The sequence below is a fragment of the Canis lupus genome, chromosome 3, assembly GCF_048164855.1.
Source record: "Canis lupus baileyi chromosome 3, mCanLup2.hap1, whole genome shotgun sequence".
Lineage (NCBI taxonomy): Eukaryota > Metazoa > Chordata > Mammalia > Carnivora > Canidae > Canis > Canis lupus.
Window position 1 is genome coordinate 39,542,285 of NC_132840.1, and position 288,358 is coordinate 39,830,642.

Consider the following 288,358-nt stretch of genomic DNA (forward strand, 5'->3'; position numbering starts at 1 on the left):
GAATATGATACATCAGAAAAATGTTAATATTTGTGCAGAATTAGAAGTATCTGCAGTTTTGGGGATCCCTGGGTGGCTCAGCGGTTTAGCGCCTGCCTTTGGTCCAGGGTGTGGTCCTGGGATCTGGGATCGAGTCCTGCATCGGGCTCCTGGCGTGGAGCCTGCTTCTCCCTCTGCCTGTGTCTCTGTCTCTCTCTATGTCTATCATGAATAAATAAATATTTTTTTAAAAAGAGTATCTGCAGTTTTATTAAAATGCTTAGCACCTCAATTGCGAAGGTCTTAGTGTCTTTTATCCAGTTTCCAATTTCCCACTTTAGTATCTTTAAAATAAATAGAAATTTGGTTTCTTTTTTTTTTTTTTCCTGAAGAAAAAGTAATTCTTTGGACTATAACTCAGGGATCATTAAAGCAATTTCTTTAAAATGTAGGGAAAGATTTTCCAGGAGTAAGTACGATGGGGGAATTATAGAACCCCAATAGAAAAGTCCCATAATTGTTGCTGCTGCTTCAATCCAATTTATTATAGTGCATTTTTGACCGAAAGCCAACCCATCACCATACCCTAGATTTCTAAATGTTCTTGATGAAAACTCATGATTCTAGAAACCACACCATTGCTATTCTTTTAACAATCTCCATTACATTTTTTTCAGAAGAGTTTATATATTCCTAGAGTCACCAGAAAATTTTGTATCTTGCCTTTTCACCTAGGGAAATTATACTTTCCTATTTCTCATAACCTTCTAATGCAACTGTACAAAAATCAAATTGTTTTTCTAGAAGTCACCAATAATGTTTCACATTTTAAGCAACACAAAAAAAGAAGCCTGGGTTCCGGCTCATTCAGTGATTTATGACTAACCTCTTCTAAGCAATTCCTATTTATACATTCATTTGTCGTGTCTCTTGGTGATATATTTTTGGCAGCATCACTGGACACAATATAGAGTGTCCCATTTCTCCCCCTGAATCATAAGAAAACATTTAGCAGAAGTGAAATGATATTGCCTTTTAATTTTCTTGTAGAAATCTATGGTTTGTGTAACATGACTCAGTCCAGTTCTGATTAATGGGGATGCATTTTACTCTCTGCAACTGCCAAGTCCACAGGTATTAAAAGCTCTCACAATCCAAATACAGGAATTAAATGCAAAGCCCTGTGAGCTCAGAATTTACTGCTCTAAGGAAGAGATTACAAAGGAATTGGAAATAAATCCGGTGGTAAATTTAAGAAGGTTCCTGAGCTACTGTTTCCTCCTGCAATGGATTCCTTGTGACCCTAGGTGGATAAGTTGCTTGGATAAGAGCTGGCCCCAAACTAACCTTTGTACTAGCAGTGATGTAACCAATGACTCCCCTGTAACTATGTGAGTATCACAAACAAATTTGGGGCTGATGTATTATATACAGGATAGGACTGTTGGGACTGTCAATGGTGAAGTCATTTCTGATGTCAGTTATTCTCAGACAGGAAACCTGAACATGGAAACCATTCTTTTCAAAACATACTCTGACCATTAGTATCTCAGCTCAAATTTTCATCACTCTCTGATACTTATGAAAATAAACTAAAAGGCCTTAGCTGAATGTAAAATTATCCCCCAATGCTGAAATTCTCAAACCCCAATTTCAGACAAGTCATCTCCTTTTTGTAATCTGATTTCTAACCCTTCCCTATCTCTTTTGTTTATCCCCTTTGTTTATCACGGCCTCCCCTTACTTGAAAAAACATCTTTCATGTTTCAAGGTTTTTTGATGCTGCTTCCTCATTGACAGTATCCACTTTCCACAGATGGAATGAGTATCTTTGTCTTTTAAAATACTCTTGCAGAAGAATGAAACTAGACCACTCTCTTTCACCATACACAAAGATAAACTCAAAATGGATGAAAGATCTAAATGTGAGACAAGATTCCATCAAAATCCTAGAGAAGAATACAGGCAACACCCTTTTTGAACTCAGCCACAGTAACTTCTTGCAAGATACATCCACGAAGGCAAAAGAAACAAAAGCAAGAACGAACTATTGGGACTTCATCAAGATAAGAAGCTTTTGCACAGCAAAGGATACAGTCAACAAAACTAAAAGACAACCTACAGAATGGGAGAAGATATTTGCAAATGATGTATCAGATAAAGGGCTAGTTTCCAAGATCTATAAAGAACTTCTTAAACTCAACACCAAAGAAACAAACAATCCATTCATGAAATGGGCAAAAGACATGAAGAGAAATCTCACAGAGGAAGACATAGACATGGCCAACATGCACATGAGAAAATGCTCTGCATCACTTGCCATCAGGGAAATACAAATCAAAACCACAATGAGATACCACCTCACACCAGTGAGAATGGGGAAAATTAACAAGGCAGGAAACCACAAATGTTGGAGAGGATGTGGAGAAAAGGGAACCCTCTTACACTGTTGGTGGGAATGTGAACTGGTGCAGCCACTCTGGAAAACTGTGTGGAGGTTCCTCAAGGAGTTAAAAATAGACCTACCCTACGACCCAGCAATTGCACTGTTGGGGATTTACCCCAAAGATACAGATGCAATGAAACGCAGGGACACCTGCACCCCGATGTTTATAGCAGCAATGGCCACAATAGCCAAGCTGTGGAAGGAGCCTCGGTGTCCATCGAGAGATGAATGGATAAAGAAGACGTGGTTTATGTATACAATGGAATATTACTCAGCTATTAGAAATGACAAATACCCACCATTTGCTTCAACGTGGATGGAACTGGAGGGTATTATGCTGAGTGAAGTAAGTCAATCGGAGAAGGAACATTATATGTTCTCATTCATTTGGGGAATATAAATAATAGTGGAAGGGAATATAAGGGAAGGGAGAAGAAATGTGTGGGAAATATCAGAAAGGGAGACAGAACGTAAAGACTGCTAACTCTGGGAAACGAACTAGGGGTGGTAGAAGGGGAGGAGGGCGGGGCGTGGGAGTGATTGGGTGACGGGCACTGGGGGTTATTCTGTATGTTGGTAAATTGAACACCAATAAAAAATAAATTAAAATAAATAAATAAATAAAATACTCTTGCGGGATGCCTGGGTGGTTGGTTCAGTGCTTGAGCTTCTGCCTTTGGCTCACCACATGAGCCCGGAATCCTGGATGGAGCCCCACATCGTGCTCCATGCATGGAGCCTGCTTCTCCCTCTGCCTGTGTCTCTGCCTCTCTCTGTGTGTCTCTCATAAATAAATAAATAAATAAATAAATAAATAAATAAATAAAATCTTTTAAAAAATAAAATAAAATGCTCTAGCATTTTCTGCACTTTGGTTGGACTACTGTATTAGCCAGCTTGGGTTGTCATAACAAAGTACAATAGGCTAGATGCCTTAAACAATAGAAATTTAAATTTTGTTTTCTCACAGTTATGGAAGCTAAAAGTCAAAGGTCAAGGTTCTGGGTGATTCCGTTTTTCCGGAGAGCTCTCTTCCTGATTTGCAGATAGTAGCCTTCTATGTCCTTACAATGCCCTTTTTTTCTGTAGGTGTATATAAAAAAAAAAAAAAAAATCTCTTTGATGTCTCTTCTCTCGAAGACACAATCCTAGTGGATCAGGGCCCTGCCCTATGAACTTACTTAACTTTAATTACTACCTTACAGACCCCATCACCAAATATATCCATACTGTGAGTTAGGGCTTCAATATGTGAATTTAGGGGGTATACATTCAGACCATAGCAACTACCTATTATTTCTTTGTTTCTTTCAAAAATATTTATTAAGCAATAATACACCACTGTACTAGGTACTGGGAATAGAAAGATGATAAAGGTTTATGAGAAGACGGCTGAAGAAAAGGGGTCCTCACCTCATCCAGTCCCCCCCCCCCAACTTACCTGGATAACTTTCAAGCCATTCTGAACACCTATGAATTCGACCTGAGATTTAAAGAGAGAACAGCTGAAATACTACAGAGAGAAGGGTTTTTGCTTCTAACAAGGTAGGAAGGCAGAAAAAAGAAAAAAAGAATAAAGTGGGGGAGGGTCCCCACAAGGAGCCAGGCTAAGGCCAGGTGGGGAGAGCTCCTGGGATGGGAAAGTCCAGGTCCAGAGAAGCAGGAACTTTAAAAATCTGCCCCGGATTCTTCCAGGGCAGAAAGATGCTTAGCAGGGAAATTGGGCAGGATCGCAGGAGGGGCAGTGGAGCCTCCAGGTTCCTGGGGTCACTAGGAGAGGAGGTGCACCCAGGGGAGAGCGCACCTACCCCGCGGGCCGAGCTCCCTAAAGGGCTGCACTGCAGCACATGTCTGGTGGGGCCTCAGGAGCAGCTCAGGTGGCAGCTCCGCCCGGAGGGGGCTGCACGGCCCTGGGAGTGCAATTCCAGTGGCACAGGCCTCGGATCCCAAGGTGCCAGGACACACAGTCCAGGATCTTGCGGCTCCCCCTGGACAGGTGGAGGTGGGGAGGGCACAGGACAGCGAGGACACTCCTGCCACAGGATGCCCCCCAGCTGTGCAGGTCAGCGCCCCCCGCCCCCGGAGCATCCAGGCCAGTGCGGACTGAGAGCTGCGGTAGTTACTGCGGGAGCTGACTCCAGGGCTGGAGTGCTGGCCACCGCCAGTGGGGTTGTTCTCTGGTGTCACCCTGTGCCTGGGACGGAGCGGTCCTCCAGGGAACAGGGGCCTCACAGGATAAACGTCCCCAGCAGGGAACGGGGCAGCTCCCCCAGGTGCACACACCTGATAATCAGCAGAGCAGGCCCCTCCCCCAGAAGACCAGCTGGAAGGACAGGGGAAGAGCAAGTTCTCCACTGAGCAGCACTGGAAAGCTCCAGGGGAAGTCGAAGGATTTATAGTATATAGAACTAGAGGGTAACCCACTTTTCTTTCTTTTTTTCCCTTTTTCCAGTACAGCTTGTTTTTATTTCAGACTAAAAATTTCCAATATTTTTTCTCTTTTCCCACCTTAACTACAATATTTTACCACCTCTTCATTTTTAAGTTTCTTCCTTTTTGACTTTCATACTTCTATAATTACATGTCTTAAATATATTTTCCATTTTTAGATTCCCTTCAACATACTCAATTTAATTTAGGGAGATATACAGGATACCGGTTTTTTGTTTTGTGTTTTTTGTTTTCTCTGCCTCATTTTGTTCTACAATGGTGGCAGTTAATACCTTCTAAAACATGACCAGCAAGCACCCAGAATCAAGTGGTATACTGTGCTGGTTCATTCTGTGAGATTATATTCTCTCTTCATTCCCATTCTACCCCCCTCTTTTATCACATTTATGTTTTGGTGGTCAATGGTGGGGCCCTCTACAAGTATTGCTGTTTTATATAAATTTGGGACTGAGCATCTTCTAACTACAGAACTTAATACACTCAGAACCAAGAGGATCACCCTCTAGGACCCATCAGGTAGACTACATTCACCCTCCACTACGACTTCCTCACCACCACCATCTCCCAGTCCCCCACTTTTTTTCTCTTTACTTTTGCTTTTTTTCTCTTCTTTTTTCTTTTTTTTTTCTTCTTCTTTGGGATTCTTGCCTTTTGTTTTTTACTACTTTGTTTTAAATTTCTTTTTCACTTTAGTGGTCCTTTTGTTTTATTTTATTCTGATCTTGTTTTCATTTTCTGGTCTCTGACCTTGTCAGAATCATCTAGGGTGATATTTATTTAGGTTGTGGTTGATATTCTTGACTCAGCCCACTCATGCAGCCTCTCTACACTGAGCAAAATGATTAGAAGGAAGAACTCACCACAAAAGAAAGAATCAGAAACAGTACTCTGCCACAGAGTTACAGAATATGGATTACAACTCGATGTCAGAAAGCCAATTCAGAAGCACAATTATAAAGGTACTAGTGACTCTGGAAAAAAGCATAAAGGATTCAAGAGACTTCATGACTGCAGAATTTAGATCTAATCAGGCCGAAATTAAAAATCAATTAAGTGAGATGCAATCCAAACTGGAGGCCCTAACTTCGAGGGTTAATGAGGTGGAAGAAAGACTGAGTGACATAGAAGACAAGTTGATGGCAAGGAAGAAGGCTGAGGAAAAAAGAGAAAAACAATTAAAAGACCATGAGGAAAGGTTAAGGGAAATAAATGACAGCCTCAGAGGAAAAATCTACATATAATTGGGGTTCCAATTAGTGCGCCATGAGGGACAGAGCACCTGAAAGCATAATTGAACAAATCATAGCTGAGAACTTCCCTAATTTGGGAAGGGAAACAGGCATTCAGATCTAGGAGATAGAGAGATCCCCCGCCCCAAAATCAATAAAAACTGTTCAACACCTCAACATTTAATAGTGAAACTAACAAATTCCAAAGATAAAGAGAAATCCTTAAAGCTGCAAGAGACAAGAGATCCCTAACTTACATGGGGAGAAATATTAGATTAACAGCAGACCTCTCCACAGAGACCTAGCAGGCCAGAAAGGGCTGGCAGGATATATTCAGGGTCCTAAATGAGAAGAACATGCAGCCAAGAATACTCTATCCAGCAAAGCTGTCATTCAGAATAGAAGGAGAGATAAAGAGCTTCCAAGATAGGCAGAAACTGAAAGAATATGTGACCACCAAACCAGTTCTGCAAGAAATATTAAGGACACTGTAAAAGAAAGAGGAAGCCCAAAGAAATATTTCACAAAAACAGGGACTGACACTAAATTAATATCCCTCAATAGTTACTCTGAACGTGATTGGGCTAAATGATCCCATCAAAAGACACAGGGTTTCAGACTGGATAAAAAAACCAAGACTCATCTATTTGCTGTCTACAAGAGATTCATTTTAGACCTAAGGACACCTCTAGCCTGAAAATGAAAGGTTGGAGAACCATTTGCCATTCAAATGGTCCTTAAAAAAAAAAAGGTGAGGTAGAAATCCTCATATCAGATAAATCAAAGTTAATCCCAAAGACTGTAGTAAGAGATGAAGAGGGACACTATATCAAACTTAAAGGGTCTATCCAACAACATGACCTAATAATCATGAATATTCATGCCCCTAATGTGGGAGCTGCCAAGTATATCAATCAATAACCAAAGTAAAGACATGCTTTGATAATAATACGCTAATAGTAGGAGACTTCAACATGGCAGTTTCTGCAAATAACAGATCTTCTAAGCACAACATCACCAAAGAAACAAGAGCTTTAAATAATACACTGGACCAGATGGATTTCACAGATTTTTATAGAACTTTGCATCCGAATGCAACTGAATACACATTCTTCTCAAGTGCTCATGGGACTTTCTCCAGAATAGAGCACATACTGGGTCACAAATCAGGTATCAACCAATACCAAAATATTGGGATTGTCTCTTGCATATTTTCAGACCACAATGCTTTGAAACTAGAACGCAATCACAAGAAGACATTTGGAAGAAACTCAAACATGTGTAGGTTAAAGACCATCCTGCTAAAAGATGAATGGGTCAACCAGGATATTGGAATTTAAAAGATTCATGGAAACTAATGAAAATTAAGATACAACTGTTCAAAATCTTTGGGCTACACCAAAAGCAGTCCTAAGAGGGAAATACATCACAAAACAAGCATCCCTAAAAAATTGGAAAAAAAAACTACACAAGCTAACCTCATACCTAAAGGAACTGGAGAAAGAAGAACAAATAAAACCTACACCAAGCAGAAGAAGGGAGTTAAGAAAGATTCAAGGAGATCTCAATGAAATAGAGACCAGAAGAACTGTAGAACAGAACAACAAAGCCAGGAGGTGGTTCTTTGAAAGAATTAATAAGATAAATAAACCCCTAGCCAGCCTTATTAAAAAGAAAAGAGACTCAAATTAATAAAATCACAAATTAAAGATATCACAATCAATACCAAGGAAATATAAAGGATTTTAAAAACATATTATGAGCAGCTATATGCCAATAAATTAGGCAATCTAGAAGAAATGGATGCATTTCTGGAAAACCACAAACTACCAAAACTGGAACAGGAAGAAATAGAAAACCTGAACAGGCCAATAACCGGGGAGGAAATTGAAGCAGTCATCAAAAAACCTCCGAAGACACAAAAGTCCAGGGCCATACGGCTTTCCAGAGGAATTCTATCAAACATTTAAGAAGATATAATAACTTTTCTACTAAAGCTGTTCTGAAGGATAGAAAGAGACAGAATACTTCCAAACTCATTTTATGAGGCCAGCATCACCTTAATTCCAAAACCAAAGACCCCATCAAAAAGGAGAATTATAGACCAATATCCCTGATGAACTCAGTTGCAAAAATTTTCAACAAGATACTAGACAATAGGATCCAACAGTACATTAAGAAGATTATTCACCATGACAAAGTGGGATTTATCCCCGGGACGCAAGGCTGGTTCAACACTCATAAAAAAATCAACATGATAGATCACATCAACAAGAGAAAAAACAAGAACCATATGATCCTCTCAATAGATGCAGAGAAAGCATTTGACAAAATACAGCATCCATTCCTGATCAAAACTCTTTAGAGTGTAAGGATAGAGGAAAGATTCCTCAGGATCTTAAAAGCCATCTATGAAAAGCCCACAGCAAATATCATTCTCAATGGGGAAACACTGAGAGCCTTTCCCCTAAGATCAGGAACATGACAGGGATGTCCACTCTCACCACTGCTATTCAACATAGTACTAGAAGTCCTATCCTCAGCAATCAGGCAACAAAAAGAAATACAAGGCATTCAAATTGGCAAAGAAGAAGTCAAACTCTCCCTCTTTGCAGGTGACATGGTCCTCTACATAGAAAACCCAAAAGACACCCCAAGATTGCTAGAATTCATACAGCAATTTGGCAGTGTGGTAGGATACAAAATCAACGCCCAGAAGTCAGTGGCATTTCTATACACTAACAAGGAGACTGAAGAAAGAGAAATTAAGGAATCAATCCCATTTACAATTGCACCCAAAAGCATAAAATACCTAGGAATGAACCTAACCAAAGAGGTAAAAGATCTATACCCTAAAAACTATAGAACACTTCTGAAAGAAATTGAGGAACTCACAAAGAGATGGGAAAGTATTCCATGCTCATAGTTTGGAAGAATTAATATTGTGAAAATGTCAATGCTACCCAGGGCAATTTATATGTTCATTTCAATTCCCTATCAAAATACCATGGACTTCCTTCAGACAGTTGAGACAAATAATCTTAAGATTTGTGTAGAATCAGAAAAGACCCCGAATAGCCAGGGGAATATTGAAAAAGAAGACCATAGCTGGGGGGCATCACCATGCCAGATTTCAGGTTGTACTACAAAGCTGTGATCATCAAGACAGTGTGGTACTGACACAAAAAATAGACACATAGATCAATGGAATAGAATAGAGAACCCAGAAATGTCCTCTCAACTCTAAGGTCAACTAATATTCGACACAGTAGGAAAGACTATCCACTGGAAAAAGGACAGTCTCTTCAATAAATGGTGCTGGGAAAATTGGACAGCCATAAGCAGAAGAATGAAACTAGACCATTCTCTTACACCAGACACAAAGAGAAACTCAAAATGGATGAAAGATCTAAATGTGAGATAAGAATCCATCAAAATCCTAGATGAGAACACAGGCAACATCCTTTTTGATCTATAAAGAACTTATTAAGCTCAACACCAAAGAAACAAACAATCCAATCATGAAATGGGCAAAAGACATGAACAGAAAGTTCACCAAAAAAGACCTACATATGGACAAGCACATGGGAAAATGCTCCACATCACTTGCCATCAGAGAAATACAAATCAAAACCACAATAAGATACCATCTCACACCAGTGAGAATGGTGAAAATTAACAAGACAGGAAACAACAAATGTTGGAGAGGATGTGGAGAAAGGGGAACCCTTTTGCACTGGTGGTGGGAATGTGAACTGGTACAGCCACTCTGGAAAACCATGTGGAGGTTCCTTAAAGAGTTAAAAAATAGAGCTACCCTATGACCCAGCCATTGCACTACTTGGAATTTACCCGAAAGATACATATGCAGTGAAACGCCAAGACACCTGCACCCCAATGTTCATAGCAGCAATGTTCACAATAGCCAAACTGTGGAAGGAGCCTCAGTGTCCATTGAAAGATGAATGGATAAAGAAAGTGTGTTATATATACACAATGGAATATTACTCAGCCATTATAAATGGCGAATACCTACCATTTGCTTCAACGTGGATAGAACTGGAGTGTATTATGCGGGGTGAAGTAAGTCAGCCAGAGAAGGACAATTATTATATGGTTTCACTCATACGGAGAATATAAAAAATAGTGAGATTATAGGGGATTGGAGAGAAATTGAACGGGAAAAATCAGGGAGGGTGACAAAACATGAGAGACTCCTAACTATGAGAAACGAACAAGGGGTAGTGGAAGGGGAGGTGGGAGGGGGGATGCGTCACTGGGTGACAGGCACTGAGGGGAGCATTTGACGGGATGAGCACTAGGTGTTATATATATGTTGGCAAATCGAACTCCAATAGAAAATAGATAAAAAAAGAAAGATGAATAAATGATAGTTCCTGATCTTAATAGTCCAAAAACTGATAATGGAAATAGGAAGATAATGTTCACTATTATTATAGCAAGGATTAAGGGTCATAATCGATCATTATGGGGGTGTGTATTTAATTTCCCTTTTAAGCTACTTAAGCTAAATGTAAGATTGGTCTCCTGAGACAAGGTGGGTAGAGATTTTAGACTTTGACTCTTGATGCTTACCTCTACAGTGATTCTAATTTAGATTCTCAGAAATACATGCCTATATAAAGGTCACCAAAAAGATGTTCCCTTTTTATTATTAGCACCACTCTCAGTTTAAATCCCAAAGTAGTTCTCTACTGGGCCGTGCTGGATTAAATAACTGAAAACCATTTTTATATCTCTTCCCCTCTCGTATTTAGGACAAAACAGATCTAAACATCCACTCCAGGCATTCCTCTAGCTGGGACTGTCCTTGTTATGTTTTTTCTTCCAAGGATGCCACTTCTAGACCTCATTTATACTATGACCATTGTCAGAGAGGGGAAGATGAGTCACAAGGTAGATCCAGTTTAACACTGCATCTGTCAGAAAGTACACTACTCCCTATCGTGATTTCATTGTTCCTCCCTCAAAAATCTGTTTTGTAAAAATTTTTTTTAAAAAAAATTTAAAAATAACCAAAAAAAAAAATTTAAAAATCTGTTTTGTTCTTGAATCAGAATAGCCTCTCTGAGAGGCCTTCACTAGAGATGAGAGTGGGTAACCCATACTAAGCTCCATCACTAATTTCTCTCCCTGCATATATATAAATCAGTATCTAACCTCAAACCTGGCCATATTAGGTGCTCAGACAATACTTGTTAAATGACTAAATGAATTTGCTAACACCCTACTACCTGCCAAAAAAATGTATTTTCTTTCTTAGATATGGTCATAAACAAAGCATATAATTTAATGTTTGTAATTGGACTTGAAAATTACTGAACTAACCTCCCACTCATTCTTTTTCCATCTGAGTATTGTATCCATAATGGGATAAAATCTATCCTCTTTAATGCACAGTAACCTTAGGACTCCCAGAAGACTGCATCAGACAACAAGACACCTGCTGCTTTACAACCCACGTTCAACAATAGCCCAGATTGCTGGGACTAGCTGCATGGGTTTCTAATCACCAAGTTTGTTGCAGCAACTACTGCTTCAGCACATAAGCACCTCCAAATGGAGTATTGATCATATTGCATAGTGCTTTCCAGAAAAGGATCAATGCATCAGAAACATGAAAAGGACAGCTTGCCCTGATCTCCAGCTTAACCTCAAAACTAATTGGCAAGCATATTTCCACTAAATTTACCAGTCTTTCAACAAGTATTTATAGAGGTAGTTTGCTATGCTGAAGGCCTGGATTAATTTTTTTCCAACATCTTTTTAAAAGTTTGAAACAGAGAAAAGTTGAAAAAAGTTACTGTGGACACCCATATTTACTCCACTTAAATTCTACAATTAACATTTTCCTACATGTGCTTTATCACATATTGCTTGTTGTGGACAGAATGCTTGTGTCCCTCCCAAAATTCATATGCTCAAGCTCTAATCTCTAATGTGATGGTATTTGGAAATGGGGCCTTTGGTAAGTGATTAGATTAGGTCATGAAGGTAAGATCTTTATGATGGGATTGATGGACTTAAAAGAATAAGAAGAGAGAGAACTCTTCCCTCCCAAGCACAGACAGACTGTCTGGAAGCCAGAAAGAGGGAGCTCTCAACAGAAATAAAATTTATTGTACCTTGATTATGGACTTCTCACCTCAAGAACAGTGAGACAACAAATGTCCATTGTTTATGCCACCTAGTCTACGGTATTCTGTTACAGCATCCTAAGCTAACTAAGATAAATTTGGTACCAAAAGTAGAGCGTTGCTGTACAAATACCTATAACTGTGAAAGTGGCTTTGAAACTGGATAATGGGTAGTTTTAGAATGTATGCTAAAAATATGGATGCTAGGGTAACTTTGGCAAGAGCTCAGAAAAAAAAAAGAAGGTGACTGGAGAGAAAGTCTCCATCTTCTTAAAGAATATGTAAATAATCATGAACACAATGGTGTAGAAATGTGGGGCAGAAAAGGCCATTCTAGTAAGACTGCAGCTGGAAATGAGGAACACGTTATTAGAAACTAGATGAAAGGTGATCCTTTTTAGGAAGAGGCAAAGAACTTGGCTACTTTGTATTGGTATTCTTGGGCTTTGTGGGAAGTAATACTTGGAAGCAAAGCAAGAAAATGGATTCTCCCCTAGAGCCTCCCGAGAGGAACACAGCACTGCTGACATTTTGATTTTAGCCTGGTGAGACCTGTGTCAGACTTCTCAACCACAGAACTGTGAGATAACAAATACATGTGGTTTCATGCCACTATGGCTTTGGTAATTTGTTACAGCAGTCATAGGAAATATACAGTAGACACTCATACATTATGTTGATGCCATGTGATGAGTCCTATGATGTAAGTAGCACAGTTATGTTAGAAAACAGAACCCCCTCAAGGAAGGATTCATATCCTTCTCAATACATGAAAGAAGGAGTTTATTATGCAGACAAGCAGAAAAGATTTTCCAGACAGAAGGAACATTTCTGTAAAGTCCCAGAGACTTGACGAAATATAATATATCCTTGAAATGGTAAACTGCATAAAGAGTTACAGCAGTCATTCTTTATCCTAAGGATTTTTAAAAAGATTTTATTTATTTATTCATGAAAGATGGGCGGGGGGGCGGCGGGGGGGCATGGCAGAGACACAGACACATAGGCAGAGAGAGGAGCAGGCTCCATGCAAGGAGCCCAATGTGGGACTCAATCCTAGGACTCCAGGATCATGCCCTGGGCCGAAGGGAGGCGCTCAGCTGCTGAGCCACCCAGGTGTCCCAGTCATTCTTTATCCTATCAAAGCCTAACAAATATTTTGTAATGCCTCCTTTATGACTCTAAAATAAAATACATGGGTATTATAACCTACTATATATATATATATACATATATATATATATATATACACACACACACATATATATATACACTTGTATATAAACATATAAATATTTATAGGTATATGTTATATATATTCATATATATGAATAGTCTTGACCAGACATGAAAGAAATAAATTATGTATTTCAATATATAATTGCTTCTCATGCATAAAATTTGAATATATAATAAAGTTGTCATTTACTTATATCTATGTATAGATTCATAGTGAACACAATGGATATAAATGCAAACCAACACAGGTGTGTTATACTGGCAACTTAAATTCCATGAGCAGTGTTTTTCAAAAATGATGATGAAATCTTGATAAAGTTTTAGAAAACCAAACTACTTTTTAGGTCCATGTAAAAAGAAGTTGCATTTCCTATAAAAAGCAATGTAGAATAAAATTCTGCAAAGAAGGGGGGGTAGAACAGTTTAGGTAGAAAAATTTAGGAGAAAGATTATATATCCTCAAAATTAAAACACATGGATGAAGAGAAGCTTCCCCTTTCTGCCTCTGGCTGCTGAAGGATGTGCTCATGCTTGAACTTGCTACGGATATGGCATCATGAGAGAGCTGAGAACTAAAGTCAGTGTGAGTCTTTGAGACCATTCAACTATTGATTTAATAAATCCTCAAAACTCCTCATGTTCCAAATTCTTATTACATAAGTGCTCTTACTGAGTTCATATCACTTTTTCCATAGTACTTGAAGCCCAAAGCAATACAATGGACAAACAGTGATGTGAGTGAACCTGCCAGCATGTCACAGGCAGACTGGGTTGTAGTAGATGCTGTCGGTGGTTTGTCCTTATTTTCCCCAGAGTTGTTAACAGGAATACAAGATAAACTATACTTCCCCCCAAAAATCAAAACATTTCTGGATACATGTTTAATCCTTCATAACTGACAGTCATTACTTATATTATTTGAAAGATAAACATTAGGTATATGAGCTATATATTCGATTCCTAATGCTGCCATAGCTAACTACAACAAATTTGGCAGCATAAAACAACGCAAGAGTAGAAGTCCTAAACGGGTTTCACTAGGGCAAAATCAGGGTGTCAACTGGGCAGCATTCCTTTTTGGAAGATCTAGGGAGACCATTTCCTTGCCCCTTCTGGCTCCCAAAGTCGGCTTACATCCCCCTCTCCCACATTCAAGATCAACAATCTCATTGCTCTCACTTCTGCTTCAGTCTCATCGCCTTCTTGGATTCCAACTCCCCTCTATCCCTCTTATGAAGACCTTTATGATTATACTGATCCAGCAGAATAATCCAGGGTAACCTCTCATCTTAAGATCCTTGACTTAATTACATCAGCAAAGTTCATCTTGCTATGTAAGTTGCTGCCCTCACAAATTCTCTACCAAAGTTGGGGGAGAGTAATAGGAGGATTCAACAGTACCATATAGTTAGAAGAACATCTGATTTAAAAAAAAAAAAAAAAGAATTAGGTATTCCTCCTTGCTTATCTAAAACTTTGTACCTATTCCTTTCTTTATGTATTAGCCATGGTGGGTGGGGGGCGGGGGGATGTTTCATGATTGAAACACCATACAAAGTGGCTTAAACAAAAAACAGAGGATGAATGGGTTGGGCTCACAGAAGTGCTAGCATAAGGCACAGTTGTGTCCACATACTCAAGCATCACCAGGGATGTGTTCCTTTTTTTAATCCCTTAACTCTTCTTTCCTCTGAGTTTTCCTTATTCTTGGACAGTTGGGCAGGCAAAATAGCCATAAGCAGTCCCACGTACATATTTTAACAACTAAAGACCCCACAGGAAAGAGAAAAGTTCACCTCTCAATAAAAGAGAACCCTATTCCCCCAAAGGTTTTAGCAAAAATCTCAGGACTGGCTGACTCTTATAGGCCTGACCCAGGTCATGTGCTCCTGCCCAGAGCTAGCATATGTAGTCAGTGTTAATTGAATCACACAGAATAAGAGCAGAGGAGGGTGTTTCTCCAGACTTAAGTCAGAGCACTGTGGCCAGAGAAAGAGGGCATAGACACTGGGTGGGCAAACTCCACAGATGCCCTTCCCAACTTCCTTTTCAATGATCAGAAACCAGCTCTCCAAAGCCCCTTTTGGATGTGAGAACCCAGATACTTCGATGCCGTGGTGGGCAAAATCTCCTGACAGTGACAGAGTGCTGTACAGCCAAACTATAACAAGATTTAGAAAGAGAACAGAAGTATATTTCATTCCCGCGCATGAGACTCAATCTGCTCTTCTGCAGCTATTCCTACTATTGTTTTTATCTTTGCATAAAAAAGAATGATTATTATGTTTGCTTAGGGTCCAGGAAACCATTTGGAGGTTCAGAAGCCCTGGTTTATAGACAGGTGTTCAAAACTTTGAAAGAGAAATGAAGTGCTGCAGATCCAGTGATCTTTTCTTCAGGTGACTCAATGGGTATCAATATACATATAATCGAAGCACAAGGGAGGCAGATGGCTTGGGTGAAAAACAAGCTTCATCATTTTCACATTCTGTGGATCTCATTCAATCTCCTTAAGCCGACTTTCCTCATCTGTGAAACAGAGATCATATAATAATATCTAAGTCTAATAGCTATTTTAATAATGAAATATTAGCTAGTGTATTAGGACTAATATGGGAAATATTGGTCTATTATACATAATCTATTTTGCTCTATTACTCAGAGGTGTAGAAAACTTGCCCAATGTCACACAGATATAAGAGGGCCAGTAGGGACTAGAATTTTCTGAGCAGCTACTCGGGTGCAGAATCAACTGGTGCTAAAGTAATAGAATAAAACTAGCTATCATTAAGTGCATACTATTGGTAATTTATTACAATGTATTTGGGCTTTATAAGCATTATTTCATACATATTTCACAATAACTCTAAAATGATCCTTGCTAGACATATGAGAAAACATATGAGAGGGTCAGTGAGCTTCAGTTGCTTGCCACAAAGCACAGTTTTTAAGTAGTAAAATCAAACCTGTCTGTCTTTAAACTTGTGTACATTCTTATTGACCCTCCTTACTTGTGTGAGCATGAGGAATGCAGATCAAGACAGGGGGAGTCATGAGCCATGTTGAACGGGGATGATGCATATTGGAACTCTCAGCAAATGGGAGTTAAAAAATTAATGGAAGAATGTGATTTAAGCTCAGGTAACTTGTAGGTAAAGTATATAACTGGAATATAGAAGAGATAACACTTATTATGTACTTTTTATATTCTGGATAATGCCATGCAGCTTTGTTTGTAATAATATAACCATTTCACTTACAGTATTATTTTTTATTTTATACATGAGGAATCTAAGGAAACTGAGAAAGTTTATCAGTTTTCCCAGAATCAGCTGGTTAGTGAGCAATGGAACCAGCACATAAACAGAGGACTCCACGCTGGGTCAGCGCTCCTTCCATAAAGTCACACACACACACACACACACACACACAACCAAACAAGTACCCAGCCTGCAGCTGCATGAGCCTGCCTGCATGCACATCTCGGCAGGACTTACATTCCTGCAATTTTCCTCTTTTCTCACTCATTACAGTCCTGCTGTTCCCAGTGAATTTAATTCCTGCAATTTGCACTGGTTTTCACAATCTGTTCTAATTTCCTAGAAGTGTTTGCTCAATAGCTACACTGTCACAATACCAAGCATAAAGAACACGCAAAGTTCTCATACACACTGCTAAACCTGAGTTCAGGGAGCCCAAACAATGCAGAATTACTGGAATATTACTCACAGGCAGTAGCCTCCATATAAGGAGCTGACTCTAATTCTTGACCTTTAGTCAGTTCCACCATAAATCAGGAGGTGGTGAAGAAAATCCCACTGGAATGGTCTTTTGAAAATGTTCTGTTGCTTATTTGTTAAGAGGGAAGTAAAACAAAGTCTGGTGTACTACGTTTCCCATGTGCATATGCCATTGTCTGAAATACAAGGATGACCATGACCCAGTCACTATCCTCAAGAGGTGGACAGTCTAGTGTGGGAAACTGGGCAACCAATAGTTACAACATAGTTAAGTGTGAGGTCAGTGGGGCACAGGAGCAGGGTCTACTTCAAGGATATGTGATGTGTGTAGTTGTGCCTAGGAGGAACCTTATTTGGTTTAATGTTATGTTGTTACTTCCTGAAATTCTTAGTAATTGTTTTAGAGAGGGGAGGAGGAGGAGCAGAGGAAGAGGGAGAGAAAGAGTGTCTAACAGATCCCATGCCCAGCATGGAGCCCCATGCGGGGATTTATCTCATAACCCTGAGATTATGACCTGAGCTGAAATCAAGAATTGGACACTTGGGCAGCTGGTTGGTTCAGTGATTGAGTGTCTGCCTTTGGCTCAGGTCATGATCCTGGGGTCCTGGATCAAGGAGCCTTCTTCTCCCTCTGCCTATCTCTGCCTCCCTCTCTGTGTCTCTCATGAATAAATAAATAAAATCCTTAAAATGAATACAAAAGCAATTGTAACCATCCAGCTAAGCAGTGAGAATAATAGGAGAGGAGAAGAAATGAAATGAAGAAATATTTAGGAAACAAAATTAGTATAGTTGGGCAAATAGTGTCAGATATTTCAAGTTTCCTATCTTATAATGGCTTCCTCTTCTTTATGAATGTAGCTTCAATTTTAGAGGGGACAAAAAACTCCTACTTCTTTAAAATTAGAGAATGTCATGCGATATAGTCCTGGACAATGAGATATATACAAAACCACTAGGCTGCCCGTGGAGGGCACCTTTTGGGAAAGCTATTATTTTCCTGATAAAAAGGGACAAATTCAGATGATACATGTCTTTTCTTCATGCCCTTCCCCATTCCTTCCCAAGCTGTGATTGTAAGAAAGACTACACATGCTAAGGATGGAAGAGCAGGATGATGGAAAGAGCTTAGGTCTTAGGTGACTCAGGACACCATTGTCACTTGCCTCTGATAGCTTACTCCTGAGCTTATAGTTACTGAGAAAAGTGAAACTTTTCAAAGACAGCAAGTCTTAGAGGTGGTAATACACTAGCAGTATATATAAATGTGACAGAGAAAATTGAGCAGAGGATAGTGCAATTGAAGCCTGGGATTTTCATCTTTAAGGACAGCAAAGTAGAAGGCCATGGGCAGCCCGGGTCTTCACTGAGATGGGAAAGGAGAGTGGCTGAAATAGACTTCTCCTTCAATTTTGTCTGGAGGTGACTTTGAATAAAATAAATATTATATTTATGAGAGAAGTACTATGGTACTTCAGGACTCAGTGAGGTTAAGTGACATTAGACAAGGACACATTGTTAGTGAGTGGTGGTGCTGGGACTTTATGCCATATCCAACCATCCTTGAATCCATAGGAGGGCCAAGCAGAGAAAAGAAGCTGGCAATAAGTATGTGCAGGCACCAGAGAGCCTGGTGTCTAGCCAGAAGAAGATCAAGATCACTAACTAAAAATTAGAGTAGGGACTCTGGCCAAAGGGACCAATGGAGACAAGCAAATACTCTGGATCCTTAGAGAAAATTATCCTGGAAGAACAAAGCTGGTCAGAGGCTGTGATCCATGACTTTTCAAGAAGCCACATCTGGAACTCAGGCCTTGGGTATAAGTCACATACTGCCAGATGGCAGGAAAGTGAAGGGCCTTTATATATGCCACCAAAAAAAGGCAAAACCCTTCACTATCCTGTTACCTCTAATCAACAGAAGAAGAAACTTAGAATGCAATTATCTTAATTAGCATAATTCAGAGTGCTTGCCACTATTAGCCTGTGTGAAGCACTTTATATAACATACTTCTTTTCACACATTATCTCATGGATTAAGATTTAGTTCTCCCACTTTCTATTTACTTTCTTATAATAGATAATAGGCTTCATTTCTTAGCATTATTTTTGAGATGAAACAAGATGGGGACAGCAATCTGACAAAGCAGGGGCTCAAAAAACTCTCATTTTTACTATACATTCAATATCTCATTAAGTAATATCTTTATTGTCGTATTATAGATAAAACAAATGTGAAGCATTATAAATGTTCCAGGAGAAATTTTATTTTACTCCAAAGAATGTATAGATGCCATGGCTTCTTAGCTACTGATTATTATTATTAAAACCGCCATTCCTCGAACATTTAACTGTTGCTAGGCACTGAGGAAAATGCTGTATATACATCATTTAATCTATTAAAATCATATCTGTATCTATAATATAATTTAATCCTCTCAGAAAATCTATAGGATAGATGTTTTAACTACATGGACTTGCAAGTCCCAGTGTCTCAAAGTAGCAGGGCTATGATCTCAACTCGGTTTTGTACCAGCAAAGGTTGTATATTAACCATGAAGGACAAGGTTCCTAACACCAAGAGTTAGTCCTGAAACCAGTGCCCTGGTATATAAACCAAAGATCTTATCTTTCACACTCACAAAAGAGAACTTTTTCAAAGTTCTAAAACATGTTTGGATCTGATTACAGGCATTCGTTGGTCAGTTAGGACATACTTGAGAGAATAAATGCTATTGGTAGTTTATCTGGAAAGTGACCTAGGATTCACCTAACAAGGCCTTTTTTTGTCTGGGCTAAAGTAATGTTAGCATTTAGAGACTAACAAAACCTAAATGAATCTTTTCCTTAACATTTGTCCTTGCCCAACTATTAACAACAAGACTACAAAAACAAAACAACAAAAACAATTCACTACTCACAATTAACAGCAAAACCATAGTTATTACTTACCAAGTACAGTCTACATGCTCTATATTCATTAGCTACTTAATTTTAAAAATAATCTTCAAGATAAAGTTTAGAACACCCAGTGAAGATGAAGAAACTGAAGCTTATAGTAGTAAAATAAGTTATCAAAGTCACCATTGATTAATGGTAGAGATATAATTTAAACCCATGTCCCTAACTTCTCAGCTCTAGCTTCTGTGTCCCTTTATTTGAACAGAAGTTGTGCTTTGCACCTACTCATAATGACTAAGAATGCCTTACCTGCAAGTCACCAAAACCCAAGCAAAATTTAATCAAGGTTCACTTTCTTTCTGAAAAATGCTTTAAGCTTTTTCTTATTTTCAGCCAGACATGGAATCTCCTTCCTCCAAATACAAATTTCCTTTGGTATGCTTGTTTTGTGTTTAAATGTGCTTTGATTATAATTAAAATTCCTCCATTTAGTTTCTATCTCTTGTATTTCCACAGCCACTTCTGCTCCAGCTGTCCACCCAAAGTGCCATCTGTGGAGGGCAACCTAGGGACCACCACTCTGGTTTTTACCCATTTATCTCCAGCTGTCCCGTCAGGGCATCCCTCTGTGCAAAATGTCTGAGAACCTGCAACAATTCCCTTCTTTAGCTTCAGCTATCCTACCAGGCCACCCTCTGCATGGAGTACCCCAAAAACCCTGACCCATGTCTGCTTCAGGTCCAAACAACCTGCCAAGGCAGCCTTGGTGCACAGTGCTTTTGGACTCCCAGCCCACAACTGCTATAGCTCCAGACAGACAACCAAAGCCATCAGACACATGCAGTCCACACAGAAAACATCCCTGCACAAGGCATTACATCAAGACTAGAAGTAATAAGTAAGAAAGAAAGAAAGAAAGAAAGAAAGAAAGAAAGAAAGAAAGGAAGAAAGCCTAGAAATAGTTATTCCTTTGACTTCACAGAAACAAAAAGTCAAACAAAATGAGGAAGCAAAGGAATATGCTTGAAATGAAAGAATAAGATAAAATGCAAAAGAAAAAAAACTCAACAAAACAAAGATAAGGAATTTATCTGATAAAAATGTTCATAGTAATAGTAGTAAAGATTCTCATCAGACTGGAAAAGAGTGGATGAACTCACTGAGAAATTTGACAAAGAGATAGAAAATATAAAAATGGAGCAATCAGAGTTGAAGAATACAATAAATGAAACATAAAATACACTAGAGGGAATCAATGGCAGATTAGAAATTCAGAAGAACAGATCAGTGATCTAGAAGACAGGGTATTGAAAAGCACCCAAGTTAAACAGCAAGAAGAAAAAAAACACACACACACACATTAAAAAAAAAATGGGGATAGGTTAAGGGAACTCTCAGGAAACATGAAGCATACTAACATTTGCATTATAGGGGCTCCAGAACAGAAAGAGAAAGGATCAGAAAATTGAAGAAATATGGTTGAAAATAGACAACCAAGTCCAGGATTCACAGGGAGCTCCCAAAACTAAAACCCAAATAGTCCACACCAAGACACATAATATTTAAAATGTCAAAAGACTAAAGAGAAAAAAATATGCAATAAGAAAAATACACTAGTTACATAAAAGAGAAACTCCATAAGGCTGTCAGTTGATTTTTCAGCAGAAATGTTATATTCCATAAGAGAGGGATGTCATAATGAAGTACTGCAAGGGGACGCCTGGGTGGCTTGGTGGTTGGGCATTTTTTGGCTCAGGGCATGATCCCGGAGTCCCAGGATTGAGTACTGCATCGGGCTCCCTGTATGGACCCTGCTTCTCCCTCTGCCTGTGTCTCTGCCTCTCTCCCTGTGTCTCTCATGAATACATAAATAAAATCTTTAAAAAAAAAAGTACTGAAAGGAAACATAATCATTCAGAACTGAAGGAGAGATAGGTCCCCAGAAAAACAAATGAGTTTACCACCACAAAACTGGCCTTACAAAACATATTAAGAAGACTTTTTCTAAGCAAGGAAATATAAAGTAGAAGAAAAATATGAGAGGTAAAAAATTCACAAATAAAAGCAAATATACAACATATTTGGTATATCAACCACTTTATAAAGCTAGTGTGAAAGTTAAAACACAAAAATAGTAAAAGCAAATATACCTAAAAAACTAGGTTAGGTATTCACAAAATTTTTTAATGTAAAATATGAAAACATATACGTAAAACATGAAAGTGGAGAATAAAAATATACTACTATTTTTAGAATGTATTTGAACTGAAGACACTATCAACTTATATGAACTGTTATATATTTAGATTATATATGAGCCTCATGCTAACAACAAATGAAAAACCTACCTATCTATAACAGATACTCAAAAACTAAAGAAAAAAGATTCCAAGCATAACACTAAAGCAAGTCATCAAATATTAAGGAAAAGAACAAAAGAACAAAATGAACAGTAATAACAAACAGAAAACAATTAGCAAAATGGTAATAAGCACATACCTATGAATAACTACTCTAAATGTAAATAGTCTATATGCTCCAGTTTAAAAAAATGTAGGATGACTGAATGGATAAAAATAAAACAAGATCCACCTATATGTTGCCAAAGGGAGAGTCACTTCAGACTTACATACCCAGAAAGACTGAAAAGAAAGGGATAAAAAAGATATGGCATGTCAATGTAAGCAAAAGAAAAAAAAAAAAAAAAGGAAGATGATGAAGTAGCAGCCAAATTAGCAATATTTATCTCAGAAAACTTGACTTACAAAAAGAAAAAAACTGTAATAAGAGACAAAGAAGGTCATGACATAATGATAAAGAGAAATAAAAGATATCCATATTAGAAAGGAAAAATTAAATGATCAGTATTTGCAGTGACATGACCCTATACATAGAAAACCCTAAAGACTCCACCAAAAATTATTAGATTAAATACCATAAGAAGACACAGTAATTGTAAATATTATACCCTACATAGGAACACCAAAATACATAAAGCAAATATTAACAGATAAAGTGAAAAATTGACTGTAATACAATAAAACCAGAGGATTTTAACACCCCACTTAGATCAACGATACATCATCCAAACAGAATACCAATAGGGAGCCAGTGGCTCTGAACAATACATGTGCTCAGATGGACCTGACAAATACATACAGAACATTATACCCCAAACTAGCAGAATAAACATTCTTTTCAGGTTCACATGGAAAGTTCTCCAGAATAGGTCACATATTTGGCAAAAAACAAGTCTCAATAAATTTAAGAAGATTGAAATCATATCAAGAATCTTTTCTGACCACAATTGTGAGAAGCTAGAAATCAAATATAAGGAAAAAAGCTAGATAAAAGCACAAACACAGGGAGGCTAAACAACATGCTACTACTTAAACAACATGTAAATAAATAAAGCAGAGAAATTAGGAAATACATGGGGACAAGTGAAAATGAAAACACAACAAGCCAAAACCTCAGGACCCAGCAAAAGCAATTTTAAGAGAGAAGTTTATAGTAAGATAAGTCTAGCTCAAGAAACAAATTCTCAATAATTAGGCATACACCTAAAAACAAACAAACAAACAAAAAACACCAAAAACCCCAAACCAACCCAAACTCTGAAAAGAACAAACTACAGTTAGGAGAAAGAAGAAAATAATAAAAATCAGAGTGGAAGTAAATAAAATAGAAAAAATAGAAAAGATTAATAAAAGCAAGAGCTGATTCTCTGAAAAGATAAAATTGATAAGTGGTTAGCCATACTCATCAAGAAAAAAAGAAAGAGGACTCAAAATCTGAAATGAACAAGGAGAAGTAAAAAGTAACAATCAACATTACAAAAATACAAAATATTATAAAAAAATACTATGAAAACTATATGTTAACAAATAAGACAACCTAGAAGAAATAGATAAATTCCTAGAAGCCCGCAATCTTCCTAAATGAATCAGGAAGTGATAGAAAAACTAATTAGATCAATTAATAGTAACAAGGATGAATTGGTAATCAAAAACTGTCAACAAACAAAAGTCCTGAACTAAATGGCTTCACAGGTGAATTTTTACAAACATTTAAGTAATAGTCAATGCCTATTTTTCTCAAACTATTCCAAACAATAAAAGACAAAGGAAAACTTCCAAATTTGTTCTATAATTTCAGCATTATCTTGATATGAAAAAGAGAAAAAGACACTACAAAATGCCCACCCCATTTCAGGCCAATATCCCTGATGAACATATATGCAAAAGCCTTTAATAAAATATTAGCAAACCACATTCAACAATAAATTTTAAAAGACCACTCACTGCGATCAAGTGGGATTTATTCTAAGAATACAGGAGGTTTCAATATGGATAAATCGATCAATGTAATACACCACATTAACAAAACAAAGGATAAAAATCATGTGATAATCTCAAAGGATTAAAAAACAGCATTTAACAACATTCAACTACAGTTTATGATAAAAATTCAAAGTGGGTTGAAAGTGAAGATTCTTTGATGTAATAAAGGCCATATATGAAAAACTCAAAGCTAACATCAGACTAAACAAAATCAATATTTCCTCTAAGATCAAAAACAAGACAAGGATGTCCACTTTCTCACAACTTTTATTCAACACAGTACTAGAAGTCCTAGCCACAGCAATTATGCAAGAAAACAAAAAGCATACAATTTTGGGAAGGAAGAATTCAAATGGTCACTACTTGCAGGTGATATAATACTATATGGAAAATCCATAAGACTCCAACAAAAAATTATTAGAAGTAATAAATGAATTCAGTAAATTTGCAGGATATAAAATTAATACCCAGAAATCTGTTGCATTTGTATACAGTAATAAGGAAGTAGCAGAAAGAGAAATAAACAATTCCATTTATAATTGTGCCAGAAACAGTAAAATACCTAGGAATATAAATTTAACCAAGGAGGTAAAAGTCTTATATCCTGAAACTATGAAACACTGGTGAAAAAAATTGAAAATGACACAAACAAATGGAAAGATAGTTTGTGCTTTGGGATTGGAAGAAAAAATATTGTTAAAGTGTCCATTTACCCAAAGCAATCTACAGATTAAATATAATCCCTATGAAAATACCAACAGCATTTTCCATAAAACTATAAAAAATATTAAAATTTGTATGGAACCACAAAAGACCACAGACAGCCGAAGCAATCCTTAGAAAGAAGAACAAATTGGAGCTATCACATTTCCAGATTTCCAGATATACTACAAAGTAGTAATGAACACACTATGTTGCTGGCACAAAAACAGACACATAGATCAATTTAACAGAATAGAAGGGTCAGAAATAAGTCCAGTCTTACATAGTCATTTAATCTATAACAAAAGAGGCAAGAATATATGATGGGGAAGAAACAATCTTTCAATAAGTGATCATTAGACAGCTACATACAAAAGAATGAAAATGGACAACTTTCTTATACTATACACAAAAATTAAATTCAAAATAAGGAAGATATAGTATTTATGTATAATGAAATATTAGTCATAAAGAAGAATGAGATTTTGCCATTTTAAAAAACATGGTTGGACCTAGAGGGTGGAATGCTGAGTGAAATAAGCCAGAGAGAAAGACAAACACCATATGATTTTGCTTATGTGTGGAGTCTGAAAACAATATAAATGAATAAACAAACAATGGAATCAGACCTATAAACACAGAGAACAAAACATTTGCCAAAGGGGAAGGGACTGGGTAATAGGCCAAATGGGTGCAGGGGAAGGGGAAAGGTATAGGCATGATTAAGTACAGCATTAAAAGGCACAGCATTGAAAATATAGTCAATGGTGTTGTAATGCCATTGTATAATGACAGTAGCTACACTTGTGGTGAACATAGCATAATGTATAAAGTTGTTGAATCACTATATTGTACACCTAAAACTATTATAACATTTTGTGCCCACTATGCTCAAGGGAAAAAAAGGATCATTCACCATGAACAAGTGGGATTTGTTCCAGGGATGCAATGTTCGTTCAATAATTGCAAATTAATCAATGCAATACATCATGTTAACAAGAAGAAGGAAAAAAAACTATAAGATTACCTCAATAGATGCAGAAGAAATATTTGACAAAATTCAACATTTGTTCCTGATAAAAAAAACTCTCAAAAATGTGGGTTTAGAGAAAACACACCTCAATATAGCAAAGGCCATACGTGACTAAACCACATTTAACATCAATGCTCAAAAATGGAAAGCTTTTCCTCTAACATCAGGAGCAAGACAAGGATGTCCTTCTCACCATTTTTATTCAACATGGTACCAGAAGACCAAACTGTAGCAATCATACAAGAAACAAAATAAATCCAAATTGGTAAGGAAAAAGTTAAACTATCACTACTTGCTGATGACATGATAGTAAATACAAGAAAACTCCAGAGACTATACCAAAAGTGTTAGAATGAATTCAATAATTTTATGTGATACAAAATCAATACCCAGAAATCTGTTGCATTTTTATACACTAATAACAAAGTGGCAGAAAGAGAAATTAAGAAACAATCTCATTCACAATTGTAAAAAAAAAAACAAGAAATAAATTTAACCAAAGTGGTAAAAGACCTAGACTCTGGAAACTATAAGACATTGATGAAAGAAATTGAAAATGACACAATGGAAGGAAGTAGCATGGTCATGGATTGGAAAAACTAATATTATTAAAATGACCATACTACCCCAAACCATCTACAGATTCAAGGCAATTCTATCAAAATAACAGTAGCATTTTCCACAGAACTAGAACAAATACTAAAATTTGTATGGAACCATAAGACCTCAACAAGCCAAAGCAAATTTGAAGAAGAAAGCTGGAAGTATCACAATCCCAGATTTGAAGAGGTACTACAAAGCTATAGTAATCAAAACAGTATGGTATTGGCACAAAAATAGGCATATAGACCAGAAAACAGGCCCTGAAATAAATCCAAACTTATATGTTCAATTGATGTACAACAAGAAGGCCAGAATATACAATTAGGAAAGAAAGTCTTTTCAATAAATAATGTTGAGAAACTGGACAGTTACAAGCAAAAGAAAGACACTGGACCACTTTCTTACTCTAAAAAAGGGGTAGAGTATCTGAATAGACATTTTTCCAAAGAAGATATATAGATGGCCAGCTGAAAAATGAAAGATGCTCAACATCACTAATCATCAGGAAAAGGCAAATCAAAACCACAATGAAACATCACCTCACACCAGTCAGAATGGCTAATATCAAAAAGACAAGAAATGCAGAGAAAAAGGAGCTCTTGTGTAACTGTTGTAGGAATGTAAATTGGTGCAACCACTATGGAAAAGTGTATTGAGATTCCTTATTAAAGTAAAAATAGAGAATAATAAAAGAAAATGAAGTATCAGAATAGGAGAACTCTGAGCTTACCTTATCCCACAGACACACTGAGGCAACAACTACATGTATTGCAAATAACTCTGAAGAGGACCTGAATCTCATAGAATAGATTTTCTGCAGCTTGTCTTATAGAAGGCCAAACTGAAAAGGGTAAGAAGAGCACAGATGCAGACAGGAGCCAAATATCTAATATGACTGGCCACAAATAGGAGGAATATCACAAGCATGGCGGAGTGAGGGTATCAGCCCCAGACCAGGCACACCTAACCCTGATGATTCACATAGGTAAGATGAGTCTCCATAATATCTGGCTTAGAAAATCAGCAGGGCTTAACTCCAGGAGAGTCAGAGGGCAATAGAAAACTGAGTTTCTACTCTTAAAGAGCCCACACACACTAAATAATATAGCTTGAGACATAGTTCAGAACCAGTAGTTTGAAGAGTGCCTGGGATATCCACAAAGAAGGTGTATTGACTAATCAAAGAACATGTGCCAAGTGGCATGGATCTGCAGGACATTTCTCCAGGAACAAAAGTGCTCCTCTCCAGGCTAAATATCTAGACACTTTTGGGAGCCAGTTCTAACACTGTTTATCTACACTGCTAGTCCTAGCACTACCTTGTAGACCTGCTGCACTAACATGCCTGCCTTGGTAGTAATTCTTCCAAAGCAGCTTCCCTTCTGTGACACCCAGCAGATAACTCAGGATGGCACTGGTGGCACACCAAAATGACTCCCGCCTCCCCACCCCAGAGGTAGGATGGATAATCCCACATACCAGCAAGCTAGTAGTCCCTGCTGCTGGGCCTTTTAGACGGCTGCACAGGGAGTAGGCCCTGCCCCTCCCTGTCAGCAGGTGGGTCAAATGCTAATTGCAGGCAACCAGGCTGAATACCAGCCACACCCACTAGCATGCCCATAGCAATCATGGCTCAGCCACAACCAGAGAATCCACACAGCCCACATGAGGGACATCGCTGGAGTGCCTGGTTCTGGTCACCAATGGGAATTGCACAAAAGGTACTGTAGATGTCTTCCACTTTCAAGACCAGGAGACATAGCTGGCCTACCTAATACATAGAAGCAAACAGAATGAGTTAGACAAAATGAGAAGAAAGGGGAATATATGCCAAATGAAAAAATGAAGTTATAGAAAAAGAGCTAAGTAAAACAGAGATAAGCAATATTACAGCTGAAGAGTTCAAAGTAATGATCATAAAGATACCCACTGGACTTGAGAAAAAAGTGAATAAACTCAGACTTACAACAACCAAACAAAATATAGAAATAAAAACCAGCCAGAGCTAAAGAATAAAATAACTGAAATGAAAGTACACTAGAGGAAATCAACAACAAATTAGAGGATGCAAAAGAGTAGATCAGCAATCTAGAAGATATGGTAATAGAAAGTAACCAAACTAAACAGCAAAAAGGGAAAAAAAATTTAAGAGCATAGTGGGGCTTTTTGGTAATTTTATTTATTTATTTATTTGAGAGACATACAGAAAAGGAGCAGGGGGAAGGATAGAGGGAGAGGCAGACACCTGCTGAGCATGGAGCCTGATGTGGGGCTTGATCCCAGGACCCCATGATCATGACCTGAGACAAAGCAGCTGCTTAACCAACTGAGCCACCCAAGTGTCCCTAAAGAGAACAGGTTAATGGAACTTTGTGACATCATCAAGTGTAATAACATTCACATTATAGAGAACCCTGAAGAAGAGAGAGAGAGAGAGAGAGAGAGAGAGAGAGAGAGAGAGGCAGAAAACTTATAACTTATTTGTAAGAATAATAGCTGAGTACCTCATTAATTTGAGGAGGCAAACAGATATCCAGATCCAGAAAACACAGAGAATCTATATAAGATTAATCCAAGGAGGTCTATCCTAAGATGCAAAATAATTAAAATGGTAAAGCTGATAAAGAGAATTTTAAAAGCAGCAAGAAAAAAGCAAACAGTTACTTACATAGGAATCCCCATAAAACTATCAGCTGATTTTTCAGAAGAAACTTTGCAGGCCAGAAAACACTGGCATTATATATTTAAAATGCTGAAAGAATAAAAACTACAACCAAAATATTCCATCCAGTGAGCTAATCATTCAGAAATGACAGAGATCAAGAATTTCCGAAACAAATGTTAAAGGGGTCCATCACCAAGAAACCAGCCTTACAAGAAATGTTAAAGGGAATCCTTTAAAAGTGGAAAAGAAAGGGGGAAACTAGAGGATAATTATTTTTTTAAAAATCACAAGTAAAAGTAAACATATAGTAAGGGTATTATGTTAAACACTTATAAAGCCAGTATGGAGGTTAAAACACAAAACTAGTAAAATCAATTATATCTATAAAAATTAGTTAAGGGATACACAGAAAGATGTAAAATATGACATCACATACATGAAATGTGGAATGGAAGTTTAAAACTTAGTGCTTTTAGAATGTGTTTGAACTTAAAGGACAATCAATGTAATATAAACTGGTGTACACTTAGGATGTCAAATATGAACACAACAGTAGCCATAAATCAAAAACCTATAATAGAAACAAAAAAATAAAATGAAGACAAAGAACATTAAGCATACACTGAAGAAAGTCATCAGAACACAAGAGAGCAAGCAAAGAAGAAAGGAACAGAGAAGACCTACAAAAACAACCAAAGAACTATTGGAAAAATGCCAATAATCACGTATCAGTAATTACTTTAAATATAGGTGGTCTAAACGCTCCAATCAAAAGACATAGGGTGACAGAATGGATTAGAAAACAAGACTCATCTGTATACTACCTATGAGAAATTCACTTCAGACATGGACACATATAGACTAAGAAAAAGATATTTCATGCAGATGGAAATGCAAAGAAGGCCACAGTAGCAATACTTATATCAGAGAAAATAGTTTAAAACAAAGGCTATAGCAAGAGCCAAAAAAGGTGTTACATAATTATAAAGGGATCAATTCTCAATAAGAGAATATAACAATTATAAACATCATTGCATCCAAGAGAGGAAGAGATAAATACATAAAGTAACTCATCTTTAGCCTTACCTAATATCCCAGTTCCAGTTGATTGCACCTTCCTTTTATAGGCTTGCTGAATCCACTATGTACTTTTGTCATAGCATTTATAGTAACAGTTAACATTCAACAAGCATTTGTCATGAGTCAGGCATTGGATTAAGCACTTTATGGTTATCATTCCTTTGAACTCCTATAATAACTCTTTGTTAAGGAATCCCAATGAGGGATGCCTGGGTGGCTCAGTGGTTGAGTGTCTGCCTTTGGCTCAGGTTGTGATCCCGGGATCCTGGGATCAAGTCCTGCATCAGCCTCCCTGTGGAGATCCTACTTCTCCCTCTGCCTGTGTCTCTGCCTCTCTCTTTCTGTCTCTAATGAATAAATAAACAAAATATTTAAAAAAGAGAATCCCAATGAAATGATGAATACTACTATTATTTTGATATTACACATGTGAAAACAGAGACACAATATAGCAGATACTGGCTAGGTGTTTACTGAACCTAAACTTGCCTAGGCACATATTTGGGCTACTTGTCCCTGTTTAGTTCTTGCCAGTAGAGTGTAAGTATTGTATTTTCCACTGCCAAGACTGACTCAGAAAAACCTCTGGTGTGGTTCCTCACCTTCTCTCTTCTCCCCATTAGCAGGATATCAGTGCCCTAGGCAGTCATCATTCATCTTTGGTCCCTGAATGACAGTGTGAAGCAGAGCTTTCCTAGCTCACCGAACTCATTCCATTGCTTGGATTTTATAAGAGCAACAAGTAAACTTCTATTATGTTAAACCAGTGAGATTTTGTCTTTGCCAATACCTAACATTACCTTAACAAATACTCATAGTGAGGTTGTCAAGTGTCATATGACTGTAAGTGGTTAAGTAAGGATTCTATATCAAATGGCTTAGCGCAAGAGTCTGCATATCTAGACAAAATGCTACTGTCTCACTAAATGTGTTTTGCCCGTTTCTCATTAAACTGAGTTCCTTTTTTGAGGGGATTTATTTTTCATTCTAATTATTAGTATTTAGTACTTAGAATAAACTCAAATGAAGTTTAATTGAATTTAACTGAATTGAATAAGATTTGATTTAACCTATTCCCAGGACCATCATTTCACATCCCCGTTCTATCAGAGTTTTATTTAAAACTAGCATTTTCAAATCATTTTTACTTTCTCAAAATCCATCCTTTAAATCCCAAAAGTTATTTGTGTCTCCATAGAAGTCCAGTCAATATGTTATAATTCATCTTGACACATTCTATGTAAGTAACTCTTTTGGTATTTTCACATCATGTTTATGTGAAGCATTCAAATTCAACAATGATTTATTGAATTCAGGTAGCGAGTTTGGCACTTTCCTATGTCATTAGTTAGTTTCAAAACAACCTTGTGAAATGCATATTATCTCCATTTTACAGATGAGCAAACAATGAGTAAACCAATGCTCAAAAATTCTCAGGGACTAACCTACAGCTAATTATTGAAAGATTTGGGACAATAACCAAATCTACTTTCTAGTCCATTGGTGTGTGTTTTTACCATGCTATTTCTAACATAGTGCCTTGGGAAATTTGTTCAGGATCTTACATATATTAAGAATTCAAAAGTTGTTACTGATCAAAGTATGAATATATATTGAGTGATGAAATACAGTAGAAACAACTAGCTAATATTCCACAATTTGAATGAGGCTACAGAGACTATATCAAATAGCAGTTGTAATGCAGGCAAGCTTGGGATTTAAGCAAATGTGAGCTTTTCTTAGATGTGTCATGCTGTAGCTCTACTGAGCTGTGAAGGTATCATTAAGGGAGCTTGACAAAGGTCCAATAGCAAGAGACGGTCCTCAGAATTAAGTCAGAGGAAATAAAACGTAATTAAAACTTTTTTAGGTCATCAATATTCAAGAAAATCCATCACCAGGAGGCCAGCACAACAAGAACAGTTAAAGGAAGTTCTTTAGCTTGAGAGAAAATTACAGTTAGAAATTCATAGCTATACAAAGGAACATTGGAAATGGTAAATATGTGGGTAGGTGTAAAAAATATTCCCACTTCTTTTTTTATATATGTTTTTATTGGAGTTCGATTTGCCAGCATATAGTATAACACAGTGCTCATCCCATCAAGTGCCCCGCTCAGTGCCCGTCACCCAGTCACCCAATCCCCCTGCCCACCTCCCCTTCCACCACCCCTTGTTCATTTCCCAGAGTTAGGAGTCTCTCATATTCTGTCCCCTCACTGATATTTTCCACTCATTTTCTCTCCTTTCCCCTTTATTCCCTTTCACTATTTTTTATATTCCCTGTATGAGTGAAACCATATAATGTTTGTCCTTCTCTGATTGACTTACTTCACTCAGCATAATATCATCCAGTTCTATCCACATTGAAGCAAATGGTGGGTATTTGTCATTTCTAATGGCTGAGTAATATTCCATTATATAATATTCCCATTTCTTAATGTTTTTAGTGTCTAAGGCAAAAGTTATAACAGTATATTATGGGGTTTATAATAATTGTAAAAATTAGGCATATGACTAGGGCAGTGGCAATGATTAGGTGGATCAAGCATCAGATTCTTGTATTCTATGTAAAGTCATAAATCAGAAATCCTAGAAAAACAACTAAACTTGAAGAGGTATAGCTAAAAAGCCAATAATGAAGGTAAAATGTAATATAAAATGAAGGCAGGAAAAGAAGAAAAAAAGGGAACAAAAAGAGATGCAACTACTAAAAAAATAGTATATTTAATGCTATCACATCAACAATTACATTATATATAAATTAAGCAAATACCCAATTAAAAGAATGATAGTAAATATTGTCTCTAAGAAATATGCACCAAAAATATAAAGCCAAGATTTTGTAAAGGGATAGAAAAATATATATCACGCAAACAGTAATTTAAAGAAAGCTGGATTGGCTATATTAATAATACAGACAAAGGAGACTTAAGGAAAAGGAGCATAATTACGGATGAAGGATAATATTTTATTATGATAAAAGTGTCCATTCATCAAAAGAACACAGCAATCTAATAAGCAAGCACCTGACAACAGACCTTTAAAATACATGAGGCAAAACTTGAGGACAAAAAGAAGAAATAAATTAGTCCATATTTATAGGTGGCAATTTCAAAACTCTTTCCTACTTGATAAGGCAAGTAGATGAAAAAGAAAACCTCTTTGTTATTTATTTTTTAATTTTCAGATAATATCCTCCATATTATTTCAATATTAAATGCATTGACACTGGATTTATAGCCAATCTTAAAACTACTTAAGTACTTGAAAATTAAATATCATAATTTTAAATTATCCATGAGTTGAAGAAGAAATCCCAAAGGAATTTAGAAAATATTTTGAACTCAATGATAATAAAATCACAAAATATCAAAATGTTCAGCATGCAGCTATAGCATTGCTTAAAGGGAAGCTTGCATGTTTAAATATATTAGAAAATGAAACTCTGAAATTAATAACCTAAATATCTACTTGAAGAAATTAGAATTTAAAAAAACTAAAGGGATGGAAACAATAAACAAAGTTTAATAATATAAAAATTAGGCAAACTATAGAAAGAAATAAGCAAAACCAAAGGTTAATTCCTTCAACCTATCTACATATTTGATCCTAGTTAGAATGATCAAATTAAAGATGAATTAACCTGGATATGGGAGAGGGAGAGCACACGCAAGTATGCATTTGCAAATTTTCATTATGATGACTGAAAGACAGGCTGATACTCCATTAATCTGATCTCTACAGACAGAAAAAATAAGGGACTAATATAAATAATTTTATGTCAATAAATCTGACAACTTGGAAATCAAGTATAAATTCTTAGAAAGAAACAAAACTTATATAAGACATTGAAAACAAAAATGGTCTATTATATAAATTCATAAAACTAAAAAAATTCCCACATGGAAAACACTAGGTTTACATCATTTCACTGCAGCATTTCATCAAGCTTTTAAGGAAGAAGTAATACCAATCTTATATTAAAAATAGTCCTTTTTATTAAAAAGAAAAGGAACAAGTGGAATACTTGTCATCTCCTTTTTTCTGGCTATTATATACCTGATATTAAAGCCAAACAAATACATTGTAAGGAACAAAACTACAAATCAATATTCCTCATGAACATAGGCACAAAAATGTGTAACAAAGTATTAGCAAATTGTATCCAGCAAAATAGAAAAGTTTTAGTACATCATGAGAAAGAAAAGAAAACAAAAGCAAAAATAAATTCTTGGAACTACACCAAAACAAAAAGCTTTTGGAGAGCAAAGAAGACAAACAACATAATGAAAAGGCAACCTTCTGAATAGGAGAAGACATTTGCAAATGATATATACAGTAAGGGGTTATTAAAGACTTACACAACTGTACATCAGAAAAATAATTGAATTAAAAAATAGAAGATCTGAATAGACATTCTTCCAAAGAAGACATCTAGTTTGCCAACAAACACATGAAAAGATGCTCAACATCACTAATCATCAGGAAAATGCAAATAAAAATCACAATGAGATATCACTTTACATTAGAATGACTAGAATCAAAAGGAAAAGAAATAAGAAGTGTTGGTGATAGTGTAGAGAAAAAGGAACCCTCATGCACTGCTGATGGGAATGAAACTGGTGCAGCCACTGTGAAAAACAGTATGGAGGTTTTTAAAAAAAACTTAAAATAGAAATGCCATTTGATCCAGTAATTCCATTAGTGGGCATTTACCCAAAGAAAACAAAAACACTAACTCAAAAAGATATGTGCATCCCTATGTTTGTTGCAGCATTATTTACAATAGTGAAGATATGGAAGCAACTTGTGTCCATCAATAAGTGAATGGATAAAGAAGATGTGGTATATATAAATACACAGTGGAATATTACTCAACCATAAAATGAATGAGATTTTGCCATCTGCAACAATGTTGATGGACCTAGAGGGTATAATGCTAAGTGAAATATGTCAGAAAAAAGACCAATACCACATGGTTTCGTTTATAAGTGGAATCCAAAAAACAAAAAAGAAAAACAAAGACAAACAGACTCTAACATATAGAGAACAAATTGATGGTTGTCAAGGGGAGGCCAGCGAGGAGATGCATAAAATAGATAAAGGGGGTAAAGATGTACAAACTTTCAGTTATAGAAAAATAATTCACAGAGATGAAAATACAGCATAGAGAATATAATCAATAATATTGTAATCATACTATCTGGTGACAGATGGTGACTACATTTATTACACTGAGTAATGTATAGACTTGTTAAATCAATGTTGTATACCTGATACTAATATACTATTGTTTGTTGATTATACTTCAATTAAAAAATAAATATAAGATGCCCTGTCACTTAACTTGTGGGAACTTTAGCAGCTGTTTAATGTCTGAAAATGTAACAACAATACCTTCATCACATATAACAAAATAGGAATAATTTGTTAATATACCAAATGGTTTCAGATTTTTGTATGGATGCTATACCTACCAAAGACTTTAGAGGAAACATTTTAACATACTAAGTCTAACATGTAGCTTGGAGACTCAAAGTAACAATAAATGAATATATTAGATGATGAATTAGGGGCCAAACAATATGGTTGATAGGGGAAAATGACGAATAGATGTATATTCTAAAAGATTTTCTATTTAGGGGTAATGTATGTAAAAAGTAGACGAAAATTTTGTGTAAGTTTCAGAGAATGATAGATTCAAAATCTAACCAAAGTGTTGGCTCTCATGGTCGTGGCCTTTGTGCAAAGCCCTTCAAGAGAGACAGAAAAGGCTATATAGTAAGTAAAACCCATCAGACAGAAAGAACAGTATTGGATATGGAAGCCTTAGTAAGAAGCAGAAAACTGTGCTTGAGGATTTGTAAACCATGTAAACCACTCAACCATACGGTGAGTAAACAAAGAATCTCCAGGTTAATTAGATGAAGAATATACTACTTAATGGAAGAAAGGAGGGAAATAGTAGGTTGTATAAAGAAGGTAAGTCTTACTTTGAGCAGAAATCAAAATGGAATATGGTTAAATATTTAATACTTAGACCTTGTCTTGTGAGGCATGAGATTGCAGAAGGTAGCTTATCATGACTCACCAAACTCCAGGAGGTGGGGGCTTCCAACCATCCATTGAGGTCACATTGAGTAATCAGACCATGATGTAAACCTTGTAAATAATTTTTTCTCATCCATGAAAAACAGCCATGATATTTTCCTGTCTGTTTCATACTGTTAGTACATACAGTCTACTTCAACTGAAATTATGAGCAAATCACAATGTTTAAATTTTTTTCTCTAACGATACACACACACAAAATTGAATATAGTAAAATAGAAAAGTTTTAATACATCATGAGGCAGAAGAGGTGTTCATCCTAGGAATGTAAGATTAGTTTACTTACAGTTCAATCATTGCAAATTGTAATATGGAGATTACATAAAGAAGAAAATTTTTATGATAATCTCAATGGATACCCACCTAATATTTCATCAAATCCAATCCTAATTTAAGAAAATAAGAGACTCTTAACACACTAAGAATGCATAGGAAGTTTCTAAACCTTATAAAAGGCACCTATAGAAAAGGTAAAATATGATCACACTTAGTAGAGAAAGACTGAATCATTTCCCCAAAGACAGGGGATAATAAAACAAGGAAGTTGGTTCTCACTATTTTTATTCCAGTATTACGCAGGGGAATGAAAGAAATAAAACTGTCTTCATTTAAAGAAAACATAATTTTTCCATAGAAAATGCTCAGGAATCTATACAATAACTATAATAAGTAAATACAGCAAATCTTGGGGTATAGATAATTTATTGCCTACATATAAGCATTAAAAATTTGAAATAAATTATAAATAATACCATTTACCACAGCCTCAATAAGAAATATATTCAGGAAATGTTCATGACAGCTTTATCAATAGTATCACAAAACTAAAAACTACCCAAATATTCATCAATAGGAGAAAGCATAGGTAAGTTGTGGCATACTTGCATATTATAAATCTATTTAGCAATAAGATTAGATAGAACAGATTATTAATACATACAACAATGTGAGTGATTCCAAAAATAATATAAGCCAGAAACAAAGAGTATATACTATATGATTCCAATTATCTAAATGTCTAGTACCAGTAAGCTAATCTATAGTGAAAGAAATGAAAATTGGTTGCCATCGGTTGCTTCAGGGCAATTGGAACAGATTTGGAGAGGACACCAGAGAGCTATTTGGGATGATGGGAGTGCTATCTTAATAGGTATGTGGGTTACATAAGTAGTTGCATTTATTAAAGCTGATTGAATTGCATATCTGATATATATGCATTTTATTGTATGAACATTATACTCCAAAAGAAAAGGAAAAAAAAAAGTAGAGGAAAAGGGGGATGGAGAAGGAAAAATTGGGAGAGACGGAAGAGGGAGAAGTAACAGAGGAAACGAGGGAGAGAAAATAATTCTGCCCAGGAATCCAGGAGACTCTGAACCGATAGTTTGAGATTATGTTGCCAATAGCTGAGAAAAGAGAGTAGGACTCTAAAGTGTGAGAGCTGAGCCAGCATTTTGCACTTTTTCAAGTGGCCATACTAAATCTTGATACAAAATGAAAACATATTTTGGAGAAGCAAAGTGGAAAAGATGAGCTCTAAACTCTGACTTCTGCTCTATTGATTTTAAATAGCAGAGTTATAAAAGTCCATTCTCAGGGAATCATCTGTGTAGTTCTCTTATTTAGTTCCTTTAACTTGGAATATAAAAGTTGTTCCAAATTTTCCCCTGTATTTCTGCCAAACTTTTATGTGAAAAATTGGGTGGCAGGTGTTTCATTCTGTAGTCATTCTTAGAAGAGTTTGTTCCCATGTTTGAATGGAATCAGTTGTACACTAACCCCCTTCCCCCAGTCTCTCATTGCAGCCTGGCCTGAAATCTATTCTTCTGGAGTACAGTGGAATGTTAACCCATTTATAATGGCAATGACCATTCATTTCTCTCTCTGCTGCTTTGCTGTGCCAAGCACATCAGAGTTAAATCCTTGGCAAAAGATGTTTTTGCTTGTACTAGTAGGGAAAAGATACTACTCTGCCCTGAAGTGTATGCAATGGAGGGAAATGGAAAAAAGGCCTAAAATAACTGAGGGAGGGGCATGATAACAGCAATAATTGCAACTATGTTGCAGTACTGCCAGTCTATGTGGACAAGATCAGAAAAAAAATATCACCTTGAGAGCAGAAAACCCCCAAACCTAATATATAAGATAGATCAGTTCATGCAATGCAATACAATCCTCATAGCCATCCTACTGGATATTCATTGTTACTACACTTTTTCATTTCATATCATGAAATACATGTAAAGATAGACAACAATAAAACCAATGCAATACCACCTCACACTAATCAAAATGGCTAAAATGGACAACTCAGGAAACAACAGATGTTGGCAAGGATGCAGAGAAAGGGGAACCCTCTTAGGCTGCTGGTAGGAATGCAAACTGGTGCAGCCTCTCTGGAATACAGTATGGAGGTTTCCCAAAAAGTTAAATAGAGCTACCCTATGACCCAGCAATTGCATTACTAGGTATTTATCCAAAGGATACAAACATAGTGATTTGAAGGCGCATCTGTACCCCAATATTTATCGTGGCAATGTCCCCAACAGCCAAAATATGGAAAGAACCCACATGTCTATCGACAGATAAATGGATCAAGATGTGGTCTATGTATACAATGGAATATTACCCAGCAATCTAAAAGAATGGAGCCTTACCATATGCAATGACATGGATAGAACTAGAGGGTATTATCCTAAGTGAAATAAGTCAGATAGAGAAAGTAAAATAGCATACAATTTCACTCATATGTGGAATTTAAGGGGAAAAAAACAGATGAACATAGGGAAGGGAAGGAAAAATAAAATAAGAGGGAAACAGAGAGGGAGGCAAGCCATAAGAAACTCTTAACTATAGGAAAAAAAACCTGAGGGTTGCTGGAGGTGAAGTGGGTAGGAGGATGGGATAACTGAGTGATGAGCATGAAGGAGGGCACTTGATGTAATGAGCCCTGGGTCTTACATGCAACTGATGAATCACTAAATTCTACCTCTGAAACTAATAATACAGAATATGCTAATTAAATTGAATTTAAGTAAAAACAAAACAAAACAAAACAAAAAAAACCTTTAAGACAGACAATAACTTGGCTAAGGTTAAAATAAGTTCCGCAAGTGGAATTTGGAATTTTATGTATCTAGTTCCACACTACATTCCCTTTCTACTGTCTTAGCTTGTTCTATCACCATACCCCAATGATCTAGCGCAGTATCTGGCACTGAATGGGCCTCAGTGAATATGTATTGAATGAAAAGCCTGCATAAAAGTGAGGCCCTATAAAAGCTAGCTAAAAGTCCTAGGAGAAAACCCAAATCTAATACATATGTCTAGAGTACCTCAATTTTCTTAGAATCACAAGAAACAAGGAAAGCTGAAATTTAACTAGAGTATAGAATATATTGCTTTTTATTAAGAGGATTCATATTTTCAAGAACCAGTATTTGAAGAAACACATTAATAAATTACTTGAAAAGTTTATGGCATATTTAGGAATTTTAATGACTAGACTCTAATGCACACAATATCAGAGACCTGAGGCTGTTGCTGTAATTACCAAAAGTGTGTGTCTTTTATAACTCTCATAAAGTTGCTTGACCTTCAAATTGCATCATGACAACCAATAACCATCTATTCCAAAGGGGTGTGGCTGCCAAAGTAACTGACAGTCAATCAAATTCCAGTTGAGTTAGAAGAGATCATGTGTTCGGGGACAGATATTGATCTTTGCGGTTGTTTTAGTTTGTTTTTATATTGTTTTTAATTGGGTCAGTGGCCTTCATATTTTAGTGAAGTGCCTGACATTTTATGGAAACTTTTGTGGATATGCATTTCTTTTGTGAGAGGTTTCATAACTTTAATATTAGTAATAAGTCCATGACACCAAAATTATTAAACCCCATTCCAGACCTTGAAATCTAAGGGATGTCCTCAGAATCTCCATTTCTCAAGCTACACTCTAATAAAAATAGTATCCACTGTGGTGGAAGCTCCAAGCATGGAGGGGAACACAGATGATTTCCTCTGAGATCTTTATCCATTGTCAAAGTACTCATCATCATTTTGATATCCTTTCTCTGATCACAGGAACAAAGGATGGACTAGTATCCTGTAGTCTAGATTTGTTTTCATGAGTGTAAGAGTCTGACAGTATCTTTTTTCAGCAATGCCTTGGGCCACCCATCTTTCCTCTTTATGGAGGTATATTTCTGAGAGATGTTGTTTGTCCAGAATACACAAAAATGCTTGCAATATTTCCTAAAAATCACCCACAATGTTCTTGAGGTATCTAAACATATAAAATTAATGATGATGACTCAAGCTATGTAACATTCTGGAAAAAGCAAAACTATGGAGGCAGAACAAAGACCAGAGGGGGAAGAGAGGGATGAGTAGAATAGAAAAATTTTAGGGCAGTGAAACTACTCTGTGGGCAGCCCCAATGGCCCAGCGGTTTGGCACCACCTTCAGCCCGGGGTATGATCCTGGAGACCTGGGAGTCCCAGGTCGGGCTCCGTGCATGGAGCCTGCTTCCCCCTCTGCCTGTGTCTCTGCCTCTCTCTCTCCCTGTGTCTGTCATGAATAAATAAATAAAATCTTTAAAAAATAAAAACTACTCTGTATGATACTATAATGGTGAATACACATCATTATACATTTATGCAAACTCACAGAATATACAAGACCAAGAATGAATGCTAAGATAAACTACGGATGGATGATAATGATGTGTCAAATAGATTCATCAATTTTAACAAGCGTACCACTCTGGTGCAGTATATTGATAGTGGCAGAAGCTTTTTCTTGTGAGAACAAAAAGTATAAAGGAACTTTCTGGTCTTTCTGCTCAATTTTGCTGCGCACCTAAAACTGCTCTAAAAAAAACAAAGTCTAAAATAAGTCAATCCACAGATGAGAGAAACCATATAATAATTGTCTTTCTACCTTTTCATCCAAAAATCAAGGTGGCAAGATATGTCCTAAAAAGGCAAGCCTTTGTTTACCTTATCCTTCCAAATGCATAGAAGGAAAATGTAGGAACAGAAACAAACCACATATATGCAATCTTTTTATCAAATAATACCCAGTAAAGGGACCCAATTTGACTAAAAAGACTAAAAACTCCTTTTTGGGGAATAAACAAGAAGAGAGGTTTAAATGTCAGAGAAGTAGACAGAGAGATACAAGCATTCCTTTCCTACTATAGCTCTGATCATTAATATCATTCAACATCTTTCTGCCTAACAGTTTCCAAATAACCTACTTAGACTGATGGAATTTCCATAAAGATTCTTCTTGAGAGGAAAGGACAACCAAATGGAGTAGTTTAATTGGCTTGCCAATTTAATTTTTCCAATTGCTGGCATTCTGGTTTATTTATCTTTCTCCTAGTAGGTGTGTATTCTTGTATATCCAAAACCCAGCATGGTGCCTGAACATGGCAGACACTCAACAAATGTTCTTACATTTAAAAAAAAAAATGGTTATCCTGAAATGGATGCTCTAGAGCAGTGATTCTCAAAATGAGGTCTGCAGACTAGTATATTAATTAGCATTACCTGAGAAGTTGTTGGAAATGCAAATTATTGGTCCTCCACCTGCAGACCTACTGAATCAGACACTCTGGGTTTGGGGCTCAGTAATCTGAACTCTAACAAGCCTTCTAGACATGCTAAATTTCAAGAAACAATTTTTTTAAGAATTTAGTCTCATGAACTAATGAACTGAAGTTTCTGAATGAACCAGATAAGATTATTACAATCAAATTTTCCCTTCTGAATTGTTCATTGATGGCATTTATGGTCCTACTGGAGTGTAGCTGGTTGCTGCCTGTTTGCAGACTTCCAGGAGGCCTGTTAAGAGGTGTCTTCCAAGGTGAATTCAACACAGGTCAGGACCTGTCTGATGTTTGTCAACCCCATATTACTGCAGGTATTACCTGAAGGCATTAGCCTGGATTGAAACTACAGAGAAAATTATCAGAGAAAATGATAGGTAAATCAAAATGGTGATTTTTAAATTCATAATGAAAGGAATAATTATCATACAAGCTGTAACAATCTTTGAATTTCCTCTCTATACCCAGACAAATCTGGGAAACTAAAGAAGCTTCTTCAAAAGCAGACAGCCTAACCCAGAAGAATGAACTATACTAGTGCTTAATATATGAGTTCTAATAATGGTTAAAAAGGCTAATATTTACGGAGTATTTTTAAGGTGTCAATCACTATGCTAAGTAATTTATACATACTGTGGCCTATAATCCTCATAATGGTCCATTGAGTTAATATATTCCGATTTTGCAGATTAGAAAACTGAGGGTTGAAGTTCAACAGCCTGGTGGCCATATTTACTCTGCAAGTAAATGCCAGGGCCAAGATTTAAACCTCAGTCGTGTTACAACACAGCAGTAATTCTTATATGTAGTATGTATACATCCATGTAATTCCTATACTTAACTCCCTGATACAAGACTAATATAGCCCTCCTCCTCAACTTCAGGGGGACCTTGCCAATGGGGCCATAATACTTGCAGTCTCTTTGCCAGTAATTTGTCATTAGAGAACCAAACTAAGGACTATGCCACTAGCCACCTATGTAACTATTTTTTCCTCTATATTTTTGTTACCTGACCACTATCTCTTAAACTTAGAGGGCATTTCCTTAAACTATGTAAATATATTCAATTGGGTTAAAGTCAGAAATATTTCTGGAGAATTGGTGTACCTCTCTAGGATGACTTTGTATATCTGTGTTCTTATTCACTGTTGATGGTACTTTTTTTCTCTTAGGGAATTTTTTTTTTTTTTTTTTTTTTTTTGCCACATTTCTGACTTCTCAGAGAAACCCCTGGTATTCTTTAGTTACCAGTAACAATCAATTGGGCAAATTTCTATAGAGGCCATAGGTAACACATAGCAGAATTTTCACTATTTCTATCATTTGCTCTTGTCCTAACCCCCTTAATCCTAACACACACACACATACACACACACACACAGAAGTTAAAATCAAGGACTTCCCATGTTTCAGGCACAATTTTGTTTCATTATTTCATTTATCCCCACACTTAAGAATCTGTTATGGTAGGCATTATATCTGTTTTTACAAATGGGGAAATCAATGTTCAGAAAAGATAGATTTCTTTATGATTTGAATTAAACCTTCCTGTCACCAAACCCTGGGTTTGCTTCTCTGCCTCACACTTTGTGTAGCCTCACTCAGAAAGTGCCATGGTTTTCTGGAGGTTGTCAGGAGACCACCTGGAGAGCAAAGGGAAGAATAGCCTTTCCTTCCACCACTTATATTCTTGTCGTCTCTTCCATTTTGACAATGTCTTTGTACCTACCAAATACTTAGACTTTGCGTCCTCTGTGGTTTTTATAAGCATAGGTAGAAAGGTAACTAAGTAGGACAGTCTTCAACATCCTTGATTTGCAAGTCAGGAACCCAAAGCTCTGAGATGTTAACTTAGGTAGAGTCACTTATCTGCACAAAAGGTGGAGACACAGGCTGTCCTAGATTTTCTAATTCTTGAATTAATGTTCCAACCACTGTACCATGGTCAAAGATACATGTTTTCCAACATAAGTGAAGGGATAATTTATGAAAGAGCCCAATAGAGGTTTTAAGAGGGAACAAGACCGTACTGTAGCATCAAATCTCCCCCACAGTTCTGAAAAATTAGTACTACTTTCCTGATACACATCACTGAAAAGAGAATCCATTCTGTGAAATTCATGTGTTTTTAACATATGTTTTATTTAAATTCATTTAGCCGACATAAGATATATACTTAGTTTAAGATGTAGTGTTCAATGATTTATCAGTTGCATATAATACCCAGTGCTCATCACATTATGTGCCCTCCTCAATTGCCATCACCAAATTACCTCATCCCCTGACCCACCTCCCCGCCTCATGAGAGACTCTTAACATATGTTTCAAATACAATGTTTTTAAAAAAGAGAGCTCATTTTCTGATTGCTTCTGTGATATCCGTGATTTAGAAAAATCATCCTGAGAAACAGATATTTCTATTTCCCTTATTTCTATGACTTTCCCACAAGCAGGACCAGCAGAAAGGGAACCTGGTACCAACTGCTTCTAGCCAAGTCATAACATTGACCTACTTCTTCCTGCCTTTTCCCTTTAAGAAACCAAGCTCAAAATTACAATCCAAGATGCCTCTAATTTCAATAATAGATACCTCTTAGTTAGGAGGTTATTTGGTCTCTAGGTAGCAGGGAGTATGCTGTTTTCTTTTTTACTCTTGGCATTCATTCAGGTTCCCAGGGGCTAGTGACCAGCAAATCCAGTAAAAACAGAAATTGTTACCTAATAAAACACCAAGAGACTTTCCAGGCCTCAGGGCAAGTAACACCCCTGCCCTTTCTAATTCTCAGACCACATTCCAAGTGCAAAATGGAGTCATTTTTGTTTTCAAAGTGATGCTAATTTATTAGCCATGGTGCAAATGTTGACTGTGGTAATAGGACTTCAAAAAGAATGTATGCCGTCCAGAAAGCTTGAGGGGGAAAGGGAAATCAGTTGAAAGGTAATCAGAATCCAGTAGAGTTCTTCAGTCCAAATTGACTCTATTCAGCAATTCCTTTACTCATCCACTCATATTCCTCCTCATTAATTCTTTCATTACTGATCTAGATTCCAAGAACCCCCTAGGTACCAAGGTAGACATATTTAATATGTATCTCCTTTCTCACAGAAATCTCAGTTGAATCAGGAACACAAATCAGTCAACAGAGCATTGAAGACAAGTTTGTCACTTAACTAAAAGGGTTGTGGGAGGTGTCAGAAAACCATGGCAGTGGTGGGAAATGTCACAGAAGGCATGAGAGTATGACAATTTTGAAAGGTGATGAATCTTGAAGGGTGATTTACACAAACCTTATTTCAATAAAACCTCAGATCTTCCAAGGAATAATTAAAAGTGTATTTATAGAAAATCTCTTTGTGGGATAGGATAAGGTCACAAGGTTTCAACTCTTAGGATCTTTCCTTGAAGACTTGTTTAAATTAAAATCTTTATTACTCAGGATTTTGGGTTACATGCAAAAGAAATAGACTGGCTATCTCAAGCAGAAAAATAATTTACTGGAGAGTTACTAGGGCCCCTCCCATAGACAGAGTTTAGAAGAGCAGATCTAGAAAACAAAGAGACACCCAAAAAGCTGCACAGGGTCAGGCAGCAGAAACAGAACAATGGTGGCCAAGAGCAATCTAATCTCACTGAGTGTCTCAGAGAGGTAAAGTGATTCTTCTGAAACCGCACAGCATCTAAGTACTCCTGGAGCCTCAAGAGTTGAAAGTAATTTCTTAGCTCTTCTCTTGGACCCTGTTATGGACAGTTAGTATGTTTTGATTGGTAATATCCTGTTCCTTCGTTGCATTTTTCTAGCTATTTTAAATTTTAAATACTTAGGACATAAAATTTGTCCTCTTAAGCTTTTTAAGTGTGCAGTTCAGTGGCATTGCACACTGTTGTACAACGATTACCACCCGTATCTCCAGAGTTCTTTTCACCTTGCAAAACTAAACCTCTCTACCCATTCAACAATAACTCTCCCTACTCCCCTCTCTTAGTCACTGACAACCATACCTATTTGGATTTTTATCTCCCTTTTGCAGAATCCCCCAAGATGTGTAGACCTGGAGGAAATGGCTATCTCCCACTACAGATCTTCCTCTCTTGCCCAATTAGCCAGAAGTAGCCAGAGGACTTAAATTTTGTCAATTCAATGTTCTTTCCCACAAAGCTATTGAAATAGAGAGGTACATTATAGCCATTGTTGAAAAGAAAATTTGATGAGTTCCTTTACTCATAGGTCATTGGAATACAAAAAAAGGATAAACAGGGTTCCTGCCCTAAAGGAGTACTATTTTTTTTAAGATTTTATTTATTTATTTATTCATGAAAGACACACACAGAGGCAGAGACACAGGCAGAGGGAGAAGCAGGCTCCATGGAGGGAGCCTGACGTGGGACTCAATCCCAGGACTCCAGGATCACACCCTGGGCCAAAGGCAGGCACTAAACCACTGAGCCACCCAGGGATTCCCAAGGAGTACTATTAAATGAGGACATATACTAGAATTACAGTGCAGTTTGATGGTCATTTCTAGAAAACGTAATGGAAATATACAGAAAGAAAAACCTGAATTGGCCCAGGATGTGGGAAAGGATTTCAAAGTCCTTGGTGCTTGAGCCAGGCCTGGAAGGTTAGCTATAAGCATACATTGCAGGCAAACCCTGGAGAGCTCAAAATATGCAAATATACTGATGCATAAGAAGTCACAAATTTCCATGAATAATCAAAAGCTCAGAAATTTCTAGAACATGAAGAGAAGGATGAAATATGGCCAGAAAGGACTTGGGACAAGTGGTTATGGCATAGACTCGGAAAGGAAAGAGATCACTTACATTATGCAAGGAAATCCTTTTTAATTCTCTAAGACTATGATTATGAATAACAAGTCCTTGCATCCCTGGTAGTTCATGAAACATCCCACTGAAACCATGTAAAATATTGTTGCAGGATATTTTTCTTAAGGAGAAGATCTAGAATTTACATCATCCTTTCATTGTGGTGGATAGAACCTGGGGCATTTGGTAAAGACAATGGAGAACCCTTGAGGTATTCCTGTTTTCAATGTTTCTGTATCCTACCCAAAATGTATCCTTTCCATTGGCAATTTACAATGTAGTCTCCACATTAGCAGGGCTATCATTGCTAGTACTTACACTGGGATAGAGGAAGAGCTTGCATGAGGACAGAGGATGGGTAACAGGGTAGTGTGAAATGGAAGTAAACAGATTTTTTTCCCCTAGAGTAAGCATTCGCTGATTGCCAAAACAATGAGCTCATCCTGAATGTTAATGCAGTAAATGCTAAGTGACTAAGTTGTCTATTATTAGACTTTACCGTACAGTAAGTGCTTTTGTCCCCTCCTTTCTTGGGTAACACCTGCTGTAGCAATGCCTATCAACTTTGGGAACTCTGATCCCCATTAACACAGAAGGAATAGAAAATATGTGGGAAATGCTTGCACAAAGAGTGATTAATTGGAAAAGGAGCTTTGCTAGAGCAAATATTTTTAACTCCATCTATACTGGTGGCATAGTGTAACATCTGTCTCCCTTTTCAGTTTTATTATAAACTTTAAGTCAGGGAACACAGGGGTGTAATTTTTCTTCTCTCTCCCTCCTTGCAACTCAAACAGTGTAAGACATGTAGAAAGTTCTTTTAAATGGCATACCTCCCTAACCTGGATTACAGTATATCAATTTAGCAAATTGCTTGGTAAAGAAGTAGTAAACACCGTGCTAAGTGCAGAGACTGTGGGAGCTGTCTTTTAAGGAACTTTAAGTCTAATGGGAGACAGATCTTTAATGACTATTAAGGGTACAAATGAGACTAGCATGGGCTCCTTAGAAAAAGACAACATAATTTGGTATTTAACATTTTAGCTATTTGGCTCAAGTAAGTCTGGACCAGAATTCTAGCTCTGCAGTTTAACAACTCCATGATTTTGGGCAAGGTACATAATCCCCATAGGTCTTAGTTTTCCTATCTATGAAATGGAAATAGTAGCAAACCTCTAGTTTTTTTGTTTTGTTTTGTTTTGTTTTGTTTTGTTTTGTTATCTGTTTTGTTGATTAAGAGACACCCTGTGTGTGAAGTACACAACACAGTGTTTGAATATGCTTTCTAGTTGGTGAAAATAGGTTTAAAAAGACACTAGATTCAAGGGAAGTGGGTCATTAGCTCTGAATGATTTTATTAATTGAATTCTTTAGTCAATTATAAAACACTGACTCTGTTCAAAACAAGTTTTAGGAATGTCACTCTGATAGCATTAAGGAAGACAATAAAGCCAGCAAAACTGAAGGTATAAAGATCTTCACTGCATTCTACATGTATTTCACATGACCAACTGAACTACAGCAATAACAATAGGAATGGAGAGGTAAGAGGAGAAAAGACATCTGCGGGGAGGGGTAAAATGAACTAATAGTACCAAGTAACTCCCCCAAATTTGTGCCTAGGTTTTAATTGTAAGTAGTAAGCATTGCCATTTTTTTCATAAATCATATATTAATATGCATGTAAGCATATTATTTTTTGTTCATTTTCAAATGGAGACCTGCCCTGGGCCCAACTAACTGCCCAAAGATAAGACTGTATTTTATAGGATGTTACAAAATTGCTTTATTTTTTACATGAAAATGAAAATCGTATTTCTTCTCCTTGCTTAGTATTTCCCAGTGCCTCCTACTTACATGACCCATTTTGTGTCCTGCCATTTCTGTAGCTCTCCATTTTCAATTTTCCTTCTTTGGCCACCCCCAAAACACATGCACACAGTCTACACTCCAGGACAGATTTTTCTCAATACCTTGACCTTTGTACATGCTATGTCCCTGCCTTCAATGCAACTTATTCTTTAAATATCAAATAAAATATTACCTACTCATAATACTTTCTCTATCCCTCAAGGCTGAGTTAGGGACTCCTATTAAGTATTCACTGCACTTTGTATGTACCCTCATTAAATCAATCTTTCTTTGTATGCTAATTATTTGTTTCCACGTTTCTTTTTCCACTAAGGTGTAAGATCATAGAGACCAATTTTGTAGCCCAGTGCCTATTCCCTGCTCAGAAATGATTATGACCATACATATTGAGGTAAATTAGTAAGTGAATAAATGAACTATCGATATTGGAAAGTATTAGTAAAATCAGATTTACCCCAAGACGAAAAGAATTTTATTGCAACTAAACCTTTTGTGTAGGCACTTTGTACATTAGTGAGCTCCCTGACACCTGAGAGAAAAATAGGCAGAGATAATATAAAAGGAAGTTCCATTTTAGGTATATTTTAGTCATGTAATATTTCAAGTCCCTTCCAATTATGAGATCCTATGATGTAAGATGACTTTGAGAAGGTTATTAGTTTTTGAAAGATTTCCAGAACATATAATACTTTTCTCCCAAGCTATATAGGAGAGGACTAAAGGAAATTCCTAATTTGTGGCACAGAGAGATAGCAGCTCTATCTTCCACATGCTCAACTATGTTACTTAAGCCCCTAAAATAAATTGCGATCATCAGCATCTCCTTGACTTATCTTCTACTATAATCAAAAGTCTTCCAGCTCAGCAGAAAGATCCACATTACTATAGCTTCAAGAGGCAGAGTAATAATGTAGACAACCTGATTTTGGCAACAGTTCTTTTACTGATTTGAAGTGCAAGGTTTTTACAGAAGTTAGAAATAGCATTTAAAAAATCATGTTTTGGCCTGAGCTCATTAAGGACAAAACTGAAGTTAAATAATATATATCCTCATAGAGAGCTGATTTTCTCATCTCTGTGCTTGCTGACATAGACTGTCTTGCCACAGAATGCCAGTCAGTGAAGAAAAAAATGGTTCCATGAAGTCTTATCTTGAATCCTGGATTGCTCCGAGATCCCAAGGGCCATAATTGTTCTACGTGGGTAAGATGGGAACTACAGCGACCATGTGGATAAGGTGTGGAATGACCAGAAGGCCTAGAGCAAGATGAGAAGAGGCACTGGCCATGGTTATCTAAAGCATGGGACTTTGTGTGTCCTACTCCACTGGTTTTTCTGAGGATTAAAAGAAGTGATGTATGTAAAATGCTTTACATGGTACTAGAGGAGTAAAAATTAAAATACTTATCTACTGAGCATAAATTATCAAAATTACTGAAATAGGCAATGCCTTCTGCAAAAGGAACTTTTTAAAACAAGAATTTTGATACTTCCAAGTCACGGTTGTTTCAGTAAGACTCAAATAATAGATCTGTATATACTTTAGTATTTCCATCCTTAACCAAAAAGAACAAAACTCTTGTTTCTACATCTTCATTAGCTATTATTAAGAACTTCAAAGGGTCTAAAATTAAACTTTACTTGCAAACTACCAAGTTATCCTGTTATAATTTCATGGGTGCTGTTAGAAGACATGAGACAAAGGACAGTTTATTATTCACAGTGACATTAACAACCAGAGTATCAGCAATTTTTACATTGCTCTTCAAACCCCAATTCCAATGGAATCACAGAAGAAGACCAAATGTTACCTGCACATTTGGATTCACACAGTGAACTGTGTCACAGGAGAGAAAGCCTGAGCCTAGAGAACGCAAATCTTTTTAAATGGGCATTAAATGTGCCTCCCCTCTCTCCAAGGAGTGTGAGAGCATTATGTTTATTATACTGGACAATAATCATGCCTGTTTTTACTTCAGGGAGAGATACTATCTCTATCTTCCAAGATTATAAGCAAATAAGCCCTTTGCTCTGGAAGGAAACACATCTCTATCATCCAAGACTTTTCATTATTCCCACATCTTTGAAAATATAGTTTAGAACAAGAAGCACCAAAATAAAACAGGGAACCATGTGGATGCTCCATGGTTTGCCATGGAGAGGCCAACCATGATTTCGCTGGCTTTTATTAGGACATAATTTTCTGTTTACATGCATTGTTTCAAGATATAAACGATGCTATAAAGGGGGCTTTATAATATAAATTGTAGCCCTGTGTTCTCTGATTCTTCCTAAAACAAATATGTGAGATAAATATGCTCCTTCAGAATATCTAACAGAGTTATTAACAAAAGCCAGTAAACCATATACCTGGCCTAGATAGCCAAATTCTATTATAAGCTCTCAATAACAGGCTGTATTTCTTTCATAGCTTTTATTACAATTATAATTAAGCATCTGTTTATTTTTCATTTGTTTTTTTCCCTACATTATAAATGGCCCTTCATTGGAAGTACTGTGTGTCTCTGTTGTAAACATTTGTTTGGGTCAGCTCACATATCATTTGACATACAGTTAAGTATCTGACAAATATACACAACAAATATTTTTTGGATGTTGACTAAGTTGAATTGTACTTCACTTATAAATGATATATGAAAATTTGGTGACAAGATTTGATTCTATCATGTGCTCTTATCTTTACCAAGACTTTCAAGAATGGAGTTTCCTAGAAGGCTGCATGGGGAAATGACCAAAGATATAATCTAGGATATCCGTTTTGTTGTAGAAATTTGGAAACTAAGGGCCAGTGATAGTAAGTTATCCAAAGTCACACAGCAAATATTAACAGATCTAGACTAGAAGTCATTTCTGAGTCCTTGGTTTAATGGTCTTTGACCTATGAAATTTCTTCACCTATCCTTTCAACCTGTTCTGGTCATATTTTAAAGCACTATGTTTATCCACTGTGAAAAAATGTAGCAATGTGCCATCAGAGCAAGAGTAGAGAGATGGGAATATCTGCAGCTCCATGCTAATATCCCCTAACTCATCATATGGATCTGGGAGACTGTGTTCCCAAACAATAATAATCTGCAATGTGTTTTCAAAGTTTTGAACTTTGCCTGATGTTTTTTTGGAGTGTGCTAGAAAAAGGAGGTAGGACAATTTGGAAAGACAGATGTATCTACAAATCAAAATGATCAAAATGTCTGCAAATCTGCCAAAACCCAATTCCGACGACCCAGAGATGTATCTATTTTTTTTCTCCTCCTATCTTGTTTATATTGGCAAATAAGAAACTTTTCCCACTTTAATTTGTTATAGAACTGTTACAAGTTAGTAACAAAAGCATTATTGTTTAGGCCTGCAGGTATGTTATAATAAAGAACTCAAAATATTTCACTTTTTTCCATGATTTTAGAAATTTCCTACAGTAATCATGCCTTTAAAAAGTGAAACAAGTGTCTCCACATTAAAGATCCTGGGAACTCATTTCTGTTTCCAATAACAAAGGAGTGTTTGATATTCTGCTTACCCTGTCAGCTCTACAACATCCCTGTGATCAATTGTTTCTACAAGAGCCAAGTCTGACAAAGACATTGCTTAGGAGGAAAGGTGCTCTATAAATGCAAAAGATAAGTAAATGGATGGACTGGGCAGAAGCACAGAGGCTCTGGATTAAATAGAGGCAAGAATTTCGTTTTCAAATTTGAAAGAAACATGGGACTGGTCTAAGTCTTCTGCCTTGGGAAAAGCTACCAAGATTTATTTTTGTGAACATATCACAATTCTCATTCTTATGCAGCTGTAGCTATTGGAGTACCTAGGTGAGATTGCTTTATGGCCTAACAAGAGCAAATACAGGTCTCTCTTGCCTTATAGACTAAGTGGTTTTACACTCATTTCTGAGCAATGAATCTAAGTTTTTAGTGAATTCCATGAAAAGATCTTTAGAATTGTAATGCTGCAGAGCAAAAGTTTCTACCACAGACTGAATGGAAACTTTTAGAAAGGCTGGCCGTCAATTTTCTGAGGCATGCTGGACAAGAAATACCCCTGCAATAGGTTTCAGAATCTGGTATCTCATTCTATAATTTCTCACATAGATATTGCTTTGATGCACTAAAGAGGACTTCAGTCTATAGCTTTATAGATTTGCAGTTTAACTCATCTCCTTTTATGGAATTGAGATTTTATATATAATAGGGTTACACTGTATTAGAACATTTTGCTGGCCCATTAAGTTTGTCAGGGGTGAAATGGTTTTTGTTTTTCTTTTTTGTTTTTTAAAGGTATGGAGGTAAGAGGGCTTGATTCCTAGATTCACAATATTCTTTGGTTATTTTGGTTTGTTTTTTGTTCCCTTTTGTTTATAGAAAAGAGAACTAGTTGTCTCATTCTGCGTGTCAGAACTTTGAGAGTGTTTAGAAGCCATTACTTGGTTTGTGGACCATACCAACATCAATTTCCTGGTTTGACAGTGAGCTTTAGTTACACAAAAACATTATCATTGAGGAGACTAGGCAAAAAGTGCATGGGACCTCTTTGTTCTATCTTTGAAACTCCTCGCAAACCCATAATTATTTTTAAATAAAAAGTGAAAGAAAAAAAACTTGAAAAAAGATATAAAAGTAGGAAACAGTAGAGTGACAGACCTGACTCTCATCTACTGGAAAAACTCTACATGTGTGTTTATTAAACTATAAAATGGAGAGTATCTAGCAGTAGTAATAACTAAATGAGTTTAAATTTAATGGCTTGTGTATGTACAAACAATATGACAAAATCAAGATTATGTCCTTTAAAGCCAACTGCCTGCACTCAAATACCAGGTCATACAATTTTTATGTGGGACCTTGGCCCAGAAATTTAATCTTGCCTCAGTAACTTTATATGGAACTTTGGATGATGGTAATAAGATCACTTATTCTACAAGAGAGTCGTGATAATTAAGTGAATTAATATATGTAAGGCACCTACAATAATGCCCAGCCCTTAGCAATACTACATAACTGACAGCCATATTATAAAGAAATCACTTGGCATATAGTTCTGCAAATATTAGTTTTCTTTCCTTTTCTGATTATGAGTTAAATTCTATAAGCAGCCCATTAAAAGTAGCCTAGAAAAAAGAATTATGATATATTTATATAATTCTATAAATAGTGAAGTCTTCCACTATACACAAAATATGGATGAATCTCACAATCAATACTAAGTGAAAGAAGTAACCCACCCAGATGTGTTTATTGTATGATTGTGATTATGTAAAATACTAAATAGAATAAATAGCAAAAGAAAAAAATTATAAGCTTAGCTTTGGTAAAAACATTTCAAATTCCCTCATGCCACAGCATATGAAAAAGTAAAATGTAAATATGCTATTTTAATGATACATATCAAGTCCCGACTTTCCAATCCTAGGTAATATATTAAGTTTCAAAATACAAATGCTGATAATTTAACTACAGGTAGTATTTTTTGAAGTGTAATTGACATAAAATATCCTATTAATTTCAAGTGTACATCATAGGAATTTAATATTTTTATATATTATCAAATGACCCTTATGTTAGTCTAGTTACCATCTGTCACCATATAAAATTATTACAGTATTATTGTTTATGTTCCCTATGCTATACATCAAACTCACATGACATACTTTATAACTGGAAGTTTATAGCTCTTAATCACCTTTACCTATTTCACCCATCTTCCAAGCCCTCCCCCAATCTGACAACCAACAGTTTTCTTATATCTATCAGTCTCATCTGTTTTCTGTTTGTTGTTTTTAGATTCCACATGTAAGTGAAATCATACAGTACTTGCCTTTCTCTTTCTGACTCATCTCACTTTGCATAATACCCTCGAGGTCCATCCATGTTGCTTCAAATGACAGGACTTCATTCTTCTTTATGATGGAATAGTAGTTCATTTAGGTTCATATGCAAAATAAAAAATATCACTGGGTGGTCTTGACAGAAAATCAGACATTAGAAAATTAAATATAAGTAAATTTTAATTCAGAGCAATAGGAACTATTCAAATTGAAGTGTGTACACACACAATTAAAAGAAATGAACAAAACTGCTGTGATATGTAGAATAATATAAATGGTCTAATATACATAAAACTGATGTTTAGAAGAGAAGAGGCAGAAAAATTATTAAAAGGTAATGGTCAAAATATCTCAAAATTTGAAATTCTATATACTTCATATCCAAAAGGTTAAATAAATCTTAAGGATGAATACAAAGCAAAATATGAAAATGCATTTAATAAAATTGTTCACTATCAGTAAGAAAATCTTAAACTAAGATTGAGAGAGAAAAATACAAAGAAACAAAAAACCAATATTGACTCTGCATCAGAAATAATAGAAGCCACAAGACAGTGAAGTGATATTTTTAAGTGCTGAAACACAATTAAAGAGAAGCTATTAACTTAAAATTCTATACCAATGTCAGGACTCCAGTCATAGTGCCTGACTCTAGAGCTTGGAGACTTACCCCATGCTCTAATGGCATTGGTTATGGCTCTGTGCCTTTGTCCTCTGTTTAATATTTGTTTTTAAAAAATCCAGATTCTCACATATTTTTAACTTCTACAGAGGCAGACAGTGATGTTGACTGAATTTGAGACACATGTTATTTGCTGTATATCCACAACTCAGCCTAATCTGAGGAGTTCATCCTACTGTTTACTAAAAACACTGCCATAGTCAATCACAAGTGCAATTAACTACATAAGTAAAAATCATGGTTTTAGAAGTGTCCAAATCTGATGTCTGTTCAAGCCTGTGTCAGAAACAGCAAAACCCCCTGCAGAGGTCTCTCTGGTTTTCAAGAACCTGAGCTCTGGTTTTCCAGAACCAACAAACCTGCTCTGGTTTGTTGATGGATTTTCACTAGGCTCAATAGGCAGACCTTCTCTCTGTTATGCTTTGTAAGAAAGAAATAACAGAGGCACAAAAAACTAACAAGCCATGTGGGAAGTGTTACTTCTACCTCTTGACTGGCAAGATGTTTGGAAAAAACAATTCCAAAAAGAAGAGGAACAACCAGGAGAAAGAGAAGTCAATGTTTGCAAATGCAGAGGAAGAATTTTTCTATGAGAAGGCAATCCTAAAGTTCAGCACTTCATGCAGGAAAAGAGCGACACTTGTCTGAGAGGCAGGTGGTCCTTTGATGATGCCCCCACAAAGCCCCTGCAAACCATAATGTTGATTCCAGGTGACAGGATGAACAAAATCATGGATGAACTGAAAGAGCATTTCTCTGTGTGACACATTTCTTATGGACAGTAGTCAGTGGTTTTGTGTTTGTAAAATTACCAATAAACAGCTCAGATTTACTGAAACATTCACAACTTTATTCAGCGTAAGGATAGAAATGGAAGGAATACTTCCAAACTCATTCTATGAGGCCAGCAGTCCCTTGATCCCAAAACCAGACAAAGATCCCACCAAAAAGAAGAATTACAGACCAATATTCCTGATGAATATGTATGCAAAAACTCTTACCAAGATACTAGCCAATAGGATCCAACAGTACATTAAGAGGATTATTCACCACTACCAAGTGGGGTTTACCCCTGGGATGCAAGGCTGGTTCACATTTGCAAAACAATCAATGTGATAGATCACATCAACAAAAGAAAAGATAAAAACCCTACAATCCTCTCAATAGATGCAGAGAAAGCATTTGACAAAATACAGCATCCATTCCTGATTAAAACTCCTCAAAGTGTAGGGATAGAGAGAACATTTCTCAATATCATAAAAGCTATCTATGAAAAGTCCACAGTGAATATCATTCTCAATAGGGAAAAACCAATGGGGAGAGCCTTTCCCCTAAGATCAGGAACACGACAAGGATGCCCACTCTTATCACTTTTGTTCGACATAGTACTGGAAGTTCTAGCCTCAGCAATCAGACAACAAAAATAATTAAAAGGCATTCAAATCGGCAAAGAAGTCAAACTCTCCTTTTTCGCAAATGACATGATACTGTATATAGAAATCCCAAAAGACTCCACCCCAAAATTGATAGAATTTATATAGCAATTCAACAATGTGGCAGGATACAACAACAACAACAAAAATCAATTCACAGAAATCAGTTGCATTTCTACAAACCAACAATGAGACTGAAGAAAGAGAAATTAAGGAATCAATCCCATTTACAATTGCACCCCAAACCATAAGATACATAGAAATAAAACTAAAAGGTAAAGGATCTATACTCAGAAAACTACAGAACACTTATGAAAGAAATCAAGGAAGACACAAAGAGATGGAAAAACATTCCATGTTCACGGATTGGAAAAATAAATATTGTGAAAATGCCTATGCTACCCAGGGCAATTTACATATTCAATGCAATCCCTATCAAAATACCATGGGCTTTCTTCACAGAGTTGGAATAAATAATCTTAAGATTTCTATAGAATTAGAAAAGAATCTGATAGCCAGAGGAACGTTGAAAAAGAAAACCAAAGCTGGTGGCACCTCGATGCCTGACTTCAAGCTGTATTACAAAGCTGTGATCATCAAGACAGTGTGGTTCTGGCACAAAAACAGACACATAGATCAATGGAACAGAATCAAGAACCCAGAAGTGGGCCCTCAACTCTATGGTCAACTCCTCTTTGATAAAGCAGGAAAGAATATCCACTGGAAGAAAGACAGTCTCTTTAATAAATAGCTTTGGGAAAATTAGACGGCCACATGCAAAAGAATGAAACTGGACAATTCTCTTAGACCATACATAAAGATAAACTCAAAATGATTGAAGGATCTAAATGTGAGACAAGAATCCATCAAAATCCTAGAGGAGAACACAGGTAAGAACTTTTTTGAACTTGGCCACAACAACTTCTTGCTAGACACATCTATGAAGGCAAAGGAAACAAAAGCAAAAAATGAACAATTGAGACTTCATCAAGATAAAAAGCATCTGCACGGCAAAAGAAACAGTCAAGAAAACTAAAAGACAACCTACAGAATGGGAGAAGATATTTGCAAATGTCATATATAAAGGCCTTGCCTAGTATACAAGATCTACAAAAAAAACTTATCATACTCAACAAACGAGAAACAAACAATCCAATCATAAAATGGGCAGAAGACATGAACAGACATTTCTTCAAAGAAGACCTACACATGGCCAACAAGCACATGAAAAAATGTTCCACATCACTTGTCATCAGGGAAATACAAATCAAAACCACAATGAGATATCAGATATCACTTTATACTGGTGAGAATGGCTAAACTTAACAAGACAGAAAATGAAAAATGTTGGCAAGGATATGGAGAAAGGGGAACATTTTTGCACTGTTGGTGGGAATGCAAGCTGGTGCAGCCACTCTAGAAAAGAATATGGAATTTCTTCAGGAAGTTAAAAACAGAGCTACACTACAACCCAGCAGTTTCACCACTGGGTATTTACTCCAAAGATAGATGTAGTGAAATGACAGAACACCTGCACCCCAATGTTCATAGCAGCAATGTCCATAATAGCCAAACTGTGGAAGGAGCCAAGATGTCCTTTGACAGATAAATGAATAAAGAAGATGTGGCATAGATAGATACACATATATATTGGAATATTACTCAGCCTAAAGAAAAGATGAATACCCACCAATACCCACAGCAATGTGGATGGAACTGGAGGGTATTATGCTGAGTGAAATAAGTCAATGAGAGAATGACAATTATATGGTGTTGCTGATATGTGGAATATAAGAAATAGTGAAAGGGACTATGGGAGAAACAGACTAGGGAAAAATCAGAGAAGAGGACAAATCATGAGAGACTCCTAACTCTGGGAAACAAAGTATTGCAGAAGGGGAGGAGTGTAGGGGGATGGGGTAACTGGGTGACAGGCACTACAGAGGGCACTTGATGAGATGAACACTGGGTATTATACTATATGTTGGCAAACTGAATTTAAATAAAGCGTTTTTTAAAATTCTATGCTAAGCAAAATATCCCCCCAAAACAAAGGCAAAATAAAGATAAATTCAGACCATCAAAAACAGGAAGAATTCATCAGCAGCATACCTGCAACACAAAATATAGTAAAGGAGCTTCTTCAAGCTGCAGGAAAAAAATAGAAAATGGAAATTTGAATCTCTAAAAAGAAATGAACATACCTAGAAGGGGTAAATAGGAGAACACTTTTGTGTTTTCCTATTGTGTTTAAAGAATATATCATTTCATTATAATATTAAAACCTAAAGTAAGATAAAGATTCATATTGCAAACTTTAGAAAAAGTATTAAGAAAAAAAAGAAAAAGAAAAAGTATTAAGATATATACTAAAGATTTTGAAAGCTATAGTAAAGATGACAGAGTAGGAGGATTCTAAGCCTACCTTGTTCCATGAGCATACTGAGAAAAGAGCTACATGTATGCAACTAAATCTGAAAAGCACCTGAAGACTGGCAGAACAGATGGTTAATCATCAAAGAAGAGGCCACATTGAAAAGGGAAGGAGGAGTAGAGGCACAGCTGAGAACCAAACCCGGGGCAAGGCTAACCACAAACAGGAGGGACGCTACAAACGAGAAGAGGATCAGACTCTATACCAGGTACCTCTGGTAATGGGGACACATACAGGGAAGATGAATCCCTACAACATATGGTTTTGAAAAAGAGCAGGGCTTAACTTCAGGAGAGCCAGGGTATAATAGGAAATGGAGTCCTCACCCTTAAAGAACAAGCATAATTAATAACTTGGCTCAAGACACAGCACAGAAGCAGCAGCTTGATAAGTGCCTGAGGTATACATGAAAGAGATTTATTGACTAATCTAGGACATGTGCTTGAGAGGCAAGAATTTCCAGGTGATCTCTCCAGGAAGAAAAATGCTGGCAGATGCCATTTCCCTTCCACTTCCCCAGCCTAGACATTCAAACACTTGTGGGAGTCAGGTCTAACACTTTTTATCTACCTTGCTGGTACCACTACCCCATCTTCTTGTTATCCTGTAGACCTACTCCATTTAACCTGACTGCCTTGGTAGGCATCCCTCCCAAGCAGCATCTGCAGGGACATGTGGCAGGAACTAGTACTACTCCAAAAGGATTGTTGACCTGGGGTGAAGAGGAGATACCCCTATATACCAGAATACCCACAGTGTCAGCAGGCCAGCCTTCTAGTTGGCTGTGCAGGGAGCAAGTCCTGCCCACCAAAAGGCCATGGCAGCCTCATGGTCTCTCAACAGTACAGGGACAAACCCTACTGAGGCATCTACAGCAGGCAAAGCAGGTCACCACAGTTAGTTGGGCTGAAGGCAATCATGGCTTAGACACACCATTAGGGCACAAATAGCCCACACTACTTATGTGGGACACTTCTAGAACACTTTATTTTTGTGATCAGGGGGAACTGAAATACAAGGCACCACAAGACCTCTTCTATACAAGATCACTGCTTTCAAGATCAAGAGATGCAGCTGACCTACCTAATGCATTGAAACAAACATAGTGAGTTTGACAAAATGAGGAGACAGAAGACTATGCTCCAAATGAAAGAACAAGACAAAAATCACAGTAAAAGAGCAAAATAAAATGGAGATAAGCAATATACCTGATAAAAAATTCAAATTAATGGTCATAAAGATACTCAAGGGATTCAAGAAAAGAATTAATGATCTCCATGATAATTTCAACAGAGATAGAAAATATAAAGAACCACCAGTCAAAGCTGAGGAATACAATAACTAAAATGAAAAATATACTAGGAGGAATCAACAGCGCATTAGAGGCTGCAGAAGTATGGATCCGCAACCTGGAAGACAGGGTAATAGAAAGCAACCAAGCTAAACAGTAAAAAGAAAAAAGAAAAAAAATGAAAGTAAGTTAAGGGAACTCTGAGACATTATTAAGCCTAACAACCTTAACATTACAGATATCCCAGAAGGAGGAATGAAAGAGAAGGGAACAGAAAATGTGAGGTAGTAACAGCTGAAAACTTCCTTAATCTGAGCAGGGAAATGGACATCCAGATCCAGAAACCGAGGTTTCTAAAAGGATGAACCCAAGGAGGTCCATGTCAAGACACATAATAATTAAAATAGCAAAAGTTATGATGAAAAATTTTAAAACCAGCAAAAGAAACATTACATACAAAAGCCCCATAAATTTATCAGCTGACTATTTAGAAAACACTTTGACTATATTAAGTCACTGTTTTCTGACTTGCAAAGTCCTATTAGGGAAATAAAACTACAACGAACATACTCTGCCTAATGTTATCACTCAGAATAGATGGAGAGATCAAGAGTTCCACAGACAAAAAAAAGTTAAGAGTTCATCACCACTAAACCACCCTTATAAGAAATGTTAAAGGGAATTCTTTAACTGGAAACAAAAGGCCATGACTAGGAGAAAATTAGGAAATAAGAAATTTCACAGGTGAAAGCAAACATAATATAGGTAGTAATCTCTTCTAAAGCCAGTGTGGAGGTTAAAATGAAAAAGTAAAATCAACTACATCTACAAAAATATTTTTTTAGAAGGGATATACAAAGTAAGACCTAAAATATAAGTAAAACAACATATAAGTAAAACATAGAGGGGTAGTAAAAATTTAGTGCTTTTAGAATGTGTTTAAACTTAAATGACTATCATTTTAATAAATATTGCCATATATATGTTACATATAAACCTAATGGTGACTACAAATCAAAAATATATCAAAGGTACACAAAAAATAAGGAGAAAGAAAGCCAAGCATAACACTAAGAAAAGCCATCAAATCACAAGGGAAGAGAGCAAGAGAAGAAGGAACAAGAAGAATTACAAAAACAACCAGAAAACATTAACAAAATGTCAATAAGTACACACCCATTAATAATTACTTTAAATGTAAATGGACTAAATGCTCCAACCAAAAGAAATAGGGTGATAGAATGGAGAAAGAAAAAAAGCCCCATTTGCCACCTACAAGAAATTCACTTCAGACCTACAGACACAAATGGACTAAAAGTGAAGGGATGGAAATATATATTCCATGCAAATGGAAGCAACAAGAGAAAGCTAGGACAGCAACTTACAACAGACAAAATAGACTTTAAAGCAAAAACTGTAGCAAGAGACAAAGAAAGGCATTACATAATGAGAAAGGGATCAATACAATGAGGATATAACAATTTTCAATATCATTGCACCTAATGTAGGAGTACCTAAATATACAAAACAAATATTAATAGATATAAAACATGAAACTGAAAGGAATACAATAATAGGGATTTTATCACCCTACTTATATCAATGGACAGATCCATCCAGACAGATTTTCAACAAGCAAACAGTGGCTTTGAGTGACAGACCAGATGGCCCTAACAGATATGTACAGAACATTCCATCCCAAAATGGCAGAGTACACATTCTTTTCAAGTGTACATAGAACAGTCTCCAGGATAGATCATATGTTACACCACAAGTCTCAGTAAATTTAAGAAAACTGAAATCCTATCAAGCGTCTTAGCATCTTCTCCGACCACAACAGTATGAAACTAGAAATCAACTGCAAGAAAGAAACTGGAAAAAACACAGACACATGGAAGCTAAACAACATGATTCTAACAACCAATGGGTCAACCAAGATATCAAATAAGAAATAAAAAAATACATGAAGAGATATGAAAATTAAAATTAAACAGTTCCAAATCTTTCAGACACAGCAAAAGCAGTTCTAGGAGGGAAATTTTTAGCAATACAGGCTTATTTCAAGAGGCAAGAAAAATCACAATCAATCTAACATTATGCCTAAAGGAGCTAGAAAAAAGAACAAAGCTGAAAGGTAGTAGGTGAAAGGAAATAATAAAGATTAAGGCAGAAAAATGAAATAGAGACAAAAAAATAGAAAACATTAATGAAACCAAGAGTTGGTTCTTTGAAAAGATAGACAAAATTGATACACCTGTAGCCAAAGTCAAGAAAAATAGGATAACTCAAATACATAACATAAGAATTAAAGGAGGAGACATAACAAATGATACCACAGAATATGAAGGATTGTAAGAAACTATTATGAACAATGACATGCCAACACATTGGACAACCTAGAAGAAATGGATAAATTTCTAGAAACATACAGTCTTCCAAAGCTGAATCAAGAAGAAATGGAAAATTTGAACAGATTAATTACTAGTAAATAATATTAAATCAATAATTAATTAAAATAATTAATTCTCAAAGGTTCACGACCAGATTGCTTTACAGCTGACTTCTACCAAACATTTATTTTTTTTTAATATTTTTATTTATTTATCCATGAGAGACACAGAGAGAGAGAGAGAGAGGCAGAGGGAGAAGCAGGCTCCGTGCAGATCTCCATGCAGGATCTCCTGATCTCCAGGATCAGGCCCTGGGCTGAAGATGGCGCTAAACCGCTGAGCCACCCAGACTGGCCTCTACCAAACATTTAAAGAAAAGTTACTATCTATTCTTCTCAAAGTATTAAAAAATAAGGGACAAATTTGGAAGCCTTCCTTATTCTATGAGGCCAGCATTACCTGGATGATAAAACCAGACAAAGACACTATGAAAAGAGAAAATTACAGGCCAATACTTCTGATGAACATAGATGTAAAAAATCCTTAACAAAATATTAGCAAACCAAATTCAATAATCATTTTTAAAAATTATTCACCACAACCAAGTGGGATTTATTCCCATGAAAGTATAGATCAATATTTGCAAACAATGTGATAAGTCACATTAACAAGATAAAAACCATATGATCATTTCAATAGATGCAGAAAAACACTTAGCAAAATGCAACATCCATTCATGATAAAAACTCTTAACAAAGTGGTTGCCTCATAATTAAGGCCATGTATGAAAAACTCATAGCTAACATCATACTCAATGGCAAAAAAAAAAAAAAAACTCCTGTAAGATCAGGAATAAGGCAAGAATATCTACTCTCCCCACTTTTATTCAACACAGTACTGGAAGTCCTAACTGCAGCAATTAGATGAGAAAAAGAAATAAAAGGCATCCTAATTGCTAAGGAAGAAGTAAAATTGTCACTACTTACAGATGGCATAATATATACAAGAAATCCTTTTTTTTTTTTTTTTTAAGATTTTATTTATTTATCCATGAGAGACTCAGAAAGAGAGAGGCAGAGACACAGACAGAGAGAGAAGCTGACTCTATGCAGGGAGCCCAATTCCGGACTCAATCCTGGGTCTCCAGGATCACTCCCTGGGCTGAAGGAGGTGCTAAACCGCTGAGCCACCTGGGCTGCCCAATATATATAAGAAATCCTATAGACTCCACCAAACGTACTATAAAATAAGTCACAGATGAGAAGCACAGGAGAGCACATATCACTAATAATATTGCTATAATGTTGTATGGTGATAATGACTACCTATCATGATGAGCATATTAAGTAATGTGTAGAATTGTTGAGTCAATATGTTGTTTACTCGTAACTAATATAAAACTACATGTTAATGAAATTTAAAAAAATACATCAAAGATGTAGAGCTAATTAAAACTCTCATACACACACAGGCAAAGCTAATTAATGTTCAAAATCAGGATAGTTTTGTTTTCTAACAAATAGAAAGGGCATAAGGGAAACTTTATGGTAATATTTCAATATAGTTCTGTTTCTTGTCTGCAAGTTTATTACATTGGTATGTTCACTTTGTAGTAACTGAGTAAGTTATGTGCTTAAAATATGTATAGTTTTCCATATTTATATATGTATGTAAATAAAGAAAATATAGAAAAAACGTATCTATATATATACATATGAACATATATATGTAGATGTGTATGTATATACATATGCAAAACACAAAGAGGAGCCAAATAAGAGATTTTCTTAGAAGCTATCATAACTGTTGCACTGCCCAACTCTCATGAAAAAATTCACGTGTGGTTGTTCTTTCTGAATGGTGCCCCTTGGATTTGGACTAAACAAACTGATCTTATGTGAATGCTGTGAAAACTATCTTTTCTATAAGAATTGCATTTCAAAAACATTTAGTGGCCCTTTATACTTCAAAGAGCATCAAGCCCAAAGAATGTTAATCCCAACTACATTGAATTTGCAAGAAAAGTCAGCTTTCATTTAAAACAAATGCTTCAAAAGAACATTTATGAAATAATTTTATATTGAGTAAAAAGATTTCAGGGATAGAATTTATTTATTTTTTATTTATTTTTTATTTTTTTATTTTTTTTTAATTTTTTAATTAAAATACAGTTGACACACTATGTTACATTAGTTTCAGTTATACAACATAGTGGTTTGACAAGTCTGTATGTTATACTCAGAAGTATAGCTACCATCTGTGACCATACAATGCTATTTCAGTATCATTGACTATATTCCCTTTGCTATGCCTTTTGTCCTCATGACATACATGACATATGTCCTGCACCTCCCACTCCTCTTTTCCCATTTCACCTGCCCCCACCCCCACCTTTTCTCTGGCAACTTCCAGCTTTTTCAGTGTTTATGGGTCTATTTGGTTTATCAGATTCCATATATAAGTGAAATCATATGGTATTTGTCTTTCTGTGTCTGATTCATTTCACTCTGCATATTACCCTCTAGGTCCATCCATGTTGTTGCAAGTGGCAAGATCTCATTTTTCTTTATGGCTGAGTAATATTCCATTGTATATGTATATGCCACATCTTCATCTATTCATCTATCAATTGATACTTCAGTTACTTCCATATCTTAGTTATTACAAATAATGCAGCAATAAACCAAGGAGCATGTAGTTTTTGAATTAATGTTTTCATTTTCTTTGGGTACTTGTGATTTGCACATTATTCTTATGAAGACTCATAATTGCATAGATTGCTACAATTGTTCAGATACTAATTAGGTCACAAGACTTTGTATAAGAAATAATGTGTGTCTATCATAGGGACGCCCGTGGCTCAACGGTTGAGCATCTGCCTTTGGCTCAGGGTGTGATCCCAGGTCCTGGGATTAAGTCCTGCATCAGGGTCCCCATGGGGAGCCTGCTTCTCCCTCTGCCTGTATCTCTGCCTCTCCCTCTCTCTGTGTCTCTCATGAATAAATAGAAAAAAAAATCTTTTAAAAAAGAAATAAGAAATAGTGTGTTTATCACAACCTTGTTTAAATACCACCTCCTCTGAGAAGCCTTGCTGGATTCCCTTGAGGCAGATATAATTATTTCTTAAAACATTCCTAGAATATTATGCATTCTTCCGTTACAGCATATGTCCTAGTGAATAAATTTATCTCCTTTGCTAGACTACTTTTAGTCGTCTTTGTATGCTCAGTGCCTAGTACACAGTTTAACACATGGCAAGTGCTCAAAAAATACTTGAAGGTGAGAGGAGAGGATGAGGGGGTGGAGGGGACAAAAGAGAAAGTAAGGGAAAAAAGGTTTTCTTAATATTAGCAAATTAGGGAGAAAGTATTCTTGGGTCAGATGAAACAGTTGTTTGTCCAGCAAGCTTTAATTTGCATCCATTGTCATAAAGTAAATTAGAATCCTTCAAGGTCATTTCACAGTAATGACTGTAAATACTTTGAAAGTATTAACCCAGTGTTAGGCTGGTGCTTCATGTCCTGCTATGCCATATGAATCATTTTCTTTATGATCTGAGGACAGTAAAATATTTTATAAATATTATCTTACCAAATGAGTATGTGTAAAAATTGTCCTCGGGGCTTACAGTGACAAAAGAGTATGCACACCAACAAAATAAACATGCTTCCCCAACCCTCAGGCAACATTTTTCACTCCCTTCTCTGCCTCCAGAGCACATTATTCACTCTAATATAGCAATCATGACATGATGGAATCTGTTTTATCTCCCCTGCCTAATTATATTGGAAGCTTCTTGAGGACAAAGACTGTGTCTTCATCTTTTTATCCCCAGTTCCCAACACCAGAACTGGTACATGGTAGATATTCCATATTTATCTCTTCAATGATTAAATGAGAGAACATCCTATAATCCTTATATTTGAATAAATTTTAAATGTCCCATCACCCAAGCTATCTGATATCCAAACCAAAATAAGAAGTCAACAAAAGAGTTAACTCCAGACCATGTGGTGGCAACAGCATAACCAGAAAGGCAGCGTGAGTATTTCTCAGTATCCTAGGAACACTCAAATTACCCAGTGGGAGGAAGGTGACTGCACAATCTCTAACAATATCTAGCAATAGTTTTTTTTTCATAGAAACCTGGTAAGTTCAAGATGTTTAGAGACCTTTGACCTGAGAAGTACAAAAACCAAAGAGAAAACAACAACAACAACAACAACAATAACCAGGATAGATAAAGAAAAAAAAAATGCTTCCCAATTAAGCACAAACATAGGCTAGGTACCATGTTAGGTGTTCAGGATTCAATGTTGAAATAAGATATGCTCCATGGCTTGGCTCGCATATTATTTGGATCTGTGAATCTTAAGAATCTTCTGCTACAATCTCAAAATGTTCTCAGAGCAAGAAGAAAAACTTTAAAATTAACCACTGAGACTATAGCAATTTAATGTTCAATGTTGGCGTTCATTTAACTTTAAAATCCCATAAAATGTACTCTTGATTTACCAATAGTTTTTTTTTTTTAAACTTTTATTTATTTATGATAGGCACACAGTGAGAGAGAGAGGCAGAGACACAGGCAGAGGGAGAAGCAGGCTCCATGCACCGGGAGCCCGACGTGGGATTCGATCCCAGGTCTCCAGGACCGCGCCCTGGGCCAAAGGCAGGCGCCAAACCGCTGCGCCACCCAGGGATCCCGATTTACCAATAGTTAAATAAAGGTCATATCATATTTTCACTTCCAAAAGGGTTTTTGGAAGAAGAATAAGAAACAAAGGGACAAAGCTGTTTTACCTTACACATACAATCACAAAACACAGAACAGAGCTTTGGCAGTTGGCAACACAAGTCTTGGACTAGGGTTTTGACAGAGGGATTAGATTGCGATCAAAGCAGTTATGTGGACCATTTCAGGGTGATGGAGGAGACATGGAATATTCTCATGAACTCATATGATAAGATCATCAAGAAAGGAGAGTAATACATGTTCTATGTGGGAGACAGTTTAGGGGGCTCCGAAACAACTATGAAAAAAATAAAATTTAAGTATGCCAATAAAGAAGGACACTTATACAACATAATTACAATCTGAAGATGAGTTTTGAAATTCTATATATTAGATCTTATTTGAGTGTGCTGATTTTCAGTTTATTAAAGGAATTTTTTTAAATTTTATTTATTTATGATAGTCACAGAGAGAGAGAGAGAGAGGCAGAGACACAGGCAGAGGGAGAAGCAGGCTCCATGCACCGGGAGCCCGATGTGGGATTCGATCCTGGGTCTCCAGGATCGCGCCCTGGGCCAAAGGCAGGTGCCAAACCGCTGTGCCACCCAGGGATCCCAAGGAATTTTTCCAAGAGCCCAAATTCTCCAAGATGTTATATTTTTAATTTGCTAGAATTTCTATTGGAACTAAATGAAAAATGAGACCCAAAGTTTTTCCTGTTTAGCAAAACAAACCTATTACAATCTCAGTTAATTAACAATTGGTCTATTTGCTCCTGTAGCAAATATGAATGCACTTGAAATGTTCAATCTTTACTATAGAAAGCACAATCTGGGATACAGATGAGTCTAATAGGGCTTGTCCCCTCAAAAATTTCCAGTTATCACAAGGCATTATGTCTATGTAAATGGGTAAAATAAGAGATAAAGTATTTCTCTATATTCTAAGAGAGGTCCACAGAAAATGCTATGGGATTTCAGGGGACAGAAACACTACAATCACGTAAAGCAAAAAATGCATCAGAATTATCGGGGGGAAATACAATGTCCTGTGTTGGGGTTTTTCTTTTTTTTTCTTTTTTTTTGTATTCTTTTTATTGGAGCTCGATTTGCCAACATATAGCATAACACCCAGTGCTCATCCCGTCAAGTGCCCCCCTCAGCGCCCATCAGCCGCTGATCCCCATCCCCCCACCCACCTCCCTTTCCATCACCCCTTGTTCATTTCTCAGAGTTAGGAGTCTCTCATGTTCTGTCTCCCTCTCTGATATTTCCCACTCATTTTCTCTCCTTTCTCCTATATCCCTTTCACTATTTCTTATATTCCCTGTATGAGTGAAACCATATAATGTTTGTCCTTCTCAGATTGACTTACTTCACTCAGCATAATACCCTCCAGTTCCATCCACGTTGAAGCAAATGGTGGGTATTCATCATTTCTAATGGCTGAGTAATATTCCATTGTATACACAGACCACATCTTCTTTATCCATTCATCTGTCAATGGACACTGAGCATCTTTCCACAGTTTGACTATTGTGGACATTGCTGCTATAAACATTGGGTTGCAGATGTCTCAGCGTTTCACTGCATGTGTATCTTTGGGGTAAATCCCCAACAGTGCAATTGCTGGGTCGTAGCATAGCTCTATTTTTAACTCTTTGAGGAACCTCCCCATAGTTTTCCAGAGAGGCTGTACCAGTTCACATTCCTACCGACAGTGCAAGAGGGTTCCTCTTCTCCACATCCTCTCCAAAATTTGTTGTTTCCCTCTTGTTAATTTTCCCCATTCTCACTGGTGTGAGGTGGTATCTCACTGTGGTTTTGATTTCTATTTCTCTGATGGCAAGTGATGTGGAGCATTTTCTCATGTGTTTGCTGCCATGTCTATGTCTTTTTTGGTGAAATATCTGTTTGTGTCTTTTGCCCATTTCACGATTGGATTGTTTCTTTGCTGTTGAGTTTAATAAGTTCTTTCTAGACCTTGGATATTAGCCCTTTATCTGATATGTCATTTGCAAATATCTTCTCCCATTCTGTAGGTTTTTTAGTTTTCTTGACTGTTTTTTTGCTGTGCAGAAGATTTTTATCTTGATTAAGTCCCAATAGTTCACTTTTGCTATTTTTTCCCTTGCCTTCATGGATATACCTTGCAAGAAGTTGCTGTGGCCAAGTTCAAAAAGGGTGTTGCCTGTGTTCTCATCTAGGATTTTGATGGATTTTTGTCTCACATTTAGATCCTTCATCCATTTTGAGTTTATCTTTACTGGTATAAGAGAATGGTCTAGTTTCATTCTTCTGCACGTGGCTGTCCAATTTTCCCAGCTCCATTTATCGAAGAGACTGTCCTTTTTCCAGTGGATAGTCTTTCCTGCTTTCTTGAATATTAGTTGACCATAGAGTTGAGGGCCCATTTCTGGGTTCTCTATTCTGTTCCATTGATCTTTGTGTCTACTTTTGTGCCAGATTCTGTCTTGATGGTTACAGTTTTGTAGTACAGCTTAAAATCTGGCATTGTGATGTCCCCGGCTCTGGTTTTCTTTTTCAATGTTCCCCTCGCTATTCAGGGTCTTTTCTGATTCCACACAAATCTTAAGATTATTTATTCCAACTCTGTGAAGAAAGCCCATGGTATTTTGATAGGGATTGCATTGAATGTGTAAATTGCCCTGGGTAGCATAGACATTTTCACAATATTAATTCTTCCAAACCATGAGCATGGAATGTTTTTCCATCTCTTTGTGTCTTCCTTGATTTCTTTCATAAGTGTTCTGTAGTTTTCGAAGTATAGATGCTTACCTTTTAGGTTTATTTCTATGTATCTTATGGATTTGGGTGCAATTATAAATAGGATTGATTCCTTAATTTCTCTTTCTTTAGTCTCATTGTTAGTGCATAGAAATGCCACTGATTTCTGGGAATTGATTTTTTTTTTTTTTGTATCCTGCCACATTGTTGAATTGCTGTATAAAGTCTATAATTTGGGGGTGGAGTCTTTTGGTATTTGTATTACAGTATCATGTCATTTGCGAAAAAGGAGAGTTTGACTTCTTTTTTGCCAATTTGAATGTCTTTTTATTTCTTATTGTTGCCTGGTTGCTGAGGCAAGGACTTCTAGTACTATGTTGAATAGCAGTGGTGAGAGCAGATATCCCTGTAACGTTCCTGACCTTAGGGGAAAGGCTCTCAGTTTTTCCCCATTGAGAACGATGTTTGTTGTTGGCTTTTCATAGATGGCTTTTAAGATGCTGAGGAATGTTCCCTCTATCCCTACACTCTGAAGAGTTTTGATCAGGAATGGATGCTGTATTTTGTCAAATGGTTTCTCTGCATCTATTGGGAAGATCATATGGTTCTTGTTTTTTCTTTTGTTTATATGATCTATCACGTTGATTGTTGTACAAGTGTTGAACCAGCCTTGCATCCTGGAGATAAATCCCACTTGGTCATGGTAAATAATCTTAATGTACTTTTGGATCCTATTGCTAGTATCTTGTTGAGAATTTTTGCATCTGTGTTCATCAGGGATATTAGTCTATAACTCTCCTTTTTGGTGGGGTCTTTGGTTTTGGAAAAAGGTGATGATGGCCTCATAAGGGAGTTTGGAAGTGTTCCATCACTTTCTATTTTTTGGAACAGCTTAAGTAGAATAGGTATTGTTTCTTCTTTAAATGTTTGATAGAATTCCCCTGGGAAGCCATCTGGCCCTGGACTTTTGTGTCTTGGGAGGTTTTTGATGACTGCTTCAATTTCTTCCCTGGTTATTGGCCTGTTCCGGTTTTCTATTTCTTCCTGTCCCAGTTTTGGTAGTTTGTGGTTTCCCAGAAATGCATCCATTTCTTCTAGATTGCCTAATTTATTGGCGTATAGCTTCTCCTAATAAGTTTTTAAAATCATTTGTATTTCCTTGGTATTGGTTGTGATCTGTCTTCTTTCATTCATGATTTTACTAATTTGAGTCTTTTCTCTTTTCTTTTTAATAAGGCCGGCTCAGGGCTTATCTATTTTATTAATTCTTTCAAAGAACTAACTCCTGGCTTCTACAGTTCTTCTGGTCTCTACTTCCTTGAGTTCTGCTTGAATCTTTATTAACTTTCTTCTTCTGCTTAGGTTTTACTTGCTGTTCTTTCTCCAGTTCCTTTAGGTGCAAGGTTAGCTTGTGTATTTGAATTTTTTCCAATTTTTAGGGATGCTTGCATTGCAATGTATTTTTCTCTTGGGACTGCTTTTGCTGTATCCCAAAGATTTTGAACAGTTGTATCTTCATTCTCATTAGTTTCCATGGATCTTTTAAATTCTTCTCTAATTTCCTGGTTGATCCATTCATCTTTTGGCAGGAAGCTCTTTAATCTCCACGTGTTTGAATTTCTTCCAAATGTCTTCTTGTGATTGAGTTCTAGTTTCAAAGTATTGTGGTCTGAAAATATGCAGGTGACAATCCCAGTCTTTTGATACCAGTTGAGACCTGATTTGTGACCCAGTATGTGGTCTATTCTGGAGAAAGTTCCATGAGCACTTGAGAAAAATGTGTATTCAGTTGCATTCAGATCCAAAGTTCTGTAAATATTTGTGAAATCCATCTGGTCCAGTGTATCATTTAAAGCTCTTGTTTCTTTGGTGATATTGTGCCTCGAATATCTGTCATTTGCAGAAGGTGCTGTGCTGAAGTCTCCTACTATTAGCATATTATTATTTAAGTATGTCTTTACTTTGGTTATTAATTGATATACTTGGCAGCTCCCACATTAGGGGCATAAATGTTAATGATTATTAGGTACTCTTGTTGGATAGACCCTTTAAATATGATACAGTGTCCCTCTTCATCTCTTACTACAGTCTTTGGGATTAACTTTAATTTATCTGATATGAGGATTGCTACCCCTGCTTTCTTTTGAGAACCATTTGAATGGTAAATGGTTCTCCACTCCTTCATTTTTCAGGCTGGAGGTGTCCTTACGTCTAAAATATGTCTCTTGTAGACAGCAAATAGATGAGTCTTGCTTTTGTATCCAGTCCAAAACCTTGGGTCTTTTGACGGGATCATTTAGCCCAATCACGTTCAGAGTAACTATTGAGGGATATTAATTTAGTGTCAGTCCCTGTTTTTGTGGATTATTTCTTTGGGCTTCCTCTTTCTTTTACAGTGTCCTCCTTAATATTTCTTGCAGAGCTGGTTTGGTGGTCACATACCCTTTCAGTTTCTGCCTACCTTGGAAGCACTTTCTCTCTCCTTATAGTTTGAATGACAGCTTTGCTGGATAGAGTATTCTTGGCTGCATGTTCTTCTCATTTAGGACCCTGAATATATCCTGCCAGCCCTTTCTGGCCTGCTAGGTCTCTGTGGAGAGGTCTGCTGTTAATCTAATATTTCTCCCCATACAATTAAGGGATCTCTTGTCTCTTGCTGCTTTAAGGATTTTCTCTTTATCTTTGGAATTTGCAAGTTTCACTATTAAATGTTGAGGTGTTGAACAGTTTATTGATTTTGGGGCGGGGGATCTCCCTATCTCCTAGATCTGAATGCCTGTTTTCCTCCCGATTATAGGGAAGTTCTCAGCTATGATTTGTTCAAATATGCTTTCTGGCATTCTGTCCCTCTCAGCACTCTCTGGAACCCAATTATATGTAGATTTTTCCTTCTGAGGCTATCATTTATTTCCCTTAACCTTTCCTCATGGTCTTTTAATTGTTTTTCTCTTTTTTCCTCAGCCTCCTTCCTTGCCATCAACTTGTCTTCTATGTTGCTCAGTCTTTCTTCTACCTCATCAACCCTCGAAGTTAGGACCTCCAGCAGTTTGGATTGCATCTCATTTAATTGATTTTTAATTTTGGCCTGATTAGATCTAAATTCTGCAGTCATAAAGTCTCTTGAATCCTTTATGCTTTTTTCCAGAGTCACTAGTACCTTTATAATTGTGCTTCTGAATTGGCTTTCTGACATCGAGTTGTAATCCATATTCTGTAACTCTGTGGCAGAGTACTGTTTCTGATTCTTTCTTTTGTGATGAGTTCTTCCTTCTAATCATTTGCTCAGTGCAGAGTGGCTGTATGAGCGGGATGAGTCAAGAATATCAACTACTACCTAAGTAAATTCACCCTAGACGATTCTGACGAGGTCAGAGACCAGTAAATGAAAACAAAGACTGGAACAAATAAAACAGAAGGAACACTAAAGTGAAAAACAAATTTTAAAACAAAGTAGGAAAAAATAAAAGGCCAAAATAAATCAAAGAAGAAAAAAGAAGAAGAAACAAAAAGCGGGGGGGGGGGGGGATTGGGAGATTGTGGTGGTATCAAAGTTGTATTGGAGGGTGAATGTAGTTTACCTGATGGGTCCTAGAGGGTGATCCTTTTGGTTCTGAGTATATTGAGTTCTGTATGTTAGAAGATGCTCAGTCTCAAATTTCTATAAACCAGAAATACTTGTAGAGGGCCCCAACACTGACTACCAAAACATAAATGTGATAAAAGAGGAGGGCATAACGGGAATGAAGAATCTCACAAAATGAACCAACACGATATACCACTTGGTTCTGGGTACATGCTGGTCCTGTTTTAGAAGATACCAACTTCCTCAATTGTAGGACAAAATGAGGCAGAGAAAACAAAAACACAAAATAATAAAAACATATCTCATATATCTCCGCAAAATGAGTTGAGTATGTTGAAGGGAATCTAGAAGTGGAAAATTATCTAAGACCTATAATTGTAGAAGTATGAAAGTCAAAAAGGAAGAAATTTAAAAATGAAGAGGTGGTAAAACATTGTAGTTAAGGTGGGAAAAGAGAAACAATATTGGAAATTTATAGTCTGATATAAAAACGAGTTGTACTGGAAAAGGAAAAATAGAAAAGAGGGAATCCTCTGGTTCTGTATACTGTAAATCCCTCAACTTCCCCTGGAGCTTTCCAATGCTGCATGGTCAAGAGCTTGCTCTTCCCCTGTCCTTCCAGGGTTCTTCTGTGGAAGGGCTGCTGTGCTTATTCTCAGGTGTGTGCACCTGAGGGAGCTGCCCTGCCCCTCACTGGGTGCTGGGCTCAGTGTGAGCTGTTGACCCCGTGAGGCCCCTGTTCCCTGGCGGCCCTGCTCCTCCCAGGCACAGGGTGACACAAGGAGGAACAACCACACTGGTGGTGGCCAGGTCTCCAGCTCTGGAGCCTATCCTGCAGTAATTACACAGTCTCCCAGTCCACACTGGCCTAGGTGCTCCCAGGACGGTGGAGGCACAGATCTGCACAGCTTGGGGGCACCTGGCAGCAGGAGAGTCCTCGCTGTCTTGTGCCCTCCCCGTCTCTGCCTGTCCCGGGGGGAACCACAGGATCCTGGGCTGTGTCCCCCAGCATCCTGGGATCTGGGGCCTGTACTGCTGGAATTGTGCTCCTGGGGTCACAGCTCCCAAAGGCAGCAGGGCACAGCTCCCTTGGTGCAGAGCTGCCACCTGAGCTGCTCCCGAGGCCCCACCGGACTTGTGCTCTAGCCCTTTACCAAGATCCGCCACAGTGTGTGGTGCGCTCTCCCCCAGGGCACACTTCCTCTGTTAGTGACCCTGGTGAATCTGGGGGCTCCACTGCTCCTCCTGTGGTTCTGCCCGAGTTCCCTGCTGAGCTCCTTTCTGTCTGGGAAGAATCCAGTGTGGATTTTTAAAGTTCCCATTTCTTGGGCCTGGGCTTTCCTGTCCTGGGGGCTCTCTCCGCCCTCCACCCCCCCCCCCCGCCTTGGCCCGGCTCCTTGCGGGGCCCCTCCCCCACTTGGTTCTTTTTTATTTTATTTTTTTCCGCCTTCCTGGAAGAAAGAGAGAAGCGAAAACTCTTCTCTCTATAGTATTTCAGCTGTTCTCTCTTTAAATCTCAGGTCGAATTCATAGGTGTTCAGGATGGTTTAAAATTTATCCAGGTAAGTTGAGGGGGGGGCAGGTGAGGTGAGGACCCCTGCTCTTCTGCCATCTTGCCCTGCCCCCCAATGTCCTATTTAATGATTCTCTATAGAACAGGAACAGTAATGCCTACTCTGCAGATGTGCCATACAGATAAGAGCACACATATGCAAAAAGTCCCAAATATCAAGCATGTAATTGATACCCAATAAATGAAATAAAACATTATCAAACTTTTTGAGGGTTCACTGCCAGTTTTTATTCAGACCCTTACTAAGAATCTTTAGAAATATTATTCTACACTTTATCCTCAGGAAAAAGTTTGCTGATAACTGTTTTATCAATACTAAGCTTAGAGTGCCCCAGTCTCATCCTTCTTACACCATTTCTTCCTCTACCGTTCCTAAGTGGAGATCAGGAGTTCATTCAAATGCTTCAGCGACCAGGTGGGTCATGTATTATGTGAAACAATCTGGAATAAAACAAAAAGTGGTGGGGATCTGGGCAAATTGGAGAGCAACTGTCTCTTCTAAAAGTACTCAAATTTAAGTTCCAAAAATTTAAACTGCTATGCCTTAAAGATTCAGAGAAATTCCCCTAAAGATTTCTGGCTGTATTTTACAAAATTAACAAGCTAATCCTAAAATTCATATAGAAATCAAGGGATCTTGTTAGATAGCCAAAACAGCCTTGAAAGAGAAGAATAAGGCTAGGGAATTACATTTCTTGATATCAAAACTAACTACAAAGCAACAACAGTATGGTACTGGCATAAGAATATCATATAGAACAATGAAATAGAGCTGAGAGTAAACCCTCTTATTTATGGTCAATTGACTTTTGACAAAGGTATTAAGACAATTTAATGTGGAAAGGTATTGGAGCAATTAAATATCCATATGCTAAAGAATGGATTTGACCCTTACCTCACACTATATACATTAACTCAAAATGTGTCCTAGACCTAAATTCAAGAACTAGAAGTATAGACAAAATCTTAGAAGAAAATGAGTAAATTTTTGTGACCTTGTATAAGTATTATATAGATATGGCATCAAAAGCTCCAAGGATAAAAGATAAAAATAATGACTTTGTCAATATTAAAGACTGTTGTGCTTCGAAAGATATCACCATGAAAGTGAAAAAGACAAGTTACAAATTGGGAGAAAATATTTGCAAAGCATATATCTGAAAAGGGACTTGAATCCAGAAAAAAAGGAACTCTTTCACCTCCATAAAGAAAACAAACTAATTTTAAAATGTACAAAAAAATTCAGCTCTTCACCTAATATGTGAATGCCTAATAAACCCATGAAAAGATGCCCAATATCATTAGGAATTAAGGAAATACATATTAAACCCACAAGTTATTACTTCATGCCCACTAGAATGGCCATAGTCAGAAATAGACAGAAGCAAGTGTTAATGTGAATGTGGGTAAATTGGCAATTTGAATGTTAAATAATACAACCACTTTGGAAAATAGTTTGTCAATTTAAGTGGTTTAGCATAGGTTTACCATATGATCTAGTAATTCTACTCCTTGACATCTATGCAAGGAAAATGAAACATAAGTCCTCCCAAACTTGTATATAGGTAACAGTTCATAGTAATATTATTCATAATAGAAAAAAAGGGGGAAATAACCCAATATCCATCAACCAGGCAATGGATAAACAAAATGTAGTATATCCATTCGATAGAATACTATTTGGTAATTAAAAGAAACCAAGTACTGACATCTTCTACAACATGAATAAACCTCAAAAACTATATGCCTACAAAAAGGCTACGTATCATATGGTTACATTTATAGGAAATGTCCAGAAAGAGTGAAATTATAGAGACAGAAGATTTGTGGTTGCCTGGGGTAGAGTGTGGGGAAAAAGGAGTGACTGCAAACAGACACTAGTATTTTTTGTGATGGATGATATAAATATTCTCAAGTTAGAGTGCAAAACTGGTGGCAAGACTCTCTAAATAAAGTAAAGTTCAGTAAATAGTACAGTTAAAATGAGTTAATTTTAGGATATATAAATTATATATCAGTTAAAGTTGTTTAAAAGAAAAAAAAATACCATATTGGCCAAAGGCTTTAGTCTCCATTCTCCCTGCATGTACCCATCTTGGAACTCCTTGGTTGAATGTAAAATATGCTGAATCCTAGATTCTCCCTAGGAATGAATAATAACACATACTGTTGTTATTTCTATTGGTTCAGAAATAGCGTCTAAAACAAAGTGTACCAATGGCCAAAGCTGAACAGCTGAACAACTAGGTGCCAGTTTGGTCTGTAAGTGCAAAGAATGCATGACAGACAAGTAAGTGTTAGAAAGCAGTTGATGATGGAGATCACAATGAGGTTTATTTTAGGAGGAATTGGAAATCAGATTTCCAGGAAACCATAAACCAGATTTGGAATCTTAATTTCAACTATTTCTAACAAACTATATTGAAGGTCATCCTTATTGCTGCACTGGTGCTTTCTATGACATTATCTGCAGAAGCGCAGGCTCTGGTCACAAACACCATAAAGACACTTCCTACACTCTGCATAGCTATCTCTGTACCTCGAACTCCAAACTGCCCCACTACACAGGAACACACATGATTAAAGACACCCCAAGAGTAGGGGCCATATGTTGTTAATTTCAGTGCATGATGCAGGTTCAAATGTCTTTGCCCTTAAAGCTAAGAACAGGAAGCCACAGGAGAACTTTCTTAACAGAATCGAGTATTTCAGACAGAAACTAGTTTCTTTTGAAGCTTGAACATACACTCTATATGGGAACTTCAGGGGTCATGTTTTTCCTTGGACCTTCGGTTTCCACCTCCCTGTCATGTGGATAATGACACTATCTCCCAGGGTTTTGGAGAGATCCAAATTGCAAGTCTTAGGTCAATCACTTGGCACTTGGTGCTTAATAACTGATGGCTATTTTTTTCCTGAAATTTAGGACCAAGCCAGGGCCTCTCTGAGTCAGTTACCCTGGAGCTTCATCATTTCAGCATGCCCTATGCTCTAGGGTGTTCCTGCAGACCCAGTAGGCTGGGCAGGGTCTTAAAAGGAATTCCTATAGAATATTCCAGGTGTACTAGTCAGCTTGGGCTCCCTAATAACAAAATGCCATGGCCTAGGAAGCTTAAACAATAGAAATTGATTTTCTCACAGGTCTGGAAGCTAGAAATCAGAGATAGAGTGCCAACGTGGCTTGGTTCTGGTGAAGATCTCCTGGCTTACATATGACAGACATCTGTGTCATTACACAGTAGAGAGAGATCTGTCTCCCATTCTCTTCTTATAAAGCCATAGTCCCAGCAGAATAGTGTCCCACCCACATGTAACTTTACCTTTTAATGACCATTTCTCCACGTACTGCCACACTGGGGGGTTAGGGTGTCAACGTATGAATTTGGAAAGGACACAGTTTAGTCTTATAGCACCAGGGAAGCCTTATTTAACCACAGAGTATGGGCACAGAGGTGGTATACCTGGTATCAAATTAAAGACCCTGCTTATCTTGCTTTTACCCATCACCATTCCTTTACCAGGTTGTTGGGTTTTCTTCCTCCACTGATAAAGCATTCCCAGAATTCATTTTTTTAAAAATTTTTATTTATTTATGATAGTCACAGAGAGAGAGAGAGAGAGAGGCAGAGACACAGGCAGAGGGAGAAGCAGGCTCCGTGCACCGGGAGCCCGACGTGAGATTCGATCCCGGGTCTTCAGGATCGCGCCCTGGGCCAAAGGCAGGGGCCAAACCGCTGCGCCACCTAGGGATCCCCCAGAATTCATTTTTAACATTCAAACTCAACATTCAAATCCATCCTGAATGCTGTTTTTCCTGCATACGGCAGGATTTCTTGCTTTCTCTCTCTATGATCAGACATTTGTTGGCTCCTTTCATTGGACCCAATGATGGATTTATGTAAACCAAAAAAGTTCAACTACTATAACCTGGAATTCTTCCTGCTGCTACTTCCCCATGCATACTCTTTTTTTTTTTTTTGAAAGATTATTTATTTATTCATGAGAGACAGAGAGAGAGAGAGGCAGAGATACAGGCAGAGGGAGAAGCAGGCCCCATGCAAGGAGCCTGACATGGGACTTGATCCCTGGACTCCAGGAATCACACCCTGGGTGGAGGGCGGCGCTAAACTGCTGAGCTACCCAGGGATCTACCCCACCCCCTCCACCCCACGCATACTCTTACGTAGCAGGCAGAGACTACTTTACATAGATAACACTGAAGGCCCTACAAGGGAAGAATGCCAGGGACTTAATGCTTGTGTCCCCCAAAATGCATATGCTAGAACCCTAATCTCCATGTGGTGATGTTGGGAGGTGGCACCTTTGGAAGGTGATTAAGTTTTATTAAGTGGAGCCCTCATGAATGGGATTAGTACCCTTATATAAGAAGAGGCTTGAGAGGTGGCTGTTGATAAGTGACCAAGTTTATGGTATTTTGTTATAGCAGCCCAAGTTGATGGGATAAGGAGCCTTCCACAAAGAACCAAGATTAAGTGTGAGAGTTGATACTCCTCTGCAGTATTAGTCAAAATCTTATAGGCATAGGGTAGGGGAAGATGAAGGCACAACCCAGGGTCAGTCATTGTACACTACATATAGGCACTTTATTTAAGTTTACCTTCTTAACCAACTACCATCTGTTCTCTTATTTATCGATACAATACCCTTCTCATCAGTCTTTCAAATTCTAGCTCTTTTTCAACTTAACTCTCATAGGAGTGATTTCACTAAAGTATTTATTTATTCTGAAAACTATCATTTTATAATTGAGTTTTCATGATAGATTTGTTAAGAGCTCGGGTTTGGCACTTGATAGACCTGGAATTATACCCCAGATACTCACCAGATATTTCTTGGAAAAGTTATTTAACCTCCCAGAAACTTATGTGCACAATAGAGTTAATCACATGTCTCTCATAGGGCAGTGTAAAAATTAAACAAGAAATTATTTTGAGTGCTTATTTCATATCCTGACTCAATACAATGTAACCTTTAATAATAGTATTAGGATAAGTGACTTGTTAAGGGTCACTGATACCAGAGAGGAGTAGGACCTTCTGTGTCCCATTGTAGCCTTCCATGCTACTCCTCTTTCCTATAACTAACACATCTCTTGCATTCTAGGGTAAGAGATGAAATGGTTTAGCAAAGAACTTTTTGCACTTTTGCACTTGAGTTGTGCTTGAGATCAGTGGAATGGATAAACATAAGCATAAATACAGAGCTCTAATCTTGTCATCATCATTTGCTTGCTCTGTCCCCCTGTCCTACTCTCAGTGTTCGGTTTTTTTCATCTGTGAAATGATTGACTAAGAGTATGCGTTCAAGTTCCTTTAACATTGCAGGTGCTTTCAAAATATTGGTTGCTTATATTTTGCCTCTTTATTTGATAATGCCATAAGAGACACCACAGCTCAAATCACCCTACTTCGTGACTATTTTTCCCTTCCTTGTATAGAGTACTCTCATGTTCCCTCTGCCTGCCACTCTCGAATCTAAACCTACTTTGATAGAATAGTCAATAGTTAAGAGCAATTTAGAGTATGAATAACATTTAGTTGGTTCTTGGCCCATTGATCTCATTCTCATCCTTTCCTAGTGAGCTAGAACGGGGCTTTGAAGTGCTCTCCACCCAATTTCCAGTTGCCATTACCAATAGATCACAGCCAAGAGATAAGCTGAATCTTATTTGGCTAATTCCAAGTTGGTACTTCATCCATCCCAAGTGTATACACTTTTAAGACATTTCACAAGTCATGTGTGAAGGTAGCAGGGGATTACCAGCAGTGGTAGAGAGATGGGGGAAAGTGACCAGGAAGATTTCTGTCACAATGAACTTACTCTGGCAGACAACTGCAAATGGTTCACTGATGGATAGACAGAAGGAATCTGGATTTTCAAAAACAATCAAAACTCTAACAAAAGCAAATCCCACAATATCTCAGAACATCTGCACGGACAAGATCAGTGGAATGGATACTGACAGATCCAAAAGAGAATCATTATTCCACTCAATATTCAGAACACTCAATCTACTCTCCGAGGGTCACCACTGTCAAAATTGTGTTGTTAAAACTGAAGCTGTTATTACTTCACCTGCCTCACCTACTGGAGCTGAAAGGAACTTTAGATAAGTTATCACTTAACTACAAGAAAGAGGTCATAAATATGTCAATTAATTTCTCGGATTTGAAATGGATCTTAGAAGCCAAACTGAAATCTAACCATCTCCCCAATCTTGCACTTACTGCATACATCATTTCTATAGCTGAGAAAATATTCCATTTCTTCTGCAGACTTTAATAGGGAGCTCAGTTCTCTAATAAGAAGGAAGCACAACTCAAGTGCAAAATATAGCTATTATTTGGGTCATCCAAAATCTGCAGGAAGACAAAAAGCACTGAATTAAAAGGTTGACCTTGGGCAAGTTACTAGAATTTTCCAAGCCTTAGTTTTCATTCTAAATTTAAGATGTTTGAGTACTCATCTCCTGGGCCTGTGAAGTTTAGATAAGATGATATGTATGTCATAATATAATGTTTGACATTATAATTTCTCAATAAATGTTAGCAATTATCTTCACTATTACTGAAGTTTACTTTTCATGTATAAATATATGTATATGTATAAACACACAAGTCTCATATATATATACATATATATACATATATGTATGAGACTTGAAAGGAATAAAATGAAGGTTTACAATGTACTTTAAAAAATTCCCAACTAAAAGCAACAGTGATTTATTCATAAATATTTTTACAATATTTTCTCCCCTTGACAGGTTATAAAACTTAGATCCAAATGGTCAGCCCCTCTGTTCTTGTGTATGTGTATGTATTTTAATTGCTATAAAAATTAAAATAGCTGCTGCTTATTGATCCCCTACTTTGTACTGGGATTTGTCACACGTTACCTAATCCAATGCTCACAATAACTCCACGAAGTGCACAATTCAGAAGAGGAGTCTGAGGTTTAGGAAGTTAAGTAACTTACATAAGGTCACCCAGCCAGGTCTCTGGCCCTCACACTCCCTCTATCTGCACTAATGTCTTTTGTATTTATTCCTAAAAAGTGCTCTTGGTTTAAGAAACAAGAGCCAGGCTCTCAGAGACTAGAAATGAAATTGTACTGGCGTTTCAAAGCCTGCAGCCTGTAGTGATTCTGAGTAAGATTGCAAACTTCATGGAGAATTGGTAGCCTCAGGAAGAAACTGTCAATCTCAATTAAGACATCAGGGTGTCAGATGAGGAAGGTACTTCCACGAAGCCTATTGTTGAATGAGTGTCAGGTGAAGGCAGTACTAATTACTGCACAATCCAAATATGTCTGTTTCCTACTCCTCTCAAAGTAAGGTCACCAAGTTATTATGGCATGGTGGTTTGCACTATTTTGGATTCCGCCAAGTGGCAGGTGGCCTGACAAACATGCAACTCAGCATGTTTTGTTGGGTCCCCACAGCTGTGCTGCCAATCAGTTCGGGAGGGCTGCAAGTTAATGCTAATTAGCTTCTGTTGATCTGCATATTCCAACAGCCTCCCAGGATTCCCATTTTGATATGCAAGATTGCCAGTTGGGTATGTGATTGAATTAAGAAGCAAAAAAGATTTTATCTTTCCACACAGGGATTTGTGGGTTTCAATTCCCAGCAGAGGCTGTTACCCTTCTGGTTCATAGTTGGCAGCTCTGGCCCCCAGCATGGGAGCATGGGCTCCAGGCTACAGGGTGCTGCCGCCCTGCTTATGAAAACAAAAATCCTGCCCTAACCTCCTAGCCCTATTAGTAGTAAACATTCTTTCCATCTGGTCTGTGAACTGGCACTGGCAATTTAGATGGGCAAGGAATCTATAGTTTTCTTTTCCATTTGGTTCAAATCTGTTTAGTGCAAATCACCTACACACAAATACATTAGTAATGAAGAATTATTTCTTGTGGCATGCAAAGAGCACTAATTCCAAATGGTCACTTCCAAACCTGTTGGCTCTCATGGGATAAACTGCTTTACCTTTCTGGACGTCAGTTTCTTCAAATGCAATGTTAGGAGGTTGTGCTAGAGTCCATTAAAGGAAAGAAGGTAAATGACAAAGAGCAAAATGTTTGACACGTGTTAACCCTTGGTTATTGTAGTATACTTTTGAAATCAATTTTTTAAAATTAACTATCCAGTGGGCACTCTGTATCAGCACAATGCATATGAATACAGGTTTAAATATAAATAAGATTATTCATTTCCCTCCAGTAGTATATAGCAAAAAGACAATTACAATGGGAAATAAAATCCCTTCCAACAAGTCTCCTACAATTCTATTTTTCCCTTTCTTTCTGCTATGATTACAAGGGAACACCCTAATTTTCTGGCTCTACCACTTAATAGTGTTGTTTTCCTGGGTGTGTTGCTTAACTTCTCTGGGTCCAGGTTTCTCTTTCTGTAAAAATAACGCACACCACATAATATTGAGTCACTTACATGAAATATTGCTTATTAAAGCTACTGACACATAGTAGGTATTCTGTAAATAGTATTTTCCTTCTGTTTCTCCTTGCCATGGATATTATCAGAATCACATGAGTTCAATAAATTCTGGAGTGAAGGACAAAGGTAGAAGAAAAAGAGGCGGAAGGATTTTAGCCATGGTAGGAAAGGAACTCAGCAGGAAACTGCACTATAAGGGCTGATGTATTTAGATTTTGCACCTGTATTTCATCAGGGCAATGAAAATATGATCTCACTGGGTAAACATTACAAAAACAATTTTCAAAAGTTTAACTTGGCTGCAGCCTTAGAAAGTTCTGCTTCCCTGAAGTGATTAAACAATATTTCTTGGAAAACATTTGCTAAATATAATTGTGAGAGAATTTTCTTTTCCTTTTTCTTATTGTTGGATTTAGGAGGCCCAGTTGGATTTTTGTAGGAAAAGTTACGAACATGATTGCTATATTTCTATCACATTTTGTATATTTTCATATGTGTGTGTATATATAAATATGTATGTCTCCATTTCTCTATGTATATGCATATAACGCATGTGGGATTGTATCTATATGTAGTATATGCATATAAATGTTCATCCATATACAAATTTTAGAATTGAGTACATGCATACACATATACATGTGTTTTATAATATGGCATCTATATTTATCATTCATTTAGGTATTGTAGTGGTTAAGAGCATAGATTCTGAAATCAGACTTTCAGAATTTGAATCCTAGCTTTATCATTTATTGCTATATGACAGTAGGCAAGTAATTTAATCTGTACATCTCAGATATTACTTAAATAATATCTTAGGATATCTGTGAAATGGAGATAATAATTCTATCTATTGCAAAGAGTAATTGTGAAGATTAAATTAACACACATGAAAGTGCTTAAAAATAAACTTGATATTGCTATTGTTAGGACTATTACTGTTACTGTGTTATTTTTCATACATTCAGATTACTTTGATTTTAAGATTTTTTTGTTTTAAACTTCCAGTGGAAATTTTTTAAAGTAATATCAGAGCTTTTCTATTTTTAAGTGGTAGGTATTTTAATTAAATTTTAAAGCACATCATTCCTTTGTTGTGGGAAGAATCATCTGGATATATGTATTTAGCTATATACCCCACCTCACCACCATCCCCCTTCTTGGAGAAAATAGTGAAATAACCTTGAATGCATATGTTTTAGACTAAAAGGATCAATGTGCTATTTGGCAATGCAAATTGAATGTATGTTATAGCAAAGCTATTTCTTTGCATACTTTGTTGCTTGAGAGAAAAGAAAGATTTCTTTATTAAATAGTTTAGGCTGCAAATTATTGCTTGTTTTGACCAAGATACATATGCCTGTCGTTGATCAAAGAGATTAGTAATAGAGATTCCATGATTGTAAGGGGAAAAATGCAGGCCCAGTATTTAATTCAAGCTGGAAGAGAAACTGGATAGAGAGCTATCTGGGCTTGGCACAACTCAGACTGGACTGGATTTGAATCTCAGCTCCATCTCTTCCTAGTGTTGTGACCTTAGGCAAGTGTGAAGTCAGAAGTAAATAACAGCCTTTCAAATGATGTTGGATTGTTGCCCTCCTGTGTCACTGTCTTGTGGCCATAGAGCCAAACAGTACCCTTTCCAGTGAAAGGTGAAGCTTCTCATCAACAATGTGGGCATTTCCACAATCATCCTGGGAAGAACTTAATCCTTGGGCTGAAAAGAGGACAGAAGAAAGAAAAGTACCTATTTTGTGGCTCTCATTTTGTTTCTTTAAGCAATCCATTTAACTATGGAACTAATATTTACTAAACCCCTAGGTCAGATTAGAATGCTAGGAAAGGCTGTATAGGACATGGTGTCTACTCTTAAAATACTCATAATTAAATGAGAGATTTGTGAATAAATAAAAGCCATCATAAATAAATAAAAAATTAAAAAAAAAAAAGGGATCCCTGGGTGGCGCAGCGGTTTAGCGCCTGCCTTTGGCCCAGGGCGCGATCCTGGAGACCCAGGATCGAATCCCACGTCGGGCTCCCGGTGCATGGAGCCTGCTTCTCCCTCTGCCTAGGTCTCTGCCTCTCTCTCTCTCTCTCTCTCTATCATAAATAAATAAAAAATTTTAAAAAAAGCCATCAGTCTGATAGATACTACATAGAGTGCAAAAATAAAAATAAAAAATCTGTGGACACAGAGGAGGAGGAAGAAATGATTAGTTCTCTTCAGGGATAAAAGCAAAGCATCTAAAGTGAGGTGAAGATTGAGCTATCTCTTAAAGAAAGGGTAGGAATAGGACAAATAGAAGAGAGAGAGGCTTCAAGCAAAAGGAACATTCAAAGCCATTGTGCTTTAAAATAATATAGCAAATTCAGGGAATGTTCATAGTTCAGTATTCTTAAATCTTAGGAAGTGAAGAAAAGAGTAATCTGAGACTTTAGGCCTGAAGAGATTATTAGCCCCACTTTGATGGCCTATGTATTATTACATGCTCAACTATGTGATTTATTTTTCCTAAGGGCAATATGAAACCATCAAAAGGTTATAAGCATCTGAGAGACATTTATATTTTCATTTTGGTGCATTCCTGCAGGTATATGAAGAAGAATAAACATGAAAAGGTAAAGAATAGAAGCAGGAAATTATTCAAGGGGGCATTATAGGAATGGGGACATAGAACAATCAGGGTTAGAATTTACGGAATACAAAGGGACATTTAAAAAGATCTAGAGGGACACCTGGGTGGCCCAGTGGTTGAGTGTCTGCTTCCGCTCAGGGTGTGATCCCGGGGTCCTGGGATTGAGTCCCGCACTGGGCTCCCCACAGGGAGCCTGCTTCTCCCTCTGCCTATGTCTCTGTCTCTCTCTTTGTGTCTCTCATGAATAAATAAATAAATATAATCTTTTAAAAATAATAAGTAATAAAAAGATCTTTAGAGATAACCATCTCTAAGAGTTGAACATTGGTTCGTGGAAGGAAGGGGTCAAGGTGATTCCAGGTTTTTTGTATGGAGAAGATTAATATTGAAATACACATTGAACACCTCCTCCAGGGTGAGGAGGGAAGAAAATATGTATTTTGTTCTGAAAATTCTAAGAGTGAGATGCTTAGGGGACACTCAGATTGATAGACAAGTTTGGATATACAGATTTAGAGCAAAGGGCCAGGTAGAAATTTAGAAATAATTAGCTTAGAAATGGCAGTTATGAGAAAAGACATGATAATCAGAAAACTCCTTTCATGTGAAAGGAGAGTACTAACACAAACATGGAAGTAACCACCAAAGAATGGCAACATTTATGACAAAAGATACCTATCATCTCAGTGACATTGATCTTTCAATACACCAAACAAAGCCCTAAACTTGCTAAAAGACTCTGAATTAGGCTTTTCCAGAAGTTGTTTACTTTCTCTATCAAGATGAAATGAACTAAATCTAAAAGATGTGGCAATTGAACCAACAGAGAAAAAAAATTAAGAATTAAAAATTTGCTAACCACTGCTTTGAATGACATCTCACCTTTTCTCTAACACAGTAAGGGATGATGGGCCACTTCATTTTTCTTTTAAGATAATTAAGCATCCAAAATACTGGATCAATCATACAAGAAAATAGTAGTCCATGTCCAACATTACTACAATAAAAGGATACGTTTAAAAAAAAAAAGGATACGTTAAAAGGCCCCATTTATTTATACAGTAGTAACAAGGAATACAATCAATCTTTTGGTTGCTGTTGGTTGGGGGATTTTTTTTTAAGCTCATGAATGAAAGGTCTCCAAATGATGTGGGTCCTGTGGTTTTTCTCAGACAGTTTAATAAATATAAAAGAACTGAGACTAATTGAAAGAATGGCTTAGTAGGAAATTTGGAGGGAAAAAACTAGGAGATTTCTTAAGAATCAAAGACAAGTCTAATGAATTGGGTGGAGTTGATAGAGCCCTGAAGTTTATTCTCCTCTGTATGAAGGAAATGATCTCAGAGTGATAATACAAATGGTATTTGTATGATTCATGAAACTTTTTTTTAGTTAATTATAAATGGATTTCATAGCCCCTTAGATTCAGAAAGCACAGTACATTTCAGTAATTTATTTATTCTCTGGGAAGGGATTTTATGAATGTTTGAAAAAAGGTTTGGTTTAAGATAAATTAAATGCAAGGAGTTCTTTTCTTTAAAAAGTCATGACAGGTATAATAAATTTTTTTATTCTCTGGAATTTGAGCTCTGGTCTATGCTGTCACCAGCTGAGTTTCATTTTGGTCACAGCTTTCCACCTCTTTACCTCCAAAAACCCAACATTTCCTAAACCCATCCAGGTAACATACTGTTGAAGCTACCTGGAATGTCTTCTCTTCTCTCTTGGTAAATTACTAATTATTCAAGACCTACCCACAATTTTATATCCTGTGAAATCATCTCCAATTTATTCCATTTGTCCTTCTTCTGTTCCTCAATACTTTGATCATATTCCTATATGAACATCTATTAGTTTCACTACAATTATCAGCTACACATACATCTTTATAGCTGAACTAGGCCTTGCTCTCTGCCTAGCATATGGCACACATTCGGTAGATACTTCTTGTTATGATGACATGATTATTACTACTTCATCATCATTACCCATATGTATATGTATATCTGTGTCTAACTACATTTTAGACAATGAACTCAGAGATATGGTCTCTCTTGAATCTCAAGATACACACAAGACTGTAAGGACAACTACTTTTAATCCCATTTTTCAGATGAGAAAGGTTAAGACACACTCCAAACTCTTACCCAGTATTCCATGGGAAATAAGTAGGGAGAAATCAATCTCTTCTGCAGATATTAGTTCTAATACACTATATTCAATTAAGTGGAATTTTCAGAACCATATGCTTATAAGTTTATTCCTTAGAGCTTTTATTTAGACCTCAGGTGAACAAAAATGAATTAACATACCCCTAGGTTTATCACAGTCATCATCAATTCATGGAGTGAACTAATGAACTAATCATACTAATTTATGTGTCTGTTTGTGTTAATATGACTAATAACCATGAATCTACCACTTAGTCCTGCACTAAAATAGTTACTAACTAAATCAACATGCTCCTCCTTCCTGATCTTGCCAACCTCTGATTTATTGTCCAACCACAAAGTATCGTTAATTTTAATTTTATGCTTATCACTCCTTTGGTTTGTGTTCACAATTAGTTTAATTTTGTTTTTTTCCTCATTTCTTAACTTTGTATTAAAATTGTAAAAACAAATTTTACAAATAAAATTATGTTGTATGTAGTTTTCTGGAGCTTGATTTTAATTTAACGTTACTAACATTTATCCATCCTATTTTGTTTAGTTGTGCTCTTAGTTTTCACTGCTGAATATTTTATAAGTATACTACAATTTACTTAACTATTGTACTATTCACAGAAATTCGGGTTATTTCTAGGGTCAACATTTTTTTTTTTTTGAATATATACCTGGAAGTAGAATTGCTGGGTTGTAAGTTACATAAATAGATTTCACTTTATAGGAAAATGCCAAGTTGCTCTTACAAAGGGATTATAATAATTTATAAAACCACCTACAAGTTTTGAGAACTATCAATGATCCACATTGATAAGTCAGTATTTGTTGCTATTGCAGTAATTGTTAGGCTTTTAATATTTTGTTAATCAAGTAAATGTGAAAAGGTATCTCATTATGGTGTTGATATACATTTCCCCAATTGCTAATCTTATTGAGAGTATCCTCATACATTGGCCGTATTTCTTTTTATCTATAGAACTTCCTCATGTATTTGTGATACAAATCCTTTCTTATATGGATCATAAGTATCTTCATGTGGTTTGTATCTCATCCTTTGGCTTTCCTGGTAGATGCTGCTTTTGTTTTTCTTTTTCTTATTTAAATTCAATTTACTAACATATAGCACATCATTAGTTTCAGATGTAATTTTCAGTAATTCATCAATTGCCTACAACACCCGGTGCTCATCACATCATGTGTCCTCCTTAATGCCCATCACCCAGTTACTCTGTCCTCCCCACCCACCTCTCTTTCAGCAACCCTCAATTTGTTTCCCAGAGTTAAGAGTCTCTCATGGTTTGTTGTCCTCTCTGACTTTTCCCCATTCAGTTTCCCCTCCCTCCCTTATGATCCCTTGCACTATTTCTTATATTCTGCATATGAGTGAAACAATATGACAATAGCCTTTCTCCAATTAACTTATTTTACTTAGTATAATACACTGCAGTTCCATTCACATCGATGTAAATGGTAGGTATTCTACTTTCTGGTAGCTGAGTAATATTCCATTGTATGTATGTATACCACCTCTTCTTTATCCATTCATCTCTCAAAGGACATCTTGGCTCCTTCCAAGTTTGGCTATTGTGGACATTGCTGCTATGAACTTTGGGGTGCAGGTATCCCATCATTTCACTATATCTGTATCTTGGGGTAAATACCCAGTGGTGAAATTGCTGAGTCATTAGGGGAGATCTATTTTTAACTTCTTGAGGAACCTCTGCACTGTTTTCCAGAGTGGCTGCACCAGTTCACATTCCCACCAACAGTGCAAGAGGGTTCCCCTTTCTCCACAACCTCACCAACACTTGTTGTTTCCTGTCTTGTCAATTTTAGCCATTCTCACTGGTGTGAGGTATCTCATGGTTTTGATTTGTATTTCCCCGATGCCAAATGATATGTGGTATTTTTTCATGTGTCTGTTGACCAGTTGTATGTCTTCTTTGGAGGAATATCTGTTCATGTCTTCTGCCCATTTCTTGACTGTATTATTTATTTACTCTTTTAGGTGTTGAGTTTGATAAGTTCTTTATAGATCTTGTACACTAGACCTTATCTGATATGTCATTTGCAAATATCTTTTCCCATTCCGTAGTAGTCCTTTAGTTTTGTTGACATTTCCTTTGCTGTGTGGAAGCTTTTAATCTTGATGAAGTCCCAATAGTTCATTTTTGCTTTTGTTTCCCTTGCCTTTGGAAATGTGTCTAGCAAGAAGTTGCTGCAGCTTAGATCAAAGAGGTTGCAGCCTTGGGGATCCCTGGGTGGCTCAGCAGTTTAGCGCCTGCTTTCAGCCCAGGGTGTGATTCTGGAGTCCCAGGATCGAGTCCCGCATCAGGCTCCCTGCATGGAGCCTGCTTCTCCCTCTGCCTGTGTCTCTGCCTCTCTCTCTCTCTCTTTCTCATGAATAAATAAATAAAATCTTAAAAAAAAAAAAAGGTTGCAGCTGTGTTTTCTTTCAGGATTTTGATGGATTCCCATCTCACATTTAGGTCTTTCATTCATTCTGAGTTTATCTTTGTGCATGGTGTAAGAAAATGGTCCAGGTTCATTCTTCTACGTGTGGCTGTCCAATTTTCCCAGCACCATTTGTTGAAGAGACTGTTTTTTTTTCCACTGGACATTCCTTCCTGCTTTGTCTAAGGTTAGTTGACCATAGAGTTGTGAGTCCATTTCTGGGTTCTCTATTCTGTTCCAGTGATCTATGTGTCTGTTTTTGTGCCAGTACCATGCTGTTCTGATAATCACAGCTTTCTAATATATCTTGAAGTCAGGCATTGTGATGCACCCAGCTTTTTTCCCCCAACATTCCTTCGGCTATTCAGAGCAGAAATCAATGAAGTAGAAACCAGAAGAACAACAGAAAAAGTCAATGAAACTAGGAGGTGGTTCTTTGAAAGAATTAATAAGATTGATAAACCTCTAGCCAGACTTATCAAAAAGAAAAAAGAAAGGACTCAAATTAACAAAATCATGAATAAAAGGGGAGAGATCACGACCAACACCAAGGAAATACAAACGATTTTAAGAACATATTATGAGCAACTATATGCCAACTAATTAGGAAATCTGGGAGAAATGGATGCATTCCTGGAAACATAAACTACCAAAAGGGAAATAGGAAGAAATGGAAAACCTGAACAGATCAATAACCAGTAAGGAAATTGAAGCAGTCATCAAAACTCTCCCAAGAAACCAGAGTCCAGGGCCTGATGGCTTCCCAGGGTAATTCTTTCAAACATTTAAAGAAAAAATAATACCTATTCTACTGAAGCTGTTTCCAAAAAAAAAAAAAAAAAATGTAGATACTGTTTTCAATGAATGTTTACTGGTGATAGTTTACTAACTATATCCTTCAAAAAAATGTGATTGGCCAATGGATCTCCCTCACCCAAAGTCAGGGGATCAGCCTGAAGCCAATAACTAATAACAGATACAGGAGGCTCACTCCCTTACTTCAAGGCTTGCTCCACAGTAAAATCATGCTCCAGAGCTTCCCACGGTATTAGGGCAAGGCTAGACTAGAACTGAAACCACATATTCACTCAGCCACATCCCCTCCCTATACTGCTTTCCTTATTTCTCTACAGGCACTTCTAGATGTCCTCAATAAAGTACCTGCACAAAATTCTCTATCTAGGATAGGAAAATTATCCTATGCTCCTAGGATATTCAACTTAAGATACTTTGAGATATCTTCTGATGAGCACTTCTTAATTTTAATGTAGTCAAATATGTATCAGTCTTTCATGAATTTCTTTTTTAAAAAGTCTATTACTAAATCTCATATTTCTGCAGTCAGTTATCATTACCTATATTTCCTGTAAATATTTTTAAATTTTGCTTTTCACATTTAAGTTTTCTATGGTTCTGGAATTGATTTTTGTATATAGCATGAAGTGGGGATCAAATGGTTTACAATATGTGAATAACCATTTTGTCCAGGTTAACTTATTAGATTCCTTCCTTTCCTTACCATGTGTCTTTTTAGAAAACTGATGACTTATTCCACATCTATTCAATATATTTTAAAATACTTTTTATATATTAAAGGTCTTATTTAGTTTTGAGGATACAAACATAAAATTATATAGCATCCCACCCATCCCTGCTATCAAGAAGCATACAATATGGTGGGAAAAGCAGAAAACTCCTCAAGGGTAAGCAGATTAAGACCTATCAATAGGAGTCAGGAAAGACTCTTAGACGCAGTGAAACTGAAAGAAAGATTTTCTAGGTGCAAAAGGTGGATTATTCGTTTTGTTTCCAAACGGAGAAAACATTTTTTATAAAAATACAAATTGCCAACCAGCATAGAATACTTTAGAATGCTTGCAATTCTATTCAGCACAAAAAGTGTGAGAGCAGAAAAAAATTAAGAAGTGGACAGGGGTCTATTTACAAAGGCCTTTTTTGACAATGTACCTTGATTGCTACCTTGTATCTCCCATTATTACATCCCCCTTCTCTTTGCAGATGGCTTTTACTCTTGCCACTGGTTGGAGAGAATAATGTGACTCAGGCTTATCCATAGTAGTCTAGTCCTAGTAGTTTAGTCCTTTTGACACAGAATTTAGCCGAGGAGTGAGCCTGTTATGCAAACCACTCTAATTGTAATCCTCTGATGGGATTAGTATATAGCTGTTGATAGAAACCCTTTCTGTTAAAGTTGCTAATCTGGGGCTGAGAATAGTCATGTTCCCTAACACATGGAGAACATCTAAATGCATTAGAAAATAAAGCCTACATTCACCAATAAAAAGAAGAGGAGAGACAGAAGAGGAAATTCACAGAGAAATTTTGGATAGCATTATAATCCCAGTTCCATTACTTGAGGAGTGGTCTCCAATAGATCTTTCCTCAATTCTATTAGCTACCCAGATTTCTTAAGAATATAAAATCCATTATCCTGTATTAAAATGGATATTGACATTGGGTCTGATATTTTTAAGTGAGAGAGAATTAACTAAAATAGGCAATATTTATTCCTGATAACAACAGAGGGCCATCAAAAGGCTATTTTTAGGGGGAGTATCATGATTTGCCTAAAAGAAAGTTTCCTGTGGCCACAAGGTAAAAGGTAGGCTACAGTGGGAAAAAAAAAAAAAAAAAAAAAAAAAAATCAAGTAGAAAGAAAAGCAAAAATGGAAAAGGAAATGAATACAGAAAAGGTCTATATCTGCTTGGTTATGCCTAGCACTAGGACTACACGTCTACTCTTTAAGTAGGCAAACTCAGATATTTGTGTCAAGTGGCTTAATACCATTTTTTAAGGATTCTTGTAAAAATGTTGACTTACAATTTTATTCTTGAGAAAAAAACTATTAAAAACTTGTATTTCTGTTCTAAATTATTGGAGATTATAAAAGATTCAGAGATTTAAAAAAAAAAAAAAACTTAAGAAAATTAAAATCACCCCGAGCCCCAACAATTAAAGAAAAAATAGTTTATGGTCTTATCCTTCAGGCTCATAAAATGTAGAAGCATCAGTTTACAAAATATCATTTAATTTGTTCCATTTTAACCAAATATTAGGCCCTGAATAATTTCTCATATAAAATATATCTTGAATATTCAATTGCTACGTTTAATAGCATGTATAGGTGTATTATATTACTTAACCAACAGTATTTTTTTGATACTTTGGTTGCTTCCAATTTTTATAATTTTAAAGAATGCTGCCATAAGCATCCAACATATAGATCTTTTTCTGCATTTTATATTTTGGGTTGGATAAATTCCTAATGGAATTACTGAGACAGAGGTTATATACATTTTTAAGACTCTTTCCACCAGAGAACTTCGCAAATTAGACTATATGTTTTATTTCAGCAGAATATGACAAGTCTGAAGTGACAGATGATCCCAATTCCCAGAATTTCACTGCACTTAGAGGTGCAGGGCAATCAGATTCAGCTGCTCTTCTACATTTGGGGCATAATGTGATGGACTGATATCTGTTCTCCCTCTACAGTGTCTTTGACTAATATAAATTCTTCAAAGTTTCTTTCCATAGGAATAAAATATTCCAAGAAGCACAGAACTTGGGATTTGGAAGCTCAGCTGAATTTTTCCGTTTCTTTGAGGGCAAAGTAGAATGTGGAGTAGTTCCCTTCCTTAACAAAGGAAATGGATTTTACAGGTTTAAGAACCTTTGTTGAGAATTAACTATGCCAAGAAGCTCACATCTATGATCTCATTTAAGCCCTCCCAACAATATTTGGGAGGTATATCAGAAAACATGAGTAGTATAGAAAGCATTCAGGTTTTATAATCAGCCTAACTTTAAACTTGGAAGGTGAATCCAGGTTTCATCAACTGCTTGTTATTTGAATTATCTTCTGCATATTATTATTTCTCTGAGTCAAAGACACTTTATAAAATCATGGGGATATGAATAAATATACCTTACTGGGTGGGTATTCTAATTAAATGAGAAAATGCAGGTAAAGCAATCTGCATAGTGTCTATCTCTTAGTCTGAAACTCTCTGAAATCAAAGCATGAAGCATGCATATGATTTTTTCTGGAGGTGATCTTCAGGAAGAGTGAAGGTCCAGGAAGGAAATCAGGGAAGAGGGGAAAACTAGTACATGGATGTTATTCAGTTGGTCACCAGCACAGAAGACTGGCACTTGAGCTTCCTTCCCTGGAGTGTTATGAAATGCATCTTAGAACGCTTTACTGAAAGAAAAAAGTGAGAAGTATCTATTCATCAGAAACCATCCTCCACTAGTCAAGGACAGTTCTAGGTCATGCATTTTCAAGTTGTGTATGCTGTTCAGCAAGTTCCTGCAGCCACCAAAGAAATTCTCAGCAAGATAAATAAGGGACAAGGTGCATCTGGTTGCTACTGCACAAAGCTAGTCAGAACCAGTCACTCCAGCAGCAGCTGGGCAAAAGAAGGAGCCCACAAGGTTTTTTAGGGACACACAAGAGGAGTCTGCATTTGTTTCCTACTGCTATATAACACATAACTACCAACTTAGTGGCTAAAAACAACACAAATTTATTATTTTACAGTGCTGGAGACCAGAAGTTCAAAAATAACTCTTACCTAGCTAAAAGACGGTGTCTGCAGAACTGCATGCCTACCAGTGCCTCTAAGAATTCCACCTCTTGCTTTTGCCAGCTTCTAGAAGCTCTCTTACAAGGAGGCTTGGGTTTACATTGGCCCCACCTGATAATGCATGGTACCATTCCCATGTAAAGATCATTAATCACATCTGCCAAGTCCCTTTTGCTATTTAAGGTACATCTTCACAGTTTCATGGATCAAGACATAGACATTTTTGGTATGTCTTTATTCTGTCTACCTCAGTGTCCGGTATAGGAATCTTAAAAATGTGTATTAGGGTTTTTTTTCTTTTGCTGATCACAAGAATTTCCATCTCCCTCCACTCCACCTGTCACAAATTCTGATGAAATCACATAGGTAGTAAGTGGATAGGCAAAGCCACAAATTCCTATTAGCTGGTTGCAAATTCAGTGATTTGGGAGTCTTGGCCGTCCACTGGGGGATGTGGTAAAGGAAGGCGTTGGGAGTGCTGCTACTAGCACAAGAGCTGATGTGATTCAGGGCTGAGTGAGAATAAGCCAATGATAATGAGGAAAAAGTTCACCAAAAATGCCAGAATGGAAGCATCAACAATTTCAGACTCTATTTCAACTGTGGTTAAGCTAAATTGCTTTCAGTTTGCAGGAAATGGAGACTTACTATATTTAAGTTGCCAAAAACAGATAACTTTGACGAAAATATAAAGTTGTTGAATCTAAAACAGATCATCATTCCTCTGAAATCTTGAATAAATACTAAATGAGAAACACTATTTAGCATGACTTCTTAACAGGACAAAATTTTGCTCAGATTTTCAGTGAGAACATTCAAATAGAAGATACAGATGAGAAAAGAAGATATAGGTGAAATTACAATTGCTCCAATCTGAATATTTATAACAAATATGTGAATTAAAAAAGTAAATAAAAACAAACATCTACATAACCACCATCTAACTTGAGAAAACAAAACAAAACACAATGCCATAATGTGGTACACAGTTACACAATGTCTTAAGAATTCCTTTCCTTCTTTCTGAACACATTCCTTTCTCTACTCCCTAATAGTGATCACTATCCTAAACTGTGTGTTTATTATTCCTTTTCCTTCCTTGATAGTTTCTTTTTCAAATTGTCCATATATTCCTAAATGATATACTGTTAGTATTTCATATAAATGGGATCATGTAGTATATGAGTTCTTTTGTTATTCAATCATGGTGAGATAGATAGCTTTAGCTGATTCGATATTTTACACCTGTGTATTAATTATTTGCATAGCTAAACCACAATTTGTTTATCCACTCTCCTGTCAATGGAGTTGTTTCCTCTATGGTGATATTTGCTTCTCTTGTTTTGTTTTTGTTTCTCTCTTGTCTATTACAAAGTAATGAATATGTTTTGTACTTCACTCTTCATGCACGTCTAAGAAATTCTCTAAAGTATAAATCTAAGAGAGGAATTTCTTGTTTGTAAGGTAGACATTTCTTCAAATTAGGAAAGAATTCTAAATTGTTTTCCAAATACATTGCAAAATGTAGAGTTAGCAACAGTCATGTGAGTTGTTTTGTTCTATATTCTTACCAAAACTTGATATTGGCAGACTTTGAAATTTTTGCCATTCTAGCAAATACAAAATAGTATATACAATATAGTTACAGATATAAAACTTACTTTTATCGTAGTCCTCTTGTGGCTTGTTTGTAAAATCTTCCCCTACCCCAAGGTCACATAGATATTCTCCTACATTATCTTCTAAAACTTTGATGGCTCTTTTTCAAATTTGAGCCTTTAACTATGATTGTATTTTTTTTAGACAGATAGATAGAAATCCAACTTAATTTTTTCCAGTATAAATATTATTTTATCCAGTATCATTAAATAGTCTCTTCTTTACCCGATTATTTGTATTGCATGTTTTGTTACATGTTCCATTTGTAGATGTCTGTGAGTTTGTTTCTATTTCTATTATAATTTTATTGATCTATTTGTCCCCAAACTAATACTACACTTTTAATTATTAGTGTTTTACATAACAATCTTGATGTCTAATAGGTCATGTCCCTCATTTTCTGCCTTTTTCCCCCCTGTCAAGGTATTTTGGCTTTCTTATATATGCCTCTTATACACAAATTTTAGAGTCAATTTAGAATTTTAGAATAAATTTGTTAGGTTGCACAAAAGCCTCAGTAAGATTTAATAGGAGTAGACAAATCTGAGAAAACTTGATAGTTTAAAATTTCTTGCATCCTGTAGATGTACAATATCAGCACAAAGAGACGTTAGAAAAGAGGCACCCTCTGCTACCATGTAATTCCTCTGCTGTTATGTAAACCTTCCTTCTGCAACACTCGTGGACAGAGTGCATAAAGGTATATGCTTAGGTATAAGCATTCCTTATAGAACTAGAACACTGGGAGAGCATTATGGAATAGTTTAATCCAACCTGCAAAAAAAGTTAGTCATCACCTAGTCAGTTCCTTAGACCCTCTATGCCTATCCTAAATGACCTGGTAAATACCAACAGGGGAACAATTATTACACTTAATCCTCATAACAATCCTTGATACATATTACTGTAGCCTCTTTTTGGTGAGGAAACTGAGACTCAGAAAGGATAATTATTACATTCGAAACTTCACTTCTGAATTGCACTGTCTGATGAATGTCTGATGAAAAGTTATTGTTAGTGAAGTTACACAAAAAATATAAATCTAACAAATAGAATTTCTTGCCTCACAGTAATAAGTAGAGGATTTGTGGATGAGGAAAGAGCCCCTCTGTTGAGATGAGACAATGCATAACATCCATGGGAGTTTAATGCACTTTAATGCTGGAGACTAGAGAGGATGGCCTCTGAACTCAGGTGGGCCGGCATTAGTGTCCCAGACTTAGGGACTTGTTGCAAATTCCTTTTCTTTTTCTTTTGGCTTCTTTTTGACATGATTTAGATTTAAAGAAAATTTATAAGAATGATACAGAGAATTCCTCTATACCTTTTCCCAGAGTCCTTAAGTGTTAACCCATCTCCACATTTGTTTTATCATTCACATACGTACACACACATTGTTTTTCTGAACCATTTGAAAGTAAGTTAGGACCATGATGGCTGTTAATAATTCAGTGTGCATTTTCTAAAAACAAGGAAATTTTATTGCATAACTAGAACAATTACAAAATCAGAAAATTAACATTGATCTAATTCTATTATCTAACCTTCAGGTTGCATTCAATACTTTTCCACTTACCCCTATCTTGTCCTTCATATCTAAAGAAAATCTCAAATCTCCTGTTGCATTCAGTCTTTGTCTTTCATGACATTGACAATTTTTAAAAGAATAAGACAGACATATTTTAGAATGTTTCTCATTTTTCAGTTTCAGGTTATACATTTTTGACAGGAATATCCCAGAGGTGATGTTATGTCCTTCTCAACACATGAGGTCAGAAAGAACATATTCTTTGTCCAAATGACTTTGGTCATTTGTTAGGATGAAATCTCTGGGTTCTTCCAGTTTTAAAATACTATTATTTTCATTTTTAATCTGTAATTATCTATGGGACAAAACTTTTGGATCTAAGTAAATATCTTAATCTCATTAATGTTTTAACCATTAGTTTTATCATCTTATGATTCTTCCCTTAGCAATAAATATGATGATGCTTGCCAACTGGTGATTTTTTTAATTTCATTGTTCTTTATTATTACATGGCCTTTGACCCAAGAAAGAACTTTTGCTTCTTCCACATTTGCTTATCTGTACCATCTGTATATCTGTATAGAGTCAATGTGGCAAGTTCCTGACCTTCATGAACCTCAGGTTTTCCTCCATAGAGGGCAATGATAATATTTACCATCTAGATTTGCTATATAGATTGAATAAGTTGATATATATAAAGTTCTCAAAATCATAAGCATCCAATAAATTGGAACTATTTATTTTAGCAATAATAATAACAATTGTCTGACTCTATTTTCATATCACTGACAAGATTGAGATGCCATTTTTTTAAGTACTTTTTGACTTTGGACAATCCATTTAATCTCTTTTGATCTCATTTTTCTCACTTATAAAACAAAGAAGTTTAGTTAAACGGTCTCTAAAGTCAATTGCAGTTCTAGTGTAAGAAACCAAGATTCTTAAATCCATTTTCTTCCAATACACCATCAAATACTCTGTACTAACTTTGCAATGTGAATATTTTCCATAATTCTTAGTGTCCTTCCAAAATTTCAAAGAATATATATTTTATCTCTGAATAAACAGTTTGAGTATTCCATTTAATCATACTTTATATTTTAGTAATATTAGTTGGTCACAGCTATTTTCCAGCTATGCTGATGATTTTTGACAAAATGTGAAATACTAAGGACAGATGGCTTGCAGCTCCAACTGTTGGGGTTTATTTTCCTCTGCCAACAAGGTCTGTGATCCTTCAATGGACTGTGGCCTCAGACCACATGATGGCTCTGATTTGCATATTAGAGGAGGAGGAATTCAAACTTTTAAAATTTCTTTTGAAAACATATAAGTCACATAAGGAAGTGTACCAGTATATAGCTTAGAATTTTCTTATAGGTAGACTTGTATGAGTCCTTACACATTGTAGAAATGAAGGATATATTAATGGAAACCTAGTAAGTAGATTAATCCTATTCTTAAACATTTCCCATAGGAAAGATTGTCTGGGAGGGTAGGAGGGCCCAGGACTTGAATTCTGAATATCTGCTTAAATCTTAGTTCTTACTAGTCCTGTAAACCATGCCAAGTTACTTAAGTTCTCTACATTTAAATTCCTTCTTATGTCAAGCTAGAATAACATGACACATTTCCTAGAGATATTTTGAGACATAAGTCAGTTCCAGTGAAAGCACCTAGTACATGATGGGTGCTTAATACGTATTTAATAAGTAAGAAAGAAAATAACTTCTGGAATAAATAAGGTTCAGAATGGCCAGAACCACCACCTTTAGCCTTTTCTACTATTTCAGCAAATGAACTTGGGAAGTTAGGAAGTACTGTCTTCCAGTTTGGGCATCTGAGGACTCTAGGAAATGAGTCCTTAATGACAGACCTAGTACAGGAGCCAGGCTGGATGCAGCATAATCATCTGAGGGGTACTCAGTCATAAGTGTTGCCTCATCTTGAAGAATGTAAATCTTATAGAAGGGCCAAGATACTTTAAGTACTTCCCAAATGAATTTGATGTTTTGGAGCCCCTGACCTAAAATTAAGAACAATGAAGAGCATACCAAGTGAGCCATCAAATCATCGAGTAAGGACCAGGACTGGAGGCACCAAATGAGCTACCAGGAGCACAACATTAATGTTGAATACTGGTACTTAATACCTGATACTGACAAGTATTTAGATATTTCACTGTACAGGAGTATAGGCTCTGAAATAAAATTATCTTGGTTCATATCTGGATCCTACCACTTCCCAGCTATGTGACCTTGGCTCAGTACATAACATCCTTGAGTCTACTTCCATATCTCTAAAATGAAAGCTTTTGTAAAGTTTAAATGAGATCATCTGGTGAAGCACCTAATTCAGTGCTGGCAGAGAGTAACCACCAAATGAATGTTAATTGTATAACTATCCTGAGTTCATCATATGCTTTAAACAAGTGTCTTTACGCATGCTGTTTCCCATGCTTGAAAAGCCTTTTCCACATTCTTCTGCTTGGTAGATTTCTTCTCATCTAAGATTTAAGATCCCACATAAAAATGCCATTCTCTTTTCTCTGTATGTTCATCTCTGTCAGTGAAATCCTTCATGTCATGCAAATCTTTTTGTTATCAGAAAAATATCCTGATTATTGCCTACCAAGTCCTAATTAATCTCCCCTTTCCTGTCTTCCTTCACACAGACCAAGCTTACTTGTCTGAATTGACTTTAGAGATGTAGTTCTTATTTATGTGCCCTTATTTCCCTACTATTTTCTCTCTAAATACTTTCGTTGGGTGAACTCTCGCTTTCTTTTTTCTCTAGCTCTACATGTTGATGATGCCAAAATCTACTTCTCAAATTCATACTATTTGCCTAAGCCTAAAACCCATATAGCAAATATCCTTCCCCAAAATAGCCTCCTGGATGTCTTGAAAACACTCCAAATTCAACATGTACAAAACCAAGTTAACTCTCACCTAAAGTTTTTCTCTTTTGTGCCACTCTGGAAAATAGTTTGGGGATCCCTAAAAATATCAAACATAGAGTTATCATACAATCTAGCAATTATAATGCTAGGTATATTCCCCAAAAAAGTTAAAACATAGTTCTGCACAAAAATTGGTACATTAATATTCATAGATCATTATTTGGAATACCAAAAAGTAGAAGCAACCCAAGTATCCACCAATTGATGAGTGAGTAAACAAAATGTGGTATATCTATACAATAGAATATTACTCAGCCATAAAAGTGAATGAAATACTGACACATGGTATAATATAGATGAACTTTGAAAAGGTGATGCTAAATGAAAGAAGCAGACAGAAATTATATGGTCCATTTATATGAAATTTCCAGAATATTCAAATCCATCAAGACAGAAATAGATTAATGGTTGCCAGGGAATGGGATAGAAGGAGACGGGAAATAATCCGTAATGGGTATGAAGTTTCTTTTGGGGTAATAAAAACATTCTAAAGTAGATAGGGTGATGGTTACACAACTCTGTGAATATATCAAAAACCACTGAATTTTGTAGTTTAAAAGCATGAATTTTGTTACATGAATTATATCTCAATTTCAAAATAAAACATCTTTTCCTATGATCCTTTTTTCAATGTATGACACCATCACTCCATCACAATCACATTCACTAACCTTGAAAATGTAACATCTTTGGCTTCCTGTCATCCCCAACACATAAAAAATGTCAAAATATTTCCAGTTTTCTCTTTAAATAATCTCTCTGAGCCATTATCTCCAAGTAAGGGATCATCTTGAATATATTCATAAGGTAGAAATATTAATTCTCAATTTTTCATGGTGCTTTATAGTTGACAAAGCTCTATTCTTCATCTTCTTATCAAATGAACCCTGTAACAATGAAAAAAAAAAACAAATAATTAAGTGATTTACCAAAGTTATATAAGTTGGTTTTAAACCCAAGACATTTGATCCGGAGTCCAACATTTCTTTTGCAGCATGTTTGTGCACCTTGTATGGACATACATACAATCACTGGAAAATATCTGCAGTAGGGACAATTCATTCTCTCCAATTGTAAAGGAAGGAAGGTGAAGGTTAAAGACATACGGGCAACCTCTCATTTATAGCTGCTAAGGGGAGAGAATAATCATCACCTGAAAGTCGCCTCACCTCTCCCTGCTGGAGAAGTGGAATTCAAATGCCAGTCCGTAGACAAACAGAGAGCAGCAAGCCTTGGTAATTACCACCTGATAATTGGATTTTCTAAATTATATATTTGTTACGCAGAGTGAATTTTACATAAATTAACCATCAATACTTTAAATTAGAAGTTCTCGATTTGAGATTATTTTGCCCCTCCACCCCCAGGGACATTTGACAGTCCTGGAGATTTTTGTCAGAACTAGGTAGAAGTTGGCAGGTGCTATGAGAAGCCAGTCAATAGAAGTCAAGGATACTGCTAAACTTCTTACAATGTACATGACAGCTCCCCAAACAAAGAATTATCCAGTACAAATGTCAATAGTGCTGAAGCAAAACAAAACAAAACAAAACAAAACAAAATGGGGGGGGGGTGGGAGATACCTGGGTGCCTCAGCAGTTAAGCATCTGCCTTTGGTCAGGGTGTGATCCTGGAGTCCCAGGATCGAGTCCCACATCGGGCTCCCTGCATGGAGCCTGCTTCTCCCTCTGCCTGTGTCTCTGCCTCTCTCTCTCTCTCTCTCTTTGTGTCTCTCATGAGTAAATAAATAAAATCTTTGAAAAAAAATAGTGCTGAGGCTGAAAGAACCTGCTTTAATTTTTTTTAAGATTTTTATTTATTTATTCATGAGAGACACACACACACACAGAGGCAGAGACATAGGCAGAGGGAGAAGCAGGCTCCATGGAGGGAGCCCGATGTGGGGCTCTATCCCGGGACTCCAGTATCATACCCTGGGCCAAAGGCAGGCCCTAAACCACTGAGCCACCCAGGGATCCCGAGAACCTACTTTGAATGTATTTTTAGTTATTAAGGATTGCAAGCTATATTCCCAACTGGCAGATCTCTGTTGTTTGGATGTAAAGGACTCACACCAAAACAGTTCATGGCCCAAGATTCTCAGGCTTTGCTTAAAATAAACAGTTCTTGTGGATTCAATTCAGTTGACCTAAAACTTTAATGTTTACCTACTGTATTCAAAGCACTAGGCTATGCACAATTGGGAAATATGGAAATAATTATAACATGCTCCATACCCTTCAGGAACTTCTAATTTATTAAATGTGCCAACTTCCTAAAGAACAAGGACAATGCATTCTCAGTACCTACATGATAGATTTTTAATAAATACATAAAGAAGAAAAGCTTCTCAGAATTTTTCAAAATTTTCCCCAAATTGTCTCAAGTTCCACACCCAACTTCACTTCCTCCTTTTGTTCAAAGACTTTGCCTTATACCTGGCAGAGAAAATTGAGTCCCTCTGAATGAACCAATTTAGTCTTTGCTTCCTCTCTTCTATATTTGTATCCAATTTTCCCTCCATCTTTCAAGTCTCAGAGAAGGGGCATCCCTCATGTTCTCCAAGTCCAACTCCTCTGTTCCATTTTTCTTTTTAGTCCCCTCACCCAACTGCATCATCTTTTAAGAACATACTTGATTAATAAACTTATATCTAACTTACATAAAATACATGATTCAGTGATCAGAACATAGGAAGTGTCCAATGAAGTAGCTCTTATATTCCCTCTCTAGTTCAAGTCTTTCTGATCTCGAAACATAATATACTCTTAATCTATATCCACCTTTATTTTTTTCATTCTCCTTGGAACCAACTTGTCTCTTTTCCCACGTGCTTATTTCCCCCTAACTTAACATTTTGAAACCTGATTCTGCCTCTACTACTCACTGAAATTGCTCTTGAAGATGATTACCTCTGTATTGCAAAATTCCAAAGACCACTGGTTCTTGAACTCTTTAAAGGATGTGCCCTTTCCTACAAAAATGACCATATATATACATACACAAAAAGTTTTCATAACATTTTCAAAGAACTGACTGATACATCCGTTGACCTCTAGTCAAAGGGCATTGCATTTAACAGAAATTAGTTCTCACTGGAGAACTCTTGCATTTAACACTGTTTTCTCTGGATACCTGGGGCCAGAGAGAAGACATTTTACCATAACTTTTTGAACACCTATTCCATACCAGAGCTATGTAAGATAAGCACAGAGAGATAACAGAATGAGATCTATATCCTTAAGAAACTTGAATTAAGTACTGTTTGGGGAAAGAAAACATAGCTTTGACGTTTCAAACCTGGGTGCCTGGGAATATGGTGTTGGAATTTATTTAAAAAGGGAATCAAGTGGGCAGCCCGGGTGGCTCAGCGGTTTAGCACCGCCTTCAGCCTGGGGCGTGAGCCTGGGGACCTGGGGTCGAGTCTCACGTTGGGCTCCCTGCATGGAGCCTGCTTCTCCCTCTGCCTGTGTCTCTGCCTCTCTCTCTGTGTGTCTCTCATGAATAAATGAATAAAATCTTTAAAAAGGTGGGGGGAGGGAAACCAAGGAAACAAAGTGATATGGGAATTCAAGCACTTAAGTTTGGCCTTAGACACATTGTGATTGAGGAGTAAAGAAAGATATCCAGATGGAGAAATGGGGAGGTGGGGGTGGGGGATGGAGTTCTAGCCCTCATAATGGAGATTTTGGCCTACTAAGGAGAATCTGAAGCTCAAATTTGACTTGAATCAAGGATCAAACTAAGTAAGGTTTCAAAGGTCTTATTCTTTAGATAACCTTCCATAGAGAGATCTTTAAAAATCAGTATTCGGGTAAGAATTTTAAAATTTAAGCAGTGGATAAAGTCAATGGTCATTGGATTCAGATAGATGTGATGTTTGAGACCTTGAGCAAATATGTAAATTTACTAAGTGCTAATGTCTTCATCTGCAAAATCATCATCATCATAATAATAATAATAACATAATATAATAATAATAACTAACTTACTATGTTGAAGAATATTTAGTGAATTGTACTGTCTTATATACAATAGATGGCCCATAATTAAATCATGTGATTAAATAATGTGACATCATTATTATTTTTACTATTGGAATTTATTTTAATTAAGTGCTCATTTATAAAGTCTTGAAGACTTTTAAATCAACTTTTTTGTTATTGTTTTATCCCATCCATATTCAAGAAAAAGAGCCAGGAAGGTATATTTCATAAATTATAACTTCCTGGCATCAGTTCCTTGAATGTTCTGTACCTTCATCCATCTATAGGATGATGGTAACTTACTTACGTCCAGATTTATGAACCTAAGGCTCTTAGAGTTTTTCAGTTACAAAAAAAAAAGTTGGAATGAATGAAGACAATTGAGTCATTAATTTATTAATTCATTTATTCATTGAATGCACATTGAATATATTCTATATACCAGGAACTGTGATAGGTATTGAAAATAAGGAATAGAAAAGGGGCAGCCCGGGTGGCTCAGTGGTTTAGCACCGCCTTCAGCCCAGGGCCTGATCCTGGAGACCCGGGATCGAGTCCCACGTCAGGCTCCCTGCATGGAGCCTGCTTCTCCCTCTGGCTGTGTCTCTGCCTCTATCTCTCTCTCTCTCTCTCTCTGTGTGTGTCTCTCATGAATAAATAAATAAAATATTTTTTTAAAAAGAGTATATCTATATAAAGATTATAGACTTATAAGGACATTTAAAAAATGATTTCACTAATTTACAATTCTAAACTGTGATAAGTACCAGAGATGAAAAAAAGAGCAAGTTAGGAAATAATGTGGTAGGGAATCTGATCTATTTAGACATCCAAAGAAAGTCTCCTTGGAGAAGTGATATTTGAACTGAAGAGTCAATTGAGTGATTGTCAGGGGATGGGGCACAGTGAAGAGTTTTCTAAGCAGAGGAAACAGCATATGTCAGGACTCTACAGAAGAAGGGTAGAATGTAACTTAGAGAAAGAGAAAGAGGGAAAATCAAGTTCTATTAGCAGATGTGTCAGCAATAGAGGAACACTACTTGGATCTCCATTCAAAGAACTTCCTCTGAGAAGTATGGTTGATTGTCAGCCTCTAGACAACACACTTTGGATCAAAGTGTTCATACTGAGACAAGGTTTTTGCCAAGTTGCTTTCAACCAGTGACTAAGCACAGTGTGGGTGCTAGAGCTTTGTCATTCCCACTTGATGCCTCGAATAGGCAATCTTTGCTTAGAGATTTCTCATTAGCCTGGTCAACGATTTCTCAAAATTGCACTGTAGTCTGAAACTCTTTCCACTTATTATCCTTCTTCTTTCCCTTTATCTTGTGGTTACTTCTGTTCCCTTACCCTAATCATTCACACACTTTAGATCAATCCCAAATGTACCATTTTCATCTTAGAATGGACTACTCCTGTCCCCATTTGACTTAAAATTGGTGGCTCTGACACAATCCAGCCCATAATGGGTAGTTCCCATTGCATGTTCTTTTGGTGACCCATCAGCAAGCCTTCTGTTTCTTCTAGGACGCAGTAACCCACAGGAAACTACTTCTCCAAAGGCGTATAATTTTCCCTTGCAGATGACATGGCCATATCCAGAATCTCAGGGACCTATGCTATGATTCTCCCAATAGGGTTTACCATAAACTCAATACTACATCTTTCCCACCACTGACACTTAAAATTCTGTAGGAAAAATAAAATAAAATAAAATAAAATAAAATAAAATAAAATAAAATAAAATAAAATAAATAAAATAAAATAAAATAAATAAAATAAAATAAAATAAAATAAAATAAAATAAAATAAAATAAAATAAAATTTCTGTAGGGTCTGCACAAGCAGCAGGGTTGCTTGCACTGCAGCCTGGACCTCAAAAATGAGCTCAAGGCCACCAAGAATATACTGAGGAGAAGGGGTATTGGCATCACTCAAAACTGCAATAGTGGCCCACTAGGCAGGCCAAAACTGACACTAAGAGAGTGGTCTCAGAACTGGGGTCCTTACTAGCCGTGGACATGATGGAGCCCCTATTTCTTTAGGTGATAACATTTAAACACCAGAAGCCAGGTCCACTGTGACCTGGGCACTCTCCTCCACGAGGATATCTTTCCAGGTCCCACACTGGTAAAGTGATCAGCAATTATGTTGAAACTTTGTGCCAAGAATTATCTATCCCCAAATTCCACTCAGGATGGGGTTTTCCTTGCTAGCTGGTCAGTGCAAGAGCCAGTTCCCAAATCTTTTTTCTCAAATCACTTTCGACACCACCTTTTTTACAGTTTAGGTCCTCTGAAAAGCAGAAAACAAAATGGATTTGATGAACAAGGTGTTTATTGGGGGAAATGTGCAGCTGAATTATAGCTAAAGTCAGAGGTGGGTGGACTTGAAAATAAGCAGAAGAGGAAAATCTTTACTCAGGTTTAAGCAGTGAACCTGTTTGTCCACATTATGTAGAAGGAAAATTGGCCTAAAGTTAGAAGACATACAGTGTCCTAGACAATAATTAATCATCTAACCAGATCATAGGAACCTTAATGAAAAAACCTGGACGATTAAAGACGGGAACATCTGGGATAGAGCCTTGCGAATGGACATATGTGAGAAACCACAGAGTATGAAAAGTTTTGCATTACACATTAATGCACCCCAGGAAGCATCCATCATGGAAGAGACATTGAAGAACAAAGAGACAAAATGACTCAGCCAGTTGACATAAACCAGCCTTTATAATCAGCCATTCCAGAACTGGTATGATGGACATGTGAATGGAGCAGCCACAGAGGCAGAAATAGGTGTAATGCATGAGCCAAACATCTGGATTCCACCTTATTGAAACTGATCTAGCTTTTATTAATTCTGAATGCTTAATCCAACCAGCCATTTCATAGCAAGTTAACTACACTGTGTCCCTTCCATCCTAGATGGACAAGTAGTTCATCTTCAGAGTGAGATATCTATTCTCTAGTAGATTTTCTTGCTTACCAAACTTCAGCCAGCACTAAAATTCAAGGATTTATGGAATGTCTAATTCACAATCATGAAACATCAATCAGATTAGCATCTGATAAGGGACCCACTTCAAAGTGAAACAGGTGCAGTAGCAAGACCATGACTGGAATTCAGTGGTTGCATAGGGACAGAAAGCAACCATAATACTTTTAAGTGAATTTGTTTATATTAATTATCCATAGCATTTACATAGATTTGAATGGAATCACATATCTATGTGTATAGCAGGCTGCAAATTCAGGTAAGAATTGATGTGTTGAGTTTGAAATCCACATAAGAAGACCAGCAAGCTGGAAATTGTCAGGATTTCTGTGTTGCAGTTTTGAAACAAAACTCCTTCTTCAGGGCAGCTCAGGTGGCTCAGCAGCTTAGCACCACCTTCAGCCCAGGGCTTGATCCTGGAGACCCAGGATCGAGTCCCACGTCGGGCTCCCAGCATGGAGCCTGCCTCTCCCTCTGCCTGTGTCTCTGCCTCTCTCTCTCTCTCTCTCTCTCTCTCTGTGTCTCTCATGAATAAATAAAATCTTAAAAAAAAAATTCCTTCTTCAACTTCTGTCTCTGCTTTTGAATTTTACTATAAGCAAGAAGGAGAATCCACCCAGTACCTTAAATACTTTTCTTAGAAAATCCCTAGCTAAATATCCAAATTCATCACTTATAAGTTCTGCTTTCCACACAGTAGAACAAAAGTCATCTCATCCTCTGCCACTTTATAATAAAAACCACCTTTTCTCCAGTTCTCAATGTTTTTCATTTCTGAGACCTCACTAGAAACAACTTTCACATTCATATTTCTACCAATAATCTCTTCAAGGCAATTGAGCCCTTTTCCACCAAGTGCCTCAAAACTCTTCCATCTTTTGCCTATTACCAATTCCAAATCCACATTTTTGGGTATTTGTTACTGCAGCACCCCACTTCCTGGTACCAAAATTTATATTAATTTCTTAGGGCTACTGTAACAAAGTATCAAAAAATGTGTGGCTTAAAACAATAGAAATTTATTGTCTCACAGTTCTGGAAGCTCCAAATTCAAAATCAAGGCGTCATACTCTCTCTCATCAAGGGCCATGCTCTCTGATGGCTTTAGGAAAGAATACCTCCCTGCCTCTTCTAGCTTCTGGAATTTGCTGGCAACCCTTGTTGTCCTGAGACTTTTATATGCACCATTCCCACCTGGCTATCTTCTCTCTCTGTGTCTTCACATTGTTTTCCCTCTGGGAGTGTCTGTTCCTGTGTCTAAATATCTCTTTTTTGTAAGGACATTAGTCACATTGGATAAGGGCCCACCCTAATAATCTCATTTTAAGTTGACTACTTGTCTAAAGACCCTATTCCCAAGTAAGATCACATTGCAAGATGATAGTGGTTAGAATTTCAATACACTGTTTTTTGGCAGGAAATAATCTAATCCATAGCACTATGTGAAAACAGTTATTCAGGCTAAAAATAATGTTCAAGTTTATTTGGACAGTCAAACCCTTGAGAGGCCATTCATTCTAAGTCTTACAAGTTGAAGAAATTACTAACTTTAGCCCAATCTCTTTCATTTTACAAGTAAAAGAAATGAAGTCAGAAATCAAACCCACATCTTTTGATTTAAAATCCAGCCCAATTGTATTATATGATCCTACTCCATCCTTTGCCTAAGCCATTTAAATATAAGAGATTCTAAAAAGGCTTGTTTTTCAAGTAATCAGAATACTTGGGTAACAAAATGTATCATTTCCCAGAGATTTAAAAATCTTTGATTGGATGCAAATACTTTTAATCACCTAAATGGAAAATATAGTGCTTTGAAGTTATATCAATCACGTTTGGCTAAATTGTAGAAGGCCCAAAATCTTACTGGCTTGCAAAAATAAAGATGTATTCCTCCCTCACATTACCTGTTCATCATGGGTCAAGTCTGGCTCTGTTCTGCTTTATCTTCATGCCATTACTCAGAGTGAGGAGCAGCCCCTCTTGGGGGCATGCAGAAATGAAAGGGAGGCCCAAGCACAGAGCGTCTTCCTAAGACTGAGCCTAGACCAGGAAAAAGGGAACTCTCTCTACTCCTCATTCATCATGTTACACACACCAAGTAACAAACAACAATATATCACTGAGGATGATAAAAAAGTATAAACAAAGAACATTGCCCTGTGACACGTCACAAGAAGAGCTGAAAAGTAAGGATGGAGTATATACCTTGAGAAACCACCACTTCACCCCATCCCAGCACCACAGCTTCCATCTTAAGCACATGGCATTTTTAGGAAAAAGGTTGTGATGCCTTAAGGTAACCATAGCAACAACAAAGCCCAAGACTCACTCAACTCTTAGCTAGATTTCTCTCAGATCTTCACATCATTGGCCTGATAAGATGTGTGCCATTTCTAGGAGCAAAGTAGTATTTACTTGTCTCTATTATTTTTCATGAGACGTATTGCATTCATTAAAAAAATTACAAAGAAAATAACCTATCATCAGGTGAAAAAAAAATTTAACAGTATCACAATCAGAAAGGACCCAGGTATTGGACTTTAAAATGACAAGGGTTAATATGTTTAAAAAATAAGTGAAAAAGTTAGAAAATATATGAGCATTATTGGGAAATTTCAACAGAAAGATGAAAATCATAAAGGGCAAATGGCACCAGGAGAAATAAAAAATGACTGCACTGGAGATGAAGAATTCCTTTGTTGGGCTTATCATTAAATTTAACACAGCCAAGGAAAGAATCAGTGAATTTGAAGACAGATCAATTAGAAATTATCCAGGTTGAAACACAAAAAGAAAAAGTGAAAACAAACAAATAAAACACACGTCAATGAATATAAAACCAGAACAAGACGTTGTATGACATTATCAATCTAGCATATATATAATTAGAGTCCTACAAAGAGAAGAAAGACAGAGATAATAATGCAAGAAAAAAGATAGTTGAGGGAATAAAGGTCAAGAATTTTGAAAAAAAAATAATAATAATAATAACAAACAACCTCAAACCACAGGTCCAAGAAATTCAAAGAACCGTAAACAGGATAAAAATGAAATACCTCATTTTGTTTATCCTCTCAACGACCCTATGAGGTAGTGAAAGTAAATGTCCATATGTTTGTAGATGAAGAAAGATTAAGTGTTTTGTCCCCATTCACATGAATTTTCAAGGAGACAGAATTCTGAAGGTTACCAAGGACTTCTTTTCTCCATCTGCTATTTTGTTGAATTTGTTTACCACCTCTCCTACATAATTGCCAGGCAATTGTGGGGATTTAATCTCATTTTTTCCTCTTTTAAATGAGTCTACAAAAAAAAAAAAAAGAGTCTAAGAATATGGGTTGTTTTCAGACACTATATTTAGAGAACCTATCACCAGACTTGGCATAATTCTGCATAGTTTCTATGACTTAGGGCTGTGGGGACCATCTGTGAATCTACTCTCTCAGAGTTATGGGCAGGAGGTGAGTATGGGTTTCTTCTACTCTTAGATCCCTGTATTAATCTGAAGGTTCTATAGTCTCTGTTCCTTATCATGGCTGGAGGACACGAGGATACAGGACAGCCTTCTATGGTGACTAACATTTGTTTTCTGCATGTTTTAAATGCTCTCTTCTTCCCTACCTAAGAGGATCATATTCATCTAGTGAATTTGTTCCCTGGGGGCTGGGATGAGGAAGAAGGGTTAGAGCAAAATCTTTCTGCCTCATTTTTTTCTCCCAAATATTTCTCTATTACATCTAAATTGCTGTTTTCTAAAACAAAAACAGTATTTTTACTTATTATTTTGCTTCTCATTTTCTCCACTGAAAGCCTACCTTTGAAGCATTATTTGTTTCTTGATTCTCAGCCTGAATGGGAAAATGTCACAAAGTTAAACAGATATACCCAAGAAAAGGGAGAGAAAAAGGCACATCAATTTATCATATTACATACAGTCAGTATTATCACTGTTCTGATTACCATTATTAGAGAATCGCAATTAGTTTAATAAACAAAGACTTTTTTTATTATTCCTAAGTGCATTCCATCCCCTTTGTATACATTAAAGCCAACTAAAGCATGCCAGGGCCATTCTGGCAATCATCTAGCAAACTTCTAAATTATGTATAAGATATCTTCTGTATCCTTCCAGCTCCCAGATCCTGCCTCTTAACTTGTAGGTATTCATATCTCTTAGCTTTGGTTTCCCTGGATGGATTCTGAGAGTTTTTACCTCTGATCCATTGATTCTTCCCCTCCTGATTGTCTCAACTAACACATTCCACACTTGTTCTGTCTCCAGGGACCCAAAGTTCAACACAGATTCTTCCCAGTGAACATGCAGGCTCTTTTCAAGATTGGATGATAAAAACATTGCAGGGACGCCTGGGTGGCTCAGCAGTTGAGCGTCTGCCTTCGGCTCAGGGCATGATCCTGGGATCCGGGTTTGAGTCCCATACCGGGCTCCTTGCAGGAAGCCTGCTTCTCCCTCTGCTTCTCCCTCTGCCTGTGTCTCTGCCTCTCTCTCTGATGAATAAATAAATGAAATCTTTAAAAAATGCAAAGAAACAAAGCTTCAATGAGCTCCCACCAAAGTTTCTTTCTCTCTTAAAAAAAAAAAAAATCTGCTCCAAAGTATGCAAACATTTATTGTGAAACATATTTCCCCTTTCTGTATAAAAGAATATAAACACGTTGGCTGACATATGGGCCCATGTGTTCCTTCACCAAGGTGTGATGAGACTCAGAGCAGCATATGTGCCAGGTGATAGAGAGCTTGCCACAATGTGGGTGGGAGCGCTGCTGTCTTGTAAAGCAGGTGCACAAAACCCCATGTGAATAGAAGGCCCTGTGAAGTGAAATTGTGGTTACTCAGACCCACAGCTCTAACATGGGACTATTAGGTTCAGATTCAACTGTTTATTTAGTGCCTTCAATGTGAACTTAGCGGACTTTAGGAGTTATAAAGTCACAAAAATCTCCCCACAGCATGGAAATTATACCTATACAGTTGAGAACTTGAAGAAATTTAATGAACTTTCTATAGTGGTTGTTCTCAAATTTTAGCATCAGAAGAATCACTTGGAAGATGGTTACAACACAGAATGCTGGGCACAACCTCCCGGCCTCCCTCCAAGTTTCTGAGTCAGCAGTTCTGGGATGAGGCTGTATAATATGCACTTCTAACATATTTCCAGGTGCTGCTGCTGCTGGTCCAGGAACCAGACTTTGAAAACCACCTCTCCAACATGTAGTGCATAGTGCTGAGGTCTTAAACCCTGATAGACTGAATTATGAAACATTGGTGCTATTAGTCAAAGCCACGAAAGCTAAGTCAGTCATCATGCTCAAGAGGCAGGGAGGGGCAGAAAATGGGACACCATGCTAATGAAGTCGCAATGGTGCTAAGAATGTGGAATCAAGTCTAGGGCTGAGGTGATTGCCACAGGCACAACCTGACTCCCCAGCACCAGGTTTAAATCGCTGCCAGAAACGGGGTATTAGGGTAGGTCCATCAGACTTTAAAAGTACATAATTAGAGTGGTCAGCCCCTGTGGCGCAGTGGTTTAGCGCTGTCTGCAGCTTGGGGTGTGATCCTGGAGGACCGGGATCGAGTCCCACGTCGGGCTCCCTGTGTGGAGGCTGCTTCTCCCACTGCCTGTGTCTCTGCCTCTCTCTTTCTCTCTCTGTGTCTCTATGAATAAATAAATAAAAATCTTAAAAAAAAATAAAGTTTTTTAGAGTGGTCAGGATAAGATACCAGTTTTTGACTTTTAAATATTTCATTCTCACTGTTCCTATACCTTACTGTAAACTTAGATTACGCCAGAAGACAAGAATTCCAAACAGAAGTATTGAGTGTGTGCGTCCTAATAATAGGTGAGACTCCTTTCAACTCATATATTAAAGTTCTTGTAAGTATGGGCACCTCATTGGCTACAGGGAGAGAGATGAGTTCAGGACAAAAGGTAACTGCCTTTGACTTTAAAGATCTAATAATCTAGAAATGTACCTGCCTCAAATCAGACTGTTACATGTGGCAGGCACAGAGGAAGAAGGGATTAATTATTTCTAATTTGAGAGAAGCAGCATCAGAGAAGCCTTCATGGAAGAGATGATACGTAAGTGCACCTGAGAGCTGAATAGGAATTTTACTGCAGAGACATTTGAAGGATTGTTTTTGTCTAATATATGGAAGGAAAATAATTCCCTCTTCTAGTAAGGGAACAATATTCTATCTTAGACTCATTTCCATTCATACTACAGGAAAATCATTTTTTTTAATTTTAAAAGACTTCCAAAATGAAGGTAAAAATATAGAGGAGAGGGCAAATGGAGCAAACACATTTACAAAGGCAAAAAGTGTTTCTCTGTAGAAAACATTTTGTTTTATTCTAATCTCTTTCTTGCTTACAACCCTCATAGGAGCCTTTCATTTAGAGCTGTCGAATTTCCAGAATTCCACTGTGTATTTGCACAAACTTCTTAGAGTCAGAGTGTAAAACAAAGAAAGGTTTGTACCTTAGAGGCTTCCTTTCTCATTCCACAGACAGTATACTGGTTGCAAGAATTAGCTGCTAGTGTTAATAGTAGTAGAATATAATAATCTTATTATGGATTGCTTTATAGTCTCCACTAATGGACTTGTGTTAATCTTCCAGGGCTGTCATAACCAAAATACCACACATTTGGTTACATAAACAACAGAAATTTATTTCTCAGAGTTCTGATACAGGTTGGTTTCTGGCGAGAACTCTCTTCCTGTCGTGCAGACAACAGCTCTGTCCTCACATGGCCTTTTCTCTGTGCAGAGAGAGAGAAAAGTCTCTGGTGTCTCTTCTTCTTCTTATAAGGACACTAGCACTGCAGATTAGGGCCCTGCACTTATGATCTCATCTAACATTAAGTACCTCCTTAAAGATCTATCTTTAAATACAGTCACATTAGGGGTTAATGCTTCAATACATGAATTTTGGGAGAACACAATTTACCCTATAAAAGGATTGTAAACTCCTCAGGCCAGATACTTATTTAGCCTATTTTGTTTCCCCCTGCACTTCCACCCTGTTTCCTGGTACACATAGGTCATTTGAGTTGAATGAAATTCACGTTTACTCCCAACAACATGATGATATGGTCAGGAGAAATATTACTATTACTCCAAATTCATACATGAATAACCATGGCTCATAGTCAGTATATAGTATATGCTAATCACTGTTCTAAACTCTGCATGAATTAACAAATATTATTCTCATTTTAGGAATGAAGAATTGAAGCCCAGAGGAGGTTAAATAATTGTCCATGGTGATGTCTATTAAATGGCAGAACCAATATCCAAACCCCAATAGCCTGGCTCCAGAGCTCATGGTCTTTTTGTTGTTGTTGTTTATTTTAAGATTTTATGTATTTATTCATGAGAGACATAGAGAGAGAAGCAGAGGGAGAAGCAGGCTCTCTGTGGGGAGCCTGATGTGGGACTCGATCCCAAGACCCTTGGATCAGCAGGACCTGAGCCAGCAGGAGATGCTCAACCACTGAGTCACCCAGGTGCCCCAGAGCTCATGGTCTTAAACACTAGGCTACATGTTTTACCCCGAGGGCCACAGAAATCTTAAGACTTGTTCACAATTTCTTATTTTTCACTTGTATTGGTTTCCTAGGTTTGCCATAATGAGTTACAAGAGATTTGGTGGCTTAAAACTCCAGAAATGTATTCTCTCCCTTTTTTTTTGTTTGTTTTTGTTGTTGTTGTTTTGTTTTTTTGCCGTATGATCCCATTTTATTTTCTTTTTAAAATATTTTTTGTATATTTTTTATTGGAGTTTGATTTGTCAACATATAGTATAACACCCAGGGCTCATGTATTCTCTCACAGTTCTACAAGGCAGAAGTAAAAAAATCAAGATGTTGGCTGGGCCACACTCCCTCCCAAGGCTCCAGGGGAGAATCTGATCCTTGCCTTTTCAGCTTCCAGGCACTCTTTGGCTTGTGGCTGTATCACTCAAATCTTTGCCTCCATCCTTACATGGCCTTCTCCCCTCTCTGTCTCTTCCATCCTTGGTACCTTCCATCCTTGTCAGAGGTACCAAGGATACTTGTCATTATATTTAGGGCCCACCTGGATAACTCAGGGTAATCTCATTCCAAGATCCTTAATTATCTCTGCACAAGCACTTTTTTTTTTTGTTTTGTTTTTCAAATAAGTTCACATTCATAGGTTCTAATGGTTTAGGATGAGGACATATCTTTTGGGAAGCCACCATTCAGCCCACTATGGCACCAACAGTAGGCAATGGTCCAGTATTTGGGGTACCATCAGTACCTGCTTTGCCTAGCACTTCTTTCCTAGAAACTTTTCCTCTTGCCTCTTCCCAGTCTCATTCAAATGTGTACCATGGTTCCTACTATGTAAAGTATGCCAAACCCTTGGCCACAGTTAGTTGACATGGTGCATACTAACTCAAAACAATCTGAGATGTACCTGCTTTAAGAAGTTTGGCTTGGGGCCAAGAGAGGAAAGCAAAAGAATTTGATTTTTTAAAAATTTGGTTGCTCTCGACAGCTACATTTTCCAGCAAAACAGAGACCAAAGAGAGGAAAGCAAGCTGCCAGGAACACAGCATTTACAAGTCAGCATTCAGGGGCACCTGGGTGGATCAGTGGTTGAGCATCTGCCTTTGGCTCATCGTGATCCCAGGATTGAGTCCCGCATCGGGATCCCCACAGGGAGTCTGCTTCACCCTCTGCCTATGTCTCTGACTTTCTCCGTGTGTCTCTCATGAATAAATAAATAAAATCTTTTTTTTTTTTTTTTTTTTTAAAAAGGGTCAGCATTGAGACCGAGAGCAAGCACCTTAGTCACTTTGGGGTCAAACTGCCTCACATGGATCACCTTGATCCTGCCCCTGTTTCTCAGCAGGAGCACCAGAGGATTAGAGGAAACCACTGCAAAGAGAACATAAACAGACTTGTAGAGAAAGGCAGCATGTAAGACAGAGTCCTGGTGACATTCAAGGCACTGGTTTTAGTTTTCTTGAGCCTTAGTATGATTTCTGTAATTTGGTTCTATGAGTTGTTCCAGTGAACATATATATTTTTACTTCAACTTAATCAGGTTTGGGTTTCTATATTTGCGGACAAAAGAATTCAACCAAAAAAGCCTGGAGTCTTTTAACTTCTGATCCTAACTTTCTCATTATTTTCCAAGAGAAGACTGTAGCTGAAAGAGGATGGTGGTTCCTGTGAGGCCGTAGCACCTATGAAAGTAGAAGCCTAGGTCGCTGCACTGATGTGGTGAACCAAGTTATCTCTTGTTAGACATGAAACTCTCTCCCTTGCTTGGCTTTTTCAGAAAATATATGTCTCTTGTCCTTTCAGCATGAAAACATGAAGACTAGTAGATGCTTTAATTGATGATTTAAGAAAACCTCTATTAATATTAACAATTATACTGCACCATAAGGAGGTAATTAAATATATTTAGCTATTGCACCCCATACAAAGTGGCCCAGAATGCCGCGCTTTTTATTGCTCTGCTGTTGCTGTTCATGGTCTTTCTTCTTTTCTCATCTATAGCTTTGAGTATACCTACTGCTTCTAATATGCCATTTTCACTATTTTAGATAATCAAAGGGGAGACAAATTAATATAGACTAATTAACATTTCAGGTTTTTAAACTTGTAATCCAAATTATTTCAATTTCTTCTGCAAACTCTTGACCTCAGTCTGACCTCGAAGGACCCCTTTCTTGCATCACACAGAAAATAAGATATCCTAAATTGGCCATCATACATGCCTTTTCCTCCTCGTAGAGTAGACACTTTAGTGGAGAAAGAAAAGAAATTATAGAGGGGTACCTCGGTGGCTCACTGGTTGAGCATCTGTCTTTGACTCAGGTCATGATCCCAGGGTCCTGGGATTGAGTCCCATATCAGGCTTCTGAGAAGCCTGCTTCTCCCTCTGCCTATGTCTCTGCTTCTCTCTGTGTGTCTCTCGTGAATAAATAAGTAAAATCTTAAAAAAAAAAAAAGAAAAAGAAAGAAAGAAAAGATATTATAGAAATTATTGAATGGAGCTAATTTTTTTTGGCTCATTTTCTAGTTTGCTTACACAGTAAATGGGTTCACCTTCTGTCTATGGGCACCATCATTTTTGAAGTAATAACAATAATTCCCATTTGCTGACTGCCTACCCTGGCCAGGACTTTTACATAGCCTATCACATTTAATCCTTACCACCCTCTTATTTAAAGATTAACAGTTCCACTTTATAAGTGAGTAAACCCAGGTTTAGAGAGAATGAGTACATTGAGTGACCAATGTCATAGACCTAGAGAGTGGTAAAGTCACGGTAGGTGACCTAGAGTCTTTGTTCTTTCCATGGCACCAGGCAGGGTGAGAGTGGGTCTGTACTTCGTAAGCACTGAGCCTGTACTCTAAAGGAAAAGATAGGGGAGCCTTGGGATCTGTAGAGTTCTTGGGCAGTTCAAATGATTTGTTATCTGCCTGCATTTGTTTCAGAGTAGCAAAGTAATCTATCCTACTCAAAAGCAGCTGAGAGTTCCTTTTCTGCTCCAAAGCCAGACCAGCACTAAGTTGGCCTGATATATATTAAGTTAATAAATTTTTCCCTCTTTTCCTGCTGTACTTTTTCGTGCATTTTTCTTCATTTGCTAAATTTTTAATGTATTTTCATTTTCAAAACGTTTCCATAAGGTTAGTGGCTTCTTATTTCCCCTGGGCTCTTCTATTCCCCCAAATTGTTCATCACATGAGCTAGTGGAAAGAATCTGTAATGGAGGTGCAGGAGACTGGGTCTCATTTTGGCCCTCCCCAGACTGTGAGACTATGGGCAAGTCCCTTCCATTCTCTGAGCCTCAGCATCCTTGTTCATAGGGAAGAATTAGGTTTCAGACACTAAGCTCCTTGCCAGCTGATCCCTTTGCCAGTTCTGCTGCATAGCAACCTGCACTACCTTCTCTGTTTTGAGCAAATGTACATAAACACTACTTCCCTCATAGTTCTCTTCCCCAAAGTAAAAACCTCCCATAAGCTATCTTTCTCATGTGTGAAAGGAGGGGCTAGTTTATTCTTCATATTCCCAGAATCTCTCCACATCATTGTTTAACAGTCATTAATTTAATTATCAATTAACTTAACTAATGTGATAAAAACTGGAGATTCAAAGATGAACAAGCCATTCAACATATCCTCGGGTACTCAGAGAGGCAAATTGGGAAAATACAGAGAAGGGAACCTCTCCCATCATGGCAGATCCTACCGCTAAGGAAATGCTCCCACAAGAGATAATGAGGCTAAATCTTTAAAGCAATGGGTCTCTATGAGCAGTCTGCAGTCAGACAGACCTAAGATCAATCATATACAACCAGTAGCTGTATGACCTTGAACAAGTTATTTTACCTCTCTATGCCTCACTTTTCTTCATCTGTAAAATGAGAATAACAACACTAAATTCATAGAATCATTAGGAAGAGCAAATAAGGGACGCCTGGTGGCTCAGTGGTTGAGCGTCTGCCTTCGGCTCAGGGCGTGATCCCGGGGTCCCAGAACCGAGTCCTGCATTGGGCTCCTTGCATGGAGCCTGCTTCTCCTATCTTTGCCTCTCTCTTTGCCTCTCTCTGTGTCTCTCATGAATAAATAAATAAAATCTTTTTAAAAAAAAGGAAGAGCAAATAATATTTATTCACTAGAAACATGGAAGTGCATACTATGTGTCAGGAGCTATGCTAGATTCTAAGAATATGTGAAGGAAATTTTAGGTTAAATATGTTAAGAAAATTTTTAAATTATAAACATATGTTAAGTATGTTAAGAAAATGTTTAAATTATATATATATATATATAATAAAAAATACCCGACACCAGCCTAAGCACTCTGAGTATATTAATTCATTTAATATACACTGTGTATGCTTATTAGGTAGGCATTATTATTACCTATTATTATTGCTCTTTTAAAAAATAGTACACTAGTGCAAAAAGAATAAGTGATTAACACAAGCTGGTGGAACCAGTAAGTGGCAGATCCTGAATTCTGACCTAGGCAGGCAGACTCCAGAGTCTATTCCCCTAACCACTGCATCACTTGCCCCTACCAACCTAATCACAGTGCTCTATTATCTCTACATGCTCCTGTGGGATTTGTAAATTCAGTAAGCCCTTGCAAAGCTGTCAGTACAGTGGGAAACACAATCAAACAACATCATGAAGTATAAAGTCATCACTGGGCTCTAGAGTGGACTTAGGACCAATCCCTGTCTGTTAAGAGCATCATCCTATCACATAGAGATTGGTTCAGTGATGTACACATGACCCAAACTGGCCCTGGAACTTCTGCAGAAATTAATCAGTAAAGCTCTTTACCAGTAGGGTTGCTGAAATGGTAGTATATAAACTGGATGCCGCTGGTGGCAGTGCTAACAGGAGGCAGACGCCAACAGAAAAAGAGGCAGAGCCATGAAGCCCTGACAACGACCATCCCTGTATCATGAGTCATCAAAAGCTCTGTCTTGTTTAGGCTAGTTTGGCTTTGGGTTTCTATTACTTGCAACCAAGAGTCCCAACTAGCACACTAAGAAAAGGATATGTAAAGTGCTTTACACACAGTACCACTACTCACCTGGTAGCTGTGTGTACATTTTTGAAGAATAAGTAGAAGTTAATTAAGTAGAGAAGGAAAAAGTGTGCTCAGCAGAGTGGCTGGTGTGTACAAAAGCACAAAAGTACAAGAGAGCATGGCCTATTGAAAAAGGCTAAATATCTACATCACCCAACTATAACATCCAGACTTCATCTGCTTATTGTTAGGTGCTGACCTCCAGAGAACTCATCTTGATTTGAAAACTTTAGTATCAGGCATAGAATTTTCCACTTCATTTCATTCTCTGTTCTGAAAATATTGAAGTGACTACACAAAGATATCCTAACTTAGTATTTCTGCTATACTTGCAAGGAATTGGCTGAAACTGTCAGATTGCTGACCTCCATGCAGTAGGTCTTTAAGATCAGCAAAAGTATCCTTTTTATCTTTAATGTCACCAAGGGTCTTCATAACCCTGGTCTAGCATATTCTAGAGCCCAGTCCCTTCTGATCAGTCTGTCCCTCTTCAGGTAATCATTACAAGATTATTATCCATATTTCATGATAAAGAAACAAAGCCTTAGAAAGATGACACAGTTGATATTGGGGCTAGGCTGTGGTGGTTCTGGAACTTGAACCAAGTATATCTGATTCCCAAGCCCATGCTCTTTGCATCATGCAGCCTTTAGTTAACACTTTCGTTCCAACTGAAACATGAGACTTGGCATTAATACTTTTTATCTCCCATTACCATTATGTGATGTCACAGAGATCATTTATATTCATACTCAAACTCCCATAAAGGCTTAAGGGACTGTGTCATGCCTCTGCACAGAACACAGATACCACAGCATCAGCTCCAGTCAGCCACTGGGAAAGACTATGATGAGAGATAATATACTACAATGAGATAAATTTCTCTTGTCAATACTGGCTGCTGACTGTGGTGGGACATCTTGACTGGAATCACTAGGAGTGTTCCTTGCTGGAGGCATGAATTCTACTCAGTGTATTATATAAGTCATCTAGGCAATAGTGATAACCTTATTGTATAACTCATTCTCTATATCTACTGCTTTTTGTCTGCTTCTTCTATAATTTAATGAGAGGTTTATTTAAAATTTCCCACCACAGGGTAGGAGGATGGTGAAATAGGTGATGTGTATTAAAAAGCACACTTATTATAATGAACACAGAGTAATGGGTAGCTGTGTTGAATCATTATATTGTATATCTGGAACTAATATAACACTGCATGTTAACAATTATGGAATTACATTTTAAAATATAACAATTAAAACAAATTAAAAGTAAAATTAAATTAAATTAAATTTCCCACTGTAATTCTAGATTGACTACTTCTTTTATTCCCATTAGTTTCTGGTTCATATGTTTTTTTCAAGGCTACGTTATCAGATATATACAAATTTAGAATTGTGACATCTTACTGGTAGATTTACCCTACCTCTTTATACAGTTGTAAAAATCTCTGTTTATCTATCAATATGCTTTGCCTTGTAACCTGCTTTGTCTGATATTAGTGTACCTATACTATCATTCTAATGATAAACATTTGCATTATACATCTTCTTCCACACTTTTAACTCTAAACTTTGGCATAAATAATCTCAGTTTTGTTTGAAAATGTTTTAATTTCCCCTTTATTTTAGAAGAATATTTTCATGTGATTATAATTTTTTTATAAATTTATTTTTATTGGTGTTCAATTTGCCAACATATAGAATAACACCCAGTGCTCATCCCGTCAAGTGCCCACCTCAGTGCCCGTCACCCAGTCACCCCCACCCCCCGCCCACCTCCCCTTCCACCACCCCTAGTTCGTTTCCCAGAGTTTGGAGTCTCTCATGTTCTGTCTCCCTTTCTGATATTTCCCACTCATTTTATCTCCTTTCACCTTTATCCCCTTTCACTATTTTTTATATTCCCCAAATGAATGAGACCATATAATATTTGTCCTTCTCCGGTTGACTTATTTCACTCAGCATAATACCCTCTAGTTCCATCCACGTCGAAGCAAATGGTGGGTATTTGTCGTTTCTTATGGCTGAGTAATATTCCATTGTATACATAAACCACATCTTCTTTATCCATTCAACATGTGATTATAATTCTACATTGGCAATTATTTTCTCTTAACACTATATAGATGGCTCCCTATAACCTAGCTTCCATTAGTTAATTTTCACCTAACTGATCAGGATACTCAGCACAGTTCTAATCAAAATTACAACAGGCTTCTTTTGTAGAAATCAGAAAGCTTATTTCAATATTGATGTGGTATTAAAAAGGAGCTAGGATAGCCAAAACAACTCTGAAAATGAACAAAGTTGGAGAACTCGAACTATCTGATTTCAAGACTTACTCCAAAATTTCAGTATTCAAGACGGTTTTGTATTGGTTGAAAGACTAGCATATATATCAAGGTAACAGAATAATGAATACAGATATATATCTACACATAATGGTCAATAGATTTCTGACAAAGATATCATGGCAATTCAATAAGAAAAGGAAAGTCATTTTAATAAATGATGCTAAATCAACTAGGTACCCATAAAGAAGTAAATATCAGCAGCATTACCAACAATAGCCAAATTATGGAAAAAGCCCAAATGCCCATCAATTGATATATGGATAAAGAAGGGGTGGGATATGTGTACAATGGAATATTACTCAGCCATAAAAAATAATGAAATATTGCCATTTGCAATGACATTAATGGAGCTAGAGAATATTATGCTAAGCAAAATAAGTCAGTCAGAGAAAGACAAATACCATATGATTTCATTCATATGTGGAATTTAAGAAACAAAGCAGATGAACTTAGGGGGGGGAAAGTGAGAGGCAGACCAGAAAATGAACTCTTAACTATAGAGAACAAACTGAGGTTTACTGGAAGGGAGGTGTGCAGGGGGATGTGTTAAATGAATGATGGGTATTAAGGAGGGCACTTGTGATGAGCACTGGGTATTAAATGTAAGTGGTGAATCACTAAATTCTACACCTCAGACTAATATTACATTGTATGTTAACTAGCTGGAATTTAAATGAATACTTGAAAAAAGGAAGTAAACATTAACTCTTACTCCGTATACACAATATACTCAAAACAGACCATAGAATTAAATGCAAAACTAAGACCATAAAACTTCTAAAGCATAAAAGAAAAATTTTCAACCCTGGGGCAAGGCAAAGTTTTCTTAGAATATAAATAACATGAGCCAAAAACACAAGAAATGATAAATTGTACTTCATTAAAATTTAAAAGTTTTGCTCTTTAAAATATCTCATTAAGAAAACCAAAAGGCAAGTCACAAACTGTGATAAAATATTTGGAACACATATATCAAAGAACTTCTACCAAGAATGTATAATGAATTCTTACAAATTGTAATAAGACAAACATCCCATTAAGAAAATGGACAGAGATTTAAATAGGCACTTTGTGAACAAAGATATATTAATTGTCAGTAGACATTTAAACACATTCTCAACATCATTAAGTGCCTAGGATAGCCAAACCAAAACCATATAAAATACTACAAGCCCATTCGGAAGACTAAAAATTTTTCATAAAACTAACCCAATCAAGTGTTGGTGCTATAGTAGAATGGATAAGAATTCTATTTCACTGTTCTTGGGAACAGAAAATGGTACAACTTTAGAAAACAGTTTGAGCATTTCTTAAATCTTTATACATATACCGACCTTAGAAGGCAACTATTCTCCTACTAGGTATTTACCCAAGAGAATTAAAAACATATGCGCACACAAAGTCTTTTACACAATGGTTCATAGCAGCTTTATTTGTGACACATGAAAGCAAAAAATAGTCCAGGTGTCCATGGCCAGGTGCCTGGCTTAACAAGCAGTGGCATATTCATGCAGTGAAGGACTACTCATCAACTAAAACAAATTAACTATTTACACAAGAAAATGCATGAATGACTATCAAAATTCCAATGCTGAGTAAAAGAAGCCAGGCAAAAAAAGAGTATGAGTATATTGTTCCATCCGTATAAAAAATTTTCAAGTATCTAAACTAATTTGTAATGACAGAAAACAAATCAGTTGTTGCCTGGGGATGGGGTAGAGGGATAATTGGATTACAAAGGACAAAGAATTTGTAGGAATGACAGAAATGTTTCGAATCTTTATTGTGGTGGTTTTTTCACTGGTTAAAAATGTATGTTAATACTGATCTAATTGTACATTTTAAATATGAGCAATAGAGTATACCTCAATTATACCTCAATAATTTTTTTTAAATCAGCCATCAATCTTATTGTTTCTTTGAGAGTAATATGTATTTTTTTTTTTTGGTCTGACTATACAGATTTTTTCTTTGGATTTTCAGCAGTTTGCTATGAAATGTACATGCAACATTTACCAAAATTCTCTGTATTAACACATCTTGAGACTTACAGTTTTCTTCAATTTCTGTGGCTTGATGTCCTTCGTAAGTTTTGAACAATTCTTAGCCCATGATTCTGCAAACATTCTTTTTCTTCTACCTTCTCCCCCTTTCCTACTAGGTCTTGACTTATGTATAAATAAGCGACCTTTCCTTCATATTCTATATCCCTTTAGGATCTTTCATACATTTTCTATTCTTTTTTCTGTGTTTTTCACCTTTTTTACTAACTTTTCTTCCAGTTAAATACTCTCTCTTCTTTTGTATCAAATCTGCTATAAAACCTACTAATCTCTTAATTTCAATATTTAAATTTTTCACTGTAAACTTTCTACTTATTTTTACAAACTTGATTCTCTGATAAAATTTTCCATCTTAGAAATCTGAAGGGATTTTATATTCTACAAGATGCCTGTCTTAGATCAGGCTGCTATAATAGAATACAGTAGACCAGGTGGTTTAATCAACAGAAATCTATTTCTCAAACTTCTAGAGGCTGGGAAGTTGAAGATCAAAATTATGACAGATTCAATTCTTGGTGAAGGCTGTATTCCTGACTTGCAGATGACTGCCTTCTCCCTGTATCTTCATAAGGTGGACAAAGGAAGCTCTGCTGTCTCTTCTGCTCCTTATAAGGGCATTATTCCCACCATGGGAGTGCCATCCTCATTACTCATCTAAACCTAAGTACCTCCCAAAGGTTCCACCTATGATTACCATCACACTGGGGGTTAGGGCTTCAACATATAATTCTTAGGGAGATACAAACATTCAGTCCAATGCCTTTTGCAGATAATTTTATTATTATCATAGGACTGTTTTATTACTGTGAGCTTAATTCACTCCAAGTGCAATGAATCACAGTATCTATAACTGAGCTTGCTTTCTGATTGCTGATTCCACAGTGCAGTTCTCTGGAAAATGTTGTACAGATATGTGTTTTTCTTCTGACAAAAATGATGAACCATATTCCAGACAAAAATTATTTTCACTATTTTACATACCCTCAAATTCCTTCATTTTACTGGATCAGCAGGCTCATTTACATTTTTTTAATCCAGTGTTTTAGTGAAATATCATGTGGGGTGAAATAATAATCTAAGAATTAGGAGGTATGGATTTCTAGCCTCAACTCTGCCCCTTACTAGCTTTGTGACCTGAAGCAATGCTATGGGCCTCTGTGTTCACATTTCTCAAATGGGAACAATGGCATTACTTATCTTTTTCCTTCCTGTCCTACAAGAGTATTTTTAGGATACAGGGGACAAAGGATGAAAAGGTGCTTTGTAAAATCTAATGTGCACAAAATAACTATTCAATAAATATTTTGAATGAATACCAAGTAACATGCTCCGATGTAATAAACAACATGACCTTAGAAAAATCCAGGGATCCAGGATCTGAACAAAGATACATGAGTCCAAAGCCAGTGATCTCAGCCTTTGTATGAGGCAATTCTATGAGACAGGATGTGGTACTTTTCCAGATAAATGCTACAGAGATATGTGGCAACCGACCTGATGTGGATTTATAATAAATTGAAAATAACCTAAGCAAACAGCTACAAATATATTCTTTTTATTAAATTTACTTTATTCAAGCATCCCCTGCTCTTTTAATTCACTTCCATTATTACTGACCTTTTCTCCTGCTCTCTTTTACACTCTAGCTTTGCCTATCAACCTGAAAACATGACTCTGGACTCTCTTAGTTCCAATCTAAAGTCCCTTTTTGGGGTATAAATCACATTGCTTTCAACAGAATCAGGCTCTTTTTTATGAAAACAGGAATTATACGAGAGAAGAAAAAGATAAGGAGCAAGAAAAGGAAAGGGGGTAGAAAGTGAATCTGGCAAAACTTTCCTACTGGCAGATTTTCTCCAGTGAAGTCAGGCCAACTCCCTACTGCCAATTCAGGTATCTCATTTGCATATCAAGACAGGTGGGAGGAAGTAGATGAAGGTGGAAAGGAGAGGGAACTTTGCAAATGTAAGAGAAATAGGTTTGCTCAGAAATGATCACAAAGGTTAAAAACTAATGTATGAAGATGTATCTATTTCTGTGATTCAAAGATTTATCTGCAGCTAATAATATAAAAATTTTGAATCTGAGTATGCCACAGGGGGATTGTGCTCACTCCTGCTTCTCACAGCCCCCAACAAACCTGATTAACCTTCATCCTAACCATGTTCCCTCATTTACCTTGATCCCTGAGGCACATGAGTTTGTGATATCTTTAGATTCAGGTGAAACCCACACATTTTATTTTCTTTTGAAGTTACTGCTTTTGTAATTCGAATAGGATCATATTTCCTATCTTGGCTCTATTCCCTCCAACATACAGGCAAATTAATGTTACAATAACTCTTATAATAAATCACTAACTATAGACGCCTTACTTTGTCATTGATAAGCTGAATATTAAAGTCAACCATTGTAATTTAGATGCTAGCTTTTGAGAGTGGATATAAAAAAGCTCTTCAAAATCCTGATTAGGCACCCCTGACTTTCTTTGTGGTCCAAGTGGTTATCAGTCTGTTGTACAGCCATACACCTGTATCTATGTTGCGGTTACTAATCTTGCTATGAAGTCATGATGGGTGCATTTCACGCTCCACAGCCTACATAATAGCTTTTATCTGTTCTAAACAAATATCTGATTGTGTCCAGTCCAGTGGGTTTTTTAAAGATGAAATCCTCTAGGCACAAAGTCTCTTTCTTAAAAAGTCTCAAAATATATATATATATTCATATGATAAATTTTACATGACCTAACTTTGTGTACATGAAGAGGGAGTCTCTTTTCCTTGCATTGACTTTGTGTTCAGCATTCCCAAGATAAGGTAGATGGTTATCTATTAGGATGAGAGACTCATGTTCTAGAACAGCCCCAGGCAGGCTACTACTGTGCGGTGCTGAATAGCAGCTGCCTTTGTTGTCGGGAATAAAAGAGAAAATGACCTCGGTAGGATTGTGGAGTCAGAAGCAGAGATAGAAGGCTTCAGGTTTTTGTGGGATTCTTAGGAGAACTTCCAGTCCTTTTGGATATAATACACCGAGAGATGAGAGGGGAGGGGCACTTGGAGGTGCCATTCAGGAAAATCCATTTTGCCAAACACATAAAAACATTCCGCGTGTGCATTCTAAAGGAAATGGAAGCCATATGTTTCTGATTCATTTACATGTAATCCATCAAAATATTATTTTGTAGGAGATATTTAATGTCCAAGAAACCTGCCAAGCCTTCTTATAAACATTTTTTTTCCAAAGGACCAGCTGCATTAAGGCAGCTGTATAAGAAGTTATCCTTGAAAAATGGAACTGGTTTCAAAGTCTTAAGCACATTTTCAACTTCCCAAGGGCGGCTTGGCATGATAGAAACGGCTCAGGCTTTGGAGTTGAACAGAGTCAGATTTAAAGTCTGTTTTACTTCTTAATAACCATCACAAAAACATATTTCTATGTATTTATTTGTTTATTTAGACTGTAACTTGTGCCAGGAAGAAGACGCAATATTGAATTAGGGATACAATATTTGACACGTAGAATAAACAATATTCGACACGTAGAATAAACAATAAACAAACAATTCTTTCTCAATGTAGTTAACGAACCTATATTTTCTTATTCTGAGAAATGGAGCTAGTAATGTTCATCCTAAAAGATCTTCAAGAAAATTGCTCAGCATGTAACCAATGCCCGGCATGCAAAATTCACTCAACAAAAGAAGCTATCTTTCATATTCAACCTCTCCATTTGAAGCCACTTTCCCCTTCAATCTGTCTGCACACACACACCCTCACACAAGGTCCCCGATCCTTTAATACCCACCAAGACCACAATCATTGGGCTATCTCACATTTGTTTGGCTTATTATCTGCTAGGTCAAAGGGGCTCCTTTCTCAGAAGTGCAAAACAGTATGCTATACACTAGAATTAAATGACAGTTTGTGTTGAGGACAGTTTTTTTGTTTGTTTGTTTTTTAAGCATGAACTGTAGAGTCAGGATAATTTTTTTTATTGAAGTTTGATTTGCCAACATATAGTATAACACCCAGTGCTCATCCCGTCCAGTGCCCCCCTCAGTACCCATCACCTAGTCCCGCCATCCCCCCCACCCACCTCCCCTTCCACTACCCCTTGTTCGTTTCCCAGAGTTAGGAGTCTCTCATGTTCTGTCTCCCTCTCTGATATTTCCCACTCATTTTCTCTCCTTTCCCCTTTATTCCCTTTCAATATTTCTTATATTCCCCATATGAATGAAACCATATGATGTTTGTCCTTCTCAGATTGACTTATTTCACTCAGCATAATACCCTCCAGTTCCATCCATGTTGGAGCAAATGGTGGATATTCATTCTAATGGCTGAGTAATATTCCATTGTGTATACAGACCATATCTTCTTTATCCATGCATCTTTCGATAGACACTGAGGCTCTTTCCACAGTTTGGCTATTGTGGACGTTGCTGCTATAAATATTGGGGTGCAGGTGTCCTGGCATTTCATTGCATCTGTATCTTTGGGGTAAATACCCAGCAGTGCAATTGCAAAGCCAGGGGCATCAAAATGCCAGATTTCAAGTTGTACTACAAAGCTGTGATCATCAAGACAGTGTGGTACTGGCACAAAAACAGACACATAGATCAATGGAGCAGAATAGAGAACTCAGAAATGGGCCCTCAACTCTATGGTCAACTAATATTCGACAAAGCAGGAAAGAATATCCACTAGAAAAAGGACAGTCTCTTCTATAAATGGTGCTGGGAAAATTGGACAGCCTTGTGCAGAAGAATGAAACTAGACCATTCTCTTATACCAGACAGAAAAATAAACTCAAAATGGATGAAAGATCTAAATGTGAGACAAGATTCCATCAAAATCCTAGAAGAGAACACAGGCAACACCCTTTTTTAACTCGCCCACAGTAACATTTTGCAAGATACATCTATGAAGGCGAAGGAAACAAAAGCAAAAGTGAACTATTGGGACTTAATCAGGATAAAAAGCTCCTGCACAGCAACAGAAACAGTCAACAAAACTAAAAGAGTCAGATAAATTGAATTGAATTTTGGATTTGCCATTCGTGACCTTTTTATCCTGACCAAATTTCTGAGCTTCAGTTCCTACATCTGTAAAATGGGATTAAAATGACCTAATGTGCACAGTTGCTAGGACAAATTAAATGGGATAATATATCGATAGTGCCTAGCCCAATAATGGCAGATATTACTTCCTTAAAAGTAAATTAAAAGGCTTCATTTCCAGGGTTTAATGCTCAAAGCCACAATATTGCAATCTTCTTGGTAGATCATTACCTGTTTAACCCTTGAACTGTAAGCAACCTGATAAATTCATTAGCTCCAACCAGGAAACACACATAGAGGCTTTTAAAGATGTCAGAGGTTAAATATCTATAACAAGAATACAAATACATGATATGTTACTTTCTACTCCTCCTTAGTATTTCCACTGCAGACATGATTAATCAATCACAGAAAATGTTTCCGGTAAGAACTCGCAGCCTCAAAATTCTTTTCACAGTATTTCACACAGCCACTACAAATCATGTGGAGCTGGCAAGTAAGGTACCCCCCATCTGTATCCCTGATGTCATTCATCAAACAGTTTGCATGATCCACTCTCTTGAAACTTCAAGTCTATTCACAAACATTTACTTAGGTCTTACTGTGTGCCTGGTTATGGAGTTAAACAGGTAAGTAAGCTATGACCCTGTCCATCAAGTGTACTACAAGGCAAAATAAATAATTGCTAAATAGAGATAATGAATTGCTACAGAGAAGAGGAGCATTGAAGAAATCAAAGAAAAGATTTACTTCTTCTTATTTGTTCATTTTATCTTGAGTTCCTAGAACAGAGCCAGCAAGTTGTACAGATCAGAGTCTGTTAAGCAGATGAATGAGAATGAATTTGCTGAGAGCCTACTGTGCTCATTTGATATTTGTTTATTTTGAGAACAATGCATGCTAACTGGGAAAGTTGGAGGATATCAAAAGGAAAGAGCATTTGAGCTGGATTTTGAAGGATAAGATGCTTTTGCCAGAGAGAAGGAAGACATTCCAAGCAGAAGAAATGACCTAAACAAATACAAACAAGTATGAAAATTCACAGCCTAAGGATGTTTTATATTTTTACAGATTTGGAATAAATGCCTAGTCCAGGCCACCTCCTAAACTTGAACAGACATAAAAATAACAATGCCTGTGGCCCTGTGGAGTAGAGAGCTAGGTCAAAGGAAGGTAGTGAAAGACGTTTGAGACAGACTGCTATTTGTTGTTTTTTTGGACTTTACTAATGCTATTTTTCCCAGCAGCCACTGCTGCCTGCTTGATCATTAGCACTCGAACATCTTGTTTGTTTCCACCAGACGGAAGTAATATACAATTATGCAAATTATCTTAACTCCAAGTATGGAATCACAGGCCAGTCAATAATGTTGATGCATTATGAAAGGGCAGCTCCTCCTGGAAGAAATAACACGAGGAGCCGATCATAAGCAAACATTTTGAAGCCTGCAGAGGACTGGTCCCTGCAGCGTAATCTATTATCATATTTCCACATAATTAGTTTGTTTTCCACTTGAAATCAGAAAACGATTCGACATTGCCCTTCCCTGCCTCAGGATGGAAGAGCATCCACTAGAATTCTCCGGCAAAGGTTCGCATGGTGCATAATTAGTAAGAATTAATCTGTGGAAATTAAAGTTTGGAATATTGTAGAACTCATGAATAGTGCATAGGACAGTGGGTGGAGGAAGAGATGAGCAGCACCTCCGTGGTAGGCAATCACAGATGACTGCCGGCAATCTGTTTTTTAATCAGTGCTGTGCAAGCCAGAGGGTTGAATACGGCTACAGGCTGTGGAGAAATGCTGTCAAATTTGTACAGGCAGGATACAGAAACGTTTCCAAAGATGCCTATCTCTGTGTTCATTTTCAGTAGATTTTACTTGGAAGAGATGCCCTGGAATCAGAGGGGTTGTTTTTTTTTTTTTTTTCCTCCAATTAATGTCGATGGCATTAACTAATTTATTTCTTATGGCTGGCCTATGTTCTCAACTTTATTAGACCCATTGTACTGATGGGAAAACTGGGACTTAAAGAGATACAGTGATTGGCTGAAGCCACCAGGTTTTAAGGGCAAGTGCAGAGCTCAAAAGGCAAGACTCTCTGATGAGAACCTAAGTTTATGCGTGAGCAACACAAAGGCAGGAATCAAACCGATGTAGTTCCAAATTCTAATCTGTCCAGGTATCAGTTTCCTCTGTTGAAGTGTATATGAAGAAGGTATAGAGTTTATATAGCTGTCTGAGGCTACATGAAATGGTGCGTTTAAGTCCTTCTCACAGTATCTGGAACATAGAAGGACACAACGAATTATATTTATATCAAAATGTTACAAATGATTTCTTGAAGAGTACTCTGACACTAATAGTATAGGCATCTCATCATGCCTGGGGAATAATCCCCTCAAATGACTTCAGGATCAACCTATAACTCCCTTTCTCCTACAGCCCTATGATGGCAATTTTCCCAAGCATCTGCTTACCTGAAAATAAATTTAAATGGAAAATTTGCAAGTGATCAGGGTTAATGTCTCTAATTATTAAGTGACTGGAAAAATGGGACAGCAGGAACACACAGCAGGGGAGCATTTTTTTAGAAGTAGAAAGCAAAGATATTTTTTGTAGATTATAGAGTGGTTTTATTTTCCATGGCGGGAGCATATTTTAGCAATAGTTGCTTATGATTACTAGAACAATATGGTCACCAGAGTTGAAAATACAATAAGGGTAAAAGAAAGAGAGCATGTTTTCAAAGGAACAAATAGTTTTTCTTTTTTCCCCCCATATACAAATGTAAAACTTATTATAGAAGAAAACTACATCAAAGCAGAAAGAAAAAAAAAAAAACCTCACCATAACCTTAAAGATCTTCCCTGTTAACGTTTTTGACATTTTGGGTGTTTTCTTCCAATTTTTTTTCCGGGCATATTTTTCCATAATTGTTGTCATATTCTATTTGCAATTTAAATCTTCATTTTCACTTAAAGCGGTAAAATAAGCATTTTTACAAAGGTTCTAAAAGCATGAGAACTTTTTAAAAATGCAACCTTAAGACATAATCAATATACAGAATATTAATTGCTTTCAAAACAAGGAATTACTTTCAGATTCAAAGATCACCTTTTGTTTCTTTATCCAAGAGAGTGGTTTCCAATCCAAATGCACATTTGCCTCTCAGGCATCTGTTGGGTTTGGAAGAGGTTTCCAGATTGAGTTGAGAAATGGTCATTACAGTTAAGCTGCAACTTCAATCTTGAAAATGAATGAATGGATCCAGTCCAGTCCTTTGGCTGGAACCCAGTCTTTAAAATCCAGCAGAACAATGAGTATGTGGCTTCGCAGCCAGCTGGTATCAGACTTGGGCAGGGAGAGTGTCAAAATATTAGTGACTTTTTTACATTTGTCAAAGCTGAGGCCAATACAAGAAATGCAGACAGCTTGCAAATGTGGGTTGCGCACCAAAGGGTTTTTGTATGTGTGTTTTTTTTTCAATCCTGCCCACCGGATGTCAACATTTCCTTCCTTTCTGACTACATCTCCGGCAAAGACGGAGTAAAATATCTTTTACTTTGAATATGATGACCACGATAGATTTATCATCAACGCATCAACTACTAATTTATTACACTGGGGCAATGTACTCCGCTGGAATAAAGGGGCCATCAGCATTTCCATGGCAATTCTTCCTTTTCTTTCCTCGGTTTATAACTCATCTGCTTACTCCGTTGTTCCTGAACCTGGCAGGCAGGGTCTCAGTGGGAGAATAAATATATTTATACAAAATGTTTAAGAGAGGCTGCCCACATTGAGTTAGAAAAATAAGCATATGCTAGTGCTGTCTGGCACTCTCTTTGCAATTCCTGTATCTCTCCAAAAGGAGAAAAAAAAAAAACTACAACCGAACATTTTTATTTTATTTAAAAAAAAAAAAAAAAAAACATAGCTGGCAGCCAACTTGCAATATGGGCTTGATGGCTTGGAACTCTCTCTCTCGATCTCTCTCTCTTTCTCCCCCTATCATTTTCTTTGCCTTTTTCAAGAAAATCTATATAGGAGAACAATCTCATTGCTTCCAGAATAAAATAAAATCAATTATTCACAGGCATCGGCAGAAAAGGTGTCCCTTTCTCTATTCTTCTTCCATGTTCCTGTGATACAAGTGGGCTGTTTTAACTTCACATGACCAGTTCATGTTCTATATACCTGGTGAGAAACAGAGGCAAGACTGACACCTCTGAATCTGTACCATTTCCTTCCATCACCCGTGAACTGTGGAGATTAGGCACACAAACCTCAAATCAGCCTCAGTTTCCTCCTTTGTAATACGGGGACACTACACATCTAGGGATTTTATTCTTGTGTATTGAGTATCCCTGTGTCTGGCACCTAATATTCATTTTTATAGCTGTCTGACACTTTTCCTCCCTTTACTGCATCAGGTGATATTTATCCTTATGGAAGTGGAAGAAGAGAAAGACAACAACAAAGACGTGGCAACAGAGCCCATGGAACCACTAATAGTGATAATAGAAAATAACAAATAACATTTCTACAATATTTATAGCTCTGAGGCACTTGTATGATCATTAGGTCATTCAAGCTTCCCAGCATCTTAGTGAACTAGTTGTTATTCTAATTACCCCATTTTGCTGATGAGAAAACTGAAGCTCTGAAACACTAAGCAATTTGCTAAAAGATACTGTATTTTGAATGACTAACCAGACACTAGAAAAACAATGATAATGGTGACATTTGACAGCATTAGACTTTACCTAAGCCTTGTGCTCCTGCACAAACAGTACAGACAGAAATACAACGGCCAAGAAATCCCATTGGCCCCCTTTTAGGTTCCTCCAAATCTCTTTTTTTTTAAAAAAGATTTTATTTATTTGAGAAAGAGTGCAAGAGAGTGTGCATGAGCGGGGTGAGGGGCAGAGGGAGAAGCAGACTCACACTGAGCAGGGAGCCTGATGTGGGGGCTTGATCCTAGGACCCCGGGATCATGACCTGAGCCCCAGGCAGATGCTTAACCAACTAAGCCAGCCAGGTGCCCCTATGTCCCCCAAAATCTCTTAATGCAAAGAATCACCCTTCCCCACAACACCCACCTCTGACTCAGAGATGACCCTTCTGTTTACCTTTGACAAGACCAGATTCAGACCCTCCAAATTCCTGTTCTTTGTCTGATAGATGATTAGCTTAACTATTTCTTTCCACTGACCAGTCTGGACAAAATGATTGTAACTTGACATGAGCAAACTACACAGGGTGCCTCCTTCCCCCAGTTCTCTGAACTTCAGCTCACCACTGTGCATGGAACTTGCAACAGCCCCTCCTAATGGCCCTGCTGAGATGTACACTCAGTCCTATAAAAAAACTTTTCTGTCTGAGAAGCTTGCAGATCTTATGGTCAAAACATTCACTCTGTTGCAACAGTCTCAATTTCCTTGTTGCAATATTCTTTTGGAATAAAGCCTCTTCTTTAGTTAGGTCCAGATTTGTTTTTTATTTGACATGTTAGTGATAATATTAATGATTGTTAACATATGTGTAGTACTTAGAATTAAACATTCACAAGAATCATAATCTGTATTTGTAAAAACAACATGGCTATATATATATTTTTTAAATGCTTCTCTCTTAATTATCTCTTCAAGATGATTCCTCTTCATCAATAGGACAATTATCGCCCCATTCAAAAAAATAAAGCCCATGAAGACCAGAAATAAAGCAATTTATCCAATTTCACAGAGCCTAGTAAGTGGACGTAAAGTGGGCAATTCTGGACAAAAACACAAGCCTTCTGTTTCTGAGTCCACTCTTCCTTGGCTTACATGAAAACAAGCCAGGCTGGGCTTATACTGATTTGAAAAAGACCAATCCTTTATGCACTGATGATAAAGGTGATGCACCTTAAGCTGTAGGGCTCATCACTCAAACAACTCATTTCCAAAACCTAATCTTGATTCAAAGTTTCTTTTTCTTTTCCTTAGAGAGTGTCCTCTCAACTGTATAATCGTCACGTCTCATAAAACCCTGGAAACTAACGCCAATATGTTGTATTTTGAGGAATATACTCATATGATGCTACTCTCACAAAATCACTCCTTGCAGTCAGTATAATGCCAGAATTCCCACAAAGACCATTTTCTATTAAGGCACTCTTTCCCAAAGTATGTCCTAGGTGGTGTGAATTTTATGAGACATTAACAGGTAACTCACAAAAAGAGAACTGGCAGTCAAACAAAAGAGAATAATTAAGTTAGAAAAAGTAACATTTTTGCTTTTTGTCTTTTTTTTTTTAATCTGCAGGACTCCTCAGAGCCTTTTATAGGCTAACCAATAGTGATCCCCTATAATTCTTTTTTCTTTTATTATTTTTAAGTATGATTGATATATAACGTTACATTAATTTTAGGAGTACAACACAGTAATTTAACAAGTTTATATATTATGTTATGCTTACCCCAAATATGGCTTCCAGAATTCTCTTTTAATGGAACATCTCCTTACATTAATATTCCTAAGGACAGCTTTAAGAAAGACTGGATTAGGGGCACCTGGGTGGCTTAGTGGTTGAGCCTTAGGCTCAGGTCATGATCCTGTATCATGCTCCCTGCAGGGTGCCTGCTTCTCCCTCTGCCTATGTCTCTGCCTCCCTTTCTGTGTCTCTCATGAATAAATAAATAAAATCTTTAAAAAAAAATAGAAAATCCAGATTAAGGAATCGATCTTCAGGGAACCTGTTTTAAAGGAAATATGCAATGCAGGAACAATAAAATAAGCAAGTAAAAGTCTTTCATACTTTAAGATAAATAAATTAGTCTGGTAAATTTTTAGGAAATGCAACAGAACACTAAAAAAAAAGGTCAATTTGGATAGATAGTCAGTGAGGATCATGAACCCTTGGTAAGTAGCCTACATGGAAACTCGAGGTGCATAGAAGCATTTTGTCTATAACAAGAAAGAAGCCCAAGAAGACACAGGGTATTGGAAAGACAAAGAGGTGGAAGCTAACAGACATTGACCTCACCTACTGCAATACAACAACTAGTATGTGTACAACATTTTCTAGTTAAAACACTTATTTTTTGAATTCTCATTTTCTTCCTTTTCATCAAGCAGCTATGGTTTAAGAAAAGAGCAATGGATAGAAGTCTAAAAGATATGATTCTGAATATTAGCGCTTCTTCATCCAGCTGTGTAAAACTGGGCAGACACATTATCTCCCTGAGACTGAGTTTTTCCACTTGAACGAGGAGACAATAATAACCACCTCAAAAGATAGTGGCAATTTATTGAGATGCTGCCTGTGAGAGTACAATTTGAAACTAACCTATAGTTAGTGCCTAAGGGCACCCTATAGGGCACTAAAAATACATGTGTCAGATTGGAACTATAACCTGGGGAGGCAGATATTTTATAACTTCCATATTATTGACGAGGAAACAGAGGCTCAGAGAAATTAAATTCCTTTTTCAATATTACCCAGCTGGAGGGCAAATGAGCAAAGGCTCAAAATCTGGACTACTGATTTTGAATCTTGGCTTCTTTCAACATGCCATGTGTTTCTTTTTATAAGTTTGCCTTGGGTCACTCTTTAAAACGCGTCATCAAGTAGCTACAAGGTGCCTAGGATATAGTCTGTATCTCCTCAGAGAAAGGATCAAAACCAGCTATCCAGTGGTTTAGAGACCTTCAAGGCAAAGCCCAAACTCTTAGCATTTTATGAAAGATGCTAAGAAAAAGAAACACTTCCCACAGTCTGGCTTCCATGTACCTGTCCAGATGTTCTTCTTGACACTTTGTCACCTCATACTTTGAGCTCAAATTATACTAAACTTGCATTTCCCAGAATACACCTACTGCTTTATAGTCCCCCAGCTTTGTTCATGCTGCATAAACCTCCTTCTTTCCTCTCCATCACTTTTCACCATGACAATTATTACTTGTCATTATTCAATCGAGACGATGTCTCCTTTAAGCTTTCTCAACCCTCTTAGGTCAGGCTGAAGGCATTTCCTCCCTGCTTACAGACCAGCCTGCCCAAACTTCTACCCTAGCACTGATCACACTAAAGCCTAGGTTTTGGTTTAGATGTTTCCTCATCTACATAACTGTTTCTTTGGAAATTTTGTTGTAAGAAATAGAAGTCTACTCAGATTCTCTTAAGGCCTCACTGAAACCCAAAAACAAATCTGAATAATCAGGAAGTCAGGAGAGAGGAATTCCCAGGGACCAGAGCAGCAGGAATTCATGGACATTGGTTCTACCATTTATACAACTCAGAGGCCAACTCCTTCAGTGTTTGTTCCTCTAATTCAAACATTTAAGAAAGAGAAACTTCCTCCATTGGGTCAGGTGTCTACCCATAGACTTATAGCTATGTCCACTAGAGAAGATAAGTCATTATTATACATGGCCTATGCGTTCATTAGGGATGTGAAATATTTTTGAGTGTGTAGGTAGGACAGGGACCTTGATCATGTAAACTAGAAACAGAGAGCTCTTCAATAATAGGGACAGTAACTTAACCACCTTTATATTCCCACAGGCTAACATAGTGAGAGAATATTGTGGACACCCTATAAATATAAATAATGAGAGAGATGATTTTTACCATTTAGAAAGCCTGCAGTCCTCTTTGAGTCCAGCCCTTCCTCCCCACCCCCCGCCCCAAATAGATGAGACCTTGGGTTACAAGAGATTAATTTCATTTGGCCATCAGGCAGGATTGCTCACTCAGCAATTTTTAAATGCAAATCCAATTGTGGATTGCTCACAAGGTAATTTTGCCTTATTTTCTTCTTTTTTTTAAAGAAATTGACTAGGATGCCATTACAAAAGATAATGACCACAACCAGTTATATTAAAATGTCAGATATAAAGTAGAAGTAATTATCTGTCCGTCAAGAAAATCTTGATGTATGGAGCCAAAAGCCCATTATATAGTCCATTCATCAACATTTATTCAATACCCACTGTGTACACAATATTGTACTAAATGCATAGGAAGCTTTCAAAGAAAGGTGAAGATCAGTTTCTGCTCCGAGAAAGAATATAGCAAGTTGGCTAGAATAGAATGTGACTACAGAACAGATTATAGCTAATGAATTCACACCATACTATATAGTATGCTTCTCTAAGTATTTATAAGAATAGGAAGATTTAGCCTGAAAAAGAAAGGATTAAGAAGAAAAATAGTATTATTTTAAGAAATATTAATTAAGTGAGAACAATGAACTACACATTGCGCTAGGCACTTGGGATACTCTTATGGACTTTGCATTCTATTGAAGAAAATTGGATAATAAGTGAATAAACATGATAATTTCATTTAGATAAGAGTTATGTGAGAAATAGAACAAGATTATTCAATAAAAGTGATACATTGCTTGTAAGTAGTTTCTTTAGTTACAGTAGGCAGGAATGGCTTCTCTGAGCTGAATCTCACATGATAAGGAGGAACTAGACATAAAAAAGCATCCAGGCTCAAGAATAACAAGGATAAAACTCCTGGGAAATGAATGCATTCAGCATTCAAGAACCAGAAGAAAGACTCCTGAAGCTGTCTTGAATGACAGAGGAGAAAAGTGATACAGATGGATTTTGGCAATAGCCAAAACCCATCGAGTTTGCAGGGCTCAATAAGAAGTCCGTGTTGCCTTTTTAAATATAATGAAACATCATCGAGGGCTTTAAGCAGGAAAGTGGCTTGACATAATTTTAGGAAGATTACTAGAAGTGTCTTGGAGAGAAAAGATTATAGTTGCCGGGTCTCAAAAATCGAGTCAGAGAAAAAAGTCTGGAGCTCTTACAGTGGCCCAGGTGAGAGATGATGGTGTCTTGACCTGTGTGGCATTAGAAAGGATAGAAGTAGACAGAATCAGGATATATTTTGGGCTTAGCAATGAGGGGTTGGGAAAAAAGGAACCACGGAAACATTTTAGAATGTGAACTTAAGCAACCGAATACGTGGTACCATTAACTGTGATGGAGATGACTTTGGTGAAAACACCAAAAGTTTATGATGGGGCAGGTGAAATTTGAGATGCCAAGTGGAAATAACAAGTAGAAAGTGAAATAAATATGTCTGCAGCTCAGAGAAAGGTCAAGATCAAGTTATTGACATATGTATGATATGTAAAGCCATGAGAATGATAATTTTCTTCAAGTGCTTGTGGAAAGATAAAGTGATTTATTTGTAGTTGTTTATGGCAATGATACCCAGACATTGACTACTTGATAAAACATTTTGAAATTATAAATGTCCTGGTATCATCCTGAGTATTTCTGACGCTGTAGGTCCAGGATTTCTATTCATGGTGCAATAAACTATGTGTATTTTTTAAAATTAATCTCCCCTAGATTGGAAATCACTGCTTTAAAGGCAGAGTCAAGATAAGTTAATATCCTCTGGTGCTTCAGTGAGGATTGGAGGATTTTAGAATCTTTATTAATAGTAGAGTGCTTGAACTAAAATATGGTTTGGTTTCTCCAGCTTAAAACACCATTTCATCTATTAGGTTGCAATTTTTCATGGCCACCCCATAATATCCTGTCATTCCTTTTATATACATCTTCTATGGTTGACATGATGGATTTATACAAGGGTCCTAATGCAAGAGTCAGCAAACTTCTCCTAAAGAATCAGAGAGTAAACATTTTAGGCTTTGCTAGCTATATAGTCTCTGTCTCAACTATTCAACTACTGCACTTGTAGTGAAAAAACAACCACAGACAATATGTAAATGAATGGACTTGACTGTACTCCAATAAAACTTTATTTTAAAAAATCAGGAAGTGGACAGGATTTGGCCTGTGGGTCTCAATTTGCCAATTCCTGATCTAATGTATGTGAAGTGCAAGAAAGATCTCTAGTAGCCTTTGTACACAGTTGATGGTGAAAGCCTGGGTTTATCTGGACTTTTTCATTGCTCTTAGATAGGTGCTATATTTTATAAAATTTTGGCAGCATGAAATCAAAAAATAAGATTAGATAGCCAACTTTTAATTAAGAGTGAAGGGTGCATTTTCTCTCTTTGTTGCATATGATAGGCTATAGATTGCTACTGCATTAGGAAAAAGTTGGAAACTGTAAAGTGGCATATTACTAGACATACTACTCTTAGTTACATAGTTTAGGCAAGTTACTTAGCAAATCTTTTTTTTTTCTTTAAAAAAAAAGATTTTATTTATTTATTCATGAGACACACACACAGAAAGAGAGAGAGAGAGAGAGAGAGGCAGAGATACAGGCAGAGGGAGAAGCAGGCTCCTTGCAAATTTGCCCGATGTGGGACTTGATCCCCAGACCCAGGACTACGCCCTGAGCCAAAGGCAGATGCTCAACCACTGAACTACCAAGGCATCCCAGTTACTTAGCTTCGTAAGTCCAAGTTCTTCTTCCATAAAGTAGGGACATATCTTATTGGCTTAGTGTGATGATCAAATTATATAATAAATGAAAGACAGCAGAGTTTCTAATGGAGCAAACACTAAAGTAATAACGAGATGTAGATAAGGTCATAAGTAGGGATCTTGGCATATGAGTAAACATAACAGTATGGGAATAAAAACACAGGTGAATGGTGAAACCCTGAGCCCCTGGCTACTGGAAGTATTCAAGTAAAGACAATCGTTTTTTAAAATTGTATATTTGATAAAAAGGAACAGGCTGGACTAGGAAAGGCTCTGAGTTTCTGATTTTACATTTGCAAACTAAGGACAAAGCCAGGATGCATAGGTACCACTTAATACTTTCATTTAATGTTTCCTGTCAGGGCTGGATAAAATATTTTGCATTTTAAGGAGGGATCACGCTACAGTGAGGGAAGCATGGTCTTTGGCACCAGAGTGAATTTGAAATTCCAGCTCTGCTATTCTGTTTGACATTAGGCTTCATCTCATTTATTCAAAGGGGATCATAATCCCTAAAAGGATTAAATTAGCACAAACACACACACACACACACACACACTGGTCACTGGCACACAGTAGACAATGTTACTTCCCTTCCCAGCATTGTATTTTTATTCTGAGTATCCCTTATTCATTCCATGTATCACCCCAAATAAGGTTCCTACCTAAAAATTTCTCCCTTAATCCTCCCATTTTCTTAATCAGGAGCAAAATAAAGTTTCTATCAAGTGCTCACTGACATTACCCTGGCATCTGAACTATTGGATATGACATACAAAAGAACTTTAATGTGTAGACATGCTAATCAGAAGGGAAATGTCAAATCTGCATACATTTCAAGTGACCCAACAATATTTACCTTCCAGCTAAGTCTCCTATTTTTCTGACAATTGCCTCATTGAGGAAGTGACTCATTCAGCATACCAAACCCAATTCCATAAGAGAACTGTACCTCAGATTGGTTCGAGAGCATCAAAAAGATGAATGTCAGTGCCTTGCAGTTCGTAACAAGCCTAATTTGATTTGACAAATGATGTTGATTTTGAAGGGGTCACTAACCATTAGAACTGCTGAGGACAAAGCGTGCCTTGAAGGTGGATCAAAATTGAATGTTTAAACAGTTTGTTATGCAAATTTGCTTTCCACCTGTCAGGAGTGGGTAAAGGATCAGGACAGAGAGTTGCTGGTAAGGCCAACCGCGGGATGGATGACCACCTGGCACAGTCCTTGGTGGCCGCACAGAGCAGGCTTTGCAAAACATGGCCAGTTGGTCTGCCATTCTCATTTAACCAAGTGGAGGGTCAGGTAACCCCATTTCCACGAGAAGACTCAAGATGCTTCACCTTTCCATCCCAAAGCCCCTTCTCCACCCCATCAAAGAAGGTAAGAGTATATCAAACTCAAATCAAGCTAGCTTCACCAGGACTGAAGATTTCACTACTCCCCACCAGTGAATAATCAACGTCTCCAAGAGATAAATGGATCCTCTGGAAGACGAAATTGATGTCCTCAAGGATGCCAGCCTTTCGAAGTGACGACAAGGCCTCCTTCTTGTTTCTCACGCCCATGGGAAGGCCTTCCTCTTGATAACGACCTGCTCTCCATTTTAACTGAAGACTTATTTTGTTTTTCAGTCAACGTACCTTTAAGGAAGTCTGTGCCCTCATTGATGGCCCAAACAGTGACTGCAACTTGGTATTTGTTCCCTGGCTGCTGGCATCACAGCCCCGTTTCCTCCCTGTACTCTGTGCCACAGGAGGCCAACTATCTACCTCTTTCTGTTTGAGTTTTTTCAAACATCACCACCGAGATGGAAAGGATGTCCCCTGCTTGTTCTCTAACCTGGCTGGAGCCTGTAGGTTTCCGCACATCGGGCAGAAGTACAGAAATCATAACATCCCTGTGCAGTTCCACTGCCCCCTAATATCTGCAGCAGTGGAAGTGTTACAGGTGTTAATATCTCACTCATCATATTATGTTCCCTACACTCGATTTATGATTATCAAATTGGTCATGGAGGGCTTTGTGAGCCATGGTAAGAACATTTGCACCATCTTAAGTGAGGCAAGAATCCAGTGGAGAATTCTGAGCAGTTTCGTATTTTACAACTTATGGACAACAATATGCCCACAGAGGGCTTTCATGAAATAATGTATGTAAAGCACATAGTCCAAGACCTGTTACATAATTGGTACATAATAAATGTTAGCTACCGCCATTATGAACATTAAATTCATAGCCTCTTTACCTTGGCCTTTGCATTATGTTTTATTTCATTTCTCTTTCTTTGGGTGGAAGGGAGAGTACATAATAAATCGAAAGGATGCCCTTGCTCTTATAAAACTGATATATACTTATGAATAGTCTAACAAAAACCTAACAGTTCCAGACGACACATGCTTTTAGCAACTGAACCAAAGCCAGTGTCCTTGTTTTTAATATCTTCATGGCGGGAACTAAAAGAACATTCTGTGACTAAAGCAAAGTTAAAGCCGGGCATGATTGGCCTTTGCCCATTAATTCAATCAACAAATATATATGGAATACTTCTATAAAGTACAGTGGCTTTGAACCCAAAAGCCCTGGTTCAAATGTCAGCTCTGTTGTTTACTTAATGTGTGACTGTGAGCTTGTTACCCAATTTCTGCAAGTCTATTTCCTCATCTTCAAAATACTTTAGAAGGGACTCTTTTGTAGGGATTAAAAAGATGAAGCAAAAGAACATAGTATCTCTTGGTGGAAGAGGTCATAGAATAATTTTTTTTAAGTGTCCATTACACAGACACCTATCATCTTTCTAAGTGAACAAGTTGTTAAATCAGAATAATTTGGTTTAAAGTTTACCACCCTAGAAAATTTAATTTCAACAATTGAGTACCTATTAGTAAAAGCACTCTACTAAGCCATGAGAAAGATATAAACCTAAATAAAGTCTGGCTTAGATAGGGCTCTTTAGGACAATGCCTCAGCCCAACAAAGCATGCTGGGAAACACATGAAAAAGAAACACCAGGTTATGACCAGAGCTCCAAAGTAGATATCTAAACCAACCCATTCCACAAGTTCCTGTCTTGTTTACCTTCATTGTTATTAACCCTTACAATAATTTTCTAAAGTAGGGATTCCTGGGTGGCTCAGCAGTTTAGCACCCACCTTCAGCCCTGGGTGTGATCCTGGAGTCCCAGGATCGAGTCCCGCATAAGGCTCTCTTCATGGAGCCTGCTTCTCCCTCTGCCTGTGTCTCTGCTTCTCTCTCTCTCTCTGTCTCTCATGAATAAATAAATAAAATCTTAAAAATAATAATAATTTTGTAAAGTAAATAATATTATTATTTCTCTTTTACAGATGAGAAATGGAGGTAGAGTATGGTGACGGCACTTATCCAACATTTTCCAAATGGTAAGTGGTCAGGATGAGTTCTTATTTTACTTAATATTGCAAATAATTATACAGTACCTACTCTGAGTCAGATATTTTCCTAGGGGCTGGGGCTACAACAGGGGGCAAAATGCTCCTGACCTTGTAGAGCTTACATTTAAGATCTGAACCTAGATCTGACCTTTCTAAAACCTCAGTCTTCCTACCAAACACAATGCCTTCTTTCATTGCATTGGTGCTATCTGGAAAGATGAACCTGACCCCAATTCAGTGAGTTATGATGTTCCCATTAGGCCATTTTCATTCCCTTTATGTTTTAATCAGAACACTTGCTTAAATTAAAATATAGCTTAGTCATGCATATGATCTTTTTCCCCCAATATTTTTTTCATGAGGCTGTCAGTTTTGCAAACTGGCTTGATTTACATAGATATTTGATCCAGAAATAAATTGAATTAACAATTTAAAATGCAGAGCAGAAACGGCTGCCAGTGTGCTAATAGCTCCATTTTCCTGATTAAGAGGGCTTTCTCTAAGATGGCATAAAGAACAGAGCCCTCTTTGGACTAAAATTCATTTGGACAATGGTCTTAGAAGAGATAGAGTCTAGGAGAATGCTGTCTTGTCTGAGGAAGAGACATCTACCCCAACTCCTGCTGCCAGACTAATTTTCAAAAATATTTCTTGGTGCAGGTACTTGGTCATAAGCTTTTGTGGTTTTCTATGCCTGCAGAATAAAAATAGCAAACCCCTAACATTGTCATTCAAAGTCATAAATTTTTCTGTAGCTTCTTTAGTCCTATTTCTCTCCCTGTCACTTTTCTAAGTCCTGGGAGACAGCAGATTGGAGTTTGGACCCCACTCTACTACACAGCAAAAGTGTTACCGTAGCCAAGTCATTTTACTTCTCAGAGTTTCTGTTTCATCTTTATCTATTCTTTAAAGGGAGACAGTGAAATTCATCCTCCCCTTCTCTTAGATTTGAAGAAAGGTTCAACTGAGCAAAAGATTTTGGACACTGTAAAGCACAATACACAAACCACCTTGATATTGATCTTCGTTCCACTCATAGTGACAACTCTTCTTCCCATGCATGTTCTCTTCTCCCTGTCTATCTAAATAGGAGCTGCCTTTCTTCAGAAGCTTGATTCTCAGAGAACTCAGCTCTTCTACCTCCTAGCCCTCAGGAATCCTCTCCCCTATTGCTGTTGCCATAGTTTTGTTCACTTGGCACTTGGTCTTTGCTGCCTTTATGCTGCCATTCTTCGGCACTTCACCAATTAGTCTGTAAACCCTGATAAGGGATATATCGAATTTTATACTAACTTGTGTTCATGCATAACACTATAATTCAGATTCAACTAAGCTTTATTGAATGCCTACGATGTGCCTGCTCTGTGTCAAGGACAATCGTAAGTGCTTGCCCATTTGCGGTTTCATTTATTCCTCATAAGGTAGATCTTAATATTATTCACATTTTACACACATGGAGAGGAGGATTCAGAGGAATTAACTCTTTATTGTTCCACATCTCGCAACTAGTAAGTAGCAGAGCTGAAAACTGGTTCTGGGACAGATTTCGAAGCCCATGTTCTTTCCACTAAATTATGCTGTCTCCTTTATTAAGTGTCGGCTGATGCCCATCCTAATCGTGATGATGGTAGGTAACTGGGGCATCAAATGGGGTCTCTAGTAGCTCAGAGCACTAACCATCTGGACCTGATTATAATTGACCATACGGATTCATAGCTGACTATTCAACCTATAAATATATGTTTCTCTGGCTTTTATTTTTTACATAGGTTAAACACATAAAAAGCCAAGGAAATGATATGGAATAAAATGTATAATTCAAAACTTAAATGACCTTCTTATTATCATTATAATTTTAGTTACTTTTAACTCCTTGTGCCTTAGTTTCCTCATATGAATAACGAAAATATCCATAACCAACCTCAGAGGGTAGTGCAAAGATCAAATGAGATGTATAAACTGAAGCCTCTCTTCAAGTAGTTTTTGTAACAATATAGGCATACCTCAGAGATAATGCAGGTTCAGTTCCAGACACTGCAATAAAGCAAATCTCTCAATAAAATAAGTCAAATCAATCTCCCAGCACATATGAAAGTTATGTTTACACTATACAGTAGTCCATCAAGTGTGCAATAGCACTATGTCTTTAAAAATAATGTATATACCTTAACTTAAAAATATATTACTGCCAGAAAATGTTAACCATCTTCTGAGCTTTTATTTTTTCTTCTGAGCTTTTATGAGTCATGATTACGAATTACAGCACACCATAACAATTATAATAGTAATAAAAAACTATTAAATATTTCAAGAATTACCCAAATATGACACAGACATGTGAAGTGAGCAAATGCCATTGGAAAAATAGTGCCGACAGACTTGCCCTAGGCAAGGTTGCCACAAACCTTCAACTTGTAAAAAACAAAAAACAAAAAAACAAAAAACCATACACAATATCTGTGAAGCATAATAAAATGAGCTATGCCTGGAGTGGGGAATGAGTAAGAATAGTAACCAGTCATGGGTAGTTAATTCTAATTTATCACTTGGGCCAGTACCAGGTAAATATTCCCTTTGTAAAATCTCTAAGAGAATAACCTAGGCAATAGAAGAAGACACAGGAATTTGTATGGAGATAAAAATGGTTAAAACTACTTATGAAATAAAAGTAAACTCTTCATAGAAATCTTTAAGGATCTTTAAAACCTGCACTCTAGTATGCTTTCTGTTACTAAAGGATTTATAGCACTGGTTTATATGTTGTCAAGGAGGCTCAAGAGGCCACTTTTGAATGGGTTGGTGTGAAATTTACTTGCACATCTAATACTTCTAAGTACATATCCATACATAATTACAGAATGGGGTGAGGGAGTCGGGGTATGTTGGTCAGCTCAAGCTGCTGTAACAGAATATCACAGACTATGTGGCTTAAATAACAGAAAGTTACTGTTCATAGCTCTGAAGTCTAGAAGTCCAACTCCAAAGTGCCAGCTGATTCGGTTCCTGGCACCGTCCCCATTCCTGGTGAGAGCCCAGTTCCTGGTTATCCGTCTTCTTGCTATGGTTTCATGTGGCTGACAAGATACTAGCTTTCTGATCTTTTCCTATAAGGATACTAATACCATCAGGAAGACTTTACCATTCTGACCTCATCTAAACCCAATTACTTCCCAAAGTTCCCACCTCCATCTCATTGGAAGTTCAAATTTCAACATATGAATTTGGAAGGGATATATACATTTAGTCCATAGCATAGACAAGATGAAATCATAAAGATGAGTAGTATCTTCTTTCTGTCATCAGAGTAACTTATATTTCAATGGTGTGGCCATCTGTGTGTCCAGAAAGACAAGAAAAGGAGCCCAATGGAAGCATTCTGATTAGAGACACAATATGGGACCAGTAGGAAGAAATGCTTCCATTATAAATACATGAATAAATTGGTACATAATATATTTACCTGACTAAATTTTTAACAGTAAGACATTTATTTTTAAAAAGAAAGAATTCTTGGGATCCCTGGGTGGCGCAGCGGTTTAGCGCCTGCCTTTGGCCCAGAGCGCGATCCTGGAGACCGGGGATCAAATCCCACATCGGGCTCCCGGTGCATGGAGCCTGCTTCTCCCTCTGCCTATGTCTCTGCCTCTCTCTCTCTCTCTCTCATTGTGTGACTATCATAAATAAAAATTAAATACATAAATAAATAAATAAATACATACATACATAAATAAATACATAAATAAATACATAAATAAATAAAATAAAAAGAAAGAATTCTTACATAAAACTCTAATATGTAAAAAGTAGAAGTATAGTAAATCCAGTTTAAATGGTGATACAGAGACCAAATTTGCTTACTTGGCCTCTGTATTCATCTGCTGGGCTGCCACAGTAGAATATCATAGACTGGGTAGCTTAAATAACAGAAAATTATTTTCTTCTAATTCTGGCCCAAGATGAGAGTGTCAGCAGGGTTAGTCTGTGGTTAGATTCTCTCCTTCACTTCCATATGATTACATTCTCACAGCATCTACACATGGACTCTCCTTTGTGCCAGTATGCTCCTGGTATCTCTTCTTCTTTCTATAAGGACCCAGTCCTAGAGAATTAGGGCCCATCTTTATGACCTTATTTAACCTTAATTACCTCCTTCCTGGCCCTATCTCCAAATACAGTAACACTGGAAGTCAGAGCTTTGACATGAATTTTGGAGGGTTACAGTTCAATCCATATCAGCCTCCTCCTTGCCTCTCACATGGCCTATAAGGCATTTTTGAAAAACCAAATATAAGAATCCATGGGAAACAATATAGAAGTCACACTAGTCCACATCCTCAATGGATCGCCTATATCACCCAAACCTTCTGAAATCTCACAATGTGTTGAGAGATTTATCATTGGCTTATGCCTCTTTTTACTAGGATTAAAGCAACAATAAAAAGAGAGTAGTTTAGACAAAGAGATCTGATTGATATGAGATCACTTACTTACCAAAATATACCTACTTCAAGGGACATTTTCTCTGGACTTGGTCAGCTTGGCCAGGTCCACACAGGTCTTTAGATTCTATGATGTTGAACTTTTCCATGCTGTCTACAGTAGTCAACAAATGTCCTGTGTACATCAAAAAAGGTATAGATGAGACTTTATTTCACCTTCCTTTCTAGAAGTTTAGGTGAAACCTCTTGATTGGCTGGGGCAAAAAAAAAATACAAATAACCTGACTTATATTTTGTATCATCCATTAAAATCAGATCCTATAGAGGAAAGATGCTCAGTCTTGGTGAAATGTCTGCAAGTGCACACATATGTACACAAAATACTTCTTTCCTCTCTTACACACACACACACACACACACACACACAAACACCAACACACACAGCTAGAGTTTAAGGCAATATCCTACACATCGAGGAGTGAACAAACTGGTTAATGAGGAATTCTCTAAGGAGACCACTTAGCTCGTTTTTGTCCACTCTGACCATGATAATTTTGACTATAATATTCAGTTATTCTCTACTTATGCATAATAATACCTGAAGATTATTTTTCCCAGTTTTTACTAGGACACCAAAAATAATTGTTATGGAAAAGAGAGTAAGAGCACCATAGGGAGAAAGCACAACATGAATAATGGCAAATAAGCAGGAAACATAGAATGTATACAAAGAACAAATATTAACTTTGACAGAATTAAGAATGAAAAAGAGGAATAATAGGAAAAAAAAAAAAAAGCTGTTTTGGAAAGAATGACTAATCAGTTGACAAAGAGTCTGTGACTGGAATAAGTAGTTTGAGCACCAAACTAATGGAAGGTTTCTGAGCAAAGATTACATGTTCAGAACTTTGCTATGGGAAATTAACATGGTGGGCATGTGTGAAATTAATTAAAGGAAAGAGAATTGGAGAAATTATTTAAAACTCTAATAGGAAATGTGACGTGACAGTCAAAACAGAAGCAGCAAAGTGTCAGTAGAAACCTAAAATTTGTAAAATGAACATTAACATTTTTTCACCTATTCATAACAAACCTACATGGTCTCTGGTACCAAGAATTTCTCATTTTGTTGAGGCATTAACCTGAATCATATACTGTATAAGACAGACGTGTAGAAATGAGTCCCTCAATGTATTAAATGAGTCGAGATAAATGCCCAGTAACCATTCCTCAGTCCAATGTACTCCACTTCCTCATATACACAGAGGCAATGGGCAGTTAGTAGATTGGCTCAGTAATGATGCAAAGCGAAGCACACTGACTTCCACTTAACTGGATTAGGAATATCAGGGGCTGAAAATCAAAAAAAAATATGCCCAATCATAGACTGCTTCACACAAAGGCAAAAAAACAACTGCTGGTACTGGAGAATTCCAGAACCTCCTAAGTGCCCCATTCTTAACATCTTTTCCTAAACAATCTGCATGAACGTACAACATTATACCCCCTGAAGTAAGGACTTTGTGAAAATATGAATTCCATCTCAAGGGTTGGAGACCATTCGCCAAAATGATGCTAACAGGAGCCTTTTCCATGAAGCACTTGAACTGAGGTCTCTATAGGGATAAGGCCACATTAGGGTATTACTTTATCAACATAGCCCATGGCACTATATCACAGAAGGTAATCCCAACTAATTAGGGATGGAGTCATTAGTCACATTAAGAAATAGTTGGCTAGATGCACATATAAATAAAGAGAGCACATTTGAATCTAGTGCCCAGTGTAACTTGAAGCAAGTGGTTCTGTCAAATGTCATTAATGAAACAGGAATATTGGAGACCTAGTTCTATATCTGTTGATTTATCTTTTTCTATCCCTTAACTTTCATTCCTTCATGTCTGTATGTCTTAGATATAGCTCTTGAGTTTTTATCTTGAGTTTGTTAATATAGCTATCCTCATAAACTTTGCCTTTCATTGTATAGTTCATTTACATTTACCATAATGATGAATTATCTGAATTTATTCCTACAACATTACTGTGTACTTTGTCTTTGACCTGGATTTTTTTATGTTTCTTTTTCTTTTTTTAAATCTATTTTTATAGTAATCATTCTTCTCATTTTTTGTTCTACTATATATCATATTTAACATACATACTTAATTTACCCAAGTCCTACATTATGCTCTTTCTTATTTGCACATGATATTGTTGCCATGTTTTTTCATTTTGCATTATTTTATTTTAACCACACTAAAATATTCTTGTTTTACAAATCAATATTTATTAACTTGGCTATCTATTTTATTATTTATCATTGCACATTACATCTTAAACTTTGATATGAGATAACTTCTGTCTCCTTGAAGTTCAGAATTTGGAATTTTTCATAATAAGAATCTGTTAGCAACCTCAAATTTTGTTTGAAAATAACTTTACTTCATTTTTATTATTGAAAGTTAGCTTCATTGGTTATATAATTCTGAGTTGACAAGTATTTTCCCATGGCATATGAAGATATTATTCCACATCTTCTAGTTTCCAATGTTGTTGTTCAGAAGTCAGATGACAGACTAATTGGTATTGCTTTGTAGGTGATCTGTCTTTTATTCTCAAGTTATTTTAATGCTATTGTCTCAGTCTTTAATGCTGAGCAACTTTGCTGTGATATAAATTTCACTCCAGTTTCACCATCATGTGTCTAGGTGTAAATTTTTTATTTATCCTGTTTGAAATTAATTAGGTTTCATGAATTTAAGGAGTTTGTCATTTTTAAGTTCTGGAAAATTCTTAGCCATAATTTCTTCAAATATTTCCCCTCCTTATTCTCTCTCTCTTTCTCTGATAACATGTTTGTTAGATCTCCTCACTCTATCCATATATTTTCTTTCCCTACTCACATTTTTAAAAATTTCTTTGCCTCTTAATGCTTCAGATATATAATCTAACATGTTAATTCTCTGCTCAGCTATGTCCCATTTGTTGTAAAAGTTCTACTGAGTCATTATCTCAAATATTACATTTTTCAAATCAGGTTCAAGATGCCTATGTAGGAAGACTCTAAATTCACCTCATCCATAGAACACACCAAATTATATCTATTTACAGAACAATTCCTTTTGAAGAACTGAGGACTGACTGAACAACTACCAAACAAAGACAGAGAGAACAGTCAGAGAGCAACAAGAGAAACAGAGACACAGTATGCTATTATCAGCATTTGGGAGGGATAATACTAAGGCCAAAAACAGATTTCTCTGTCCTTGGACACAGGAAAAATACCTGTGGTTTAAAAGAGCATCTAGCATATAAACTAGCATATGCAACTAGCATATAGTGATGAGCATACAAAAGAAACAACAATAGCATATAAAATAGACCAAATGGCAGAGGACCTGTGGGAAAGCTCTACAGGTCAGAGGAACTATAGAACTACATGGTTTACACTTCTACCCTACCTTGGAAGCCTGGACCAGAGCAGGGTCTGGACACCATGGCAGGAAAGTCCAGTCATTTTGAAAGGCTTCCTACTTCAGTGAGTCTACAGCTGCTCTGTGGTGCTGAGACAGAAAATAAACTGCATTTTTCTTTTACATTTTTACTGATTTATTTATTTATTACTTTTTAAATTTTGTCTTTTTTTGTTTTTTTTCTTTTCCTTCTTATTCTCTTTTTCTCTTCTTTTTCCTTTTGTTTTTTTCTTCTCTTATTATTTTATTTTTTTCTCTTATTAAAATATATTTTGAAATGTATTCTCCCTGTAAAAAGCCATGGTTTAAAAGAGTAACTAACATATACAGCCAAAGTTCCAGCCAGCCAGTATACAGAGTCACCAAGCATATACAATCTACACAAGGGGTCACTATATACAAGACCACTCCTTCAACTTTAGTAGTGGCAATTTCATCAAACCCATAGAAACACATAAAATAAAGCAACATGGGAAGGAAGAGAAATATGCTCCAAAAGAAAGAACAAGGAAAAAAAGCCTGGGTAAAAAAATTAAACAGAGATAAGCAATGCACCTGATAAAGAATTTGAAGTAATGATTGTAAAGATACTCACTGGGTTAGAGAAAAGAATGGAAAAACTCAGTGAGACCTTCAATAAAGAGATAGAAAATGTTGAAAAGAACTAATAAGAGAGAAATACAATAACTGAAATTAAAAAATACACTAGAGGGAGTCAACAGTAGATTAGCAGAAGCAGAATGGATCATCAATCTGGAAGACAGGATAATGGAAAACACCCAAGCTGAACAGCAAAAAAGGAAAAGGATTTTTAAAAATGAGGATATATTAAGAGATCCCTTAGATAACATCAAGTGAACAAACATTCACATTATGGGAGTCTCCAAAGAGAAAGAGAAAGGTGTAGAAAATCTATTTGAAGAAATGACAACTAAAAACTTCCATAACCTAAGGAAGGAAATAAGAAGGAAAATAGACATCTCAGCCCAAGAAGCCCAGAAAGTTCCAACTAAGATGAACCCACAGAGGTCCACACCAGGTGCAGTACATAATAATTAAAATGTCAAAGGTTAAAGATAAAGAAAAAATCCTAAAAGCAACAAGAGAAATAAATAGTTACCTGCAACGGAAAACCTGTAAGACTATCTGTCGATGTTTCAGCAGAAACTTTGTGGGCCAGAAGCAAGTGGCATGATATGTTCAAAGTGCTGAAAAGAAAAAAAAAAAAAAAAAAAAAACTACAGTCAAGAATACTCTACCTGGCAAGGTTATTATTTAGATTTGACGGAGAGATAAAGAGTTTCCCAGACAAACAAAAGAGTTTATTACCACTAACCCAGCCTTACAAGAAGTGTTAAAGGGACATTTTTTTTTTAAGTGAAAAAGACATGGCCATAATTAGACATAAGAAAAATATAAAATAAAAGATTAAAATATTATAGCATACATAAAATATGGAGAAGGCAGTAAAAAAATATAGAGTAAAATGGGGAAAAGAAAAACACTTTTTTCTTTTTCTATTTTTTTATTTTTTTAAGAATGTTTTTGAACTTAAATGACCATCAAATTAATATGGACTGCTATTTATTTAGAATGATATATATAAATCTTATGGTAACTACAAACCCCAAAAACCTATAATAAATACACAAAAAATAAAGAGAAAGTAAGCCAAACAAAACACTATGATATTCAACAATCATGAAGAAAGAGAAGAAAGGCAAAAAGAAGAACTACAGAAACAACCAGAAAATAAATTTTAAAAATGGCAAAAAAAAAAGTACATACTTATCAATAATTGCTTTAAATGCAAGGGGCCTAAATCTTGAATCAAAAACCTAAGTGGTAGTATGGACTAAAAACCTTTAATCTATTAAAAAAAAAAAAAGTTGGTGGGGGGGACACCTGGGTGGCTCAGTGGTTGAGTGTCTGCCTTCAGTTCAGGGTGTGATCCTGGGATTCAGGATCAAGTCCCACATCGGGCCCTCTGCAGGGAGCCTGCTTCTCCCTCCACTTATAACCCTGTCTCTGTCTCTCTCTCTCTCCCTGTGTGTGTCTCTCATGAATAAATAAATCTTTAAAAAATCAAAATCTTTAAAAAAACAAAAAGCAAAAAATAATTCATCCATATGCTGCCTATAAGAGACTCACTTCAGACCTAAAGACACATACAGACTGAAGGTAAAAGAATAGAAAAACACTCACCATGCAAATGGAAGTGAAGAAAAAGGTAAGGTAGCAATACTTATATCAGACAAAATAACCTTTAAAACAAAGACTGTAACAAGAGACAAAGAAGGGCATTACATAATGATAAAGGGATCAATCCAATAAAAGGACATAACAGTGGTAAATATGCACCCAATACTGGACAACCTAATACATAAAGCAAATATTAACAGACATAAAGAGAGAAATTGATGGCAATACAATGATAGTAGGGGACTTTGACACTCCATTTGCATCAATGGATAGATCATCCAGACAGAAAATCAATAAGGAAACAATGTCTGGATGACAAAGTGGACCAGATGGACATAACAGATAATTACAGAACATTCCAACCATATACATTCTTTTCAAGTGCACATGGAACATTCTCCAGGATAGATCACATTAGGCCATTAAACAAGTTTCAGTAAATTTACGAAGATTGAAATCAGATCATGCACCTTTTCCAAACACAAGAGTTTGAAGCCAGAAATTAATCATGAGGAAAAAAAAAAAACCTGGAAAAAATACAAACTCATGGAGACTATACCTGATAATAAACAACCACTAAGTCAATGAAGCAATCAAATAAAAATTTTAAAAAACCACATGGAGACAAATGAAAATGAAAACATAATGGTCAAAATCTCCGGGACATAGCAAACACAGTTTTAAGAGGGAAGTATAGCACAATACAGGGCTATCTCAAGAAACAAGAAAAACTGAAATAAACTATCTAACCTCATCCCTAAAGGAACTAGAAAAAGAATGAAAAAGCCCAAGGTGAGTAGAAGAAAGGAAATAACGAAGATCAGAAAAAAGCTAAATAATGTAGAGACAAAAGAAAAAAAATCAGTGAAACCAAGAGCTAGTTCTTTGAAAAGATAAACAAAATTGACAGACTCATCAGGAAAAAAGAGAAAGGATCCAAATAATTAAAATCAGAAACGAGAAGAAAGGTAACGACTGGTATCTCAGAAATACAAAGAATATAAGAGAATACTATGAAAAACTGTATGTCAACAAACTGGACAACCTAGAAAGAAATGGATAAACTCCTAGACACGTACAATTTCCAAAAATTAACCAGGAAGAAATAGAAAATTGGAATAGACCAATTACAAGTAACAAAATTGAATTGGTAATAAAAAAAAAATTTACCAAAAAGTAAGTCCCAGACCAGATGGATTCACAAGTGAATCCTACCAGACACTTATATAGGAAGAGGTAATATCTATTCTCCTTAAGCTATTCCAAAAAATAGAATAGAAAGCAAAGCTCCCAAATATATTCTATGAGGCCAGAATTCTACTGATATCAAAACCTGGTGCCCTGATACAAAATCCCTACAAAAGGAAAGAAAGGAAAGAAGAAAGAAAGAGAAGAAGAAAGAAAGAAAGAAAGAAAGAAAGAAAGAAAGAAAGAAAGAAAGAAAGAAAGAAAGAAAGAAAGAAAGAAAGAAAGAAAGAAAGAAAGAAAGAAAGAAAGAAAGAAAGAAAGAAAGAAAGAAAGAAAGAAAGAAAGAAAGAGTAAGTCAATATCCCTGATGAGTACACATGCAAAAACCCTCAACCCTCAAAAACTCCATGTATCAAACCACATACAGCAACACATTAAAAAGATCATTCACCATGATCAGGTGGGATTTATTCCTGGGATGCAAGGATGGTTCAATATACACAAATCCGTCAACATCATAAAATGCATCAACAAAACAAAAGATAAAAGTATTTGATCATCTCAAGATGCAGAAAAAGCATTTGACAAGATTCGACATCCATTCATGATAAAAACTTCTACAAAACTGGTTAGAGAGAACATACCTCAACAGAATAAAGGCAATATATGAAAAACCCACAGCTAACATCACCTTCAATGGTGAAAACTGAAGTTTCCCTCTAAAGTCAAGAACAAGACAAGGATGTTTAATCTCAGCACTTTCATTCAACATAGTACTAAAAGTCCTAGCCGACAGCAATCAGACAAGTAAAAGAAATGAGGCATCCATACTGGTAAAAAAAAAAAAAAAAAAAAAAAAAAAAAAAAAGGTTAAATTGTCACTATTCACAGATGACATCATTCTATAGATAGCAAATCCTAACGATTCCACCAAAAAAAATCACTAGAAGTAATAAATAGTTCAATAAAGAGGCAAGACAAAAAATTAATACCCAGAAATCAATAATGTTTCTATACACTAACAAGAAAGTCATAGAAAAGAAATTTAAAAACAATACCATTTACAACTACACTAAAAAGAATAAAATACCTAGGAATAAACTCAGCCAAAGAGATGAAAGATCTGTACTCGGAAAACTATGAAAGAAGTCAAAAATGACACAGAAAGTTATCCCATGCCCATGGATGGAAGAATCACTATTGTTAAAATGTCCATATTACCCAAAGCAATCTATAGATTCAATGCGATCCCTACCAAAATACCAATAGTATTTTTCATAATTGTTCATAAATGTTCATTAGAACAAATGATACTAAAATTTGTATGGAACCACAGAAGACCCCAAATAGCCAAAACAATCCTGAGAAAGAAGAACAAAACTGGAGGTATCATAATTCCAGATTTCAAGATGATACTACAAATCCGTGGTAATCAGAACAGTATAGGACTGGCACACATAGATCAATGGAACAGGATAGAGACCCCAGAAATAAACCCACACTTACATGATTAATGAATCTATGCCAGAGAAGTCAAGAATACACAATAGAGGAAAGACAGTCTTTTCAGTAAATGATGCTGGGAAAATTAGACAGCCACATGTAAAAGAATGAAACTGGATCACTTTCTAACACCATACACAAAAAGTAAACTAAGATGAATTAAATACCTAAATGTAAGACCTGAAACCATAAAAATCCTAAAATAGAGCACATTCAGTAATTTCTCTGACATTGGCCATAGCGATATTTTTCTAGATATGTCTCCTAGAGCAGGATAAAAAAGCAAAAATAAACTATTGGGACTACATCAAAATAAAAAGCTTTTGCATAGCAAAGGAAACCATTGAGAAGCCAAAATACAGCCTATGAATGGGAGAAGATATTTGCAAATGCCATATCCAACAGGGGCTAATAGCCAATATATATAAAGAACTTGTACAACTCAACACCAAAAAAAGAAAATCCAATTAAAAAATGAACTGACTGGAATAAACATTTTTCCAAAAAAGACATTCAGGTGGCTAATGGACACATGAAAGGATGTTCAACATCATTAATAATCAGGGAAATGTAAATCAAAACCACAATGAGATATCACCTCATGCCTGTTAGAATGGCTAAAATCAAGAAGACAAGAAGCAAGTGTTGATGAGTGTATAGAAAAAAAGGAACTTAATGCACTGTTGGTGGGGATATAAATTGGTATAGCTACTGTAGAAAAGAGTATGGAGGTCCCTCAAAAAATTAAAACTAGAAATGCCATATGATCCAATAATTCTACTATTGAGTATGTACCTAGGAAAAATGAAAGCACTAGTCAGAAAGATATATGTACCCCTATGTTTATTGCAGTATTATTTAGGATAGACAAGACATGGAAGCAACCTAAATGCCCATCAATAGATGAATAGATAAGGAAAATGTGGTATATGTATACAATGAAATATTACACAGCCATAAAAAGATGAGATTGTGCCATTAGAGACAATGTGGATGGATCTAGAGGGTTTTTTATGCTAATTTGCTATTTATGCAATTTACGCTATTTTTTGAAATAAGTCATACTGGAAAGACAAATACTATATATGATTCCACTCAGATAATGGAATCTGAAAAAGTGAATAAACAAACAAAAAGCAGAATCAGGACTATAAATACAGAGAACAAACTTGCCAGAGAGGTGGGTGTTGTGGGGCTGGGAAAAATGCGTAAAGGAGAGATAGAGATAAGAAGGCCTTCAATTAGGAATGAAAAAGTCACAGGAATAAAAAGCAGAGCATAAGGAATATAGCCAATGATATTGTAATAGTGACATAATGAGACAGATGGTAGCTATGCTTACGGTGAACATAGCATAACATGTACACCATGTACACTAAGTTGTACACCTGAAAGTAATGTAATATTGTGTGTCAATTATACTCAAAAACCAACCAACAGACAACATATTATATTCTTCATTTCTATGCATTTATTGGATTCTTTTTCAATTTTACTTGATCATCTTTATAATCTGCTCATTATTAATATTTTCAAAACCTTCTTTTATTTAAGCATACTGATCATGCTTATTTTAGCAAATTAGGTTATTTTTCATCAAACATTCACTCTTCCCTCTCCACAAACCAGTGGGAGAATTATTCTTCATTATACCATTGATGTTGGACTTGATTGTGACTTGTCTACCCAATAGAAGACAAACAGACATGACCATCCTTGAGCATGACTTTAAATGTTCTTTCATTACTTATTTTGGTCTCTTGCACTATTATAATCCACCATAAGAAAAGCATATCCCAGATGGCTACTGCACCTTTTGCCTGAGTCCCAGAATTAGAAACACATGGAGTATACCTGAAGCCAACCTTCATCTTGAAGTCAGCCAGGCCCATCATGATCATTCCACAAAAACAAAGCAGTCATATTTACACCTACAAATCCCTAGCAAGAAATTAATTTTTATTTTTATCATTGAAGTTTGAAGTGATTTGTTATATAGACTTATATAAAAGTTTTGTGTATTTAGTTTATATTCTTTTTTTTTTGAAGTTTTTAAAAGATTTATTTATTTATTATTTGAGAGAGAGAAAGCAAGCAGGGGGAGAAACAAAAGGAGAGGGAGAGAGAATTTCAAGCAGACCCCCCCTGAGTACAGAACCTGACGCAGTGCTTGATTTCAAGATTCTGAGATCACGACCTGAGCTGAAACCAAGAGTTGGATGCTTACCAACTGAACTACCCAGCTACCCCATATTTAGTTTATATTCTGACTGATAATTCCAATATCTGAAATTTGGGGGATTGAATACAATTCTTTCATCTGTAGTTTCTGCTGGCTCTTACCCATGGTGTACATTTTCTTCTGTGTTTTATAATTCTTAACTCCTAACCTATATTTTTTTACCTTTAAGTATTCACTGAGGTTTAGTTTGAGGATTTCTGCAGAGTAGTTAGTTATAATTGTCTCTGCCAGGAATTTTGGATACTATAAATCTAGAACTCTTAACTCTCAAATTGATATTTTTTAACAAACCATCCAGTGTCAATTTTGGCTACAAATTTTAATTATACTTATTTTGTAGTAAAATCTTAGGATAGGTTGTTTTCCTCTCCAATAAACACAAGACTAAAACAAACACTTTTCCCTGCTGTCTGTTGAGGTTAGGGCATTAGGACTTAACCAAAGGATACACTGAGAGGACTCTTCAGTTATAGAAAAGGAAGGAGGATGTATTGTATTAAAGGTCCTAGGCCAGAGGCTTGATCTCTTGCTCATGGTGCCTTTCAGTGCAAATTAAGGTCGTCAGTGTTCATCAAATACCTTCAGAGCAAAAGCAGTATGCACTGCTATGTTTATCTTTCTGGGTTCCCTATTTTCACATTGCTTTAGGCCTCCTTTCTTCCTTGCAAATTAGTTTATTTTGAAAGACTCACATAAAATCTAGCACTTTTAGATTTTTTTTTTTTTTTTTTTGCAGGAGGGTCAGTTAGTTTATCTAATCTGCCATATAACTGGAAATGGACTTTTCTATCTGTGTTGTCTTTCGTCAGTTTGTTGAAATATTCTATCTGCTGATGACCTCTCCACAGTTCTGAGTGTAATTCATTCAGTAATTCCTACAAATATCAGTTAAGTGCCCATCCAGTACCAGGCTTCTAGGTTCTGAGGAAACCTAATAAACTGAATAAATTGTTATCCTGGTGGAATTATTGTTTTTTTAAATTTAATTCTTTACTATAATTTTATTAAAGCAAAAAAAGAAATGTGTAGCCAATCAGCCGATATTAACTAAAGTTCTCCCAAATACTATTCAGTTTCTACCTCTTTTATTGAGCTTAATATTTTCTGTATGGTACATTATTTATGTACTTGTTATATACTCATGAAATATTTCATCATATGAATGAAAGCACTTTGTTAATATTGATGAGCTAAGACAATGACGGGTATCATTAGTATTTCTGTTGTTACCAATTTATAAACTCAGTGGAGGCAAGTAGTATATCAAAATTATCATATAAAATAATGCATCACACTTAGCAAATATTAGAGCATATTTTTCAATAGGTCCCACTGGCAAGGGGAGGTAAGACGGAAAATCTGATGTTCCATTATATCTTAGAGCCAGAAAGGACCAGAGCAGAGACTGAGTAAAATGATATTAGTTTACAGAGATAAACTGATACACATAAAATGCCAAGCCCAGAGAGTTGAAATTACTTGCTAAGGTCTCATAGATATTTAATAACACAATAGGGGATGATATTTACTTTGGAATATATAGGTGCAATGGAGAGAGAAAGTGGTCTAGTTTCATGGAGTATTTTTTTATATTGATTATATTGAAGTCTTTTTTATTTTTTCCAGTATTTTGTCTATAAATGTTTTTGAATTTTCAATGTAAGTGATCTCACCATCTGCAAATAGTGGCAGTTTAATTTCCAGTTTTTGTGATCTTACTATGCTTTCCTTTATCTGTTGTACTGCTTGGAACTTGAGTACAAATCCCTTAATTTAAAAAAAGGGGTGCCCAGGTGGCTCAGTTGGTAAAGTGTTGGACCCTTGCTTTTGTCTCAGGTCATGATCTTATGGATCGTGGGACAGAGTACCACACTCAGCTCTGCGCTCAGAAGGGAGTCTGCTTGGGATTCTCTCTCCCTCACCCTCTGCCCCTTCCCTACTTGTGTGCATGCTATCTCTCTCTCTCTCTCTCTCTCTCTCCCTCTCTCTCTCTCAAATACATAACCTTAAAAAAAATTAGTTCAGGGGCACCTGGGTGGCACAGTCAGTTATGCATCTGCCTTCAGCCCAGGTAATGATCTCAGAGTCCTGGGATCAAGCCATGCATCACACTCCCTGCTCAGTAGGAGCCTGCTTCTCCCTCTCCCTCTGCCCATCTTCCCTGCTGTGTGCTCGCTCTCTCTCAAATAAATAAATAAAATTAAAAAAAATAAGTTCATGATTAGTATTATTGATTTTCAATACTATTGCTAGTAACTAATATTACTGTAATAACAAACACCTTATGTTCCAGGCACTATTCTCTGTCCTCACATCAATGCTATCACTCTCTTCTTTCTACAGATAAGGAAACGGAGGAGACACAGAGAATTTAAGTAAATTCTAAATATACAATTAGTAAGGACAAATAGAGGTAAATGTGGACATTTTGCTTTTAGAATATACATTCCATTTTTTTAGAGTATCTATTCCTAATCTTGATATCCATTTGATTTCTTCACTTAATTCTAAAATTTCCATGGCTTATTAAAGAAATCTAACCTATTAGGCCAAATATTATAATATACTACACAACTTTTTATATTGTCTTTTCATCTTGTACCAAGTCTCATAAAGACTAGAGATTGTTGCTTCATCAGTGACTTCATAACTTAAAAGAGGTTCTAAGATTCTAGTGTAAGCCAAAACTTATATTTAAGTTCTACTCTACATGCCCACCTGGTAGCTAACCCTTGATGAGATTTTGTAGTTTTCAATTCTTAATATACTTAAAAACCTTTAAATATGAGAATCCAGACTTAACCCTCCAAATCTGTCATGTACACTAAGTGATACTTTTCCAGTAGAATTTATCCATTACAGAGAGGATACATTTTTTATTAGCATATTTACACATCTGTTTCTGTGACAATGATCTTCTAGGGCATGGATTATATCTTTTTATCTTTGTATCCTCAGTGCCCAGCAGAATGCCTAGCATACAGCTAGCATACAGCAGGTGGTACATGAATTATAAAAGGTAACAACCCATTGGATATGTATAATTATCTCTATTTGGTAGATGATGAAAGGAAATTTACAAGAATCAATGTGATCTCCAAAGTTACAAAATTTGTCAGTAACAGAATCAGAATTTAATTTCAAATTTTTGATCCAAAACCACAATCTTCCCACTAAGCCACACAATGTATAGAAAAAACCTAACTGTGTATTTTTACAGCTAGACCATGACTTAAAATCATATGGCTTCCTGTGTTATTTTCATAAAAAATTAAAAGTTTAATAAAATAGAATGGAAATACTAAACCTTATGTCAAATTTATAAACTGATCTCTAAAAACAGTTTATTTTATAAATATAGTAACATATGTCAGAAAACCATCCCAGGCTTCTTTCCTATGAGAAAAGTCCCTATTTTTTTTCTCAAAAATGACATCTTTTGCCAACTCTGAATTCCAGAAAGTGTTAATGAAAAGCTGTGCAAAAATTTTTTTTCAAGCTCATACTTGCATGAGAAAATCATGGAGGACTGGAAATGTGCCAGAGTATCAAAAACAGGCTAAACTTGGTATAATTTTAAGAGAGTAAATAAGAAAATTCCAAGAAATTAAGATTTTAAGTATGACTTTATCCCTGGCAAGAAAGATAGTCCTAAACAGATTTCTTGGTAAAGCAAGGAGATCATATGGAGCCACCTTGACTTCACTGGGAAGAGATTCTATGAAGAAAAATCTCAGGACAATACCATAAAGTTAATGTAACATTTAACATGATCTCTGACAAGTCACAAAATGTCACAGAAGTGTCAGTAACAAAGTCTAAAACCACATAACAAAATCTCTCATAATACTCTCATTGATGACAAGATGAGGCCGTTAGAATTAGCTATAATATTGAACAACAGTTGGTAGAGCAACTATAATTATTGTTGTTAACTCCCTGATGCCATAGCCACTAGGTCATTGGACCTTATTTCCCTGGACATGAAGAGAGACAAGGATGAGGGGGAAGAGGGTTTTTTTTTAACTTTTTTTTTTTTAAGATTTTATTTATTTATTCATGAGACACAGGAGGCAGAGACATAGGCAGAGGGAGAAGCAGACTCCATGCAGGGAGCCTGATGTGGGGACTCGATCCCAGAAGCCCGGGATCAAGTCCTTAGCCAAAGGCAGATGCTCAACCACCTAGGAGTCCCGAGGGAGAACAGTTTTTTAAAATAACAAAAATGTGGAATGAAACTAGCTGAACCAGGGACCACAATCAAACTGAGGTTTGCTAATTTAGTGCCATTCTAGGTCAAATGTCAATAATCAAAGAAATATTATCTTTGAGGACTGTGCAATTTCGGAAGCACAGAGTGAAGAAGGTAGAAGATTCCCACAGTTATGAGTCCTTCCAGAAATCCCACGCAGAAGTACAGCAAAAGAGGCAAGGAAGATACATTCTCTTCCCTCTCAACACAAGATTGCTGCAGGATTAAACAGAAAGCCAGCTCTCCTAACAAAACAAACACGGTGCTAATAAGGTCACCAGTCATCTCCATAGTGCTAAAGTTTCCATCCTTCTTGGCCTATCAGCAGCACTCCACATGCTCCTAGAGCCCTTGTTGGTGTCCTGGACAGCAGCCTATTTGGCACTCTTTGTCCTTGTCTTAATATTGGAGTGGCCCAGGAACCAGCCCTTCATTGTCTTCTTTATCTGCACTTGCTCCCCTAGGGAACTCATCCAGTCTCATGGTTTGAAATGCCACCAATATTCTGACATCTCAAATTATCTCTAACCTAGACCTCTCTCTCGAAGTCTCAGACATCCAACTATTTACTCAACATGTCCATTTGGATGTCTAGTAGACATCTCAAAATTAATATGTCCCAAACTGAACTCTGTTTCCCTCTGAAACTTGCCCCATCCACAGTTTCCCATCTCAGCTTCCAGCAAATTACTCCTTTCGGTTGCTGAGACCAAATACCTTGGATTCATCCTTAGCACATCTCTTTCTCTCATGTAGCACCCAATCTGCCAGGAAGTCCTGTTAGATCTATTATCAAAATACACTTTGAATCTGGATAGTTCTTATAACTGCTACCATCCCAGGCCAAAGCACCAAAAATTTCTCCCTGAACTCTTTTTTAAAAAATTTATTTACCTTTCAATGGACACCGAGGCTCCTTCCACAGTTTGGCTATTGTGGACATTGCTGCTATAAACATTGGGGTGCAGGGATCCCTGGGTGGCGCAGCGGTTTGGCGCCTGCCTTTGGCCCGGGGCGTGATCCTGGAGACCCAGGATCGAGTCCCACATCAGGCTCCCTGCATGGAGCCTGCTTCTCCCTCTGCCTATGTCTCTGCCTCTCTCTCTCTCTGTGACTATCATAAATAAATAAAATTAAAAAAAAAATTTTAAAACATCGGGGTGCAGGTGTCCCGGCGTTTCATTGCATCTGCATCTTTGGGGTAAATCCCCAGCAGTGCAATTGCTGGGTTGTAGGGCAGGTCTATTTTTAACTCTTTGAGGAACATAGCCAAACTGTGGAAGAAGCCTCGGTGTCCATCGAAAGATGAATGGATAAAGATGTGGTCTATGTATACACTGGAATATTACTCAGCCATTAGAAATGACAAATACCCACCATTTGCTTCGACATGGATAGAACTGGAGGGTATTATGCTGAGTGAAGTAAGTCAATCGGAGAAGGACAAACATTATATGGTCTCATTCATTTGGGGAATATAAATAATAGTGAAAGGGAATAGAAGGGAAGGAAGTAGAAATGGGTAGGAAATATGAGAAAGAGAGACAGAACAAGAAGACTCCTAACTCTGGGAAGCGAACTAGGGGTAGTGGAAAGGGAGGAGAGCGGGGGTTGGGGGTCAATGTGTGACAGGCACTGAGGGGGGCACTTGACGGGATGGGCACTGGGTGTTATTCTGTATGTTGGCAAATTGAACACCAATAAAAAATAAATTTATTATTAAAAAATAAAATAAAATAAAATTTATTTAAATTCAATTTAGTTAAATATAGTTTATTACTAGTTTCAGTGGTAGAATTTAGTGATTCATTAGTTGCATATAACACCCGGTACTCATTACATCAAGTGCCCTCTTTAGTGCCCATCACCCAATTATCCCATCCCCCATCCACCTCCCCTCCAGCAGCCCTCAGTTTGTCTCCTACAGTTAAGAGTCTCTTATGTTTTGCCTCCCTCTCTATTTTTATCTTATTCTATTTTCCCCTGAACTCTTACTACAACTTTCTAGTAGGTCTTCATGAACCTAGTCTCACTTCCCTGTAGTACGTTCTTGGTACAAGTGATCATTTTAAAACTTCAGTCAGATCATTTCATTCCAATGTTCAAAAAACCCTGTTAGCCATTTCACTCAGGGTAATAGCCAAAGTCTTTCAACACCTATTAAGCCCACTGCAACCTAGTCCAACATTAATTTTGTGTTCTCCTACTGCTCTCCCATCACCAATTCTGCTCCTTGCTGTTAATAAGAGATGCCAGACTCATTCTCACTTCAGAACCTTTACTCTATTCCTTCTCCCTGGTGTTCTTATTCCAATATCCACCTAATTCAGTTTCTCCCCTGTCAAGATTTTACTCAAGTCTCACCTCCTCACTGAGGCCCCTACTTAATACAACAATCTGTCTATCCATCCCATGAAACTCTCATCTCTCCTACACTTCTAATTTGCTTTTTTCCATAGTAATTAGGATTTTCTAAGAAACTACCTAATATATTTGTTGATTGGTTTTAGTGTTTGTTATCTATTTCTCTCTGCTGGAACAATAGTTTCATGAAAACAGCGGTTGTTTTTTGTTTTTGTTTTTGTTTTGTCTATTTTCTCATTGATGTACTCCAAACATTTAGAAGAGTGCCTAGAATGTAGTCAATGGTTAACAAAAACTTGCTGAAGTAATGCAGTCTAAAATCCTCCCCACTTGCAACTTGTCCCCATATCCTAGGCTTATGGTAATAAGAGCTCTGCATCCTCCTGTTAGGCCAGAGAAACTCCTGATATTGAAGAAATCCTAGAAAAAAGAGCAGGACCTGGGAATAAGGGAATTCTGGACCAAATGATAGCAGAGAGCATCAGAAAATCCCTTTAACCCTTTGGCCATGAAGTGCTAGTCCTCTCTACATCTCCAGGTGATCACTGGAAGAGTATTGATATGATGGCTGTTTTGTTCTTCCTTGGTTTGAGGGTCAGGGAACTCTACTTTTGCAAGTAATTAATATCCTTTTCCACTAACTGGTTTAGAATTAAGACCCAATTAGATTTGACAATATAAAAGAGGGATTATTTGTAGATTGAGGACAGCCTATCTCCATTCAGCTCTATTCCCATGAAAAATGCACACTTGCATAAGATAGTCTAAAAAAAAAAAATCTGTCATGGCCACCTACTGTTTTCTTATTGAACTTTATCCCTATAAACCTATGACTTCTCCTGGTTTCTTCTCCCCATATTGATTATATTTCCAGCTGCTTCTCTTTTAGATGCCTTTGGGCATTGTCCCTTTTCCCTTTGGAATCAAATTTCCTTCTCTATTTTCTTAGGTAGCCTCAAACACTACCAAGGAGTACCACACCATTCCTAAACCATATAGGTTATTTGAAATTCTGCCTTGTGATATTTGTTTCATATCCATCCCCAGCTGAACGAGAATAGGAATTTGACAACTGAAAAGGAATAGTCCAATGATTTCTGCTGTCTTCTTTATTTGGTCTGATTCTGTTCAACACATTCCCTTAAGGACTTGACTAATTACTTAATCACATGCTTATAAAATTTGCAAGTGACAAGCAGTTGGTAAAAATAGCTAAAGCCTCTAAGAAGGGCCCAAAATAAACAATGTAATGAATAGGTCAAAATGTATCAAGTGACAATTGATTGAGATATTTAGGCCAATATCTCACCCATAGTAGATACTCTACAAATGTTTGCAGAGCTAGTAAATGAATAAGTTAATCAATACAGACTTTTATACTGAGGTTATAAAAGTCAATTTCACAGGTCCAGAATGAGGAATGAGCTAGAATAAGAGCATTTTGTGTGAAAATAGATTTATAGGTTTATTGGATGACAAATTCCATAAGAGTCAATTCTGTGAGAAAATAGGGCCATTGCTGATAAATGAACACCTACAACTATTATGTTGATTTGTGGGATTCACATTCTTCAACTGATATTGACAAATTTGAGTGATACCTGAGAAAAATGACTGTGATTCTGGAAGTTTGCATACTGATTTATTCATTCATTATAACCTTGAGTACTTCCTCTGTGAGAAGCCTTGGGCTAATAATTAAGGATACAGGATGTTCATATATACAATGGCTGAAAAACTGAATATATTACTTATTATTTTGCCATTATTAATTAATATCATAATAGAGTACTATGGCATTATCCTAATAATACATATATATGAAAAATATAGCATAACATAGTATTATTATTATGATAAATACAATGATATGATATAACAAGGTCATCTTATTATATGTCATATTATTAATATGGAAGTATTTCACTTGTCTCTATGTTATTGATCAATAGTAGTATCATTAGATGCATAATAAATCCTTTCTATATGCAAATATTTTACATATCAGAATTAAAATGGAAGCTAGAATGTAATTTCTTTTCTTTTTAGAATGTAATTTCTATGAGAGCAAGGATCCATTACATATGATTTCCAGTTAAATAAAAACTTTAAAATATTTGAAAAATAATTTAAATACAGAATCCTCCCCAAATTGTGCAATTTTCCCCAGTCATAATTATTTTCTTCACACCTTATTTGATGGTAATTCCCCTTTGGAATAGAACTTCTTTTTCTTTTTTCCCTAAAGTGTTCAGTATACTTTACTGAAACAAACCTGTCTTTTCCTAGTAATATGTTCTTAGCTTATATAATATTTACTCATATTATTCACATATAGTAACAACTCTAATTGGTATAAATTATTTGGTAACTAACACAAGTGACTCTTTGAAAACATAGAACTCCCTGATCAGATCAGAAGTACATGGAATACTAGAATACTGCCAGCTGGCCAGAAGCATTCTGTAGATATCAATCATAAAATTTTGTAGAGAGGAAGAAGAGCAGCATTTAATCTTGCAAGTTGGTTAACCTAGCCAATGGGTTAAGAGGAAGCTGGTTAAGATAATTCAAATTGAACACTAAACCAATTTTCCTATAGCTTCCAGAGTTCCTTCTCTAAAAACACAGGCAAATATTTCAGTATCCTCCTTAAAGTCCTTTAATGGTCCTAGTATAAAACCCAGCTCCACAGACAAAATGATATTTGAGAGATGAAATTTAACATATCCCAGAATGATTCCCTTCAGGTTATTTTTTATTGACTTCTGAATAGCTTATGTGAAAAAATTAATTATGGAAGTAATTGGAGCCTAGGTGATGTTTCCTGCTCCAAGGAGCATTTAGATTTTTTGCCTCTGGCAGTGGCTAGGGGCACTAGCAATGAAACTCCACCTCAGGCATTTACAGTGATTGAGTCTCTGGAGACCCAGACTATTTTTGATTCTCCATCCCACCTTGATTGGAGGCCTTTGGGTTCCCAATTCAAAGCATGAGTGATTTACAGGAACTCCCCATCCACGATGGGCCTTGGACGTCATACCCCAATCTTTCAGTGGCCTCCACCTGAACCGGCAGATGTTTCTGGATGACAAGAGGCTCTAGCTGCCAGATTCACCTTTCTGGGTGTCATTCTCCCAAATCTGACCCTGTGATTCTTCACTGGATTGACAAAGTTTCTATTTCTTCAAAAGATGTTATTTAATATTTTATCCCATAAAGTGTTTTTGCATTACTTATTCCTATATTATTGAAGTCATCCCACTTTTAATTCTTTGTAAATAAAAAAGAATGGGCCAGAAGACCAAACTACTGTATTTGTTTCTCACCGAATAATTGTATTACTTTAGGCAACTTTCTCATAAACTCAGTTTCTATAAATAAGGATAAGAATTTTGTCTCCCCACATTATAAGTTTATGTGCAATTCATTGAGATATTGGATAGAAAAGCATTGTAAATAGTAAAGTACTAATTAATATATAATTACATTAATATTTGCTCCCAGACTAATGTGTTTAAGAGTATGTGTGCATGCACTTTTGTCAACTGTTAACCTAAGAATGAAGAGTAGAAATTGGTTATGAGACAGTGTGCCAATTAATTTATTCTATATCAATGTCAATTTTTTCATTCATACATATATTTAACATTTTTGCATGCCTACTCTGTCCTGGGTCTGATGCTAAGCAGTGTTGACACAGCAATGACACAGAACAATGCCTAGATTCAACAAACTTCTAAAGGGCTTTCTGAAGGTGTTTTAACTTTTATAAACTCTCCATGGTCAGACCCTATGTGATACAGTCTCCTGTCATGCTTAGCACCCTGTTATGATTAAACTTCATGGCTCTTATTATAATTAAACTTTTATTTCTATTGTCTATTATTTGTTAAATGCTATGTCTACTACTAGATTGCAATGCCATGAGGGTCACCACAATGTCCACATTACAACCTATAAATTATTGTTAAAGATATGAAAGGAATTAATAAATGATTAATTGTATGAAGGTTAGGAGATCTGATGGGGTGTGATAAGAGATAAAGCTGGAAAGGTAAATGGGGCTCAGTTTGTGAAGAGCTTTGAAATACCATGCTAAGATTTTGTACTCCAAACAGTGAGAAGCTGTAGGAAACAGAAATAATAGCATATACAAAGGCAGTAAGATGTAGATGTTCATCCCTAAATAGAAGAACAGTAAGTCATTCTATTTGGTTGAAGATAGCATGGTGTTACCTCAGGTCATTGACTCAGAGAAGGGCAACCAGAATCACCTAGTTGCTTTTTATGACACATTTCATTCCCCAATCTGGAGAACTGCTTTACATCTTCCTGAATTTATAAGATACTCTTTAAGGGAAGCACAATGGCACTGATTGGGACCAAATCTCTGGGTGAGTTCCATCTCCTAAGCCAAACCTGGGAGGCAGGAGCACTGCAGCAATGAAATATACTGATTACAACTCTCTTGAGATTGTCAAGGACATTTTAGGATCATCAATGCAAATATGAACATTGATTACAAAAATCTCACATGGGGTCACAGAGAGAGAACCCACAGGAAGAGCTGGAGCACATGAATAGAAATCAACTGTTCCTCACCTCCCCCACTCATCCCCCACATGGCTGACTGTCCCATTGTAGTGTCTCAGAGGGTGGCATGGTATTTGCTCATTCATCCAGTAGATGTTTGCTAAACACCTACAAGGTGTCAATGTACTGGCTAAGCAATACTCCAGGGATACAAGATAGAGGAAATGGCCAGTAGTTCACAGTCTATTTGGGGAAAACATCAAAGACCAGGTATTTAAATTGTGATAAGTGCTACTAGTAACAACATTAACAACAAAATGTGAACCTATAACTATGGTGTCTATTGTGGCAGCAGTTTCATAAAAAATCTCTGAGAGGAAAAATGTCTCAACTTAGACATCAAACATAAGTCCAAATTCACATAGTCAGAGGGAAATGCATTGGTCCCACTTTTTAGATGCAAGAAACAAAGGCTCATACTATAGATGATAGTTTACTGTTATTGCTATTATTGTTACTATTATCAACAACAATAGTAATTAGACCCAACATTTTGAGTATATATTATGTTCCAGGGATTGTTTCAGTCATATTGCACATATCTTTAATCCCTCTAATCACTGTTTGCAGTAGGGACTATTATTATCCCCATTTTACAGATGAAGAAACAGATGTAAAGTTATGAAGCTTCTACATGATTGCACAACTAATAACTGAAATAGAATTTGGACTCGGTTCACTGGTCTTGAAGTTCCTGGTGTTGTCTCGGTCAAAAAAATAAGAGGTAACCCCTGTTCCTGCCTTCTCATGTCACAAACTCCACTTAAGATGGGACAAAGAGCCAAAATAACCTGGCTCTCAGGAGTCTCAATCACTGTAAAGGCTTGGGATGTAATTTCATTGCTATTGCCAACTGCCTATAGCTAAGAGATAGTCATATCTATAAAGGGATTTGTAATGAAGTACATATATTTTACTCCTTATGCATTAAAACAGTCTGGTCAATACCATATCTCCAAGTAGAGGATTCCCTACACTTAGAAAGGGTCCTAATGATAGAAAAACAAAAGGAATGATACATATCAATGACAGGGATGAAAAATATTCCAAGCACAGAAAGGCATTTGCAAAGCACAGGAGCAATAGAATAGATGTTTCAAGAAAATGCAGGCAGTTTCTATGAACAGCATGAAGAATAAAAGGCTGGGGGAGTATGAGAAGAAAATATAAAGGCAGCAAGTTCAGATCATGAAGGCCTCATGCATCACTATGAAGGCACAGGATTTATATGTAGGGAAATGAGGTGTGAAGTATTAATCAGAGGAGAGGTATAATCATATTCGCCATTAGAAAGATACCACTGGATCCAGAGAAAGAAGGCAAGGAAAATACCACCATCATCCAAGGCATACCCACATAATCCATTGTGTCCAAATGGAGACCTATTTAAAAGTGAAAGGAAATGACACCAGGAAATAGGCATTTATGGTCACCATACTTCAAGTAAACAGAAGGGCAAGAGGAAAAGATTGAGAGAAGAAAAATAAATTATTGTTGAACAGTTTCACTAACCAATGACCTAGACTTTTCAAATATATTATTATCTTCCTTAGTTTTTATGAGAAACAGGTTCATTGAGCTTAAATCAGTTGTCCAGGATCTCAGTGGTAGGAAACCAAGGAACTCAGATTCCAATCCAGTCCTGTCAGACTCAAATGCATGACCTCTATTCAATCTCTTGCCCCATCTCTCCCCACATTTACAAGAAAATTGCCTACCTGCTATAAACTAGCTTGATGATTAAAAACATGATCGTGGAAGCAAACAAGTCTAGGTTTGAACACTGGCTAAAACCACTAACTAGCCAAGTGAGCTAAAACAACTTCTTGGCTCTCTAAGTTTTAGTTCCTTCTTCTGTAAAATAGGAATCCTAATAACATCTACTTCAAGTTTTGTAGTGAAAATTAAATGAAACAGAGCATACAAAGATCTTAGCACAGTGCCTGGTATACCACTGTTCAATACATGGTAGCTTTTAGGTTACTGATAATACATTAACTGAAGAAAAATAAAGGATCGGTGACTAAAACAAGTATGAAGTTTCCTTAACTGAGGCTGAGGCTATTTTAATTTGGATTGTTATGGAACATTAGAGCAAGGCCAAGTGATCTCATGGAAGGACCTTTGAATCCAGTAAGGTATGGGAGGGTCAGCCTGGGGAAAGCCAAAGAGGAGAAATGAGGTCGAGGCCTACACACACTACTTTACCTCAGAATAGTAGGCCAATAGATCATGTCTGGAGGATTAAGCCAATTTCTACAGCTTTTGAAGAAATAGTTGAAAATGGAATTCAAGAAGAAAGACTATGGTGGTAAGAGGATGGGAAAATGGATGCCAGAACTGGAATTTTCTTAGCCAAAGGAGAAAAGACTGATATGAACATCTGCTCACCATTTATAATATTCTCTATGGGAAATGAAGTTAAAGATCTCAAAGAGCTAACTTTTAGGGTTTTTTTCAAAACAAGCTTTGTAAGTTAGATCCCATCTATTCTTCTATTTTCCTATTTGTTGTGAGTCTATACCCACTGGTTCATTGATCAGTTTCTAAGGAATGTTTCTGTGCCAGGTAGTGAGTTTGGCATTCTGGAACATAAAAAAGATGAATCAGAAACACAACCTACCCTCACATAAGGTATCAGTCTAGTGATAGAAATGAAATGTACCCAGAAGAATGTGAAATTCAATGCGGAAAGTGCTAAGTTCCATAAAAGCAGAACAGGGTAAACATTAAGAAATTTAGAAGAAAACAGAGATCACTCTCACCTAAGGGGAACCAAGGAAGGCCTCATGAGGCATTGGCCATTGATGTGGGCCTTGATAAGTAGGTGGTTGAAGATGAGCTGACTCCACAACCAGAGACTTTGGGAAGAAGAAACAAGGCAATGTGTGGACTTAAGTTGCTCTTGGGATGGTTGCACAAATAAAGGCCTTTGGCTTCCTATAGCCAACATAAACGAAGCAACCACCTTTCCTGACCTGCACCTGGGATTGGCTGTCACTAAGACATTATAAGCAGGTCTTTCAGTGATGGTTTAGTGCCCTTTCATTCTCTGTGAAAATCTTAAAGAGACATGGAAGACAGACAAGATCATTAGCAAACTACGCACCATCAACAACTGCTTTCAAATATTGTTAACCTATTCCCAAAGCCACTGTCAGCTCAGAACAGTGTCTAGGAAAACTAACATATCCCTTCTGGCAAATGGTCCAAAAGGTTTCTCTTCCATTTCTTTCTGAGCCTGCCTAGCTGAGGTTTCATAATCTAAGTACTGTTCACTAAAACTCTTCAAATTCAGAAGCTGGCTTATTAGCAGTGTGTCATTATTGGTGTTAAGGAAAACACTAGCTCTTTAAATTATTCATAGTTTTCAGATTTATTATCTTTTTTAGCTTGCTGAGCAATCCTAGAGGTTAAGAAGACAGGGGCTATTATTCTTCTTATTTTAATGGAAGAAGTAATTGAAACCCAGAGAACTTAGCCACTTGCCAGGAATCACACAGCTAATATGGACACAACAGGGCATGACTTTCCGTTTTCAAATTCTCAATCCTATGTCACCAAGCCTGTTTGGGAGACAGATAAGACTATAGCCTGAGGTATTTACACTACTACCTGCATTAACTGTTCACTGCATTAATGAAAAACGCCAAATAGGAAAGCCTGAGGTTTAGGAAAAAGTGGAAAAGAGTAATATTACTCTTTTCTCACTTCTCACTCTTCCCCAAGCAAGACAAATTCCAGAATCGGTGGTTTTGAAGGGAGCTCTCCTGGCTATACATTATCAGTTACCCATCTTTTAATGTGGCCAGTGTTCTGGACTCTATGACAGACCTTAAACCATTCAGCCAGATTTAATTTAATGGTTAGGCTCTTTCAAATGACAAAAATAAACACACACACACACACATTATATTCATAAGTTTTTTTGTTTGTTTAAGAATGCACAGAGAAATAAGTTTCCACTGCTGCAGATCCCAGGTAGATGGAAGCTTGCTCAAGAACTGGGAGGCCGTTCTAGTGACCAGCCTTTGCTGCTGCTGCATCAGCAGCTAACATCAACAGCACTCTCTGATATCCACTATTCCCATGACTTAACCATTCTTTTTTTTTTTCTTTTCAAGATTCTATTTATTTATTCATGAGAGACACAGAGAGAGAGGCAAAGACACAGGCAGAGGGAGAAGCAGACTCCATGCAGGGAGCCGGATGTGGGACTTGATCCTAGGACTCCAGGATCACGCCCTAGGCCAAAGGCAGGCACCAAACCACTGAACCACCCAGGTGTCCCAACTTAACCGTTCTTCTCCTGCTACCACCAACAAATTCCTGGCTGGTTTCCTTCCTTATTTACTCAGTTTGGTACTCATGTCTTCTATCACCCCAAACATCCAGTAACTCCCATCCTGTATGTGCTTTATGGCTTCTGTCCTCATTGTTAATCATTATCTTTTCCTCTATGTATCCTAGTCAAGTTCACTGAAGTCAGGTCTAATTGGTTCATTTGGTGATTAACAAGGCTGTTGAACAGATCTATTATGCTAGTCCTTTAACTGCCCTTGAGCCAGGTATCCACCCCTGGCTAAATCACCTGTAACCAATCTGCTGGAATAACAGGTGCAAGTGTCCTACAAGGAAGTAGTGCATCATAAACTCCTGTCCAACACCATTTAGAGAGTAGAGAATGTATGACTTATGAATAGTGTATTTACATGGAGCCTAGGGGAAAATAGGTCAGGAGAATAAAACAGTGGGGAAATCCTAACACTTTGAAGATATGATATCCAGCTTTAAGCTGTTCTGGCCTGTTCCACTGTCGAACTTCCAGGGGAGTCATAAAGGAACATAACATAAATGAGAAGTCTCAACCACCTTCAAGACAAAGCTAATGGTTTTGGTGAAAGAGAAAACAATGCATTATGTGTTCTTTGCATGAATGGCATGGGGTACCAAGGAAGAAAGAGGCTTTAGAAACAGACATGGCTTCTACTCCTATTCAGGCAGGTACCTGTTTGGGAAACCTTAGATAAGCTGTAATTTATTTATATTGGCAATGAGGATATAATACTTAATTTACATGTCAGATGTGAGGATAAATGAGAGAATATATGTAAAATCACCAGCATAGAGTAAACACGCAGAAAACGGTACTTAATAGTCTATGTCTACCACTCATAAAGGAATGAAAGACCTCCTTAACACTTTCCTGCCTAATATATGATAAGTACTTGATAAGGATGGAACCTCTTTTGGCATTTGTATTTATTTGTATAAATTAATGGGTTATTTTGAATAATTTGCCGTGAGTTTTTTGAGTGAGTGTATGTATGAACACAGTGAAGACTCTGGAGCCCCTTGGAGACAATACAAACGTATGGGGGGAGAAACAAATTCTGAGAGCACCTTTTACCACTTTTTTAAAAAAACGTATTCTCAGTCCAAAAGTAACACTTGTACATTATGAAAATATGTTGACAAAATAGAAGAGTAAAAAGAGAAGAATTACTCTCTCAAAAGAAAACATCTGTTATTAGTGAAATATATTTCATCATCGTTTTTCTACCTTCCGAGCACAGTTTTGTTTTCTATAGTTTCTTTTGTCACTTACTGGCTTTTAAAATTATACCATGAAAAATAAAATAAAATAAAATAAAATTATACCATGCATTTTATGTCATATAAGTTCATCATAGTGAATAATATTTAATGTCTGTGTAATAACCCAGGAAGCGGATGTGTGTTGATTTATTCAAACTTTCTCTCTAGCCAATGAACAGTTAGGTTCTTTTTCCTTTTGTTTGTTTTTTTTTTTTTTAATTTTGTTTTGGCCATTATAAACAGTGCCGCAATACAAAATAATTGGATATAACTTTTTCTACATCTTTGATTATTTAATGAGACTACTTTGTGGATTGAATACATCTCCTTAGGGATTAAAAATATACATTCCACCATATCTATGATGCTCATTTTATAGTTCATAAGTTTCCTTGCAAAGAGACTGGGGTTCTAGGCAACTCAGTGATTCTTCTTCTGCTTCCCTGAACCTTCTACCTAATGAGATCACACAGACGGAAAACAAATCTGCTCCTGCTTCCATACGATAGCCTCTGAGATATTTGAGGACAATTCTTAACATCCTGAGACTTGAGAAAATGCCTCAAACTGTGACTATTTTTCAGGAAAATACAAGTTTATAACAAAAGATTCTAAACTTTTTATAGTAAAGTTACAAGTTTGAGCATTGGGATTCCCAGGAAAAATAATAAGAATTATGTCCAACACTTTTCACTACTGCCTCTATCATAGTTCCTCTGTGGACTAAAGAACACTCTATTCCCTATGGAATAGCTAACATTTGACTGCATCTTATGTGCATTGTTCTCAATAATGTTATTACGTTTATATACAAACTGCTCTTCCACAGAGTTAAATCCACTTGTTTCAAAAATGAATATAGGGAGAAGAAAATCCATATTCATTAAACACAAATAAGTTATGCTATGTATTCATTTTCTACTGCTGTGATAACAAACTATCACAATCTTAGTGCTTAGAACAATTAAAAAAGAAAAAAAGAACAACATAAATTTATTATCTTACATTTCTATAGATATGACTCTGGTGCTGATCTCAGTGGCCTAAAAAAAAAAAAACCTCAAAGTGTCAACACAGCTGCATTCCATTGCTTCACTGGAGCATGGGCAGAGGGCACTATAAAACCCTAGAAATATCTTCCAGAAATAGTAGAAGTGCAAGAAGGAAGGAGAATCACCTGATGACTTTAAGGTTATCACACTGTAACTCCCACTCCTCTACATCCCATTGGCCAAAGCAAATCATATGATACACTCAAAGCCAAAGACAGGATTTTCCTGCTTTAGGAGCAACTGCAGTCACAAGGTACAAGTCGAGGATACAGGAAGTGGTAAAAAATTGGAGCCAATAATTCTACCTCCCATAGCATCATTACTCACATTTTACAGATAAAGAAATTGTGTTACAGAGAAGCTGGCTGACTTGTCCAAGGTCACAAAACTCAAATATAGACTTGACTTTAAAACTCATTCTCCATTGTTTTATACCACAAGGCCTCAAGATATATTCTCTGAACCATTTCCTTCCAAATAAAGGAGTTTATAAATTGGCATCTAAAAATTCCTTTTGCAAACAGTCGTCAGAAATTTCATTTTGCTCTTCTGCCTCCTGTTTCACTTTATCAGCCTAAATTTGTAACATGGGCAGGAGCATGAAGATAAAATTGGCTCTGAAAATGAGAAAATGGATTTTCTTGCCATGCCTTTGCATTACAAATGGTCCCAGTCCACGGCAATCATGGCTGCACCTGGAACAGTGCACAGGCCCCATGAATAATCCATGTTCCTTACACACGCTCCTCCCTGCAGTGCTGATTCAGCAACCACTCTCCGACACTGCAAGGCAGCCGCAGCATGGAGGTCAGGTGAAGTGTAAGAATGCAACCACACTCTGAACATTTGGTTGCATCTTGAAGGCAAACAAGAGACTTAAAAAGCTAATTAGAGTTTATCCAGACGGCTTTCTTAGAACATTCTGTCACCTTCAGGATTAAACTAGACTTCTTTAATTTAGGAGAGCTGAGTTGAGACTCAAAATTCTGCATTTCTAATGACTTCCCTGGTAATAGCAATGCTGTTAGTTCAGGGCCACACTTTGGGCAGCAAAGATCTAAGGCAGGAGTCTGCAAATTGCAGCACACCCCTAAATGGTTCATGAGATAATGGTCTTTACGTTAAAAAAAATTATTTTATTAGGTCTTAATGTTTTTAAATGGTTGGGGGAAATCACAGAAGGATAATATTTCATGACATTTGAAAACTATATGAAATTCCCATTTCAGTGTCTATGAGTAAAGTTTTACTAGAATACACACACACAAATCTAGATTTCTTCATGTGGCACAGGAGCTTTCGTGATTTCACCATTTCCTATCTGCCCATTCATCCTCCCCTTCTCTGACCTTCAACTTGATCCTTTTACCACCTCCCTTAGCCTCAGTGCTAGCTAATCCTAAGTATTTGTACTTTCCCAAATGCAAAATATTATCTACAACCCTTTGAATTATTGATCTCTTTTCCTAGAAAACTTTTTCTCTCCTTTTCTCACTTATCTAAATTGAATTCCTTCTTTCAGAAGTAGCTCACAGGTCACTCTTTTGCAGGAAGCCTTTCCTAATCTCACCCTCTCCCTGGCACCCAGCCTACTTGGAGTTAGAGGCTTCTAGAAAACATTTTGTGCTTTGGCTAGATCACTTATCGATCTCTATTAGAATCACTTCTTACTGTCAATCTCAAAAACATTGACCTCTTTGACACTAATGTTTCAGTTGTGAATGCACATGGTGTTCAGCACTGAGCCAAGCAGTCATCAAATGTTTGCAGGGAAGAAAAATTAAGAAGGGAAGGAAAAGAAAATATAGAAAAGGAAGAAGGGAATGAAGGTACGGAAATATAGAAAAGGAAGAAGGGAATGAAGTTACGGAAAATGGAAAGGAAGTAGCATGAGGGAAAGAAGGAAAGGGGGTGAAGGAAAGAAGGACTGAAATAGAGAGAGAAAAGGAGAAAAAAAGATCCTGTATGAGAAAGTATTTTGTAAATGGCACATAGCCACATAACTAGAAGGAGCCTCATTCATTTTCACCTGGAAAATGCTGATGCGCATGGCTTGCTATTCTCAGGGTAATGTTGTTCCCTTAAATCCTTCTACCCCGGCAGTTCAGACCCACTAAAATTCTTTGTAAATTCAAGCAGGAGAACTTTTTAAAGTGTGAAGCTGCTCAGCCATTTCCTCAGTGTGCTACAGTGCGATCAATAACCAATCCAGATGACAAATTAATGTTAAACACAGTTTGAAGAATGGCAAGAAAAAAACATAGCAGGAGAAGATTAGCAAAGAGCCTCACCAGAACTGTGGCCTCACAGAAGGAGTGAGGACCCTGCTGTGATTCTGTGGGTCAGAGGCAAAAGTGCTAAAAGACAGGCTGTGTAGGTTGGTTTGGAGATTACTGATCAGTCATCGGGCAGGTGGGAGGGCCCTCCAGAAATGGAATTCTCAGCTGTGCTATAGATATTGGACTCTCAAATCAACCAGAACAAGAGTTTCCAGGTAATAGTTTCAAAAATGCCCATTGCTTTGTTTTTGCTGCAACACCACAACTGACTGATGTAATTTGCTTGATGGTTTTGAGGCTGCCTTTACATTCTAATAATTACACTTTCGAAATTGCACCTGAGGCATTACCATACCTGATAAGGCTTCTAATTGATGTTTTAATATAATTACTTGGGGGCAGCCCAGGTGGCTCAGCGGTTTAGCGCTGCCTTCAGTCCAGGGCATGATCCTGGAGACCCGGGATCGAGTCCCAAGTTGAGCTCCCTGCATGGAGCCTGCTTCTCCCTCTGCCCGTGTCTCTGCCTCTCTCTCTCTCTCTCTCTCTGTCTCTCATGAGTAAATAAATGAAATCTTTAAAATATATATATATATATATATAATTACTCAGAAAACACATCCTTGGAAAGAATAGTTTGAATAGAAGATATATCAGATATGTTCTGGGATCATTCTTTGAGTTATTATAAGTGCTTCTCCTACCCACCTCCCCAAAAAGTCAACAACTCTATGGTATTACAGCTTCAAAGATCTGCTAAAATTCTGGAAGTTTTGCTCTTAAAAAAATAAAAGGAAGGAAGAGAAGGGAGGGAGCAAGGAAGGAAGGCCCTTATCTTCTAGCTGAAGAGGGGATATACAGCTGCTGTGATTTAGGGTTGACAAGGTCCTGACCCTAGCACTGACTTTAAAACAGTATTTGGATTTGAGTAAAAACAGCAATGAACTTAGAGCAACTTGTTAGCTAAAACTCTCTGACCCTTAACATTTTTCGTTTGTGAAAGAGGGACAATAACTTATTCTCAGTGGACTGTTGGAAGGGTCTGAGGAGATTTGATGGCTAAAAAGCAAAGCAAAAACTAATCTATTGTGTATGGCTGAGGAATTACAGGCTAAAATTATAATTGTGGGCTAGAATTAGTCAAACAGAGCAGGCACAGCATCCTGGCTGCCATAACAAAATATCATAGCTTGGGTGGCTTACAGAACAGAAATCTGTTTTCTCATGGTTCTGAAGACTGGAAGTGCCTGATCAAGGTCAGGCAGGGTCCGGTTTCTAAAGAGAGTTCTCTTGGCTTTCAGATCACCTCTCTGCCCTCAAGGGGCTTTCCTCTGAGCATGGACAGAGAGACCTCTCTGGTGTCACTCTTCTTCTTCTTATGAGGACACCAGTCCTATCAAGTTAGGGTCCAACCCTAATAACCTTACTTAAATTTTGTCATTTCCTCACAAGCCCTGTCTCCCAAATAGTCGCACCAATGGCTAAGGCCTCAACATATGAATTTTAGTAGGGACACAAACATTTTGTCCATAACACACACAATGCCAAAGGGCCCTTCTTCAAAACTATCTTATTTCACCATTTACAGAAATCAGACATGGCTTTGGATTCCATCAACCATGATTTGGACTGGTTCAAAATGTCCACCTTCCAAAGAAGTCTTCTTTCTCTACTCCCCTCCAGTACTAATCCTATCTCCTTCTCACACCTATTAGAACTGTCTTCTTCAATAGCACTTAGCTCATTATGACTTGTCTGTTTCTCTTGGGAAGAATGGAGGTTCCTCTGGGTCAGGAACATATCTTCCTCTCAATTTTACATAACCAGATTATTGGGGATTCTCAATAAGGTGTAAGAAAAACACGAATATATTTTAACCTTTTGCCATTAACACCACCACATTCTGATAAATCAACCTTCCCAACTTCTTTACAACCTCTTCAGCATGTTTTATAATATCTAGTTATTTTTCATGACTGAAATATATTTTAAAACTTTATTCTCAAAAGTGATTTAAAGCTCCTATCTTCCCTTTCCCCAGCTAGGCCTTGAGCTGTGATTCTGGCTTACCAAAGTAGGTCAGAGATGAAGCTGAGTGGGCTGGGCTATGAGATCTATTCAGGATATATAATGCTCAACTCCAGGGAGCAAGTTGCATACAATCTACCATATGACCCATTCTTCTAATTGTCCAGTACACAATCTGCACAACCATAAAAGGATGCCCTGAATACATAGTCTTCTATAGCATCTTCTGAGTCTAATTATTCCAGGGTTTGATAAGGACCCAAGAAGAATAGAGAAAATAGGGGTAATCGTGTATAACTGATCGCATTATCAGGAAAAGGAAGCCATCTTTAATTGTACTCTGATTTTGTCTAGTTTATCCTCTCCTAATGGTTTCCAGAAATAATAATAACAAATAATAACTATAATTATAATGATATATAATGCTTCTTGAGCATTCATTACCATACTTCATAAATTCTAAAATATATTCTTTCATTACCCAATATTTCTGAAATAGCAATGTGATTTATAATTAATGATGTATCATGGTTTAATTATAAGCATTGTTTTCTCTCTTAGTGGTACATAAAATAATGATGACTCTAACAGTTGATGGTCTCTGAAAACTGATAAAATACAGAATGCACAAGACAGTTCTAAGAATTCTACATGTACTAATATAGTAATACTATGAGATCTGTTATGATTATTAACCCATTTAACTGATGAGAGAGCTGTGATAAGGAGGTTAAGTAAACTATCCACAGCTACAGCTAGTAGGTGGCAGATATAGTGAATGTTATGGAGATGAGATATATCTTGGGCTTTCTTGGAAAGGTGTCTGGTTTTCTCTTCACCTCTTCCAATCTTGAAGAACTCCTCAGAGAGAAACAGTCATGTCTCGTTAGCCACAACCAATAGTACATTCCCTAAATGTCCTCTTTTGGTGGATGTCACCATGTTTGGCAGTCTCCTGGCCAGCTCGGTAGCTCCTGCCATCTTTCTACCTTTTGGGCTCCTTCACATGGAACACTGTGAGATGCGGAGGTCTTCTCTTTCATTGTCCTTAGTACTAAACAACTATTTTTCTATTCCCTATCGGATAACCTTATAGTCTTCCCTTGGCTTCTTAGTTCATTTTGCTCCAGCAAGGACCCTACATTCAAGAAACTCCATAAAGAAAACCAGAGCTGGGGGCATCACAATGCCGGATTTCAAGTTGTACTACAAAGCTGTGATCATCAACACAGTGTGGTACTGGCACAAAACCAGACAAGAAAGAAAGAAGAAAGAAAAGAAAGAAAGGAAAGAAACTCCATAAAGAAAAAGAGAGCATTCTCTAGACCAATTAAACCTGTCACCTTCCAGGTTCACTCATCAAGCTCTCCCAAAAACTTTCTCATTGGGTTCCCCAGACAACATCCAAATAAGGCTAAAGGCTCTTCAGCTCAATAAGTCCATTCATCCAGGGAGCAAAATGCCAGTCTCCACATCTTATAACTACGCCAGTCTCTGCAAGTAACTTACAACTACTTCTCACTCCTACCCCCACTCCTAGCTTTCAGATAAAAGGGCACTTCTTCTAAAGAAATATTGTATTTTGCATACAACTGAAAACACTATGCTCCCTTACATGGGCTTGAGAAGAGGAGGGTTATGATTGTGACAGAGTCAATTTTGACAGCTCTTAGTAAGACTAGGCATGGTGGCCTCTAACCCTCTAACCCTCCTGTGGCCTCATCTTTGGATTTGGTGTGGTATTCGTGCTAAGGTCATGCTTCCTCTGAGCCATTCTCAGACAATGACTGGGCATAGTAGGAAAAGGCTAAGAGGTGGGGGGCCATTAACGCCCCAAACGGTATTTCTCAAATGGGCAACTGTTTCTTGGCAGCTCCCTATCAGCCTAGCCAAATCATTTTCAGGAGTGCTCTAGTCTGAGCATCTTCTGACTCAGTCCTTCTGTTTTCTCCATTAACAGGTGTTAGACTTCAATTATGGCCGGAAAGCTCTTCCTGCCTACTTCTACTCCCTTCCCACTTAGCTTTCGCAAGCATCTCCCCCAATAAACTCTCTTACACATCTAGTTATCTAATCCTCAGAGAACCTACACTAACTGCCTGGTAGAGTAGGAAGTATACAATTATCTTAAGATTACACAGGCTTTTTTCCTATAAAATATAATTTTATACTGAGAAGAATAAGATGTGTCTCTATTTTAGGATTTGACACAGACAACAACTACCTTCTTGAAACTCCTCCTTCAGGTTCTGAGACTACATAGACCTGTAGAAAATTATGAGTAAGAGTTCAGACCTTCTAAATCCAACCCATTCAGGATTTCTGGTCTGTAAAATGAAGAAAAATATTCCGACCATGGTTTCCCAACCCCCCCATTAAGCAGCTGCAGCTTACCTCTAGTCATATTTGTGGTTTCCTGGGGATGCAGGGCTCTTCCTCACCTCCTTGCCTGTGCACTTGCTGCTCCCAATCCTGCAATTGCTCCTTGTCTTCCCCTCTTCCCCAACTCACCCCACCCAAGAGTCAGCTGAACAACTTCATCACTTTAAAGCCCTTAGCAAATCCCTAGCACAAGCACCCTTTTTGTATCCACTGTCCCTTACTCTGAACATAGCTGTTACAAATTTACAATGTCTCTTTATATGGATTCCAAAACCATGAGCTCTTTGGAGACAGGAGTTGTGCATAACTTTTCTTAGATTCCCAATACCTAGTACAGTGCCTGCTACATGCTAAGCACTCAGTAAGTGTTTTTTGTTGCTGCTTCTAGGGCTGCTGCAATATTTAGTGAATGAATAGCCTGCACTAGATGCTGGATCTAACAAGTTATATGACCTTAAAGGAGTTTCACAACAACTCTGAGCCTCCTTTTTATTTTCTATAAAGAAGAGATAAAAATAGTGACTACTTCTCTGAAAGTACTATTACTAAGATCACTAATGCAAATGAAATGGATGTATATCTGTCTTTTTTTTTTTTTTACTGACCCTCTCCAGCTTAGTACTAACATCCTCCTTTTTAAAACTCCACTCTGTTCTCTTTCCCTTTTGTATTTCCTAACTTTCTTAATTCCATCACAGTTGCTGAGTCACCCAAGTCAAGCTGAAAAACTGGGTATATTCTTTGAGTCAGCCCTCTCCCATATCTGCCATTTCCAATCAATTATCTGCTACATCCTGTCCATTTTGCCTTCTAGATATTTCCTTTATTTTCTCATTGACTCCGGCCCATTTTAAGCAACCATCACCCTTTGGGTTATTACAATATCATATCAGCAAATAACTCCTCTTTCTGCTTCTGGCCCTAACCCTCTCCAATCCATTCTCTATGCCAATGTCATAAATTTGACCATGTCATTCTGCCACTGAAAATGCTTCATGGCTCTCTGCTGCATAATAATGGCTAACATTAACTGAATCCCCACTACCTGCCTAACAAAACAATCGTGAGGCAGATATTGTTATTATTCCTGTTATGAAAAAGAGGAAATTGAAGCACAGAAGGGGTAACAACTTAATAAGTTACCAACATTTGAATGGATTTGAAGGTTCTCAACAGGAGTCTATGTACCTATACGATACTGTCCCTACTTGACAGCCTTGCCTTACACTTCATGTTTTAGTAGTAGTAAACTGCTTTTCTGCATATTTTAAGTTGTATTTTGATTCAGTCTTTATTTATGCTATTTTTGCGACTGAGATTCACTTTCCAAGCAAGCCCTCTTCCCTTTTGCTAGCTAACTCCTCTGATCCCCAAGAGAATTAATTTTTTCTACTCAGTGCTCTGACATTCCCATTAAATATATTTGTCATTGTATTTACTATGATAGATATATATAGACAGATAAAGATAGCTGTATAGACATATATGTAAATTTATATACCCTTCTCCTAATATACAGTAATAATAATGATAATAACAGTACTAATAATACTATACTACTAGTAAAAATTTATCAAAGGAATAGATGATATAACACCCAAGAAGTATGCATGAGTTAACTCCCAGTGGTGCTAACGTTAACCAATGAAATCAATGAAATTGGACCAAGCCAAGCAAATAAAATCTCTTTCCTTCTCATTTCTTTTGGGATTTTCTGAGACCTGGAATATTTGTGTATCCTGACTAGAAATATTTCATGAGGCAAGTGGATGCAACTCCTAAAAGATCTAGGATCCGTATTTGTGGCATTTATGAAGCAATGGATAACACATCATCTTGTCTTGCTTCCCAACTTCCAGAATACAGAATATACATTAAATCAAGAATGTGGTACTATGTCTGCAACAGCTACAGTACACAGGTCAGGCATCAAGAAGTGGATGTTTAGGTATGGCTCCTCTCATTTCCAAAGACCCATTTACAGCATCATAACTCCTACCACCACCACCCCAACTTTGTTCTTGGGGATGGGGAACATACCCACGAAGAAAGTCAATAACTGTTTCAGTGAACTGGATTGTGACATGGCTACTTTGGGCACATCTTGCTAGTGAACCAATTAGGCAAAGAAGTCACTACATGGTGAGGGCAGCAGGGAAGACTGTAGGATGAACTCAAGAGACTCATTGAAAGGTCTTCTAATATTTCCATGCCAAGTAATAATTTCTGATGGGCAATGACAGCAACCACAACCCAACAAGACTTAGGAAACTAAGGGCTCATTTCAATCAGGGCTGAAGGTCTGTGTTACTCTACCAGGCAACTAACCATACTAGCTGAAAAACTGGGCAAAGGTGAGGAAAATCTAGAATGATAGAGGGTGAAGATATATTTCTCAAGACCAACCCCTAGGGAACACTTATCACATGCCAGAATTTGCCACATCTTTTATTTCATTTAGTGCTCCAAACTGACTAGTGATACAAGATCATTATCATACATCTATTCTATAGATAATAAAGCAGAAACCAAGAGAAATAGAATAGAATCTCAGAATGACATATCCTTACCTTGAAGTTAGAAAATAATATTAATTATTTAACATATCTAATCTTTAAGTGGTACCAATTAACAGTAAATGCTCTGATTTTCTTAAAGGATCGTTGCCAAGGTGGAAAGTACACTTTTCTATAGGTGCCATTTTCCACAGATTGATGAGAAAATTCAGATTCAAAATGTAACTTTTATTTTTTTAAATTTTTATTTATTTATGATAGTCACACACACACAGAGAGAGAGAGAGAGAGAGAGAGGCAGAGACACAGGCAGAGGGAGAAGCAGGCTCCATGCACCAGGAGCCCGACGTGGGATTCGATCCCGGGTCTCCAGGATCGCGCCCTGGGCCAAAGGCCGGCGCCAAACTGCTGCGCCACCCAGGGATCCCCAAAATGTAACTTTTAAATAGGACTATGTAGCACCATGTCACTGTCCTACAAATTGTATAGTACACACAGTTGAATCAGTCTCTGAGTCAACCGCCTGCTCCATTTATACTACATTGTACGGTGGATCTCAGGCAAAGGTGGAGAGGAGATTTCAGGTGTCCTCTTCCTAGTCCACGGTGTTCCCACCACATACTTACAGAGTAAACCATGAAAACCATCTCTTAAATGCCTGCGTTCCCTAGTACCTTTCAAAGAAGGGAGAGCAAATGAGAGCATTGGTCTGCCAATGTGAACACAAAGTTTCCCATATTAATAAGGAACCCCGGGCACTTGATAATCCTCCAACTTCTTTTATTTCTGTTGATGGTTAGTTTGTAAGGTTAATTACATATGCTAGATAAAAGAGAAAGATGTATGTGCAGATGACACTGAGATGTCTTCTTTCAAGGCAAAAAAAGCACTTGTTAAGAGTAAGGTCAAAGGAAGAACACATGATAACAGTGAACAACAACACAATAATATCAACAACAACAAAAACTGTCCATTTTGTAAACGCAGGGCTCAAGTTAGGAACATAAAATAGAACTCTGCATAAGAGGTATACATTTAAGCTCATGCCCAGATTCTTGTGCTTCTAAGCAAATTTTCATTCCCTAAGAGTATTACGGAAGGTTGAACATTGATTGAAGGAACACGCTCTTTAAACATAAAACATGTGATGTAATATTTACATAGTTGAGTCTTAGGATGTCTCATCAAAGGATAGTGTTGAGAGGGGAATGGAACTTAGGAAACCTTTGTATCTTCTGTAGGTTTCATTGGCCCATATAGGTGTATAGTTAGAATTCTAAAAAGTAAAGCAACTTGAATAAACCACAGGGGTTAGATTTCCCAAAGAGGTTAGGTCACATTTGGCTAAAGCATACGGTATGGGAAGTATACCTGGAAATGCTACTTTTGCTAAAAAAAAAAAAAACCAAGAACACTTTGAATGCTTGGTGGGCATTTGTGAATGTTCAGTAGGGCTAAGAGGGATTATTAATATTTTTGACAAATGAAATAGCATGATGTGAAATATGCTTTAGAAAACTTAATCTTGCCACAGTGTGTAGGGGGGATTGGAGTGAAATATGAAAATAAATTGAACAGTAGAGAGGCTATACTATAGTATAGACTCATTTATTTTATTCTCAATTCTCTCTCTGTTATGAAAACTTAAGAGTTGCCAAGTAAGAGACCTCCAAATAAAAAAGTAGGTATCCTCATTACCAGAAGATCTAATGGTTAAAGGAAAGGGTTTTAAAAAAATCTAGATGATAACATTTCTGGGAAGAGAAGGCAGAAATCTAGACCTCTGTGACAAAGATTGCTGGATGTCACCCAATAAACATTTCTCCCTACTTTCATTGTAAACCCTAATATTTCTTGAGATGGCAATGAACCCAGCTAAAAGACTGCATGTCCTAGCCTTCTTACAGCTAAACATGGTAACGTTTAAAAGATCTAAGTCATGACAAGTAAGTAGAAAGCAAAAAATTTGAGTGTTTTTTTTTTTTTTCCTGTCTTGTTTCTTCCTGCTACCAACCTGGAATGTAGATGTGACTTTGTTCCAGCAGCCATATTGGGCAATGAGGTGACCTTGAGAATGAAAGCAATATGTTAACAGTAGTGAAATAGAAAATGGCCCCAAATATTTTTTTTCCACAAAAGACAAACTCCTCTCTTATTTAAGTCATTATTGTTTAGTATTTTCTATTATGTACAGCAAAACCCAACCCTACCTGACTCTGCAACTTTTCAAAGATAAACCTTGGGAACTGGTCTAAATACTAGAAGACCATCCATGTTAAATAATCCTAGAGATATTATCTAACCTAACTCCCACCTCTTACATGGCTTCAGCTATGAAATCTGCTCTATATAGCCTCTCTTGAGACATTTTCAATTCTGTTTTCTAAAAATCTCAACAACACAGCCCTTCTTTCCATCCCAACCACCATTATCTTAATTCATTTCTTCATCTTCTCTGTGCTAAACTACTTCCTAACTTGTTTCTCTGTCACTAGTTTTACCAACCCTTCACACCCACCCACCCACCCACCCCCCATTGCCTACTGTCTTAGTCAAGTCTGGGTGCTACAGCAAAGTACCACAGACTTGGTGACTTATAAACAACAAACATGTATTGCTCTCTATTCTAGAGGCTGGGAAGTCCAAGATTAAACATCAGCAAATTCAATATCTGGTGAAGACCACTTTCTGGTTTCATAGATGGAACTTTTCCTGTGTTCTAACGTGGTGGGAGGGGCAAAGAATCTCTCTTTGATAAAGTCACTAATCCCATTCATGATGTCTCCACTTTGGTGACCTAACCACTTTTCAAAGGCCACATTTCCTAGTATCATGACTTCGGTGGGTAGGATTTCAGCATATTAATTTGGGGGGGAACACAAATATTCTATCTATAGCACCTACCCTTTTCCACACTGCCAACAGGTGTCATGTCTAAATCCAAATCCAAGCATATCATTTCCTTACTTAAAATCTTTCAAAGGCCCCGGATTGTCTGGTAGAGACCTTTTCTTCTTCACCCTTATCTCTTCATAATACACTCCACATACTCCATTTCCCATCAGCATAAAGTCCTGAATGTACCACATTGCTTCATGCCTCCTTGTCTCTCCACTGGAATGCTCTTCCATCTCTCACCCACCTAACTTGCTCTTATCTGTATTTAAAAACTACAGTGGGTATCAATGGCAGTAGTTAACAAACATTTGGTCTCAGAATCAGAGTATACTCTAAAATATTACTGAGGACCACAAAATTATTTGCTAATATTAATAATTCTATTAATATTTATCATTTAGAAGTTTAAAGTAACAATAGTATTGTCTTGTTTCTTATTATTATTAATTCATTTATAAACAAGAATATATGGTAACATATATAAAATATTTTATGAAAAATAACTATCTTTTCAAAAAACATAATGAGAAGAGTAGTAGTGTTTTACATTTCTATAAATTTCTCTGTTGTCTGGCTTAATAGAATACTTTTCTGGCTTAAAAAAGATTTCATATTTGTATCTGCATTCAATCTATTTTGATATGTTTTTGGCTGAAGTATATGAAGTAAATTTAGAGAATTTTGTGGATATTATTCTTTGAATCTGTGCAAAACTCAGTAAGTGGTGACTTAAAGGATAACTTCAAGGTAGAGTCTGAAACCTATTAATGAGGTCTTCATACTTTGTTACATTAAAATCTATTGGTCAACATTGAATGGGGCTTTTACCCAGGGACTTCGTAGCATCAACACATGGGTCATTTGGAAAATACTGGTTTAGCTATTGGATCTTCCAAATGTTGATATATTGACCCTATAATAAAAAATTACTTTGTTACTATCATCACAAATCTCATCAGAAAAGTCATTATAAAGAACTATTAAGTTCAAGGTGCTGGTTACAGGTTTTCAAAAATTTTGATTTTTATTTGAAAGTTCAAATTTTATCATCAGCAACAAGTATTTTTAGTTGTTTTTCTTGAAATAACAACAGGCTTACTTTGTTCATAAATAAGCCTGCCAAACACCCAAATCTGAAGAGCCATACCTTTTCTATAAGTTATTTTTTCCAAATAAAAATTATGTTCCATGAATAAAGGAAGCTAGTTCAGTTTGCAACTCAAACAACTGTGCAATGACTTTTCCTCAAGGCAGCTTTTTTACTTCAGCATGCACCCAAATAACTATGGCATAACTAATCTGGCATATAAGAAATAAATAATGAAAGTCATGTAAATAGGGTTAATATTCAATAAAATTAACAGCTTTACTGTTTATTTAGGGACATTCTTAAATTAGACTGGCATTTTTAGCTGTGAATGCAGGGTGCTAACAAGCACAATGACAGTCTGATGCCACTGTTTTGACTCACGCTAAGTTACCAGCAATTTTACCTATGGCTGCTTTTTAACATTAGCTCAAATGTCAACACAATAAACAAAGAAAAGGCAAGTCATATCTTAGGATTATTAAGAAAATAGTTTTGGCCTCATGGACCCCTAAAAGGACTTTGAGACCCATGAACTGTACTTTGAGAGTCACCTACGGAATCTATTGAATCAGTAACCTGATCCTACCTCCCTTCTTTTGGGAACTGCCTCTTCCAACTCCTTGACTACAGCTCCTATGGAAGCTGCCTATTTCTAAGTATCCCTGTCCCATACTACATCTAATTGGTCTGGAAGTGAACCAATTCATTTTTTCCCCAGAAATTTTGGCCTCAGAATTTTGGCATGTGGACCATTCATTGGAGCAGCTTCTTTTCAGTGAAGCTATCAGCTATAAAACTTTGCAAGTGTCAGTTCCCATACTTCCTGAGACAAACACCAAGAGACAGAGACTGCCAGGCTTCAGCAAGAGTGAGGCAGAGACGAGAGGTGAAGAGACATCTTGTTAATATTCAGATAAAAGTTGTAAAAGTTTATTCAGATAAAATTTTTCCTTGTGCCTGGCCACATAGCTTTCCTTGATTACTATAAACACCCTGATGTCTCTACAATAAAGGTCCTTTGAGATTAAATCATTTATATAGGTTTTCTATCACTAACAAAAGCATCTGGAAAAAAAAAAAAATCTGCTCAAGGACTCCTGATCTGTGAAGCTGCCCTGACTCTACCCTCTGAGAGGAACTGATAGCTCCCACCTTAGATCCCACATTAGACTCAGGTCTGGCACAGCATCTGTCTTGCTACAGTCTCATTGTGATGCTCTCTCCCTTGGGTATTTGACCTGATACACTACAAGTTCCTGGAAAGCAACGAAAGTGGAGGACTTTTTTTTTTTTTAATTCAAATCTTAGCAAATTAAGTATATAAGTGGATAAGCAGAGATGTGTAATAGGGAGAGAAAGAATGAAGGCAGGGGGAAGCACTGACATCTAAAATCTTGTTCCAGTCCTTTCTGGCAAAGTCATTTCATCTTTTTGTGCCTCCATCGACCCACCTGCAAAACCTCTGCACCCTTGGGCTGAGGCTGGATTAGGTGAGACACTTGGAATGATTTCACTAAGTAAAGGTTTCCTAAGTTAAGAAACTCCATCCTTGCTGACTCAGTTATAGAAATCATATCTTTAGATGGTTCCTCTAAGAATCACGATAAAGTTTATAAAACTTTGCATTTTGTAAATTGGAAGCATCCAAAGAAACCTCACCCACTTACTTCCATTCCTGAATAATTATTCAGGAAACTTAAAAATGAAGTCCTCCAAACCACTAAGTAGAACTTACCCAAATATAAATCTTATAATTTTTTGATAAATCTTTTAATCGCCATTTCCTTGCCTATTAAACAGGAAAAACATCATCCTCTAAGGTTAAATGAGATGGTCTTTGTTGAATAATGTACTCAGGTGTCTAGTATGGGGTAAACAAAGTCCATTATTTTACAGGATTTTTTCTTCTCTCACTCAACTTCAGGTTTCCTTTAGGAAGTTCAAATTGAAATAACATTTATCAATGAGCTAACGCAAGCTGAGAGAAGTCAGAGGATTGGCATAATTTCACACAGCTAGTCAAAACTGCTTCTAGAAACTCAACACAGCTTTCTGACTCCAAATCCTGCTCTTTCCACCCTTTTGCTTTCTCTCACTCAAGCAAAGAGCCCAAAGATTTTTAGTTCAAATAAAAGACAAGTATTTTATTCCATCTTGAGGTATTTAGGCAAGTAACTTTTGTAAAAAAAAAAAAAAAATTAAGCTGAAAGATGATAAGGGCATTAAATACATTACACTATGATTACAAATAATGACAGGTAGATTGGAAAGAGGAGGACATGAATTTCAGTCACTGCCCTGACACTTCCTAGTTTGGTGAGTTAGGCAAGCCAGTTAAGCAAAACGTACAGTAATTATATCATCTGTAAAGTGAAAGAATTTGTTCTTGTCCTGCAGGGAAAGAGAACAAACCTGTTTTCTGAGGACCTACCCATGTACTTTTCAAGGATTTTCTCACTTAACTCTGCTCATCTGCTCAGTTGTTGTTGGTATGGTTTTTTTATTTCTTCTGAGAAGGAACCCTGAATCTAAAAAATTCATTTAATTTGCCCAAGGTTGCAGGTTTAATCTCTGTGATTCCCACCACCACAGACTGTTCTATATGCCTTAAAAAATAGTCATGAGATTAAATAGGATAAGAGATGAGAATGAACAGGTCACATTGTCCAAAATCTAGTCCTGTTGATGAAAGCAGAAGAATGATCCCTGAACATCAAGTCAGGAAACTTGAGTTTTAAGCTTGTATTTCACTGCTTACTATCTGTGCAGTCTTGACAGCTTTTCTTTACTTCTCTGGACCTCATTTTTCTCACCAGTAAAATGGAGCACATTAAATCACAGGCCTAGAGGCTTGCCCTACAGAGCAGTGAGGAGGTCCCAGCAAGATCACAATTGTAAAAACTCTTTGTGCTCCATACAAATGTATGTTATTATTATTATTATTGCTATTACCATTATTATTACACCGTGTTCTTTGGGCAAGACATTTATGTTAAACTGACACAGCACATAATTGGAGTGCTCAAGTTAAATAAATGAAGTCAGCTGTCTGACTCCTTTAAGATAAATGATGTTATTACAACATAATTGTATAACCCCATATAGCTTACAGCAGCAAAAGGATGTGTATTTCACATGCCCTCCTATAATTACATCCCCATTATAATTTTGCAGTTAGTTGCGATGAGCTCTGGTCATGAAAACATGCCAATTTTGTATGGGATTGAAGTCTGCCTAATTTTAGCAAATTGAGAGTCACACAAAAGAAAAGAGATAAATACTATGTTGTTATTTTTCATTAGAGAATTGCTATATTAAGAGGCTGCGATCCAGCTGTGTTTGTTTAAATAAAAGTGTGATTTGAATACCTCCTACAGCTAATGTTCCTGCCAATGAATAAAAGATAAAAATGCAGCTCTCCTCTCATTGGATGGGAGTCTCTGCATTCTAGCTGACTTGGAGATTTATTGTTCCACATAAGGAAGTTGAAAGCGTGGAGGGCAGACCACACGCAGGGGCCTTTTGTGTATTGTTTCAAGCCATACCACTAATAGATTTCTTCCACCGAGGCTCCGAGCAATTCAGCTGTGCTCAAATGCTCCACTTAACTGTGAAAAAAATAATAATAAAATAGTAATTATGCCTAAATAGCAAATGCAGCCCAGCTCAATGCTACGAGGAAGAAAGTAAACAGGAACAGATACCATTCAGAGAAGGAATGCTGTATATAAGTGTCATTGTGATAAGGGATTTAAGCCTCCTTTATTTCTTCCAAACAGACCCTCTCACTTCTAGCCAAGTGCCTCTCTGTCCACGGTGTCCCCAGGAACCAGCAATTTTCTCCTGAAATTCACAGCCCTGAGAAGCTGGCCAGCCCAGAATGAAAGACATGAGATGATATCCAAGCTACAGCTGCAGTGTAGTGCAATTCTGAAGCATCTAGAGTGTTCTAGGAGTCTGGCACACCAGGATATGGACTGCATTAAAATCTCTGCCCCCAGGTAGATCAGCCTAATAATGGATATAAGGTACATAGTCCCCATTCTCCAAATCCTTAATTGTGATTTTTTAAAAATGTCATTTTATGGACATGCTCTTGACCATTCAATCCTATCCCCATTGCCTTCTGACATAACCATGTTAGACTCCTTATATGCATAAACACACACACACACACACACACACACACACACACAGATACACATCTTTTACCTCCAGTTCTTTTCAGGTGCTACCCATGCCCACTGCCTGACCTCCTTCCCTTCTGCACTCACCAAGTGAACTTATCTTCAGGATTGAATTCAAGCATCACCTCCCCCAAGTCTTCCTTATACCACTCACATGGATGCAATAAGTGCAGTGGGGAAGCACTTCCCTCTATGGCTCACATCTCACACTAATCCCCACCTAAGGAGGGCTGGATAGAAGAGACCTGCCCTCCTCAGGTGGGCCCCATCTCCATTCTTGGGTGAGGGAAGCACATCGCCTCCCTTTTCCCCCCTCTTACCTCCCACCAGTCCTCACCAACTACCAGAATCACAGCCATCATGAGCCATTATGATAGGAATGCAACTTTCAGACGTGTTGAGCTAGAGAAAAAATAAAGAATGATAGCTGTATTGAAAAATTTTGTTTACTTACTTGACCCTCTATGAAGTCTTGGAGGAGGAACCACGTCTCTGCATCTCTGTATCCCCAAGGCCTATAAGAGTGACTAGAACTTTACAGGTATATAGTAAGTGATGGATGGATGGATGGATGGATGGATGGATGGATGGATGGGGAAGTAGATGAACATAAGAAAGAAGGTTATTAGGGACACACAGAAAGTGAAAATACAATGCAGCAAGAACCAAAATAAGGGACAGCTCATTTACAGCTGGAAAAAAAAATTGGCCTTCTGAAGAAAGTGACCACTGAGCTAAGATATAAAAGATTTGTGATTAGGAACTGGGTATTCCAGGCAGAAGGCACAGCAAACATTACTAGCCAACAAATACGCCGGAACTTCTCACTATCCAAACAGAATAGTCACACTATCCAGAGTGTGGATATGTTACTTTAGACATAAAACCTTTGAAAGGCTACACACTGTTCCAATAATAACCAATTTCTGCATCCTTTAGAAACAGTCTTCAAGATCTACCTACATAGGCACTAAAGAAAATCTATCTCAGATGGCTTAGAGGGTTTTTTTTAACCCAAATCTGGAATACCTAAGCTTAATTTCCCACCTCACTGTTCCTTCGAAGGTTGAATATATATGATTCACACACACAGCATGTGCTCAATATATTGAATGAAGTCAGTGAACTAACAAAACTCAAAATTGCCACCACTGGGGACAATAAAAATGTCACATCACTTCATCATAGTCACCAGTTCATAGTGAAGAAGAATTGCCTGATGAAAAAAAAGAAAAAGAAAAAAAGCACACTACTTATTGACTGTTTAACCCTGTGTATATTATATAACCTAGCTAAGCTTCAATTTCCTCTCTTATAAAATGACGTTAACAGCAGTTGCTTCATAAAGCTATTGTTAAGATCAAATGAGACAAATGTTAGGTTAAACCATATAAAATTACTATTTTCTGGTGAAAGATCAGCAATTTCATGTGATACAACCTAACAGAACAGTGATTAGAGTATAATAAATGCTCAATTTATGTTAAGAATAAATACTGTGTATACATTAGAAATGCAAGTTTAAACCTTAGTTATATCATTTAATAGCAGTTAATGAGTAAATCAGTTAATGAATAAATCACTTGTTCAAGTCACAGTTTCATTATCTATAAAATGGAGTTGATGACACTTGCCTCGTAGGTATGCCATGAAAATAAAAGAAATTCAAAATATCGAATATAAAGAGGTCACTCAACCAACAGAAGCCTGTATGATTGCAAAAGACCAAGATCTATGAAAAGGCTACAGGATTCCAAAAAAAAAAAAAAAAAAAAAATGACAGGGAGAAAGTTTATTCAAGAGCAGTTCACAGCCATAGGTACTCTGGCTTTAGGCTGAGATATTCTTATTGAAATCCTATGACATGCACATAATTCTAAAGACCCAGTATGTTGGAATTGACTTAGTTAAGGCCAAATAGAGAACTTTGGGGCACTTGCCAGAAGTCACTGACCCTTGAAGCCTCTGGAATGTCAGGGAGCCTGGTTTATACTGTCTGAGTCAATTTAAATAACCAGCATGCCTGAAGTCTAAAAAATCTATTCAAACAGTAATGTTCATGATCAAATTAAAACTACATGTTTTTTTTTTCCTAGGGATATGGCATGGGGATCAAAACTAGATGTGAAATACTCAGAGGGATCTGATTAACAGCAGGAGTTTCTGACTAGAAAAATATAAAGAATGTACTCATTCATACCATCAGAAATTATTATTTTTGTTGTGAGAAATAATAAACTAAGTTATGACAACATGCAAAAGTAGTGGGCAGACATGGTTTTTATCAGATGTATAACACTAATAGCCACCCAATAAAGTAATTATTTTAGTTAAATTTTGGAATATCTGAGAAGTAGTATATAAGAATTGTAAGGGGATACTGTTCATGGGGTATACACAGAGGAGTGCTTTACCGATGTCCTGAATGTGTGCCTGGGGACCTCAATCTCACACACAAAGTTTAGAGGGCACATCTTAATGTGGTGCTGAAAATAATCACCAAACCTCAAAAGGTTTCTTCACTTAGAATTTGGATCAGGGATGATGTGAGGAGTCCTCAGGGGGATTTCTTGGAGCCTGTCCTTTTTAAAAAGGGAAAAGAAAAGAAAAGAAAAATAGAGACATTCTGAACTACACTGTGAGGCATTCAAATGCCGAGAGCGAAGAGAGTCCTCTCTCAAAACCAAGACTTAAACGCCAGCTGGCCTTGCATATTCCACACCACACAATAGTAGAGGGTGGGGATCTAGGAGTAAAGGCCTTGGGGTCATTTATATCTGGTCTGGGTGCCAGTTCTGCTACCTATGACCTTGGACATATTTTAACATTTAATTTCTTTATCTGCTAAGGATGCTAATAATCTACCGCATGGGAAGTAATAGCACAGAACCACATTAATACGCACATGCAAGTTTGCTCAGCTCCTCAAGGAAGATTTTGAGCTGCAATAGGACAAACGTCCTTGCACAAAGGCCCTTCATGTGGTGTTGGCCACCCAGATTCCTTTCCTCTAAAGCTCTATAGTGGGCCTGGGGGAGGCAAAGGGTGCTGTGTGGGTGGCATCTGAGATTTTGAGGTAAAGGTGCTGGCTGGGAACTGAGGAGACAGAGAGTTGAGTTAGAGTGGTGTCTGCTTGGGATGTGCTGAGGCACTGGCCTGGCCCCGGGCAGGCTGTGGCACTGGACAGACTAATCAGATCCAGGCTGCTGTATGATTGCTGCAATATTGTGGGGAAATGATAGGTTTTCTCCTATCGGAAGTCTGAAACCAATTCAGCATGAGATTTTGGTCATTTGAGAAAGAGCTTGAATGAGAAGCAGGAGAAGTTGAATAGGAACATATCTTTTCAATAACCTTGACAGATGCCAAAAGGAAAGTTAAGAAACGAATAGGATACAATAATGTCTCCTAAACTGTTCCCAGAACACATATTTGAGATGTTTATTGGGGTTTTACCAAAAAAGAAAAAAAAAGTGTTCTGTGGTCAGATAAGTCTGGAAAATGCTGCACACTGTATTTATATCCTTTTTGAATCACAGCAATTCACGCTAGTAAATCAAATGCTCCAAGAAAATTTATAATAAAAAATATATTTAATTGCTTGATCCCTGTGTTGAGGTGTTGTTTTACTTTGTTTCTTTTTTAAATACAACATCTATGAACGCCTCTGAAAACACCAACCAGTTCAAGATGGGAAGTGCAAAAGCTAAAAATATTATAGTATCAAACAACTGTTTCTATGAGTGTCTTCCAGGGATTAACTAACGCCTCCTTACATTATAATTCCCATGAAGTACCCTTTCCCATTTTCTTCATTAGAGAACACAACTTAGCATTTTCAGGCACAAAGTCTTAAAAGCTTTCTTTAATTTTCCCACCAGTACAAGGTAGGAAGTTTTACCAGTAGCCCTACAGCCCATGGGTTTTTTACATGTGACTGTGTATTGAAATCATTTTTGGCTAGAGCATGTTGTCCCTGTTGAGCTATGAGGTCCTTGAGGTCAGACGTGCAACCAAGACATTTGCATCCTAGCAACTTTTCAAATACCCACATACACCCAGGTTAACGTCTTCCCTATTGACTTAATCTTTTTAAGCTAAACTCCAAGATTTGTACAAACCCTCCATGCTTAGTCTGAGAGTCAAAGCAGTTCCACACTTTTTCTACAAAGGCAATTTCTTCCCCCTGGTCTGCTTATCTGCACAAAATTGGAGTCTTGAGGAAAGGGAAGCTAGAAACTTAGCTTCTTGTCTGCCAAATAAAAGGTGCTTATCTGTGGTACAGCAGCCAAAACCAAGAAGCTTTAGTCTAGAAGATTTTATCTCTATAACATGTTCAGGATGTACCCAGTTCTCTTCAATCCCACCGCCACTACCCTTGTTCCGGTATTTGATATCTCTCATCAGTGACATTGCAAAGGTGTCAACACTGGTCTCACATCTCCCATTCACGACATAAGATTGGTCATGTTCTCTATTAACAATTGGTAATACTTCTACAGAAAACTATGCTATGTATTTTCACTTATGTAATATTATTTAATATTACCTAGACCACAGTTTTTTCCTACCCAAAAAAATATTTCATAGAACTTTGTGAATCTATCCAGTTGTTAAAGATCATCTAAAATCTGGCCCCTATTTTATGATTGCAAAATTGAGATTGACAGTTTGGGCATTTATATTATGAAATATTCTTTAAGCACTCACACAACAAATTTTATCTTAATTTAATTATTAATATACTTACTTTCTTAGATAATAATCTAATATGCTTTGATTTTTTTACTGAGGTGCGAAACAAGTTCAAATATATTGTGCAGGTATTATCAGATGATTAAATCATATGATATTTGTCTTTCTCTGACTGGCTTATTTTGTTGGGGAGAACTAACATCTTTCAAAATTTTAAAGACTGTTCCACTGTCTTCTCACTTATACTGTTTCTAATGAGAAATATGCTGTCATCTATAACTTTATTTCTCCACACATCTCGTCTTTTTTTTTTTTATACATCTGCTTTTTTTTTCTCTTTATCTTTATCACTGGTTTTGAACTATTTAATGAGATATTCTTTGGTATAACTTTCTTCATGTCTTTTGCACTTGTGATCCATTAATCTTTCTGATTCTGTGGGTGTATAATATTCATCCAATTGGAACAGTTTGGGTGATTATTTCTTCAAATACTTTCTCTGTCTCTCCTCTCCTAGTATTCAGGAAATTTAATTATATCTATGTTGGCTACTTGAAATTGTTTGACAGCTTACTAATTTTTTTTCATTATTTTTCCTTCATGTGTTCCATTTTTGATAGTTTCTATTGCTATGTCTCAAGTTTACTGATATTTTCTTCTGCAGTGTCTGATCAATCATTAATCCCATTAAGTAATTTTTCATCTTAGACATTGCAGTTTTCATCTCTAGAAGTATGATTTGGGCCGTTTAATATCTTCCATGTTTCTACTTATCTTTTTGAACATACAGAATGTAGTTATAATGGATTTAATATGTTTATCTGCTATTCTGCATCTTTATTAGCTCTAAATCATTATCGATTGATTTTCTTTGACTCATTAGGGTCATACTTTTCTTCTTTATTTTATGCCTGGTATCTTTTAATGCCAAATAATGTAAATTTGCCTTATTTTGTGCTAGAGATTTTCTGTATCCTATCAAATTTGTGAGTTTTCTTCTTAGATGCTGGAAATTGGAAATAGCTTGATCCTTTCAGAGCTTGCTTTTAAGATTTATTGGATGGGATCAGAACAGAGCTCAGTATGAAGCTATTTACTCTTCACTACTGACATAAATTCTTTGGTTGCTCAATCCAAATCTTGGTAAATCGTGAGGTCTGATTTTTTTTTTCCAGTCTGACTGGTAGAAATAGGCACTACTCCCAGCCTGGCATGGGTGCCAGGCACTGTTCCCACTATCATTTCAGGACATTCTTTCCTTATCTTCAGGTAGAATCCCTACAAGTAGAAGCTGATTTATCTATTGAATACTCAATGGAAATCTACAGATCTCTGGTTCACTCTCTGTGAAGCTCTCTCTTCTCCAGTCTGACCTATAAGCCTGCTTGGTCTCCTCAGATGCTCAGCTGTAGCCCCTCAACTCAAGAGATCCAATGTAGATTGCCATTAGCTGTATTATGGATGGCCTGGAAAGTCTCTCCTGGCAACAAGGTAGGGAGCTCATAGGGCCTATTTTTTTTCCCCTTTCCTGATAATCACTGGGTTTCTGTCTGTTTGGGAGGGAGGGGGTGTTTATTGGTTCTTTCAGATGGGAGAGTAAATCTAATCCTTGTTACTCCATCTTGGTAAGCAGTGGTGGTTTATCTCTATTTATTTGTTAAATCTTTTTCCTCTCTGTGGTCCTATTTGTATATTTCAAGTTCATTGAGCTTTTATTCTGCACTCTCTAACCTGCTAAATCTGATTAGTAATTTTTTTTTATTTAGAATACTACATTTTTTATCTCATGTAGTTTTATTTTGTTCTTTCTTTGGTCTATCATCCATTTCCTCATGCTTACATGAGTGTGATTCATGGCGCCCCAAAACAATTACAACAGTAACATCAAAGATCACTGGTGACAGATCACCATAACAAATATAATAATGAAACAATACAAAATAATAAATAATAAAAGTTTGAAATAGTGTGACACAGAGACATGAAATGAGCAAATTCCACAGGGAAGATGGTGCTGATAGACTGGCTTGGGTCATCAAAAAGCTTCAATTTGTAAAAAAAAAAAAAAAAATGCAGTATCTGTGAAGTGTAATAAAGTGAAATACACAAAAGTGAAATATGTCTGTATTCAAACATCTCCCAGTCCAGTGTGAGTTCTTGAAATTATTTAGCTTATTATCCTTTTTTTAAAAAATTTCATTCCAGTATAGTTAACATACAGTGCTATATTAGTTCAAGTGTACAATATAGTGATTCAACACTTTCATACAACACCCAGTGCTCATCATGACAAGTGCACTCCTTAATCTCCATCACTTATTTCACCCATCCTCTCACCTAACTCCCCTCCGGGAGCCATTAGTTTGTTCTCAATAGTTAAGAGTCTGTTTCTTGACTTCTCTCTCTTTTCTCTTATTCATTTGTTTTATTAAATTCCACATATGATTGAAATCATAAGGTATTTTTCTCTGACTTATTTCACTTAGCATTATAGCCTGTAGCTCCTCCATTCATGTTGTTACAAATGGCAAGATTTCATTATTTTTATGGCTGAATAATATTCCATTATATGTATATAATATATCACATCTTCTTTATCCATTCATCTATCAATGGACACTGGGTTGCTTCCATAATTTAGATATTATAAATAATGCTGCTATAAACACAGGGGTGCATGTATCCCTTTGAATTAGTGTTTTTACACTTAAGGGAGTAAATACCTAGTAGTGCAATTACTGGATCATAGGGTAGCTTTATTTTTAATTTTTTGAGGAAGCTCCATACTGTTTTTCACAATGCATGAAGGTTCCTTTTTCTCCCCATCCAGGCCAACATTTTTTATTTCTTGTATTATTGATTTTAGCCATTCTGACAGGTATGAGGTGATATCTCATTGTAGTTTTGATTTTCATTTTCCCTGATGATGAGTGATGTTGCGCATCTTTTTATGTAGCTTACATCTTAATGGCATTTGTTTTTCTTAATCTTTATACCTGAGCAGATTAGAATTCAACAAAGGACTCAAGGGGTACTCCTGTGCATATTTCTAGAGATTTTCTGTCCATAGATGTCTTTCCTATATCACAATTTGACTAGAAAATTACTGACACAAATATCTTCCAAACTTTTAGTCCTATAACCTCAATGCCATGTTCTGTGTGGAGTTCCCCTTTCTGCATTATAGTCCAGGAAGTTCCCCCAGATAGATAGCCAGGACAACTACCTTATTTTCATCTCTTTCTCTGAGAAATCACTGTTCTGCAGTACATGTTGCTCAATGTATGTATGAAAAATTATTTTAAATATTTTGTCCAGTTCCCTAAATGTTTTCAATGAAAGAGTAAACCTATTCTCAGTGATTCAGTTATAGGTGGTGTTAGAAATTGTCTTCCAGTTCTCAACACTTAAGGTTGTCACACAATTATTTCCCAGTGTACATGATTTCTGAAATCTGCTATCTGCTGTAATTCTTTTTTTTCCTTCCATATGTAATGTAACTATTTTCTCTGGCTAACTTCAAGATTTTATTTTCCTTTGTTTTCAGCAAATTGAGTATGATACAGAGATATATACACACAATGGAATATTACTCAGCCATAAAAAAGAATGAAATCTTGTCATTTGCAACAACAGAGAAAAGCTTAGAGGGGATTATACTATGTGAAATAAATCAGACAAAGACAAATACCATGTGGTTTCACTGATATGTGGAATCTAAAAAACAAAACAAATGAACAAACAAACCAGAAACCAACCATAAATACAGAGAACTGGTAGTTGAAAATTGCTAAAAACGTAAATTTTCAACCCATGAATAAAACTGTAATTATGTATGGTGATGGAAGTTAGACTTAATGGAGTAATCATGTCATAAAATATACAAATATCAAATTATTATGTTATATACCTAAAACTAATATAATGTTATAGGTCAATTATATATAAAGAAAAATAGAGGGGAAAAAAGCAGTGGAACTAAAAGAAAATTCTAAAAAGATGAAAAATTATGTTTATAATGTGGTACGTGTTCAATATATATTTTTCTAATTAACTTATTAATTAATAATGGTATAAGGGGAGACGAATTGAAGCTCTTTTTAACACATATAAAAGTTATACTTTCTACTTCAAACACCTCCTGGAAAAACTTCATCTCTCCTGTTGCTATCCAAAAGGAAGATGAAAAATATATGTTCATTACTCAGATATTAAGAATTTCTTAGAATATAAAGGATTTAAGACAGCAAGATGTCAAGTGTTGGGTGACAGAATGAGGGTCAAGGGGAGCCCTCTGAGCATGAAGGAACTCTGTTCTGTCGACAGTGGTCAATAAAGTAGAGTAACTAGAAGATACAGTGAGATGACGTATTACACTAAGGACATCCTCAGATGTCAGACAACACTGGTTTTAAATCTCAGATCTTCTATTTATATATTTGTAAGATGTGGCATTTGGGCAAATTAATTAATCTTTCTAAACCTCAGTGTCTTTATCTGGAACATAGCAATAATAGTGCCACCATTGCAAATTTGTTAGAAGGATTAATTAGGATAAATGAAATAATATACATGAAAGAGCCTGAGAGATAAGAGGAGTTCACTATATGTTTGTTTAAAAGACACATATACTTACAAAAATGAATGTTATCTAGCAGGAAACAGTAACTGGAGCCAAACACACAACACAAGCCAAAACTCAGAAATCTAAGAGAGAGGTGCCAAACCAGAAGCTCTGATGCCAAGATTAAGAAGCAGTGGTGAAAGTTATGTAGCACCAGTCTGCCGGAACAGAATTACCAAACTTTGGTTAATAAAGACAATGTGTCTCAAGGGAGTGATGGGGGGAGTCTATAAGGAATTCCAGTCAGGTCACCTCTAAGGAGCCTTTCAACACTTGTATTTTAGGATTCTCTGCTTTTGCTTAGTTTTCTCCTCTAGCTCCCATTTCTAGCTCATGAGGCAGCATAGTAAAATAATTCATCCCTGGGTCTTAGCAAACTCTCCTTCCACATCCCAGCGTTGTGACTTTGGGAAAATTCTTGTAATGGACATTTACCATTTTTAAAAATTTTATTTATTACCTAAACTCCTTCTGCACATTTGGGATATTGTCTACCCCATAAATCTTGGTTGGAGCATAGCTTGATTCTTACCATAGAAGCTAAAGAGGCTGAATGCTTGCTTTTATAGCCTCCTCAGCAGACCGGACTTTAGCATTTGAATCTGCCAATCAGCAGCATCCACTATGGGCTTCAAATTAGCTCATAACCCAAAGAAGCAGGGCCATGGAGAATCCTCTCCTTTGGAGGTTACCATTGCAAAATAACACTCCAGCTGCTGGTCTCTAGTGTCCTCTAATTGCTAGTTCTATTTTGGCAGTAGTAATGTTTTCCTTCATGAACTAATTTTCTAGGGTTGATCTTGGGTAATGTTTTTGGTGAGTATCTTCTAAATCTGATTTTCCAATCAACCTGATGATTCTTTTAATAAATTCCTTTTTCTTAAATTGGACAAAGTCAGTTCCTTTATTCTCCAAATTAGTACTGCAGGTAATATATCACTCTTTAACGTCAGTTGCATCATCTATAAAATGGGGACAATAGCAGTTCCTGCTAATAGGAAGCAGGAACTGCTATTGGCAAGTGATTCTCTGAAGGAAGCACATAAAATGCTTAAAGGGGGTTGCTGAAATACAGATTTTTCTTATTAAATGTTAGCCACTACTATTTAGTGTTTTATGCTTTACAGAGAAATTTTGCAAACACTATGCCATTGGAAGCTCACAAAATCACTCAAGGAAGATATTCATTTTACTAATTTGTGAACACAGGTCCATTAACATTAAGCATACAGAATGAACAAAACTAGATGTACTGAAAAAATCACTGGGCAATACTACCATTAAGATGGCTTATGAAACAGCATCAACATATGGTGTCAGAGTAGGAAAGGGTATGGGTAAGGGCTCATGAACTCTAATGTTTAAAGGCTCAGTAAAGATGAGATGTTTGCAAGCAATACTAAAAATAAAACAATAAATCAATACTAATAGGAAAAAGAATAATGGAAAAAATTAAGGTTGGTCAAAAAAAGAGGGGTTAATTATTCTCCTGCTTCAAATTCTTGTCCATCTTCCTACTGAAGAAAAAAAATACACGGGGTGGGAAGTAAAGACATGGTGGGAGGAATATGAATGGGATGGTCTGGTAAAAGAGGAAAATAAACATTGCTGATGCAGGAATGAGCAGAAGCATCTTGTTTGGCAGTTTCTACTAGCGTATCCCATGGTTCAATATCCGGTGCCAGAGAGGGTGGAGCCAGGGCACGTGAAGCCTGGACCTAATGTGCAAGAAGGAACCCAATTTCATGCAATATCATGGAAAGGACACACCTACAGGAAGTTCTAGGCAAGTTGTCAGACTTGAAGTCAAAGGAAAAACTTATTCAGAATCCTAGTTCCCGAACCTTTCAGTATATGATATTGATTTGTTGTTCTTTTGTATCAGGCATTGCACCCAAATTAGACAATGACACTTAAGAAACACATTTGGTTAATAGCTAAGCAGATTAAGAGTTAAGACAGGGCTCACACATAGAATGGACCTGGCACAAAAAAAGAGGAATCTAATGATAAAAACAACACCAACAACAAACCCAGCTATAGGTACAGGACCTAGGAATATAGCAAGTTAGGTGAGAACCAGGGCCACAATGAAGACATTGCTAAGAGCCACCCCAGACACAGCATGCAAGGGGGTTATGGAAAAGAAGCACAGGAGAATTAGGTTCTTCATGAGCTCAGAGAGATTGTATTCCTGGGCCTGCAGGGAGCAGTTTCAGGGACCCCAGGTGAGAAGGCTGGTAGAGGGAAGGGAAGGGAGGAAAAGGAAGAAAAGAGGAAGTTGGTAAGATAAAGAAGGAAAACACGGAGAGTAGGAGAACTGGAGGAAGATAATGGGGGGAAGGAAACAAGAAGGGAACAAAAGAGAAAAGTGAAAGTGGGGGAGAGAACAAGAAGAAATGAGAGAAAAGATCTCCATGTTAAAACAGGAAGATAAGAGTGAATTACAGGGAGAAGGAGGTGTTAGAAAGAACGTTTGAAATGTATATAAAATATAACTCAATTATCTAAGATCAGCCATAACACAGGAAGAAAAAAAAATCACATCAGGTTGTAACTGCTATAGTACCAAATAGTTACATTTAATGCATTTATAAACAGATATCTTTTGGCAAGTGAATCAAAAAGGCCTCCACAAGACATGCAATTCTGGGCTTCAATCCATTCATTCTGTGAATTAATTGACTTTATTTGAACTCTACTGTTTTCAGTTGGAGAATTCACTGTGAACATGTTGTACATCTCTCAGATATCAAATAGCAAATGCATTGCAGCCAGATTCTGAAACAGAGCCAGAAATTGTTTATTAATCAGACAAGAGTTTCTCTGTGATTAGGAAAGACAACCAAGAGATAAATAAATAAAATAAACAGCTAAACTCTTTGAAATGTCTTCCACATTTCTCCTTTCACTTGGGAAGTGCAGACTTCACTGGAAAACAAGTAATTATACTCACTAGGAGAAGGAGGTAGTTTATGACACCTGCTTTTAAAGCAGTGTCTTTTTAAAACCTCACTTCTAATCTTTTTCTATATCTCACTCACATCATCATTTGCCAGCAATAGAGTCACACATCCAGTTTTTTCCTTCTCTTACAGCATAAAACATATTACAACTTAATCTTTTCCTGCATATAAAACGTTTCTTTGAGTTAACAAGCCCAGGGAATGTATGTTCTGGCTAATTTCTAAAATGATTGCATTTTAAAAGGTTAACACACATAGTGTTCTAAACAGGATTCATGGAAGCTAGCAAAAAAATAATAGACACAGTAATTACTCTGGGTCCCTGACAGATGGAAGGGGAGGAAAAGGGAGGAAAGGAGAGGAAAGAGGAAGAAAAGGGAAGAAAGAAGGGAGAGAGGGAGGGAGGGAGGAAAGAAAGAAGGAAAGAAGGAAAGAAAAAAGAAAGAAAGAAAGAAAGAAAGAAAGAGAAAGAAAAGAAAGAAAGAAAGAAAGAAAGAAAGAAAGAAAGAAAGAAAGAAAGAAAAGAAGAAAGAAAGAAAGAAAGAAAGAAAGAAAGAAAGAAAGAAAGAAAGAAAGAAAGAAAGAAAGAAAGAAAAAGAAAGAAGGAAGGAAGGAAGGAAGGAAGGTAGGTAGGTAGGTAGGTTGGTTCACAGACTCCCATGAGAGGCTGAGAAACAGCCTTAGCCAAATGACAGGGCTGATCTGGTCCACACACCAGTGCTACTGGAACTGTGATCAATATTATCTGTGAATGTTCCCTCTACTTTATTTTTTTACTTCAATATCTTTCCTTATTTCTTCATCTCACTTCCATGACCTACCTATCCATGGACTAGGCAACATAGCACAGAGTGTCAGCCTTCAGAACACAGCAGTCTTTAGAAGATGCACTAAGGGAAGTGCCCCCAGGCACAGAGGAAGAGAGCAGCAAACAGGTACTGGTTAAGCCTGGATTACAACTCCAGGGGAACTCCTCATCAGTAGCTCCCCAAGAAAATTATTTGGAAATCACATGCAGGGGCTCATATCTCAACTTTCTTCTAGGTACACACTGGTGCAAAGTAACGAAGTTTCAAGGAAATATTAGCTCATAGGGGAAGTGCTCACCTTGGCAGCACAAATACTAAAAATTAGCTCAGAGGGGAAAATAATGACCCAATAATAACAGTAGCAGCAGAACAGATGAAACAAATAGAGCAATAATTTTTAAAGTATAATTAAATATTTACAGAGAGGAAAAGAAGCATAATGGGAAAACAAACCACACACAAGTATGAAAAACAATCACTTGGATTTATTGGTTATAAAAACATGATTGCTAAAGTAAAGAACTCAATGAATGGAAAGGCTAAATAACAGAATATGGAATCAAAAGTGATTGGGTTGACCAGAAAATCCAGTCAAAGAATTATCCCAGAAGGTATTAAGAAATTTTAAATAAAAAGAAAAAAAGTTAAGAGATACAGAAGAGAGATGTAGATGTATCAACATTTAGTGGTAATACCATCAAATGAGAGGAATAAGAAAAATAAATGAGAGAAATAAAAGGAAAGAAAAACATACTTGAAGAACAATGACCAATAATTTGCTAAAATAAAAAGATTTGCAATATTTCAAAGTAAAATGGATTATAGAGTTTTACACAGAATAGATTTTTAGGGATCCCTGGGTGGCACAGTGGTTTGGCGCCTGCCTTTGGCCCAGGGCGCGATCCTGGAGACCCGGGATCGAATCCCACGTCGGGCTCCCGGTGCATGGAGCCTGCTTCTCCCTCTGCCTGTGTCTCTGCCTCTCTCTCTCTCTCTCTGTGTGACTATCATAGATAAATAAAAATTTAAAGAATAAATAACAGTGTACTAAATAAATATTAGCTTTAAAAAAAAAAAGAATAGATTTTTAAATGTCTAGATATGTTAAAAAGAATATCCAAAATACCCAATTCCCAAAGGGGCCAAAGAAATGAATTCCAGAGGGTAAAGCAATTTGCCTAAAACAGGAGAGGAGCCAAATTAATATTAAAATTTTTAATACCTATATTGGGTATGAGAAAATAGTATGACATTTTTACTTTGAAGAACAAGGACTTGAAATAAATTTTATATCCTGCTGAATTATCATTTATATATAAGGATGAACATTAAACAACTTTTGAACCTGCAGAAGATATGATCTTTGTAAAGGGAATTATGATAAAGAAGAGGAAGGAGGGGGAAAAGAAAGAAGGAAAGAGAAGGGTAAGAGAAGGAGGAAAGAAAAAGCAAAAAAAAAAAAGGAAAAGAAAGGCAGGAAAAGAAAATATGCCCATTAGGAAATATAAATAATAGAATAGAAATAAGTCTTATTATTTATAATAATGAAAATAGCTTCAGCTAACTAATCCAATGATAGAGATTTTCAGAATAGTTTTGTAATCCAACAAGATTTTGAATGTAAGAAATAGATTTAAACATTACTCAGCCATAAAAAAATGAAATCTTGCCATTTGCAAAGATATAGATGGACCTAGAGAGTATAATTCTGAGTGAAATAAGTCAGAGAAAGACATTATAAAATTTCACTCAAGTGTGGAACTTAAGAAACTGTAAAACAAACAAGGGGAGAAGAAAGAGAGAGATGCAAATCAAGAAACAGATTCTTAACTATAGAGAACAAATTGAGGATTACCAGAGGGAAGGTGGGGGGAGGATGGAGATTAAGGAATGCATTTGTTGTGATGAGGACTGGTATTGTATGGAAGTGTTGTTACTATATTTTACACCTAAAACTGATATTATACAGTACATTAACTAACTGGAATTTAAATAAAAACTTACTAAATAAATAAACAAATTGAGTAGAAACAAAACAGTTGAAAGTAAATAGAAATTCATACCAAGCAAATGCTGAAGAGCATAATGCTTAAGTATCAAATTTAAGAAGATAAATAGTATATTATCATAAATAAATTACAAAAAGATAACTTATAATCCTATATACTTAATAATTAAAATAATACTACTGTAATATAATTATAAAAGAATAACTTTAAAATTTCTTGATCCTAATAATTAAAATACTATTAAGTAACCCATGAGTTCAAAGTAAGTCAGAAGGAAACAGTTAAAATTCAGAGCTGAAAACCCATATAAGAGCCACATAACAAATATTTGTGAGACACAACTGTAGAAGTATTTAAAAGGAAAATTTTAGTTCTGAATAAACTTATTAAAAAATAAGGAAGACTCGGGGCAGCAGGGTGGCTCAGTGAAGCAGCCAACTCTTGATTTCAGCTCAGGTTATGATCTCAGGGTCCTCAGCTCTGCGCTCCTGGGGGAGAGAAATTCTCTCTCCCTCTGACCCTCCCCCCACTTCCATGCTTGCTCCTCCCCCCCCAAAATAAATAAATCTTTAAAAAATACCAAAAACAAAGCATTTAATAATAAGCTAAAAGAGCACAGCTCTATAGCAAAAATAATAATTATTGTAATTTATTTCAAAGTGGGCAAAGGACTTGAACAGATATTTCTCTAAAGCAGACATACAGTTGGCCAACAAATATATGAAAAGATACTCCACATCACTAATTATCAGGGAAATGTAAGTCAAACCACATTGAAATAGCACCTTGCAACTGTTAGGATGGCCATTACTTCTAAAAGAGAAAAACTAAGTTTGACAAAGATGCGAAGAGATTGGAACCCTTGTGAGCTATTATTGGGGATATAAAATGCTGCAGTCACTATGGAAAATGGTAAAAAGCTGTTTCAAAAAACTAAAAATGGAACTACCACATGATCTAGCAGTCCCACTTCTAGGTATTTATCCAAAAGAATTGAAAACAGAAGCTTGAGATATTTGCACTTCCATGTTCATTGCAGCATTATTCATAATAGCCAACAGGTGAAGACAATATAGATGTCCATCAGGGATAAATGGGTAAGAAAAATGTAATATAGGGATGCCTGGGTGGCTCGGTGTTTGAGCGTCTGCCTTTGGCTCAGGTAGTGATCCCAGGTCCTGGGATCAAGTCTCACACTGAGATCCCCAGTGAGCCTGCTTCTCTCTCTGCCTATGTCTCTGCCTCTCTCTCTGTCTCTCATGAATAAAAATCTTTTTTAACAATGTAATATAAACATACAATGAAGTATTCTTCAGTCTTAAAAAAAGAAATTCTGTCATAGGCTATACCATGGATGAACCATGTAGACATTACCCTACCTGAAAAAAAAAGCCAGTCACAGAAGAACAAATATTGCATGATTCCACTTATATAAGGTATCTAAAACAGTCAGATTCATAGAAGCAGTTAATACCATGGTGATTGCCAAAAGATGGGGGAGGGCAAAGGAGAATTGCTGCTCAATGAGTAATGAGTATAGTCTCACTCATACAAGATGAAAACATTCTAGAAATCTGTAATATTGTAAATATTGAAATCAATATGCATATAGTTAACAGTACTGTACAATTAAAAATATGTTAAAAAGGGTAAACATCATGCTACCTCTTTTTACCACAGTAAAATAAAGGCAGCTGGAAAAGGAGTATTAACATAAAGAAACAAGAAAGAAATAATAAAAAATAGAAATAAGTGAAAAGAAAGAGATAAACAGCAAACCATAATCTGTTTTTTAAGATTAGTAATATAGATAAATCTCTACTAAGAACAAACTGAAAAACAAAGAAAAACTACATATAGATGCATGTGCATCCCACACATGCACAGAAGGAAAAAAGAGAAATAGATATATAACAGAGATTTTTATAAAACAACAAGACTTCTGAGGACCTATAGAAAATTCATATGTTTCTAGAAAAATATAACATGTCCAAGCTGGCACATTCGAAATTAGAAAATTTTAATGTATCACATTAAAAAATGATTAATTTTTAAAAATGAAATAGTAACCAAAAACCTTTGCTCACCTAAAAAGCCACAGCATAGACAGATTTTCAGATGAATTCTACTAAATTTTCAAGAAATAGATATTCCAATCTAAGCAAGTTTATTTTTTAAGAATAGGAAAAGAGATTAAAAAAAACCCTATTCATCTTGTGAAGCTAATATATACTTGATACCAAAATCAGATGGCAAGATGAGAAAATAAAAATATAAGCCAATTTTAATTTTAAAAATAGATTCAATGTCCACACAAAAATCTGCATGGAAATGTTTTTAGCAACTTTATTCATAATTGCCAAAACTTTGAAGCAACCCAGATGTCCTTCAATAGGTGAATGGTAAACACACTGCACTGATTCAGACAAGGGAATACTAGTCAGTGATAGAAAAGAAAAGCTATGAGGCTATGCAAGACCACCAATGAATCTTTCATGCATATTGTTACATGAAAGGAGTCAATCTAAAATACTTCATACTTTATGATTTCATTTTTATGACACTTTGAGAAAGGCAGAATGATAGACAGAAAACAAATCAGTGGCTACCAGGGATTTGCAGAGGGGAAGGGTTGATTAGGTGAAGCACAGGGATTTAGGGCAGTGAAGCTCTTCTGTATAGTGCTCTAGTGGGGGATTCATGACAGTAGGCATTTGTCAAAACCCATAGCCCTTAACAGTGATGAAAATACACTAAATGATATTTACTGATCTATAAATATCTCCATTTCAAACACATAAACAATATGTATATTTTCAAGGGTTTATTAGTACTTACTTTATTCCAGTCACTAATTTTACACTATAGGCATATTAACCTATTTATTCATCAAATAACCATATATAAATTAAGCAGCTGAAGCACGGAGAGGCTAAACAGCTTGCCCAAAGTCCCACTGTTGTGTGAGGAGTGGATCCCAGGTTCTAATGCCTGTATTTTTACACAGAATGCTAGAGGGCCTCTTGTGGGGCAGATGGTTTAGAAGGGCATATATCAAATATACCATCTGTGTGGCAATTTTGGAGAGGGAAGATGCAGAGGTAGGGAAAGAGATGAAGGGAGAAAGTATTAAAATATAACACAAAAAGGGCACCTTCTGAGACTGATGATGAGATGAACCAGTCTGAGGAAGATTAACTTAAATCTATGCATCTGATGCTTTTTTAAAAAGTGCTGACATTACCCAGGAAATTCTGATTGCTCTTCTATCTTAGATAACCACGCATTTTAGATACATGGTTTTTACTAAATTAGCAACTTTGTAGATGAGAAATATGTAGCCCTAAAGATTCAGGACTACTTGCCTAGAACATCTAAAGGACAACTGGATCCCTAACTCTGGAGACCTACTCAACACTTGCTTAGACTATAGCTCCAAACCATATATTCCTAATTTGTTCTCCAATTTATTGACTGGAATTTCTCCCAATTGGACCATTTCTCCCAAGTGAAGATCAATTTACTGTCTAGCACTTAGCTTCTATCCCCCCACCTAGCATACATGTCTATTCCCAAAACCCTTTTCCTACTCTGTTTTGCCTCTCAGCTCTGGCACATAAGTCCCATAAGACATATACTTAGACTTGTAGATACTAACCAGTATCTACACATCCTCCTGTCCATGAATTTATTCAGTCAACAGACACTGACTCCCCACTATGTGCCAGCCACCAAGACAGAAGGAAAAGTTAGACACTAACTCTAAGGATTAGAAGCTCACAGCTCAAGAAGAAAGAACAACATACAAATAAATAAGTGCAGTAAAATGAAACCTAACTCATTGGATTATTACTGTAGTTAAATGAAATAATGTATATAAATAACTCAATGTGTTTATAAGAAGTACTGTGGCTAGTCTTTAATAGCTATATCAACTTCCATTGAGCTTTCCCCCAAATAGGCATCAATTTAATTATGGGTCATTTATTCATTCAGCAATGTCAGGCACTGTGAAAGGTGCTTGGGCAAAGTCAGCTAACTAGGCAATCAAAAGCTCTACTCCTATTTCCAAAGTACTGAGACATTTTTCATTGAGAAGTGATTGCATGACCAGAGATCAGATCTCCCATCCTCTCATGCTTCTAGATGAGGTCATGTGGATTTATTATAGTAACTTAGCCACATAGCAAAGAGATCCCAACATTTCAGAGACTTAACACAATAAAATGTATTTTGTTTCCCCTACAATAAAATGAAAATAGTCATAGTGGGTGAAATGGGACACATTCTAAATGGTCACCCAGAGACCTAGTCCCCTTTGCTTTGGGGCCCTGCCATGTCCCAGGGCCTTATCATCACAGGAAGGGAAACAAGAGGGTGAAAAATGATGCCCACTTTTAACTACCATGGCCTTCATGTGATATACATCACTTCCATTCATATTACATTAGTGAGAACCAGTAACATGGCTCTAGGCTTTGTGCAAGAGGGGATTTAATAGTACCTGTATGGACAGCTACCATCCAGTGACAAATCTATACAACTGAAGAAAAAGCATGAATTTGAATGGTACCATAGAACTAGTTCTAACCAATGAAATATAAGAAGTACAGAGCATAACTCATATACCAAAGTGGAGAAGTAGTCAGTCCCCATCTTTTCCCTTATTCCAGGTGAGAGGACTTCAAGAAGTTCTGATTGCCAAAGCACCACAAGGAAGAGAGACTTCCACTAGACAGGAATGCTGGTTTGAACTGTAATATGATCAAGAAATAAATTTCTTCCAAGTTCATCCACTAGCATATTGACATTTCTTTGCTATAACAGAGAATTGCCCAATTAATACAATACTATACTTATTAATAAAAACTCTTAGTAAATGGCTTAGCACCTTGCATGGAGCAAAGGTAGAGCTCAATAAATACTATATACTTTCCTATTTGCAATTTCTTTAATGTCTTTTTGGGAATGTGTGATCCTCTTGCTTGTTAAATGACTTCTCACACATTTTCATTCCTCTCAAAGGCCCTCAGGATGTGGCTGTGGCCCTGCTGCCGCTCATACTAATGTGCAAAAGAACAGATATATCAGGTTCACATTTAGTGTCAGAAAAAAAAAAAAAACCTGGTACTTTCTCTACAGCACATTTTCCCACTTGCCTATTCATTTTTCAGACCTGTCCTTCTCAAGCTCTCTTCTATGATATGAAAAGCTATACTGCTTTTGAATCCTAACAATTTAATTTAATCTACACAACAACTGTTTCTTTAAATAAACATGAATATTTACCATTATAAAAGGCATGAATTATTGAAGCTTTTGAGAACAAATCTAATATGATTTGAAGCCTCCATAAAGGTAAAAGAGGCCAGATGCCATCTGTATTAGTCTGCTAGGGCTGCCATAACAAATACTATAGACTAGGTGAATTAAACAACATATATTTATTTTCTCACAGTTCTTAAGACTGGAAATCCAGAATCAAGACACTGGCAGAGTTGGTTTCTCCTGAGCCTTCTTTACTTAGCTTTGTTCTCAAATGGACATTTCTCTATGTATGCTCCTGATATCTCTTTCTCTTCTCATAAGGACACCACTCCTCACCAGATTAACACCCCACCCTGATGATTTCATTTAATCTTAATTACTTTCCTAAAGGCCCTATCTCTAAATAAAGTTACACTTGGGACTAGAGCATCAAAATATGAATTTGGGTAGGACACAATTCACTCCATAACATCATCCCTAGAGATACAATATCTTCATTCCCAAGGAACTCATCACTGTTTATGTAACACTTGTAGTTCTATCACAAAAATCAAATGTGATTATTGGAGAATGAGTCATCAAAATGGCAAAATAGGAGTTTTCTACTATCTTACCCCAAAAGAACACTGATTTTGACAATCACCTGTGGACAAGAGTGCCTTTGTGGAAGTCCAATAGTCCAGTTTTTAGTATATGTGCTGCCGAAGCAAGCATGGAGTCCAATAGCCCAACAGAGAAATTCTAGCATGCCACTGGAAAAAAAAATCCATTACTGGATATATCGAAGAAGGAAGAGGAATTGTTTCATTTTGTCTGTCACCCCTCCCTCAAGGTGGCACAACTCAGTGCCAAAAGAGACCTTCTAGGCCCATGATTTCTCCCACAAAGACATGTGAGAATGTATGAATGAGTATCTGGCTTTGCGAGCTATGCAAGATGCTGCCAAAGACAGTCTTCTTTCTTGCCCAATCCAGTATACTTGGATATGCTGCACAATTGGCGGGAGGTGGGCAAGAAGTAGCTGGAGAACAGCAGCCAGGCCCCTCAGAGGGCATCCAAGGGATGTAGTACTACTAACTGCATTGCAGACTCCATTAGGAAGTCTGCCCAGGAGCCAGTAGGGACATCTTACCTGTAGGTACCCCCAAATGGCTCATGGGTACCCCCAACACTCAGTGTGCCTCACCTACATACACCCCACCCCATGGTTGGATCCTTGTTTATGCCCCTGCGGGAAGCAGGACCAAGCCTTTGTAGATAGCTAGTGAGCATGCATAGAAAGCTGGCCTAATTCTGTAGGATTAGAAGAAAACACTCAAACTTGAGCATTTAGCACCATCCCAGGATAAGCAAATGGAAGGCTGTCAGCACCTGACCCTGTTCTGCAGGGTCAAGAGAATGCATACAATTTTGATAATTCCCCCACAAGAAAGAAAAAGAAGTATGGAGCAGCATATTGTAAAGGTTTGAGAAAGTCTTAGAATGCCTAACAGGGTTGATGGAAGATATTTCTCTCCTGGTGTCAGTCAATAAAGACTAGAGGGGGTAACTCCTTCAAATGCAAAGAGAGCAATAAAGACTTCAAGGAACATGAAATATCAAAGAAATATGATATATCAAAGGAATATGATAGCTTTCCAGTGGCTAACTTTAAAGAAATGGAGATCTATGGTTTGCCTGAAAAAGAATTCAAAATAGTTGTTTTAAGAGAACTCAATGAGCTAAGAAAATCCAAAAATACAATTCCACAAAATCAAGAAAACAATACACAAACAAAACAAGAAGTTTAAAAGAGGGGCAGAAATCACAAAGAACCAAGCAGAAATTCTGGAGTTGAAGAATACAAAGAATGGAACCAAATACAATGGAGAGCATAAAAATCAAACTGGATCAAGCACAACAAAAAAATCTGTGAGGTCAAAGAGAGATCACTTGAAATTAACCTGTCATAAGAGGACAAAGAAAAAAAATGAAAATGAATAAAGAAGGCCTAAGTAAACTATACAATACCATGAAAAGAAATAATCTATGCATTTTTATACTATCAGAAGAAAGGGAAATGCATAGAAATTGTATTTAAAGAAATAATGGCTAAAAATTTCACAAATCCGGGGAGAGATTTGACATCCAAGTTCATGAAACTCATACACGCCCAAATAAATTCTACTTAAAGAGATCTTCCCCAAAACACATAGCAAAGCTGTCTGTTAGAAATGGAGAGAGAAAGACTTTCCCTGACAAACAAAAGCTGAGGGAATTCATTGATACTAGACCTGCCTTATAAGAAATGCTGAAAGAGGTTCTTCGGGCTGAAAATGAAAGAATGCTAATTAGTAACATGAAAACATATGAAAATATAAAACACACTGGTAAAGGTAAAAATAAGTAAAATCCAGAATACTCTAATACAACAATATAATGGTTAACCCCTTAACTCTAGTATAAAGAATGTATTTAGCACTAAAAGAAATAAGCTATCAAATCATAAAAAAAAAAAAAAAATGGAGGAAACTTACATGAACTAAGGGAAAAAAAACCAATCTGAAAAGCCTACATATTATATGATTCCAACAATATGACTATCTGGAAAAGGCAAAACTGTGGAGATAGTAAAAAGATCATTAGTTGCCTGGGGTTAAAAGGGAGGGAGAGATAAACAGGCAAAACCCAGCGGATTTTCAGAGCAATCAAACTGCTCTGCGTGATGCTGTGATGATGGATTCGTGTCACTGTAAATGTGTCAAATATATAGAATGTACAACACCAAAGGCAAACCCTAACGTAAACTTTGTACTCTGGGTGGTAGTGGTACATCAATGTAGACTCATCAATTGTAACAAATGTACTACTGGGCCAGGAGGGGGAGGTGGGAGATGTGGACAATAGGGAAAGTTACACATGTGATGGAGTAGGGGATATATAATCTTTATACTTAGTTCCCAGACCATTCTACTTAATAAACGAGATCTTTCTATAACAGAAATTGTGATTTTTAAAAAACATTTTATTTATTTATTTATTTATTTGAGAGAGAGAGAGAGAGAGAGCACAAGCAGGGGGAGTGGCAGAGGGAGAAGGAGAAGCAGGATCCCTGCTGAGCAGGGAGCCCAATGCGGGCTCCATCCCAGGACTCTGGGATTTTGACGGCAGACGCTTAACTGACTGAGTCACCTAGGCACCCCTGTTTTGTTTTGTTTTTTGACCTGAAATTTTTTTTAAAGATTTTACTTATTTATTTATGAGAGACAGAGAGAGAGAGAGAAACGGAGACATAGGCAGAGGGAGAAGCAGGCTCCATGCGGGGAGCCCAATGTGGGACTCGATCCCCAGGACTCCAGCATCACACCTGAGCCGGAAGAAGGCAGACGCTTAACCGCTGAGCCACCCAGGCATCCCTTGACCTGAATTTTCTTACCTGTATATGCAGGTGTAAGGAATATCAGTATCTCTCCTTCAAATAGGAACAACTGCCAGGTCATCCTAGATTACCAGGTAGAAAGGGCAAGTGCATTTACCAGCACTGAATACCAAGCAGGATGCTCAGTTTTATACAGATAGTAACTCACTTAACCATCAAAACCACTTTATGAAAAAATATTATCCTTATTTAGCAAATGAGAAAACTAAGTCTCAGAAATACTAAGTTACTTATTCAACATCACTCAACAGAAGGGAAGAGAATACCATTGCAAAAGGTTTATGGCCTTGGGGGTGAAGAAGACTAAAATTCTGTCAATTACTAGCTAAGAACTTGGGCAAATAACAGCTTTGTAGGAACTGATGAAATAACATACTTAGAAGTCTGGCTTGTGGTACATACATATTACACAGCGATCCCACCTTCTCCTAGACAGCAACAGGACTGTGATTTGACCTCACTTTGCCTGACCCCAGGATCCGTACTCTTTGCCCCTCCTAGTCTCCCTGCAATAAAAATCTGCCTTATACAGACTTGGGGAATGTGGTTTTGCACAGTGTAGAGCTAGAAAATGATCGTTATCCACAGCAACCTTAAAAACAATATTTAAGTATTGATGTATTTTTATTAAATATGACTTCCTGAAAAACCTCCTGTCTACCAAAGATTCATTTGAAATTATTAGCCCATAGGCATTATGGATACAGGACATATACAGCTCTAATAAAAACAGTTTAACCCCTCTCTCACATTTTATACCACACCAGGCCCTGAAAACTAAGTCTGATGTAATAGATCTCTTTTGTGGTTTTAATCATAACAATTGTACCAAATGACTTTTCTTTTTGTGCATGTGATAACATCATCATGAGAAGCTAAATCGATAGCATATTTCTCAATCTAATTATATGCCTTGCATTTCTAAATCAGTTTTAATGAAATACAATAAGTGGTAGTGTGGAAATTAGAAAAGGCTAAAAAAAAAAAAAAAAAGCAGCTGCAAACAATGCTGTCAGTGGCAAAAATAGAAGTGTGAACTATGCCAGTACAGGTGAACAGAGCCTTTCCATTTTAACTGTACAATACAAAGACAAAAAGGGGGTGATAGGGAATTATCCAAACAAATCATTGTTTTCAGAAGCAAGCATTTTTACAGAACAAATCTATGCTGCAGCAATTCAAAAATGGATAAGGACGGGGGGTGGGAGTGAATGGGTGACGGGCACTGGGGGTTATTCTGTATGTTAGTAAATTGAACACCAATAAAAAAAAAAATGGATAAGGAACATCAGAGACTGCAAAACTCATTTACACAGAAGCCCCACCTGTGACTCATAGCCAGGTCACCGATAATATAAACACACTAATATCATCATACAATTTTTAAATAACTTCTTTCCTTATCTAGAAAAATAACTCATGCTCCTTATAGGTATTTTTTTAAATATTGAAAGGTACAAAGAAACAAATCTTAAGCCAAAATTCCATACCCAGCGATAAACCATGATTAACATTTTGCTACTTTTTCTTTTTTTTCCCTATACATACATTGCATACCTGAAGTGATATAATATGTGCATATTCAAATAGCTAAGTCAGAATGCATGGTCAGATAAAGCAGATAACTCACAGAGCTTAATATAAAAATATATTACTTTTTAGCTAGGTGCGACATTAGTTTCTTAGGCTGTCAGAAGAAAGCACCATGGACTGAGTGGCTTTAAACAACAGAAATGTATTTTCTCACAGTTTTGAAGGTTAGAAGTCTGAGATGAAAGCGATGGCCAGATTGGTTTCTTCTGAAGCCTGTCTCCTTGGTTTGTAGGTGATCACCTTTTTGGCCTTCAGATGATCTTCCCTTTGTTTATATCTACATCCATATTTCCTCTTCTTATAAGGAGACCAGACATACTGGATTAGGGCCCACACTAAAGACTTCATTTTAACTTTAAACTCTTTTAAAACCTTATCTCCAAACCTAACCACATACTGAAGTACCAGGGATTAGAATCTCAATACATGAATTTTGGTGGGACACAATTCGGCACATAACAGGTGGTAAGTGTGGCAACACAAAAAGGTCAAATATCCAATAAGAAAATAATATGTTCTAGGCCCTGCAGCAGGTAGTAGAGACATCAAGGTTAGTAAACCAAGAGTCCTTGTCCTAAAGAAGCTTAAATTAGTGGCAAAGGAAGGACTATCTAGTAAATGTCTTCAGGGAACTTATTAATACCCTGGGGAAAAATATGTAGAGGCTCACCTTATACCATATGCCTAAATAAATTACAAAATGATACATTTTGAAGAAGTAAGATAAGGAGGAGGAAGAAAACAAGGGAAAGGAAGAGAGGGGAAGAGGAGAGCAGAGAAGAAAGAAAAGTAGAAAACAGAAATGAGTTTTATCTATCTGACCTATGAATGGGGTAGGTATTTTGGTTTTAATCCACTCATTAATCTAATAAATATTAGTTGGCCATCTCCCACATGCCAGGTGTTTGGTTAGGCAGAGGAAAGAAGCAGGGTTGTTAACTGCTTATGCACAATGGAAGGAGCACCTGGGATTGTTTGACGTGTAAATACACGTTCACATTCCTGTTCAGAATTGACCACATCTTCTTATACCAACGTCATGAGCAATAGGCAGTCAATACGCTGCCACATAAGTTGTTTTCAAGACATTTTTTTGTAAATCAGATCCTATTAGAAATGCACAGAGAGAGCCAGCTGTTTAAAGGAGCCCTAGAGGGAAACCTACGGTAAAAAGAAGCCTCCTTATGTAAAGGGAGGGACTCAGCCTTGGTTCCAGCACTATGTCAATCCCAACTGTCATACCTGTGTCCTGGTTTGCAGGTTATGCCTGAGCGCTCATCTGTGCTCACACTGTCTGTCCTTCTGCCTTGGATTACAAACCCCTGGAGGTTGGCCCACCACATCTGTTCCCTTCATTGTGTCCAGTGTCACAGTGAAGCATTTACAAAGAGATCCTAGCAAATGCTTTTAGATGTTGATAATGGATGCAGAAATGGATCTCAGCAGGCACTATTCAGGGGGCTACCCTGAGGAGATGTCCTATGCATCCTATGTCAAAGCAGTAAGGCCCTATATGGTGCACATGGCACCACATTGCCAACTGCAGGGAGCAGACCCCCAGGATAGCCTCAGTACTACTTATGCTCCCAGCAAGACAGGAGAAATTTTTAAGGAGATGGCAAAAGAGATTTGGAGACTCCTCGGGATGCTCCAAGAAGCTCAGTCTGAGTCCTGAGCCATATTTGGTTGGTCACTATCCAGTGCCTTTGAAAACCACAGGCTTTTCTCTAAGCTTACAGGTATTGAAGAGTGACAGTTGCCATCCTCCCCAGTGGGGGTCCTCTCCTATCAGTACCACATTGCATAGCAGGTTGCTCTCAGAATCTAATTATCGACTCAGAAGAAATGAATAAATCCCTGCCTTTTATCTTCAGTTCAGAGAAATACTTCAGCCAAAATTTGTTTTTCTAATAAATAGTTTTATAGTTACATTGCCAATAAATGAGTGGTATAGTTTTTGTCGGACAAGTACTCAATTCAATCCAAATGTAGTGACCCTAAAATTGTTTAAACTCAATATTGACAATTACAAACATGTCCTCAGAATTATATCCATATTGGTGAATTTTCCCTGAAACACACACACACACACACACACACACACATATTTGTTTCTATGTTTTATTGTATATGTATATCTATATTTATAAATATGTCATTTTAATTCTATGACCAATTTTAGTAACATTTTCCAACTTTATTGTCTTATTAAAATTATTTTCATGAATATTCACTGTTTTACACATACATTTTTATAACAGAGCTTTCATCCATTGATTTGTTTTCTATCCACATAAAGTTGAATGATAGCAGTTTCTGCCATAGTAAGTTTTCTCTGGGAGGCATTTTTTCCATAAAGTCTAATTTTCTTGACTCAATTTTGCATTTATAAATTTTGTCAAAGTGATTTTATTCACTCATCAATATTTTGTCAAAATTTTTCCCATATGTAGTATTAGGCTTTGATGGTTTTATTGGGGTATTTCTCCAAAAACTGTCGTTTCCCCAGTTGATCTTTGCATTTTTCAACCTTATCCATTTTTTCACCTGTAATACGTTTAATCACGTAAAGTTTTAGCCATAACCAATTTTCTGTTGTTTGGGCCATTTCTATTAATAATATTCTGTGTAAATTACACATAAAATAATATGTTTTTATTCATTTGTAAAGGTAAATAGGAAACAGAAGTAGTAAAAATATCTACAAAATCACTATAGTAGAGTGAAAACTTTCTACTTCAAACATCCCTCGAAAGGTCAGCTACCATTTATATTTGGAGTATGGAAAAAGTGATTTGATTTGCATTTCATGCTTTCCTGAAAGATGGAAATGGAGGTTTCACTTGCCCATCTGGCTGGCAGCTGAGGTGTAGGCACATAACCTGGTCTCTCTGCCGCTTGCCCCTTCCTAAGGCTTTGACTGTACAGCTGGAGAGACAAAGCAGCAGGAATGGGAGGACTGCTTTATGTGGCACAGCTGCGGTAGCAGGGACAGAATCCTAGAATGATCCTGAGGGCCTTAAATGCCATGCTAAGGGGTTTGAAGTTTATCCTGCAGGGATTGGAAGATATGGAGCACTCTGTTTGGAGAGCCATATGCTCAGATCTGAGATTTAGAAAGAGGACTCTGGCAGCATCGGGGAGAATGGATTGAAGATGGCAAGCCTGAAGACAGACCTCTGCAGGGCTGACTCTGCACCACAGTGCTGCATCTCCCTACTCCAAGACACTGGGTGCCAACGCTTCTGCCCTGGTCCTCTATGAAGTGGCCTTTGCCAATCTTTCCATCTGCCCAATAATCTCACACAACTCCACTGGGCTCCTCTCTGTTTTCTAAACACTTCCATGTCTATATACATTGTTTTCCCATGACCCAAGTAATTCCTTACTCTCGTTCTCCATCTGACAGGCTCATATACATAATTATTTCAATATGAAATAAACATTAATTGCTATACTAATAATACAAAATATTTATTGAGACTGTGCTTTACGCCATTCACTCCTATTAATCTCACCAAATAATAAAGGTTGACTAGCTTGTTCAACGTTGCCCTAGTGAGTCCTAGTGAGTAACTAGCCTGGATTTTAAATTTAGTTTGAGTCATGTATGTTCTAAATCCACACCAAGCTGTTCCACCAGCAAGTATTTGAATGTCCCGTATGATTCACACATATTCTCTTGTTTGAACTCATCACCACATAGAGAGGTAGATGTTTGTTACTATTTTAATGAAGAGAAAACTGAATCTTTGGGAATATAAGTACTTTCTTCAGAGCTGTTCATTCTAATACAAAGTCATTTAATTTCCTTGTAGATGCCTGACTCATAGCTGGTTACTGAAACACATTGGCTCCTTCCCTTCTACTTATTGTTTCTGACATGCCCATATCCAGATCATACTGATTACACAAAGGTGACCCTAGTCTGATCACACTCCCCCAAACCACCTAATGTATATTCCTACTGAGAATCTAGCTTGCCTGTTGGACTGGAGGGATCAGGCACTTATTGAACCTTCTCACCCAGATCCTCTTCCAAGTAAAATTGTCCTCCCCACAGCTCCTACTATCTATGGGACTCTATGGTATACTACATGGTTCTACACTTTGACTAACAGCTAATTGGACCTAGAAGTCAACAATTAGACATCCTTTCCGGAAAGTTGAAATAAGAAATGCTAAGGGGAAATGTTAAGTTACTGTTGATAACTGCAGCTCAGTAATAAGAGTCAGGACTAGTACAGCTATGATGAGCCAAGGGCAAGCCAAGGGTGCCCAGAAATCCAGCCAAGAACAGACAAGTGCCTAGAAATCCAGGTGGTAGCAAAAGAAGAATGCAGGGGATGTGCTCACAGGATCAGTGAGACTTCTGAGAGGGCAGAGGAGACCATGAAGCTGTGACAGAGAGAGGAAGCAGTCGTTAGAGCTGCCTGGTTCCTTAACAACTCCCTTTCCATCCAGATGTGTCCCAAAAGAACGCTTATGTTTTCCTCGGGTAATGTAGACAGCACTCTGTTCCTTACCGCCCAAAAAGCCAAACTGAGAAAACAGCTGTTCAATCTTGAGGTTTTTCCCATAAAAGGCCTTTGGGTCTCCAAATCCAAGAGCAAGATGGGGAAAAGTTAAATGTTAAGATGCAAAGGCTTGAAGCCTTAAGCTCAGTCCTTCACCCTGGCTGACATCCTGCACAGCTCTCTTCCCCATCCTTCTCAAGTCCCTCCTTACGGTCCCCTCCTCCCCGCCACCAGCTCTCAAGAGTCCATTTCAATTGCTTTTAAGAGCCCAGGTTGGCTGGGCTGTGAGAAATCTCTTTTCTGTCTAGAACTCCTGTTATTTATCTGATCTGACCCCTCTTCAAGCTCTGTGGATCAGGAATGGATGTTTGCTGTTGTTCATTCATTGCTGTAACAAATGCAACCCAGATATGACCCTCTCTTATCCCTGGGCCTTTTATCCCTGCTTTCAGAGTGAGCCACCGGAAGGAAACATATCTTGATTTATTTTTCCTTCCTGATGATATTTCAAGTCCATTTTGTCCAGCAATCACACATACCACCATTACTAATGAGATTTAAAAGGTGAAGGTCTGGGTTCTGGCAGCTTCGCCAAACCTCTACATTTATTTTCGAACAATATCTCTCAAAGACCCCTGCAGTCATTAAAAGCTTCACTTGACAAAGGTAAAAATGTGAACGCATTTGGACTCAACTCCTCTGATAAAGAGCTGCCATGGACACTTTGAAAGAAGAGGCTCCATGTGACTGTTATACTAGCAACTCACCATGTTCCAAATCTCTGTGTTTCTGCTGCAGTGGGAACTTCCTGAAAAATGAGGGAGACAGTGATGTGGGATGACACCTTTTTTTCTTGCTGTTTGCCCCTCACTGCTCACTCCACAGGGCACAAACACACACATGTACACACACTGGCATCTGGAATACAACATGAGCACAGGCCAAATGAGTTGACAGCATGATGTGTCTGGCACCCACTGGCCTCTTGTGCCTTGCGTTCCTGTCAGTTCTAGTTCTGGGGGGATTTCTAAAGATACGGAACCTCTCCCTGTAAAAGCCAATATGGCAATTCCCTCATGGCAATGAACATCAGAGCTTTTTCTCATCGATCAAAAGAGCAAGTATTTGGATTTGTGGGTGAGCAAGTGAGGCAGGGCAGAGAGGAAGAGAGAAAATGAGTGTATTAATAATAAAGTTTGTATTTTTTTAATTTTTGACAACAAAACTATACTATCCCTAGAACTTACCTTTTAAAAATATCAAAATATTAAAAATATTAATATTAAAATCATTCACCCTCTATCCCAATAACCATATTCATTTTTGTCAGGCAGCTCGAATATCCCAATTTAGATAGGCTAGCACACCCCTGACTCAGCAGGAGGCTTTCTGTATTAGGTCTGATTCCTTAGAACACAAATCCTCAGTCAAAAGTTTCTGTGGTAAACTTTATTGAAGAACACATCCCAAGGACACAGGAGACAGATCAAGGAGAGTGAGACCAGGAGCATTACCACACTGGTCACAGCTCATTCTCACGGGATGTCTTCTGAGAGATCCTATGAAATCATCACCTCTCCATAGAAAAGGAATATGGAGAAAAAGGGAGAATCACCCCACTGCTGACACTAACCCACGGTAGCATCAACTCCCTCACACATCCGCTATAATCCCCACTCCCTTGGCAACCTCAGGAAAGTCATTTGAGGGATCCCTGGATCCCTGAATCCGGTTACCCCAGCAGTAGCCAAAGGGTGAGTCACTGCAGGCAGTGAGCCTGTAGCTCTCCTTGTCAGTATGCTTGCAGCCTGCAGCCCTGCAGCCCAACACAGTGAGCCAGCATGCATGCCTTACACTGAGTATCAGAGCTCCATAGTGTTGCCTGCCTCCAGAGCAGCAGGAAAGCCCTGGAACAGGAGCCATTGTGTGGACATGAGGGACTGGAAACAGGTGGAGTACCATGACAACTTGGCCCTGCCATCAAGTGGCCACAGATCTCAGGATGAAAACCTCCCCTCTTCAGTCTGTAAGAATACAAGTGCCAGGTGATCTTTGTAGATCAACAGCTTCAAGCAAAACACTGTGGCCAAGAAAATACAGAACACTACACAAAACGAGTCTGGCGACACACCCGATAAATAACAGGTAACTTTTCAAACTTAAGCAGCAGCTCTACCAATTATCGGATTTGTGATCCTGGCAAGTTTCTTCAATCAATTAGTTAGAAGAGAATAGGCCGTTCTAGTAAGAGAAAAACCCCAAATCTCACAACCCATGACCAAGTATTTCTACAGTATTTCTGGCACAGCTGACTTGTAGATTCCCACTCTCCTCTCAGTCTCCTGATGTCTGTGATCCTGGAGACAGCCCATTGTCATGGGATAACATGGCATTTCAGTTAGAAATTATATCCCTTCTATAAAAGGATCAGAGGTTGAAGTCCAGGACAGGCAAAGGCAGTTGCGTGTTTCTATCAAATCTCAGACTCCCGGCACGATTCTTCTCTGCCATTCTGAGAGGAGAATTGCAAATGCTTCAGGATGAGAATATGCACTGCCTGTCACTGCTCAGTGACCTATGCTTCACCTTAACCTACTCTTGAAATTATCAGAGGCTGACTTTTACCATTCTCCCTAAAAATGCACAGTTTCTATAAAACAGAAAGCAGTAATTTACTCTGTAATAAGGCTGTTTTCAGAAGATCATTGATGCCTGATAAAATGTTGGAATCTTCTGTGTAATGGGAAGGAAGGGAAGACCATTTTGGTCTAGAGAGCCTATATCTTAGTATGTTCAGGCTGCTATAACAAAATACCAAAAACTTATAAACACCAGAAATTCATTTCTCATAGTTCTGGGAAGTTTAAGATCAAGATGCCAGCAGATTCAGTGTCTGGGGAGGACCTGCTTCTTAGCTCATGGACAGCTATATTCTAGCTCTGTCATAGTCATGGGGAGGAAGAGGCAAGAAAGTTCTCCAAGATCTGCTTTACAAGGGCACTAATCCATTTATGAGAGCTCCACCCTAATGATCTTACCATTTCCCAAGGACCCAGCTCCTAATGCCATCACCCTGGGGGATTAAGTTTCAATATATGAGTTTGAGAGGAACACAAATATTCAACTGGGCAAGTTAGGGGCCTCAGAGAGGAGAGGATTTTTCAGCAGAAAAATTTTGCTGTAGAGGGGAAACAGGCCTCTGTTCGCATTAGTCGTTGAGGTATTTATTGCAAGAATGAAGCAAACATTGAATTGCTGGGATATCACTTCCTTCCTACTCATAGAATCATTTGTCTCTTAGGTACCTTGAAGGCTGGCATAATATGGCAGGGCTCAGCATTTCTGACACAGTCTATATCCTAGATACCTGCGTCTCTGTATACATCTGTTAATTCCCCCCCATACACAGAGAAGTGCATACTATGTTCATTGAGATAATGCTAGCCACTGTGAAAAACTCTAAAATATATAAAGGCTTAACTATAATAGAAGTGTCTTGTTCAAGTATAGTCCACAACAGATCATCTTGATTGGTGATATTTGATTCTAAGTGATGACCCAGGGGCCAGGTTCCTCCCACCTCCCAGATGCAGCTCCATCATCTCCAATACATGGCTCCAAAATCACTGTGCTTGTCTTCCCTAAGCCAGTGGGAGGAAGAAAGAGCATGGACAATCCCACACTCGAGGTTTTAAAAGGAAATTCAGGGAATGGCACATATTACTTCTGTTCACATTCTGTTGACTAGAATTCCATCAAATAGCTCTACTGAGCAACAAGTAACAAGTGAGAGTAGGAAATGTAGCCTGGCCCACGAAGAAGAGGAAACATGTTTGGTGAATGCTACTCTGTCTCTGCCATGAACGCCTGCTCTGTTCCAGGTGTTGGGCTATGCACCTGAACGACACAGACACAGCCTCCCTTCAGGGAGCTGAAAATATAGAGAAGAATAAAGGCCTTCAAACATGATCACAAATACATGGGCACACATATTTAAACAATACAATTACAAAATGAGAGCTGCCTGGGTGTCTTGGTGGGCTAAGTATTTGCCTTTGGCTCAGCTCATGATCCCTGGGTCCTGGGATCGAGTCCTGCATCAGGCTCCCTGCTCAGCAGGGAGTCTGCTTCTCCCTCTCCCTCTGCTGCTCTCCTTGCTCATTTTCTCTCTCACTCTCTCAAATAAATAAATAAAATCTTTAAAAAATTACAAATGTGATATGAACATAGAGTGAAAGAGGCAAATTCTGGAAGTATTATGACCTAGAGAAGGCTAGGATGTATAGGAATAAGTAGGAAATTAACCAAGTTAAGAGAGAGAGAGAGAATGTGTGTGCCTGTGTACACATGTAGGATGTTTAAGGGAAACATTCCCAGGTGCAGGAATAACATACATAAAGGCCTTTGTCATAATACACCATTAGTTCCATTTACTCATTTAGCAAGTGAAGTGTCCACTATATACCAGGTATCCTGTCAGTCTCATGCAAAAACCTGCAGTCCACTGCCTCTGCCTTGAAGAACTTATTTGCATTCATCAGGAACAAGGCCTTGTAGATAATCTCACATATTTAGTATGATTTCAAGTGTGGAAGAGGACCTTAATGCCACCAAGGCATTTTCATCCTCCCGTTTATTAAGCACACTGTGAAGCTCACAGCCAGGATATTACCCCAATCCCTGTGACTCAAAGACCCAGCTTTATCCTACTAGAGAACAGGCTAAAAATGTAAATATCTGCCATACTTACAGCCCCCTTAAAGGAAATCATTCCAAATGGATTATTCTGTGTAACCTTTCTGTGACAGCCACAGTGCCACCCTGCTACCCACCCCAGACTGCTCAAGCCACATCTCAGAGCATGAGCTCTCAACCTCTAAACTATGTAGCTCAGTTGGTTAAGCATCCTACTCTTGATCTCAGCTCAGGTCATGATCTCAGGGTCATGAGATCGAGCCCCACATCAGGCTCTGTACTGGGAGTAGAGCCTGCTTGAGATTCTCTCTCTCCCTCTGTCCTTTGCCACCCTCTCTCACATGTGCTCTCTCTCTTTCTCTCTCTGTCTCTGACTCTCTCTCTCTCTCTCTCTCAGAATAAATAAAATTTAGAACAGCCGACTTTTTCTGTTTATTGTATGGTGATTTTAATGGTAATAGTAGTAGTAATATTTAATAGTAAAGATTTGATATCAAACTTTTCCAATCAGATTCCCTCTCTTAGTATTGTAAAATCTTTCTTTTGAAATAAAATTCAGAAACTGTTTGCAGTTTACAAAAAATAAAAAACAAAAACAAAAAAACCCGTTTGTACGCAGCAAAGCCTCCTATGCTATTCTGAATGGGTAAGAACTAACCAAAAAAGAAAAAGAGAGAGAGAGTGAGCATGCTGACTTGCTCTGCAAATAAATTAACAGGAATTTTTACTTTTAGTAAAAGTCTGTTACATATAGCTGCCTTCTGTCAGTGATGCTTCGGAGAATGAAGAAGAAACTGTCAATAAATGGGACCAACCATGGAGAGGCAGGAGGGCAGCCACAGAAGGCAATGGGTGAGCTGGTTTATCAAGAAGCCAAAATTCACAGCAAGAAACCATACGAGATCATAAGGAGCTATGTCATGAATCCACTTAAATCTTTAGGAGGGCACTGGGCTGCCCACTGTAGACAGATGAAGGGCTCTCAGACACTTTATCTAGTCATTAAATTAAAAAGTGGCCTGCAGAAGGCCAAAGCACACAGGGCCACTGAGGTCAACTTTACAGGCTTCCACGCAGGTCCTACCAACTTCAAATGTGCGTATTTTCAGACAGTTGTGAAAAGAGACACGAATGGCTTGGTTTAGTAAGAACACTGGAATTCTTCAAGCAAGCAAATAAGCAGACAGAAATACATTGCTTCTAGTCTCCTTCTCATCTTCTTGTTTCCAAATGTGTACATTGTTGGTTGATGGTAGGGTGTTTTTTTTTTTTCTGTAAGGAAATGAAAAATTGTCTTGAAAAGTAGCCATAAAGCTTTTCTGTAATTACCAAGAAAACTATCAATTTTATAGACAATCCAACTGATAACATATGGTCCAACACTGTTTGGTAGTTTATTTGTTGTTGTTGTTGTTGTTGTTGTTGTTGTTGTTGTTTCTTGTGAGGGTTTTTTCTTTTTGTTCTTTGAAACCAACACAATTTGGAGTGATATTTTAATTTATTATTATGAAAGGGACAGCAACTGGTTTTTAATGGTTACAGAATGGTGCCTCGCAACCTTGTCCCAGCTGCTGTCACTGCCGTGCGGAGAGCAGACTTGCAGCATCTTGTCTCAGGCACACATCGGTGCTCCCGCCTGCTGCCTCCCTCCCAGTGGACAGGCCGCCACCTGCTGCTGGCACAGCGCCGGTCCTTCAGGGAACAAATGTTCTCTTGCTGTTGGGTGACAGGACAGGACAGACGCTGGCTTTCAAGGGAACCAGGGAAAGGCGCCCTCGGGCTGGCTGCCCCTACTCCTCCACCCATCTGCCTTCCCTGCCTAGCAGAGATCTCACCAATCAGGGCCCTCAGAGAGCAGACTTTTGGGTCTGACTGTGGTCTAGATTGTTCTGTCTCCTTTTCCCTACCAGTTTCCCTTAAGGCTATAGTGGCCATATATGTATTTATGCCACAAGCATGTATTTTGCCTCTGTTTCATGCCAGGCAATTTGCTAAATGCCAAGAATACAGACTTGAACACCTCAATCCCTGACCTTGAGAAGGTCACAGAGTAGTAGGATCGGCAAGACACACCAACCAATGAATTATGATCCAGCACAAGAATGTAACAGCAGAATGAAAACCAAATGAACAGAGAAGAAACATTAAACTATCACACGGGCATGAAACATGGACTTGGAGACTGCCAGCCACAGGGAAATTCCAGCTTTCCCTCTTGGGCTGCCCATTTGCCATTGGACAATTCACTTAAGGTCTTTAAGTCCCAGTAACTCAATAGTGAAGGGTGGTGTGAGATAATACAGTGAAGCATTTTAACGTGGCACATAGTAAACACTCAATAAATGTGAGCCCAGTGCAATTTCTATGCAAATGCCTCTTTCAGAGATGTAGGGTCCCAGCCACTGTACCTGTGCAGGGTTTCTGGAAGCTAAGAAAGGATAGAGGGATGGGGCCAGCAAGTGGACTGCAAAGCTTAGAGCTGAAGAAGACCCCAAAGGCCCTAGCCAAGGACAAAGCTATAGTACAAGGCCAGGTAAAATTTTCACCTGGACTAAAGGCAGGAGAGACCAGTCAGAGTGAAAGAAACTAAATCTAGGACACGAGAAAAATTGGACGTTATCAGGCAAACCCATTCAGAAAACATAATATAAGGCAGAGGTGCACCAGGGTCTTAGAAAGGCTGGAAAAATCTTCTGAGAGGAGGTGGCATTCAATCTGGGTGTTAAAGGATGAGTAGGAACATGCCAGGGAAAGAAACTAGGGAAGAATGGTCCTTGAAGGGGAAATAGCAGGGACAAACACATAGTGGTGCCCAAGGAGAAGAGCAAGACAGTCGAAGTCAGGGGAAGAGAAGGAAAAAATAAGATGAAAACTGAGAGGGAGACAAACTGTAAAAGATGCTGAGCTCTAGGAAACAAACTGAGGGTTGCTGGAGGGGAGAAGGATAGTTGGGTGACCGGAATTAAGGAGGGTACTTGAAGTAATGCGCACTGGGTGTTATATGCAACTAATATATCACTAAAATATATCACTAAAAAAAAGTTTCACTGTTGAAACTAAAAAAATAATTTTTAATTTAAATTAAAATGAATTAATTAAAAGGTCAAAGTAGCTACAACATGGAACATGTAGGATACAGTGGAAGGAGAGAGCCTAGAAACAGGGCAGGAGGGGAGACATGGAGACTGTGAGTGCCAGCCTGGAAACCTGGTCTTAGCTTATAAGCCCACAGTGGGCACAGATCAGAGTCACCCTTCGAGCTTTTACAAAGTACCAACGCTCAGGCCACACTGCTAGCGATTTCAAGTTAATTGGTCCTGGGTTAGGCCAGGCCATAAGTAGTTTTTAAATGTCCCCAGGTGATTTTAATCGTGCAGCCAGGGCTGCAAACCACTGCTGTAGGCAATCAGAAGCAATGGAGATCTTCCCCATGTGCCCAGAATGCTGTGAAGCTAAGAAAAGAGATTCATTTAATTTCAGCAAACATTAACACTGACTTGGTGCCAGGCCCTGTGCTAGGCATTGTAAATATGGAGATGAGTAAGTCAAGGACCACTGCTCTCTGTTTAGCTCTGCAGAGTTTATGAATCATGTTCACCTTCACTGTCTTATTCGGCCTGGGAATCGAGAGGGAATGTGGTTGTAGTCCTTCAGGGGAAGCCGTGCACATAATCAACTCGGTCATCATGGGGCCTACCCTGAGGTCTGGCGCTGGGCCGAGGTGGAGAAAATGAATTGAGCAATCTTTTATAGAAGAAAAATCAATAGCATCTGAACAGCCAGCCACACCAGCAGCTGGGGCTGGCAGGGGGAGGGGAGAGGCATCAGGGAAGGGAGAGGGGCTTATGGGAGAAAACCAGGGCACTGTGCCAGAAAGGAGAGGAGACATAGAAGGGTCCAAGAGGAAGGAAAGGAGGGCCAGGCAGAGTGGGTTAGGGAGACAAGGTAGTGGTTCCTGAGAGAATTTGTACAAAACCACTGTATTCCTCTTGCCTTAAGCTGTCTCTGCTGCTCAGAGCTCTGAATATAGAGAGATAGGTCGTGTGAGAAGGTGTGAGGGAGAAACTAATACTTAGCAAGTTCCTGTCCTTGACTGGGTGTTTTGCATACACTAATAGAATGTAATCCTCACTAATCACGAACTTTACAAATGAGAAAACAGAAATCCTACAGGTCACTGGGCTACCAAGCTCATGTGTGATGGAGTCATCCATCTCCTTACAGGCTTAAAAGAGAAATGTATGGGAGAGTCACTTTGTAGAAGGAGAGCCACTTCAGAAATAATTATTTTTCCACTTTCAGTCCATATGTAACACTTGTACAAGACTCAGAGTAGGAAGGGATGTCATGGATCATCTGGTGGAGATAAAAATGAACCTAGAACCAGAGTCCTTGCTGGTCCACATAGCTTCCAGATAAAACCTTTAATACACTTGGAAATACAATCAAGCATTTAGGTTACATGAGGGAGATGAAAGAGAAAGGGAAAGTATACGATGCAATGGCACAGAAAATTTTCTTAGAATATTCAAGAACAAATAGGAGTCCCATGGGAGGGACTGTAGCCTTCTGGATTATGTGTGGAAGGGCCTGCCGGGAGGAGAATGAGCTTATTACAATCCACTGGAGTGAGAAATCCCTTCTGGAGGGCAGCAGAATCCTGTTCTGGCTCACCCTATGCTGCTACACTGCATGATCAGGTCTCTTATGATTTCTTTAGATGTATACCCAACTCAAATGAGCTCAGGCAAAGAGAAAATTTACTGGAAAGATACAAGGTTATTTCACATAGGTGGAAGCATTGAACCAAACTACAGGAATATACAGTTGTAGTCAGGCCTTGGAGCAATTGGAATCAGGAATATGAGCCATAAAGACTTGTCTCCTCTCCTTTTTTTGCACCTCTCTGGTTTTACACTGCTGGCTTCCTTGTCTATCACTGCTGACTGCCTCCTGCAAAGTGAAAAACGTGGCCACCAACCACTCCTGAGCCACATCTTGCATAGATTCTACCTCCAGAGAAGTAAGTTTATAGCTTGAAAAATCCCAGAGATGGTTTCTATGAAGTAATCTATTTGGTTCAGCTTGGAGTGGTGCCTATTCTTGTACCAATCACTGTGTCTAGAAAAGCAAGGTTATGTTCAACAATATGGCAACCCCAGCTGTATCCATTTGAATGGAGGTGAGGGGATAGGATACTACCAGAAGAAGAGAGAGGAATTAAGACCTCAAACCCCATCTCACCAATAGAAAGAAGACCCTTCAACAACAGCAGAGGAAGGTTCCAATGGTGAGAAGATTCTCAACGCATATTTGTATGCAAAAGCAATGTGCAATACAGAGAGATGACTAAGACCAGCCCTGGTCCTCAGGGAGCTCACAATACTAATACTAAAGTTCACAGATTATCATGCCTCTTTCCTTACTAACTAGGTGTCTAGTGAGAGTACATTTCCTAGCCCAATGGAGTCAAGAATGGTCATGTGATTGTCTAAGACCATGGAAGTTGGTGTGGATCATTTCCAGACCTATTCCATAAAAATGTTCCTCTGCGTGCTTCCCTCTTTCTAAGAAATGGAATGAAGATGACCCTCATGTAACCTGGGAGCCATGCATTTAAGACTGTAGAACCACAGATGGAAGGAGCCTGGCTCCCTGAATCAATGCTTAGAAAAGACCCACTAACCACAAGCACACACATCGGGCTCTCAGATTAGCAAGAAAAAAAAAACAAAAAAACAAGCTTTTATAGTATTAACCATTAAGATTTAGAGGTTCATTTATTACTGTCAGGCTTGCCTTCACTAATAGTCAGCAAGCATTGCCTTAACTGGAATTAACTACTCCGAGTCCCAGTTTTGTGGCAAACTTGCTGGATGACTTGGAGAAAATCACCTTACCTCTCCAAGTCTCCCCATCAGTTATATCTACATTACAGGATTTTTCATTAATGAATAGAGATAATGCACGTGAAAAATGTGAATGCTAAATTATTTTACAATTTCAGAATGGGATATTACAAACTTGTATATTGTCATTTCTCAAGTATGCTGAGATTTCATTTTAGTGGCTTAGAAATCTTCCACGTTTCTCTTTAAAAATTTATTTGATAAAGAGGATAATACAGGTTATAAGAATATAATTTTTCCATAGAATTCAATAAAGTTATTTTCACTTTGAATTTTTTTAAATAAGTGATCCTTAAACATTTTTTGTTTCCTGAATTAGTCAGCATTCGAAGATAAATAGCTTGTCTACCACTGATATTAAGAAGTTTCTTTTACATATTGAAGAAATAAAGACTGAATTAGAGTTTTATGTTAAAAAAGTAAACTTGCCCTTAATAATTGGCAGCTCTGAGCCTTGAACATGGAACCTCTGCCTCCATATTAGCATGCCTTCCCGTCTTCTTTGTGATTCTCCTCTACCAGGCATAACTAGTATATAACCAGCACCACCACTGTCTCGCATGCAGATATGGATAAGAATTAAATCTCAGTTGATTATTCCCTTCACCCTCATCAGAAGGCTTTGAACAAAGACCACATCAACAGTTTTCAAACTGTGCTCTTTGACTCCAGGAAGACATTTTCTTTAAGTTTGCAGGGAGTGTCTCCAATGCTACTTTAACCAGGACAGTACTGACTTTACTTGTCCTACACATTGAGCTTCTGAATAAGAACAAAGAGCTTCCTAGTTAAAAAAAAAAAAAAAAAGAAAAGAAGAAAGAAAGAAAGAAAGAAAGAAAGAAAGAAGAAAAGAAAAAAAGAAAAGAAAAGAAAAGAAAGGAAAAGAAGAAAAAAAGAAAAGAAAAGAAAAGAAAAGAAAAGAAAAAAGAAAAGAAAAGAAAAGAAAAAAAAAGAGAAGAAAAGAAAACAGCTGGAAGTTGCTAAACCAAAAAAAAAAAAAAAATTGAACATTGGGGTCATAAAATCATGGCAAACAAAGGAGACAGGAGGTTCACTTTCTAATGCCAAGTCTGATGCTAACTTTTATACTTTTATGACTTTAGACAAGTCTTTTTCCCCTTTTAGGCCTTACTTTGCTGGCCTATAAAATGGAAACTTTAACAACATGAGAACTAGCCCCCTTCCTATTTCACTTTGGAATGTCCATTGGAGAAGCAGCTTAGGGTATGTATGCAGCGCTGGCCAGGGAGGTAGGAGGGACCAAATGTGAGAGGAGGAATAAAAACCCAGAAAGAGATTTTAACTTTATTTTTAAAATATCTAGTTACAATGATGTGCCAAGTTCTGTGCATAACAGTGAGGATATCACATGGAACCAAATAAATACAGTGCTTATGGTGCCTAGCTTTATAGTGATGGATGTTAACACAAGGGGAGCAAGAAGGCTGTCAGAGACAAAGGGATAGCACCAGGAAAAAAAACATACAAAAAATTGTTTGGGAGTTTCACCCCCAAAATTGAATCATCTTCTTCCCAGAGACCTAACTCCCTCTGTCATCCTTTCAGTCATTCTTCTACCTCAGGAATAGAAGCTAGAATCTAGACTGTCTGTCTTTCTGTCATCATCTCATAGTGTACACACTAATAACCTCCTATGTCCAACATTTTATACCAGGAAATTAGGCCGCAGAGATGAACTGAATGTGATACTAGCCCTCGGGATGCTCATGGTCTGGTGGGGAGATGGGTAAAGCATTGCAATGTAATGAGTGAGCTAAGAGTGCACATGCAGGTGAGGGTGGAGGAATAATGGGTGGTCCTTCTCCACTCCTCAGATTAAACCAGATTCCACCTTTCCCAATTCCGCCACCTCTCTGCACCTCACCTATGCCTTCTGGATGCACCCCCTTATGCTGAATCAACAAGATCAGGCACAGACATCCGCAGTGAGAAATAATGAGGGCACCAGAAGGTCACTGCAAATAGAAGGCAGTTATGTTGCTTCGTGATTTAAAGTACTAAATGGTACATTTATTTCCATTAACTGCAATAGGATGGTGTTCTCATGGGTGATAACAGCGGGATTTTCATGACATCATTTTGGTCTATCTGGTTACAGAACCTACTAGGTTTCCTGAATTTGAATGTTTCGGAAACATTGAAAAATAAAGGATATTCTATATTTTATCTTTCTAGCATTCCACCACCTGATATTTTTAAATTATAGACAGAGTCCTTATTTTTCAATCATTCGGTATAGAAGTGTTTACTGAGCCCTAGTGCACGGCAGACACTGTTTTTACAGACATATAAATGAAAAACAAATGATCCCTGATCTCAAATTTCCAACAGTCTCACAGGGAAAATAATCACAATAATTAAATTCAATACGATTGGTGCCACGTGAGAAGTGAGGCCAATGTACATAAGGGAACATAAGAGAGGGACATACCACTAACTAGAAGGTTCCTTAAAGGCTTCCGAGAAGAGAAAACCAACCTGAGTCACGGGTGAAGCATCATGGCTGGTCAGGGAGATGGAAGTTGGAAGGATGTCCAGGCAAAGGAGAGTATGTCTCTGGAGGATACTGCCCAGTGAATGGCCTGAAGCAAGTGTCCATACTGCTCAGAAATTCGGCATGCTACAGACACTTTGGAGTCAGAGGGATTTTATTCTCATTTTTGTTCTGTCTCTTCACCTACTCTGAGGCATGATTGTGAAGTTGAAATAAGAAAATAGAACAGATGATGTGTTTCGTACAACATCTGACAGCAGCAAGTTCTTATAAATGTGGAGGAATGGGAGAAGGAACATAGATAGGTGTTTGTGTGTGTAAAGTGAGGAGCCCCTGCGCATGTCTTTGTAGGACTGAAGGCTTATTTTATCCAGTATAATGAACTATCTATGTCCAATTTGTTGCCCCAGATGTACTCCTGACCCCTCATCACCAGCTGTGTGCCTTGGGAGCCTGAACTGTTTGGACTCTATCAAAGGGCTTCTTCCCTGACCTCCAGTTGAGTCAAACAATGGAGGGCACCTAGGAGATCCAAGAGAAGGAAGAGTCAAGTGCCCTCCTCTGCAGTCATCTTGGGCTGCAGCGTACTTGGCAGAAGGTCACAACTCCTGCCAAGTGGCCCTCTCCATACCATTTTCTATACCATTAGATTCTGTTAACTGCTCTCTCCTTTTATCCCTCACAAACAAGCTACTAATATCCCCAGACCCTGTATTCTCCTTGTGATCTCCATATAACTTATCCATACCTTCATAAATGAATCCTTTATTCAATTCTACCTGCATCACCCAGTTTGAGTATGCCATCTATTTCTTTCTGGGACTAAATCCTGCAAAGGGACTCCAAATAAATATGTGGGCTTGGGAATTCACTAAAGATGGGGGGAAATGCATATGTTTTGTTAGGGACAGATTAAGATGCAGAACAACTGAGGGCTAAGTGAGAGAGTTGTATCTCTCCTTCTACTAAACTGAGCAAATAGACAAGTTTCCAAATCCTATTCACCTTTTAATCTGTACCCCCAACATCTATTTTAGAAAGTGCGATACAGAATATTGCTTACTATAAGTGTACTGAAGTGTTCTAAAACATTACCACTGGGTTAAAGAGACGAAGGAAGAAAGAAAAAATAAATGATATATCAATATTTGCTACCTCTCCCTATTCACAAACACATATACACTCATACCACAATTATGATTTTTTTTAACATTTCAAGAAACCTTCACTTGGTCATTCCAATCTTGATCAAACTGACACACCTATAGAGGTCCACAGGAAAAACTCTCTTCTTCACTTTGTATGATCAAGACCTAAAATGGCAATACTGGCAATGGGATGAAACCCTTTCATTAAATCAGGGACCTCAGAGCCAGATGGAAGCTTGAAGTCATGTGGTTCAGCCCTGCTTGCTTCCGGGTGCTGTGTTTGAACATTCCCTGGGACAACGAGATCCCTACTTCCTCAGGGATGTACACCCATCCATAGTTGCTTAGCCCTAACTGATAGGAACGGTATTCCTTGAACTAATTTAAAATCTGCCTCTCTGCAACTTAATCTCTGAGAAGAAGTAAACATTCTTCTAACATATATTACAGGCTGTTTTGGATTCCCCAAGATTAAACTCTCTAACTTTAAATATTGGTAGAGTAGGACATGGCCTATGAGGTGTAATCTGGAGAGGACCAAGAGGATTGTGTGAAGACCTTCTCTTGTACCCCAATCCCATCTCCCACCACCACCTAAACAGTCTCCAGTTGGGATCACAACTATAAGTGAGGACTTGTAATCAAGCTTTGAAATGGAAATCGTTCACGTTGTCTTTAAGGGAAGAGCTATGTCTTCAACATGTTTTATACTGTGACCAGACACTAGGAGTACAAAGCTGGGAGCCTAGAGCATTGTTAGTTGGAGATGAGTAAGTATCCCAGGCATCAAGAATGGCAAGGTATCCTGGCATGGGAAAAGGTATTTGCAAAAGGATAGAACTGGGGAGAGTCAGTCCTTACAGGGCCACAGTATTTGGTGAGATTGTAGAGTACCTGCGAAGAGAGACCAACTATGGACTGGAGAGAGAGCAGGGCCCAGCTTGGCTACTTTCTAGCTATGACCTTGGGAGAGTCACTTCCCCTCTCTGTGGAATGAGGAAGTGGGAGGGCTACATCATTTCTAAATGCCTCCCTTTTCCATAAATCAATGATTCTAAAAATGCTTCATATTTCTGTAGCTCTTCACAGTTCATAAAGTACATTACCTCATTTCATTCTGCAGCACGGAAGGCAAAACTTGGCAGAACTCAGAGTTGACCTTACTCTTTTCTGATGACTTTTCAACGGGAATGCAAAATTCAGGGCATCCCCAAGTTCTCACCTCTGAACCACTCTTTCAAGTAACCTATTACCCCCTTGCTCAACACACACACACACACACACACACACACACACACAGTTTCTCAAGGACAAAATAATTCTTCTTAAAAGAATTCCCACATTTAAATTTCAAAAAGTGGTCTGCTGCATCAATGCAACCCCAATTAAAATGCTGAAGAGTAAAGGTTATTTCTAGTACCTAAAGAGTAGGCAAATCATACTCTTGCCATAGAAGCCCTAAATGATTTAGAAATTCAGCTAACATTCCTAACCACAGGGTCTGAGTCTAGGGTATCAAGAGAGTTCTTTCTAATGGGAATATGTTAGGAGAATGGGGTTAGGGAGCACTTAGCTTCTCCAGTTGAGAATTTTAAGTTGCATAATTGACCCAAAAGGGCCTTACTAATTGAGGCCCTGTTGTAATGAGAAATGCTAGAAAAACGCTTTTAGTCTAGATTCTAACACTGCCCAGCTGAGTAACCTAGAACAAGTTAACTAATTTATCTGAGATCTGCTTTCTCATTCATAAAATTAAGGGTTGTGTTATGTGATCAATAAGATGCCATTCAGTTTATCTTTTGTTCACTCAAGGCATATTGATTAAACATCTACCCTATACCAGACATTGTAGAAGTTATTAGAATAAAACAAAGAAAAGCTAACGAAAATTACATGTGAGTGAGACAGAGAGAGAAACACTGCTTGCCCTCAGAAGCTCACATTTTGGTTGGGGAGGGAGATGTGCAAACAGATAAATGCATAAGCATCATTATGCAATGGTAACCACCTCTACAGAGAAAATACAGGGGAAGGAATTCTTCCTGCTGGAGGAATCAGGGAGTGTAGAAAAGAGGGAGAGGGATGCTTAAGCTGGATCTGAAGATAAATAAGACAGAGAGGGGCTTTCTATCAAGAGAAATCAGACAGACTTAGGGAAAAAGAATTCATTTGTCATGTTTATAACATGCGTGATAAAGTGGGAAAGGGACTGTTGGAGATGCAGGCAGGAGCCCAACTATGCAGAACCAAGTTAGCCTGGATATGACATTGAAAAGTCACTCAAAGTTGTAGACAAAGGAGAAACACAATCTGCTCTGCATTCAGTAAAGGTCATTCTGGTTGCCCTAGAGAGTATAAACTAAAGGTGCACAAGACTAGAGGCAAGGGCTCACTGAGAAAGTGAAGATCACTGAATTATTCCAGAAGAGTTAAGAGTCTGAACTAAAGGAGCCTCCATGGAGATGGAAAGGAATGTGTGAATTTAATGACCTTTTAAAGAATGTTGTGTGTGATTTATTTATTTAACAAACATTTACATAGCATTTACTATGTGCCAAGCACAGTTCTAAGCACTTAAAAATATTAACTCAATCATCACACCAAACCAATGAAGTTAGAACCACTATCATCCCTGAATTATGAATGAGATAAATATCTTAACACAGAAAGGTTAAGTCACTTACATAAGATCCCACAGCTAGTGAATGGGTGGTCTTCCTCTTGAGTCTATGTTCTTATTCACAAATACTAATACCACCGACACTATGCTGCCAGGAGTGACTCCCAAGAATGACTGACTCTGACTTCATCTGCTACTGGATGGATAGTCATGTCATTTACTTTCTAATATAGGAAAGAGCAAATGTTGGGAGAAAAGAATCATGTTTCTTTGACTTCTTTGTGTTAACCAAGGGAATTGAGATATGGTGGAAAAGCCCAGTAAGGAGCTGAGCTAGTATGCGTGGAGCAAAGAAGAAAATACTAGGTTGAAAAATCTAGATTTGGAAGTTACCTGTATATAGATGGCAATGGTCACCAAGTAGGAGACCTGAGTGTCAATCACTGTCACTGGGGTGGCCCATGTGAAATGATAAGTGGTGTTCTTCAAATTGCAATCTGGTTCTGATTGCATGTCAAGAACTTTTCTTCATTTCCTATGGAATGTTTGTTATTTATTAGTTGCGAACTAACTGTTGTCTAAGGACATGGCTATTTTCACCCAATGTTCAGATTTAAAGTATTCCAAAACACAAAAATAATAAGCAATTGAGCTGCCAACAGGAAATAGGACTTTACATGTTTTATAGAAAACCTATCATAAAAAATTGAGGCTGATGAAACCTCTAGCAAAATTTGATTTCAATGAAGTAAGTCCTTCTTAGCAACCCTGGTTTTTAATATTTAAAACCTATGTGTAATAATTGGTACAAAACATCAGAACTGTAATTTGGCCATCCTGGTTCTGTATTTACATTTTGTTTATTAAAAATTTAGTGAAAATGAATAATTGAAGAAAGATGAGAACTTAAGGAATTTTGCAACTACATGTTAAAGGTTGAACGCTGGTCTACTGAATAATGAGTATATCCATTTAAGAATTAGGGCATTTTGTTTTCAGAGCTTAAGGAATTCTGACATGATTTTAGAGAAAGCATAGATGACTCACAGTACTATCAGCAAGCCATTTCATCTGTAGGCACTGCAGTTACTCTTGTCATAACAAATAAATATATTAAGCTTTTCCTATGTGCCAGGCATCAAGCTGTATGCTTTCTATCTATTGTCTCATTAATATCTCACAACTGCCAGGCAAAAACAAAATTATTCTCCTCATTCTAAGGATGATGAAACCATAGTTCATAGAGAAGAATTCACTCGCCCAGGTTCATTCAATGAGTAAATTACAAATTGAAGACTCCATCATTACGTGAGATCCATATTCTGCTTGGGCAGTAATAAAAAAATTTCTCAAATGCCACAGCCCAGCCATTTCCTTGATGCTAGTACTGTTTCTCCTGCCTAGAGAAGCCTACCAAGTATTCTTCAACTACCACTACCTAATTTTATCTCCATCCTTCCAGACATCAGCTCAGTGACCATCTCTCCACCAACTCCAGCCCATGCTGACTCTTCTTTCTCTCTCTCCCTGTCTTGACTGCACCACCCACGCTGTCATCTGGGGCCATGGGTTTCTCATGGGTAAATCCTGCCTTTGCTTCATCACTGTAAGCCCTGTTCAGCCTAGACTTACCAGCACTATACAATATAGGTCTCACTAAACTTGTTTAATAAACTATTGCCAAATTAACTTAAAAGTGTTTTGGGGGGTCTCTGAGGGAACCCAGAATAAATAGCACCCCTCTTCTCCTCTTGAGTCCTAAACACATTAAAGAATAAGCAAAAGAATGCAGGTGAAAGTCAAAGTTCAACTTTAGTGCCTATGCTGACAGGTTACAGTATATAAGATAAAAGAGGAATCAGAATGGCTCTCCTAGACCTGAAAACAAAAACCTGGTAACCTAGGCTCATTTACAGCATAGTTAGCCAGAACAGGTATGCTCAAGTGACACTCACAGTGTGGGCTAAGCAGAAGGGAAATTAACTGTAGGAGAATGGTCCTGCTTCTTCCCAAAGAGGAAGAAAGAACACAGCATCGTCAGTTATTTTTACCTAATTTTTTCATAAAGTCTTGACACCTCTGCAGGAACAAAGCAATTCTATAAGAAAAAGAGACTAAGAACTTGCATAGGGCAAGGCATAAGGAAGAAATATTTCCTTCTAATAGTGTGGAATAACTAATGAAATTTCCATCCATTCTACATTGATTGAGTATAAAAAAATGAGGAATGACAACATCCTCTACAGGACCCATGAGCAGTGCCTGAAAAACATTAAAGTCTCAACCATAGCAATAATAATAGTCATAGTAAAAATAAGCACAGGAATTATGCTGTGCTTCAAATCTTTGTAATTACCATATGGGTGACACTATCATTATTCCCATTATACAGATGATTATAAAAATTAAGTAAAATTTCCAAGGTCACACAATTAAATGGTGAAAGCAAGACTCAAATCCAATTTTTCTAACTCAACAGGCTCTTAGCAATGATAGCATATAGGTAGCCATTCCTAATTTTGCCTACAGATAAATAATTCCTAGACATATGGTCTTTAGTTATAATTCTCATACTATAGGGCATTGACTCTTAAAATATGGTTTCCAAAGGCTGTTAACCTTTTATTCTTAATGCCTACTGGAGTAATCATTGATGTCAGCAACAAACATATATGCATGCTGAATAGAGGCAGTTATTGTATCGTGTTAAGTGTGACATACTTCAAGTCCAAAGAGCCAACCAATGAAAGCCAGCTCAAACATTTACTGGCCATGACAAGCTATTTTGAACAAATTAACATCCCAGATCTGTATGGGATTATAAAACATCCCACAGTGTTGTTATGAAAACTAAATTAGATGGTCTGCATAAAATGTGTAGCACAAAGTCTGGCACATAGTAAATATATAAGAGATTGTTACCAGGAGGAAGGTTAAGGGGAAGGGGGTGAGAGGGAGGATAGCCACACTCTATTTTGGCAGGGTTTTTACAGGCTGAGAATTGTGGAAAGAAAAGGAGGAGGCAGAAAGAAGGAAGCAGAAGCTACAGAAAGTGTAAATTAAACTGTTTTTGCAAGTTTTGAGGCCATTGTAATAGCAAGAACTGTGCACTTTTGGCTGTCTCTCCAGTCACTGGCAGTGTGTACTCAGAGCAGGCAATGACTTCTCTGCTCTTGAGAACTTCCTTGTCTATTTTACCTAAATCATGGTACATTTCTTCACCAACAACATCACAGTAGAAGAACACAGTCTCCTCCCCACTCACTACTGCCTAACGTCAACAATTTCTTTCATGAGGAGCTACCAATAACTGCTGTGAGTAGGATCTTTACACCTGCTAGATCTTAGTGTCCTCAACTATGAAATTGGGAGTTACAACAGCTGCTTTTCAAGGATTGCAGTAGGAAGGCACTTAAACCAAGTTTGATAGATTCATGGTCCTTCCTTACATACATACTCGCTCATTCTTTATGATAGCCCTGTAAGAGCATAGAGCTCATGGAAAGGAACAAGCACTTATTGTTATAATTAATTTGTTCCAGTCCTTCCTACATGATCAGTTCTGTTACAGCTGAGCGTAACATCTTTTTCTCAGTTTGCAAACAACATAGATGTTTAAATATATAAATTTTTTAGATCTGTTGTAAGAGTTGTACTAATACCTGACTTAATGCAGTAATCTATGGTTCTATCATTTTCACTGCCTTTTTTTATTTGGCTCTCACAGCAATACTATGAAGAAGCAGAGTAGCGATCACTACTCTGCAGATGAAGAAACACTACAGAGAGATTGCAGGTCCTGCCTTAACCACCTGGTTAATTGCAAACCCAGGGTCAAACCCAGCTCCCCTATTGCAGATGCCCAGATTTCCCCACACTGACATGAAGGGGAAAAGAGATGATAAATGTGGTAATACTCCCAAAAGGAAGACCATAATGAGAACCATTTTCTGGCAACATGAAATTACTTAACTAACAAAAACAGAGGGAGAACAGCCTGACAGATGAAGCCTTCAGCAGCACCCTTTGACAGTGGAGGGGAGCTGCCATTACTCCCACATTATGATGACAACCCTTCCTCCTGCTAGAGAAAGACTTCCACCGGTACCTCAGAGATGAGAGACTCTACCACCCTGCTAAAGAAAACATATGGTCCCCAGTGCTAGGCTTCCCAACTATACTGCCAGCGTCTGCAGGGGATGGTAAGAAGGAAGCCTTGACATGCCCTCTTAGCATCTCTTTTATCTCTTTGATTGGACCTCCACCTAATATTTCCATTAAGAAATGGATCTGCCACTAACAATAAACAAAAAAAGTCATTTGATAATCATAAATCTTGTCCATGCTTTCAATTGGTATTCAAGTCTTCTTCATAGCATCTGCAAAAACTTGTTCAAAGAACTTGACATCCCCACTAATGGGAACTCGACTACTTCAAGAAGTTCCTGTCATCTTTGACCGTTAGGAATTTCTTCCTTGTGTTAAGCAGTGATCAATATTTATATGAGGCTTGTTGCCCTTGAATAGGGCAAGTGCTATTCAAAGTATTAACAAGCTGCAAGACTGATGCAATCCATGCCATATGCATATCAACCCTGGTCCAATTTGCACTAAGGTCATAGAGTGCACGTGTAATAGCTTATCTGTAGAAAGTCCTTTTAGTAAGGTGCATGGAGCTGAAGGGAGGTGGGACAGAGGAGTATGCAAACTGCATATTCCCTTGCTTAATGGGGTTTTCAATGGATAGAAACTCTTAACCTTAATGAAGTTCAATTTATCTGTTTTTTTCTATTATGACCTGTGATTTTTCTATCTTGTTTAAGAAATGTTTGACCAACCTTCCTTTAAATTTTAAGTGAAAGGCTTAAACATAATTTTTAAACTTTTGGTCTTAACATAAAGGCCCTCCTTTCATTCTAGTCTTTAAAAAACTGTCAATAGGCTTAATTTTTATGAATAAAGGATATAACATTCTGGAAGCCAAACTTTACTAGATTCAAGAAAAAAAAATAGTCGTTTCCATAACCCCTTTATTTAACCAGTTCATTCAATCCACATATACAAAAGTATTTTAACATAATAATTAAAAGCAGGAATCTAGAATATGCTATTTGAATTTAATATCTAATCCTAATATTCCTAAAAACTGAATTCTGGTTTATATTAAATTGCAAATATCATCACTTATAACTAGAATTGGGTAAGTGCAATGTTTTTTGGTACTTAAGTTTTCACTGATTACAGGCTTTTTGGTACTAATATTTTTCACTATTACAGGCTGAGCAGTTTCTTGAACTGTATCAAGTACACCCACCATGCTGGTTAGTTCTCTTGGTGTACACTACAAATTTTAAATATCCTCAAATGAGTTGCTCAAAAGTGACTTCAATAGTGCAGGTGTTGCTTTTGCTTTTTGATGAATATAAATTTGGCTCTCAATAAGATTTCTTCATCTTTTCAGGAATATTACCCTACCAATTTATATTAAATCCCAATTTAACTAAAGCTCTTAGCCATTGGTTCTCAGACTTTGGTGTGCAGCTAATCATCTAGGTGTCTATTAGAAATCTAGATTTCTGGGTCCCAACTTAGAGATCCTAATTCAATATATCTATGGTGGGACTTAAGAACCTGCATTTTTAATAATTTCTCCCACCAACAATTCTAAGTCAGTGATGTTTGGATTACATTTTGAGAATGCTGCTTCAAATCTTTGTTAAGATGTTTTAGATAAAGTATATCTCCTAATGGTCTTCTTTGTCCTCTTGGATTTGAGGTCCAACTTCATTACTTTGTATTGATCCCTCTTAAATTCACCAACAAAAATTTGTGGTATGGAAAAATTAAAAAGCACAAGATTTGGAGATAAAAAGCCAAACTCAGCTCCGCAAATGCTGAAGTTTCAATTTCCTCATCTGTAAAATAGGAGAACACATTCCTGCCTGGATTACTACAATCATCCAGATAATCTATCTGCTATGGCAATAGAGCATGGAGCTTACAGAGGGTGTTCCATATACAGTAAGTCCCCATAGCATGTTCTTCCATTATTCCAGTATATGGACATCTTTGGGAAAACCGATATTATCGCCTAATTAATTCTTTCCAGCCTCCTGTCATTTGAAAATTTTGTTGACATATTTTTAAAGATTTATTTATTTATTTGTTTGTTTGTTTGTTTATTTATTTATTTATTTATGATAGACATAGAGAGAGAGAGAGGCAGAGACATAGGCAGAGGGAGAAGCAGGCTCCATGCCAGGAGCCCGACGCAGGACTCGAGCCGGGGGCTCCAGGATCACGCCCTGGGCCAAAGGCAGGTGCCAAACTACTGAGTCACCCAGGGATCTCCTTTTGTTCACATTTTACCTTTGTCTTCCTCTCAGCCAATGGTACCCAAGCAAATATGTGTATGGGAATCCCCTGGGAGCAACTTAAATGTGCCAGATCCCTCAGGAAAAAATCTCCAGAGGTAAAGCCTCAGAAGTACAGGATTTAAAAGATGATTTTGCTATGCACCCTGATTAAAGAATCACTGACCTAAATAACTGATACTAATGTGGTTTACTATGCATCAAAAACTATAAAATGTGGAGACTCTTTGAGCCATAATTATTTATTCCTAGAAATGGACACTGGGGGAATAATCAGAGATGAGCACAAAGATTATTTTACAGGATATTTAATAAAGATCTCTTCATAAGTTTTTTAAAAAGGGAGGAAGAGGAAGAAGAGGTGGAAGAGTTGAAGGTGAAGTTGGAGGAGGAGGAGGAGAAAAAAGGAAAGATACTGCAAGACATTGAACACCTTCGAAAGGTGAATAAAATGTGGTATTCCTTACTGCACAACATCACTCAGCCCTAAAATAATAGTTATGAAGGACCATGAGAACTATGATCACATTTTTTGTTGTTTCAATTATACTCATGAGAGATACATAACAAGATGTTAGCAATCATTTTAACTGGGTATTAGGATTCTAGATTTTTTATGTTATTCTATTCTTTAAATTTTTTTCTACAAAACATCATTCTTACATCAAAATTTAAATACATATGCTATTTTTCATGACAGCAGGATTTAGATCTAAACTATAAATATACTGCCAACCACTCTCTCAAGGTTAATATTTCTCAATGATCAGAATTATTAGGCTATCATCATTTATTCTGAGGAAAATAATTGTTTATTGAGGACAGTATGAGTACAAGTTCTATGCCAGGTTGTTTCATAGATGGTCTCAGATGATCTTCAAAACAATCTCATACACTATGTACTATTATTTCTTCCATTTTACAGGTGAAGAAAATGAGACTTAGCTAAATTAAGTACCTTGTCCAAGGTCAAAATCAAAGGATGGGAGAAACAGGATGTAGGTACATGAGTACTCCTCTCTGTATTTCTTACAACTGCATGTGAACTGACAGCTATGTTAAAATAAAACTTTTTTTAGAGCAAGTAATTGACAGAGCAGGGATTCACACATAACCCTGAGTGACTCCAACACCTGTACTTTCTTGGTCACACCAGTACTAAATTGACCCCACTTAGCTGTCATCTGACCTCTCTCTATCTACCTTGCCCATGAAGATATTCTGAGTGACTTTGTTGGAAGTTTACAAAAACCCAACTCGTTGTCCTCTATGGTGTGACTCTGCTGAAACCATTCATGAAGGCCATTTGCCAGGTCTGCTAGAAACAGCAGAGGGGCAGCCTGCAGGTTTTGGTGCCAAGAAGGAGCAGAGTAAAGGAGGTAAGAGTCAATGGGCATTTTGCCTGACTAAGGACTCTGGGATTGGACCCTCAATAGATATGCAAATTGAATTCTGTGTAATTTGTGCTTTTCAATAACCTCAGCATGTGTTGGATGTGTACAAAAAGAACCGTAAAATAAAATTGCAGACAAAAGGGGGAGTCAGAACACAGAAAGGGGAAGAATCGGTTTATTCCACAAGCCAAACAATGGGTCATAATAAATTCGCCAGGCATTAGCTCTTTGGTTGCATGGAACAAAGAGATTGAAATGAAATGGGGAAAAAAGCATCACAGTTAACTGTTAGGTGCCTGGCCTGCTTCCATTTGGCCAACCAGACAGATCACGGGATGAGCCAGGGAGCTGCCCCGGGGCATCTGCCACCTTCATGGGGCAGCCCCCACTGGTTTGCAACCCAGCCGTGGCTCTTCCATATGTTCAGGTGCCACTGGGGTAATTTTTCCTTAGGAAAAATACATAATAAAAAGATCCAATTGTGTTTTAATCGGCCATCAGTTAATCCATAGTTACATGCTCCCAAAAGAATTATAAGATAGATAGGGTGTGAAAAGAGAAATGCAGAAATGTAAAGGATAGAGAGAGCCTTGCAAAAAGAACTGAAAGAGTAACAGAGACAGGAAAGATAGAAACTAACAGAGATATGATAACAACAATCAAAACCACTATTGCCAGTGCTGTTGCTCCCACCAGCAGCGCCATCATCATTTCTGAGTATTAACTATGGCCTCAAACCTAAGGACAGTTCTCCCTCCAGAACAGAGCTCTGGCAGCCCTCCACGCACTTTCCAGGAGCCCTGCGAAGATCACTGTGAAACTGTCAACTTGTCTGAACATGTCTCAATCATTCAACTTCCCATCTTAGTTTTTAGTTATTTTTTAATTTGTCCATCCTCCCAGTGGTCACCAAGGTCCTTGACACTAAAGCCTAAGTTCAACTATCCATCTAAGTAACAAGCCTTGGGCCTGGCCCATTTTAAGTTCTCAAATATTTACAACATGAATGAATGAGTTTTAAATGGATGATGGATGGATGGATGGATGGATGGATGGATGGATGGATGGATGCCAGGCACACCCTAATCTTCACACTAGCCCAATGAGTTAGTTGTTAATCTCATTTTACAAATGAGGAAAGTAGTGCCTAGAGGAACCCAAGACTATCTGATTCTTTATCCCATGAAATAGCATCATTAAAAAATGATTCATATTCTGAGAAAAAAAGAGGAACAAAGACTAAGAGGTTGGAGAGTAAATAGATGGGAAAAGAGGAAGAGGATGAAGGAACAGTTGGGGCAGAGCTAATAGGGGGTTCTACTTGGTGCCCTCATTACAAAGGACAAGACTTTGGCTTTGTTTGAAAAATGAGTAATAAAGTATAGGGTAAGCATAAGCCAGAAATGGATGACATCATATTAGCATAGAATCAGGAGTTTAAGAGACTCCTAAATCCTATTTGGCTCTGACAGCAGGTGGACTGGGGTTGAGGATTTGCAAACTGGCCAAGGTCATCCCTGGTAGTCCTAATGCAAAGTGAAAGTCAACAGAGATTTGATAAATAAACAGAAGTGCTCAGAGATTCTGGTGTCCACATTAAAAAGAGGAACGTAGTGAAGCAGTTTTGCTTGAGTGAGGCTGGAACAATCTTGTTCTTAAAGACATAAGCCCCATGGACCCTGCTTGCCATAATTTTCAGAGTAATATGATTTTTGACAAATTCATTAAGCAATAAGACATGACAGACTGTAAATTGCTCCACTGTTAATTTATGTCCACTATATTGTTAGGCATCGAGCCAAAGTTTGGTCCTATCTGAAAGCAAAGATATAAATTGCCGTTGTGTAACCACAATCTGGAATGCTTCGTGAGGATCAGAGAATTATCAAATACTAGAATCCTCCACACAGGAAATGAGAATTAAATTCCTTACTCAGACATTGGCTTCCACTGAGTGCCTACTTTAGAACAGCTATTTCTCTTGAGGAGAGTTTATTGGTGTCAGGAATGCAAATAGTTTGCTTTCTATAAATGATAAGCCCTATGCTAAAGGTAAGATGTCAATACTTAAGGAGCACAATAAAAGGAGTAATCAGTTCTAGAGCAGTAGGAATGAGAGGAGGGAACCAAGGAAGACTCTGGAGAAAAGTGATTTAACTGGGTTCTAAACTAAACACAGACATTCCTCAAATGGAAAATGATGAGAGTTTGCTGCAAGAATATCTCACAGAACCATGAAGATATGGTATATTCAAGGAGCTTGAATAATTTGGTGCAACTGTAGCTCGGTGTGCATGGAGGAGAATCATAAGCAGGTAACGTACATGGCAAGAGCATAATTTTGGGTCAAACTGAGAAGACTTGTACTCCATGCTAAACATCTAGAAGTTTATTGAACAGAAGGGTCTCTGCATCTTCATTGCCACTGCCACGTTCAGGCTGTTATTGTCACACTTGGAGATTGAAGAATCCAAGAATGAAGACATCAAGAATGATATCTGGATGAACCATTAGTTAAGAAGGTTATAAACCCTGAAGCTAGTACATTATTTCAATAATTGAGGCAACAAACAATAATAAAAAGAATAATGGCTAGTATATATTGATTGCATTGTCATGGTCACTTTAAGGGAATTATTCTGCTCAGACTGGAGCACTGGGTTAGAACAACTCTCAGGAGCTTTTAGTGGAGGGCTTTTCCAAGTCTATTTTCTCATAATCCAAAAATAAGCAAACAAACAAATTTAGACATCTTCTTTTCTCTCTAAGCATCAAGGGAAAGATGAAAGGAAGACTTGGATTTGGAATTTTGAAAATACAAATCTCCATGTCATCAGCCTTATTCCCTATTTATTCAGCAGAGTCCCTTCCCTACACTCCTAGATTGAATCAACAGTTTCAACCTCATGAACTGAATTCTTCTTTCAGTTTCCCTTAAACATGTTGGGAAAACTGGACAGCTACATACAAAAATAAAACCGGACCACTTTCTTACACTAAATGCAAAAATAAACTCAAAATGGATTAAAGACTTAAATGCAAGACCTGGAGCCATAAAACTCCTAGAATAAAACATAAGCAGTAAGCTCTTCGACATCACTCTTAACAATATGTTTTTGAATATGACTCCTCATGCAAGGGAAAAAAAATAAACAAATGGGACTACATCTAACTAAAAGGTTCTTTTTTTTTTAAACATATATGATATGTTTTGTATGGTTTTTTATTTTTATTATTTTTAAAGACTTTATTTATTTACTCATGATAGACAGAGAGAGAGAGAGAGAGATTGGCAGAGACACAGGCAGAAGGAGAAGCAGGCTCCATGCCGGGAGCCTGACATGGGACTCAATCCTGGGACTCCAGGATCACGCCCTGGGCCAAAGGCAGGCACTGAACCACTGAGCCACACAAGGATCCCCCAACTAAAAGGTTTTGCATAATGAAGGAATCCATCAATAAAACCAAAAGACAATTTGCTGAATTAAAGAAGATACTTGCAAATGATATAACCAAAAAGGGGTTGGTAGCCAAAATATATAAAGTACCCATACAACTCAATAACAGAACAAAAACCTGATTAGAAAATGAGCAAAGGATCTATCTGAAAAGGCATTTTTCTAAAGAAAAATACTGTATATACATCTGTATACAGTATTGAGTATATACTCAACATTACTAATCATCAGGGAAATGAAAATTAAAACCACAATGAGCTATCATCTCACACCTGTCAGAATGGCTATTATCAAAAAGATAAATAATAAGTGTTGACAAAGATGTGTACTGTTGGTAGGAATGTAAATTGATGCAGTCATCATGGAAAATAGTTTGGAGATCTCTAAAAAAATTAAGAATAAAACTAGCATACAATCCAGCAATGTCATTTCTGGGTATTTGTCTAAATAAAATGAAAACATTAATTTGAAAAGATACATGCATCCCATGTACATTGCGGCATTATTTACAATAGCCAAGTTATAAAAGCGGCAAAAACATCCATTGATGAATGGATTTTTAAAATATGAGTAAAATAGCAATTACTCACCTATTAAAAAGAATGAAATCCTGCTATAGGCAACAATATGGCTGGACCTAAGGGGTATATAATAATGAAATAAGTCAGACAGAGAAAGACAAATACTATATGATTTCACTTCTGTAAAATCTAAAACACAAGACAGACACTGAGGAGGGCACTTGATAGGATGAGCAATGGGGTGTTATACTATATGTTGGCAAATCGAATTTCAATTAAAAAAATTGAAAAAAAATTAAAAATTTAAAAAAGTAAAACAAAACAAATGGACAAACAAAACAGAAACAGATTCATAAACACATAGAACAAACTGATGGTTGTCAGAAGGGATGCGATGTGGGTATGTGTGAATTATGTGAAGAAGAGGCAAAAATTCCAGTTGTAAAATGAATAAGTCACCAATATGTAATGTACAGCATAGGAAATATAGTCAATAATGTTGAAATAATTTCATATAGTAACAGATGGTAACTAGACCTATCATGGTGATTATTTCATACATTATTTCATAATGTATAATAATACAATATCAAATAACCATCAAATAATATCAAACAACCATCTTGTACACATGAAACTAACATTTTATGTCAATTATAATTCAGATATATAGATTGATTAATTAATTAATTAATTAATTAATTTTTAAATGAGCAAGAAATTGCAGGAGCTGCTTTCTCATGGATAGCAGTGGAACTGAAGGCTTTATAGTCTGAAAAGTACCAGGAGACCTAGGTTTTATTCCATCCTCTTACTAGCCCTACAGCCTTGAGGAAAGACACTTCACCTGTCTGGGCTACTATGGAATTCAAATGAGATCACGCATGTGAAAACATCTGGCATAGAATAGGCTCTTAAAAGATGTTTTCAAATGTGCATCTATGGTCAGTTAGTACTGATCTTGAGAAATAAGCAACAGTCATAGAAGAAATGCCCAATATGTGGGGAAAGGGGTGTAGACCCAAGGATTAAGCTCAGTGAAATCATCAGCATGATCTCCTGGCATTGTGGGGTGATTTTTAGAATTTTTTCCAGTTATTTTCAGCCCCCCAGAGACTGTTTATCAGTTCCCATTCTACACTGATACTGTTGGTGAAGCTGGCATACTTTATTAGTCTTCTTCATCCTACACGCAGTGAGACAGGTCCCAGGAGATGGAGGGAATTTTTGTTTCATGTGAATTTAGCTACATGTGAAATGCACTGCATCCTTGGGGATTCCTGACATGATTTAGACGTTCTTTGCCTGCCCACTGCAGGAAGCTTTATACAGAAAAGGCATCCTGCCACCTCACTAACAAATGGAAAGCAGACGAGGTGCAGTAGAAAGAATGCTTGTCCTGGTCTCAGGAGGTCTGGGTTCAGAAACTCAGTTCTGCCAATTGGGAGACCTTGGGCAAATTAACTTTTCTGAGTTTCAATTTGCTTATGTAAATGTAAAAACACCTACTATTGGGGATTATTTCTTGACTCAAATGATATAACTTATGTGAAGGCGTTTTATAAATTGTAGAGTGCCAACAACTGTGAGTGTTATGACTCTCATCACTGCTATTTATGGTGATAGAGTGTATAGGCTTTGCTGCCAGTTAAATCGTTTAGTCCCCATGTCTCCAATACCCCTTGGCTACTGCCTCTATCATTCAGGGTCACTGCAGGAGAAATGATTCATTTCCAGATGATTCAAATGCGGAGACTCTAATGAAGCCCCTAAGTAGAAAGGTGTGCATATAGTTAAGAGAATAAATAAGGGATGGTGAGGTGCCCAGGGGCCAGCAATAGCTGGACAGTTACTCCCCACTATGGCTTAATGGGCTTACAGAAGAGTTCAGTGAGGACTGGTGCCCTGAAGGAGGAGGGGCTGCCAGAGGTAGACAGCTATTTCCGGACATAGGACATCAAAACAGGAAAGATATCTCTCTCCTTCTGCCTACCAATCTCTCATTGACTGAACCCAATCAGAAGGCAACCTGCAAGGGATCCCAAATGATGTAATTCACAGGGTCAGACTCGCAAAGACCCAGGTCTTTGTGGCCATCTGTTATTTCTCATATTCTACTCTTCACAGTGTTTTGTGCATGATATCTAAGCAGCAGCATAGCTGGGGGTTATGAGCAGGGTTCTGAGGCTACGGTTTGTGTTCAAATTTGGACTCTCACTTACTAGCTATGTGATCTTAGGTAAGTGTATTTAATCTTTCAGAACTTCTGTTGTCATCTATGAAAAGGACCTTATAAAAGTGCCCATCATGAGATAGTGAGAGTATCAAATTCAGTAACACTGGTAAAACACTTTACAAGGTACATAGTACACACACCATAAACATTATTGATGCTGCTGTTTGACTTTTCACAGACTCATTTTCTAGTCCTCCCCTTGTTCCCAAACCTCTGCACTAGAAACCTTCCCCCATGATACTTCACCCTTTTGCATCTTTAACCTGTTTAATAATTCCACCATTTGTTTTTTTCTAACTGAAACCTGGATCTCCCTGATAAACTTTACTGATTTCTTTCTTTTTTATTTGATTTCTCAGCAGCGTTGCTACTGGTGACCATTCCTTTCTCCTAGGTAAGCCTTCTTCCCTTGGCTTCATGTTATTACCTCCTGGTTTTCATCCTGTTTTGATAGAGAATGTACAAAATTGAATTTATTTTCTTTTTTTTTAAATAAAATAATTTTTTATTGGTGTTCAATTTACCAACATACAGAATAACACCCAGTGCTCATCCCGTCAAGGGTCCCCCCTCAGTGCCCGTCACCCACTCACCCCCACCCCCCGCCCTCCTCCCCTTCCACCACCCCTAGTTCGTTTCCCAGAGTTAGGAGTCTTTATGTTCTGTCTCCCTTTCTGATATTTCCCACACATTTCTTCTCCCTTCCCTTCTATTCCCTTTCACTATTATTTATATTCCCCAAATGAATGAGAACATACAATGTTTGTCCTTCTCCGATTGACTTACTTCACTCAGCATAATACCCTCCAGTTCCATCCACGTTGAAGCAAATGGTGGGTATTTGTCATTTCTAATGGCTGAGTAATTTATTTTCTTTCTCACAAAACATGCTCTTACCTTAAGTAATGATACCCCCATCAACCAGTTACTTAAATCTTAAGACTTAAATGTTTCACCTCTTTCTCACTACTTTTAACCAATAAATCATGGAGCTCTATACATTAACCTCTAAAATATCTCTAGAATTCACCTACTCTTCTCCATCCCCAAGAACACCATGTTTGTGTAAATCACCACCATCTCCTGGCAGCCTGATTCCTGTAACTTCCTAAGTGGTCTCATTGCCTCTTGCCTTTCTTTCTCTACCCATTCTTCACACTGTAGTAAGGAAAAGTCATTCTAAAGAAAACACTTTCTCATATAAGCCGCCTTATTAAAAACCCCTCAGTGATTCTCCATTGCCCTTATTAGAAAGCCCTCTCTCTCGTGTCCAGTTATAGACCCTCTATGACCCAACCCCTGCCAATGACGGAATACTTACCTAGAGCCACTCCTTTCTCTCCTTTAACCCCAATCATAACAAATGACTTGCAAGCCCCCAGCACTCAAACTTTCTCTCTCCTGTGGGTGGTGCTGGCCAGGAGACCCTCTGCCCCCACACTATGCTTGGGTAACTCTCTCTTGCCAGCTGAGTTGCCATTTTCTCCAGTAATCTTTTCTGACCCTGAAACTCTGATTTAGTTGTCCCTGCTAAGTGTCCCCCATGACCTGAAAGTGCTGACACTATGAAGTAAAGGGCAGGAACACATGTGTTAAAAAAAAAAAAAAAAAAACTGTGGGAAATAAACCATACAGAAACTGTCCACATATTGAGAAGAAAAATATTAAAATCCACAGCTAATTCTAAATCCCACTTTGGGAGAAAGCTTTTTTTAATTGAATTTAATTATCTTTTTGAATAAAAATATGCTGCATGGCTGTAGGTACTCTTGATTGTCCTCAAAATTAGAAACTAAAATGATTTACTTAGCACTTATTGTCCACTTCCTACAGACACTGATTGCAGTAAGTGCTTTACATGCATTATCGGACAGAATTTGCACAACAACCCTATGTAGTAGATACAAACATGCTTCCCTTTCACAATGAAGTAACTTAGATTAAGATTTTTTTTTTTTTTTTTTGAAACTTAGGTTAAGATTAAGACACATTTTCAAGTCCCAGAGTAATGAAGCCCAGATTCAATGCTGGTCTTTCTGATTCTAGAAACTCGGCCTTTAACTTCCATAGCAGTTGGCCTCTCATAACACTTCAAGGACCATGACATTTGGGGGTTTGAGGGTGGGGTTTTATTTCTCAAATATTAACACACAGCCCTCCTCCCCCCTCAGGATGACTAACTAAGGAAGCTGTGCATATAATGAAAAGTTGTAGAAAAGAAGCCAAGTAAGTGATTACCTAATTCAGAGTTTCTCTAATAAGCTGGAGTGAAGCTCATGCCTGGGGGTGTAAGTGTAAGAAGGGCTCCCTATTTCTGACTATATCAAAGACAGCCACATGTGCAAAGCAGAACCAACCCGATGTATCCACCAAGATACTGAGAATGAAGAAGGCCAGCCTCCTGGTTTGGACCAAGCCCTCCCTGCAAGGGTGTGATGACTGCACAGGAGCAGAAATGTAAGGCAGCAAGTGGACACAGCCCTTGGATACATCTGACCAAAAATCTTCTTTCATACCGATACAGAGGGGTTTTAGAAGAGGCAGAGAGACGCTCTGGTGGTCTGAGAACAGATTGGACTTCCCCTGCAGGCAAAAGCAGAAACATGGCAAATCAGAGAGGGCCAAGTACCATTTTCAGAATCTGGTTAGAGCACTTAGACACACCCCACCACTCCAGCATTTCCCCTAAGTCCCAGTGTAAATGTAAAGTAGTTTTTAAAAAAAGAAAAGAAATATTATACAAATCACATTTCTGAGTCCTATCCAAACTATAACTTTAAAAAAATACCAATCTTTAAATATTATAATGGTTTTAGTCATTAAAATCAACTCTAAGAATAATTATTCATGTGAAAAAAAATATTATTTCTTTATGGTTTATAAGAATATTTTTTCAGTTTACATGAATGTTAGTCTTTGGGCTTGTTCAGTATACAACCTGAATGATCTCTCTAGAAACATCTTCCTGCCTACTCACACCACACTACCTCAAGTCCCCACACAACTACTGAATCAATGGACCAGAGTGATATATTATCCATTCATTCATTTTTTTATTTAGCGTTTTAAATTGATACATAATTGACATGTGACATTGTGTAAGTTTAAGGTGTACAATCTATTGATTTGATGCCTTTATATATTGCAACTTAATTATCCCCTCATGTCACATAATTATCTTTTTTCCTTGTGTTGAGAATAATTAAGATCTAGTCTCTTAACAACTTTGAAGTTTATAGTACAGTATAGTTGACTATAATCACTATGCTGCACAAATTAGGTTTCCAGAACTTAGTTATCAACTATTGCAAGTTTGCACCCTTAAACATCATTTCCACAACTCTACCACCCCCAGCCCTTGGTAACCACCATTTTACTCTGTTTTTACCAGTTAAGCTTTTTGGATTCCACAGATAAGTGATAGGATACAGTATTTGCCTTCACTTGACCTATCTCACTTAGCACAATGCCTTGAAGAGCCATCCATGCTGTTGTTACTTTTGAAACAAATATTGAATGCATATTGTGTGCTAGCTCAAGGCTAGGATCTGGAGATAGGACAATGAACAAAACATATTTACTGCCACCAAAACCTCATGGGCTAGTGGGGCAAAGACACAAGGAAATAAAGGTTTACAATTCAGTGTGATAACTGTCTTGATATAGAAAAACATATCAAGCATTTTTGAACACTTTTAATAATTCCACTCATCTCGTATGGTTGTCTTTGAAGCACGTGCTTCTTAGGCATTAATTCACTCAATCCTCACATCAGCCACGTGAGGTAAGTGCTATTATTAAGCCCATTTTACAGATAAAAAAAACTAGTTCCCTAGAACTTTATCCACTTTTGTTGCTTTATCCACAAAGTGGATAAGCAATTTAATACAGATCCAGAATGTCTTCGTGATGGTACTTGGCTCTGAACCCCACAGTCAGATTCCAGAGCCCACAGAATTTAATCACTGCCCAACACTACCTGTCCAGGGGCAAACATTCAAGGAGCTGGAGGAGTAATGAAGAAGGGGATCTAATCCAGAATGGATGTCAGACACATGGCACAGATTTCCTGTCTGGGTTACAGAATTCAGTCTCTCCTCACACTGATGCTAAAGAGCACTCAGCTCTGACCTCCAATGCCTCCCCTCAAAAGCAGAGCTGTGCATCAAACTGACACAGTTGATTTTGTATCAGCCTGTCATATCATTAGTCACCTTAGGCCTTGGGAAACTGACATAGAAGCAGATGTTAGGAATATTATACGTAGTATAAATATCATAATGATGTTCAGTTGTCAAAAGCATCTACCTTCTTAATTTAAAAGAAGAGCATTTCACTTGGGAATTTCCTTAACAAAGCCAAGTTTTCAGCCAAAGGGAAGAGGTAAACGTAAACATGAGAAGCCCAAGGAAAGGCACATGGAAGTGGAAGATGAATGTTTAGTCTATGTCTAATAGTTTGCAAAGAACATGTGCAATCTGGGAAGATTCTGGGGGAAATTGCCAAAGCCAGGCAAGCTCTCTACAGAGGTATGCATGCTACATATTCAGAAAGTATTAGCCAATACTCTCTGAGCTAGGTTGCCCTTTGTTTTGCCCAAGTGGAATGGCACACAAAACAGTAGAAAGAACCCGTTATCTCATAAACACCTATTATGTGCCAGGTGCTACTCTAGGCCCTTTACATGTATCATTTAATCCTCAAAAGAGTATTACAAGGGAAACATTTTTATCTCCTTCTTGCAATCGAGCATATGAGTCTCAAAAAATATGCCCAAAATTGTGCCTGTAAGTTATGTAGTCAGAATCTTAACAGCTGACTGCCACCAAAGCCCTTTCAACTCTTACTGCTTCCCCTCCAAGACTGCTTAGGACTCCTTCGTCAGACATCACTTAACCTTTACATCGGCATTCTCAAGATCCATGAAGGCAGGGACAATCATTTAATCCCAACAACCTTTGAGGAACCTAAAATATAATGGAAACTCAATACTTTTTTAAAAACATTCTTAAACGGACTTTGGTTTTTAGTGTAGTTTTAAGTTCACAGCAAAACTGAAAAGAAGGTAGAGAGATTTCACAAATACCCCTACTCCCCCACACCCATAACCTCTCTCACTACTAATGACCCACACCAGAGTGGTACAGTTGTTATAATCAGTGAAACCCCACTGACAAATGTAGGGTTTTGACAAATGCATAATGACATGTATTCACTATTATACCACTGTGTGGAATAGAAATCTTCTGTGTTTTATTTATCCCTCCCTTACCCCTAACCCTTGGTGACCAGTGATTTCTTTACTATCTCCATAGTTTTGCCTTTTTCAGAATATCATATAGTTGGAGTCATACAACATGTGGCCTTCTCAGATTTCCTTCTTTTACTTGAAAGCATGCATTTAAGCTTCTTTCATGTGTTTTCATGACTTGAGAGCTCATTTTCTCTTAGTGCTGAATAATATTCCATTGCCTGGATGTACCAGTTTATTGGTCCATTCACCTACTGAAGGACATCTTGCCAAATCCAAGTTTTGGTAATAATGAATAAAACTGCTATAAACACTTGTGTGCAGATTTTTGTGTGGACATAAATTTTCAACTCCTTTAAACACCAAGGAACATGTGTTAGGTCATGTGATCTGAGTTTATTTTTGTAAGAAACTGCCAACCTCCCAAAGTGGCTATACCATTTTGCATTCTCACCAGCAATAAATGAGAGTTCTTATTGCTCCACATCCTCTCTGGCATTTGGTGTTGGCAAAGTTTTGGACTTTGGCCATTCTTATAAGTGTGTAGTCAATAAATAATTTTTTCAAAAAATATTTTTTAAATTATGAATTAAGATGAAATAAATTTCTAAATCATTAAGAAAACTGAGTTATAAAATCTGTTATTTATATGATCACTTTTAGAGGATGAGAAGGGAAGGGAGATCCTCCACAATCAAGTCCTGACTTAGCAATTTTATGTTACCATCCACACTATTGTGTCTGCTCCAGGCAGGCAATCTGCAGTGTGCGTGTGTGCGTGTGTGCATGTGTGTGTGTGTGTGTGTGCACCAGGAAAAGGGGGTGGAGGTTAGGAGAGAGATAAGAATATACTTTGGAATCTTAGTCTAAGATCCTTCTTATTGCTATGTTTTATTCTTCTCTGGCTACTGTGTCTTGTTCCCCAAATTTGAGATGCAAATATAGTTATATTTCTTTAATTATTATAATTAACTTCTATGGAGCCTGCTGTCATTATTAGAAGGAAAAACAGTACCTCACATTGATATACCCCTATTTATAAGTCTTCCAGATATTAAAACAATGTAAAGCTACAATAGTTTAGTCTGGTACACAGATAAACAGAACATCAAATTATGAAATAAACCCAAATGCATAGGGACATTTGGTTTATGAGAAGGGGCATTTCAATTTGGGGAAAACTAGATCCATGAATAAACAGAATGAGTGTGATAGGTGCAGTCAGGGGCCAGGCGGGGGGTGGGGGATGTTGGATCCCTACTTCATACCTTACTCACAAATGACTTCTAGAAGTATCAAAATGTTTAATAATTTAAAAGGAAACTATAAAAAGACCAGAAAAAAATATATGATTTATTTTAACAGTCTAGGAGTAGAGAAGCCCTTTTAAGCAATAACACAAAACCCCGAAACTAAACAAATTAATAAATTTGACCACATAAAAATATTTGTAAATGGCTAAAATAAAATAGAAGACAAATGAGATATGGGGAAAATATATCTGGAACTTCTATCACATCAAAAGGATAATTTTCCTAATACCTATAGGGTATTCAGAGAGAAATAAGAGAAAATAATTCCATTGAAAATGGTCAAATTAAAAAAAAAAAAAAAAGAAAATGGTCAAATTACATGTACAAGTTTTACAAAAATATGTCTTTAAAATAAGAAGTGTTCGATCTCACTCATAATGAGAAAATATACTAAGATGTCACACTTTCTTTAAAATTGGCAAAGCTCCATAGTTTGAAAGCACTTAGATGTCGTGAGGGAAATAAGCACTCTCAGGCATTGTTGATGGGGTTGTGCATCTCTATAAATGCCACTGGAGGACACTGGGCATACTTCTCAAAAGTATACACACACACACTCTTTGACCTAGCAATTCCACTCCCTTGTATTCAATGACCAGATGTGCTTGCACAAGTGTTTATGCCTATTTTGTTGCAACACCCATCTGCATCAGGGTCGTATGGTGATGTAAAATATAGGGGCATTCTTGCAAAGGGAAACCATGTAATCATAAAAGAGGATGGGGAAATTCTTCATGTCCTTTATCTTTATGAGATACAATCATCACAAACAGGTTATGTCTTTATATTAAAAAGCCCATGATCTTGAGTGGAACAGGCAGGAACACAGTAGCCCATGATTCCATCCTTATGGCATTCAAGACAGTGATAAAAGAACAGTAATGACCTCAAGAGAAACAGAAGAGGCACAAGGGAGATGCCAGGGTGCTAGAAATACATGTCTTGGTGTGGATGATGATTATATGAGTATATATTGGAAGGCAAATTTACCAATTGTACATAAAATATCTGTACTTCACTGTGGATGTTTCATCTTCAAAAATACAAGATACAGAACAGTATGTGTAATATCCTATATTGTGCATAAAATAAAATAGAAAATATATAGGCCTCTATATGTATTTCTTTAAATTTGCATAGAATATTTCCAGAAGGCCACACAAAAAACTGAGGAGGATTTCTGGGTGACTAGGAGCAGAGGTGAGAGGGCGATAGTACCTACCTTATGCTACTTTTACATTTTGAACCATGTGAATACATTGTCTTATCACAGCATGTGTTGAATTAAAAATTTAAAAACATATCACCTAGAATTGCCTATGACCCCTTGGGGCTTACTCAGTCCTACTGACAAAGGCCAGACCAGGCTGAGAGAAAAGTAAAGGGTCTAAAGTCAGCCCGCTGCTGACTTTGACTCTCATGCCACATGAGGTCACTATTGAGACTGGACCTGTGAGATCTGACAAGACAGCAGTCCATCACCAGCCCCCTACCACTTTCCAGGGCAGCAATCATCACAATCTCTTAGATTCTTAGGTTGACCAAGGTCACATACCCAGGTGCCCATTCTATTCATTCATTTAAAAATACTTACAAGTGCCCATTAGGTGCCTGGGAAAAGGGAACATGGTGGCTCATATTTCTTTCTTTTTTTTTCTTTTTTCTTTCTTTTTTTTTTTTTTTTTTTGGTAGCTCATATTTCTAATTGAGAAAGACAGAAAACAAGCAAATGAACAACAACAAAAATAAAATGTCAGATAGTGACAAGGGCAAGGAAGAGAAACAAGATAAGGCACAGTGATAAAGTATCAAGGGGGAAGGTGGTGAGGGAAAGTTCTGGCTGTTCTAGGTGGGTGGCTTGCAGGAGGCCTCGAAGTAAGGTTGGTTTCTGAAATCCAAATGAAACAAGCAGACAGGTATCGTGAATATCTGGTGATAGTCGAAAGCAGAGAAAAGAGCAAATGCAAAAGCCCTGATGCCAGAGCATGCCTGTCATGCCTGAGAAACATCAAGGAGGCCAGTGTGGCAGGGTCAGAGAGAACCAAACAGAATCATAAGAGGACAAGCAGAGGCCAGACCATAAAGCATACTAGCGGCTATGTAAAGACCTCGACTTTTACTCTGAGCAAGATGAGAAACCAGTGGAGGGGTCTGAGCAGAGAGAATCAAGAGATTATTCCTTGGACCTATTAAATGGAGATGTCAGGATGGATACACGAGTCTGGGAGAATGAAGCTGGATATGTAAATCTGGAAATCACTGTGTTTCTCTTTTCTCCTAGTGAGTTATTCTGGGGCCATTAGGTTCTTTGGAGTCCTTTCTTGCCAGTACACCTTAGCCAGGTCCACCCCAATCTATCCAGTCATGATCCTTCCCTTCGTAACATGTGAAGCAGGTGTTTGGGTATCTACTCTTTTATCTCAGCAGGCAAACTGATCTATCCCTGTCTAAAGAGTCCAAGTCACATGTATATGCCCACGTGCGCTCAAGTCATTACACTCTTCTGCTAAGATCATACACGCATACTCACCTTAATTTTTACATTTCTTTATTAAGGAGGGAACACTTAACTGAACCTCTCTGAACTAAAAAGTATTGTTTTGTCTACCCACATGTAACTATACAGACAGCCTACTACCATTAAAAGTTTTTAGTTAGGTTTTACTAAGACTTCCATGACATTTCTATAACCTTTCACTATCTTTTCAAAAATATTTGATTGATCGATTAATTGATTGATTGATTGAGAGTGTGTACGAGCTGGGAGAGGGACAGAGGGACAAGCAGATACCCTGCTTAGCACAGAGCCCAATGAGGGGCTCAATCCCAAGACCCTGAGATCATGACCTGAGCTGAAGGAAGACATTAGCTCACTGAGCCACCTAGGTGCACCTCTTTCACTATCTTTTGTAGATCTTTTAAAAATATTTTTTTTTAATTTTTTTTTAAGATTTTATTTATTTATTCATAGAGATGGAGAGAGAGAGAGAGAGAGAGAGGGAGAGAGAGAGAGGGAGAGAACACAGGCAGAGGAAGAAGCAGGCTCCATGCAGGGAGCCCGATGTGGGACTCGATCCCCAGTCTCCAGGATCATGCCCTGGGCTGCAGGCGGCGCTAAACCGCTGAGCCACCAGGGCTGCCCTAATTAATTTATTTTTAAGTAATCTCTACACCCAATGTGGAGCTCAAACTCACAATCCTAAGATCAAGAGTCACATGCTCTACCAACTGAGCCAGCCAGGTGCCCCTCTTTTGTAGCTCTCTTAAACATTTTCCCGTCTTTATCTATTCCTCCCCTACTAACATCTGAATTATCCATCTGCTCCTGTTTTAAATAGATGTGCTTCCAACCTTTAAGATCCTAAAATCAAGGCTCTGCCTTCTTACTTACTAGCTGAATTACACTTTATTTCTATAGGCCTCAGTTTCTTTATAATGAATTCCTCTGTCTCTAAAAGTAGAGTGATTTATATTTTTGTGGTTTTTTTTTTATAGTTTTCAACTTAAATTGATAATGATGAAGATGGTGATACCTATCTGGTGATGCCATAGTGTACTAGGGGCTTTTCATGCTCTTTGCAGGGCAAGAAGGAAAAAGTTGGCGAGTGAAGATGAGAAGCGTGGATATTATTCCCAGCATGCATGTTGTAGAAAGAATGTATGTATTATCCTTATTATTATTATTATTATTATTATTAATTAGGTTAAATTGGCCATTAATTAACTAGCTGTGTGACCTTGAGGAAACTTACCTAAACTCTCTGAGATACTGATTGCTAATCTGTGAAACATAGGCAATATTAATTATATTTATGGGATTGTTATAAGGAATATTTAAGTGTGATGAGAATAAACCCTAGTACTACATCTCATATCTTCACAGTGATGCAAAACACTCCATAAACTTAGGTTATATTATCCCCATCTCCATCAGGGAGGAATGTCAGCTAGAGCAGGCCAGGTGGAAGATCCAGGGAGAAAGTGAGCACCAAGTGAAGGCAAACTAGGAATTCAGATACAGAGCCTTAGGGAGTTTTCAAGTGTTCAGAAAGTAAGCAGAAGAAGGTAAGTGTAACAGAGATTCAGACATGTAATAGCAATATTTCATCCAGATCAAACTAGAGACAAGCATGTATTGCATTTGCTTGTACCAGGAAAGTGATAGAACATACTCATCATGAGGTTGAATTTTGTCCGAGGCAGGCATAGGTTTCAATCCTGACTCTGGAACATAATGGCTATGGAACCTCTGTTTCCCCAACTGCAATTCTTCATCCACAAGGAAAAAGATAAGAAATGGAATTTGGTCTCTGAAGACTCACCCCAGACCTCAGTGACAGCTTCATGGTTGCATCATAAGAGGTATCTTGAAAGGCAGAGCACCATGGAGAGGACCTGAGAGACCTGGCTTGAATTCTAGCTTAGATATTTATTAAGTGACCTCAGACAAGTGTCTAATCTTGAGTCTGAGCTTCCTCTGCTATTAATTGCAGGCAATGATTTATTTTTTTTAAGATTTCATTTATTTACTTGATAGAAGAAAGAGAGCATGAGTAGGGGTGGGGGGAGGGTCAGAGGGAGAAGCAGAAGCAGATTTCCCATGGAGCAGTAAGCCCAATGTAGGGCTCGATCCCAGGACCCTGAGATCACAACCTGAACTGAAGACGGATGTTCAACCGACTGAGCCACCCAGGTGCCCCAGTAATTTCTAACTGAGATAACATAAGCAAAACACTATTACAATGACTGGCACGTGTTATGTGCTCAAAAAATGGTGACCACTATTGTTTATGTTTGCTCTTTACCAAGCACTGTGCTATCTGTGGAGGACACAACATGGAGAACACATTTCATATTACCTAACATGACACCCTTCAACTATTTAAAGACAAACAAGTACAACGTTTCTCTATCCCATGTCTGCCCCAGTATTTTCTTCTCCAGTTTCTTCACTATTGCTCTCATGACAAGATTTCCATACCATCCTCTCCTTCCTGGCCTTTGCCAGATGAGCTCTGTTTATCAATGCGCCTTCAGAATACAACACCCACAAGGAGACAACAGCTGGCCACAATGCGATCCACCTGGAATATCATGAGGGACACTTGGGTGGCTCAGTGGTTGAGCATCTGCCTTCAGCTGAGGGTGTGATCCCGGAGTCCCAGAACGAGTCCCACATTAGGCTCCCCATAGGGAGCCTGCTTCTCCCTCTGCTTATGCCTCTGCCTCCCTGTGTGTGTTTCTCATGAATAAATAAATAAAATCTTAAAAAAAAAAAAAAAGCCTGGAATATCATGAGATAAGGATTTTGCTTTGGCCTTAACCCTATACTTAATTGATCCAGGCAACATTTTTATTAGTTTCTTTATTCCTGCAACAGTCACAAAAGAAACAACAGAGTCCCCTGAATTCATTGGTACATAGCCCAAGAAAGTATTCAGTTGTCTTAAGCAAGCTTAAAAGTAAAGAAGCAAAGATCTTGTATGAGACCCAAAGTAGAATCTTGGAGCAGGAAAAGCCCATTACACCTTTTTATTCTTTAAGCAGCCAGGATGGCTTTACTTCAGTATCAACAAGAAGATGGATATTTCAGGCTGGGGGTGGGGGTAGCATTAACATAGAATACAAATACTTAACCACAAAGAAATATGCTTTGAAAATATTTTAAAGGGGTAAACTCCCTAGTAAAGTTGAGAAGATCTCTATTAATTTCAAATATCTTTTTTAGAGCTCATAAATCCTCCCAGAGTAACAGAGTGTAGTGAGAGATTTATTCCCTCCTACAAAGGCAGAGCCTTTACCAATGCCTCCAGGTAACCTAGGGTCATTAAAAGGAGCAGCTTTAAGACAGTCAACAGGTAGTTGCCACAACCTCATAATTTAAGCAACCCCTTTTTAAATCAAAAAAAAAAAAGTCCTAAAATATAGATCATATTCTCTGAACATTCATAGTGACCATTTTCTACTCTTTGATTTATGTGCCTAGGCCTGAGTGTCAGAGGCCTGAGAAATCACAGCTGGATTAAAGAGATGAGTTTAGCATGAAAGTCGCATTTTGTTTTATAAAAGAAGCTCAAGCATCAGGGTTTGAATGGCTCGGCACCTCTTTAATCAAACCAGGGCTGCTCAGTCCAGGGCTTTGTAAGTGAGCTAATTAGTAATGTGCCAGAGACTTACCTGGTTAATCAAATGATTAATCACTCAGTAGACTTCATTCCTCTTGTTTCCTGGCTGTCTTTGGCTCTTCTATTTGGTTTTTTGTATTTTTTTTGAAATTAGCATTTTAATAGCTGGCAGTCACCATTCAGGGTAAAAAAAATGGTATTGTCCCATTTTAACCACTTTTTGTACAAATAAAAATGAGACAGAGGAGATTTTTTTTTCTAGAATTAAAGAATAGTCCTCAACTATGGCTTGACCAAAAAAAAAAAAATGTTAAGCCATTTCTGAGGAAATTTGGTGTTTGGGCAGAAGAGGATTTGAAGTGCTATGAAAAATTAGAGCATCCTTTCACATGTACAATCTTGGTCGGAGAAAAGGTTTCTGAAAAAAAATCATATGACTGTAAACTAGCTGACTAGATTTCCACGTTTCTTCCTTTTATTTATTTACTTAGTTTATATTTAAAGTAACTTTAAAGGGAGAAGCAAGCCAGCCATTTTTGGAAAATTCTAACATGGATAATAAAAATGTACATTTCATAGTTTTGTTGAACAATTCATCAGTTAACTTTAAATACACCTTTAAATCCTCCAAGCTTTAGAACAAGACATATTTAAAAGGAGAATAAATATACCCCCTTAACCAAAATGTTCCAGCTTTGATCTTTGCCAGATTAATAATACTCTTATTAAAGTTTAGATATCTAAACACTGTTAAGAAGCTCAATTATCTTTTTAAAATATAATAATTGTCTAATTGCAATTCAATATCTTAAAATAACTGTCAGTCATAAAAACATGTAAATAGCTGAGAAGTAAAATAAACTCATCAGATACCAGCAATTCCCTCATTACGTCACTGCAATCACCCATAACAACCTGCCCTCTCGCTCTGTCTATATGACCCACTGGCCTACCTTTCATAGGTCTCCACTAGGCACCATAGGAAAGCATTCTCTGATGGCCCCAATGGCATTTTTTTTTAAATCTTAAGAAAAGCTTTTATTTTTTATTTTTTAATATATTTTTTATTGGAGTTCAATTTGCCAACATATAGTATATCACCCAGTACTCATCCCATCAAGTACCCAATGGCATTATAAATGAAGGACAATATGACAGTTATAAATTTATTTTCAATAATTCTTGTGTTTAGACTTCCATGTAAATTTTCTTCCATTGCTACACATGTAAAATTCTTATGTGTACTACACAGAAGGTGATCAAATATTTTGCTTTTCTAAAGGCCAGTGTAGGTAGGTCTTGAAGGTAGATGTGAGTGACCCAAAGGGTAAATAGGCTTCCATCTGATAAGGCTGATGATTCTCAGCCCTTCAAGAAACAGCAACCTTTCTACATGAAATTTTTCAACCTACATGACTGATCATCTCTTCATAGACCCTGATCTTTTGTCAGAGTGAACTAGTTTCTGTTGAGAGAGGGTCAAGTATTTCAGGAGTATAGGTATGTGAGAGGCATGTATTTGTGTGTGTATGTATGTGTGTGTTGGGGTCAAGGGAGAACGGAGGGTTGACAAACATTACTAGATGTACTAAAAAGCAAAGAGAAGTTTTAAAGAAGGGAGTATTGTTATTACTTAAGGCAAAATGGAGAAAACATGGGAGAGTGAGAATCCTACTAGAGGAACCAGGTTTCATCCATTGTCTCTTTATTAATCACTATCCCAGAATGGTCAGATCTTCTAGACCCGTATGATAAAAGCAGAAATTAGTTTTGAGACAAAAGTGTGATTATCAAGAAGACTCATAAGAGGAAGGATTCTTCAACAAATGACTCTAAGTTAAAGGATTCTTTGATAACTGGAAAGCAGAGTCATCAAAAAAGAATTCAAGACAATGACTAAGTTTGCACCTTATTTCCCAGACAGTCCATCCAAATAGAGGATATTGGGGAAGAAATACTTCCATTTCCTGGACAGGATATACTCCATGGTCAGGTGCAGCCCTAGAAATATTGAGAATTCCATCAAGTTTTTGGCTGCCTCTTCTTCAGTCTTACCCATCTCCTCTCAGTTATCAACCAGCCTCCAAAATGATCTTCCTAAAACACAGTCTGACATCAGTTCTCATGATCAATCGTGTTGCCTTTGACTGGCTCTTAGATTTTCCAGCATCTTCCCCTACTGCCCTCCACATCTTGTTGCCATCATTTCATTTCTTCACCCACACTTCCAGCTCTGTTACATTTACTTGAGCATCCAAAAGTTTTGTGACATTTTGCATCCATTGGACTAACACTAACCACCAGCAAGAGATCTCTTTCAGGTAATTTCTGGAATTCCACAGGCAAATCTCACTCCTGAAGAAGTGCTACACCTGACACTAGGCACAACAGTGCTAGCTCTATGCCCCCCAGTTAATTCCAAGACCAATGTTCCTGGCTGTTCTATCTTTGTTCTGACAAGCCCCACCTTCAGTGACTTAGATTTCAATGTGCCAAAGCAACAGCACAATTTTATGGTCAAATGGAGGAGAATATTTACATTCCTTTTGTGTAAATCTCCAGGAATGAGGAGGCAGGGAGGGGTTATCAAGATGTATATCTTTTGGGATCCCTGGGTGGCTCAGCGGTTTATTGGGCCTGGGGCATGATCCTGGAGTCCCCTGATCGAGTTCCACATTGGGCTCCCAGCACGGAGCCTGCTTCTCCCTCTGCCTGTATCTCTGCCTATCTGTGTGTGTGTGTGTGTGTGTCTCTTATGAATAAATAAATAAAAAGTCTTTAAAAAAAAAAGATGTATATCTTTTATCCCAAAGTTTGCAGAGATAATTTAAGCAGTTATTTCTGTTTTTACATATGGCAACATTGTGTTCCCAAGAGCCAGACTTCAAAAGAGCCTAAGGAAAGCTAGGAGACAAACCCAAATGGCAAATACTGTACTATATTCAGAGCTACTGCTCCCTGGCCTCTGAAGGTAAAGCTTGTTATTGTACCAAAATCTCTAGGTAGGATTCCTTCTCACTAGAGGATAAGGTCTGAGGTCCCTCTAGTGCTTCTCCAGACACGCTGAGATGTGACTGTCTGGGTCCCACAAGTGGAAATGTCATGATTTCTTTCATAGGAGGATTCTCAGTAGCCCCCAAAACAGAGTTCCACCAGGCCTGAATCTGCAGTTTTCCAGACACCCCCAGACATGCCTGGATCTGTGAACAGACATGGCCCACACTCAAGCTGAGACCCAACTCCACCTCAATTTGTGGGTTGGGTGGAAGAAAAAAAAGTATCTGTGAAAAAGGAGGTATTTGAGCCATGTTTTGAAGGAAGGAATAGGATTTATGCAAACACTGTAGCAAATGACCCACAAAGAAGAAGCATGACAGAGAAAACAGAATGATTACAGAGGCTAAATTCCAAAATAACCCATTTTAATCAAATTTTGTTAAGATGTTCAGAGAAGGTCATACTAACATTCCTTAAGATCATACTGACTCATGGTAACAACTCAATAAATATTGTTGAATGAATGAATACGTGAGCGAGTGAATTATTTCATTTTCTTTAAACAAATTAAATTTGGCTCTGGGATCCTACTTGGTAGGGGCAGGGAAGATTCAATTTCAGTCACTTTTGAGGGGGGATTTCCTTCCCTTTTTAAGGTTTTCAAAACAATCTCAGATGTTTAGATGGTATTCACAAAATGAGGGATTATTCCATGGTGTTCATCATCCTCATGTCCATTCTGTAAATGATGCTACTTGGCCAACTGTCCTTGGCCATCTAGCAGATAACGGCCTTTCTGGTGGCTTAGAGATGCTCCACAGCAGGCCTCTCCACTCAACATAGCCCCAGCCGCAGACCCAGTGCCTGCTCCAAACGTGTCAGTGTTGGCAGCCAGCCTTCACAGTCCTCTCACAGACAACTCCCCATATTTGATGCCTCTTATGCATTGGTCATGGATCTCTGCCATTCACAGAAACACCCCAAACTAACTCACCTGGTCTCAGACACAAGGGAAATCCATCCTTCCACTTCTGGATTAACCCTTTCTATCCCTTCAATCACAGCTCAAGCCTCTCTCCACAAAGTTATAAACCAAAATAGAATCATGAGTGTTTTCCTGCAGAGGCTTCACAACTTGTTTTTTAACCCTGACACATAAAAATGAACAATCCTGTAGACAAGGAACCCAAGCTCAGAGCCCAGAAATTTGGCTCTTACATTAAGGGAGGGGGAGAAAACCTCTTGTCCTTTCAAGTCTGGCTAGTAGCCAGAACAAAACCCAAAATACTGTTGCAGCATAGTACTTGCCCCCACCTTCTCACTGATTCCTGTGATACTGTGGATTAGAGTGTCTAGAAAGAACTCTGAATTGGAGTCAGAAGACTCTACCATACTGGACCCACTTCAGCTCATCATGCATGGCTCCATTTTCTCTTGTGTAAAAGTTGTCACATTGACCCCTTAAAACCATCATGGAGATCAAATTTAAAAAAGAATTGTATAAACGCTGAGAGCCAGACAAAGAGTGCTTGCTCATGTGGACAATGCCAAGAGTCAGCAGAAACGTACATTAGCTATTCCTGTTCCCCTGTGACTCTGAAAAGAAATCCTCAGAGTTTCAGTGACCCCTCTGGCCTCAGAACAGGTGCCCCATCTCCTCCTGGGCTAGTTCTGCTGTTTCATTATCTTGAAGGTAGTATGGGCCCTCGTGGCAACCCACAAGAAATGCCAGGCAGAAAAGTGATCCCTGGGCCATGGCAGGGCAGGAAAGCAGATCTATCACCTGCTCAGTGTTTGCTGTGGGGCCTGAGGCCTGAAAGACAGCTTTGTTCAGTCACCAGGTGAGCTGCAAGAGGAAGGTGCTTCTCCAGCCACCGCCACCAAGACTCGCACAAAGCCCTCATTCAGAGGCCAGACCTGGCCATGCCCTCCGATGCTGCTTCTGACTTACTGGGTTGCCTGTACAGAGATCATTTCCCTGCCCATGCCCCCTCCCCCTACTGCTGACCCTGCCACTGCACAATGCCACTCGAAGGGCATGGGTAGAATATTACATTCCAGAGAGAAAAGGCAATGCTCGGGCTGAAAAGACCAGGCTGTGGTGGAAGACACTCCCCTTCCACCACAGAGCTCCCTGTGTCCCTACAGACAATAGGCCTCTGTGCAGCTCCATCTCCTAATGCAAGGACTGCTTACATGTTTTCAGCTTTGGAAACCTCAAACTGCTCAATCCCTAGGAATGGCTGTACAAGGAAGCATCTGTCTAGGAGGGAAGGGGAGAAGAAGAGGTGAGATACTCTCCTTCAAAATAATCTCCCAGCCAGGTTTATCTATTCCCATGAGCAATGCCAGGTTTTTGCCAGTTCGTTCTTCCATTCATTTAAATAGTCAAAATCTATAGATCATCTACTGTGTTCTAGGCACCTTGTTAGGCATCACTAGTAAGAGAACTTATGAGACATGCCTAGCCCTAGAGTGAAAAATTAAATATGACTGCCCTGCCCTTAAGCAAATGGTGTCCAAGTGTCTGAAAAAGCATTTTGTGAATTGATTTTGTGTTGGGCATCCTTTTTTCCCACTCCATGCAGCACCTGACCTTTGCTCTGCATTCTGTTCTGGCTCCTGGATCCCTTCTGATTTATCATTGCATAAAAATGAGAGTCAAAATGTTGGGTTTCTCAGGCACTCTCTTACTGGTATGAATGTAAAACAGTATAACCCCTTTGGAGGACAATTTGTCAGTATCAGAACTGCATATATATTCACCTTTCAATCTAGCAATAGCACTTCGAGGAATTCACCCTGAGTACACACCTCAAATAATATGAAACTACATACACATAAGATTAATCGGTGCAGCATTATTTTTATATGCAAAACATTAGAAACTATCTAGATGTTCAAGCAAGGGAGACTGGTTGAATAAACCATAGTATTACACGGTGTAGTACCAGGCTGCTGTAGAAAAGGATGGTGATCTCTATACACTGGCATGGAGTGATTTCCAGGATATTGTTAAATAACAAAACCAAAATGCAAAATAACATATATAGTAAGCATTTACATAAAATAAAAGGGGATATGAAGGAATAATGAGAACATACAAGTTCCCTGGGATGCCTGGGTGGCTCAGTGGTTGAGCATCTGTCTTGGCTCAGGTCATGATCCTGGAGTCCTGGGATCAAGTCCCACATCCGGCTCCTGGGAGCCTGCTTCTCCCTCTGCCTGTGTCTCTGCCTCTCTCTGTGTATCTCTCATGAATACATAAATAAAATCTTTAAAAAAAATACAAGTCCCCATTTATCTTTATCAATAAAAAGAATAAACCAAGAGACAAGTTAGTTACTGATAGATATGAGGAAAGAGGGAGAAAGGAAGGTGAAGGAGTAACTATCCTCTGGATATAGCTTTTTATAAAATTTTGACTTCTGGACTCTTTAATGAAGGTAAGAAAAATCTATAAAAGATATTATTGGGTCAAATGACAAAGTAGGAATAAGGACTGTAGAGTATATCAAAGTATTATATCAGTGTTTACTGGAGCTGATAACCACCTTGTGGTTATGTAAGAGAATATCATTGTTCAGAGCAAATAGGAAAAGGTAAAGTCTATATATATATAGCTTTTGGAATATATGAGCCTTGGAACCTCATTCCAAACAGTTCAGAAAAAAGTTTGTGTGTATGTGTGTGTGCATATATATAGATCTGTGTAGGTCTTCATGTCTATTTGTGTCTATGTGTGTATGTGTTTCTGTATATTTGTGTTTTTGTGTGTCTCTGTACATGTATGTGTGTGTCTGTATTTGTGTCTTTGTGTGTGTACATGTATGGAAAGGAAAAAGAAAGGAAATGATCAAGGAAATGGAACAGAGTGCTAACAATAGGAGAAATCTGGATAAAGAACATATGGCTACCATTGATTGTATTCTTATTCTTGTGAATTTTCTTCATGTTTGAGATTATTTACCATTTAAAAATGTTTATATGTTGCATTGGGTTTCCAGTGACTATATTTTAGACAAGGAACATGAACCTCATTGCTTCAAACTATGTTGCTGCTCCAGGGTTATCGGCACTTATAAAATGCAGCAGCCTCTTGGCCAACCAATGTGTTTCTCATGAAGTCATTCTGTCAAGATTCTGACGGGAGGGGGCACCTGGGTGGCTCAGCTGGCTAAGAGTCTGACTCCTGATTTCAGCTCTGGTCATGGGACCAAGCCCCATGCATGGAGCCCCGTGTTGGGCTCCTCACTCAGTGAGGGGTCTGCTTGAGATTATTTCTCTCCCCTTTCCTCTTCCCCTTCCCCATTAGAGCTCTCTGTCTCTCTCTAAACAAATAAAATCTTAAAAAAAAAAAAAGGTTACAGAAGGGAAGGCGGGTGGGGGAATGGGGCAACTGGGTGACAGGCAGCAAGGAGGGCACATGATGAGATGAAAACTGGGTGTTTTACTGTATGTTGACAAACTGAATTTTAATAAAAAAAGTTTTTTTTAAAAAGATAAGGTAAGGATGCATCCTGGGTGAATTCTTCATTGCACTGGGTGGAAGGCAAAGGTCAAGGGAGCTAAAAAGTCCTTGATCAGACTAGGGCAGCTTAGAATCTGAGTCATCTTAGTCATTTGGAATAAGAATAGTTACCACATTATGCATCAGGATTATGCCAACAACTTTATGCTTATTATCTCATTTAACCCTCACAATGGCTTTGAGAGGAGAGCAATAATGACCTTGAGAAGGACGCTGAGATATAGGGGGTTTAACCTGGACTGGAATTCAGATGGTCTTGTTGCAGAGCCTGTGCTATTTAACTGCTATGATGTCACATCTGCCACAAAGGTAGAGAGACCAGGCCTAGCTGGCAAATCTTAACATTCTCCTGGTCTTGGTTCAGAGGCTACACCCTCTTTAAAGCCTTCCTTGAGCCTCATGGAGGCACTGATACTGCTTTTCCTATTCTCCCACCTTCCTTGGGTACATACCACCCCAAAAAGCCGGTAAACTGTGGTCGTATTGTGTTTGCATGTCTGTTTTACTTTCTGTACCTTGACTTCCTTGAGAACAGAAAAACTGTCTTTCCTTCTTTTCAGTGCCAGCACCGATCATAGGGCCTAGTCCATGACAGATATTTGTTAAATGCCATGGAAATTGTATTACATTTTGTTAAGTACTTACTGAGCCTTTAAAACAGCTCTGTAGTGCTCACATTTTATTCATACAGAAATTGAAGCTTAAAGTTGAACCTTGAGTCAACAGCTTGATAAGTTTTCCTGCAAAGGCTAATATCTTAAATCTCATTAATAGAAGAATCATACATAGAAAGAGAAAATGGATGACTTAGTCTATGCCAGCTAATCAGGCCAGATAAAGGAACATAAACTAGCTTCTACAGCCACATTAAGGCAGATGTGGTCAAGCTGTATGGAGCCTGAAGGCAGGACAAAAGCAGATGGCACTCCAAGCCAACGCTATAAAAATGGAGATCAAAGGAAAGAGGGTTAATGACAATTTAGGGGAGCCATGGCTATTTTCAGATACCTTCATGCATTCAACTTTTATATTTGAGCACCAAAAGGTGAACTTCAGTTAAGGTGTAGATGTCACTGGGAGAAGGATTTTGGCTCAATATAGTAAGAGAATATTCTTCTCAGTTGTCTAAAGATGAAGTGAACTCCTTCAGATAATAGTGAACTCTGTCACTAGAAGTATGCAACGATTGAAGACCACATTAGGAATGTTTTAGAGGGCATTCAAGTACCAACAAATAAAGAGAGTAGGCTAGATGAGTGGCTCCTATATGTTGGTCTTTTGACCAATGTAAAGACATCACAGGCCCACAACAAAAGAAGCAAAATTAAAGATAAAGTAGTAAGGATTTTACAAAGCTGAATTAATTTAAACGATTGTACTTTATCACAAAATTATCCTTTGTTTTCATGAAATGCCAATGAAAGGAGATGGTTTTTATAGTGCTTTGACTTGGCTAAAAGGAAAAAGAAAGGTAAGTTGACAAATCTGAGTTGGTTACCAAAACAACTTTTGAAATTATAGTGAACTGGGCAGCCTGGGTGCAGGCTCAGCGGTTTAGCGCCACCTTCAGCCCAGGGCCTGATCCTGGAGACCCGGGATCAAGTCCCATGTCAGGGGCCCTGCATGGAGCCTGCTTCTCCCTCTGCCTGTGTCTCTGACTCTCTCTCTCTCTCTCTCTGTGTGTGTGTGTGTGTGTGTGTGTCTCATGAATAAATAAAATCTTTAAAAAAAATTATAGTGAACTATAAAATTCAAAATTCTATCAGCTAATGGGCCAGACAACCTCTGAGGTTCTTTCCACATGCCCAGAAGGGAATGGCTCTACATTTCACAGACTCTGAACCCTGAGTGTCACCGACCAGGTCCAGCAGAGATTCACTGGCTTTGGAGTCAGACATTCCTGGCTTCACACGATGGTTCAGCTACTCACTAAGTCAAGTGGCTTTGAGCAAGTTGCTTAATATCTCTGAACTTCAGTGTTTTCATCTATAAAATAAACATAAGAACAATATCCTTCCCTGTAGGATCACAGGCTTAGGAGCCCAAAGCTATGGCTTGTATGGTATAGAACAAAAATAGCCACAGTTCTTTGCAATTCTTTCACCAAGAGGTGGAATCTACTTCCTTTTATGTGGTTTGGCCTTGTGTTGCTTTGGCCAAAAGTCTGTGGCAGAAGTGACGTTCTGAGCCTAGGTCTCAAGCATCTGTTCATATTGCTCTTGGTTTGGTTGCACTCCTGTCAGTCATATAAAAACGCCCAGGTTGGCCACCTCATTGATGAGGCCCATTCACTCTCACTGCTCTGGTCAACAGCTGGCCAACAGCCAGAGAGGCTGTTGAGAGAGGCCATTCAAGATGAGTCAGTCCTCAACCTGACCACAGATGTAGAAGGAAGCCGAGCCAATATCAGCCAAGCCTACCAAAATCACTAAAACATCCAACAGACCCTCAGGCTTGTGAGTAACAGTAAATGTTATTTGAAGCTACTACATTTCAGAGTGGTTTGTTATTCAGCAAAAGCTAACTGATACAGTTATGTTTCCAAAGTTAATATTTTCTAGCCAAGTGATTTTGGGTAAGTTATTTACAGTGCTTCAGCTTTAATATTCCTATCTGTAAAATAGGTAAGCAATTCCGTAGCTAATTGTGGGACCTAAATGACATAATATAATTAAAATAATTGGCACACATATTAGATATGCAATTATTGGTAGTTGCAAGTGTTAGGACTAGTAGCTGTGTGATAGCAATAGTAAAAGTAGCCATATATTTCGTCCATCTACATTCCACATGGACTTCAGTCCCAAAAAACTGCAAACAGAGGTCATTTGTTTGAAGTACCTGTTTGACCAGTGACTAACAAGATATCTTATGTAAAATATATTCAGCTAGGGTTTGATTTTATAATCCTGGCTCATAGTCTGAACTATTTAGTAATATAAGATGGTACTAGGGTAGTCCAAAATACAGAACGTTCATCTCACTGTTGAGAGAATGCATAGTATAACTGTTCTCAGAATCAAAGAACCTTATATGTCAAAGAGGCTAGGAATGGGTACAGATGATTCACTTTGATGGGTTGTAGGGCACCAGGCATCATCCCAAGGGCTATATGTATACTAGTCACAGCAATCATGGGTTGAGCATTTTTACTCTTATACTGATGAGGAAATTGAATCCAAGGTTATTTAGTGATTCTCTCATAATTAAACAGCCAATAATGGACAGAGCCAGTGTTGCACCAGGCCAGATACATCCAGAGCTGTTGATCCTTTCTCTGAAGACTCCCCTTCTGTCTTTCAGATCATCTAAGAAATCTCCCAGTGGGGTCACCCCTACAACCAATGACTTTCTAGTCAGTCAGGCCCACGCTAAGCCCATCATCTCTCACCTGTACACTTACAGTAGCCTTTTGTTCACTGCCTCTAGGTTCACCTTCTGACAATGGCCTCCATTCCCTGCCAGAGTGACCTCCATGATATGTGAATCTGATTAAATCAAATTCCTACCTTTCAAATCATTCCCTAGCTTTCCTTCACCTACACCATAAAATCAAAACTCTTCTACTTGGCACACACAGTTCTGTCTATCTCATCAACCATGGATTCCAATGCTCCTCCTCCCAGGCCATGCTAAGCTACTTCTAGTTCCCACAGCCCATCATGATTTCCTTGCTGCCACTCCCTACATTCTGCCTATACTTTCCCCAAGGGCTTGATTTCCTGACAAACTCTGACTTGATCTACAAGTCTTCCTTCATATGCCAAATACTTTGTGATTCCAAATGCCAAGCCCTTAAACAGGCTTAGACCACCTTCTCCCACCAGGATCCTCTCACCCGGTTAAAACAACACTCTCATTATAACTGTGGCCCTCACTGTTTCCTCCACAGAAATCACTAACCAGGCATCACCCCAAGTTAGCCAGGTTTTGTATTTGTACCATGCTAATGAAAAGGGTTATTACGGTGACCTCTGCTATTTAGTTTAGTGGGCAAGAGATAAAGACAGAAACAAAGATAGGTATCGCTAATCAGTTTTCAGGCTTTGAACCAGTCAGCATCTCAGAGCTACAGGGCAATAGGCCTCTGATAAGCATCCCATTTTTAGACATAATAAAGAACTGCTCAAAGCAAGCATCTGTATCTTGAACTGAGGAAACCACTGGGCTAAGAAAAAAGAGAGAGAGAGAGAGAGAGAGAGATGACAAGGAAAATCCTAATGGAATAAGAAGGAAAACCTGCAGAAAGGCCCAAAAAAATCATTGACTTCAATTTTCAGAAGTGCCAAGGACAGAATGCATTTTCCTTGTGAGTAAGAAAGAGGAAATTTGGTGAGAAACAAGATCTTTCCAGAGCAGGTGCTAAAGAAATTAAATCTCACAGAGGATGGAGGAAGGCCAGAATTAGGAGTCATGTGGTAAAGAAGGAAAAGGTATTTGGCTAGGCCAAGAGCAAACAGGGACTAGAGAGAGGCGACATGACTCACGGAGGACGAAAGGGGCCTTCTGGGGCAGCCGTGCTGGCTGTGAACAAAAGGTCCATGGTCCCAGGCCTCAGGCAGGATTCCGAGGAACATCTAAGTGCTGGAGATGTGGGCCATCTTTAAGTCGTTTCACTGAGAAATAACAGTATCACTTTGTTGTCCAGATCACCAAATCATTAGGACAATTTAACCATCTGCTCTTCAAGCCTAGAGATGAGAACATTCTCAAGCACATTAAAAACTCAAAAATGCACCTAGGAGCCTTTTGTGGCAAAGGTACCCAATAACAAAATACTGCAAACCACTGATGCTTCAAAATAAAAGGCCTCTTTCATGTCAAAGCCATGGTAACAAGGCTGGTATTGAGCACTAAATGGTTTTGAATACTGAAGTAAGATTAAACAACTGTCAGAATTACAGATCAGAATATTAATATTATCAGTTCCAACAATGGAAAATAATTTTACTGAGAAAAAAAAAGAATAGGAAGTGCGAGGAGGGGATATGGAGACAGATTATTTAATATTCTCATATTTCAAAATAGGTGCTATCGATACCACTCAATTTTAAAAATGTCATTTAAAAGCAATTTTTCCTCTCCCTCTTAATGTATTTCATAATGTTTTTCTTAACTTTTGAGGTTATCTTTTAAGAATGGATATCTCTTCTTGTAAAGAAACAATCTGAAGTTCAGCAATTCCTTCTTTTTCATTAAATTCAAAGAAAAAGTGGCTTTTATTAAAATGGTATGCATATAATGATCACATTTTTAAAGCATTTTTTAAAAATTTCATTTATTTATTCATGAGAGACACACAGAGAGAGAGGTAGAGATACAGGCAGAGGGAGAAGCAGGCTCCATGCAGGGAGCCTGATGTGGGACTGGATCCTGGAACTCCGGGATCATGCCCTGGGCTGAAGGTGGCGCTAAACCGCTGAGCCACCAGGGCTGCCCAATGATTGTATTTTTATAAAATTACTTGTACTTAACTTTATTCCTGGGTTTGCAAAGAGAAGTGTATAAAACAATACTGTTTAAAACTTACGATGCTAATGCATGGGTGAAAGAATCTGAGGTGAGATTTTACTTGCTTCTATGAACTTCTCAATACTGTTTGCTTTTTATTCTTATGTACCGTATTTGCAAAAATAATAAAGATATTATTCTTAAAAAAAAAAAAAACACAGGGCAACAAGGTTGGTTTCACCTCCATACTCACTCTGATCGCTCAGTAGCCATTACCTGGCCACCAGGCTTAGAGGGATTTTTGAGCTGCAACAAGGCTCAGTAGAAACCAATAGTCTGATTGGTCAACAAATCTGCCATGGCCCCAAGGAGAGGTAATGGCACACGGGCTACATAATCAACATTCCACAGCATGATAAAAATAAGAGCCACATATTGTGTATAACAATTAGAAAAGTCGAATAAGGACAGTTGCTTACATCATTCACTCCATAAAAGTTGACTAAGCAAAAACTTGAACATGCTAGATAACTTATATGCATCTAGAAAGTAAGATTTGTAGGCAACCATAAAAAGAAGCAAATGAGAATTGTATTATACCAGGCTCTCTAGCTAATGTGTATTTGAAATTTCTAATAATATATCCTATTTAAGAAACAGAAAATTGGAATAGAATTAATGTAAAAGCCTCTGTCATTCTAAAAATAAGTAGTATTCATCCACAGATACATAAACTATATGAATAAGCCCATTCATCTCCTTGAGAGACGCTTTTTCAATGAAACTCTAATTTTATGTTTAATAAATATTTATCAACATTTATAATGTATGTAGATTATTTTGATCAAATGAGAACGAAGAATAATTATAATGACAACTCAATCCTGAATTGAAACTATTAAACCAAGATCAGAATGGTAGTAAGATTTTTTTAAATTATACTTCAAAATGGGGGGACAAATGAGGAACAAGTCCATTTAAATGATTTCCTTTCTTCACCCTACAAACGCTTACTGAACTGGATGTGTCCCAGGTTCTGTACCCGTTGCCGAGGTTATTAAGGTGAATGCCACACGGCTGCCTTCTAGAAAGAGCAACACACTATTCATTACAGCAAAAGGAAAACCAGGAGAGGGTGGGCCCTGGGAAGCCAAGGTAGGAGGAAGTTTGAAAAAAGTGAGTGGTGAGTTCTGTGGCTGAAAGGGAAAAGTGGGGTGACCTACAGAGCACTGTTAGGAGGTCACTGGGTGTGTCACTGGAGCCTCAGCAAAATTCTTTGTTGCAAAGGGCTGTGATTAAGTTAGACATTGTGTATGCACAGCCCGCAGAGAAAGGGACACTTAATAGCAGGAGGAAGTAGGGGTGGAGGCGGATCTCTGAACTCTCCTCCACATCCACGTGTAGAAAATCAAACATACAAGGCAGATGCTGGGGGGCTTCTGGAGGGGAAACCCGGGGCCAGACAGGAGAGCTGGCTCCATGGACAACCCCAGCTGTAAGTACACTCCAGCGAATTTGCCTGGACAGAGTTTCCTGGGATCCAGGATGAAAGGAGGCTTGAGGGCTGCCTAGCAACACTATGTTTATGCAACAGTCGCAAGAACATGGAAGGAATAAGAGAGAGAGAGAGGAAAAAAAAAAAAAAAGAACAGTTTCTGAAGAGAGGGTGCCAGAGAGTTCCAGCCATGCCAGTGATGGGGAGCCCCCCGCCCAGAAGCAGGCCCGCCAAGGCTGAGCCTGGCCACGTGATGCCCAGATTCCGCAGGCTGTGCGCTGACATGGGAAACAGGCCGGTGGGTCCCAGATTTCCCCAGCTTCCCCCACTAATCACAGCTCTCCTCGGCCTCTCCATTGTTTTCACAGCTGTTCAGCTGCTCCTGCTCAGTCAGGGGACAGACAGGCCGACTCCAAATCACGGAGCAGAGAATAATACTCGGGCCAAAGAGAGGGTGCACAAAATGGGATTTTTATTGGTGGGGTGGGAGTGAGGGGGTGGCGGGGAGATGGGAAAGACGCACAACTCTTAACCCTTTCCTTGGCTGATCAAGTGTTGAGTGTTCATTTCCAAGAGAAGAGAGACGGTACTCAATTAAAATTGTTCTGGAACTCCCAAATTTATGAAGGACTGGGTTTTTCCAACATGAAATCACATGTGCCTACAAAAATAACATTGGAAATGGTAGCCATTTGCCCAGGCCATACCACAAAAGCCTATTTAATCCTCAACACACTTAGTTCAGGGAGCAGAAAGGAGGAAACTTAATAGTCAAAAAAAAAAAAAAAAAAAACCAGCTGACATTTTCAGATTGCTCCCTATGGATTCAGTACAGTATGTATATAATTTTACAACATCCACACTCTAAATCCATAAAGTTGGTGTGATTATCTCACTTTGCAGATGAGGAAACTGAGGCTTGAGGCAGTTAGTGACTTGCTCAAAGTTATAGATCTATTAAGAGATGAGGTCATGATTGTAAAAGAGGCAATCTGACTCACAAATCAAGATTCTTAGTCATTGTTACATCCTTCCCTTTGATATTCCTGGATTAGCTTCCTATTTCTGCAGTAACAAATCACCACGATTTAGTGGCTTAAAATAACATGAATTACAGTCTGGAGGTCAGAAGTCTGAGATCGGTTTCACTGAACTGAACTAAAATCAAGTTGTGATGGGTTTGCATTGTTTCTGGAGACTAAAGAAGAACCCCTTTTCCTGACTTTTCCAGATTCTAAAGGCTGCTGACATTCCTTGGCTCCTGGCCCCTTCCTCCATCTTCAAAGCCATCAACATAGCACCTTCTTTCTCTTTCTGCTTCTGTCCTTACACCACTGCTCTCTTACATGGATCTCTGTGACTACTGTTAAGGCCCATGCAGATAATAGAGGATAATCTAACCCTTTCAAGGTCCTTATCCTAATCACATCTGCAAAGTCTCTTGCCATGTAAGGTAACCTATTCACAAGGTTCTTGAAATTAGGACATGTATATCTTTGGGGTCCATCACTCAGCCTTCCACAACCCCTAACAACATATTCATATTTTAACCAGTGTGCTCATCATGCTGTTACCTGTTACACATTTTTGTTCTACTCCTACCTACACTACAAGTGTTTTGAGGACAAGGACTATCTATACCCTACTGGTCTAGAAATCCTCCTTCCTAATAAACACAAAGTAGGCTCTCATAAATGCTGTGTTTGACAATCAATAAAATGAACAGATTTAAAGATGGCCATAATTTGAGCAACGTACAGATTATTCAAAACAAAAAGGACAGAACTGAGCATTGGTAACCACCATAATGTGTACTGAATGCTCTGTCCTTATAAGTCATGCTCTTTAGGCCTCCTTCTTTTGCTCATTCAATTCCCCTGCCTGGGACATCCTTCCTACCTTTCTTTGCCTGATTATTTCCTACTCATCCTTTCAGACATACATCAGGGGTCCCTTTTCCCAGAAAGCCTTCTTTGATACTCTCAATCTCTGTCTTTCCTCTATCTGTATCCATCTCTCTCTCTGTCTCTGTCTTATTCTAGCTCTCTGTCTCTCTCTCACTGGTCCCCTGGAGGTAGCTGGAACTAGCTTGCTAGAGCTGATTGTACACATTTCTTCTCAAATCCTCATTTTGTGACACCATATTTATAGGCATGGTAGGAGTATTTACACCACAGACATTGGCAAGTGCCACAAATCAGGGCTGTTTTTTTCAAAGAGGGATTATTCAGTATTCACACAACTGCACATACACTCTCCATAGGCTTAGTCCTCACTTACTGAATGTGGACTCATAGCATTCCCAGCTTAACTCCACCACACTATTTTTCCCTTTTATAATCTGTTTATATGCTGACTGCTTTTTCAAACACTTACCACCACACATGCTAGAAGAGAAGTAGAGTTAGGGCAATGGTTTAGTAACCCTTAAATTGCCAAAAAAAATCCTTGACAATATCATAGTCCCTCCAATAATTCAACCTGGTTCAGCAATTTATAGATTATTCCTCTAACTCATTTCTGGTAAACATTCAGTCCAATATGGGGATTATCAGCTTCCATCGATGCACCTTCCATTAAGCATCTGCAGGGGGCCACTGAGAAAGGAGAGGAACATGATCTGCTCTCCCTTGATTCTCATGCTCTTGTGCTACTTCTTGGATTGGAGCTCAGTAAAGGAACAGCCTGTTCCACAGGAGAATGTGAGAGGCACACTTGTGAGTTCCAGTGCCTTTTTTTCTTTCTCTCTCACTGCCTTTCTACTCATAGTCTACAATAGGTGAGCACTAATTGCTTCAGCCAGCAGGGACCTGGCCCAATGCAGGAGCACCCCTTCCAAGACATTGGAGACATCTTCAGTTTGACTCCAGCCAATTTCTTTAATATCCACAGTAGTCTCTGATGAGCTTTCAGATCAACAATATCCTTATCCTCCTCATCCCAAATTCAAGACTTGTATAAGTATGTGGCATTTTCCAGTGTTTCTTAAGAACCCACAATAATAGGTGGGATGATCTTTGCCCTTCTCCAGTATTCTGCACCATTTCTGTCTCCAAACTCAGGATCCTGGGAGTGTGTCTTAAATCTAGCAAGCATCATTTGAAGAATGAACTATTAGTTTTTCCTTCCTAAAAAATGCCATGGATTCAATTAGAGTAGGGAAAGGAGGCTAACTTCAATTAAATTATCTCTCTAAAAATCTACACACACACACACACACACACACACATACACACACACACAGAGCTTTATTTGATCAGACAAGTGGGGAAAAGTGTTGTCCTACTGTTTCTTTTGGAATAATACTATGCAAATCTTACATATGGCCAATGCTGGGTATTATAGCAGGTGTCTCTTTGACATTAGAAGGGAAGACAATAGCACCTTTTGTTTCTAGCTATGAGCTGCCTCCACCTTATTTTACTTCTCCATGTTACATTTCTGTGTGTACTAAGCACTATGATAAGAATCTTATGGGATGATGTCATGACAAAAATTAGACCTATATTACTAGTGGGGACACTGAGTTTCACAAAGATTAAATCATTTGCTGAGTATAACACAGCTAATAAGATCCAAAGTAAAATTCAAACACAAATTGATTTAACTCAAAAACCTTGGTTCTTTACCACTTCTGGCCCCCATATCAAGTCGGCCCCCATATCAAGTCTGCCCCCATATGCGGACCTATCTTTGCCTTTCCATAAGTACTGTTCATTTAAGTTATATTATTAAATATTTTAAAAATATATGTTGCTTCATTAAAGGTAAGTTCAGTAGCCCTCCCTATTGTAAGGGTTTTTATTGCTCATCACTGCCAAGAAATAGAAAAGGAAAGACCAAAATAGCAAACAGAGGGAAGCTTAAAGTTTTAAGGCATTTTATCAAGCTCCTCCAGGACCTGCTCTGGCTTAGTTAAGGTAAGAAAAGTAGCCATCTCATAGAGATTCTCCTAACCTTGTCTCCAGGAAAGGTGTCTGTTTCTAGGATGCCAGAAATAAACACATACCAAACTTTCAAAAGGTT

At 37.5% G+C, this 288,358-nt stretch overlaps 1 long non-coding RNA gene across 1 annotated transcript; it reads left to right on the forward strand.

The window, feature by feature from the left end:
* The first annotated feature begins 191,021 nt into the window (after positions 1-191,021).
* LOC140630405 (uncharacterized) lies at positions 191,022-196,798 on the forward strand. Its single transcript, XR_012028179.1, has 3 exons — positions 191,022-191,066; positions 194,611-194,702; positions 195,993-196,798. It is a non-coding gene; the product is annotated as an uncharacterized lncRNA (long non-coding RNA).
* The last annotated feature ends 91,560 nt before the right edge of the window (positions 196,799-288,358 follow it).